At 41.8% G+C, this 253,024-nt stretch overlaps 4 protein-coding genes and 1 pseudogene across 12 annotated transcripts; 3 read left to right on the forward strand and 2 right to left on the reverse strand.

The window, feature by feature from the left end:
* Positions 1-43,885: 43,885 nt before the first annotated feature.
* On the reverse strand, positions 43,886-67,043 carry LOC145864111 (uncharacterized; annotated as a pseudogene).
* Positions 67,044-71,185: 4,142 nt separating this feature from the next.
* lrrfip1a (leucine rich repeat (in FLII) interacting protein 1a) lies at positions 71,186-147,239 on the forward strand. 8 transcript variants are annotated; one of them, XR_014382607.1, is made up of 16 exons: positions 71,186-72,105; positions 86,327-86,413; positions 107,901-107,951; positions 123,630-123,782; positions 123,974-124,045; positions 128,835-129,005; positions 133,900-133,992; positions 134,184-134,276; positions 134,556-134,648; positions 134,787-134,919; positions 143,727-143,776; positions 144,117-144,234; positions 144,422-144,501; positions 144,612-144,716; positions 145,324-145,398; positions 145,538-147,239. XR_014382607.1 is itself a non-coding variant. In XM_082968861.1 (15 exons), exons 1-15 carry the CDS (start codon positions 72,016-72,018, stop codon positions 145,643-145,645), a joined length of 1,497 nt encoding a protein of 498 aa, XP_082824987.1. In that variant the 5' UTR covers positions 71,189-72,015; the 3' UTR covers positions 145,646-147,239. The 8 variants fall into 8 exon arrangements, 7 of the variants coding, with proteins under 7 accessions (XP_082824987.1, XP_082824988.1, XP_082824982.1 ...); XM_082968861.1 differs by lacking the exon at positions 145,324-145,398 and having other exon boundaries at positions 71,189-72,105; XM_082968862.1 differs by lacking the exons at positions 134,184-134,276; positions 134,556-134,648; positions 145,324-145,398 and having other exon boundaries at positions 71,191-72,105.
* Positions 147,240-147,749: 510 nt separating this feature from the next.
* On the reverse strand, positions 147,750-164,842 carry tyw5 (tRNA-yW synthesizing protein 5). The gene is given in 8 exon segments (XM_082969261.1): positions 147,750-147,782; positions 147,784-147,913; positions 147,915-147,942; positions 148,317-148,431; positions 157,153-157,290; positions 158,070-158,111; positions 158,267-158,341; positions 164,762-164,842. Coding segments are annotated over 8 exon segments (642 nt in total).
* A 174-nt stretch (positions 164,843-165,016) lies between these two features.
* Positions 165,017-169,476, forward strand: maip1 (matrix AAA peptidase interacting protein 1). Its single transcript, XM_014172966.3, has 5 exons — positions 165,017-165,500; positions 165,782-165,853; positions 166,624-166,750; positions 168,250-168,400; positions 168,691-169,476. The coding sequence occupies exons 1-5, from the start codon at positions 165,183-165,185 to the stop codon at positions 168,767-168,769; spliced, it is 747 nt and encodes a 248-aa protein (XP_014028441.1). The 5' UTR covers positions 165,017-165,182; the 3' UTR covers positions 168,770-169,476.
* A 14,640-nt stretch (positions 169,477-184,116) lies between these two features.
* Positions 184,117-239,309, forward strand: pgap1 (post-GPI attachment to proteins inositol deacylase 1). 2 transcript variants are annotated; one of them, XM_014172969.3, is made up of 26 exons: positions 184,117-184,411; positions 215,425-215,578; positions 225,885-226,060; positions 226,326-226,497; positions 226,598-226,758; positions 227,615-227,667; positions 227,765-227,831; positions 228,977-229,082; positions 229,225-229,283; positions 229,531-229,614; positions 229,862-229,911; positions 231,310-231,361; positions 231,648-231,725; positions 232,000-232,075; positions 232,258-232,331; positions 232,494-232,548; positions 232,724-232,790; positions 232,929-233,034; positions 233,238-233,276; positions 233,448-233,632; positions 233,843-234,073; positions 234,161-234,296; positions 234,385-234,435; positions 234,519-234,922; positions 235,046-235,153; positions 235,289-239,309. In XM_014172969.3, exons 2-26 carry the CDS (start codon positions 215,446-215,448, stop codon positions 235,425-235,427), a joined length of 2,862 nt encoding a protein of 953 aa, XP_014028444.3. In that variant the 5' UTR covers positions 184,117-184,411; positions 215,425-215,445; the 3' UTR covers positions 235,428-239,309. The 2 variants fall into 2 exon arrangements, with proteins under 2 accessions (XP_014028444.3, XP_014028443.3); XM_014172968.3 differs by lacking the exon at positions 184,117-184,411 and adding an exon at positions 214,169-214,419.
* The last annotated feature ends 13,715 nt before the right edge of the window (positions 239,310-253,024 follow it).

Below are 253,024 nucleotides of genomic sequence, written 5' to 3' on the forward strand. Positions count from 1 at the left end.
ATACATCGTTTGACATGTTTCTACGAACTGTAATGGAACTATTTTGACTTTTCGTCTGGACTAAACTCGCGGTATTTGGACATAAATATGAACTTTATCGAACAAAACAAACATTTATTGTGGAACTGGGATTCCTGGGAGTGCATTCTGATGAAGATCAAAGGTAAGTGAATATTTATAATGTTATTTGTGACTTCTGTTGACTCAAATGGCGGGTATCTGTATGGCTTCTTTTGGTGTCTGAGCGCTGTACTCAGATTATTGCAAAGTTTGCTTTCGCCGTAAGCTTTTTTGAAATCTGACACAGCGGTTGCATTAAGGAGAAGTTTATCTATAATTCTGTGCATGACACTTGTATCTTTTATCAAAGTTTGAGTATTTCTGTAAATTGATGTGCTCATTCACTGGAGGGTTTTGGAGGCAAAACATTTCTGAACATTACACGTCAATGTAAAATGGGGTTTTTGGATATAAATATGAACTTTATTGAGCAAAACATGTATTGTGTAACATGAAGTCCTATGAGTGCCATCTGATGAAGATGATCAAAGGTTATGTCATACGTTTCGTCTTCTGATGAAGAGTAAGAAATATCGGACAAATACACAGCGTGGTAAGTGTCCATACTTATATTTTTATTCAAACGTGAACACTGAAACAAAACAAGAAAACGCACAACAGTCCTGTAAGGTATCCTTGACTATACATGGAACAAACACAAGAGAAAATAAACCCATATAAATATGGCCTCCAATTAGAAGCAACGACTACCAGCTGCTTCTAATTGGAGGTCGTTCCCAAAACTAACAGAAATACAAATACTAGAAATACGAACATAGAAATACAAAACATAGAACAATACCCCAAAAAACCTGACAACACAAAACAAACACACCCCTGCCACGTCCTGACCAAACTACAATAACAAATAACCCCTTTTACTGGTCAGAACGTGACAGGTTAGTGATTAATTTAAGCTGTATTTCTGATTTTTGTGACACATCTCCTTGCTTGGAAAATGGCTGTAGTTTTCTTGTCTAGGTGCTGTCCTAACATAATCTAATGCTATGTTTCGCCGTAAAGCCTTTTTGAAATCGGACAATGTGGTTGGATTAACGAGAAGATTATCTTTAAATGGTGTATAATACTTGTATGTGTGGGAAATTTGAATTATGAGATTTTTGTTGTTTTGAATTTGGCGCTCTGCTATTTCACTGGCTGTTGGCGAGGTGGGACGCTACCGTCCCATATGTCCTAGAGAGGTTTTAACAGTGAATTCAATCATTTTTGGAGGTTGCTAACCATTACAATCACATTGCTGGATATGTTATACCCACCTTTGCTCCTTCTGGTAGGTCCCAGCATCAGTTCATGACCAGAGGATCAGTCTGGCACCCGACTGTGCACTTTGTCTAACAGAAAAACAGGGTCAATGATTCTCATTGTCCCTAAATTATAAAAATAGCTAGAGAAATACATAATCTTGTTTGAAAGCGAATTCTATGCTTTACAGGTGTAGACTGACTGGCTCCAGATTGGATTAGATTCAGACCGGTGAAGCCATTACACTATTTAACCAACTGTGACAAGTTTTGCTATGGCCCTGGGTTGGTTTGGGTTTGTTGCTGCTTGTTAGGACCATAGAGATCCTATTAAATTACTAGAGGGGCTATGTCATTAACCCTCAAAGTTCCAGAATGGGTTGAAAATGGCAGCCATATTGGTCAGGGAGAAATCCAAACCAGTCCAATTGGAATGAATGGCAGTAGAGGCATAATCCTGATTTTACAAATACAAGTAAGGCATGTGATATATCAGTAATATAATTATTGTCAACCAAAAATACATGTTATGTTCTGTATAAATAGCCTCTAAAATATATTATTGGAAACCTGTGAGTGCTATATGATACAATATCAGTACATGTTGCATTCTGTACTTGTTGCATTTACAATTTGTCTAAATCCTATAATCAGTTGATTTCACCCATTGTATGGCTGTGGGTTGACTGCATTGTTTTAATGGAATGTTGCTGTATTGGCAGTTAATTTAGAAAAGTTACGGAATCATTCTTCAAACTGTTTGGCTAGCTAACAAACATACAGTGCAGATACATTGATCCAATTCATTGCCATTACTTTTACTTGCAAGGTTTGTAAAAAATAAGTAGCAATACTAATGTTAGCTAGCTAAAATACGGTGGACTCCTCAACATCACAATAATGACAAAGGTTTTCCAACTAATTATTTCCCTTATTCTGAAATGTTATCGTGTTTCCAAGCCAAATCCGAGTTATACTAAGGTAGGCTAACATTAGCCAGCTAGTTAGGTAGCTAACTAACGTCAGCTATGCTAGCAACAATAATGATTATCAAAATATAAATTACCAGCTGTCTATGGTCTAGTTACTGGTACACTTACCACCATTGGGGATCAAAAAACGCCAACCACCTATTCCGCATGGTATGGTACTAGGGGTCCTTCAGTAGGGTATGCAGTGTTGCCAACTCCTCAGTAAGGAAAGTAGCTATTGGCTGTCCTAAAAGTCGCTAGAAGTCGCTAAATGACATCACCTAATTTGCATAATTGGCCATGTGAATGTGATTGTGATGGATGCTGTAGGAGAGAGGAATAACATCGTGGGAGAAACAAAAAGCGAGTAAAACCACCCTAAATATGTTTTGAACTACAAATGAACTTTCTTCTGTCGATTCTTGTTTTTTTTTATGTCAAAAGTCCAACCCTCCTTTATCCGGGCTTGGGACCGGCAAAAGTGACCCAAAATAGACACTCTGGCGGAGTTACTTTGTTTTTTATCAATAAAAATTGGTTTAGTTTTCTTAATTTGGTTTGGTTTTTAACCTTATGGTCCACTTAGGAGCCTACAACAAGCCACAGTAGAACATTAATATTTTTAACCATAACATTTTTAACAATCTTAATGGACCAAAAAGAGACAATAGAAAAAACTGTCAATGGCAATGTGAGAAAATGATGGTAACTAGTCTGGCCCTAATTCAGGTAAATTTTTGTTGTTGTTATGTAAGCCAGGGCGGGATCAGCCAGCGGCGGCTTCCCGCATGCGCGATTCATTTGCAGTCTGGACGCGGAGTCTGGACGCGGAGGGGTGAACATTTCCTGCTCTGACTGCAGTGCGAGGACTGGGCCGCCTGTGAGTGCTTTGGGACGGGAGTTGGGGCCCACGGCAGCACCCGCTGCTCGGCAGCACCCGCTCCTCTAGCGTCAATCTCCAAAAGTCTCCAATAACACCAGAAAAAGTCGCTCGATTTGTCGCTAGTTGCTTTTTTGAACATTTGTCACTAGAGGGGTCTGAATACTCGCTAAATATAGCGACTAAGTCGCTAAGTTGGCAACACTGACTCTTAGTTGGTTGTGCATCCTGCTGGAAGCATACATTGTCAACCCGGAAAATGGTCAATCCATATAGGGCTTTTCAGTCTCAAATGGCTGTAATCCTCAATAAAGGGAAGTGCAATTTGCAAGTGGAGCTTGGCAAAAGGGGGCATGAATTGTTGACATAATTGTCATCCAAACCTTTATTTACTTGTTGTGACGAACACAGGTTCCAATCTCTGTTTTAGACTAGACTGACTTTATGACTAAAACTATCATATTTACCTTTTGCTGTCAATTTGACACTAGAATAAATGTTCCTGACTCATATCAGTCGCACCTAGGCCGTTTTCAAATCGATTAGGTGGTTTATAGGGCAGTCACTCTTTCAAATAGAGCCCATTATGTAATTTTACATTACATACAATGGATGGGGAATATCTTCTGTTTGTCTTTTATTGTTACAAGAAGGCATGGCTTTGATGTTTGGGTAATGTTTCTAACATATGGTCTTCCTTATTAAAGGAAGCAATAATGATTCGGTATTCATCTGCAAAGTGATATCATTTTAGCCTTTAGGCTAGTCATGTTCCTCTATGAGATGGCTCACACTAGAAGAAGGAGACAGTAAATAATTTGACATTTGTTTCCTGGGGCCAGGTTTGCAGTTTATGTTAAAGATGGGTAACCACATATAACCACAGATGTGAGCGCAAAACAGCCAAAGGCAGGAAAATAGCTTTTGTTATTTTTTTTGTTTGTTTCTGCGCCCTGCCCTCAGGCTTCGTAGAAAGCCTTTATAGATACTAGCACACCTTCATTACTTTGGATAGCCAAAGGATACACATGTCTTGATCCATCACTGAACATATTAGGGGATAGGAAAGGGACTGATTGCAGGCTTATCGTACCAATTGGGCAATAATCTTCAACTCCCGTTACTGGTATAGAATAATCTATTCACTCTCCGTCCTTTCATGAATCAGTTTGTCCCTCCATTTGTTCATTCCTATGTCCATTCTTCTGTTTTTATGTCCGTCCACCCATCCACTACAGCCTATCTGCTAGGGCTGCACGATTTGGACAAAATATCTAATTGTGTTTTTTTTCAGTTTTTTTCCAGATACTGCAATTGCAATTATGAATTGCAATATTTTTAAGACTTGGGTGAAAACTTGGTAATTCCATCATACATGTTTAAAACAAGTGTCAGGTTATAGAACATAAAATCTAAAATGAGATCATATGAATGAATACATACTGTGCTAACTGAATACAAAACCAAATGAAACATCTCTTCCAACATTGTTATAGGCAACATATAATAATAGATAAGATTATTACACCTACATATTAACTAACAAACATTTTTAACATGAGCATCAAAATATAGTTTGCTTTAAACACAGCACCAATTCATAAATGTATTAATAACATTCAGTTCCTATTTCCAATTTTACCATTGAGTTCTTTAATAACCTAAATGAATGATTTATTCAGGCACCATAGACTGTAGATGGAATAGGAAGCTTACGATTGTGTAATTATGTATAAGTAGGCTCACTCGTTATTATAATTGAAATTAAGTCAAAGTGCCTTAAACATGTAACAACGTAGCCTAATGATTGCAAGGTGCAGTGTGTGTCCAAAACAGTCTGGTTCAGTCATTGAACGTGATGGCCACTACCACGTTTCCGCCGTTAGCGTTATGCATACTTGCTGCACCTCACAGGCCCCAGACGGCTAAAGCTTCTTTCAAGCACAAAGGGATGTTTTCTCCGCGAATGATCTCCAGGAAAGTAGCCTATGATGTTTGTAAGCACCGACCTTTCAGTTGAAACTCATCATCCATAAGGTTTACTTTCAAACTAAGGGTCTCAGTTCTATTAGACCAAAGGTCTGTTGTAGTGTGGGATTGGCACCAAAACAATGTTCTCGTTAGCACTAGCAGCACTCGTGTTTCCGACCCCGTAAGCTCTTTCTCTCCTCCTCACTAACGTCTAACTGCTCGCTCTAAGTGGGGATGATGGTGATTGGCCAGCATGTTCATGTCATGCAGAGAGGGAGAGAGCCCGCTTGTGACTGGTCAGCATCCTCTTTGCATGTAGAGAGTGAATTAACAGAGACTCTAGCGCATCTCATTGAAGGAGGTACCGTAGTCTAGTTTTTGTTGTATTAACGGAGTGTCAAAGAAAGGAGAGAAACGCAGCCTCTTGCGATATGAATATTGCACATGTCAATATTGCAATTTCGGTCTGAATTTGATTAATCGTGCTGCCCTACAATCTGCCAAGCTATCCATCAGCTTCTGTTTGTTTATCTGTCAATCAATTTATCAATCCATCCTTTCGCAGGAAACTAAAGACTCACCCAGGGAAGAAAGACACCAAGAGAGAGCTGCTGGGCACTGGGACCAACCAGTCCCACTGCATCTGCTGCCTGCAGCCCGTTAAATTCCTGGTGAACAACAAGCGCCAGTGTCTGGAATGCCAGCTGTGCGCCTGTAAGGCCTGAAGCTGCTACGACAAGAAGGAGCGCTGCTGGGTGTGCGACCCCTGCCGCATGGAGAATGTAACGCATATCTTACATCTTGCCAATGTACAAGTTCTACTCCTAATTCCTACTTGAGGTATGAAGGCAAGTAGATAGTCCCTTTCATCCACCTCTCTGATAAATCTTCCACACACTTTGCCAGATGCATTTCGCAAACTCCACATATCATACTGTGTGTGATCATGATCCAAGCACTGAAAAATGTACTTTTACTCTGCACAAAGGCAGATCCTTCAGATTTAAACCTTGGTAGGCTACTGTACTTTACAGTGTTTATCTACAGGTAACTGCTAAAATAAAGGAAACACTAACATAAAGTGTCTTAATAGAGCATTAGGCCACCAGAACAGCTTCAGTGAGCCTTGGCATAGATTCTACAAGTGTCTGGAACTCTATTGGAGGGATGCGACACCCTTCTTCCATGAGAAATTCCATAATTTGGTGTTTTGTTGATGCTGGTGGAAAATGCTCCAGAATCTCCAATAAGTGTTCAATTGGGTTAAGATCTGGTGACAGAGAGACAGAGAGACAGACAGACAGACACAAACTCAGCCTTTAAACCACCTATGCTCTTCTGATATCCCTCTTTCAAAGTCACTGAGATCTCTTCTATCCATGGTAGCCAAAATAATGGGCAACTGAGAATTTTTATACATGACCCTAAGTACAATGGGATGTTAATTGCTTAATTAACTAAGAAACCACACCTGTGGTGAACATCTGCTTTCAATATACTTTATCTCTTATTTACTCAAGTGTTTCCTTTATTTTGGCAGTTAACTATATGTATAGTATCTATTGATGTGTCTATTTGCAGTGTTGGGAGTAATTACATTTAACAAAAGTAATGTGTTACTTTCCACACAAAGTAATATTGTAAAGTAACGCGTTATATTACTTTTTTTTTTAAATGAAATAAAAAAATCTCACCCGTTTGTTTGACTGTCAGAGGGAACACGCACTCTACCAAAGATAGCTACTTACTAACTCAGGTTAGATCACTAGTTTCTCCTTTTATCTGTGGCGCTGCTTTCCTGTGCAAAGTGCTGCTATATATATATATTTGGGCTGCCATATATAGCCATGTGTATTGTAAGCTAGTGGTCACCAACTTGTTCTGAGTCAAGATCACTTTCTGAGTCAAAATGCAAGCCGAGATCTACCACTCAGATCTTTTTAACATGACTTAAAAAACGTAAGCCTATGCAACATTGATGGATGGGGTTAAATGTGTAGTGCCTGTCATTGGCGAAATGGGTCTGTGTACTTTTTGGCCAATTCATATTTCTTATCACATCACATGACAAGATCAAAACAAGTAAATGGTCATTCCTTGTTTATTTGATTTTAATCTGAAATCAAACAACACAAAAGTTAGATATTTATTTTTTGGCTGGAGGAAATATGACTCATTTCCGGAAATGTTGCACGTCACTACTTCACAGGAGAGGCATTTGAATGTACTTTTTTGCCAGAAATGCCTTCTGGAAAATGTAAACTTTCATGTGCCTTAATAACAAACTTGTATGCCATCTGGAAATATGAATACAATTGTTAAATTACTAGCCTAGTTGGTTTAGCCATGGAAAAAGGCAGAAACCTTCATATGCTAGCCATGATTTGCTGAGATAATGGATGGGCTGGACATGCCGAGAGATGAGTTTGGATTGGTATGCCATGTAGCACATTTTTGTCTATAACATGAGATGGTCAGTATGTGTAGGTAATCCTTTCAATTGCTGCTTTTTTTTAAGATATAATGTAGTAGAACTGCAAAACTGTTGTTCTCTACTTTCTGGAGGACCAAGTTTTGAAGTCAGTGGAATGCCTGGTGGAATTATTATGATAGCTAAGGAGGTGGAGAACATTCTGGCGTTTGATTGCAAATATGTAGAGGGAGTCAAAGAGAACACACAGATGGCTGTTAAATAAAACACCTGTCTCTGGATTGCATCTTCAAACTAAGGGCAACCATGCCATCCATTACAGAGAGGGAGATGCTTCCATCATGTACATTCCATCCATGGGTAAGATAGCTAACTACATTTTCAGATATTATACATTTCTAATTTAGTCAAAGTAGTTTTCATTTCAAGTTAAAGCGTACTGTCAGCTAGCTAGCTAATGTTAGCCTGCTAACATTGAACCTGGTTGTTTAGCTACCTGCAGATTCATGCAGGGTAGTAACATTATGAGTTGGGATTGTAGTTTATTTTTTAGCTAGCTAGCTACATGTCTAAACAAAAGACCCCACTTTGCAAGTAACCATTTCACTACACATTCTGTATCCTGTGCATGTGACAAATAAACATAGTTATTTGATATGTGTTTACCAAAGATGGTAATGTGAAGAACATGACCTGCACCAAAGTCAAATTAGGATTTAACATTAGGCCAATGAGACAGAGTCCAATTTCTAAAATTCTCCGGTAGAATGCCCTGATTTTATTTTGTCACACTCACAACGTTACCTATTTTCTGTAATTGGCTCGCCATTAACTTGTAAATAATGATTGTTGTGAGTTTATTTTCCTGTAATAATAATGAAGACAAATGAGCTAAAGTGAAGACGTCAGCTATATGATATGCTCATTATTTGAACTGGCTAGCCAGCTAATGTAACATTAGCTAGCTAGCTAACAAGCTAGAAATGAACCAAAACATTGTTTAGAAAGTTGCTTTTAGTTGTCTGTTCTGCTAGATTGACATATACAAAATACATTTTAAAACAGGTTGATTTATTGGTGTTAAAATAAACTAGTTATGTTATTTTGGTTCACCAAGCAGCTGATGTCATGCAGCCTGTAGTTTTTGTGTTTATACTTTTTCATGACGACAATGACAAGCTTGATGTTGGACGACAATAGAATGTTCATGATGTCACTGATGTAAAACAGCCTTTAGTCTTAATCTTTGGTTCTTTAGTACATGGCCTCACATGTGAATCCTTAAAGATATGCATGGGGCTAAGGCTTAAGAGGGTGTGAATGATGTGCTGAATGGGTGTAGACAAAGAAGAGCTCTCCAGTAGGTGTACCAAAATATTCAAGGGCCATTTTCTCAAAAGTGGGGTTACAAGTTTATCAACCCTCAAAGCAGAATTACTTTCCCATTGTTCCTCAAATGTAGTGTGAATGTATTCACCCCACCTTGGCATTTTTCCTATTTTGTTGCCTTACAACCTGGAATTAAAATTGATTTGAGGGGTTTGTATCATTTGATTTACACAACATGCCTACCACTTTGAAGATGCAAAATATTTATTGTGAAAACAAGAAATAAGACAAACGGAGCGTGCATAACTATTCATCCCCCCCAAAGACAATACTTTGTAGAGCCACCTTTTGCAGCAATTACAGCTGCAAGTCTCTTGGGGTATGTCTCTATAAGCTTGGCACATCTAGCCACTGGGAGTTTTGCCCATTCTTCAAGGCAAAACTGCTCCAGCTGCTTCACGTTGTATGGGTTCCACTAGTGTACAGCAAAATAAGTCATACCACAAATTCTCAATTGGATTGAGGTCTGGGCTTTGACTAGGCCATTCTAAGACATTTAAATGTTCCCCTTATACCACTCGAGTGTTGCTTTAGCAGTATGCTTAGGGTCATTGTCCTGCTCGAAGATGAACCTCCGTCCCAGTCTCAAATCTCTGGAAGACTGAAACAGGTTTCCCTAAAGAATTTCCCTGTATTTAGCACCATCCATCATTCTTTCAATTCTGACCAGTTTCTAAGTCCTTGCAGATGAAAAACATCCCCACAGCATGATGCTGCCACCACCATCCTTCACTGTGGGGATGTGTTCTCGGGGTGATGAGGAGTTGGGTTTGTGCCAGACCTAGCATTTTCCTTTGACCAAAAAGCTCAATTTTAGTCTCATCTGACCAGAGTACCTTCCATGTTTGGGGAGTCTGCCATGTGCCTTTTAGCGAACACCAAACCTGTTTGCTTATTTTTTTCTTTAAGCAATGGCTTTTTTCTGGCCACTCTTCTGTAAAGCCCAGCTCTGTGGAGTGTATGACTTAAAGTGGTCCCATGTACAGATACTCCAATCTCCGCTGCGGAGCTTTGCAGCTCATTCAGGGTTATCTTTGGTCTCTTTGTTGCCTCTCTGATTCATGCCCTCCTTGCCTGGTCTGTGAGTTTTGGTGGGTGGCCCTCTCTTGGCAGGTTTGTTGTGGTGCTATATTCTTTCAATTTTTTTTTATAACGGATTTAATGGCGCTCCGTGGGATGTTCAAAGTTGCGGATATTTTTTATCTGTATTTCTCCACAACTTTGTCCCTGACCTGTTTGGAGAGCTCCTTGGTCTTCATATTGCCGCTTGCTTGGTGGTGTTGCAGACTCAAGGGACTTTCAGAACAAGTGTAAATATACTGAGATCATGTGACACTTAGATTGTACACAGGTTGATTTCATTTAACTAATTATGTGACTTCTGAAGGTAATTGGTTGCACCAGATCTTATTTAGGGGCTTCATAGGAAAGGGGGTGAATACTTGTGCAGTTTCATTTATTTTAAAAAAATTTATTTTTTTAAAATGTAATTTTTTTTACATTTTACTTAACCAATTTGGACTATTTTGTATGTCCATTACATGAAATCCCCCAAAAATCTATTTAAATGACAGGTTGCAATGCAAGAAAATAGGAAACACGCTAAGGGGATGAATACTTTTGCAAGGCACTGTATGATATACAATTTTCTGAGTCTCTGCTTTTATCCAATGTAAAAAAGACAATTTCAAATGTTGCTACATAAGACTGAATCGAGCAGGTCGGTCACATATTAAATAACAAGAAACAGAGTAATGATTTGATTATTCAAATGTTTTGTTTTTAAGTATCGGTTCTGGTTCAACCCATGCACCATAGGTTTTGGGCAATTAATAGGCCTGGGTTCTTGACAACACAGAAAATGATAAATGGGTCTTTCGTCATGTTTTTGATCTGCATTTGTAATCGAATAAACAGATTTGGCTCATTAATCTGTATGGTCCAAATCAGGATGACCCATACTTCTTCGAAAAGATTTATACAAATTTATTGAACTTACAGGCAAAAAATTATAAAATCATTATGGTAGGAGACTATAACACAGTGTTAAGTACCTCACTGTACCGTAAGGTAATCACGCTACAAACTATCATCACCATGCCCTTAAGGAAATCACAAATATTATGGACACATTACAAATAGTGGATATTTGGAGACTAAAAAAAACCTGACCTAGTGAGATATACATGTAGACTTAATCAAGCTAGTCGTCTTGACTACTTTCTTGTCTCTTTCTCTCTTGCATCAAAGGTTAAAGTTTTAATAGGAGACAGCATGCAATCGGATCATCTAATTGGCATTCACATAACTCTAATAGATTTCCACGTAGACGGGTATATTGGAAATTTAATCAAAGTTTACTGGAGGACAACTTATTTTTAACTAAGACAAAATAATCTATAACTGAATTTTTCAAGTATAACATACAGTTGAAGTCGGAAGCTTACATATACTTAGGTTGGAGTCATTAAAACTTGTTTTTCAACCACTCCACAAATTTCTTGTTAACAAACTATAGTTTTGGCAAGTCGGTTAGGACATCTACTTTGTGCTTGACACAAGTAATGTTTCCAACAATTGTTTACAAACAGATTATTTCACTTATAGTTCACTGTATCACAATTCCAGTGGGTCAGAAGTTTACATACAACAAGTTGACTGCCTTTAAACAGCTTGGACAATTCCAGAAAATTATGTCATGACTTTAGAAGCTTCTGATAGGCTAATTGACATAATTTGAGTCAATTGGAGGTGTACCTGTGGATGTATTTCAAGGCCTACCTTCAAACTGAGTGCCTCTTTTGTTTTACATCATGGGAAAATCAAAAGACCTCAGAAATAATTGTAGACCGGTTCATCCTTGGGAGCAATTTCAAAATGCCTGAAGGTAACACGTTCATCCTTACACGTCAACTATGACAGACAAAATGAGAAAAAAAACAAAATCCAGAAAATCACATTGTAGGATTTTTAATGAATTTATTTGCAAATTATGGTGGAAAATAAGTATTTGGTCACCTACAAACAAGCAAGATTTCTGGCCCTCACAGACCTGTTACTTCTTCTTTAACCTGTTAGGGCTAGGGGGCAGTATTAACACGGCCGGATAAAAAACGTACCCGATTTAATCTGGTTACTACTCCTGCCCAGTAACTAGAATATGCATATAATTATTGGCTTTGGATAGAAAACACCCTAAAGTTTCTAAAACTGTTTGAATGGTTTCTGTGAGTATAACAGAACTCATATGGCAGGCCAAAACCTGAGAAGATTCCATGCAGGAAGTGGCCTGTCTGACAAGTTGTGTTTCATCTTGGCTCTTTTTATTGAAGACTGAGGATCTTTGCTATAACGTGACACTTCCTACGGCTCCCATAGGCTCTCAGAGCCTGGGAAAAAGCTGAACGATATCGAGGCAGCCTCTGGCTGAAACACTTTATCGCGTTTGGCAAGTGGCCGATCAGAGTACTATGGGCTTAGGCACGTGCCCGAGTCGACCCCATGCTTTATTTTCTTTCGTCTGTTTACCTAAACGCAGATTCCCGGTCGGAATATTATCTCTTTTTTATGACAAAAATGGCATAAAAATTGATTTTAAACAGCGGTTGACATGCTTCGAAGTACGGTAATGGAATATTTAGAATTTTTTTGTCACGAATTGCGCCATGCTCGTCACCCTTATTTACCCTTTCGGATAGTGTCTTGAACGCACGAACAAAACGCCGCTATTTGGATATAACAATGGATTATTTTGAACCAAACCAACATTTGTTATTGAAGTAGAAGTCCTGGGAGTGCATTCTGACGAAGACAGCAAAGGTAATAACATTTTTCTTATAGTAAATCTGACTTTGGTGAGTGCTAAACTTGCTGGGTGTCTAAATAGCTAGCCCTGTGATGCCGGGCTATCTACTGAGAATATTGCAAAATGTGCTTTCACCGAAAAGCTATTTTAAAATCGGACATATCGAGTGCATAGAGGAGTTCTGTATCTATAATTCTTAAAATAATTGTTATGCTTTTTGTGAACGTTTATCGTGAGTAATTTAGTAAATTCACCGGCAGTGTTCGGTGGGAATGCTAGTCACATGCTAGTCACATGCTAATGTAAAAAGCTGTTTTTTGATATAAATATGAAGTTGATTGAACAAAACATGCATGTATTGTATAACATAATGTCCTAGGAGTGTCATCTGATGAAGATCATCAAAGGTTAGTGCTGCATTTAGCTGTGGATTTGGTTTTTGTGACATATATGCTTGCTTTGAAAATGGCTACGTGATTATTTTTGGCAGGGTACTCTCCTGACATAATCTAATGTTTTGCTTTCGCTGTAAAGCCTTTTTGAAATCGGACAATGTGGTTAGATTAACGAGAGTCTTGTAAAATAGTCATATGTTTGAGAAATTGAAGTTATAGCATTTATGAGGTATTTGTATTTCGCGCCTTTTTAAATGTACCTTCAGGGGTCATTCAATTCAATATTCATCAATAATAAAAAGCAATTTCTGGCTAAAGAGACAAGACTAACAAGGGGAATCCATTAACTAATAGTACAGGTAGATAGCAATAAAAACAAAGATACAAAATAAGTTAGAGAAAAAACAAATAACTTGAACTTATTCAATAACGATCTAATGTAATCTATTACAAAAATAAAGCAAACTGGGTGGAATATGGAGAAAAATGCACACAATTCTTCCTGAATCTCCAAAAAAGGAACACTAACAAAAATAATTTGCAGAAACTCGTTACTGAAGATGGAGTCATCTATGATTCTCCGAATTATATTTTAAGAGGAAGCTAATTATTTTAGGCAGATGTTCTCTTTTCCGTCTCATCCTCTCCCGCTGAATGAAGATTACGGTAAGGAATTCCTTCCAAATAATATAAAAAATGGAAAATTAACAAATGTACAGAAAAATCAGTGCGAAGGCCAAATTACAGAGGAAGAACTTTGAGGCTATTAAATCCTTTCAGTCTGGAAAAACCCCAAGGCTTGATGGCATACCGGTAGAGGTTTGTCAAGCCTTTTTTGATATACTAAAGCTCCATTGTTAGGTTGTTTTAACCACTCCTATAGAAATGGTAGTCTGTCAGGTACACAGCAGGAAGGTCTTTAGATAGACTGGGTCTATCTAAAAAAAAACTGGAGGCCCCTTACACTTCAATGTGGTGATGCAAATATACGATCGAAATGCATAGCACTCAGAATTAAAAGGGTTTTACCAGGTATTGTTCATCCTGATCACAGGTTTTTTACATGGACGATACATTTGATATAGTATACGACAACTACTAGAAATAATAGAACATCATGAAACCGCTAAGAAGCCAGGCCTGGTATTTATAGTGGATTTTGAAAAGGCATTTGATAAAGTAAGACTGGATTTTATTTATAAATGGCAGGATTTTTTTCAATTCTCTTATACAATGGGTAAAAATAATGTATAGCAACCCCAGGTGTAAAATAGAAAATAACGCCTACTTTTTCGAGTTTTGAATTTTCAAGAGGAGTTAAATAAGGGTGTCCACTGTCACCATATCTGTTTGTTATGGACATCGAAATGCTAGCTTTTCAAATCAGATCCAATAACAACATTAGAGGATTAGAAACCCAAGGCTTAAAAACAAAGGTGTCCATGTATGCCGATGATTCAAGTTTTATCATAAGTCCGCAAGCTAGATCCCTGCAATGTCTCATTGAAGATCTAGATAACGTTTCTGTACTCTATGGACTAAAACCTAATTATGAATAGGGTGGGTTGAGATTATTAAATATAAAAGCATTAAACCTTTCTCTAAAATCTTTTTTTTTAACCCAAAATTGTTCTCAAGTAGATTACTGAGAAAAGCTCATCCTGTCATGGGTGAAACTTGGGAGAAACTCATCCTGCCATCCGTGAAACTTTTCAATGCATAAATAACTGAAATGACAAAACAACAAACCGTGATGCAGAGAGAAACCCACAAAACCCAGGAAGAAAAACCCCTACTTAAATATGATCTCCAATTAGAGACAACAAGGATCAGCTGCCTCCAATTGGAGATCAACATAGAAATAGAAAACTAGAACAAAACACCCCGTGTCATGCCCTGACCTACTCTACCATAGAAAATAATATCTTACTATGGTCAGGACGTGACACATCCATTGTTTAAAAATGGCCTTTTTGCCTTTGTGCAGATTGCCATGTCTCATTTTCCATTCATTGAAAATTAAACCTTTTTCAAAGTCTCTTTTTTTCCAACAAGTGTTGCAGAGCTGGCTACAATTTCAATTTCATCCCCCCGAACAGATAGAACAAATATTATGGCTGAACTCAAATGTGCTGGTTGATAAAATACCTTTATTTATGGAAAGATGTTTGAAAAGGGTGTGTTGTTCTTAAATTATATTGTAAATTGGAATGGTAGAGTTATGTCCTTCATGGAGTTATAAGAATTGTATGGGAAGGTCTGCTCAATCCAAGAGTACAACCAATTGATTACAGCATTACCCCAAAAATGGAGGAGGCAGGTGGCAGCGGGAGGAGGTAGAGAACTGGTCTGTCTGCCCAATATAAAGGATAAAAACTGGCGGAGGAATAAAAATAGCATAAATAGGAAAGTAGACCTGTTTCATTTGAGGACCAGGATGTTGACATCTGTGCAATACAGATTGCAAAATAGTTGGGAAGAGATTTTCGATATACCGATTTCATGACACAGGCGTGTATGAGTTGATAAATAAAACAACGCAAGATTCAATAATTCGTGCTTTTTAGCTAAAATTATTATATATGGAATTCTTGCCACCAACAAAATGTTGAATATTTGGGGCATGAAATCATCAAAGCCCTGCAGATTTTGTTGTGAGGATACAGAATTAATAGACCATTTATTTTGGTATTGCCCTCAGGTAGCCTGTTTTCTGGTCTCAGATTCAGGAATGGCTGAAAATGCATAGCATTGATCTAAAATTGACCCTAGAAATAGTACTGTTAGGAGATCTGGAGAGACTGGGTCAGTCAATTACTAATATACTAATACTCTTAGTAAAAGTATTATTTATCTTCAGTTTCAACTTCGTTTTTCTCTTTAGTTCATTCTCTTGGTTGTTGGTGCATTGGGGGGTTCTTGGGGGTGGGAAATGGAATTCATTGTATTTGTTTTGGGGGGGGGGGGGACTGTGGGAGGCGTCTCGAATGGTTGAGGGGCAGCTATTGGGGAACTGTGGAGGGATCTTGGAGGGTTCACGTTTTTTGGCCTGGTGGGAGATCTGTCAACGTGCCCTTGACAAGGGCATTGACCCTGGATGCTTCTGTATGTCGCTCTGAATGAGTCTGTTGGATGACTGGTATGATGTAGTTGTTGAGCGGCTTCACTGCAAGTATACTGTATGTTTCGGATATTCAATAAAAAATAAAACAAATCTAATAAACAGAAACGTTATTTATGTTTTTGTTTCTCATTCCAGTGATTTGATGGTTGACAGTCAATATAGTGGGCATGTGCACAGTCCAAATTGGCCTAGGTCAGTGAGACAGCCACTTCAATAACTTTTACAACCTTACGCACTTTAACCTGTAGCCTATATAATTGTGTATAGGCTCAATAACATGCAACTGATCAACACAAGCTATCACGACTCAGGATATGACCCAGATGCAGACACGGGAGGTGGATAGTACAGTTCTCAGATTTATTAGAAACACGGGGCAGGCAAAGGGCAGTTCGAGGGCAGGCAGAGGTTCATGATCAGAATCGGGCAGGTACAGGATGGTAGGCAGGCTCGGGGTCAGGGCAGGTAGAATAGTCAGAACCGGGAAAAACTAAGAAACAAAACAAGAGAAACAGGAATACGGAAATAACACTGGTAAAACCTCACAAGACAAGACGAACTGGCAACAGACAAACAGAGAACTCCGGTATAAATACAGAGGTTAATGGTAAGATGGGCGACACCTGGAGGGGGTTGGAGACAAGCACAAAGACAGTTGAACAGATCAGGGTGTGACACAAGCTTCAGAGCCTACAAGCTTAGATAACATAACCACTCAGTTCACAGGAAAGTATGAATGTCCTTCAATATTCCATTATAGGGCATTTAATCATGGGCAGGCAGTCACGGTCCGGTGAAATGTGTGCCTAAGGCCCAATGATCTACAGTATACAGTGGTCATGACACATGGAGGAAGTTTCTAGCTTGGCCTATTTCAGGATCTGGCCATTTCAGCCTATAAACTACAACAATAATTAGGTATGATACAAAAACTGATCTCTGTCCACTGGCTTATGAGTATTTGACGTGTCCTTTGAAACTCTCCAATGAGCAAATGTGTGTAAAGACCTGACCATCCGTCTCTCTTGGTCTGGATAACTTTGAGTGACTGTCCAGGGAAAAGTGCCTCACAATTCGACAACTAAATTGGAAATGCTATTAGGCTATTGTTTACCGTGTTTATCTATCAAAATATATAGGCTACTGTGCTGTTAAAATGCATGGTGGCAGAGCGTCCCGCCTTCAGATAAATAATTTCCCAGAGATTTCACAAGTTGGTATTTCTTTGCAGTAGCCTTTATTGTCGGGAAAATGTCTCGTAGAAATATAAGGTATTTTGACTGGACAATTAGCCTATGATACGAAAAAGATTGAATAGGCCAAAAGTGTAGCCTATGCATTTAGTGAAATTAATGATTGAGGATGTTTTTATGCAGTATGTCATGGTGTCTGTCTCTATACCAGTTGTGTCGGTAATGTGTTCATAGGTCTATTGACAACTATGCATCTGGTCGATGGAGGCTGGACTCAAAGCCAATTTTTTTTTTATTTGTATTAATAATCCGTTTATTAACCCTGTTCGGAGGAAAAATATATATATATATTTTTTTTGCAGCTTTTCTGCTACATATACAGTACCAGTCAAAAGTTTGGACACACCTACTCATTCCAGGGTTTTAATTTATTTTTACTATTTTCTATATTGTGGAATAATAGTGAAGACATCAAAACTATGAAATAACACATATGCCAGCAAGAGTGAGACCAGGATGTAATCAAGACTGCTAGCCTGATTAATTCTCCATGTATATCTCACTTGGTCAGGGTTTTTCAGACTCCATATATCCACTAGTTCTAATGTATCCATGATATTTGTGATCTCTTTAAGTGCTTGAGGGTGATTTCCTTTATGATCCATTGAGGTACTTAAAACCGTATTATAATCTCCCACCATGATAATAGATGAATTCCTTGCTTGTGAGCTCAAAATATTATTATACATATTTTTGAAGATGTGTGGATCATCATTATTTGGCCCATAAAAATTAATTAGCCAGATCTGTTTTTGGTCCAATAGCATATTTTAAAATAATCCATCTTCCTTGAGGATCTGTTTGCACAGATTGCACAATCGGATCAACATTTGTATTAATTAGTATAATCACCCCTTTTTAGTTTCTTTGCCCATGACAAAAATATATTTCTCCCTCCCAGTCCTTTTCCCACCCAACCTCATCTATATTTGTAGAGCGAGTTTCCTGTAAACAATAGATATTACATTTTTACCTGGCTAAAAGAGAAAGAATATATCTTTTTTTATGATCTGCTAAGCCATTGCAATTGTAACTGGCTATTCTTATTTCCCCACTTACCATAATGATACCCAAGTTTCAATTATACTTACCACAAGCAATGTTTGTAAAATTACCATTAAAAAGCACCATGATGATTAAGTGTCCATATCGCTGTACAATAATATTTGCACTGTTAAGCATATTGTAGCTGCAACTTTGTAAACCTCCAATTGTCCTAATATTCCACCCCCTAAAACCTCCCCCCATATCTAGGTCTGTTGTCACTAAGACCATCAGACCATCTCCCTGACTTATGACGCACCTTTTTGTCCTAAGGCAAACTCTTGGCCACCAATTGGCGTAGGCCAGAGGGAAATATGGGCAGTCCCATGATAATATAATTCAATACTAACACACTAACACATTCAAAGCCCCGTAAGTCTATTGCATATCTGAGAGTTCTCTTAAAAAGCACCAACCAAATAACATGGAAAACAGTCAGAACATTTTTTATAATAACAATAATATATTAATAGAAATAATAAAAGCACAATATTATAAACTCATGCTCATATTTAGAAAGTCCTTGCAAGGCTATAAGCATGTCAGCCCAGCCTGCTCAGTTCATTGGATCCAATTTTTTTTTTTTTAAATGAAAAAAAATGAAGAAAGAACTGCCTATATACACTACCATTCAAAAGTTTGGGGTCACTTAGAAATGTCCTTGTTTTTGAAAGAAAAGCACATTTTTTGTCCATTGAAATATCATCAAATTGATCATAAATACAGTGTAGCCGTTGTTAATGTTGTAAATTACTATTGTAGCTGGAAAGATTCTTTGGGAATATCTACACAGGCGTACAGAGGCCCGTTATCAGCAACCATCACTCCTGTGTTCCAATGGCACGTTGTGTTAGCTAATCCAAGTTTATCATTTTAAAAGGTTAATTGAACATTAGAAAACACTTTTGCAAATATGTTAGCACAGCTGAAAACTGTTCTGATTAAAGAAGCAATAAAACTGGCCTTTAGACTAGTTGAGTATCTGGAGCATCAGCATTTGTGGGTTCGATTACAGGCTCAAAATGGCCAGAAACAAAGACTTTCTTCTGAAACTTGTCAGTCTATGTGTCCGCTCATGAAGACATTTATAACGCTTGTTTGTGGAGGCTTTTCCTAAACAAACCGTGCACACTATAGGCTTGCTTACAACCGATTTGTTTATCATCTCAGGCACTGGCCCCTAATTGGCTCTGATTGTGGTTAGCAGTTTTACCTGTAGGCCTAATCAATTTAGTATTTTGACATTTTCAGGGTCCTGCACAGCATTGATAAAAGACACAGGTGCTGAGTTCTGGATGAGAGGCAACGGGCAAAACTATTATAGCCTCTTTTATAGCCAATAATTGAGATTGGGTGTGCTATTGTTTTGGAGAGCTTGTTCCTTCTGCAAGTCTCGACACAGAAGTATTTTCAATGGACTTCCACATGGCGTATCTACATTGGCTGGTTACCTACATAATTAAAAGTTGGCATTTCGAAACAGAGGCGCAAGATAGGAGGCTACAGGATGCAAAACTCTCTAGCTCTGCTGTTGAGGCCTGGTCATTTCTGAACCTACCTAATACAGCTTGAGTTATGTAGGTTATGTCATCCTGTGTATCCTGTTGACTTTTTTTTGTAGACTTTTCGCTGTCCCTGTAGACTCCACGTTGCCTGCTAGCCTACTGTCGAGGAAGTCAACCTACGAACGCCACACCTCCAACACCCACACAAGGATCTTCACCTCGACTCTCAGAATGCCACATGACCTACTACCAGAGGTGTGGACTTGAGTCACATGACTTGGACTCGAGTCAGACTCGAGTCACAAATATGATGACTCGCAACGCAACATTGACTTTAACACCAATGACTCGTGACTTGACTTGGACTTGAGCCTTATGACTCGACCTGACTTGATACCCTCCCCAAGCCCAAACATTTAAAATTATGCTATTAAAAATGTATTTAATGGATTATAGTTTGAATCGGACAGCAGCCAATCAAATTGTGCCAGCTGAGAAAAAGTTGTGCGTGGCAGTGCAGAGGAACGTCGGTGGGTTAATTCAGATGGAGCCCTTGGAAAGATGATAGCCAAAATTATTATTTTTAGATATAAAGATGACGCTGTATAAAAAAAACCGATTGCAACTTGCAAAACATGCGGGAAGAAAATTACAAACAGAGGTGCAACAATTTCCAACTCTGTTCGACATTTGAAGCTGCACAAAGAACGGTAAGTCGTGGCTATTATAACCGACAGCTATATATTTTATAACTTTACTAGTGTATCATGTAGGCTAACGTAACGTTAAATCAATGAGCCTCCACACAGTCAGTCAGTGCGGGAACGTGATCATTGCACCCAAGATTGAGCTACAACTGGCTAGGCAGTTGGTAGCCTAAATCCTGCCTGATGTTACTGCTGTTCCTAAAAACATTGACATACGTTAGCCTACTGTTGCCACACAGAGAGAGAGTGTGTGTCTGTGTGTGTGTTAAGGTTGGGCGATTGTGTACAAGCCTACATCGCCCGATTGCGCCCCAAAGCGATCCTCGATTTGCGTAAATGTAATATACTAACTATTACTCTTGTTAAAAATATGAAATGGTTTTACATTTGGTGTAGAGCACAATATGACTTGTTTAGGCCTACATGGCTCAAACTTTCGTGTGAGTGAGCTACTATTAGGCCTATTCATCCAGACAATCACACTGGCCTATGTCGATAAACATTTTGGAAAAGAGCTGCTCGTTTTCAGTGAAAGAGCAGCTCAGAGATGCGGAGGAAAGTCTGTTTTAAGTTGTTTGATATCCACTTTTAGGCGTAGGCAACTTTTATGCGTCTTATATGGCGAGCTGCTCTGTGTCCCCGCAATAGCATAGTAGCCTACATAATTGGAAAAATAAACATTGTAAACCATAACCTAGTCTACCTCATTGTCAATTTGGTTTTTGAAGTGTGATGCACTTTTCCCCAGGACTGTCTTGAGAACACCGAAGGTGATGTAGTCCAGGGGAGACCGACGGATCTGGCCTCGTTTCCCAGTTGCATGGAACTTAAGCATTACGATGGTCGTACCAGATGCATCATTATTTACGATCCAACTTTTTAAGAGTGCTTCCCAAACAAGGATGTTGTAGAGTGAACCAGTAAGACCCACAGCTATGAGAGTTGTTGGGGGCATGTTTGGTTCCCTGGTCCTTAAGTCGATGCCGCTTTCAACATAAGCAAAGACTACTAATAGCCCACATTTCATGTGAAACGTAGGCCTATACATTTCACAGACTAGTTTTTATGAATGTTATTTATTTTCAATCTACAAACTAAAAATTTTCGTCATGTAAGGTTAATTGATTTCAACACAGGTCCTCTTCTTTCCTCAGCGGTGCTTTAGCACCCTACGCCACAGTGTTTTGACTTCTGTATTATGTCCAGGGCCAGGTTTCCCAATAGCGATGGAATTTAGGCTTACGATTGTTTTAATGGTCATTAAGTGTGTCATTGGAGCATGTGTCGATACTGATAGGATCGAAGAAAGGAGTGCTGCTCTCGGATCAACTTTCTCCATTATTCTTTCCTTAACATTAGAATTATCTCACAATAATGACGACGGATCAGCTCCTAGAGATATTGCTACCAACGGTTGCAAGTATTGAGGCGGCTTATTCTATTGCTTACCCAATAAAAATGCACAAAATCACAAATTTCACACATCATTGGACACATGTTAGGCTACACATCATGAAAGGCATTGATATAAATTACAGACAGTAGCCTACAAGTAGCAAAACATATTGAACAAAAATATAAATGCAACATGTAAAATTCTGGATGTTGGTCCCATGTTTCATGAGCTGAAATTAAAGATCCCATAAATATTCCAGATGCACAAAAAGCTTATTTCTCTCAAATTTGTTTACATCCCTGATGGTGAGCATTTCTCCTTTGCCATGATATTCCATCCACCTAAAAGGTGTGGCATATCAAGAAGCTGATAAACAGCACAATCATTACACAGGTTCACCTTGTGCTGGGAACAATATAAGGCCACTCAATGCCACAGATGTCTCATGTTTTGAGGGAGTGTCTAATTGGCATGCTGACTGCAGGAATGTCCACCAGAGCTGTTGCCAGATAATTTAATGTTAATTTATCTACCATAAGCCACCTCCAATGTCATTTTAGAGAATTTGGCAGTACTTTCAACCGGCCTGACAACCGCAGACCATGTGTAACCACGCCAGCCCAGGATCTCCACTGCCGTTCAGCATGGTAACTGACTTCAGTGGGCAAATGCTCACCTTTGATGGCCACTGTCACGCTGGAGAATGGCGGCAGGCACGCTTTGTTCCAGTGTGGCTCAGTTGGTAAAGCATGGCACTTGCAATGCCAGGGTTGTGGGTTTGATTCCCATGGGGGACCAGTACTAACAAATATGAAAATATACACTCACACTGTAAGTCGCTCTGAATAAGAGTGTCTGCTGAAGGAGAAAATGTAAAACATTTAAAAAATGAAGTATGCTATTCACAGATGAAGAGCATACTTATTGGTATGGGCAGGCATAAGCCACAAACACAAATATCATAAGGTAATGCACCAATTTGTAAGTCGCTCTGGATAAGAGCGTCTGCTAAATGACGTAAATGTAAACACAGTTGCATTTTATCTATGGCAATTTGAATGCACAGCGATACCGTGACGAGATCCTAAGGCCCTGTACACAATTCCTGAAAGCTGAAAATGTCCCAGTTCTTTCATGGCATGCATACTCACAAAATATGTCACTCATTAATCCTATTTGGGATGCTCTGGATTGATGTGTACGACAGCGTGCTCTAGTTCCCGCAACTTCACACAACTATTGAGGAGGAGTGGGACAACCTTCCACAGGCCACAATCAACAGCCTCATCAACTCTATGCGAAGATGTGTCGCGCTGAATGAGGCAAATGGTGGTCACACCAGATACTGACTGGTTTTCTGATCCACGCCCCTACTTTTTCTTTTTTGGTATCTGTGACCAGCAGATGCGTATCTGTATTGCCAGTCATATGAAATTCATAGATTAGGGCCTAATGAATTTATTTCAATTGACTGATTTCCTTATATGAACTTTAACTCAGTCAAATCTTAGAAATTGTTGCATGTTGGGTTTATATTTTTGTTCAGTGTGTAGAACTTCAATTGATTGAACATGAAATGTATTTCAATGTGATTGAAATAGGCATGCATAGCCTACAGTTTAATATTTTAATACAGCCATCTCAGTTTTCATTTGAAGCATCTTTTTATACATTTCTTGTTTGTATCAATTACAAATACATTGGCAATTTTGTATTTGTAGTCAATATTGTTCTGACGTTATCGGTGGTCACAGAGAGACGGATAAACTATGTTTAGCTGAGATCTTCTGTGTATAAAGTGACATGGGTGGGGAAAAAAGCATCGAACGACGCACTTAACTGTGCTACAAGTGTCCCGAGGCAGGCTTTAGGTTACGAGCATTTTCAAGTGCAAAGTTAATAACGATGGTTTTAGGAAACGGCTTGGAGAATCTCCAAAGTTTCTAGCGATGAACTTAGTTTTGAGATGCTTTTGGGAAACCGAAACCTGCGCTAATTTTCTTTTTACTGTATGATGTATTTGTTTTTATGTTTTGTGTATGTTTCCATGTCTTGATGTTCACCTACTGTATGTCTTGATGTCTTAGGGTCTACAGATGGAAATGAGCTATTAGCTAAATATGGTGTGACATGTTTTCTTAGTGCTCTTCGACTAAGCTTATGTTTTTGTTGTGCATTGTACATTGTAAACGTAAAAAAACAAACATTTTATCGGCCTCAGTTTCCTTTTAGCCAACAAAAATATACTGAAACTAACCCTCTACTGCACATATTTAGGTTTTTTATTTTTTTAATATGCTGAGGACGTGTCCATCCCCAAGGACCTGGAGGAAACTCCCCATTGTGTAAAAGCACAAGGCTGTTAGAAGCTGCATGTCAGCACTCTGTGCAAAGTTGCAGCGGGTTGGTCAGCTGATTGAGGGAGACACAAGGGCTACATTCCAAACACTTGACACACCCTCTCCCCTCAGCCCTCAAATGAAGTGGACACTTCTGATGACGTATCATGAAGTCTGACGAGTTTACACTTGCAGGGCAAGGGGCGAGGGAGGAAGGAAGGAATACATTTTAAATAGACCGCCCTTGCCCGGAAATTTGTCACTCCTGATGATTGTGTTTTCAGCCACCGGAAGCTTGTGGGTGCTTTATATGTGCTACAGTCAATTATGATTGCATGTCTACTTATATTAACTATATAATTATTAATATACGCCTACTGTATGATAGCTATCAAATTAATTAGCTAACTAACGTTAGCCTGCCTAGCTGGAACTTCTGAAGGACATTTTTTTTATTTCTACAATTTCCAAAAGCTAACCAAACAAAAACATCATTACTTTTACCAGATGTGTTTGTGCTGTCATGTGTATTAGTAGCACTTATTTCCAGTCGTTTTTACTTGCACTTGTATGTTGACTTCTCCATATTGACATTGAGGTTTTAAGTTTTGCCGGACTTTTCTTAGCGGATGTACAATCATCACAAATTGAATTATGGGGCGTTTCAGGCCCGGAGTGAACATAATTGTACACTCGCAAACTCGATCAAAAACGAGGGCTGAGGGGCTTAGGTTGCCAACTTCGTATGCTTGGCTAATTGTTTGGACCGACGGCCAAGATGGCCTCGTGGATTCCCCCAAGGGCATAAGGAGAGGGTAAGTGGAGGAGGGTGTGTTTTTTTGAGTTTGAAACTCAGCCAAGGTCGAGCAGTCTGAGTATCTCCTCTTGTGGGACCCTGTATTTCTGAAGGATAGCCCCATCATTGTCTGCAATGGGCTCAGGTTGTTGTGAATATGGGCATTTGCAATCAACACCAATAGTGTTCCAGGTTTTTCCAATTTGTGGCGGATAAGATTCACCTTGGGATAAAACTAAGCTTGACAAAATGTTACAAATACATATTTCATTTCAAAAATAACATTATATCCTATACATTATTACACAAATGAAACATTTATCATTGTATGATCATGCCCATTCACACAAAACACTTATACATTGTTTTAGAATGACATACGGTGAGGTAAGGCAGAAAACAAGCCTAACGATGCCCTTTGGCTGCTCTACGAGTGGTCTGGATCACTTGTAGATATGCCAAGGTTTTTAGGAGCCACGTTACTAATGAAGGTACACCGTAAGGGGGTTCTAACGATGATCTTAAAGCTACGAAGCCTCTGGGAAATGAGGCCCAGGGCCATCGTTAGAACCATAGGACCTCTGATTTTGGGAAACCGTGTCATGATCTTTATGCACGGTTGCGCTTCGGAGAGTTTCATAGGACGTGGCATATGCTGTCTGTGGACAGAGCTAAGTTTTTATATCATACCTTATTATTGATGTAGCTTATAGGTTAATCACAAATGGCCAGATCCTGACATAGGCAAAACTACAAACTGTTCTCAATGGGTCATAACCACTGTATAGATTATTGGTCATGATGTGTGAATTTCACTGGACTGCGGCTTCCTGCCCATGTGGTTATGTTGTCTAAGCTCGTAGGAACTGAAGCTTGTGGTGAGTATGTTTTTTTTTTCTCTCCCTGCTCTGCTGACAAGTATTTTTCTCTGCTCATAAAGAAGTAATAAAGGCCTAGTGCACACATTTTGGTGGAAAAATTTTTTTTTATTATTCTTTATATTAATTCTTTTTCATTGTGATTTGTCAGAGGGTGATGTAGCACCCTCAGCACCCCTACTTCCCACGGATATGCATATGCAAATCAAAAACTTGAACTACCCATTTATAATGGGTTGAACCACCGCACACGCACCTGCAGTAGACTTCTCACCTGCCCCCTTTCCCCTGCCTGCCACATACTCACTCAAACACCTAAGATTTAAGGAAGATTTAGGTCTGTATTTACAGTGTCTCAGAGTAGCATTGCTGATCAAGGATTACTGATCAGGTCCCACTTGACCATGTATTCGGCAGATGCAACTGCTATTTCAGCAGTGTTCAGCACTGAGGAGTGGTCCCCTGACTGAGTAACCATTATAGGAAGAAAAAAAAACATTTAACACATTATTGTGGAGATTATTTCTCTTTATATTGAGTTGTTGTGTCCATGTATTACATTTTATTATAGGGAATATCATGGAACGTAGACTGTATATCATGTTGTACAAGATGTGCAACCGGCTTTTCATGAGACAAGTGCACAGGTCTCTCCCCTCTATCCTATCAAGGGACATAAACCCTGTCATCCTGATTCAGACTCAGACCTATTTCTTGTGCCACAGTGAACAAAATATTATAATGCTCTCACCTATGCAGACCTAAAACTCGTCAGTATTGATAATCATGTGCTTTCTTGGATATAAACAATGATTTTGGGGGTTCTTATACATTTCAGAAAAAGTTTATTTAATTAAGTTCAGTTGTATGCATAGAGTAGCCTTTTAAATCTCACTTGATGGCAGTAAGGAGCACCAATTAAACCTGGAGTCTATTTGAACCCTGTTGGTATTTAGAGCTTTGAAATGGCAGATGATAAGTAGGAGTGACACACACACAGAGCATTTAAAAGAGAGGCAGTCAGACTTTTGTATCACTATGCTTTCTTTATGGTTATATTGCATTCTATCCACCCACTTACTAGCCGTCAAATCCTTGCATTCTTAGTCCTTGTTTCCTCCATTCCTTGTCTCTCTTTCAAAGCACATCGTAGGAGGAGGCTCAAGGGGAGGAACCTTCAATCCTCTCCCCAAATGTGCTTTGAGAACAAGGTCAGACATGAAGGAAATAAGGACAGAGGAAGCAAGGATTTGACAGCTAATACAACTTTTAGACTGTGCGTGTGTGAGTGAGTGGGGGTGCTAGAGCAAAACAACGTGTTCGTGAGAGTCTCATCATTCCATAGAGTTGTCATATTAGTTTATAGGTCAAACCGTTTGGACGCTACATACGCTTTCATGAGAAGACTGATTGTCGGAATGTTTCATGGTCTGACAAACACCGCTGTAGCTCAGCCACCTTCCACCGGAGTTGTGGAAGGTCGCCATTGGCGGATGTGGTGGATTGAGACACAGCCCATGCAAAAAAACAGATACGCTAAATAGATTATTAACTCAACGGTTAAAGAGAGGAGAGTAATGGAGGAAGCAAGGATTTGATGGCTAGTCGGTGAGTGGGCAAACTGCAATGTAACCATAAAGAAAGCATAGTGATACAAAAGTATTTATTAAATGGGCCTTTTCCTATAATGATAACTCAATTATGGGAACTTCCTCAGTGCTGAAATAGAAGCTGCATCTGCTAATTACGTGCACAAAGGGGACCTGATCAGTAATATTAGATCAGCAATGCTACTCTGTGACACTTACATCTTCCCTAAATGTTAGGTTTGTGACTGAGTACATGGCAGAAAGGAGAAGGGGGATGGGGAGAGGAGTGTACTGCAGGTGTGTGTGTGTGTGGTGGCCTGGCCAGTCATTTGTCGGCCGTCTCTGTCACCTCAGACCTTTGGCTCTTAATCTGAATATCTCACCCTGCTATCTACCTCTTCATTGTCACTCTGTTGAATTATGTAATTATCTGACCCCTCCACTCTCCTCCTTTCCTGAGCCCATACCCACAACAGACAGAATTGCAACACCAGCAAAGCTACAGTAACCCTCCTTCTAAAAATGACACCAAATGACACCTCTCGCTAGTAAATGACACTCAACCTGTCTTCATCACAAGGTTGAGTCAGAGGTGAACAAGGTGATTAGCTCACTAAAGAACTCTAAAACCAAAGATGTGTTTGGGCTGGACTCTACCTTTCTTCAAAACTACAAAGAGTCACTCATTGGCCCCGTTGCTAAGGTTACCAACACATGTATAATCTATAATAACGGCCATATTTAAATCAGGTGACCCTGCTGACGTGAGTAACTACAGGCCCATTAGTATACTACCTGTGGTGTCGAGGGTTGCTGAAAATTGTGTAGCAGAGCAACTGATTGCCCACCTCAACAACAGCCCCTTCACATTACACTCCATGCAGTTTGGCTTCAGAGCAAAACACTCCACAGAAAACGGCCAACTGCTTTCTTCTTTCTTCAAGATGGACAAAGGCGGCGTTGTTGGGGGTGTATTTCTAGACCTAAGGAAAGCTTTTGATACTGTTAACCATGAGGTTCTCATCACAAAACTGTCAAAATTCAACATTTCCACCGATGTTGAACATAATAAACGGCTCTCTATCCCCCGGATGTGAACCAAACTCACTAAAAGTGGCATTAATAAAGCCTCTCTTGAAAAAGCCAAACCTTGACCCAGAAAATATAAAAAACTATCGGCCTATATCGAATCTTCCATTCCTCTCAATTTTTTTTGAAAAAGCTGTTTCACAGCAACTCACTGCCTTCCTGAAGACAAACAATGAATACGAAACGCTTCAGTCTGGTTTTAGACCCATCATAGCACTGAGACTGCACTTGTGAAGGTGGTAAATGACCTTTTAATGATGTCAGACCGAGGCTCTGCATCTGTCCTTGTGCTCCTAGATCTTAGTGCTGCTTTTGATACCATCGATCACCACATTCTTTTGGAGAGATTGGAAACCCAAATTGGTCTACACGGACAACTTCTGGCCTGGTTTAGATCTTATCTGTCGGAAAGATATCAGTTTGTCTCTGTGAATGGTTTGTCCTCTGACAAATCAACTGTACATTTCGGTGTTCCTCAAGGTTCCGTTTTAGGACCACTATTGTTTTCACTATATATTTTACCTCTTGGGGATGTCATTCGAAAACATAATGTTAAATTTCACTGCTATGCGGATGACACACAGCTGTACATTTCAATGAAACATGGTGAAGCCCCAAAATTGCCCTCGCTAGAAGCCTGTGTTTCAGACATAAGGAAGTGGATGGCTGCAAACTTTCTACTTTAACACTCGGACAAAACAGAGATGCTTGTTTTAGGTCCCAAGAAACAAAGAGATCTTCTGTTAAATCTGACAATTAATCTTGATGGTTGTACAGTCATCTCAAATAAAACTGTGAAGGATCTCGGCGTTACTCTGGACCCTAATCTCTCTTTTGAAGAACATTTCAAGACTGTTTCAAGGACAGCTTTTTTCCATCTATGTAACATTGCAAAAATCAGAAACTTTCTGTCCACAAATGATGCAGAAATATTAATTCATGCTTTTGTTACTTCTAGGTTGGACTACTGCAATGCTCTACTTTCCGGCTACCCGGATAAAGCACTAAATAAACTTCAGTTAGTGCTAAATACGGCTGCTAGAATCCTGACTAGAACCAAAAAATTGGATCATATTACTCCAGTGCTAGCCTCCCTACACTGGCTTCCTGTTAAAGCAAGGGCTGATTTCAAGGTTTTACTGCTAACCTACAAAGCATTACATGGGCTTGCTCCTACCTATCTTTCCGATTTGGTCCTGCCGTACATACCTACACGTACGCTACGGTCACAAGACGCAGGCCTCCTAATTGTCCCTAGAATTTCTAAGCAAACAGCTGGGGGCAGGGCTTTCTCCTATAGAGCTCCATTTTTATGGAATGGTCTGCCTACCCATGTGAGTGACGCAGACTCAAGGTCTGTAATCTGGGCCAGGAGTGTGAAGGTGAACGGAAAGCCTCTGGAGCAACGAACCGCCCTTGCTGTCTCTGCCTGGCCAGTTCCCCTCTCTCCACTGGGATTCTCTCATTTACTCTTGAGGTGCTGACTTGTTGCACTCTCGACAACTGTGATTATTATTATTTGACCATGCTGGTCATTTATGAACATTTGAACATCTTGGCCATGTTCTGTTATAATCTCCACCCGGCACAGCCAGAAGAGGACTGGCCACCCCTCATAGCCTGGTTCCTCTCTAGGTTTTGGCCTTTCTAGGGAGTTTTTCCTAGCCACCGTGCTTCTACACCTGCATTGCTTGCTGTTTGGGGTTTTAGGCTGGGTGTCTGTACAGCACTTTGAGATATCAGCTAATGTAAGAAGAGCTATATAAATACATTTTATTTGAATTTGATGCCTTGAGATGGATGAAATCCTACCTTGAAGGCAGAATCCAGTGTGAGCTGGTCCACACTCTCAGTTATGATTTGGGAGTGCCCCAAGGGTCAATACTGGGGTCCCTCCTGTTCAGCCCGTACATTAATGATCTGCCTTCTGACTGTACTGGGTCTGAATTTCAAATTTATGAAGATGATACAGTGATATAAGGTACCAGTCAAAAGTTTGGACACACCTACTCATTCAAGGGTTTTTCTTTATTTTTACTATTTTCTACGTTGTAGAATAATAGTGAAGACATCAAAACTATGAAATAACACATGGAATCATGTAGTAACCACAAAAAGTGTTAAACAAATCAAAATATATTTTATATTTGAGATTATTCAAAGTAGCCACCCTTTGCCTTGATGACAGCTTTGCACACTCTTGACATTCTCTCAACCAGCTTCATGAGGTAGTCACCTGGAATGATTTTCCAACAGTCTTGAAGGAGTTCCCACATATGCTGAGCACTTGTTGGGTGCCTTTCCTTCACTCTGTGGTCCAACTCATCCAAACCATCTCAATTGGGTTGAGGTCGGGTGATTGTGGAGGCCAGGTCATCTGATGCAGCACTCCATCACTCTCCTTCTTGGTCAAATAGCCCTTACACAACCTGGAGGTGTGTTTTGGGTCATTGTCCTGTTGAAAAACAAATGATAGTCACAGTAAGCGCAAACCAGATATATTGTATTTTCAGCTGTTTGAAGCTAGTGTACAAAACCGAAAGTAAAAGATGCAAAAACTAGACTTAAGAACGGGAAACATAGAAATAGAGCACAAAACAGATCTATCGATTCTTAGACTTGTTTTCAATGAGAATTACATATCTATAACTCACATTTCTATGTGAATTTGGTAAGGTCACCCAAAAAGTTACATATTGCAGCTTTAATAGATAAATGAATAGCTATTAATAAATGACTTAATAGATGCGAGATGAACAGAATGAAGTTAGAAATGTGAACTCCTATTTTGGAAGTGACAGGAAGTGTTGGCTCTACATTTGGCCAATGACAGGCATACCACCTTTAGCCCCACCCACTTGTGAAAATCAAAATATTATGTTTTTTGCTGTTTTGGTAATATGCAAAAAAATAAATGTAAGTAACTCGAGAAACTATTGGCCAAAAATTACACGGACTCTACACGGATCACGGACCCAGACAACCTAGCTATGTTGGCATTACCTGGATTTCTGCATAAATTGGTCATCAAATTTGATCTGATCTTCATCTAAGTCACAATAATAGACACACATAGTGTGCTTAAACTAATAACACACAAAGTATTGTATTTTTCTTGTCTATATTGAATACATAATTTAAACATTCACAGTGTAGGTTGGAAAAAGTATGTGAACCCCTAGGCTTATGACTTCTCCAAAACCTAATTGGAGTCAGGAGTCAGCTAACCTGGAGTCCAATCAAGATGAGATTGGAGATGTTTGTTAGAGCTACCTTGCCCTATAAAAAAACATTTAAAAAATATTGAGTTTGCTATTCACAAGAAGCATTGCCTAATGTGAACCATGCCTCGAACAAAAGAGATCTCAGAAGACCTAAGATTAAGAATTGTTGACTTGCATTAAGCTGGAAAGGGTTACAAAAGTATCTCTAAAAGCCTTGATGTTCATCAGTCCATGGTAAGACAAATTGTCTATAAATGGCGAAAGTTCAGCACTGCTGCTACTCTCCCTAGGAGTGGCCATCCTGCAAAGATGACTGCAATAGCACAGCACAGAATGCTAAATTAGGTTAAGAAGAATCCTAGAGTGTCAGCTAAATACTTACAGAAATCTCTGGAACATGCTGAAATCTCTGTTGACGAGTCTACGATACGTAAAACACTAAACAAGAATGGTGTTCATGGGAGGACACCACGGAAGAAGCCACTGCTGTCCAAAGAAAACATTGCTGCACGTCTGAAGTTTGCAAAAGTGCACCTGTCCACAAAATATTCTGTGGACAGATGAAACTACAGTTGAGTTGTTTGGAAGGAACACACAACACCGTGTGGAGAAAAAAGGTACAGCACGCCAACGTCAAAACCTCATCCCAATTGTAAAGTATGGTGGATGGAGCACCATGGTTTGTGGCTGCTTTGCTGCATCAGGGCCTGGACAGTTCGCTATCATCGACGGAAAAATTAATTCCCAAGTTTATCAAGACATTTTGTTGGAGAATGTTAGGCTATCTGTCCGCCAATTGAAGCTCAGCAGAAGTTGGGTGATGCAACAGGACAACAACCCAAAACACAGAAGTAAATCAACAACAGAATGGCTTCAACAAAAGAAAATATGCCTTCTGGAGTGGCCCAGTCAGAGTCCTGACCTCAACCCGATAGCGATGCTGTGGCATGACTTCAATAGAGCAGTTCACACCAGACATCCCAAGAATATTGCTGAACTGAAACAGTTTTGTAAATAGGAATTGTCCAAAATTCCTCCTGACCGTTTTGCAGGTCTGATCCACAACTACAGAGAATGTTTGGTTGAGGTTATTGCTGCCAAAGGAGGGTCAACCAGTCATTAAATCCAAGGGTTCACATACTTTTTCCACCCTACACTGTGAATGTTTAAACAATGTGTTCAGTTAAGACATGAAAATGTATAATTGTTTGTGTATTGTTTGTTTATTAAGCAGACTGTGTTTGTCTATTGTTGTGACCTAGATGCAGATAAGAGCAAATGTTATGACCAATTTATGCAGAAATTCAGGTATTTCCAAAGGGTTTACATACTTTTTCTTGCCACTGTATACTGGATTTATAGGAATAAAGATTTAAATGATTAAAAACAAATCCTAAAGTACATATTTTATGTTATGGGCCTTAATTCAATTGACTGGGGAATGTAAAACTATTGAATTCTAATTCAATTCCAAAGATTAAATGTTTTTCCAATTCCAATTAAATTCCAATTAAGAAAGTCCAAACAGTATAATTCCAATTCCATAACGTGAAGATTTTTTTAAATGCGAATTTAATTCAAAGTAAATTCACCACTTCATGAGTGAAATCAAGAATTGAATTGGAATTTCAAATTAAATTGGAATTGACCCCAAACCTGCTCTAGGTTGTATCTAAGGTATGGAAAAGATCATCCATAGTGATTACAATGTCAGGTCATGTCAGTGTTGTAGTGTATTCATCACCACGTTAGAGTTTACAACAAATCTGAAATTCACCGGTCATTATTTGTCTTACAAATGTGTTACATTACGGTTTTTCTAACAGCCTATGCAAACACTTTAAATGTCACCAAAGCAAATTCAAGCCAATTCACTTCTTGATTCACTACATTGATTTATTAAATGTGTGTGTTTGTGCCTGTACAAGTGTGAGAATGTGTGAGAGCATGTGTGAGAGCATGTGCAGGGCCGGATTAAGAAAGCATAGGCCTTTGTTTTTTTATAGTCACACGTTTCCCAAATGCGGCCTTCCTGACTGTAGGCATACCAGTAACTGCCAAAATAAAGGAAACACTTGAGTAAATATGTTACGGTGTGGGGTACATTTTCCTGGCATGGTTTAGGTTCACTTCTAGAATCTATGCCAAGGCACATTGAAACTGTTCTGGCAGCTCGTGGTGGCCCAACACCGACATGTACGACGTGTTTGTGAGAGTCTCACCTTTCCATAGAGGGGTCATATTATTGTGTAGCCCAAGCTGTTCAGACGCTACAGACAGAAGATTAGCGGTACCGACTTCAGACGGGTTCTGTGACGCTTGTGGGGGACATAGAGCAAAACGGAGAACACCATTGTGTTTGTGAGTCTCATCTTTCAATAAAGGGGTAATAGTTTGTAGGCCAAACCGTTTGAGCGCTACAGATAGAAGTTGGCAGATTGGTGGTACCGATACCAGAAGCATCCCGTGATGCTTGTGAGGAGTAATAATTCATAGTATTTGTAGGCCAGACCATTTGGATGCTACAGACGTTTTCGTGAGAAGACCGATTTTTGGGATGTCTCATGGTCTGACAAACACTGTCAAAGTCGCTGGTCCAAATCCCAGAGCTGACTAGGTGAAAAATCTGTCAATGTGCCCTTGAGCAAGGGACTTAACCCATATGGCTTCAGTAAGTCACTCAGGATAAGAGTGTACTGCATGCTAAATTACTTAAATGTAAACGTAATAAAACTTAATCCACAGTTATTTTTTGAAACTATGTGGCTAAATTATGCTCTCTGATGTATTTTGAACATTTGTTGGATATTTACATTTTTCTTTAAAGAAATACATATATATTTTTTAATTATTGCCTCTCGTGCCTATCATGCCAAATGTGACTCATTTCTGGAAACTAGGCATATGTCGTGTGTTACTACTTCACAGGAGAGGCATTTGAACGCAAACATAAATGCCTTCTGTAACATGTGAACTTTCATGTACCTTACTAACAAATTTGTATGCCATCTGTAAATACGAATTTAAAAAAATATTACGAGCCTAGTTGGTTTAGCCATGGAAAAAGCCAGGAACCTTCCCACTAGCCATGATTGGATGAGATAATGGATGGGCTGGACATGCCGAGAGATGAGTTTGGATTGGTCTGCCATGTAGCACTCTTCTGTATTTAACATGAGCTGCTCAGTATGTGTAGGTAATCCTTTCTAATGCAGCTTTTTTGAAAGATATCATGAAGAACTGCAAAAATGTTGCTCTCCACTTTCTGGAGGATCGAGTTTTGAAATCAGTGGAATGCCTGGAGGAAGCAGAGCATGATAACTAAGGAGATGGAGAAAATTCTGGTGTTTGATAGCATATATGTGGAGGTAGTCAAAAAGAAAACACACAGAAGGCTGTTGTATAAAATACCTGTCTCCGGATTACATCTTCATACTAAGGGCAATCATGGCATCTGTGACAGAGAGGGAGAAGCGTTCATCCATGTATGTGAGTAAGAGAGTCTAGCTAGCCACATTTACAAATATTATCAATGTCTAATTGTGTTAGAAAGTCATTTTCATTGCAAGTTAAAGCATACTTTTAACTACCTAGCTAATGTTAGCTGGCTGACTCGCTAACGAACATTACGTGTATGATCGGTGTAGTAATATTATTCGTATCTCAGGGTCATTTGCATTGCTAGTTATAGCCTAATGTTAGCTAGCTGGTTAATATTGAACCTAGTTGGTTAGCTACCTGCACATTCATGCTGGGTAGTAGCATTATGAGTTGGGATTGTAGTTCATTGTTTAGCTAGCTAGCTACATGTCTAAACAAAAGACTCCACAATGCAAGTAACCATTTCACTATACCGTATACACCTGTGTCCTGTGCATGTGACAAGTAAACTTTTGAATGTATTTGATATAGTGTGTGTTTATCAGACACGGTGATGTGAAGAACAACATGACCTGCACCAAAGTCAAATTAGGATATAACATTAGGCAAGCAAGAAAGTGTCCAAGTTTTAAAACAATGAATACAAATTAGCTAAAGTTAAGACGTTGTCAGCTATATGATATGGTCATTATTTGAACTGGCTAGCCAGCTAACTTAACGTTAGCTAGCTAGCGAACAAGCTTGAAACTAACACTAACATTGTTTAAAAAGTTGCTTTTAGTTTCCTGGTTTGCTAGATTGACATATACTGTGTTTATTGGTGTTAAAACACACCAGTTATACTATTTTGGAGCCCCAGGCATGCAGCCTGTAGTTTTTGTGTTTATCCTTTTTCCTAACGACAAGTTTGATGTCGAACCACAATAGACATGTCGATAGACGTATGTATGTATGTATGTATGTATGTATGTATGTATGTATGGATATAGATATATATATATATTTACCCCAAAAATATATGGGGGATTGGAAATGATGCAGACAATTACAGGGATGGAAGCAACAATCTATCCGCAATATTAAAGCTGATCCACCCCCTAAAAAAATAATAATAAACCAGCCTTTAGTCTTGAAATCTTTGGTTGTTTAGTACACTACCGTACTCACTCTGTTTAGCAGGAGGGTGTGAACAATGCTGAATGGGTTTAGACAAAGAAGAGGTAGGTGTACCAAACTATTCAAGGGCCATTTTCTCAAAAGTGGGGTTAAAAGTTTGCTTTCCCATTGTTCCTCAACTGTAGTGTATGATATTCCATTTTCTAGGTAGTCTCTATTTTTAGTCAATGTAAAAAACACAATTTCAAATATTGCTACATAAGACCGAATCAAGCCGGTCGTTCACAAATAGTGTCCACCTGGCAAAATGTGTTCACCCCTGCATTATGATGGCTTTCGATTAGCTGTTATCATCCGTAATGGAAATAAGTCCCAGACTTTATTGTCCGTTATCCTCGATGATTTTACTCGTGCGTGTGGCTTTTTCAAGTTTCATGTCAGCTTGTTTTTTAAATGGTCGATTAAATCAGCTAAACTAAAGTAAGTTGCTACAACTTGTTAAATTCTGCCCGGGCTATGTAATGAAAGAAAACATTTTATAGCATTAATTGCAATGCTGGTTGCTATGTTCTGATTGTTCTGAGGAGAGCTCAGACAGAGGCTCGTGCAGTCAAAAGATGGGGGGGAAAATGCAATAAATTATTTACAAGATGTTTTAGCTATAATTCTCACTGATTATTGGTGGATAAAGTAGAAAACATGATCGATGCGTGGTTCATTCCATATTTAGATGGTTTGCTTGGCATGTACCGTTTGAATGGGAAGCGTCCCCTAAAAGCGACCAGACGTTCATCCAATGTGATGTCTGGACTTGGGTTATAGATGAGTGGCAGGCGCTCCTCCCACTTGCGCCAAAACTCTCTGATCGCTGCCAGCTTGTCTTGTTGACGGTGGCCTGGTCTTGTATCACGGTTGTCGAAGCGAATCACCCGTGACAACATGTGAAATATCTGGAGTGACATAGTGGCATGAAAAATTGCCCGACCAGACTCTGCATCCTATATACTGGTGGTAGATTTGTTTCTGGATCTGTACACATTGGCCAAAATCAAGAGACCCACGTATGCTTGGACGTCTGTCCGTTCTACCTCCTTCCAGTTGTCTTTGTTAACGTGTCTCTATTCCAAGTTTGTCATTTTTTCACTATAGTTTTGATTGACTCTGTCGGGAACAGTTCGAAGCAGGATTTTATGTCATCAATATGGCGTGTCTTGTTGGCCCTGGGGTCATCCTGATAACATTTCAGCCGACCTCTCTTCTCAGGTGGGGATGAAGACCAGGACAAATTCCCGTTCTTTGACCGGAATGTAACAACAACCTCAGCAGTCCCTCTTCGTCATCACTGGATTGTTCCACATCGGTTGTCTTCAACTTCTGACACTTCCTCCTTTAATGCATCTTCACTGTCAGTTTCCTGGTACCTCTCCTCCTCACCAGTGTCATGATCAAAGATATGATCAAGAGCCTCACATACGGTATATCGTTTGGTCATTGTGCTGCCACAGAATGAATTGTGAGCAAGGCCTCAAAAAAGCTTTATATACCAGAGCTGCGAGAAAAGTTCAATGTATTATTGAAACAATGTTGTGATTGTTTGTGAGAATGCCAACAGGTGTGCTTCCCGTGGAGGAAATTATTTTGGGGAAAGGTTCCCGTGGGGGTTGCCATGTAAGCCAAGAATGGGAGGGAGGTGTGTGTGTGTGTGTGTGTTGTGTGTGTGTGTGTGTGTGTGTGTGTGTGTGTGTGTGTGTGTGTGTGTGTGTGTGTCAGAAACAAGATGATTTGGAGAAGTCTAACCGGAGACTACTGCACCATGTATTCCTCTTCTGTTCCCATGCTGGAGACCAGGGCTTGACTACAACCTGTTACAGGTTGATCTTTCAGCGGGGGAGTGGGTGAGTGTGTAAAAGACCTGAATGGGTCCAGCACTGTGCGGTATTGCTCGTTTTTGCTGTGTGCGTGTTTGTGTACCGAGGGAGATATAACTTGGTTTCAGAAGAAAGGCACTATCTATTTGTTTAGGTTGGGGGCGTTCATCAAGGTTAAGTATTCTTCCCCAGGTAATCGCACACACAGCACATATAAGCCTGAGACATCAACCATTCAAAGTTGTGCTTAGTGGGAGTGACCATAGAATTCTATAGGAGTGACCCTGCTGAGTAAAATTTGTCATCATCATTAATTAATACTGTCAAAAAAACGTGCTAAACCCTGCTCATTTCCACAAATTATCTTCTTAAAATGTTGGTTATTATAGCACGTTAGTGTGCCTTTTTGGTGTATTTGACCTGTTAAGAGAGTTAGTAATTATTAGTTGGTCGAGCCTAAGATGGTGCTGGAGCATGTTAATTTGGTAATTGTATTAGGTCCCACCCTTTCCGGTGTCTTTATAGGAATTAGTCACATTCCATCCATTCAGTCATTCGTAATGGCCTAGTCATTGTTTTACTACTGTCACCTAGTGGTGCTTTAGTTTAAGCCCTTTCTAGTAACATGGTTATAGTGATGCCTTTACAGTTTATATTCTAAGTGGTGTCATATAATGTAATTGTATTTCTATGTATGTTATCATGATATTAATGGCACTTTGTGTTCTGCTCTCTCCTACCGAAACCACACATTCACCCTTCCACGTCCATAGTTATGGATCCGTGGTACAAACAGTAGCCTTCCACGCCAGAACTGAGAGATACACTACAGTGAATCCAGGCTGTATCACATCCGGCCGTGATTGGGAGTCGCATAGGGCGGCGCACAATTGGCCCAGCGTCGTCCGGGTTTGGCCGGGGGAGGCAGTCAATGTAAATAAGAATTTGTTCTTAATTGACTTGCCTAGTTAAACAAAGGTTAAATGAAAAATTCAAATAAATACCCATGTATTGCAGTCTATAACTGCCATGTGGGTATATTCAATTAAATAAATAAGTTAATGACAATGTTTTTATATTTCAATCTTAAATATTGACTGGGTGTTAATTTAATTAATTCATTGTTGTAACTCTTTTTGGTATTTTCAAGTTGAACGTTATTCAACTGTCTTGTGTCCTGCATTATGTTAATTCAACCACAAGTATACTACTGTAGTACTGAGCTATGCCTATGCCATGTGGTGGGAGGGAGATCATATTAGGACTAATAGCATATTTTAGTGTACTGTACGCTGTTCGACAAAAAGGTGCTATCTAGAACCTAAAAGGGTTCTTCGGCTGTCCCATTTTCAATTAATCGAAAATGAGACATGGCAATCTGCACAAAGGCAAAAAGGCCATTTTTAAACAATGGATGAGCTTTTCTTAGTAATCTACTTGAGAACAATTTTGGGTTCAAGTAAAACTTTTGTATAAGTGAAGCTTTTTGAGAGCGGTTTAGTGCTTTTATATTTAATAATCTCAACCCACCCAGTTCATATTCATTATATAGATAGGCACGCTTTATCTTGTCTGGTTTAGCATCCCAGATAAGGCGGGAAAAAAATTGCACATATGATTTGAAAAACTAATAATCAGGAGTAGGCAGTGCCATAAGTAAGTGAGTAAACTGAGATATAACTAAGGAGTTAATCAGTGTCATTTTTCCATAAATATACAGGTATTTACCTCTCCATGGTTGCAGGATATTGTCTATTTTGACTAGTTTTCTATTGAAATTCATTTTGGAGAGCTCATTTATACATTTTGTGATATGAATACCAAGTATATCTACTTCACCATCAGCCCATTTAATAAGTAATGTAAAGTTGTATTTTTTTAAAGATCCAATACATAATATGATACACATCATAATTAGGTTTTAGTCCAGAGAGTCCAGAAAAGTTACATTCAATGAGACATTGCATGGATCTACCGAATATAAAACTTAAGTCATTGGCATACATGGACACCTTTGTTTTTAAGCCTTGGATTTCTAATCCTCTAATGTTGTTATTTGATCTGATTTTAATAGCTATAACCATAACAAATAGATATGGTGACAGTGGACATCCTTATTTAATTCCTCTTGACAATTCAAAACTCCCTGAGAATTATCCACTATTTACTATTTTACATCTGGGGTAGCTATACAGTACATTACTTTTACCCATTAAATAAGAGACACACCAAAATTGGTAAAATACAGGAATTTATATGTAAAATCCAGTCTGACTTTTTCACATGCCTTTTCAAAATACGCTATAAATACCAGGCCTGGCTTCTTAGATGTTTCACGTTGTTATATTATTTCTAGTAGTTGTTGTATATTATCTCCTATGTCTTGTCCATGTAAAAACCTGTTTGATCAGGATGAACAATACCTGGTGAAACATTTTTAATTCTGAGTGCTATGCATTTCTCAGGTATTTTTTTTTGCATCACAACATTGTGTGCAGGAGGTCTCCAGTTTTTTAGATGGATTGGCTCCGTATATTTTCCATCTAGGCCTTAATAATAGCGAACTCAGACCTTCCAGCTGAGTACATGACAAACACTCATTTCTATAGGAGCAGTTAAAACATGCTAATAATGGAGCTTTGAGTATATGAAAAAAAGGTTTGGTATGCCATCAAGCCCTGAGGGTTTTCCAGACTGAAAATATTTAATAGCCTCGAAAATGCATTCCTCTGTAATTTGGACTTCGCACATATCTTTTTGTGCATTTGTTAATATTCAAAAAAAATGGGGGGGGGGGGGGGAATAATTCCTTACAGTAATCGTCATTCAGAGGGTGAGGATGAGACTGAAAAGAAAACATCTGCTTAAAATATTTAGCTTCCTTTTTTAAAATATTATTCTGAGAATCATAGATGACTCTTTAGTGACAAGTTTCTGCAAATTATTTTTAGTAGCGCTCCTATGTTGGATAATCAGAAAGCATTTTTCTCCATATTCCATCCAGTTTGCTTTATTTTTGTAATAGAATACATTGAATAAGTTCCTCCAGTTATTCTTGTTTTTCCTCTAACTTACTTTGTATCTCTGTAGAACTGTTTTTATTGCTATCTACCAGTACTATTAGTTTGTGTATTTCCCTTATTAGTCTTGTCTGTTTTTTTGCTGTTGAAATGTTAACAAGGTCGTCAAAGGTAGATTGAAGTAATGCATTCATCTTATTAGCTAAACAAAACTAGTTTTTTAGCAGCGAAATTGTCACTGAAATCAGCTTTGTTTACATAGCGGGAGGAACATTATTTTGGCTGTAATGATCTCCAAAATTCTAAGCATTAGCTCATCACACTGTTAATATAGCAACAGACACTAACAGCTAATCGAATCCGATTGTGAAGCAGGGATGGACATATTTTGGCAAGTGGACACCTTGGTATGACAGGGCTTGGGCCCAGCTGCTTCAGCCACAGAGCATGTGCGTCCATCAGTCTGTCTGTCTGTCTCTCTGTTCTCTGCACAGCTACCGGTAGAAAAAAATTTGACTGAGCAAAGCAGCTCACTCATAAACACACAGAACAAGAGACTGAGAAACACATTATGTGCTCACACTTTACCGCCTACTTTCATGCTGGCAGACGGAAGCACCATTTGATTTGCTCTTTAAAAGGCCACATAGCTCACCTTATCTATTTAGTGAGTTATAAAAAGAAAAGTTTCAAATTAACATAAACACATTTAGCATGTCCTGGCTTCCACGCATAGCATACAAGTCACTGATGCAGACCTTTGGAACATCTACATTTTAAAAAGTCTAATAATCCATTTAATATAGTCTACACCATCACAATACATCCATTATTTATTTTAGACAGGTCTAAAGAAACAATGAAGAAAATGTAGTCTATTTCAGCATACTCTGAGTTATCCTTATGTTAGGCCCTGATCTGGCTATGCCATATGGCTGTGGGCTACACTAGTTCATTTAGAAGACAAGATTTGCTTAGAATTCCATGGCCTTATTTTGTATTATTTTATAGTATGAAGAATACAATTGAACATAGCTGAATAAAATAGAAAATATATTTTCTCCAAACGATTTGAGTGGTTAACAAAGAAACAGGTGCTCCTATATGCTTAATTTAGAGATATTTATAACTTTAGTTGTGATACAAAGATTGGGCTATATGTTTAGATTTTTTATACATTCTAAGGCTGCATGATGCCACTAATGATGAGTTGAAAAAAGTTGCATGAAAGGCATGAGCTCTGCTTTGTTTTATGCGCAGGCTGTACACACTTCATGAGTCTCTCACTCACAATTTGACAAGCACTTGATAATGCCTCGAATTTCCCGGCGGCATCCCCTTTGTGTGGCCATAATGCCCCCTAAAAAAAGACATGCCTTTTGTGGCCAGTGGCGGTTGTGCCCTTGGGCTGAATATAATAATTATAATTCCCTTCTCCTGTCTGCATGCTCCAAGCACTTCTCTCAAATGGCTCTCCGTCATGTGATTGGGTCTTTCTCACAGGCTACAAGTAAAGACAGACACAAGACAGACACATCTGGGATGCAACTGGGCGCGTCCTTATTCATATTGAAGATATTAGAAGAACTGTCCACATGTACTTTTCGTCAGCCAACAAAATTAGTATGTCAATCTATTATCCCCCACAGTACAAAAGTTGACTTTGTCTGTGCCATAAATAAATATTCCAAACATAGTCTGGGACAGTTGTGGGATGGGATAGATCCCAAATTAATACAACCACTAGCGTCAAAAATTTGTTTAAGCAATGAGGCTGACAAAACAGAAAGTTTAGCTTAAAATGCTGATAAACTATAAGCCTATTTCTTCACATTATAAGCACAGCAAAGAGCACATGGTAGTAGGCTATAAGCACGAATGTTCCAGTATCGTGAAAGTCAAAAGTGACCGCAAATGCAATTATGCATGTAATGTTTTTATTCTAAAGGTGCATTTTATGGTGAATATTATCTTCCGCAAACTTGAAACTCATGTGCTGCTTATGTATGCCAATTAGGCTCTACACCCTTTGTAAAGTGGATTAATGTCACGTCTACTCACTCTCCGGCCTCTAGGTCATCAGGCTGCTGATTATCCCGCACACCTGTCACCACCGTCTCGCGCACCTGCGCCTCTTGACGCTCACCTGGACTCCATCACCTCCTTGATTATCTTCCCTATATCTGTCACACCCCTTGGTTCTTTCCTCAGGTGTTATTGACTCTGTGTTCATGTCAGTGCGTTGTTTGTGGTTCGTGTTTCTTTTATTTATTTAAACACTCACTCCCTGAACTTGCTTCCCGACTCTCAGCACACACATTACAGAATAACACCTCACCTAAGGGAAGCATCAGGGAGTAATGACGTCAGGTCCGGGAACTGCTACAGGCTCTCATGCCGACCATATCTCCAGGCTTCCCTGCTTCAGCCGGCTCGTCAGGCTCACATGCCTCAGCCAGCTTGTCGGGATTTCATGCCTTAGCTGGATCACCAGGCTCCCCTGCATCCACCAGCTCGTCATGTTCTCATGCCTCAGCCGGATTGCCAGGCTCCCCTGTCTCAACCGATCTGTCAGGTTCTTGCGCCCCAGCTGACTTGACAGCTTCCCGTGCCTCAGCTGGCGCAACAGGTTCTCGCACATCAGCAGGGGTGACCAGTCCGCTCCTGAACCCCGGACAATAAAATGCAATTGTGTTCATTGTCCTTAGCTTATGCCTGCCCATACCATAACCCAAAGGCCACCATGTGGCACTCTGTTCACAATGTTGACATCAACAAACCACTCGCCCACCGGACGCCAGACATACTGTGTTCCATCTGTCCGGTACAGTTGAAACTGGGATTCATCCATGAAGAGCACACTTCCCCAGTGTGCCAGTGGCCATCGAAGGTGAGAATTTCCCCACTGAAGTCGGTTATGACACTGAATTGCAGTCACGCAGATGTGCTTCCCTGAAATGCTTTCAGACAGTTTGTGCATACGATCCCGCAGGTGAAGAATCCAGATGTGGAGGTCCTGGACTGGCATGGTTACACGTTGTCTGTGGTTGTGAGGCCGGTTGGACTTACTATCAAATTCTCTAAAACAACTTTGGCTTATGGTTTTGAAATGAACATTCAGTTCTCTGGCAAAAGCTGTGGTGGATATCCCTGCAGTCAGAATGTCAATTGCACACTCCCTCAAATCTTCAGACATCTGTGGCATTGTGTTGTGTGACAAAACTGCACATTTTAGTGGTTTTTTGTTGTTGTTGTCACCAGCACAATGTGCACCTGTGTAATGATCATGCTGTTAAATCAGCTTCTTGATATGCCACACCTGTCAGGTGGATGGATTGTCTTGGCAAAGGAGAAATGCGCACTAACAGGAATGTAAACAAATTTGTGCGCAACATTTGAGAGAAATACGCTTTTTGTGCGAATGGTAAATGTCTGGGAACGTTTTTTTTCAGCTCATGAAACATGGGACCAACACTTTCAGTGTAGATAGTTTCAAATACATGCAACTAGACTTGCCTAGTTAAATAAAGGTTAAATAAATAAACTTAAGATACATATCACAAAATTCAGATTAAAAATCTTTTGGACATCAGAGCAATATTGAGGAAATCAAATTTGAGTCAGAAAAGGATGTTCATATGATAGGGAAGATAAACAAAACCTTGCAGAGAGCATATCCAACTGACAATCTCTTCGAAAAAAAATATAAACTATTGGAAACTTTACTTAAAAAGAACTGATGTTGGCACAAGCTAGAGAGAAAGCTGGAGCATAACTACCGAAATTACAGTAAGCAAAAATGTACACTTAATCCAGCATGAGCTAATGTATAGCGACAACATTCACAAATTCTGAAGCACAATGGCAGAGTCATGTCTTAAGTGTAAAACTAATAATGACTCAATAGTCCATGCTTTCTGGGAATGCTATGAAGTACGGAAGTTGTGGGCGGAGCTAGAAAGTTGTCTGTCAGAAGTATTACAATGTACTGTAAACATACTTTTAATCCATCTGTCTGCATATTTTAAGACATGGCATATGGGGGTGTAGTGAGATAACCAATGGTTGTACGATTCTCTTCTCATCCAACCTGACAAAGCTTGAGAGGAACTGCAGAGAAGAATGGGAGAAACTCCTCAAATACAGGTGTGCCAAGCTTGTAGCATCATACCAAAGAAAAATTTGAGGCAGTAATCGCTGCCAAAGGTGTTTCAACAAAGTACTGAGTAAAGGGTCTGAATACCTGTGTAAATGTGATATTTCATTTTTTAGTTTTAAGACATTTGCAAAAATGTCTAAAAACCTGTTTTTGCTTATGGGGTGAATTGTGTGTAGATTGATGAGAAAAATAACTATTTAATGAATTTTAGAATAAAGCTATAACATAAAAAAATGTGGAAGAAGTCAAAAGTCTGAATAGTTTCCGCATGCACGGTATAATATAAATATATATATATATAAACACACACACACACACTACCGTTCAAAAGTTTGGGGTCAACATTTTTTGTCCATTAAAATAAACATCAAAATTATCAGAAATACAGTGTAGACATTGTTAATGTTGTAAATGACTATTGTAGCTGGATACGGCATATTTCTTTATGGAATATCTACATAGGTGTACAGAAGCCCATTATCAGCAACCATCACTCCTGTGTTCCAATGGCACGTTGTGTGAGCTAATCCAAATTTATCATTTTAAAAGACTAATTGATCATTAGAAAACCCTTTTGCAATTATGTTAGCACAGCTGAAAACTGTTCTGCTGATTAAAGAAGCAATACAACTGGCCTTCTTTAGACTAGTTGAGTATCAGCATTTGTGGGTTTAATTACAGGCTCAAAATGGCCAGAAACAAAGACTTTCTTCTGAAACACATCAGTCTATTCTTGTTCTGAAAAATGAAGTCTATTCCATGCGAGAAATTGCCAAGAATCTGAAGATCTCGTACAACGCTGTGTACTACTCCCTTCACAGAACAGCGCAAACTGTCTCTAACCAGAATAAAAAGAGGGTTGGGAGGCCCCGGTGCCCAACTGAGCAAGAGGACAAGTACATTAGAGTGTCTAGTTTGAGAAAAAGATGCCTCACAACTCCTCAACTGGCAGCTTCATTAAATAGTACCCGCAAAACACCAGTCTCAACGTCAACAGTGAAGAGGTGACTCCGTGATGCTGGCCTTCTAGGCAGAGTTGCAAAGAAAAAGCCATATCTCACACTGGGCAATAAAAAGAAAAGATTAAGATGGGCAAAAGAACACAGGCACTGGACAGAGGAACTCTGCATAGAAGGCCAGCATCCCGGTGTCGTCTTTTTACTGTTGTTGAGACTGGTGTTTTGCGGGTACTATTTAATTAAGCTGCCTGTTGAGGACTTGTGAGGCGTCTGTTTCTCAAACTAGACTGATGAGTTTCAGAAGAAAGTACTTTGTTTCTGGCCATGTTGAGCCTGTAATCGAACACACAAATGCTGATGCTCCAGATATTCAACTTGTCTAAAGAAGGCCAGTTTTATTGCTTCGTTAATTAGAGTTTTCAGCTGTGCTAACATAATTGCAAAAGGGGTTTCTAATGATCATTTAGCCTTGATAATGATAAACTTGGATTAGCTAACACAATGTTCCATTGGAACACAAGAGTGATGGTTGCTGATAATGGGCCTCTGTACGCCTACGTAGATATTCCAATAAAAATCTGCAGTTTCCAGCTACAATAGTAATTTACAACATTAACAATGTCTACAATGTATTTCTGATCAATTTGATGTTATTTTAATGAACAAAAAATGTGTTTTTCTTTCGAAAACAAGGACATTTCTAAGTGACCCCAAACTTTTGAACGGTAGTGTAAATATTTAAAATAAACCAATTTTTGTATTAATTGTGAATGAATCGTGAAGCGTGAACAGGGCTGGACATAAATTGGGGAAAGCTGAACTTTATGCAAATACTCTGCAATATTCCCTATCGAAGCTCACTATAGCTTTCAGCCCTTACTGGATTGGCTGTTGATACATTGCACTACCTAGGTGCTTGCAAGCACCCACATGAGGGTGACACTAGCATGGCTATCCAAATTATCTGTGATAGTGTAATTTCCCTGTTACGCCTATACCTATCACGGACATTGTGGTTGGATACACCGAGTAGCATTAGTAGAAATCCCATGCAGCCGTGTTACAAGTTCGAACACTGGAATATTTGTTGGAATCTACACCTCGATTAGGCTGATATAAATACTTATTTTCTTGATTGTTTTTCAATTTGAGTGTCATTATTTGTATATAGCCTACACTTTCTTTTTCTGAACTTCTAACACGTGTGGGATGGGTTGGCTTTGTGACAATGACCACAAGAACAACCGTTCACTGATTTGACAGCTCCAACACAGTTACTCCCCCGACATTGCCTGAACAAAAACAATAATTTTCTATGCAGTTTGTCGGTTATCGTGGGATAAGGCGGATCTGATTGAATCTTAGATCCTTAACGGCAAACATTACCTCGAGCCAGTCTGTAATGGAGAGGAACAAAATGTAATCATACTCGTAATACAAAAATATGGGGAAAATAACTTTGTGCCTCAAGGCTATTGCTGACAAGGATAATTTTAGCGGTGTATAAAAATGAATATTTCACAAAACGCATTTAGATTGTCATTAATATGTGTACCTTTCCAGCCTCAATGAAATCAGCATTCAGAAATGGCCCCTGGCTTCAAATAGATTCTATCTCAAGTGCTTAAACACAATGAAGACCAGGGCCGTGCTTATTAGGCACAAAATGGAAGAAACGGACTGAAACAAGGAGGCACTACCTGGAGTTTTCCAATAAGAAATGCTCATTTTTGTTTTCCATTGCAAAATTATAATTTTTACATTTGACATTGCGTGCCCTAATGAACATAACCCAGCAGTCCCTTTGGCGCTTCAGAAGCTTGTTCTCTGTCAACTAAATCCCATATTCTATATTTAAATCCCATATCTTTCTTTCGACAGAAATCCCATGTCTTCAATCAGCAAAAAATAAGATGCAGCCCTCTGCTGGAAACTTGGAACGATCCTGGGAGAAAATACTGCTTGAGTGTCTTGAGAAGACAGGAGAACAAATAAAAGCACAAACATTGGAAAAGATGGAGTTGATACAAAGTGGTGGGACCGTGTGGGAGGGAATGCACTTCTAACATCATAGAATATAGACTGATGCCAGTAAAACATAACGATGAACAGGCTCTCTTTGCACGCACGCACGCACACACATGCACAAACACACACACAAACTTTCCTTGGATTCAAGTACATCTGTCAATGTCTCCTATGGCTGTAGAGTGCCACTCGAAAGAAAACAGATTCACACTCTAACCCACACAAGCACATCGACACAATCAGTACACACACAAACACACTCATGTGTATAGTACATACAGTACATAAACACTGAAACTTTCACACACAGGCAGTTTGTGTCATTGTATACATTTTTGACACACACATGCATTTCATTTGACAGAGGCTCATGTGCCATAACGAATACAACCCACCCAGCTCCCTCAGGATGTTCCCATGGGCTTGGCTCTGGATGTACAGAGAGACACTGTATCTAATTGGTATCAGTTGAACATCTGACTCACGGAGCTTACATGTATCCAGATAGTGCCATTTTTTATTTAAAGGCCCAATGCAGCCGTTTGTATTAGGTACTGTAATAGATTACTATTAAAATGGGAGAAAATAACTTTCTAGCAAAAAAACTATTTCTCAAACCAGAATTTTGCTAGGACTGTCTGGGAGTGGTCTGAGTGGGGAGGGGGAAACTGAAAACTAGCTGTTATTGGCAGAGAGGTTTGGAACTCTCGTTGTTATTAGTCTATTAACCAATTTACCGTATGGTGATGTAACAATGGAAATCCGAACGTCCTGCCCATGCAACTTGCTGATTAAAAAGGTCCTGTGTAAATTGTATTTTCAACCAACAACTATTAGCTAATGACACTGGTCAAATCTTTTCAGACTTTCACAGTGTTAGTTTCATCAGCTGTTGTACAATATGATATAAAATACAGGAAAATATATTGACTGCACTGGGTCTTTAAGCCTCAAAGTATGCTCAGTCAAATTCATACTGACGCCATCCGAGATTAGCATTGTCAACAAATGGAAACTTTTTTGTCTGGCTCAACTTGGTCGTTGCATTTCTGTTATGAACATCAGAGAGGCTATATTCTTTTAATATTGGTTCCTCTCCCTGACGATTATGGTTGAGCACTGTCTGTTGACTTGGCATTAGCAGTTACACAGTACCATACTCAAAATATGTATTTTTTGGTGGTTTATGCCATAACCCTTCTCTTTTTCAGATGGTACGTTTTAGAGTCTGGTTACGAGGTATGTCCATGGCCAGTCAAGGTCAAAGATACGATTGGTGCCTTATCAAGCCTCAATTATCTTTAGTGTTCCATTTCAGTATAAAAATATGCAGCTACAGTGCATTCGGAAAGTGTTCAGACCCTTTCACCTTTTCCAAAAATTTTTACGTTACAGCCTCATTCTAAAATGTATTAAATAGTTTTCCCCCCCTCATCACTCTGCGCACAATATCCCATAATGACAAAGCAAAAACAGGTTTTTAGAATTTTGGGCAAATTTATAAAATAAAACAAACTTAAATATTTACACTGCTACATACAGTGCATTCGGAAAGTATTCAGACCCCTTCACTTTTTCCACATTTTGTGACTTTAAAGCCTTATTCTAAAATGTATTAAATAGTTTTTTCCCTCAACAATCTACACACAATACCCTATAATGACAAAGCAAAAACGTCTTAAAAATAAGAAACGGATATATTACATTTACATAACGCGCTTCGGTCATCAAGTGGAAGATGGCGCCAGAGGGTAGGGCTGCCGTCTTATCGGCTCTTAGCCAACCATGCTATTTTGTTTGTTTTTTCACGTTGTTGGTAACTTCTTTTGTACATAATGTTGCTGCTACCGTCTCTCATGACCTAAAAGAGCCTCTGGACATCAGAACTGGGATTACTCACACCACATTGGACAAGGAGTTCTTCTTCAATGAGTCGGACGTGAGGGACATGCTACGGACACCCGACCAGGCCCAAAACGAAATGTTGGTTTTGCGGAAAGAGATCAGGATGCCTTGTGAGGATCAGGAGATGAGTGCCTAATCTGCCCTTGCTGTCCATTCTGCTAGCTAACTTTCAGGAAAATAAATGGGACGAACTGAAAGCACGTATATCCTACTGGCGGGACATTAAAAACTGTAATATCTTTTGTTTCACCGAGTCGTGGTTGAACGAGAACATGAAGAACATACAGCTGGCAGGTTATACACTCTATCGGCAGGACAGAACAGCAGCGTCTGGTAAGACACGGGACGGGGGCCTATGCATATTTGTAAACAATAGCTGGTGCATGATATGTAAAGAAGGCTCAGGGTTTTGCTCGCCTGAGGTAGATTATCTCATGATAAGCTACAGTGAGGGAAAAAAGTATTTGATCCCCTGCTGATTTTGTACGTTTTCCCACTGACAAAGAAATGATCAGTCTATAATTTTAATGGTAGGTTTATTTGAACAGTGAGAGACAGAATAACAACAAAAAAATCCAGAAAAACGCATGTTAAAAATGTTATAAATTGATTTGCATTTTAATGAGGGAAATAAGTATTTGACCCCCTCTCAATCAGAACGATTTCTGGCTCACAGGTGTCTTTTATACAGGTAACGAGCTGAGATTAGGAGCACACTCTTAAAGGGAGTGCTCCTAATCTCAGTTTGTTACCTGTATAAAAGACACCTGTCCACAGAAGCAATCAATCAATCAGATTCCAAACTCTCCACCATGGCCAAGACCAAAGAGCTCTCCAAGGATGTCAGGGACAAGATTGTAGACCTACACAAGGCTGGAATGGGCTACAAGACCATCGCCAAGCAGCTTGGTGAGAAGGTGACAACAGTTGGTGCGATTATTCGCAAATGGAAGAAACACAAAAGAACTGTCAATCTCCCTCAGCCTGGGGCTCCATGCAAGATCTCACCTCGTGGAGTTGCATTGATCATGAGAACGGTGAGGAATCAGCCCAGAACAACACGGGAGGATCTTGTCAATGATCTCAAGGCAGCTGGGACCATAGTCACCAAGAAAACTATGCTGTGAAGGACTGAAATCCTGCAGCGCCCGCAAGGTCCCCCTGCTCAAGAAAGCACATATACATGCCCGTCTGAAGTTTGCCAATGAACATCTGAATGATTCAGAGGACAACTGGGTGAAAGTGTTGTGGTCAGATGAGACCAAAATGGAGCTCTTTGGCATCAACTCAACTCACCGTGTTTGGAGGAGGAGGAATGCTGCCTATGACCCCAAGAACACCATCCCCACCGTCAAACATGGAGGTGGAAACATTATGCTTTGGGGGTCTTTTTCTGCTAAGGGGACAGGACAACTTCACTGCATCAAAGGGACGATGGACGGGGCCAGGTACCATCAAATCTTGGGTGAGAACCTCCTTCCCTCAGCCAGGGCATTGAAAATGGGTCGTGGATGGGTATTTCAGCATGACAATGACCCAAAACACACGGCCAAGGCAACAAAGGAGTGGCTCAAGAAGAAGCTCATTAAGGTCCTGGAGTGGCTTAGTCAGTCTCCAGACCTTAATCCCATAGAAAATCTGTGGAGGGAGCTGAAGGTTCGAGTTGCCAAACGTCAGCCTCGAAACCTTAATGACTTGGAGAAGATCTGCAAAGAGGAGTGGGACAAAATCCCTCCTGAGATGTGTGCAAACCTGGTGGCCAACTACAAGAAACGTCTGACCTCTGTGATTGCCAACAAGGGTTTTGCCACCAAGTACTAAGTCATGTTTTGCAGAGGGGGTCAAATACTTATTTCCCTCATTAAAATGCAAATCATTTTGTAACATTTTTGACATGTGTTTTTCTGGATTTTTTGTTGTTATTCTGTCTCTCACTGTTCAAATAAACCTACCATTAAAATTATATACTGATCATTTCTTTGTCAGTGGGCAAACGTGCAAAATCAGCAGGGGATCAAATAGTTTTTTCCCTCACTGTATAGACCACACTATCTACCTAGAGAGTTTTCATTTGTATTTTTCGTAGCTGTCTACATACCACCACAGACCAAGGCTAGCACTAAAACCACACTCAATGAGTTGTTTTCCGCACTAAGCAAACAGGAAAACACTCATCCAGAGGCGGCGCTCCTAGTGGCCGGGGACTTTAATGCAGGGAAACTTAAATCAGTTTTACCTAATTTCTATCAGCATGTTAAATGTGCAACCAGAGGGAAAAAAGATCTAGACCACCTTTACTCCACACACAGAGACACATGCAAAGCTCTCCCTCGCCCTCCATTTGGCAAATCTGACCATAACTCTATCCTCCTGATTCCTGCTTACAAGCTAAATTTTCAACAGGAAGCACTAGTGACTCGGTCTATAAACTGGTCAGGTGAAGCAGATGCTAAACTACAGGACTGTTTTGCTTGCACAGACTGGAATATGTTCTGGGATTTTTCCGATAGCATTGAGGAGTACACCACATCAGTCACTGGCTTTATCAATAAGTGCATCGAGGATGTTGTCCCCGCAGTGACTGTACGTACATACCCCAACCAGAAGCCATGGATTACAAGCAACATTCGCAGTGAGCTAAAGGTAGAGCTACCGCTTTCAAGGAGCGGGACTCTAACCCAGAAGCTTATAAGAAATCCCACTATGCCCTCCGACGAACCATCAAACAGGCAAAGGGTCAATACAGGACAAAGATCAAATCGTACTACATTGGCTCCTACGCTCGTCGGATGTGGCAGGGCTTGCAAACTATGACAGACTACAAAGGGAAGCACAGCCGAGAGCTGCCCAATGACACGAGACTACCAGACGAGCTAAATAACTTCTATGCACGCTTCGATGCAAGTAACACTGAAACATGCATGAGAGCATCCGCTGTTCTGGACGACTGTGTGATCACGCTCTCCGCAGCCGATGTGAGTAAGACCTTTAAACAGGACAACATTCACAAGGCTGCTGGGCCAGACGGATTACCAGGACGTGTACTCCGAGGATGCGCAGACCAACTGGCAAGTGTCTTCACTGACATTTTCAACCTCTCCCTGTCTGAGTCTGTAATACCAACATGTTTCAAGCAAACCACCATAGTCCCTGTGCCCAAGAACACTAAGGTAACCTACCTAAATGACTACCGACCCGTAGCACTCACGTCTGTAGCCATGAAATGCTTTGAATGGATGGTCATCGCTCACATCAACACTATCATCCCTTTAACACCTAGACCCTCTCTAATTTGCCTATCACACCAACAGATCCACAGATGATGCAATCTCTATTGCACTCCATTGCTGCCCTTCCCACCTGGACAAAAGGAACACCTATGTGAGAATGCTATTCATTGACTCAGTGTTCAACACCATAGTGCCCTCAAAGCTCATCACGAAGCTAAGAACCCTGGGACTAAACACCTCCCTCTGCAACTGGATCCTGAACTTCCTGACGGGCCGCCACCAGGTGGTAAGGGTAGGTAGCAACACATTCGCCACGCTGATCCTCAACACGTGGGCCCCTCAGGGTTGCGTGTTCAGTCCCCTCCTATACTCCTTGTTCACTCATGACTGCACGGCCAGGCATGACTCCAACACCATCATTAAGTTTGCTGATGACACAACAGTGGTAGGCCTGATCACCGACAATGATGAGACAGCCTATAGGGAGTAGGTCAGAGACCTGACCTTGTGATGCAAGGACAGCAACCTCTCCCTCAACGTGATAAAGACAAAGGAGATTATTGTGGACTACAGGAAAAGGAGGACTGAGCATGGGGCTGTAGTGGAGCAGGTTGAGAGCTTCAGGTTCCTTGGCGTCAACATCACCAACAAACTAACATGGTCCAAGCACACCAAGACAGTTGTGAAGAGGGCATGATAAAAACCTATTCCCCCTCAGGAGACTGAAAATATTTGGCATGGGTCCTCAGATCCTCAAAATGTTTTACAGCTGCATCACGAAGAGCATCCTGAGGGGTTGCATCACTGCCTGGTATGGCAACTGCTCGGCCTCCGACCGCAAGGCACTACAGAGGGTAGTGCGTACGGTCCAGTACATCACTGGGGCCAAGCTTCCTGCCATCCAGGACCTCTATACCAGGCGGTGTCAGAGGAAGGCCCTACATTTCTTTAGATCGGGTTCAATTCCGGGCTCTGGCTGGGCCAATCAAGGACATTCAGAGACTTGTCCCAAAGCCACTCCTGTTTTGTCTTGGCTTTGTACTTACGGTCATAGTCCTGTTGGAAGGTAAACCTTCGCCGCAGTCTGAGGTCCACAGGGAATAGGTTTTTATCAAGGTTTTCTCTGTACTTCCCTCTGTTCATCTTTCCCTCGATCCTGACTAGTCTCCCAGTCGCTGCCACTGAAAATCATCCCCACAGCATGATGCTGCCACCACCATACTTAACTGTATGGATGGTGCCAGGTCTCCTCCAGACATGACGCTTGGCATTCAGGCCAAAGAGTTCAATCTTGGTTTCATCAGACCAGCGAATCTTGTTTCTCATGGTCTGAGCATCCTTTAGGTGCCTTTTAGCAATTCCAAGCGGGCTGTCATGTGCCTTTTACTAAGGAGTGGCTTCTAGCTTCCGTCTGGTCACTCTACCATTAAGGCCTGATTGGTGGAGTGCTGCAGAGATGGTTGTCCTTCTGGAAGGTTTTCCCATCACCACACAGGAACTCTGGAGCTCTGTCAAAGTGAACATTGGGTTCTTGGTCACCTCCCTGACTAAGGCCCTTCTCCCCGATTGCTTGGTTTGGCTGGGCAGCCAGCTCTAGGAAGAGTCTTGGTGGTTCCAAACTTCTTCCATTTAAGATTGATGGAGACCACTGTGTTCTTGGAGACCTTCAATACTGCAGACATTTTTTGGTACCCTTCCCCAAATCTGTGCCTCAACACAATCCTGTCTCGGAGCTCTATGGACAATTCCTTTGACCTCATGGCTTGGTTTTTGCTCTGACATGCACTGTCAACTGTAGGACATTATATAGACAGGTGTGTGCCTTTCCAAACATGTCCATTTGAATTTACCACAGGTGGACTCCAATCAAGTTGTAGAAACATCTCAAGGATGATCAATGGAAACAGGATGCATCTGAGCTCAATCAGCAGATTCTGACGTCATTTCCGGTCACAACTTGTGGACTTGTTTACATGCTGCTGAGCTGTTTCTTGCTAATGTTACTTTGCTAACTGCCAAGTTGACGGTTTTTACCGTTTTATGTTTACATTATTTCCCTCGCTCAACTTTTTTCATTAAACTTATTCACTCCGAATGCTTTATCTGGACATGGTTCTACAGCACCTCCACCAGCCGAAGCTAAGTAGTAACATTAACATTATGCCTTCTAATTGCAGTCACTGTACTAATAATATACAGGAGAATGATCGACTTTTGGTGAGGATAGCCGTGCTACAAGCCCAGCTTCAGACGCAATCGTTAGGCAAGGGCAATTTAAGTGTAGGAAAGGATGAAACAGCGTTGGTGCCACCAATAAGTACAGATAGTAGTATAAATCACCTCGCACTTTCCCCGCAGCCGGACAATTTTCTCATGGCTTCTGAAAGGAAATGCTGTTGGAATGCTCAACCGGTGTCGCTCATTCAGCCAACAGAAACTTTCAACCTAGTTCTCCCCATTAAGCAACGAGTCGGAGTCAGAGGCCAAACCTTCTCTGGTCTCTCCTCCACCCGTTACGGGGTCTGAGACGCCGAAGCCTCCCACCATTAGCTCTGACAAATTGAAAACTCTAGTCATTGAGGACTCCATTACCCACAGTATTAGACTTAAAAAGAATCATCCAGTGATCATACACTGTTTACCAGGGGGCAGGGCTACCGACGTTAAGGCTAACCTGAAGATGGTGCTAACTAAGGCTAAAACTGGCGAGTGTAGCGAGTATAGGGATATTGTTATCCACGTTGGCCCCAACGATGTTAGGATGAAACAGTCAGAGGTCACCAAGCGCAACATATCTTCAGCGTGTAAATCAGCTAGAAAGATGTGTTGGCATCGAGTAATTGTCTCTGGCCACCTCCCAGTTAGGCAGAGTGATGAGCTCAACAGCAGAGTCTTACAACTCAATCGGTGGTTGAAAACTGTTTTCTGCCCCTCCCAAAATATAGAATTTGTTGATAATTGGCCCTCTTTCTGGGACTCACCCACAAACAGGACCAAGCTTGGCATGCTGAGGAGTGACGGACTCCATCCTAGATGGAGGGGTGCTCTCATCTTATCTATGAACATAGACAGGGCTCTAACTCCTCTAGCTCCACAATGAGATAGGGTGCAGGCCAGGCAGCAGGCTGTTATCAGGCCAGGCAGCAGGCTTTTAGCCAGCCTGCCAGCTTAGTGGAGTCTGCCACTGGCACAGTCAGTGTAGTCAGCTCAGCTATCCCCATTGAGACCGTGTCTGTGCCTCGATCTAGGTTGGGCAAAACTCAACATGGCGGTGTTCGCCTTAGCAATCTCACTGGAATAAAGACCTGCTCCATTCCTGTCATTATTGAAAGAGATAGGGCTACTTAGTTACATCCCTCACTTCCAAGGCAGTTATAATCAATGAACTAATCACTGATCATAATCTTGATGTGATTGGCCTGACTAAAACATGGCCTAAGCCTGATGAATTTACTGTGTTAAATGAGGCCTCTCATCCTGGTTACACTAGTGACCATATCCCCCGCGCATCCCGCAAAGACGGAGGTGTTGCTAACATTTACAATAGCAAATTTCAATTTACAAAAAAAAGACTGCATTTTGTCTTTGAGCTTCTAGTCATGAAATCTATGCAGCCTACTCAATCACTTTTTATAGCTACTGTTTACAGGCCTCCTGGACCACATACAGCCTTCCTCACTGAGTTCCCTGAACTCCTATCGGACCTTGTAGTCATGGCAGATAATATTAAAATTTTTGGTAACTTTAATATTCACATGGAAAAGTCCACAGACCCACTCCAAAAGGCTTTCGGAGCCATCATCGACTCAGTGGGTTTTGTCCAACATTTCTACGGACCTACTCACTGCCACAGTCATACTCTGGACCTAGTTTTGTCCCGTTGTCACGCTCTGACCTAGGAGAGCTGTGTTTTCTCTGGTTAGTTAGGTCAGGGTGTGATAGGTGGGTGGGCATTCTATGTTTTTGTTTTCTATGTTGTGGTCAGGTATGGTTTCCAATCAGAGGCAGCTGTCTATCGTTGTCTCTGATTGGAAGCCATACTTAGGCAGCCTGTTTTTCCTGTGTTGGTGTGGGTAGTTGTTTTCCGTTTTGTTAGTATACCTGACGGAACTGATGGCTGTCGTTTTGTTGTTTTTGTTTAAGTGTTTTCATTAAAGTAAAGTATGAGCACTCTACATGCTGCGCCTTGGTCCCCTTCATACGACCCTCGTTACACCCGTGGAATACATATTGTGGCTCTTAAAGTTTTTCCTCATAATCCTGGACTATCGGACCACCATTTTTATTATGTTTGCAATCGCAACAAATAATCTGCTCAGACCCCAACCAAGGATCATCAAAAGCTGTGCTATAAATTCTCAAACAACCCAAAGATTCCTAGATGCCCTTCCAGACACCCTCCACCTACACAAGGATGTCAGAGTACAAAAATCGGTTAACCACCTAACTGAGGAACTAAATTTAACCTTGCGTAATACCCTAGATGCAGTTGCACCCCTAAAAACAAAAAACATTTGTCATAAAAAACTAGCCCTGAAGCAAGCTTCCAGAAAATTGGAACGGAAATGGCGCTACACCAAACTGGAAGTCTTCTGACTAGCTTGGAAAGACAGTAACGTGCAGTATCAAAGATTCCTCACTGCTGCTCGATCATCCTATTTTTCAAACTTAATTGAGGAGAATAAGAACAATTCAAAATGTCTTTTGACACTGTCGTAAAGCTAACTAAAAAGCATCATTCCCCAAGAGAGAATGGCTTTCACTTCAGCAGTGATAAATTCATGAACTTCTTTGACGAAAAGATCATGATTATTAGAAAGGAAATGACGAACTCCTCTTTAAATCTGCGTATTTCTCCAAAGCTCAGTTGTCCTGAGTCTGTACAACAGGAACAAGGTTCCGTTTTAGGACCACTATTGTTTTCACTGTATATTTTACCTCTTAGTGATGTCATTCGGAAACATAATGTTAACTTTCACTGCTATGGAGACGATACACAGCTGTACATTTCGATGAAACATGGTGAAGGCCCAAAATTGCCCTCCCTGGAAGCCTGTGTTTCAGACATAAGGAAGTGGATGTTAACTTTTAACAGTTTTGTTAACTTTTAAACTCAGACAAAACAGAGATGCTAGTTCTAGGTCCCAAGAAACAAAGATATCTTCTGTTGGATCTGACAATTAATCTTGATGGTTGTGCAGTCGTCTCAAATAAAACTGTGAAAGAACCTTGGCGTAACTCTAGGCCCTGATCTCTCTTTTGACAAACATATCAAGACTGTTTCAAGGACAGCTTTTTTCCATCTATGTAACATGGAAAAATCTGAAACTTTCTGTCCAAAAATGATGCAGAAAAATGAATCCATCCTTTTGTCACTTCTAGATTAGACTACTGCAATGCTCTACTTTCTGGCTACCCAGATAAAGCACCTAATAAACTAGAGTTAGTGCTAAACTAGAACCAAAAATTGTGATCAGATTACTTCAGTACTAGCCTCTCTACACTGGCTTCTTAGGGCTGATTTCAAGGTTTTACTGCTAACCTACAAAGCATTATATGGGCTTGCTCCTACCCATCTTTGTGATTTGGTCCTGCCGTACATACCTACACGTACGCTACGGTCACAAGACGCAGGCCTCCTTATTGTCCCTAGAATTTCTAAACAAACAGCTGGAGGCAGGGCTTTCTCCTATAGAGCTCCATTTTTATGGAATGGTCGCTCTATCCATGTGAGAGACGCAGACTCAGTCTTGACATTTAAGTGTTTATTGAAGACTCATCTCTTCAGTAGGTCCTATGATTGTGTGTAGTCTGGCCCAAGGGTGTGAAGGTGAAGAGAAAGGCACTGGATCGACAAACCGCCCTTGCTGTCTCTGCCTGGCCGGTTCCTCTCTCTCCACTGGGATTCTCTGCCTCTAACCCATTACGGGGGCTGAGTCACTGGCTTACTGGTGCTCTTCCATGCTGTCCCTAGGAGGGGTGCATCACTTGAGAGGGTTGAGTCACTGACGTGATCTTCCTGTCCGGGTTGGCACCCCCCTCGGGTTCGTGCCGTGGGGAAGATCTTTGTGAACTATACTCGGCCTTGTCTCAGGGTGGTAAGTTGGTGGTTTGAAGATATCCCTCTGGTGGTGTGGGGGCTGTGCTTTGGCAAAATTGGTGGGGTTATATGCTGTGGCTCCCGACCCCTCCTGTCTCAGCCTTCAGTATTTATGCTGCAATAGTTTGTGTTGGGGGGCTAGGCTTGTGATTATTATTATTTGACCTGCTGGTCAGCTATGAACGTTTGAACATCTTGGCCATGTACTGTTATAATCTCCACCCGGCACAGCCAGAAGAGAACTGGCCACCCCTCAGAGCCTGGTTCTTCTCTAGGTGTTTTTCTAGGTTCCTGCCTTTCTAGGGAGTTTTTCCTAGCCACCGTGCTTCTACATCTGCATTGCTTGCTGTTTGGGGTTTTAGGCTGGGTCTCTGTATAGCACTTTGACATTGGTTGATGTAAAAAGGGCTTTATAAATACATTTGATAGATTAAATTTTGAGTGTCAGCAAAGGGTCTGAATATTTAATAAGGTATTTCTGTTTTATATTTTTAATACATTTGCAAACCTTTCTAAAAACCTGTTTTCACTTTGACATCATGGGGTATTGTGTGTAGATTGATGAGGAAAAACATTTGTTTAATCCATTTTAGAATAAGGCTGTAACGTAACAAAATGTGACCGACCGACTTGATTCGGTCTTATGTAGCAAAATTTGAAAAGGTGTTTTTTACTTTGGATAAAAGTAGAGACTCAGAGTTACAAAATGGTATTTCATACACTATAGTTGAGGAACAATGGTAAAGTAATTCTGCTTTGAAAATTGATAAACTTGTAACCTCACTTTAGAGAAAATGGCGCTTGAATGTTTTGATACCTACTGGAGAGCTCTTCTTTGTCTACACCCATTCAGCATTGTTCACGCCCTCTTAAGTTTAGCCCCACACATCTCTTTCAGGATTCACATGTGAGGCTATGTGCTAAACAATCAAAGATTTCAAGACTAAAGGCTGGCTTATACTGCGGGTGTGTCCCTAAATTTAATCTGGAGTTGCTGGCTAAACAATGAACCATAATCCCAACTCAATGTTATTACCCTTCATGAATTAGCTAGCTAACATTAGGCTATAACTAGCAATGCAAATGGCTCTGAGATATTAATAATATTACTACACAGATCATACATGTAACTTTAGCTAGCTAGCCAGCCAGCTAACAATACACTTTAATTTGAAATGAAAACGACTTTCTAACAAAATTAGAAATGTGTAATATCTGAAATGGTAGCTAGCTAGACTATCTTACCCGTATACATAGATGGACGCTTCTCCCTCTCTGTCACAGATACCATGGTTGCCCTTAGTTTGAAGATGTAATCCGGAGACAGGTGTTTTATACAACAGCCTTCTGTCTGTTCTCTTTTCAAATCTGTCTGCATATTTGCAATCAAACGGCAGAATTTTCTCCATCTCCTCAGCTATCACACTCTATTTCCACTGATTTCAAAACTCGGTCATCCAGAAAGCGAAGATCAACACTTATGCAGTTCTACAACGTGATATCTTTCAAAAAAGCTGAATACCTACACATACTGACCAGCTCATGTTGTAGACAGAAGTGTGCTACATGACAGACCAATCCGAACTCATCTCTTGGCATATCCAGCCCACTCATGTCTAGCGGGAAGGTTGCTGACTTTTTCCGTGGCTAAACCTACTAGGCTCATAATTTAACAATTTTATTCGTATTTACAGATGGCATACAAGTTTGTTATTAAGGCACATGAAAGTTCCAGAAGGCATTTCTGCCCCAAAACGCATTTTGATTAAAAAAAGTTTACGTTCAAATGGCACTCCTGTGAAGCAGTGACGCGCGACATACGCCTAGTTTCCTGAAACGAGTCACAAATGTGGAAAAGAGAAGGGGTCTGAATATTTACGAATGCACTGTACATAAGTAAGGAAATGTTTGATTTTGGTTAACCTTAAATCTTTGAACATAGTTTCTCCTCTTTCCTTAAGGATTTCACATTTGGGTGATCAAACTAAAAGGTCATGGGGAACTGCAGTTCCATTCGGTCTGTAATCTTATCATCTCCTTTAATAACAACACACAAACACATACACACACACCTATACACCTATCCACATAGAACACACATAAGGGTCCAATGGAGGGGCAACAGATTGCCAGTGGCTAATGTAGGTTTTCAGAGTAGTGCAGGTTCACTAACTGTCTCCTGCCACTCTATCAGACTGACTTGCTGCTGAATCACACCGTGCGGGCTGACAGAGAGGGATCACACACACCGCATCCATCTATATTTCTCACCAAACATTGCTGCTTTCTCACTTTTCTTCTGTATCGACTAAATGTTCCATTAGAAGAAATATGGATAATATATGTTTCTGTCTGTATCTGCTGCTCTCTAGTGGTGTATCTTCATACCTACACATGTAAAGCTGTGAGAAAATGTTTTATGTCGCAATTTTGAATATCAAAGAACAGAAATGGAGAAATATTATAATATGATGATTCTTACAGATGCACAACTACTTACCAATAGCCAGCATCAGTTCACTGACTTGATTCCCTGACTTGGCCAAGGTCTCCATAAAAAGCAAGCCTCGGTCAATGGCAAGACTATGTCCTTCCTATGAAATAAATAGAGAGGATAAAATAGTAATCGAATATGAGTGGGAAGTTGCATTGCTGTCACATGGTGACCATTGTGAAAGTACAGTACAATGTGTATAGGTTTGTGGGATGGGAGAGGGATGATTATGTCAGAATGGTCATCATATAGGAATGCAGTCAATATCCCCGTGGGACATATGTATGACTCCCTACAGTCTCCCTATATTCTGTGTGAATGTGTTTGTGTGCTGTTACATGTACAGTGTATGTGGGTGTGTTATGAGGGTGGGTGCAAGTGTGACTATGCAAGAGTGTGTACATGTATTTGTGTGTGTGTGTTGTTGTATACAGTGAGTACAGTACCTGTAATGTCACCTGGCGCAGCTCTGAAAGGTCCCCCTTGTTCCCTAGTAGAACCATCCCGATGGAACCTGGAATACAATGCTTCTCCAGCTCCCTAAGCCACAGCTGGGACCTTATGAAGCTCTCCTAAATACACACACCCACGCGTGCACACACACACGAATGCACGTAAACGTGCACACACACACAGGGCATGCATTAGGTATAAGCAATCTACATCCAGTGTGTGTTTATGTGCATTTGTGCATGTGCGTGTTAGTTTTACCTGTTTGCTGATATCGTACACCACCAGTGCGTCGTGGGCTCCTCCGGATTATCCCAGATCTCAAAGTGAAGTGTGACATCATTCAGACATACCACCTGGGTGAGGTAGGCACCTGGGGGAGACAGAATATACTGTGACACCAGGTAGAATAAAGACATACAGTAACCTACCCTATGAGGCAACTTTCTTCAACCAGATCTCTGCGGTAGAGCCCAGTGACAGTATTAAAATGTTACTGAAACGTAATGCACATCCCCTGATACATACAGGAAATTATAAGCAATTACTTTGGCAACCTTATGAAATAAATACATTTTTAGCAAAACAGCATAGCAAAACATTTTCATGACAAAAATATACCAGAGAGACAACTTAGCTTGTGGTTTTGAAATGAGATACTACTACGGTATATGAAAAAACAAGTTCCAGAAAAATGCAAAAATTGCACATCTGAAAGAAAATGCCAGGCAAATATGCACATAGCTTTGGCACATAGCACTATGACCATAATGCTGAAATAGCCATTAACATGATACCAATACACTTGCAGCAACCATAGTACTACCAATGACACAGTTTTACATCACGTATGTGTACTCACAGCCTACGGTGGGTAAAGTTCCCTTAAACTCATCCTTACTGAATCGGAAGTCAAGTCCTGGCCTCTCTTGTCAGTGTTGATTGCCCAGGGGACCGGTCCCTGTTGATGCTGTCCTTTGAGTCCTCTCCACCATCAAGAGAGGAGGGACAACCACAGGATACTCCACTGTTACTGGTACAGACAAAGCCAGCGCTCATAGAATCCAAATATTTGGTGTTGTAGTTTTAGCTTAAGAACTCACAAACACACAAGTGGGCAGAAGTTAATGTGAAGCCAGGAAAGAATGTGCAGAATTATGATGGTTTGTCTCTCTAATTTAGCTGATTATAGGTGAAGATCAAACCAAAGTCCAGCCTTGGAGAGCAGACCACAATATTAATTCATTGTACAGTGAGGGGGAAAAAGTATTTGATCCCCTGCTGATTTTGTACGTTTGCCCACTGACAAAGAAATGATCATTCTATAATTTTAATGGTAGGTTTATTTGAACAGTGAGAGACAGAATAACAACCAAAAAATCCAGAAAAACGCATGTCAAAAATGTTATAAATTGATTTGGGAGAAACTCCCCAAATACAGGTGTGCCAAGCTTGTTCTGAATCCTTATGTAAATGTGATATTTCAGGTTTATTTTTTATACATTTGTTTTATGTGGTTTGTTATGAAAGATTTATCTAAAACCCAACATTGGCCTGAAGGACAATTTGTGGTTTAACCCTGAAAAACAGGTATGGTGATATTGCATTGGAATTATATCAAAATCATTAAACAAAAAAAACAACTATTTTTGCTAATGTAGTGAAACAAGTCCTCTACAACTAAACTCGAGTTTTTCAATGCTCTACCCTGTGTCTACTCAGTGAAGTCTCTCAAGTCTAGATATCTCTCAGGTGCGTTGCAAGACATGTGACCAACACCAGAGGAAGGCATTTCTTGTAGGCCAAGTAGATTTATGAGCCAAACGTTTTGAGAGATTTCCAAGTTTATGGACAGTGTTCCAGATTCCAAAAACTTTAACTACACTTCTAAATATGCTATTGTCTGGGTTTTATTACTTCTATGATCAAATCAATGAGTTTAATTGACTTTCTATAGTGATAATAGTCAAATAAGGCAACATGGATCAACAATTAGGCAACAGTTTGGCTTACGGAGGAACAACCATGACTCAATAGAATTTAATGGGATACTTCAGGATTTTGGCAAGTTAACAGCTTCCTTCAAACTGCACGCAGAGACATAATTTTTTTAATCAATGTGTTCATCAGGGCCGCAGTCGAGAGGGTCAAAAGCTTCAAGTTCCTCGGCATGCAAATCCCTGACAACCTGAAATGGTCCCTTTACACAGACAGCATAGTGAAGAAGGCGCAATAGCGCCTCTTCAACCTCAGGAGGCCAAAGAAATTTGGCTTGGCTCCTAAGACCTCACAAACTTCTACAGATGCACCATTGAAACCATCATGTCGGGCTGTGTCATTGCCTGGTACGGCAAATGCACCGTCTGCAACCGCAGGACTCTCCAGAGGGTGGTGCAGTCAGCCCAACAAATCACCAGGGGCACACTTCCTGCCCTCCAAGATATCTACAGCACCCGGTGTAACAGGAAGGCCAAGAAGATCATCAAGGATCTCAGCCACCCGAGCCATGGCCTGTTCACCCCGCTACCATCTAAAAGACGGAGACAGTTCAAGTGCATCAAAACTGGGACTGAGAAACAGCTTCACCACTAGTTTCACCAGTACCCTGCCCTGATCCTTAGTCACTGTTCTAGCCGGTTACCACCCAGTACTCTACCCTGCACCTTAGAGAATGCTCCCCTATGTACATAGAGCCATTGAACACTGGTCACTTTAATAATGTTTGCATACTGTTTCACCCACTTTATATGTATATACTGTATCTAGTCATGGCTCATGCTATAGAACATTACATTCTTCTGAATTAGGTGTGTATTTGTTTTATTTATTGCTAGGTATTACTGCACACTTGGAGCTAGAAACACAAGCAATTTGCTGCACCTGCACTAACATCTGAAAATCTGTGTATGCGACCAATAAAGGTTGATTTGATATGACTGGGGAAGTAGATAAAGGGCCTCATTGACAAAATCCAGAAGTATCCCTTTAAGTTACAATATTACCATATTTTGTTTATGGCTAGTCTACAATCTGAATATTACTTGAAAAGCACATTATATAATTCCAAATAAATACAAATAGGCCTAACCCAATCACTGTTGAAATACTTAATAGGATATTCATTGAATGGACATGGAGGGAAATAAAATATAATAATATTCTGTAGAACATAATTTTCACAACAAATAGGCACTTTTGAACATAAGTGGATCAAATATAATGTTATTGTTGTGAAATATGCATAGCCATTTATCATAGTCCTTGCCTTTAACACTTCGAACACACCGACTACGTCATTGCATCACTGCTGCATAACATTTTGCGCAGCTAGGCAACTATACTGATGCAGGTATCTTTTGCAGATGGTCGCATGCAGTTGGACACATGGAGGAGATGATTTTCGCAGTATCCTCAAAACCGTGTCTTTTTGACACAACTGCTGACAGCTACAGGGATATAAACACAAAAAACGCTGCTTGGAGACAAGTGTCCACGATAGTAGGATTGCCAGGTCAGTTTAGTAGTGAAGTTGTGCTAGATGTGGCTAGTTAACATTAGCTAGCTAGCTAACCTCGCTTGCTAACCTCGCTTGCTAACCTCGCTTGCTAACCTAGCCAATGAGGTGTGTGTGTGAAAAAAAGTCATAAATTATGCTAGTTACTACTCCTGATAACTTTACCAAATAATCATGTTTGAAAGAGTGTGAGTGTGTATGTCAGATAAATAGTAATAGAAATGGTAGATACTACTGTACCACTGATAATTTGGTCAGATAACCGTGTGTGTGTGTGTGTGTGTGCAGTAGGTGACATGTTCATGATAGCTATCTAATAACTATAGTTATGCTAGGTAATGGTTTGGCTTATCATGCTAATGTCTATGTAGAAGAAGATTTTAGGAGGAAGTGGAGAGGACTCAGGGACAGGTATCAGAGAGAGAGAAGGGCAGAGAAAGAGAAGAAGAGGTCTGGGTCAGCAGCTTCAGGCCAGCAGCCTTGGTGCTTCTGCCACAGTCTTTCTTTTCTGGATCCATTTATTGTGCCTATGGCAACGAGTGGCAATTTTACAGCCAGACCCTCTACTACGTCATCCACAAGTGTTGTCGCCACCGGTGCATCAAGACCCTCAACGTCATCTACAAGTGCGACCATCGCCTCCACCGGTGCAGCGAGACCCTCTACAACGTCTACATCATCCACAAGTATGACCACCACCGGTGCAGCCATGGAAGACGATGAAATGGAGAAAGCACCTCTGGATCTAGGACCACCTGAGATTATTATGAACCTCACGGAAGTGACCACTGAGGACCTCGTTGAACAGGATGTGGCCATGGAGACAAACGAGGAGAGAAACAGAAAGAGAAACGAAGAGGAACAACGTCACACCAGGCGTCAGAGGTACCAGCCCCCAGACCCACTGAATTCATTTCAGCAGAGGCTCCTCCAAGCCGTCGAGAGGGATGCAGCCCAACCTGATGCTCACATGAAGGAGGATGAAGAGACCCTCTTTGCCATGAGCCTGGTGCGAACACTGAAGAGGCTGCCTCAGCAAAGAAAAGCAGCAGTCAAGTTTAAAATGTATAAGCTGCTTTTCGAAGCCGAGTTCAATGGTACGTTTTTTTTTTCTCCACATCACAGGTAGTGTCATAAGTGTTGCGACAGTGAAGTAAAATAGGTCATTTTTACAGTATACTCATGTAGGCTAATTGGTATTTCAGATCAAAGTATTAATGAGGCAAATGTATAGCTGTTGTTTCTAGGTTACAAAATATCCCAAAACAACAGTTTGCTGTCTAAATATTTGCCTGTCATATTCATCTTTTGATCTGAAATACAAATTCTATGAGTAAACAGCAAGTAATACCAACTTTACCACACTGTTCCAATATTTATGCCTCTAACTACACTATACAAGCAGTATTTAGTTAACATAAATCTCACCTTTTATGGTGTTCTATTATGTTAAGCTTGTATGTGTTGTTTTTGTCTTTCCTTCCAGAGATGGAGTCAATTTAGCCGACCAGCTCACAAGAAGGACAGGAAGAGGAGAAGAGTTGTCTTGTTGTTGTTTTGACCCCCCCCCCCCCCCCATTGTACCTTTCTTTTCACACAAGTCAGTTCGGTTTAAATTCAGTCAATTCATAAAGTCATTTGTTTATAAAGTCTTAGGATAGCATTAATTATTAGTGTTACATATATTTCTGAATTGAATCTCATATACCGGAGAATTCACAGATGCTCTTGTTGGTCTCTTACGAGACTAAAAGGTCAATATATTTATTTCATTTAAAACCACTTGAAAACCAGGGTGTTGAAACTTTTTGTGAAGTTATGTTCCATCGACTGGTCCATGACGTCCAGGGGCCATTTGTTTGTTTAGCTGTGTTATGGCAACCTATTATTTTCTTTTTTTCAGAGACAGAGACACACACACCTCTCCTCCACTCCACTCCTCTCTGTACCTCAGATCTCCAGTGCCCTGCCCTCTCGCTCTTTATGGCCATGTCTGAAGTTCCCCTACTACGTCTAGGCTTTATGAGTAGTCCCTGTATCTGTCTGCAGTTGTGCTAAAATAACATGCTCTTGTTGTTCTCTTACAGATTACAGGCTATACATTCATTTTATTTATTTTTTACACGCACACACACACCTTTTTCAATAGTTTAATTTTTTAAAACATTTTTACAACACACATACCTGTCATGTTCTTTCCTGTACTTGAATACTTATTAAATTATAATGTTTTCATAGTTAGTTGTTTCAGTTGTTTATTAATATCTCATTTAGACTTAATCTGGTTATTTCTTCCCTACACCTTTGCAGATCTAAGACAAGATGAAAGTAAAAACACATTCTCTTCCTATTTAGTTTTTTTTCCACCTGGATTTTGTCAGGCCAGTGATCATGGTGGTAAACTGTACTATTTGTAGGTTACCCTTTCCCTTTGTTATCATACTAACTGTATGTTGTATAACCTTAATTAGTGCTCCTGCTCACCTGATGTACCATGCCAGGTGTGTATAATCCTGACGTTAATGGGAGAGGGAAGGGATTAACCCTTTGGGGAAAATGTTATACATGGAACCCAATACGCGTACTACCTGGAACCAAAAAGGGATCTCCTATGGGGACAGCCGGAGAACCCTTTTAAGTAGATAGTACCATTCTTTCTAAGAGTAGAGTTGGCCTGGGCTACAGTTTAATGATATAGTCATAGACTGAATTGTACTGTTTCAAGGCATTGTTAATGATGGTTACAATATAATTAGTAGAGCATAATAAACAGTAATGAGGTAGCTATATGAGTAGATATAATATGTGGGTGGAATTCAAGTTACACACAATATTGATCATTATTTTGAATTATATTAGACCATAGGATTCAGACCATAGGATTAATTAGACCATAGGATTCAGCTTCCGAGTTGGACGGTCCACGGTGGCCGTCATTGTCCCCTCTGTGGCACAAGCCATTTGGGACTGTCTGGTTGGTGAATACATGCCTGTCCCCAAGGAGGAAGACTGGAGGGCCATCGCTGCCGAGTTCCTGGAGGGGTAGAATTTCCCCAACTGTATTGGCTCCATAGTAATCCAGGCTCCACCGTGCTCAGGTTTGCAATTCTACAACTACAAGGGTACATATTCAGTTGTACTCTTGGCTGTAGTAGATGCCATCTACTGTTTCCGTGTTGTCGATGTTGGTGCTTACGGCAAGGGAAGTGATGGCGGGACCCTCCGGGACTCTGCCTTCGGCCAGGCACTTCAGAATGGCACCCTGGAGATTCCACCACCTGCATCACTCCCTGGAGCTGAAGACCTGGGACCTGTTCCTCACGTCTTCGTCGGCGACGAGGCCTTCCCTTTAAGACCCAACCTCATGAGGCCCTTCGCTGGACGCCAGCTGCCATTGCCAAAGCCTGTAAGGATCTTTAACAAACGACTGTCCAGGGCAAGGTTAGTTGTTGAATGTGCCTTTGGGATTCTGGCAGCCCGGGGGAGAATGTATCAGAGTGCTTGGTCTCAGCCCCTCAAATGTCGATGCCTGCGTGAAGGCCACATGTGTTCTCCACAACTACCGGCGGAGGTCATTCCAGGATTCTGGATGGAGATGGGCAAGCCAAAGGGTCACCTTCCTGATTTCACCAGGGCAGGTGCCAACAACGCCCCCAGACAGGCACTCCAGGTGAGGGAGAAGCTGACCACCTACTTCTCATTGCCAGCAGGTGAAGTCCCATGGCAGTATGCCGTGGAGTGAAACAGCTCTTTTAAGAACACAAAGGTTCTTTTAAGAACCATCCACCGTTGTCCATAAAATAAATAAAAATTCCCCAGATTACTTTATGTATCATTGTCTCTCTTCATTTGGAAGCTATATTTAAGTGACATTTGTGAATAAAGACCACACCTTAAACCTGGAACCAAAAATGGTTATCTATGGGGAAAGCAGAAGAGCACTTTTGGAACCTTTTTCTCTAAGAGTGTATGTGAGTCCAGTAAGAATGTAATGAATGACTAACTGTCTTGAACAACAATGGGTCCTGGAGAAGACTAGCCTACCTTCATCAGGGCAGAAGGCACCTAAACTTTCTTTTCATTTGGTAACATTGCATAATTAAAAAAGGATTATAAACCAACTTTGGGAAAAGTTATAGTCCTAATGAATATTCTGTAAAAGTACATCTGATGTCAAATAGGGACTATTTACTAGAGAGCCCTTTAGCTAGCTAGGTTGCACATAAAACAATGTATCAAATATCAATCAATTATGGTATCAAAGGCTTTAAAAATGTACTAGAATGTAGCTTACTGGAGACAAATCGCCAGGCGTTCAACTGGGCTGATGGACTCCATCAGGGCGATCCTGGCTCCAACCATCTGGAGCAGGTGATCGAACTGGCTTCGGTCCAGACGAAAGTAACGTCGGAATTCCTCTCCAAACATTCAAAGCTCTTGAATGAGACGGTGGAACTCCCCTGCCTGCTTTCGGGGCTTTAACCATTTCTGAACCTACACAAACCTGCGCTTTCGGTGGGGCTGGTCCCGGCCCAACAGCGTGATCAAGACCACCTTCCTCAACGTTGGTCTCATTGTTGAAAGAGCCTACTCTGCTATCTTGACTATTTATTATTGCATTTATTATTGCATTTCGGGAAATTATATTTTAGGCTCTCACAATTAATTTGTGGATGTCATCGAATAAATAATATACTTGGCAAATAAATGAATAAAAAACGTAAAATTCTCCAGTGAAACTGTTTTTATTATGTAATCCCATATTTTTTTGCTGAAAAAATTCAACATTCACATTTTGCTACTTTCTATCAAGTCTTCGCATACAATTTGACTCATAAGTTCGACACAGAACGCACGGCAACTGCCTCTGCAACGCAATGCTGCAAGGCAAACGCAGCGTTCCATTCGAAATGAATGTACTTCTGGTGTATGAAAACGCCAAACACAGTCGGTGTGTTCGAAGCATAAGAAGTGCACGATAAGGTTTGTTTTTAGCGCTCAAAACTCATAAAAAATAGTGGCGAGGGTGTGAGAGACTGCTGTAGTGCCATGGCAATTTGGTGGCTGCCTGCATGAGCCCCGGAAAATGAGTTTGCGTCACACCCGCCATACGAAGCCTTTCATATCAAGCATGCATTTACTTTAAAGGCTGTCAGATCTGACAGCATCGTGTCTCTGTCCAAGCGTGTTAACCAAGTGGATTTACAAAGATATAATTAAAAATAGGTTCGATTTTTTTTTCCTAGCATTTTTATGTTGAAAAAAAATCTTACATAGCCTATTAAATTATTTGGATTCCATATCTGAATAGATATATTGCCAGTCAATTTATCTTTATTATGCGTGTTTACCGGGTACTCAACTATTTGTGATTTCCTCTGGGCAGCTCACGTGTTACAAATGGGCGGATTCGATACAAACGACTGCAACATTTGTTAGAAATGTCCAATTTAGCGTTTGGATAGAAACCTCACAGGAAGAGGTCTTGAAGACGGATGTAAACCAATGACCAATGTCGCGAGCGGTAACGAACGGTTTGCCCAGTCATTTGTGATTTGACAAATGTTTCTCCCAACATTGTGACAGGCTAGTTGTACTTTCTTTCCTTGAGACGTGCTTTGGATTTCTCTTCTACATTCAACGATTAGGACCAGTAGCCTAATTACCGGGCAGAAACCAAGACATGGGGACTCAGGGTACTGGACGTAAAAGAAATCCCAATAAGGACAGGTCGACGGCCGAGGATGATACCCTTAATCTCATTGCAAGAGAGGTACGTTTTTTAGATTAGAAAACTATACGGAAGTGGGAAGTACCTTATTTTTCACACAGTTATTGATAAGGTCAGTAGAACCAATGTCCACTTGACAGTATTCATATTATTTCACGCTCATCCTTTTCCCTCCCCTTTCACCAAGTTGGCAGTAATATATTTTGATATATTCTAAATGTTGTGTTACAGCCTAAATTCAAAATTGATTACATTTTCCCCCCTCATCTATCTACACACAATGTATTAAATTTAAATGCATAAATTACATACTTCTGTAAGTATTCACACCCCTTTACCAAGACACTAAATTGAGCTCAGGTGCATCCAATGTCCTCAAATATATATGAAAATACTATGTCATGTCTCAAAATAGATATCTATCTTATTACTATTTATTTAACCTTTATTTAACTAGGCAAGTCCGTTAAGAAGAAATTCTTATTTCTTATTGTGGGCAGCAGGTAGCCTAGTGGTTAGAGAGTGTTGGGCCAGTAACCGAAAGGTTGCTAGATCAAATCCCTGACCTGACAAGGTAAAAATCTGTCGTTCTGCCCCTGAACAAGGCAGTTAACCCACTGTTCCTAGGCCGTCATGACTTTTCTAGTTAAATAAAATGTACAATGACAGCCTACTCCGGCCAAACCGGACAATGCTGGGCCAATTGTGCAATTCATTCTCGCTCAGCATCCAGCCTAACTGACACACAGCTTATTTTTTTCCGATTTTTGGCCACTTTTTTTGTTTTTCTTCTTCTCTGGCCTCCATTGATTTAGTCATTTTAATTTTGGCCATCCTACAAGGGTAAAAACTCCAATAACGTTTGAATGGATTATGATCAAGACATGAGGTTCGGACCATTGGTTTTCTTACAGGACTATCAACACCAATGAATATATTATTTTACCCATTGGTCAAAACATTTGTTTTGGATTGGACACCCTACATATGGTGACTTTCTGAGGGTGCCAACACACATTCTTTCTAGTTCTTAAATGGTCATATCATCATGCTGTACCAAGCCAACCATTTTAAGACACTTTTGGTAATACAGCTCAGGCAGTTTTAGAAGTACATGATTAGAGGGTGTAGTACTTCACCAGTGTGGTCCCTTTTAATAGAATGGGACCTGCAATGCACCACGGTAGAAACACAACTGTTGAATAGAAGGAAGTGTGGTCTGTTCAGACTCATACCGGATGTTGCATGAACTTTGTATCTCACCTCACACACCAGACACTCTAGTGACTGCTGCTTCATCATTACCCCTGGCAAGTCTGTAACAGTTGGCTATTTGAATGTTTCACTTTTCTGGTATCAAGTTAGCAGACTTTATTTACTTTACAGTCTGGGGGTATTTTTCTGGAGTTGCACATTCCTGCAGTTTAGTAATTGTTGCTTCCTCTAGTCAATGTGCAGTGGGCAGAACGTGCTGGTGAAGTTGCTAGTTGTGTTTTAGGGTTTGATAAATAGTGTGTCAAGGGGCAGTTCCCTATAGCTGCCCTTGCACATTTCCTGAGTTATGGTTTGGTTAAAAAACAATTGTCATTGGACTGTTTGCTGTTGGAAGGTAGCTTGGTGTAGTTTCAGGACAGTTGGCTAAATGCTGTATACTATAACTGCTATAGACAGTCAGTAAAGAGAAAATACTGTGCCTTTTTAAGTGCAGATTGGGTCGAGTCCCACACTGACCATCCTGTCAAGGGGCTGCATGTCAGTCTGGATGTGCTGGCCGATTCTGCTACAAGGGCTTTAAAAATAGAAAGGCCCTGAAATATCAGCTGTTACTGCACACTGCATTCAGATTGGGTCTGTCGTGGGGGATAGGCCATGCCGATTAATCGGTCAACCTCTAATTCTTATAACCTGACGATCGGAGGCAGTTGATCTGAATTAAGCTTCTATTTGTATGCCATTAATAATAGGGATCCCTATGTCTACACCAGAGTTACTCGGATGAACCATTCAAAACATATCCCACATGAACAGGTGGTAATATTCTATGGACGACAAACAGCGAGCCCACTGTTTTCAATACAAGAAACTCTGAAGCATTATTCAGACCAAAGGTTGGGATATGGGAATGAAACAGTCCATCAGCAATTACATTTTCTACACAGGTAGTGTTCTCACAATTGAGTCTTTGAATAGTACCCAGTGTTGATGATTGTAAGGAGGCACAGACTCCATCTTTGAAGTAGTATGGGTGTAGAGGGATTTACCTCATACATTTGATAAACAAAACAGCGTCTTAACACTTGCTGTGGGTACACTCCAAAACTATCTTTTGATAGTTTTTTTATTTTTTTATTCCACTGTAAATAGAGTCCCAAAAATGTTTGCATGTTAAGTCAAGTTTTCAAGATCTAGCACTTTCATGCAGACAGAAATACAGAAGGTATGACTCACTTTGTGTCATATGATTGTATTTACAGTGGACTAATGGGGGGGGAAAAATCCATTTAAGGGCACTGTTTTGTTTGTCAGGTAAATAGTTTGGGATCACCTTTGGCAAGAGAAGCAAGAGGGCTTACTGCTTTTGTAGTGGAACCACATGTCATTTTTATTTAAACAATAAGCTAATTGTCCTGGGTGCAAGCCCATACGAGTTTTCATTGTTTGTGTAATGCCATTGTACAATTATACGTGCGCATTTCTAAGGAATTTGGTTTGTTTTTAAAAGTAGCTAGCATAATTTTTTTCTGCCATTGGCGCATCCAGAAGAAATGATCTCCGCACGTGTTTTCTATCATGGGTGCCACCGTGTGCTATGATCACCTCCTGTTCAATGTAGCCTATTCTGCGATCAACTAATTTTCTTGACCGCAATGGCTCCCTGTAAAATCCACATACTGTAGGGTCCATGGTTAGACTAGCTTCATTTGATTCATTTCCAGAGTTCAGACCCTGAATTATGATTTGAATGTCCTAGATGGGGGGGTTTTAGCAAAAGTTACAATTAGTCACATTGATCTTGTTTCTGTCTACATAGGTGTCCTACATCCTGCAGTTGTAGTGAAAAGTGTGAACATGATCTGAGTAATCTGAATGCATGTATGTTGAAAACCTGTCTTACTACTGTCAGTGAGGATATGGATTATGTCTGTAGAAGGTGAAAGCTTTAGTGTAGATTGAATAACCACGGGATACCCCACTGGGGATGCCTTTCTAAGTGATAGTGAGGGAAGATGAAATTATTGAAACCCCGAGAAAGGGTCAAATAAGTTCCCATTCGTCCTGCTGCACCTGCGTGACACTTTCTTTACAAACCGGCATGTCTTGGATTGCTGTATCATCTTTGCAGGAATACCATTCACGAGAGTGGTGGACGGAAATATAGACGCAGGGCATCCTCTGACCAGGCCAGTGTCTGTATCGGTGCTGATTGCTGTCAAGTATTCTGTTGACGCTGGTGTGTTTTGTCTGAGTGCGGTTGGGAGACAAAGTAAGCCGCGGATTAAGTTGCCAGGTCAGCGTTAAGTGACAGACTGAGGGGCAGTGGAGCGATGAGGGGGTGAATCAAGTGTTAAGGGAGGATTAGTCTGGGACTCTGAAGCAAGGAGGGACACAACACACCGTCTTCCTTAATCTGACTGTCATCAATAGGACAGGCCAGATAATTGGCAGTCCTACACATGTGCGTAGGCACACCACACAAATGCATGCAGTCACGTACACACAGATAAATGCAGAGATGTATTTCAAAACTGCATACATATGGACAATTAGGCTAAATTATTAAACAATTTAACAATGAGCTGTCATTTCACTCCTGTTTGAACTCCAGCATTTCCAAATCTATTAGTTTAGCTAAAAAGTTAGACAAATAAAAAAGCAGACTGAGGCTCACACAAACATGCAGATGCAAACATTTAGTACTTCAAACATTTCCTCCATATGTTGAGACATGGACGAGTGGGTTCGGTTAGACTAACCTGCTCTGACCCCTAAAAAGGGAAGTCTCCATATATGGAGGCACTGTGCTTTGGCTTCCTCTTGGTGACATCACACACACAGGACCCGTAGAGATTATCACAAACGCCTTCCTGTTGATTTGCTTCTACTGTGCTCCCTCCCTACCTGGGGAAGCACAGTTCATTGGTCAAAGTCTCTTAATGCTTGTGTTGATTGGTTTGTAGGAAGGAAGAAACCACATGTCAAGAATAAACAGTACTGTCAATGCTGTAGAGGTAATTGTGTCATATTGCCTAATCAATCCCCTCATCATTACAAGCAAAGGCATGTGAAATGTTCACTTGCTGCACACAATGGCTGATTGAGTTTGACCTCTATGTAGGACAAGGATTTTAAGATGAGGGAAGATTATTATTATTATTTTATGAGCATGGCCTTATTTCTATTACAGCATATTGGATGACTGTCATTCCTATTCCATTCACCCAACTCAATGTGACATTGACAGGTTTAAGCTACTTCAAGATACAAAGATTTTCCCAATACAGCCTTGCACACTCTTGCATGCATCTAGCTGATTTTAGGGTGTACTCAACAGTTACAAAAGAGTTTGTTAAAAAATGTTTCTTAATCAGCAGAATGAATACACCCCTGATCACATGCAAAAACAGTTCACTTTCATAGCAGCCACATCAACAGCATGATCACTTTGCTCATTGTATATACATTTGAAGTCGGAAGTTTACATGCCGTTAGGTTGGAACCACTCCACAAATTTCTTGTTAACAAACTATAGTTTTGGCAAGTCGGTTAGGACATCTACTTTGTGCATGACAGAAGTAATTTTTCCAACAACTGGTTTTGGAGCAGTGGCTACTTCCTTGCTGAGCAGCCTTTCAGGTTATGTCGATATAGGAGTCGATTTACTGTGGATGTAGATACTTTTGTACCTGTTTCCTCCAGCATCTTCACAAGGTCCTTTGCTGTTGTTCTGGGATTGATTTGACCTTTTCGCACCAAAGTACGTTCATGTCTGGGAGACAGAACGCGTCTCCTTCCTGAGTGGTAAGACGGCTGCGTGGTCCGATGGCTTTTATACTTGCGTACTAATGTTTGTACAGATGAACGCGGTACCTTCAGGCGTTTGGAAATTGCTCCCAAGGATGAAACAGACTTGTGGAGGTCTACAATTTTTTTTTTTTCTGAGGTCTTGGCTGATTTCTTTTGATTTTCCCATGATGTCAAGCAAAGAGGCACTGAGTTTGAAGGTAGGCCTTGAAATAGTACATCCACAGGTACACCTCCAATTGACTCACTATGTCAATTAGCCTATCAGAAGCTTCTAAAGCCATGACATCATTTTCTGGAATTTTCCAAGCGCTTTAAAGGCACCGTCAACTTAGCGTATGTAAACTTCTGACCCACGGGAATTGTGATACAGTGCATTATAAGTGAAATAATCTCTGTAAACAATTGTTGGAAAAATTACTCTGTCATGCAAGTAGATGTCCTAACCGACTTGCCAAAACTATAGTTTAACAAGAAATTTGTGGAGTGGTTGAAAAACGAGTTTTAATGACTCGAACATAAGTGTATGTAAACTTCCGACTTCAACTGTGTATGTATGTATGTATGTATGTGTTAATCGGTATCGGCTTTTTTTTGGTCCTCCAATAATCGGCATCGGCGTTCAAAAATCCTAATCGGTCGACTTCTAATAGGTATGCACGGTAGCTTTGACATCCGATTTAACATCGGCGTTAAACTAGACATTGGGCCGATACCGATGTTTGCATTTTTAGCTAATATTGGCCGATTCCAATATGTTTACTGACTATATCGTGCATCCCTAGATATTTTCCTTGCCAAAACAATACCGATATTTAAAATTTTAGCGGCCCCTTTAAGCATTCTAGTGTAGTACACACATGGACGCAGCGGTCTAAGGCACAGCATCTCATTGCAAGAGGCGTCACTACAGTCCCTGGTTCGAATCCAGGCTGTATCACATCTGGCCGTGATTGGAAGTCCCATAGGGCGGCGCACAATTTGGCCCAGCGTCGTTCGGGTTTGGCCTGGGTAGGCCGTCATTGTAAATAAGAATTTGTTCTTAACTGACTTGCCTAGTTAAATAAAGGTGTTACACACACAAAAGTTATTTTGTTGGTATTTATTCATGTCCCCATTACCATTTAAAACATAATCAAAACCTATTTATTTCACATACTTGCTGTTTTGTTTATTTGTTCAGTCGTTTCATTCTCAACCAGGATTTCTCATAGTATTGGAACGCTGTTTGGGTCTTTGCATGCCAAATAACTCTATTTAACGTGAAATAAGCTTGTTGACCAATCAGGACCTGAATATGACTGCACAATACTTTAACGCATTCTTACATTTTTTTACGTAGTTATTACACTCACTCGTATTTCATGTCACAACGATTCATCGATACATAGCATAAAATCTGTTTCAGTAGCTAACTAATATATATATATAGATAGATTGATGTCATCTAAAATAACCCAAATTTATAAGACAGTTATTATTTGACTAATGGTGGTTGGACCCATCTGTGAAGCTAGCCACAATAAGGATTTAACGCTGACCTGGAGAGTTACATTTTTTTTTTTTTAATGTATTTATTTTTTCTCGATTCCCCTCTGAAAGGCTGCACATAAACATGCTGCACATCTTATGTTCTCCATGCAAACTTGAACCCATCAGCAATCCCATCGACATGAACTTTGGATCTTACTTCTGACACCAAATGTAGATAATTCTGGGGACAGGCATGGTTAAGGTTCCTGCAGCACTTTGTTAAATGGCACAGAGCTGTGTGTCAGCATCCCCCACATTTGATGCAGTGCGATGAACTAACTCTGCGTCTTCAGAGGACAGTCACACCATTTGAAATCCACCTAAATGATTTTTTGACAGAACTCTGGGCCATATAGGTCAGAAAAAATAGCTGTGCAGGAGAGGAGCAGCAGGAGGGGAAAGCGATTGCTCTCCCCCTCTCTCACGGACATTATCGTGTATTGTTATTTATTATACCTCCTATGTGATGCAGGTTTTGTTGTGTGTGTTTGTGGTCTACAGTGTACTGCAGGCCTTTGTATTTGTGCATAAATGTGAAACCCCAACAGAAATATGTGATGGGAAGATGTTGTTCTCTGTGAATTGTATAGGAAAGGGTCTGTCAGTATGACTGAGGTTGTGAGACCGAACAACTTTGTCAGCTTTCTAACTTCCTTCCTGTAATTGTTACAGTACTTGAATTAACAATTAGTGTTTTAAACTAGATGTAAACCAACTTGTTTCAGCTGTTCCTTTTACCCAGTTGTGAACTTGCAACGTTATTACCTTCTCTTCGGGTACATCAACTACCACTCTCTATGTTGATTGACTGATGTGACCAATACTTGACTCCAAGATTACTTTGTGTGTAGCCAGGTGGGGTTAGAGTAATGCTTTGAGATAATGACTAGTATTAGCAAATGCTATTGCTAATCACTAATGGCTGCATATAGTGCATTTTATGGCTGCACTGTCTGTGTTTTGATAAAGATGAGGGGGTCAGTTGTTCCTCGACTTTTGACCATTTTATTTGGATTCATTACGTCTGTCATTAAGAAGTGGTTTGGTCCAAATCGGATGTTAGGTATTATATTTAATAATCATTATAAGAATCCTTTAAATTTAAATGGCCAATTTTGGTACAATCAATTGGCTTAAATTCTCAGTTAAAACATTCCTGAAAAATTTTGTTGAAAGAACATTTATCTTAGAAACGGGTAACTACAGAAACCATTTCAGAACAATCTGAGATGGTGGGTGTCATGGCTTGCTGAAACTAAATGGAATGACCCTGTCCTTAGCTTGTGAGCCACTTGTGGTCGGAGTGGGACTTAAAGGGGATAGGCTAGGCTAATGGTAATGACAACTGCTATACCACAGGGCTCACAGGGAAAACTCTTCCCTTAGGTGGGATTTTAAGGCTGAAGCTAACAAGAAATCTCATGCCACGGAGCTCTCTATGTAACTCCTACTCTCCCCTGGGAGCTAACGAAAGCTCAACGTGGCTTACTGGAGATCGGAGAAGTAAAGCCATTCCAAAGAGATCCACTAATCGTCTTTCTTGAACTGACCGTACACAAACACAAACACACACACACACCTACACTCTGCTTTAGAATTACAAGTACACTGAGGAATGATTTAACTGAGGGAGCAACTATCACACCATTTTAAAAACGCATTCAAATAGTATAGTACTATTAAATTAATGACCACCAATGATCCTGATGAACCCATTCTTGGCATCGCTACAAGTTGTTCATGGCTGTTTACCACTTATCAGAAAAGGATTTCCCAGAAGTGGGTCTCGCTTGGTAGGCACTAGGCAGCCTTCCACTTCTCTGGAAAATGATTCCGTTCCAGACGCTTTCAAGAACAGACTAAGGCGGACGGTCTTGCCGGAATCTAATGTAAACTCCCTGAGCTGACATTTCCATTCCTCTAAACCACTACTACATCATCCACCTTTCCTCACTGGTACTCTGTGGCCTCTACCAGTGGTGTATGCTGTTACAGGAAAAAAGGCTCTGTTCCAATCGAAAATGCATCCTTCCTCCATTCTTGAAAGTAATCCCTGATCTCACACTGTTGAATAGGTGACGGCTGGGCTAGCTTTCATCTTATCTAATTGTGTGAGATCAGTGATTACTTCAAGAAAACTAGGAAGGCAGAACTCATTTCAACAGGGCCTAGAGTTGCATTGTGGAGTTCACAGGTCAAGGCAGTGGACTATAAACTGGTCTGGTATGTTTCACAACGACAGGGAGAGAGTTCTCTTTCACTACTGCCTGTATGGAACACACAAGCAAGTCCTGCAGGCTCTAGTTTTGTCTTATTATTGTCATGTGGTCAAGTGATGCAAATAAAGACCTAGTTAAGCTGCAGCTGGCCCAAAACAGTGACACATCTTGCTCTTCATGGTAATCAGAAGGCTAATATAAATACTATGCATGCCAGAGTTGAAGAGAGACTGACTGCATCACTTTTTATAACAAATGTTGTTAAATTCCAAATTGTTTGCATAGTCAATTTACACACAGTTCTGACACACACACGCTAACCCTACCAGACATGCCACCAGGGGTCTTTTCACAGTCCCCAAGTCCAGAACAAATTCAAAGAAGCATACAGTATTATATAGAGCCATTATTGCATGGAAGTCACATCTCATATTGCTCAAATAAACCCGTAAACCTGGTTTAAAAAAAAAAACGGGTCAAGCAACACCTCACTGCAAAATGCTTCTCCAGTATTTGACATAGAGATTGTGTGTATGTATTGATATGTAGGCTATGTCCCGTTTTTACATTTGTAGTTCTGTCCTTGAACTGTTCTTGTCTAATGTTCTGTATTATGTCATATTTCATGCTTTGTGTGGACCCAAGGAAGAGTAGCTGCTGCTTTCTCAACAGCTAATGGGGATCATAATAAAATACCAAATGTCACCCTACATTTCTGTAGAAGAAAGTGAATGACGAGGACCTTTTTTAAACACATGGTCTGGAGTTGGGGAAACGCAGAGGGGCGAGGGAGGAGGCGTTAGAGCATTCTGTGCAAGCTTGTACAGTGACCCCACCTAGAGGCACATTCTGACAGCCCCAGGGACAGGAAGGAAGTGCTTACGCACGCTCTCACACACTCTGGCGATCTCCCTCTCTAACACTGTCACTTTGAAGGAAAAGGCCCTGCTCTCACTCAAGTGGATCCAAGTCAACATGCATGAGACACACACACACACACACATACACACATAAAGCATGGCCATACCCACAGCAATGCTTTTCAAGCTAGGCTGAAAAGACGGGCTACATGGCCTCCTCTTCCTAATATTCTGATGTCCAATCGCTGGAAAATCAACTTTGAACTCAGAAAGGCTTCAATCACAGAGGGACATCAGGGAATGCTGTTTCTTTGTTTGTACAGAGCCATGGCTTACGGACATTACACTCGACTCTGCTATTCAACCAGACAGCTTTTCCATTTTCCATATGGATAACACGACAGGTTCTGGTAAGAGTAGGGGGGAGGTGTACGCTTCCTCATCAACCATTCCTGGTTTACCGAAGTTGAAAACATCTCAAGCTCCTGTTCACCTGACCTGGAGTTGCTAAAATGCCAACCCACTATATGCTGAGGTAATTCACGTGTGTTATCACAGCTGTGTACATACCGCCACAACAAACATCAAGGTGGCACTCCGCGAACTGTGCAAGAATCCTCTCACCCGGAAGCAGTCTGTATTGTCGTGGGATATATTAACCAAGCACGTTTTAAAACATTCTTCCAAATATCACGAATATGTATCCTGCCCCACGAGAGGAAACAACATACTGGACCATGTACATACAAACATCCAATCAGATCACGTCTCCCTGTTCCTACTCCCCACCTACAAGCATCAATTCAAGAGCGAGCCACCAACAGCGGTTCTGGACAGAGGAGGCAGACTCAATGCTGCAGGACTGTTTTGATAAAATTGATTGGAATATGTTCAAAGATTCATCCACCCAGGCCTCATCCATCAACATTGAGGAGTGTACATCGTCAGTCACAGGCTTCATTAGGAAGTGTGTCTGTTGTACCCAAAATAACAATCCGGACATACCTCAACCAAAAACCCTGGATGACCGGAGATATCTGTGCCATGACGAGAGCCCGTACTGCCGCATTCAATGTCAGCAGAACGAACCTTGATGACTCGGTGGTGCGCAAAGCATACAAGACAAGCAGGTGCGAGCTCCACAAATCCATTAGGGACACAAAAAGACAATACAGACTCAAACTTTAATTGATGTTCCAGCTGTCTAGTGCCCACCAAAACCTCCCTCCGAGACGAGCTTAACACATTCTATGCTCGCTTCGAGGCAGACAACACAACCAGGTGCTTTCGCTCTCTGAGGCTGATGTGAGAAACTCTTGAGTGAATACTTATGGCATCCCTGGCCGCGTCCTCAGTGTTTGCTGACCAGTTAGCAGGCGGCTTCTCGAACGTCTTCAACCTGTCCTTGGCTGTAGTGCCCACCTACTTCAGAGACCACCATCATCCCAGTGCCCAATAAAAACAAGGTGACATGCCCAAATGACTATCGCCCCGTTGCACTCACCCCGGTCATCATGAAGTACTTCGAGGGGTTGGTCATGGCCGACGTCAAGGCCAGCATGCCAGGCATTGGACCCACTCCAAATTGCCTACTGCTCCACCAGGTCCATGGAAGATGCTATTTCCATCGCTATTCACACGGCCCTAACACATCTGGACAAAAGGAACACCTATTTGAGAATGCTGTTCATTGACTACAGTTCAGCATTCAACACTATTGTTCCCGCCAAGCCCTGGGTCTGGACACTACCCTATGTAACTGGATCCTGGACTTCCTGATGGGTAGACCACAGGATGTGAGGATTGGCAACAACACCTCCTCCACACTGACTCTTAACACAGGGGCCCCCCAGGGGTGTGTCCTCAGCCCTCTGCTGTACTCCCTGTTCACCCACGACTGCGTGTCTTTGCACGACACCAACTCCATCAAGTTTGCTGATGACACCATGGTTGTAGGCCTGATGACCAACAATGATGAGTCAGCTTAGTTGAAACTGGAGCAGCAGAATGGCCAGGTGGACTGGGGACAGCAAGGAGTCATCATACCAGGTAGTCCTGAGGTATGGTCCTAGGGCTCAGGTCCTCCGAGAGAAAGACAGAAAGAGAGAATTAGAGAGAGCATATTTAAATTCACACAGGACACCGGATAAGACAAGAGAAATACTCCAGATGTAACAGACTGACCCTAGCCCCCCGACACATAAACTACTGCAGCATAAATACTGGAGGCTGAGACAGGAGGGATCAGAAGACACTGTGGCCCCATCCGATGATACCCCCGGACGGGGCCAAACAGGCAGGATATAACCCCACCCACTTTGCCAAAGCACAGCTCCCACACCACTAGAGGGATGTCTCCAACCACCAACTTACCGTCCTAAGACAAGGCCGAGTATGGCCCACAACGATCTCCGCCATGGCACAACCCAAGGGGGGGCGCCAACCCAGACAGGAAGACCACGTCAGTGACTCAACCCACTCAAGTGACGCACCCCTCCCATGGACGGCATGGAAGAACACCAGTAAGCCAGTGACTCAGCCCTGTAAAAGGGTTAGAGGCAGAGAATCCCAGTGGAAAGAGGGGAACCGGCAAGGCAGAGACAGCAAGGGCGGTTCGTTGCTCCAGCCTTTCCGTTCACCTTCACACTCCTGGGCCAGACTATACTTAATCATAGGACCTATTGAAGAGATAAGTCTTCAGTAAAGACTTAAAGGTTGAGACTGAGTCTGCGTCTCTCACATTGGTAGGCAGACCATTCCATAAAAATGGAGCTCTATAGGAGAAAGCCCTACCTCCAGCCGTTTGCTTAGAAATTCTAGGGACAATTAGGAGGCCTGCGTCTTGTGACCGTAGCGTACGTGTAGGTATGTACGGCAGGACCAAATCGGAAAGATAGGTAGGAGCAAGCCCATGTAATGCTTTGTAGGTTAGCAGTAAAACCTTGAAATCAGCCCTTGCCTTAACAGGAAGCCAGTCTAGGGAGGCTAGCACTGGAGTAATATGATCACATTTTTTGGTTCTAGTCAGGATTCTAGCAGCCGTATTTAGCACTAACTGAAGTTTATTTAGTGCTTTATCCGGGTAGCCGGAAAGTAGAGCATTGCAGTAGTCCAGCCCAGAAGTAACAAAAGCATGGATACATTTTTCTGCGTCATTTTTGGACAGAAAGTTTCAGATTTTTGCAATGTTACGTAGATGGAAAAAAGCTGTCCTTGAAACAGTCTTGATATGTTCTTCAAAAGAGAGATCAGGGTCCAGAGTAACGCCGAGGTCCTTCAGTTTTATTTGAGACGACTGTACAACCATCCAGATTAATTGTCAGATTCAACAGAAGATCTCTTTGTTTCTTGGGACCTAGAACAAGCATCTCTGTTTTGTCCGAGTTTAAAAGTAGAAAGTTTGCAGCCATCCACTTCTTTATGTCTGAAACACAGGCTTCTAGCGAGGGCAATTTTGGGGCTTCACCATGTTTCATTGAAATGTACAGCTGTGTGTCGTCCGCATAGCAGTGAAATTTAACATTATGTTTTCGAATGACGTCCCCAAGAGGTAAAATATATAGTGAAAACAATAGTGGTCCTAAAACGGAACCTTGAGGAACACCGAAATGTACAATTGATTTGTCAGTGGACAAACCATTCAGAGACAAACTGATATCTTTCCGACAGATAAGATCTAAACCAGGCCAGAACTTGTCCATGTAGACCAATTTGGGTTTCAAATCTCTTCACACACATCACAACTACTGCTACCAGACTTGGCATTCTGCACAATTTAAACACTTGCTCCCCCAATCCCTCCTTCCCCAAAATACCTGCTCGTCAAACATCTCATTCCAGAATCGTTGGTCTCCCCCCCCCCCCCCCCCCCCCCCCCCCTTTGCTACAGCCTGCACTGTTCTGGGAAGGCTTTCCACTAGATGTTGGAACATTGCTGCGGGGACTTGCTTCCATTCAGCCACGAGCATTAGTGAGGTTGAGCACTGATATTGGGCGATTAGGCCTGGCTCGCAGGTGGCGTTTCAATTAATCCCAGAGGTGGTATTTTCTTATTTCGTATTGTTGTCTAAGGAACTTGCAAGTAAGCATTTCATTGGACGGTATATACCATGTGTATCCTGTACATACAACTAATAAAACTAGAACATTTCACGTAAATATACAAACCGGAATACACACGATTATTTCTGTAAAAGACTCTTTAAATAAATAATGTAGCTCCCTTTTGATAGTCACTTAGTCAGGTGCTTATTTTACTCACATACCAGCCTTCCAAATGAAACCTTGATTTTTTAAAAATGTATATTATCAAGGGTTGCATGTGTCTGTTTGCCTTTCCTAATGTATTTAAAGATTGAATCATTGTGTGCCATATACTGTAGAATATTACAAAATAAGCAATGTTCTATTATTAATGGAAGTTGACGTGGTTAATTTCCCAGCAGTGCATTGCAACATACTGTTGGGAACATGAGCCCTGTCTAGGAAAATTATTTCTGGTGACATGTTCATCCTCTCCATTTATAGATGTTGGAGTTCATGCTAAACTAATGATCTCTCTCATTCTCCCTTGCTCTCTATTCATCTTCCCTTTCTTTCTCCCTGTTTTCATCTTTCTCTCTAACTTAGGCAGAGGCCAGGCTTGCTCTGAAGAGGGTGGCCAGGGCAGAGGCCAGAGAAATCCGTATGAAGGAGCTGGAGAGACAACAGGAGGAGGTATAACTAAAGAGCACTACATTACACCCCAATACACACACAATGTTTACACTTATGTTATAGAACACATGCACACAAACATGCATGCAAAATAGTATCCATACCTACAGAACAACTACAGTTCAAAACGACAGACAAAACCAGACCTGATGTAGTAAGGTACCTTACAATGACTTAATCCCAAAACTACCCCAAGCTTTAGGCACCATGACCCATGACCAAGGAGTCAGGTCGGGAAGCGGTGTCTGCTATTAAAGACAAAAGGCATTTCCTGTGAACAGTGTTTCATTCTTAAACGTCCTGTGCCAGGGTGGGTCCAGACGTCACCAGTGTTAATGGTGTGCCGTAATCTCCATTGCACTAGAATGCACAGCTGGTCATTTCTACCAAACAAATTAGCCTACACTCTTAAGTCATAGTGTGAGACTTTGGCAACTATTTTTGTCTGCGTGCAGTTTGAAGGAAATTGCTAACTAGCGTAAGCGCAGTTGCTAACTACATAGATTTAGCACAACTGCTAACTAGTGTTAGCAGAATGACTAAGTCTTCTCTAACGTTATTTAGCAATCGCTTGTGAAACTACCTTCAAACTACACACAGAGACATAAAAATGAATTGCCAAAAAGTCACATTATCCCTTTAACACCATGAGTATAATCAACAGCCAAGAACATTATCATTAGAGATCTAGGAAATAAGGGATCCTAGTTTTGCCTTTTGGACCCATCGTTTCTTAATAAGATGAGTCTAATCTTAGAGTGATCTTGAAGTTATGCAATCCTTACATCTAGAATATTCTAGAGCACATGGTACTACCTAGTTGCCAGCTTACAGTGCATTCGGAAGGTATTCAGGCCCCTTAACTTTTTCCACATTTCGTTTTAGAATAAGGTTCTAATGTATTAAATTGTTTTGTTTCCCTCATCAATATACAAACAATACCCCATAATGACAAAGCAAAAGCAGGTTTTTAGAAATGTTTGCAAATGTATTAAAAATATAAAAACTAAGGACCTCTCGAGTGGGGGGGGGGGGGGGGGGGGGGGGCGCGTTGCGTTCTGTGCATATTTTTAAACAGCTGGTGCCGGAAATCTAAGGAAGTCTCTAGATTTTGCTCGCCTGAAGTAGTGTGTACTGTGATAAATTGCAGGCCACACTTCTTGCCTAGAGAGTTCTCAGCTATACTTTTCGTGGCTGTTTATTTACCACCACAAACAGATGCTGGCACTAAGACCGCACTCAGTGAGCTGTATAAGGAAATGAGAAAACAGGAAACCACTCACCCAGAGGCGGCGCTCCTAGTGGCCGGAGACTTTTTAATGCAGGGAAACGTAAATCAGTTCTAACAAATCTCTATCAACATGTTAAATGTGCAACCAGAGGGAAAAAAATTCTAGATCACCTGTACTATACACACACAGAGACGTGTACTAAGCTCTCCCTCGCCCTCCATTTGGTAAATCCGACCACAACTCTATCCTCCTGATTCCTGCTTACAAGCAAAAATTAAAGCAGGAAGCACCAGTGACTCGGTCTATAAAAAAGTGGTCAGATGAAGCAGATGCTAAACTACAGGACTGTTTTGCTATCACAGACTGGAACATGTTCCGGGATTCTTCCGATGACATTGAGGAATACACCACATCAGTCACTGACTTTATCAATAAGTGCATTGAGGACATCGTCCCCACAGTGACTGTTCGTACATACCAGAAGCCATGGATTACAGGCAACATTCACACTGAGCTAAAGGGTAGAGCTGCCGCTTTCAAGGTGCGGGACTCTAACCCGGAAGCTTACAAGAAATCCCGCTATGCCCTGCGACGAACCATCAAACAGGCAAAGCGTCAATACAGGGCTAAGATTGAATCATACTACACCGGCTCCGACGCTCGTCGGATGTGGCAGGGCTTGCGAACTATTACAGACTACAAAGGGAAGCAAAGCCGCGAGCTGCCCAGTGACACGAGCCTACCAGACAAGCTAAATCACTTCTATGCTCGCTTCGAGGCCAGCAACACTGAGGCATGCATGAGAGCATCAGCTGTTCCAGACGACTGTGTGATCATGCTCTCCGTAGCCGACGTGAGTAAGACCTTTTTAAACAGGTCAACATACACAAGGCTGCGGCTCCAACTGGCAGGTGTCTTCACTGACATTTTCAACATGTCCCTGATTGCGTCTGTAATATCAACATGTTTCAAGCAGACCACCATAGTCCCTGTGCCCAAGAACACCAAGGCAACCTGCCTAAATGACTACAGACCCACATCCGTAGCCATGAAGTGCTTTGAAAGGCTGGTAATGGCTCACATCAACACCATTATCCCAGAAACCCTAGACCCACTCCAATTTGCATACCGCCTAAACAGATCCACAGATGATGCAAGCTCTATTGCACTCCACACTGGCCTTTCCCACCTGGACAAAAGGAACACCTATGTGTGAATGCTGTTCATTGACTACAGCTCAGCGTTCAACACCATAGTACCCTCAAAGCTCATCACTAAGCTAAGGAACCTGAGACTAAACACCTCCCTATGCAACTGGATCATGGAATTTCTGATGGGCCGCCCCCAGGTGGTGAGGGTAGGTAGCAACACATCTGCCATGCTCATCCTCAACACTGGAGCTCCCCAGGGGTGTGTGCTCAGTCCCCCCCTGTACTCCCTGTTCACCCACGACTGCATGGCCAGGCATGACTCTAACACCATTAAGTTTGCAGACAACACAACAGTGGTAGGCCTGATCAACGACGAGACGGCCAATAGGGAGGAGGTCAGAGACCTGGCCGGGTGGTGCCAGAATAACAACCGATCCCTCAACGTAACCAAGACCTAAGGAGATGATTGTGGACTACAGGAAAAGGAGTATCGAGCACGTCCCCATTCTCATCGATGGGGCTGTAGTGGAGCAGGTTGAGAGCTTCAAATTCCTTGTTGTCCACATCAACAAGAAACTAGAATGGTCCAAACACACTAAGACAGTCGTGAAGAGGGCATGACAAAGCCTATTCCCCCTCAGGCACAACGCTGTGTACTACTACCTTCACAGAACTGCCGCAAACTGGCTCTAAACAGAATGTCGGAGGCAGGTAAGGCAGGTCCTCATCAGACCTCACCGGCAACAACATCGCCTATGGGCACAAACCCACTGTCGCTGGACCAGACAGGACTGGCAAAAAGTGCTCTTCACTGACAAGTCACAGTCTTGTCTCACCACGGGTGATGGTCGGATTCGTGTTTATCGTCGAAGAAATGAATGTTATACCGAGGCCTGTACTCTGGCGCGGGATCGAGGTGGAGGGTCCGTCATGGTCTGGGGCGGTGTGCCACAGCGTCCACGTTCTGAGCTTGTTGTCATTGCAGGCAATCTCAACGCTGTGCGTTACAGGGAAGACGTCCTCCTCCCTCATGTGGTACCCTTCCTGAAGGCTCATCCTGACATGACCCTCCAACATGACAATGCCACCAGCCATACTGCTTGTTCTGTGCGTGATTTCCTGCAAGACAGGAATGTCAGTGTTCTGCCATGGTCAGCGACGAGACCGGACGGATCTCAATCCCATTGAGCACGTCTGGGACCTGTTGGATCAGAGGGTGAGGGCTCTGATTTCTCCCCCCCACCCCCCACCCAGACATGTCCGGGAACTTGCAGGTGCCTTGGTGGAATATTTGGGTAACATCTTACAGCAAGATGTGGCAAATCTGGTGCAGTCCATGAGGAGGAGATGCACAGCACTTAATGCTGCTGGTGGCCACACCAGGTACTGACTTACTTTTGATTTTGACCCCCCCCCCCCCCCCCCCTTTGTTTAGGGACATATTATTCAATATCTGTTAGTCACATGTCTGTGGAACTTGTTCAGTTTGTCTCAGTTGTTGAATCTTATGTTCATACAAACATTTACACCTTTTAGTTTGCTGAAAATAAACACAGTTGACAGTGAGAGGACATTGATTTTTTTTGCTAGGTTTAGTTACAAAAACATCTAATCTGTGCTTTAGAAACAAAATGGTGTGCTTCTTGACTGTTGACTAATACCTGGTCATCAGCATTGGAGCGCAAAGGTTAGCACACAGATAATCCTATCCATTTTAGTAAGCAAGGCGCACTTATTTCATTTTCTTTGGGTTTGCCTGGAAAAAAGAGTAGCCTACCTCATATTATCCATATAAAATAGTTTAAGAACCACTGCTAGCGAGCAGTTTCTGATTTACTGTACAACTATAGGATTTGGTGCAGCGCAAACATTAAATTGTAGGGAAAGACTATTGCCATAAATATGTAGCTCCAAAAAAAATTGGTGATCAAGAATATTAACTGTTTACTTTGAAAGCTCACCAGCCTTAGGGCATCAAGCAACAATTACTAGCATAGGCCTACTGGTCTTTTGGTAAATTGACATTGATCGTTTGCATTTGGAATTTGTTGTTTTTAAAATGTATTACATAGTAAAAATGTGGTGTAGCCTCAATAAATAGACAAAGATTTGTAGTTGAACAAGTCATTGCATGTAGGCTATAGATATTTGTTTTTACTTGACTTGTTACTTGCTGTTAGAATGCACGACTTGGACTTGATTCGATCCGCTCTGCTTGGGACTCGACTCTGACCTTGTGACTTGAATAATAGTGACTTAGTCCTACCTCCGGAGTTTGTCATTATATTTAGCATTTGTCCCATTTTTAGATGTGAAAAATGCCAGCAATGAGACACTCAAAAGACACGTGGTTGTGCAAATAGCACCGTCCCTGTGTTATGGTAGACATAAACAGGTGGATCATCTCGACCAACTATTGAGGAAGTTGACTAAACCATTTCAACCATCTCCCCCTATCAAGCAACGTTTGAAATATGTTCTACACTCTTGTGGCTTTGAGTCAGTGACTCAATTAACACAGATTAACAGTCAGTGTTCAGATTAGTCTGGTCAGGAAGTTTGTGTGTAGTTTAAACCCTCAATCCAAGCCTCAAAGTAGCTTAGTGGTCTGTGCTCCTTAGTGAAGCCTCTAGTTGACTAACAGTGCTTTGCTCCAACGACGTTGAGTCTGAACAACACGAGCAGAGGGTGGCTATGCTTTCTACTACTGTCCGGATGCTAACTTTAGGAGATATACTTTTCAACTGGAGAAACTCTCAAGCCAGCTGTGGATTACTAGCTGTATCTCTACAGTAGCGCTAACCTGAATCATCAGGTCGTTGTTGTAGCATCATCTGACCTGGGACCTTTCAACCTCCCTGATCCCATCTGCAAGCCAGGCCGTCATCATTGGCGACGTCTATATGGCACACGCTACGTTTGCATCGTGACAGCAGCAGGACGGCCGGGCGGTGGTTGGCAGGGAGGAGGATCCGGGCTGCCCTCAATGGGCGTCCGGGGACCCCTCCAAATAGAAAGGTGAGCTCGGGCTGTTTGAAGCTAGTTGGGACATGAAGTGGGCGGTACAGTACCAAAGCTTATTGTGTGAATGTAACTCATCTGATTAATGGACTTGCACTGAGCGAGGCAAGTTAAGTATTTACGTGTTTATATACACTTGAAAAATTAAGTAACGCTTTTCATTCTTGACCAAAAACAGACACGCTCACTGTATAGTGATGTAGGTCTTTAGATGTTGTACACATGAAATTGTCATGCCTAGCTTTATCCGCAACATTATATTCCATTTAGTGTGACTCGAGCCATTTCTTCCACCAGCTGTGCTGCGTGGGCTACACGCAGTTTATAAAAGGGACGTATTTGGGTGTTTTTGGGGGATTTTATTAAGGTCTTTTGGTCACCCCCACAGTGCACAATGAGCAATGGGGAAGTCTATTGCGGCTGGGGTAAGTTTTTCAAAAACAAGTGAAATCACCAAAAAAGTGTCTGCACCCTTCTATAACATTGCATTTACGTTAAAGAAAATCTATCAGCATTTATCAAATACTTTGGTCGGGGCCTGGTGCTGTGGAGGATAGCGGACATTTTATGGGCTCTTGACCAATTATGTTTTGTGTTTTATTTTAAGCTGATCTTAACTTCTTTTAGTTATTACCTATGACCAAAAACAGCTTCTGTACATCAGAACAGCGATCACTAACCTCGATTTGCATGACAATTTTCTACTTCAACGAGTCGGCAGCTCTGGAATTTCTGCTTACTCCCGACCGGGCCCTAATCGCCGGGATTCAAAAGAAATGAAGGTGCAACAGTCAAGCGAGCCTGGATCCTGACGAGACAGTTGGCGAGCATATAAACCGCCTCTTCCCTGCGTTCTATTAGCGACTGTACAGTCAAACTGGATGAGCTCCGCTTGAGTTTATTCAACGGGACCTGAAGAATCATAATATTATATGTTTCTCGGAGTCGTGGCTGACATGGATAATGTACTGTACAACTCGCTGTTTTTTTTCATGCATCGTCTAGACTGGATGGCAGCCTCGGGTAGGACAAAAGGGGGAGGGGTGTGTCTCTTTGTTAAGAAAAGCTGGTGCGCGATCTCTAATGTTAAGGAAGTCTCAAGTTTTTCTCATGATAAGCTGCAGACCATACTATTTACCAAGATAATTTGAATCTATATTTCTCATAGCGGTCTATTTACCAACACAAACTGATGCTGACACTAAAATCTCACTCAACAAGCTGTATAGGGCTATAACCTCTCTGGGGCAGGCGGGACGAATTCGTCCCACCTACGTAACAGCCAGTTGAATCCTGTGGCGCGATTTTCAAAACCTTTGAAATGCTATTACTTCAATTTCTCAAACATATGACTATTTTACAGCTATTTAAAGACAAGACTCTCGTTAATCTAACCACACTGTCCGATTTCAAAAAGGCTTTACAACGAAAGCAAAACATTAGATTATGTCAGCAGAGTACCAAGCCAGAAATAATCAGACACCCATTTTTCAAGCTAGCATATAATGTCACAAAAACCCAGAAGACAGCTAAATGCAGCACTAACCTTTGATCTTCATCAGATGACAACCCTAGGACATTATGTTATACAATACATGCATGTTTTGTTCAATCAAGTTCATATTTATATCAAAAACCAGCTTTTTACATTAGCATGTGACGTTCAGAACTAGCATACCCCCCGCAAACTTCCGGCGAATTCACTAACAATTTACTAAACTACTCACGATAAACGTTCACAAAAAGCATAACAATTATTTTAAGAATTATAGATACAGAACTCCTCTATGCACTCTATGTCCGATTTTAAAATGGCTTTTTGGTGAAAGCACATTTTGCAATATTCTAAGTACATAGCCCAGCCATCACGGGCTAGCTATTTAGACACCCGGCAAGTTTAGCACTCACCAATATCAGATTTACTATTATAAAAGTTTGATTACCTTTTGTTGTCTTCGTCAGAATGCACTCCCAGGACTGCTACTTCAATAACAAATGTTATTGAATTTTTACCAGCATGTCACCTGTGCAACTAGAGCCGATAACTCTAGATCACCTTTACGCCACACACAGAAACATAAACAATGCTCTACCTCACCCTCCCTTTAGCAAATCTGACCATAACTCTATCCTCCTGATTTCGCCTTAGAAGCAAAAACTCAAACGAAGTACCAATGATGCGCTCATTACGGAAGTGGTCTGATGAAGAGGATGCTAAGCTACAGGATTGTTTCGCTAGCACAGACTGGAATATGTTCTGTGATTCATCTAATACCACAAGTCACCAGCTTATAAGTGCATCGATGACGTCGTCCCCACAGTGACTGTACGAACATATCCCAACCAGAAGCCATGGATTACAAGCAACATCCGCACTGAGCTAAAGGCTAGAGCTGCTGCTTTCAAGGAGCGGGACACTAATACGGGCGCTTACAAGAAATTTCGCTATGACCTCTGAGACAATCACACAGGAAAATCATCACGGTAGCGTCCCACCTGGCCAACATCCGGTGAAATTGCAGAGCGCGAAATTCAAACTATAGAATTATAAATATTTTACTTTCATAAAATCACAAGTGTAATACATCAAAATAAAGCTTCACTTCTTGTTAATCCAGCCACTGTGTCAGATTTCAAAAAGGCTTTACGGCGAAAGCACACCATGTGAATATCTGAGGACAGCGCCCCACATCCAAAAGCATGAAAAACATATTTCAACCAGACAGGTGCTCCACGAAAGTCAGAAATAGCGATATAATAAATGCCTTACCTTTTGATCTTCTGTTGGTACGCCAAAAGGTCCCAGATACATCACAAATGGTCCTTTTTGTTCGATAATGTCCTTTTTATATCCATAAAACCTCAGTTTAGCTGGCACGCTTCAGTCAATAATCCACCCAGGTTCCCTCCATCAAAATGAATCCCAAACTTTACCAATAAACTTTTACAAACAAGTCAAACAATGTTTATAATCAAACCTTAGGTACCCTAATATGTAAATAAACAGTAACATTTAAGACGGAGAATCGTTATTGTCTTTACCAGAGAAAAATGCCAAAGAATGCGCTATCTTCCACGCGCTTGGAAACACTACAGCCAAAATGGGAGCCACCTAGAAAAACAAAAATTTCTGGCTCATTTTTACAAAACCCAGCATGAAACTCTTTCTAAAGACTGTTGACATCTAGTGGAAGCCCTAGGAACTGCAATCTGGGAGGATTTTGTCTTATAAGTGACAGCCATTAAACAGTGGTAGGCTGAATTTATTTTGTGGGATGGTTTGTCCTCAGGGTTTTGCCTGCCATATCAGTTCTGTTATACTCAGACACAATTTTAACAGTTTTAGAAACTTTAGAGTTTTCTATCCAAATCTACCAATTATATGCATATCCTAGCTTCTGGGCCTGAGTAACAGGCAGTTTACTTTGGGCACACTTTTCATCCGGACATGAAAATACTGCCCCCTACCCAAGAGAGGTTAATCTCTCTGGGCTAGGTGGGACGTTTGCGTCCCACACTAGTCAACAGCCAGTGGAATCGCGTGGCGCGAAATACAAATACCTGAAATGCTATAACTTCAATTTCTCAAACATATGACTATTTTACACCATTTTAAAGACAAGACTCGTTAATCTAACAAAAACCAAAACCACAGCTAAATGCAGCACTAACCTTTGATCTTCATCAGATGACACTCCTAGGACATTATGTTATACAATACATGCATGTTTTGTTCAATCAAGTTCATATTTATATCAAAAACCAGCTTTTTACATTAGCATGTGATGTTCAGAACTAGCATACCCACTGAGAACTTCCGGTGAATTTACTAAATTACTCATAAACGTTGACAAAATACATAACAATTATTTTAAGAATTATAGATACAGAACTCCTTTATGCAATCGCTATGTCAGATTTTAAAATAGCTTTTCGGCGAAAGCACATTTTGCAATATTCTGAGTACATAGCTCGGCCATCACAGGCTAGCTAATTTGACACCCACCAAGTTTGGGGCTCACTAAACTCAGAATTACTATTAGAAAAATTGGATTACCTTTGCTGTTCTTTATCAGAATGCACTCCCAGGACTTCTACTTCAACAACAAATGTTGTTTTGGTTCCAAATAATCCATAGTTGTATCCAAATACCTCCGTTTTGTTCGTGCGTTCAGGTCACTATCCGAAGGGTAATGCGCGAGTGCGTTTTGTGACCAAAAAATTCTAAATATTCCATTACCGTATTTAGAAGCATGTCAATTGCTGTTTTAAAATCAATTTTTATGCTATTTTTCTCGTAAAATAGCGATAATATTCCAACCAGGCAATGTTGTATTCATTCAAAGGCTGAAAGGAAAAACATGGAGAAGTCTCGTGAACGCGCATCTCAGTCTCACTGTCCCCAGGCTGACCACTTACAAACTCTGCTGCTGTACTTTGCCCAGAGACAGCAGACACCCCATTCCACTTTCTGGCGGCTTTAGAGAGCCAATGGAAGCCTTAGAAAGTGTCACGTTACAGCACAGATGCTGTATTTTCGATAGATGCAACACGAAGGACAACAAATTGTCAGACAGGGCACTTCCTGTATGGAATCTTCTCAGGTTTTGGCCTGCCATAGGAGTTCTGTTATACTCACAGACACCATTCAAACAGTTTTAGAAACTTTAGTGTTTTCTATCCAAATCTACTAATTATATGCATATTCTCGTTTCTGGGCAAGAGGAGTAACCAGTTTAAATCGGGTATGTTTTTTTTTATCCGGCCGTAAAAATACTGCCCCCTACCCCCAACAGGTTAAGCAGACCACCATAGTCATGTGATCAAGAACGCCACGGTAATCTGTCTAAATGACTATCGTCCTGTTGCACTCACATCTGTAGCCATGAAATGCTTTCGAAGGCTGGTCAAGTCGCAGATCAACACAGTTATCCCAGACACACTGAACCCACTCCAATTTGCATACCGCCCCAACAGATCAATAGATGATGCAATCTCTATTGCACTCCACACTGCCTTTTACCACCTGGACAAGAGGAACACCTATGTGAGAATGCTGTTCACTGACTACAGCTCAGTGTTCAACCCCATCACTAAGCTCAGGACCCTGGGACTGAACAACTCCCTCTGTAACTGGATCCTGGGCTTTGACAGGCCGCCCCCAGCTGGTGAGGGTAGACAACACAGCCGCCACACTGACCCGCAACACGGCGGCACCTCAGGGGTGCGTGCTTAGTCCCCTCCTGTACTCCCTGTTCACCCATGACTGCAACAACACCATTAAATTTGCTGACGACATGACAATGGTAGGCCTGACCACCGAAGATGAGACTCCCTGTAGGGATGAGGTCAGTAACCTGGCGCTGTGGTGCCAGGACAACAACCTCTTCCTCAATGTCAGCAAGACAGGAGCTGAATGTGGACTACAGGAAATGGAGGGCTGTAGTGGAGCGGGTCGAGAGCTTCAAGTTCCTCTGTATCCACATCAGTAAGGAGTGAACATGTTTGCTCTTTTCCATATTATGTCTTTCTCTGATAAGACAACCAAATAGCTACCCAGACTAACTATTTAGCAGTCTGCATTGACCCTCCCCCTTTGCACTAACTCTGCTGCAACTGGTTGTCTATCCTGTTGCCTAGTCACTATTCCCCTACCTGTATGTACATATCTACCTCAATTACCTTATACACCTGCATGTTGACTCGGTACTGCTGCCCTGTGTGTGTGTGTATATAGCCGTGTTTTCTTTACTCATTGTGTTATTCCTTGTGTTATTATTTTTCTCTCTGCATTGTTGGGAAGGGCCTGTAAGTAAGCATTTAACTCTTAGTCTACACCTGTTGTTTACAAAGCATGTGATAAATAACATTTGATTTGAATACGAAGTGTTACCTTCATTTGAAATGGTGTTTCCTTTGAAATGATCTTGAATCCAAAACATTTTCTGTAATCGAATCGCTAGAGAAATATGGATTGTTGATTGACATTTTGCTGAGAGGCACTTAAATCATGCTGGTTCTCAGAACATCTTTTCCAGAATGCCGACTCCCACGTGTCTCACAGAGCCACAAAACAGATTGTCACATGGTTTTGTTTAGTAGCTAGGTGTCTTTTGTAGACAGTGCTCTGAGGTCAGAGTTCAGCAGTCAAAGCTTGGGAGAAGAGGTTTCATAATGCTTTTATTTTGAATTTGGCATACATGTGGCAATGGGACATCTGTTTTATTTAAGTACACATGATTTTCCTTCGTGATATTTTGGAGATTGAATGGCAAACACGTTTGTTCAGCTCGGAGGTCCTTGAATGTGACAGACTTGTGTCAGCGTTTCTCTTTAGAAGTCGATCTCTAACAATAACTGCTCTTCTGACAGGTCTCGGGCATTAACCATAAAGGGTCAGTGAATCTGCCGCGAGGGGACTTTGCCAAGGTTGGGGCAAGATCTTCTGGCTAGAACGATGGAGCAAGCACGGACATAGACGTCAGACAGGGAAATCATGAATTAAGACTACTGGCACCAAAGTTTTCAAAGTGATGAAAGGGGACCGAATGCTGTCGGACCATCAAACAATTAGCATATACACTACCGTTTAAAAGTTTGGGGTCACTTAGAAATGTTCTTGTTTTTGAAAGAGAAGCACATTTTTTGTGCATTAAAATAACATCAAATTGATCAGAAATACAGTGTAGACATTGTTAATGTTATAAATTACTATTGTTGCTGGAAATGGCAGATTTTTTTAATGGAATATCTACGTAGGCGTACAGAGGCCCATTATCAGGAACCATCACTCCTGTGTTCAAATCGCACGTTGTGTTAGCTAATCCAAGTTTATAATTTTAAAAGGCTAAATAAATGATCATTAGAAAACACTTTTTGCAATTATGCCTTTAGAGGCCATGCAATTCAATATTCCTCTCTTAAACAAAAGCAATTTAGTTCAAGAGTCCATATTAACAAAGGAAATGGAAGGAATAACACAGATGGCAATAAAAGCTGTGCCATAGAGGCACAGAATAAGTTGGAGGAAAAACAAAAAGAAATTAACTTACTTATTCAAGAAAGATCAAGTGTAATATACAGTACCAGTCAAAAGTTTGGACACCTACTCATTCAAGGGTTTTTCTTTATTTTTACTATTTTCTACATTGTATAATAATATTACTAATAGTGAAGACTTAAACTGTTAACACATGGAATCATGTATTAACCCAAAGTTTTAAACAAATCAAAATAGATTTTAGATTCTTCAGTATCCACCCTTTTCCTTTGACAGCTTTGCAGACTCACATAGGCGACCTTCTATAGTAATACTAGTCCCGTGCGAATAGAAACGCTGGGGTTCTCTTCCTTCAAGTACCCGCTAGAGAACGGTCGTCCCCTTTTTGCCTACGTTTCTGGCTAATACTCGTAATCATATCTGTAAATTGACAGTTGATACTAGTGATTGGAAAAAAAATACTTGTTTTATTATGCCTAAAGCCCTATATGAACGGCATTCATTTTCTTGGGGGCGGTCAGGTAATGTAATTGCTGTATGTGTACGAGCACAAAACACATCTGTAATTTTAGTCCTGTCCGAATCTGCCATTTACATGGCAGGAGAGTTACAATTCCAGCCAGAATAACCAACAGTTTTTTTGGCAAACTCCAAAATCCTCTGATATTATTCCCATGCAAATCCACATCCCTGTGTTTTGAGAGAAATGTTTGAAAGGTGTTGCTTGCGGTTTAAGCAAGGAAACAATAACTGATTTGATAAATTGAACAGGGCCGTGCATAGTCTATATACAGTTGAAGTCGGAAGTTTACATACACCTTAGCCAAATACATTTAAACTCAGTGTTTCACATTTCCTGACATTTTAATCCAAGTAAAAATTCCCTGTCTTAGGTCAGTTAGGATCGCCACTTCATTTTAAGAATGTGAAATGTCAGAATAATAGTAGAGAATGATTTATTTCAGCTTTTATTTCTTTCATCACATTCCCAGTGGGTAAGAAGTTTACATGCACTCAATTAGTATTTGGTACCATTGCCTTTAAATTGTTTAACTTGGGTCAAACGTATTGGGTAGCCTTCCACAAGCTTCCCACAATAATTTGGGTGAATTCTGGCCCATTCCTCCTAACAGAGCTGGTGTAACTGAGTCAGGTGTGTAGGCCTCCTTGCTCGCACACACCCTTTCAGTTCTGCCCACAAATGTTCTGTGATTGAGGTCAGGGCTTTGTGATGGCCACTCCAATACCATGGAAGTATGCTTAGGATCATTGTCAATTTGGAAGACCCATTTGCGACCAAGCTTTAACTTCCTGACAGATGTTGCTTCAATATATCCACATAATTTTCCTACCTCATGATGCCATCTATTTTGTGAAGTGCACCAGTCCCTCCTGCAGCAAAGCACCCCCACAACATGATGCTGCCACCCCCGCGCTTCACAGTTGGGATGGTGTTCTTCGGCTTGCAAGCCTCCCCCTTTTTCCTCCAAAAATAACAATGGTCATTATGGCCAAACAGTTCTATTTTTGTTTCATCAGACCAGAGGACATTTCTCCAAAAAGTAAGATCTTTGTCCCCATGTGCAGTTGCAAACCGTAGTCTGGCTTTTTTATGGCGGTTTTGGAGCACTGGCTTCTTCCTTGCTGAGTGGCCTTTCAGGTTATATCGATATAGGACTCATTTTATAGATACTTTTGTACCTGTTTCCTCCAGCATCTTCACAAGGTCCTTTGCTATTTATTTGCACTTTTCGCACCAAAGTACGTTCATCTCTAGGAGGCAGAACGCGTCTCCTTCCTGAGCGGTATGACGGCTGTGTGGTCCCATGGTGTTTATGCTTGCGTACTATTGTTTGTACAGATGAATGTTGGGCCTTCAGGCATTTGGAAATTGCTCCCAAAGATGAACCAGACTTGTGGAGGTCTACAAATTTTCTTCTGAGGTCTTGGCTGATTTCTTTTGATTTTCCCATGATGACAAGCAAAGAGGCACAGAGTTTGAAGGTAGGCCTTGAAATACATCAATAGGTACACTTCCAATTGACTCATGATGTCAACTAGCCTATCAGAAGCTTTTAAAGTAATGACATCATTTTCTGGAATTTTTCAAGCTGTTTAAGCTCTCTGGGATCGTTTGGGACGTGAGCGTCCCACCTCGCCAACAGCCAGTGAAATTGCAGGGCGCCAAATTCAAACAGAAATCTCATAATTAAAATTCCTCAAACATACAAGTATTATACACCATTTTAAAGAAACTTCTTGTTAATCCAGCCACAGTTTCCGATTTCAAAGGCTTTACGGCGAAAGCACACCATGCGATTATGTTAGGTCAGTGCCTAGCCACAGAAAACCATAGCCATTTTCCAAAGAAGGAGAGGAGTCACAAAAGTCAGTAATAGCGTTAAAATGAATTACTAACCTTTGAACTTCACCGGATGGCATTCCCAGGACTCCATGTTAGACAAATGTGTGTTTTGTTCGATAAAGTTTATCTTTATGTCCAAAAACCTCATTTGAAATTGGCGCGTTTTGTTCAGAAATGCATTGTCTCAAATACACATCCTGTGAAATTGCAGAGAGCCACATCAAATTACAGAAATACTCATCATAAACATTGATGAAAGATACAAGTGTTAGACATAGGATTCTTGATAAACTTCTTGTTAATCCAGCTGCTGTGTCCGATTTCAAAAAGGCTTTACGGCGAAAGCACACCATGTGATTATGTTAGGTCAGCGCCTAGCCACAGAGAACCATACCTCTCCTTGGTTGGAAAATGGCTGTGTCACAAAAGTCAGAAATAGCGTTAAAATTAATCACTTACCTTTTGATCTTCATCTAATGGCACTCCCAGGTCTCCATGTTAGACAATTAATGTTCATTTTGTTCGATAAATTTCATCTTTATGTCCAAATACCTCCTTTTTTGTTTGCGTGTTTAGTCCAGTAATCCAAATGCACAAAGCGCGGGCAATCAATCCAGACTAAAAGTCAAAGTTCATAGAAACATGTCAAACGATGTGTGTATATAATCAATATTTAGGATGTTTTTATCATAAATCTTCAATAATATTCCAACCGGACAATTCCGTTGTCATTAAAAAGGAAAGAGAACGAGCGTCGCGCTCACGCGTGAAACTAAACTAATGTCTTTCAGCTTGACCACTTGTTGAAACAGCTCTTATTCGATCCCCTTTCACAATACAAGCCTGAAACAACTTCTAAAGACTGACATCTACTGGAAGCCTTAGGAAGTGCAATCTGACCCCACAGACACAGGATCTTGGATAGGCAAACACTTAAACTACAAACCTCAGATTTTCCACTTCCTGGTTGGATTCTTCTCAGGTTTTTGCCTGCCATATGAGTTCTGTTATACGCAGACATTATTTTAACAGTTTTGGAAACGTTAGTGTTTTCTATCCAAATCTACCAATTATATGCATATCCTAGCTTCTGGGCCTGAGTAACAGGCAATTTACTCTGGGCATGCTTTTCATCCAAACTTCCCAGTGCTGCCCCCTATCCCAATGAAGTTAAAGGCACAGTCAACTTAGTGTATGTAAACTCAACTATAAGTTTGCTGTTATTCAGTCTGAATGCACATCAGTGTTTCTTCTAATTTCCCTACTCTCGCTTCGCTTATTAGATATTATGCATATTGATAACTTGCTAGAAAACATCCTCACCTATTGATTTATCATAGTAGCAGGCTAACAGGAGGCAGCAGCAATCTCAATGATCAGACCGAAACGTGATGAGGAGTGATCGGGTGAAATATGAAGCAAGAGAATGGAGCCGGCTTCGGGTGAAATATGAAGCGATTGGATAGAGCGAAGCGATCTCCATTCAATCAGAGCAGCAGGATCAAAGTACAGCCCACCCTTCTCTTCACATACAGGCAAACTAGCCAGTTGAATTATTGACAGCTTGGTGCACCTCCCCTCCGGTGGCTGTCTCCTTGGCAGCAGTAGCTGCTTTCTTGGTGTTCATAATTTTTCATTCATTTGCTTTTGTTCTAAATTGAATCTCCTTACTCATCATCGATATTCAAATGTAATTGTAAGGTCGTGTGCACGATTGTTGGTAAACAGGCTCTAAACTTTTCTGTTCGTGACTTAAAAATTCTGACAACTGCGCAATGTAAAATGCAACTGTTTAGGAAAAGTCAGGGAAATGGCAGATTTATTTTTTATTACAAAATCAAACGGCAGGGTGTGTTGGCCTATGGCTGTTCTAGTATTAAAAGTATGAGGAGCACTGTTGGCTTGGTATTGGGGAGAGAGATTTTGACTCAGCAACCACAGCTTGTAGACAGAGCTCAAAGTTACAACGTATAGAACAGATAATTGAAACCGGTTGTTGAACCAGATCGGTAGGAGGATCTTGTTTGGTTTGCTTATTTGCTCACGTAGATGTCCACCAAGACCAGATCAAAAAGCTTGTACAAGTAAACTGGAGGCTTTTTAGAAGAGCCTCTACAAACACTTTAAGGAACCGCCCATATTGAGTTCATCAGACTTCATTTGGTGATTGCAATTGCTAATGCATTTCATAATTAATGAATTCATAAGCCTGTCAATTTTTTGGGGGGTTTTTTTGTTGGAAAAGCAGAAAATGTATTTCTGTTGTCCAAATGGACAAAAAAAAATTCTACAAATTACAATGTCAAACAATTACTACCCACCACTGCGACCTGTATGCGCTCGTTGGCTGGTCCTCACTACATATTCGTTGCCAAACCCTCTGGCTCCAGGTCATCTAAAAGTATTTTCTAGGTAAAGCTCTGCCTTATCTCAGCTCACTGGTCACCATAGCAACACCCATCCGTAGCACGCGCTCCAGCAGGTATATTTCACTGGTCATCCCCAAAGTCAACACCTGCTTTGACCGCCTTTCCTTCCAGTTCTCTGCTGCCAATGACTGGAACTAATTGCAGAAATCACTGAAGTTGGAGACTCATATCGCCCTCACTAACTTTAAGCTTCAGCTGTCAGAACAGCTTACCGATCGCTGCAGCTGTACACAGCCAATCTGTAAATAGCCCATCCAAACAACTACCTACCTCATCCCTTATTTGTTTTAGTTTTTCTGCTCTTTTGCACACCAGTATTTCTATTTGCACATCCTCATCTGCACATCTATCACTCCAGTGTTAATAATTGTTAAATTGTAATTACTTCATCACTATGGCCTATTTATTGCCTTACTTCATTTGCACACACTGTACTCATATTTTTCTATTGTTATTGACTGTATGTTTGTTTATCCCTTGTGTATCTCTGTTGTTTTTGTCACACTGCTTTGCTTTATCTTGGCCAGGTCGCAGTTGTAAATGAGAACTTGTTCTCCACTGGCCTACCTGGTTAAATAAAGGTGTTTTTTTTTTATAATTTAAAAAAAATATATAAATACTTAGATCAGAATTGCATCAGTGTCCTCCGGATGTGATGTGTTGGACACTTCTCCCAATCTCAGCAGAGCTCTTGGAAGTATATTTATTGTTCTGTCATTAGCAATATCTTCTCTCTGTGTGGCCCTTACTCTAATTACTGTACTGTTCTCTCTCCTATGTAGCTTTACATACCGAATACAGATTTACTTTCTTTTTTCTTTTCTTTCTCGGTCTATCTATTTTCTATTCTCTTTGTTTCCCAAAGTCACTTGTTTTATTCTTTCCCTTTGTTTCCCTGGTTCCTCCTCAATTGCCCTGGCCGCTTCTATAGATCTATCAGGTTCAGAAGGAAGGCTTGTTGCTACTTGCTTTTTAAAATGTATTTCCTGTACTGTTTTTCTACTTTCATTATCATCTTGTAAAAATGTGCTTGAATTCAAATGCTAAGTAGTAAAAAAAAAAAAATGCATTCCTATTATAAATGTTAGACACACCTACTCATTTCAGGGTTTTTCTTTATTTTTTGTATTTTCTTCATTGTAGAATAATAGTGAAGACATAAAAACTATGAAATAACACTTATGGAATCATGTAGTAACCAAAGAAGCGTTAAACAAATGAAAATATATTTCAGATTCTTCAAAGTAGCCACCCTTTGCCAGCTTTGTAAACTCTTAGCATTCTCTCAACCAGCTTCACGTAGAATGTTTTTCCAACAGTCTTGAAGGAGTTCCCACATATGCTGAGCACTTGTTGGCTGCTTTCCATTCACTCTGCGTTCCAACTCATCCCAAACCATCTCAATTGGGTTGAGGTTGGGTGATTGTAGAGGCCAGGTCATCTGATGCAGCACTCCATCACTCTCCTTCTTGCTCAAATAGCCCTTACACAGCCTGGAGGTGTGTTGGGTCATTGTCCCGTTGAAAAACAAATTTATAGTCCCACTAAGCTCAAACCAGATGGGATGGTGTATCGCTGCAGTATGCTGTGGTAGCCATGCTGGTTAAGTGTGCCTTAAATTCTAAAGAAATCACAGACAGTATCACCAGCAAAGTGCCCCCACACATCACACCACCACGTCCATGCTTCACAGTCGGATCCACATGCGGAGATCATCCGTTCACCTGATATGCGTCTCACAAATACATGGCGGTTGGAACCAAAAATCTCATTTGGACTCATCAGTCCAATGGACAGATTTCCACCGGTATAATGTCCATTGCTCGTGTTTCTTAGCCCAAGCAAGTCTTCTTCTTATTGGTGTCCTTTTTAGTGGTTTCTTTGCAGCAATTAGACATGAAGGCCTGATTTCACACATTCTCCTCTGAACAGTTGATGTTGAGATGTCTGTTACTTGAACTCTGAAGAATTTATTTGGGCTGCAAATTTTAGGCTAGTAACTCTAGCTAATCCTTTGCAGCAGAGGTAACTCTGTCTTCCTTTCCTGTGGCGGTCCTCATGAGAGCCAGCTTCATCATAGCGCTTGATGGTTTTTGCGATTGCACTTGAAGAAACTTTCAAAGTTCTTGAAATGTTCCTTATTGACTGACCTTCATGTCTTAAAGTAATGATGGGCTGTCGTTTCTATTTGCTTATTTGAGCTGTTCTTGCCTTAATATGGACTTGCCCTATATGGTAAAAGGCAATATTCTGTATACCACCCCTAACTTGTCACAACACAACTGATTGGCTCAAATGCATTAAGAAGACAAGACATTCCACAAATTAACTTTTAACAAGGCATACCCGTTAATCGAAATGCATTCCAGTTGACTACCCCATGAAGCTGGTTGAGAGAATGCCAAGAGTGTGCAAAGCTGTCAAGGCAAAGGGTGGCTACTTTTAATAATCTCAAATATGAACGTCACGCAATGGATGGTACAGTCGCCTCCTGGTTATGGGAGTCAATAACAAGAATTCATCTTTGACAAACCTATGCATCGCTGAATGAATTAGCTGTACTAACAGTTGTGGAATAATCATTTGTTTTGATTTAATGCAGTATGGAAATTTACTCATTTTGAATATTCAAAACTGTTAAAAATGTCAGAGAGCCAGTGGTATGTCAGTTGTTAGCCACAGGGCAAAGCTGAGATTTAAAAAATGGGCTTTCCTCCTAAACCTGTATTGCATTTGCTTTTTGTTTTTATCCAAGAGGCTTTTGTGTGCAATGTACCTTTTAGCTTAGAAGTTCTAGAGCGGATTATTGATTTATAAGGTCGCACATCTAATGATAATCCAGTTGTTCAGACAATATATGTGCATGTTGAATGGGTTTGGATCTGCATGTCCTATCCCTTTCGTGTGGACTGCATGGGGTTTGATTATCCTGTTGTACTGCCAAACGATTATCTTATTCTTGTACAGTTTACCTGGGTGGTTCAGATCCACCAGACTGGACACTGTGTGACATGCGTCTCTTGTCATATTGTGTTTTTAAAAGATGTACTGAAATGATGTGAAGGTATCGGGCATCAATACCAAGTAACCAACCACAGCATTTAGGAGGTATGAGAGGTGCCGCTGCAGAACAGAAGCTAATCTGTGTGTGACCATGTTTACAGCTTGAGTGGTTGGGTGACAGGATTACTATCCATGGCCATAGTGATATGTTGAACTGCATGCATGGCTGCCTAGGGAATGGATGCAGTGCACTTGACCATTGACAATGGTTCACTGTCAAAGTTTAGCAGGCAATTACCCTTCACTTTCAATTCTCCTCAGTTTAATAGCCACAGTGAGTTGACTTGTAAGAAGTGAGCATATGTGCTAGAAGTCTTCCTTTTGGAATCATTGTGTGTTTTTGCATGCAAGTGTGCTGTTGAGTTTAAATTTGGGTTCTTGCTGAAACCCCTCTCTGACATGCCTAATTGAACACCTATGTTGACCTTGTCCTAAGCGTCACCTCCTGTCCTGTCATTTGTCCCTTAATCTCTATCTGTGTATTCTCTTTTCCTTTTCATTTCTCCAGGAGGACAGTGAGAGGTACTCTCACCCCTAAGAGACATACCTCGGTGTGTATTCTTTCCCCCCCTCACTTTTTTAAACCTTCTCTCCATCTGAAAAAAGCAGCTTTCATTTCTTGGAACCGTTACTGGATACCTTGAACTCGGGTGCTGGAGAGTCACAATGTCAGCACGCTTTTGTTCCAGTCAGACACTGATCCACTTGAGTCAAATGATGATCTTATTATCCTATCAGTCAATACACTCGAATAGTGTTCCAATATCCAATCCATACTAGCATACTATTTAGTATGGGTCGATTGACAATATCATGTAGTACATGCCTTATCATGTAGTAGGCTTGTTGGGATGTATGTCAACTCATTGTGTGGCCCACTCTGACTCCAGTGCCCTGGGCCATTGAGCTGTGTGTTCAGGCACATTATCTGGGCTGGACAGCCAGTCAGGGAGCAGAGAGAAAGAGGTCAAAGGTCAGTCAGGTCATTTTATAGACCGAGGGGAGAGATCATGTTTCAATTAACCATGTTAAACACCAGGTTTGGGGTCAAGTCCATTTCGATTCAGGAAGCAAACTGAAATTCCAATCTTGTTTCAAAAAATGAATTGGCATTTGTTTACTTCTTTAATTGACTGTTTAACCACATGTCAATAGTAAACATTTTCTTCCAAATACAGATGTTGTACTGGGAAATAAAATAACCTCCTTATTTGTTTCCCACACAGATCTCAGACGATGATGAGCAGATGTCGGTGGGCAGCCGAGGCAGTGTGAGGGTCAGTATCACTCAAACTCCGCCATCTTTATTTTCAAACCAATTGCACAAACTCTGACCCTGTTAGTTAAGAGACTTGAGGTAGAAACTACCCCTAACCTCAGATCCAGGATCAGATTTTCTAGTTCCACATCCTAACTGTAGCCATTAGGACAGTAAAAATAAACATCTGACCCTGGACCAGTGGTTAGGGGCAATTTCTATTAACTTGCGTAAAGAGGTACGCATGAATGTTTCCATAGCTGCTCACAAGGGGGTTGCAAGTACAACCATCACTTGGTGCTTAAACCCTTGGTGACGATGCTTTTATGTCATTGAGCAGTCAGATCTTGATGCAATAGGGGCCTACGGAGGAGAGGTAAGAGCTAACCCTTGCATGCCATAATGGTCCTTTTGTCGGTAACATTTCGTTTATATAATTTAAACTCTATTCAGAGCAAGGTAAAAATGGAGTACCAATACATGACAGTCCTCTTTGGAGAAAATTAAGTATACCTTGATCAGGCACCAATTATGCCCCGGTAGTTTTTGCTCTTAGCGACGGCAAAATAGCTTCACAGGAAGACCTACAGATTGGTCGGTTGGCTCATTATTTACATGAACTCAAACCTTCCATCAGTTGAACTGCTGATGTGATAGTTACTAACCATGTGTTTTAATGTGTGTTTGGAAGATTGGATAGGTGTGCAGTGTTGGGTTCGTGTTTCTGCGTGTGTCACAAACATTAGCATGGAGGACTAATTGTGTTCAGACATAATGGTGTGTGCTCAATGGAGAAAGTTGGCACGGCTGTGTGACACAAAGCCTGACTAATTGACATTTGTGTTCTAAAGTTGAGTTGCATGTTCTATTACCATCTGAACTACTAATGATTGCCACTCTGAGCCATGTGTTTCGATGCTTAGTAACTAAACAAGCACTTGTATTAGGTCATTTTCACACACAGTTCTTAGCTATAATTCGAATTAGTATGATTATTTGTTACATTGTATTTTTTTTTCTCCATTTGGTCCAGTTGGTTTAATTTTTCCAAATGTCAAACTAAAATGCCTACACAAAACAAGTCATTTGTTTATTGGAGAAAAATTATCAAGTTAAATCCATCTATGATTATCAAGAAGCATAATTTGTGCGTCTCATACTTCAGATTACTTTCGCTTTGGTCTCCCAACAATATGCAGGAGGAAGCAGCGCAATAGCCGCTCTAACTGTGATGTGAATAGCCTAGATACCCGGTATATCCCCGTCTCCCCTAATCTGCATAGGATGCGCTCATAAATGTGCTGCTACTAACACAATGTTTGAGGTATCAAGTTATGGTAATGCATGCATTTCATCAAATGCTCACAGCCAGCCAATAATACTCGGAATATTTTCCTGTGTTCTCACCTGCAGCGAATCGCACTACGGTGCGAACGGAATTGGATGTTGTTTTGTGCAGATAGTTTGGACCGGTGTGAATACTCTAAGGGGGAAACGCACCAGAGTTTGGAAAATCCAAACCAATTTGTTTGGAAAGCCTCCTTACATTACATTTTTACTTAATCACATTTCTGTTTGTACACGGATATGCTTCTTAATAAAACCTATTCGAAACAAGCCATTACACTTCATTATTATCATGTTTTTTTATTATTATTATTATTCAGGTTATTACTTATAAATATGAATCACCAAATTTAAGATATGCCAGGTTGGAGAGGATCTGTCACATTTTCGTATATATGCCTACCTTGTCCTTGTCCGTATATATGTGCATATATATATATATATATATATATATTAATACAGATCCTATTTTGATGCACAAAAACAGCCTAAGCTACTGAAAATAGGCATTTTACAAGATTAAATCATGACATGAACGTTTTGATTCTTATTAAAACTAGTTGGGGCTACAGGTTAGCAATGAACCCCGAGCCGGGATTGCTAACAAGGCTGGAAATTCAAAACATCAAAAATCTAATAATTTCAATTTCTCAAACAATCAACTATTTTACACAATTTAAATGATAAACATCTCCTTAATCTAACCACATTGTTCGATTTTCAAAGAGGCTTTACGGCAAAAGCATAAAGTTAGATTATGTTAGGACAGTACATAGCCACAAAAGTACAAACATCCATTTTCAATTCAAGGTCAGGCGTCACCAAAAGCAGAAACCAGCTTGAATTATGCACTAACTTTTGTCAATCTCCATCAGATGACACTCCTAGGACATTATGTTATACAATACATGCATTTTTTGTTCCATCAAGTTCATATTTATATCCAAAAACAGCATTTTACAGTAGCGTGAAATTCAGATTTTTTTCTTCTCTGAAATGCTTCCGGTGAACATAACAAAATTACTATTCGAAAACATTGGTAAATTATAATATTGTCATTCAAAGAATAATATATTATCATCTCGTAATTGCTACCGAATGGCCAGATCTCAAAATAACTTTACTGGGAAATCACATTTTGCAATAAACGGGGTGCTATGCTAAGAACAACAGGCTATGCTATACAGTTAGCATCATCTAAAATCGATAATAACATTGTAATTACCCCCTTACCTTTGATTATCTCCATCAGAAGGCAGGATCCCAGGTCCGGAAGGCATTCCAGGTCCGGAACAAATGTGGTTTCTTTTGACAAAGTTCATAATTTATGTCCAAATAACACCAAGTACTTAGCGTTCATTATGCTCCCACAAAACGTGGTGTGGGGCTGGTAAAATCACGCCGAAAAGCTAAAAAAAAACTAGTAAATAATCTATGTTCGTTCAAACATGTCAAATGTTGTTTAGCATTAATCTTTTGGTCCATTTTTAACGTTAAACATCAGTAATATTTTCACACAACCTATCCTATGTCTAGATAAACAATGAAGACAAAACTCACGTTTCTCAGATTTATGCGCAGGCGCAAAAAAATGAAGTGATGACATGTCAACTTCCTTGGATTCTAATTTGCTCTCTGTTTATCATAGACGCTTCAAACAACTTTATAAAGATCGTTGACATCTAGTGGAAGCCGTAGGTGTTGCGAAATGAATCCTTTCTCACTATGGTATCTATAAAACAATGACACTAAATAGTACAGTCACAAAATTCACATTTTTTTAATCTATTTTTCACAGGTTTTTGCCTGCAATATGAGTTTTGTTATACTTACAGACACCATTCAAACTGTTTTAGAAAATTCAGAGTGTTTTCTATCCGAATGTGTTAATAATATGCATATCCTAGCTTCTGAGTTGGTGTAGGAGGCAGTTAAAAATGGGCACATATTTTTTTCAAAATGTCTCAATACTGCCCCCGATCCCCAACAGGTGGTCCAGAGATGGAGTTCAGAAGGGTACTTTAGGAGACTTTCTGATTGGACATAAAGGCATATAGAGCGCGCACACCCCCGTAAATGCATCCGTCAATCAAAGCCACCAGCGTATGTCAGACACAAGCAAATATTTATAGTGTCCTTAAAACCTATCAAAAAACCTAGGCCTACCTTTGACTTTCCGAAGGTAGGCTATAAGATAATGAATTGACAAGGAAAGTATGAAGGGCACAGCTATGCTATAGTATGAAGATGAAATTGACAATCATTAAAATTGGAATTATTATAATTTGAATGGGTGTTAAAAAAACAGACTTTGTTGATTTACTGTGTGAGGTGAAGAAAAAAATTCTTAAAAGAAACCGGTTGTGAACTCCACAATGTTTTCACTCCGAGAATGAAAACGGTAAATTACTGTAATTGATACATACATTATCAAAATTAATGTAACCAAATGACAGCGATTAATGGTAAATTGCCTGTTTTACAAATGGAAGGCTACCACATGGTCATTCGTAAAAGTGCATTGCGGCCGACACTATATATCCTAGGGTACTACCCTAATTTGCGAGGATAGGGCAGCAATTTATTTATTTTTGTTGCCTAGAACGGCATAGCGGCCAGGACCAGGCCTGATCAGCATTGATTACTCTATATATTGAGAAAGGATTACGTATCAAATTATACCATGCCAGGTTGGAGAGGTCTTGGCGCATTGTCCATTTTTGGGACATTAGCCCATTATAGGCTCATAGCCAGAACAACCTTGTCAACTGCTGTTGAATAATTAGATTTAACCTTTTTTTAAATACCAATTTATTTATTGACTAGCAAGTGACGAAAACGTGCATTGTACAAAAAAAGTCCATACTGAAGTCTCATAGCGCTCGCTCAACACCCTGGCGCGTCTAGCGGATTAGTAGCTCGAGCATCAAATTATGGAAAGAGGAGCTGTAGAAAGTTTGGTTGACTAAGTTAGCAAAAACAATTGCTTATCATTAGTAAACACTTCCACTATTAGGTAAAGTTTATCAACATGAAAATAAAGTTAATATAATCCTAAAATGAATGTAGCCTTATTTAAATGGTTTTGATGTTTCTTTTATTTTCATGATGGTCTTTAACCATCAGTTATTCAATTACAGTCACAGCCCTAAGAAATAATTGCTTCAGCGGAGTACTATCATGAGAAATGTTTTTTTCAAACAGTAACCTTTATTTAATAATGATTAATTATTCCAATAATGAAACCATCGACCCCACACTCTGAAGTGTGTTGCGGAGTGCTTAACTGATAATGAAAAAACATGTTATATAGGACCTAAAAATGCTTAGTCATCCTGGTTCCAACCTTCCCATAAGCCACCTTGGTCCATCTCCTGGTTATCTGCACGGGATATTGTTTTACTTCCAACCCAGCTTAGTTTCCCAGATGCCAGGAAGACGAGATAATGAGGCATTGTTCTAAACTCTTCCAGGCTATGTCTATCTCGGGTCACACGCACCACATCTTGTCTATGGAATGCCATCTTTTAGGTTATCATCACCAAGTCATTGTCAGCTCAAGCTATCGCTAGCAGACTAACTGCAGGAAGGTAGAGTGGAAACCATCTCTTTACAGAAACACAGAATTAAACAGAACAGAAATGTCCAACTATTTGTTAAGTATTAATTCCTAACTATTAATATTAAACAAATCAGGTAATGTGTGACTTTTCTATCACACTACTCTGTTTGTCCCTGGCTAGTATAATGGAGTAAATCAACTATTAAAGAGCTGGCTAGCCTGACTGCCAAACTTCTTTTCCAACACAAACACAAGTCGCCTCCCAAATGGCTCCCTATTCCCTTTTCTAGTGCACTAGTTTGGACCAGGGCCCAGTGGGTATCATAAGTATTCACCCCCTTTGGATTTGTTCACATTTTATTGTGTTACAAAGTGGGATTGAAATACATTTCATTGGGATTTTTTTGTTGTCGATCTACACATAATACTCTGTCAAAGTGGAATATTTCTGGGACTCCATTGGAGGGATGCGACACCATTCTTCCACGAGAATTTCCATAATTTGTTGTTTTGTTGATGGTGGTGTAAAACGCTCTCTCAGGCGCAGCTCTAGAATCTCCCATGGGTGTTCTATTGGGTTTTGATCTGGTGACTGAGCCGGCCATGGCATACATCGTTTCATGCTCATCAAACCATTGTGTCCACTCGTGCCCTATGTGGAAGCACCTGCTTTCAATATACTTTGTATTTCTCATTTACCCCAGTGTTTCCATTTTTTTGGCAGTTACCGGTACCTTGATTAGATAAGTATTCAATACATGTTAGAAACACATTTGGCAGCGCTTATACGTAAGTCTTAGAGCTTTGCACACTGGGATTGTGCAATATTTGCTTATTGTTCTTTTCAAATTATTATTATTTTGTTCAAGCTCTGTCAAGGTTTTGGGGATCATGGCTAAACAGCAATTTTCAAGTCTTGCCATAGATCTTCAAGAAAATGTAGGTCAAAACTGTAACTTGGCCACTCAGAAACATTCGCAGTCTTCTTGGTAAGTGAATTACTCTCCTAGTGTGCTGTAAAGCAGACTGAAGCAGGTTTTCCTCTAGGATTTTTCCATCCCGTTTTCTTTTTATCCTGGAAAAACTCCCCAGTCTTTGGCGATGACAAGCATACCCATACCATGATGCAGCCACCACCATGGTTGAAAATAAGGAGGCAGTTACTCAGTGATGTGTCGCATTGGATTTGCATTTAGGCCAAAAAGGTTATTCATTTGCTGTGTTTTGTTTTTGCAGTATTACTTTAGTGCCCAGTTGCATACAGGATGCATGTTTTGGAATATTTGTATTCTGTAGATTTTTATTTTTACTCTGAGATTTAGGTCATTATTGTGGAGTAATTACAATGTTGATTCATCCTCAATTTTCTCCTTTCATGGCCATTGAACTCTGTAGCTGTTTTAAAATAACCAATCGCCTCATGGTGACATCCCTGAGCAGTTTCCTTCATGTCTTGCAGTTTAGAAGGGCAACTTTAGAAGGGCAACTATCTTTGTTGGGTGGTTTAATACATCATTCACAGCATAATTGAATATCTCCTTAAAATTGTAATGTCTGATTTGTTATCTATCAATGACTGCCCTTCTTGTAGTTGAATCTGTGCTTGAAATCCAATACTTGACTGAGGGACCTTACATATGTAGTATGTATGGGGGACCGAGGAAAAGGGTAGTCATAAAATGTCAACCCCTTCTTATTTGTCCATGTGACTTTTTTATTATTATTTTTTAAGCCATTTTTCTCCTGAACTAATTTAGGCTTGCATAAACAAAAGGTGTGAATACTATCACAACTGTTTTAGTTATTAGACTTTCATAAATGTAAAACAAATGTAAATGTTCTTTTCACTTTGAAATTATGAAACATTTTGTGTAGATCAATGAAGAAAAAATCACAACTAAATCAGTTTCAATCCCAATTCGTCAACAAAATGTGAAAAAAATCCAAGGGTAGTGTGCGTACTCATAATGCCCACAGTATAGGGAATAGAGTTCCATTTGGGATTCAGTGCTGCGTCGGTGTCTCTTTAACACTGTTGTCTGAATCTTCATAGAGAATTGTTTTATGGTGAGTAATCATGGAAAATATTGTAGTGCTAAGGTTCTGGAGTAGCGTTGATATGTTGAGTGAGACACAATTCCATAAAGGGAAACGCAAGTTGTTAAAACCAAAAAAGGGATGGGTCTAGGCCTAGTTGCGTCAGTTTGGGATTTTCTTGGCTTTTGCACCGGTTTGCTTGTTTGACCCAAATCATAAAGTAACATATGGCTAACATCTTGATCAGTTGTTTGGTGGTGATGGGAATCAATGAGGCGATTGCAAGGTTTCTTCCTCGCATCTTGCCTTGTTGCACATGTGTTTATGTATTCTTTCTGTGACATCTGGTACAGTATATCAGTAATTACTGTGCGTGTGTGGCATGGGTAGGTAACAGCCCGATGGCTTTCCCGATGGGTGGAGAGAGCTCCTGACACACCTTTACCCTCCTGTCCTATCTTCCTCTCCTCCACCCCCCTCTCCCAGGGCTGCTCCTCCCTTTCCGGGGTGAAGGACAAGAAGTCCAAGAAAAAGAAAAAAGACAAACACAAAGATCGTGACACATGTAAAGACGAAAGCCACTGATCTTAATGAATAGCCCAAATGGAAAAATTATTGCGGTATTCTTGCTCATTTGCGTGGCTTCTGTCCCTTACAGAGCAACAGTTATGACGATGGGTACAGTGCTATATCCAGTCTGGTTAGTAGTGTCTTTTAACCCGTAGTAACTGGCTAGTCTCCAGCAGGGTAAATGGATGGATGCCAATGGGTAAAAGTTGACTTCAGTTGGAACAAGTTAAATGGTCAGAAATGTGTGTGTTCATTGCGCATGTTTTATAAGGGAGTTTCAGGATAGTGGGGTTTCCATGCCACACAATTCCATACTGTTTTTTTCCGTATTCCTTATTTCATCAGTCCACTGTTTAAAAGGTCATTATTGACCACATTGAACTATTCAAAGATAGTTCCTTGACTGTTCAATTTTGGATTCAGTGAGGGTTGGTTATGATTTCGCAGATAGAAGGGTGCAATTTTACATGGTGTGCTCACTGTGCTGTAGTTAGGTGCCCTGTAGTTCATTAGGCTTTCTCCGTCTCTCCTCTTCACCCACTCTGAGCTCCAGACTCCGTGATGAGCACAAGCAGGGTCTCTCACTCCTCTAGACTAGACCTGCAGCTGGTGGGTTCCCTCTTTCCCTCTCCCTATTTCTTTCCTTTATAATTCTGGTAAAAGCCCTACTGCCTTCATTTATTCTGCCAATAAAGAACCATTTGAATTAAAATGTATTGATCTGAAGATGGTTAACCCTGCATCTTCCGCTTTCTAAGGAAATTAATTGTGGCAGAAATGTGGCCTGTTTGATAGCAATGTTTTCTTAATTGTTGTAGACACCAGGGTTTAGCTCTCTCTCTCCTCACCCACTCTCAGAGCTCCAGACTCAGTGATATGAGCATTAGCAGTCTCTCTCACTCCTCCAGACTAGACCTGCAGCCGGTGGGTGTCGTGTAAATGACTGTGCATTAATACTTTGGTGTTACCTACAGATGCTGGATCTCACTTCTGACCCCAATTGTATTGTGCGATATGTGCGTCTTGCGTAATGTTCACTCCTTTCTCTTTCTCAGCACGGCTTGTCCACTAACCGTCAAGTGATATCTGCATGTCTGACTCCTCTCACTCAGTGTCTTTTTCTTCTAGTTAATCTGGGTGTTTTTTGGTTCTTCACCTCCACCTCCACCTTTAGCTTTAAATGGATATGTTCTCTTGTTCAGCATTTATGCCAAATGAATTTATGCCAGAAGCGTTTGACCTGATTATGACTTAGTATGACTCGGCATGGTTTCGTTCATCATTATTAAAACTTTAGAAAGAAACCGTGAACTGTGTGTGAAGTTACGGCTGCAGAAATAATGCTAATGGTGTACAGCTCAGGATTTGAATTATTTATTTTATACAGTCATTTTTGCTCATCTTTGTCAAGGGTGTCAATTTCAGACTCCACTGTACATCGCGATGTTGGCTAGGAGGATGTTTCCACCTAATTTTGTTGTATTGAATGGGATCGTCATTGGCCAGTTTAACTTTTCAACAAAACACATTTCGATTTAGGTTTCCTAGTCATTTCGGTTTCCTCTCTCTCTTTCTGTGTTGCTTTTTCTTTCAATCCCACCCCCTCTGCCTCTTTCTCGAATTTTAGGCATCCTATACTTCCTCTGACCTTTACAACAAAAATGATCTGTCCTCTCCTAGACAACAGCTTTCTTCCTACAATGGCTACGAGGTCTGTTCACACACACTTCGAAGTTGTTTATAAAGACAAAATTACCTCTTTCCTGAGGTGTGCACTCCCAGAACTGCTCCTAGATCGGTTTGTGCTAGTTTTGCCAATATGTTTGGTGTGACCATGACCGTAGGAGTTGACAAGGCGGCATACAGATCTGGGACCAGGCTAGATGACATGGTCTTAATGTTACCCAGGCACTGACTACAATGTCTTTTGAATACATGTTGTGACATGTATTCTTACTCCCTCCCTACTGTACCAACATATTTAGTAATCTGGGCTACTCTGCCAGATCTACTACCAGCGCCATCACAGGGTTTGTGAAGGCATTCATTAATCTGACCTTTGACCCCACCCATTATGATACTGAACGGTGCCTTCGGAAAGTATTCAGTCCTTGAGTTTTTGCACATTTTGTTATGTCACAACCTTATTCTAAAATGGATTAAATAGTTTTTTCCCCCCCCCCTCATTAATCTACACACAATATCCCATAATGACAAAGTAAAAACAGGTTTTAAGAAATGTTTGCAATTACAGCCTCGAGTCATCTTCATATGACGCTATAAGCTTGGCACACCTGTATTTTGGGTCTTTCTCCCATTTGTTCTCTGCAGATCCTCTCAATCTCTGTCAGGTTGGATGTGGAGCGTAGCTGCACCGCTATTTTCAGGTCTCTCCAGAGACGTTCGATCAGGTCCGGGCTCTGGCTGGACCACTCAAGGACATTGAGACTTGTCCCGAAGCCACTCTTGCATTGACTTGGCTGTGTGCTTAGGTTGTTGTCCTGTTGGAAGGTGAACCTTTGCCCCAGTCTGAGGTCCTGAGCGCTCTGGAGCAGGTTTTCATCAAGGTTCTCTCTGTACTTTGCTCTGTTCATCTTTACCTCGATCCTGACTAGTCTCCCAGTCTCTGACGCTGAAAAACATCCCCACAGCATGATGCTGCCTCCACCATGATTCACCGTAAGGATGGTTTCATCCAGACGTGACGCTTGGCATTGAATTTACCACAGGTGGACTCCAAGTTGTAACATCTCAAGGATGACATGTTACTATGAGCTCAATTTCGAGTCTCATAGCAAAGGTTCTGAGTACTTATGTTAATATAATATTTCTTTTTTATAAATTTGCAAACATGTCTAAACCTGTTTTCGCTTTGTCATTACGGAGATTTTATTTTTTATTTAATCCATTTTATAATAAGGCTGTAACGTAACAACATTTGGAAAAAGTCAAGGGGTCTGAATACTTTCAGAATGCACTGTATATGCCAGCTGTAACACATTTTTTTCCTACAGTCAACTAAATAAATTAAAAATCAACATCAGCTCTTGAAAATAAGCCACTCTGTGGTAAACAAGAAGTTCCGATCGAACTTACTGTATAGCAGCAATCACTTCACTTTTGCTGTTCCTATTTTATTGGAGAAGTAACTGCACTGGAGAAAATTGGCTATGATTGTCACTGTGTCATGTGGACTATCAAGCATGATCTGAGAGCACTGCCTCGAAGAATGTAATGTTGTTTTGTGTGTGTTTGACATCCGATCCCACCCCTGCGGGGCTCTTTATATGAGGACAGTGCACAGTGGGTCTCGAAGGGTCATCGGCTCCAGTTCCCATGTAAGACTCCCATTGTGTAACAGAATTGCGCTGAGACTCCGATTTTTCACTTAAAGTGTATGCCAAACAAAACCATTAATTTCAAATTTTTACAAACCATACAACTCTAAGGACTACCGTTCCCAATTTACACTGAACATTTCACAAAACACATTTAATGGAAGAAATGTGCAGATGCGAAGTTTGGTAACAGAATTTTTCGCAAAAACTCCCTCTGTTTTTGTGTCCATGTTTTCCAAAAACTCTTAAATATCTGCTCCAAATTAAGATTCAACTATGTCTTCTGAAATAATGGGGTGTCACTGTCACATGACACATTGACAAAATTAAACTACAGTAAGTGAATTGGATTTACACTAGTTAACGGAATTGCGGTAATCGAATTTCATCATGGGTCCCTGATCTGTACTACACATAAATGCATAATTATGGATATGAATGTCGTTCTCTTCATGGTGATGTCATAAATAGATACACAAAGGTAGAAATATGTAATATCCTCCTTTGCATATTTGGGTATTATTCTACACACCAGCTATTATTTTAATGAGCTCTGCCCCCAATAAGACCAAATTTCGTTGGACCGGACCAAATCTGAACCAATCATAGAAGTCTGTTTCACTAGTTTGGACATCAAACAATTTCCCATTGTAGCCAATTCCATTGCAAAAATTCCATTCAGATTTTTCAGAAAATCTGTTACCGATTTTGGTAACGGCATTTCCAGTTTTAATCACTTAATTGATATCAGTAAACACATTAACTAATTGATAGATCTATATTTACCTGTTACTTCTGTGAACTTTCATTATCTTCTCTCTCATGAGGGAGAGGGGTTTGAAAATATCTTAAAGATATGTTGGTTTTTGGTAATGGATTCTCAAGGCAATGTTTCTTAAACTTACAGAATGCAGAAAAACTTATGCATTACTTAGGGCTGTGACAGTAATTGAATAACCGACGGTTATGGATGAACACCGTCATGAAAATAAAATTACTGTCAAATATGTAACTTTATTTTCATGTAGATAAACTTTACCTAATAGCGGGAGTGTTTGCTAATGATTATAAGCAATTGTTTTGCTGACTTAGTCTGTCTTTTAAACGTTCTACAGCTCCTCCTCTTTCCAACTGTCCTTTGATGCACAAGCAGCTAATCCGCTACATGCCGGGGGTGTATTTTACTATTGTAAAAGAAAAAAGTTTGGACTTTCTTTTATACAATTCACATTTTCATCGCTTGCTAGTAAATAAATAAATCGCTCTTTTAAAGTTTGGATGTATCTGACTTCATTAATTATTCAACAGCAGTATACAAGGTTGTTCTGGCTCTGAGCCTAAAATGCTCTAATGTTGTCTCAAATGGACAATGCGCCAATCCTCTCCAACCTGGCATGGTATAATTTGACATGGAATCTTTTCTTAATTTATAGACTAATCAACGCTGATCAGGCTCGGTCCTGGCTGATATGCTGCCCTAAGCGAGACCAAAAAAATTGCCGCCTTCCTATCCCTGCCACGTAGAATAGTAGCCTAGGCCAGGGAGTCTGAACATCACAGGATGGCATTGTCTCCCTCAATCTGTGCAATGGCTACTGCTATAGGTTTCAGGCTGCTTACCACTCTCTCCCAAAATACATCATCCAGGAGGATCCTCTTGATGGAGCTGTCCATATTGGCAGACTGTGATATGGCCATATCTTGGAGAGACTCCTTCCCCTCCAGGAGACTGTCAAACATGATGACAACACCACCCCAACGGGTGTTGCTGGACAGCTTCAATGTGGTGCACTTATTCTTCTCAGTTTTCTTGGTGAGGCAGATTCCTGCTATAACTTGATGACCCTTCACATATCTAACCATTTCCTTGGCTCTCTTGTAGAGTGTATCCATTGTTTTCAGTGCCATGATGTCCTTGAGGAGCATATTCAATGCATGAGCAGCACAGCCAATGGGTGTGATGTGAGGGTAGGACTCCTTCACTTTAGACCAAGCAGCCTTCATGTTTGCAGCATTGTCGGTCACCAGTGCAAATACCTTGTGTGGTCCAAGGTCATTGACTGCCTTCTGCAATGTAGAGACCGGGGTGTCTGTTGTCCTTGTGTCTGTGCTCTTGTAGAATACTGGTTGAGGGGTGGAGATGATGTAGTTAATTATTCCTTGCCTACGTACATTTGACCACCCATCAGAGATGATTGCAATACAGTCTACTTTCTCTATGATTTGCTTGACCTTCACTTGAACTCTGCATCCAGCAAATGAGTAGATAATGCATGTCTGGCTGGAGGGGTATATGCTGTGCGAAGAACATTCAGAAGTCTCTTTCAATAGACATTGCCTGTGAGCGTCAGAGGTGAACCAGTTGCATACACAGCTCGAGCAAAACATTCATCAGCATTTCTCTGACTACGTTCCTCCATTGAGTCAAAAAAACTCCTGGAGGAGGACCATGAGCTGTTGCTATCGATAAGGTGTCCAATTCATAATTTAACTCAAATAGAAGTGGAGGGACTTTTGTCAGAGGTTGCTTGTTGTGAGCGCTGAGGGAACTTTATGCACTTGGCCAGATGATTCTGCATCTTTGTTGCATTCTTCACATATGATTTGGCACAGTATTTGCAAATGTACACAGCTTTTACTTCAACATTAGCTGCAGTGAAATGTCTCCACACATCAGATGGTGCCTGTGGCATTTTCCTGTAAAGATTGTAAAAAATATATACATTTCCATGTACAGATAATAGTTAAACAACTCCTTTTGTAAGATACATGTTTTAAAATGAAACATGTATGGAAACAGGTGAATTAACACACCTCAGCTAGCAGGCTCAAGCAAGCTAAAACCCACATGGTAGCAAAAACTAACTAGTAGAAATTGTTAAGTTAGAAATGATTTAACACACTTTGCTGTAGGCTACTATTTACTAGTTAACCAAAAAAATAATGTATGACACCCCACCCAGTATTGTAATATATTCACCCCACCCAGTATTGTAATCAAAACTTACCAGAAAGCATGTAGTCATTGGCTCAGACTGTGTAGTAGTGTGGGCTCAATAGCATCTCATTAGTGTGCAAGAGCTTTAGAATCCACTGTACATGTGATGGAAGAGTGCATTCCATTCAATTGGGGGTAGTTTAACCAAAATATGCCACAAGACCTAGAATTGCCTTATGTGTATCCCACAGAAAAAAGGTTCACTGTAATAAGCTAACTTTTTTGATGAATTTAAGCCCTAGAGTTTGGGGAATTTTGCTCAACTTCCCATGGAACAATTCCCGATATTTACCTGAAGGTTTCTGGCCCTTTGCAGCCTTGCTAGCACTACACAGCTGTTTCAATAACCAACTCATCAAGTTTAGATTATTTGAATAAACCTCTAAATGACACACATACACAATCTGTCTCAATTTTCTCAAGACTTAAAAATCCTTCTTTAACCTGTCTCTTCCCATTCATCTACACTGATTTTAAAGTGGATTTAACAAGCAATATCAATAAGGGATCATCGCTTTCACGTGGATTCACCTGGCCAGTTTTTCATGGAGAGAGCAGGTGTTCTTAATGTTTTCTATACTCGGTGTATGTCCATTCAGAAAGTTTCCTAAAGAAACCTGTCTGGTCTCCATCTCTTACATAAGAATCAAACGCTCCTGTCACAATTTAGTGCATGTGGGCTGCTGTGTATACTGTCTGGAATGCTCATTACTCTATACAGCTGTAGGCTGATCCTTGTTCCTAGAGTCCGTTTGACACATTCTCAGTTTAGCCATTTATTGTGTGTTCATTCATACATGTGTTTTGGTTGGAAAGAGGCAATATACATGAGTATTTGGCTATAGTGAGTATTGGGCTATATAGAGAGCTCTGTGTTTATGTGCATGTGAGAAAGTGACCTCCCTGAAATATACCTTGTGGCATTGCGCCCTCTGGTGGGCCACTGTGATCACTGCAGCTTCCTGCGCAGCGCGGCCACTGGCAGTAGCCTGCCCAGAGACCTGGGTCACATGACCATCTCCGATTTATCTGATATGAGTGGGGCGGCACTGCCTTCCCAGAGTCATGGCAGTGTGGTCTCAACTCACACAGAGAGACTGTCTGCTTTCGTGTGGAGTTGGAGGGTAGACCTGGAGAGAGATACTAATGTCTGACTTGGATTGATCCTGGATCATTGTCAAGATGGGAAAGTGCTTTTAGAACTAATGAGACGTTAACACTGGCACTAGTTAATAAAAAATATGAATTGCAATTATATAGCATGCAGTTGGATGGTGTGTTGTAGATTAAACAAAATAGTGTTGTAGAATGGGATAAATGAGACTAACAACAATATGGTGTGTCGTGGACAAGAACTACTTTTGACTAAACTATTTTCCAAGAACTCCTGTAACCAGTATTGATGCTGATTGATAGGCATGGGAAGTGAACAATATGACTAACATTGCATGTCTAATACTAAGGACAGTTTTGATATTCCATATGTAGTGATATGTCAGTTGTTGTGACAGATATGAACAATGCAAGGCACTGAAGTTCACAGACCACTCTGACAATTAGGCATGCACTCTTAACTTACCCATCAATTGTTGTTGCAACAGCATTTAAACTGCTTGTGGTTTATGATTGGATGGAAAGATTGCTGACCGTCCCCAAAGCTTTGGAGGGATAATGTGATTGGCCAAAGTGGAGAAAGGTAAAAATGTGATGGGGAAATTGAGTGCAGACTTACGTCTGCACTCAATTTCAGTGTTTTTTCCCCATTCCTTGTGAATCCATGGCATTTTGGCCCTTTAAAGACATGATGTGGCCCCTATTATATCAGTATGTCCCCTTTGTTCCCAGGTGGAGGACAGAGATTTCCTGGAAAAGGGATCTCAATCCACTTCCACCCGAACGGCAGCTACCCTCGCTTCACTCAGCGGGTCTTCCTCCCGGAGAGGAAGTGGCGAATCGTGGATCACTGGCGACACAGAGACCTCCATACTAGAGATCAAGGTAAGAAAGCCATGGGTGTTCTAGCACCCTCTTCCATCACGTCCACTCTTTTAAGAGCCCATCCCTGTACAACACACACTGCTCTGAAGATGTCATTCTCTACCTGTCATTATGCTCATCACTTCATGTATCGACCCTGTCGCAGCATGCTTCTGTCTCTTTCCTCACCCCTTCCATGCTCTTCACCCCAGGATATTCATGAGCTGAAGGATCAGATCCAAGATGTGGAGTCAAAGTACATGCAGAGCCTCAAAGAAGTCAAGGTACAATACCTGACTGACCCACCCCAATGTAAACCAGCCTGCGTCCCTGTTAATCTTCATATGGTTTTAGTCTTCCCTTTTGTAAGCTTTTGAGATGACCAATGATACTACTTTAAGCCCATAATAGTTTTGGACCTCCTCAGAATTAACCAATGGTAGGTTTAGACTTTGGTGATAAAGTTGTTGAGAGCCTCCTATTAAGCAATGATTAGTCCTAGCGACTGTTTAATGAATGTTTCAGACTTATTTTTTTACCTATCCCATTTCAACTACAGATAGTTTTAGACTCCTATCTTGCTATTAAATGGTTGCCTGAGGCTGGGACCCCTCTAATTGTAATAGATGCTCTGCGATTTCTGTCTAGTGATGTTGAAAGTCCAGATCAGCAGGATATTTGGCAGTATTAAAACTTGTGGCAAGTGCCAAATTTACAGTGTTCTTGTCAGGCTAGATGGCTTGCCTATCTTTTCCCATATATTTTTCAGCTTCCTTTCAAATCAGTCAACAAGTTATGCCGTCCTGATGTCAAATTCAATAACATTTAGCAGATGCTCTTATCCAGATTAAAATCAAATCAAATGTTGTTAGTCACATGTGCCGAATACAACAGTTGTAGACCTTACAGTGAAATGCTTACTTATGAGCCCCTAACCAACAGTGCAGTTTCAAAAAATATGGATAATAAGAGATACAAGTAAGAAGTAATTAAAGAGCAGCAGTAAAAAAGTACTATTCACATACATACATACCCCCCCACAGGGGGGTGCCAGTACAGAGTCAATGTGTGGCGGCACCGGTTAGTTGAGGTAGTATGTACATGTAGGTAGCGTTAAAGTGACTATGCATAGATGACAACAGTGGTGTGGGGGGGGGGGAACAGGGAGTACAGGAGGGGGCTTAGCACGCACCCATGAGGGGCCCCTGTGTTGAGGATCAGTGTGGCGGATGTGTTGTAACCTAAAGTTAGTGCATTCATCTTAAGATAGATAGGTGGGACAACCACATATCACAGGCATAGAAAGTAAATGTAGATATCAGTAGAGTTAGAGCTCGAAGCGGGGGGGGGGGGATTTAAGATACTGTTGGAACAGGTAGAGATTCAGATGTTTTCAGAAGATGGGCAGGGACTCTGCTGTCCTAGATTCAGGGGGAAACTGTTTCAACCATTGGGGTACCAGGACAGAGAAGAGCTTGGGCTGAGTGGGAGCTGGGAGGACTAAGAGGCCTGAGGTAGTAGAATGGAGTGCTCGGGTTGGGGTATAGGGTTTGAGCATAGCCTGAAGTTAGGGAGGGGCAGTTCCGTAGGTAAGCACCATGGTCTTGTAGTGGATGCGAGCTTCGACTGGAAGCCAGTGGAGTGTGCGGAGGAGCAGGGTGACATGAGAGAACTTGGGAAGGTTGAAAACCAGGCGGGCTGCTGCATTCTGGATAAGTTGCAGGTGTTTGATGGCACAAGCGGCGAGCCCAGCCAACAGCGAGTTGCAGTACTCCAGACGGGAGAAGACAAGTGTCTGGATTACAACCTGCACCACTTCCTGTGTGAGGTAGGGTCGTACTCTACTGCTGTTGTAGAGCAGGAACCTGCAGGGGCGGGTCACTGCTTTGATGTTTGCAGAGAACGACAGGGTGTTGTCCAGTTTCACGCCAAGGCTCTATGCACTCTGGGAGGGTGACACTGTGGAGTTGTCAACCGTGATGGAGAGGTCTTTGAGTGGGCAGGCCTTGCCCGGGAGGAAAAGCAGTTCCGTCTTGTTGAGCTTGAGGTGGTGGGCCGACATGAAAATTGAGATTTCTGACAGGCACGCAGAGATGCGTGTCGCCACCTGGGTGTCAGAAGGAGAAAAGTAGTTGAGTGTCATACGCATATCAGTGATAGGAGAGACCATGTGAGGATATGACAGAGCTGAGTGACTTGGTGTCTAGAGAGAAGAGGAGAGGGCCTAGAACCCAGCCCTGGGTGACCCCAGTAGTGAGAGTGGTGCAGTGATGCAGACACCGATCCTCTCCATGTCACCTGGTAGCCTGCCAGGTAGGATGCAATCCAAGAGTGTGCATAGCCTTAAACGCCCAGCCCTGAGAGGGTGGAGAGGAGGATCTGATGGTTCACGGTGTCGAAGGCAGTGGATAGATCTAGTAGGATGAGAACAGAGGAGAGAGTCAGCTTTGGCTGTGCGGAGAGCCTCCGTGACACAGAGAAGAGCAGTCTTGGTTGAGTGACCCATCTTGAAGCCTGACTGGTTAGGGTCAAGAAGATATTTCTGAGAGAGTTAATGCAAAAGTTAATCAGAGACAGCACGCTCAAATGTTTTGGAAGGAAAAGAAGGGATACAGATCTATAGTTTGACGTCAGATGAGTCAAGTGTTGGTTTCTTGAGGAGGGGAGCAACTTGGGCCATTTTGGCAGTAATCAGGGATGAGTTGAGGGAAGTGAGGAATGGGGAGAAGGTCTCCAGAGATGGTCTGGAGGAGGGGATGGGGTCGAGTGGGCAGGTTGTCGGGCGGCCAGACCTCACGAGTCGCAGGATGTCATCTGGAGAGAAAGGGGAGAAAAGTCAAGGCATAGCGGAATTTCTATGTGAGTGAGACCAGTGGACTCAATAGGCTGAGAGAATGAGTAGTGAATGTCGTAGGACGCGGAATGGAAGGAGAGTAGGGTCGATGAGGCAGAATCAGGAGACAGGAGGGAGAAGGATTTAGCAGAAGGGAGAGATGATAGGATAGAAGAGTAGTGGGAGAGAGCGAGCAAAGATTGTGACGGCTCATGACCATCTGTGTGTAGCGGCTGAGCGGTTAGGGTTGGAGGAAAGGGAGACAGAAAAGGAAACAATGTAGTGATCAGAGACCTGGAAGGGGTTGCAGTGAGAGTAGTAGGCGAGAAGCCTCTAGTAAGGATGAGGTCAAGTGTCTTGCCTGCCTTGTGAGTTGGAAGGGATTGGGAAAGGGTGCGGTCAAAAGAGGCAAGGAGGGGAAAGCGAGTGTTGGAAAGAAATTAATCGAGGCAGACATCAGGAGGTTGAAGTCAAAGTACGAAGAGCGGTGAGCCGTCATCAGGAAATTAGCTTATCAAGGTGTCAAGCTCATTGAGGAACTCTCCAAGGGCACCTGGTGGGCGATAGATGACAATGTTACGCTTGAGTGTACAAGTGACCGCATGGAATTGAAATGTGGAGATGGACAGAGAATGGAAGTGGCAGCGTTTGATACAATACCCCTTTTTGGAAATTGGTGTGTCTTTAATGGGGGGGGGGGGGGGGGGTTCTTTTGTATATTTTCATTTTTTTGTGAGTGTTTGTTACTCTGTCTGTTATGTTGTCTGTGTGTGTTCCCATGTGCATACACTGTCATGTCTTTGCTACGCCGGATTAAGTGATATGACATGCTATTCTATAAAATAATTTCTCTGTAATTAATATTACCTGATTGAACTAATCATGTAAATGTAATTAACTAGAAAGTCGTGGCACCACAAATGTTTATAGAGCTGTTATCTTCCTAATAAACTCTTAAAGATCTGGTCATCTTTTACATCAATAGCAGTCAATTCTTAATCATCACCTTATTCAGTCTCATCTGAAGTTGTAGAATTCTTGGTTATCTTCACGAACCCTGGCTAACAAGTTGAATCAACAATACAAAATGTGGTTTATTTATTTATTTACTAATACCTAAACAATTACACATACACAGGATGGGTCATACATTGATTATTAATTATATCATAAAAGAAAACGTCCCTAGCGGACGGTACAGATATGATGGCTGGTTACACAAAGAAAGGGGGTTGGTTTTGAATGAAAGTGCGGGAAGACTGAGGAACAAAGGAATTTGGGTCTCTATCGGACTCCAATGCAGCTATGCTATCGTAAATACAGAATCTTATGCATTCTAAATAACCACCCATTTTGGAAAAGGAAAATGCAATAAATATTTACTCTGGGCTGTGCTTCAATAGGTTGGTCGTAGATGCTGGCCGTGTTGCCCATCAGAGATCTCCCTTGTCCTTTGAAGAATATGTCTGGTGGTAGAACGGATACGTGGTAGTACCGTCGTCGTGTGGTTGACAGATACTTTGTCCGTCCTTTCCTAGCCCACGTTTACAGCTGCTGCTGCTAACTCAACGGCTAGGCGGTATCACTTCTTTAGTGAATAAGAGTTCAAAGTTCATACCAAGTTGCCATACTTTGAGCTCACGCTGAAGTTGGCTTAGTTCTGTAGTTTGATATTAGCCCTTTTAACGTATGGACCGTCGTCCTCGGAAACACAAATGTTACATTTTCGTAAAGGGCTTATGTAGTAGGGAGAGAAGGGCGTGTTTCATAGTTCACAACCAATGTCTGTTCACATGGGCGGGGCCACTGAGTTGAGCCTAGTTCACTTATGAAAACCAATTCTCTCATTTAGAAGCTAAAATTACATTTTGTCTGTTCACAAATAGTTTCATATTTAAACATTTAAATTTCACAACAATTCCATGTGAATCTGATAACTATAATGTGTAGACTTTCCAAGATACCCTTTGTCATCCTATCATCAGTAATAATGTCTCAGATGACAACTGATCTGATATCATATTCTTTAAGTACCAACACATATTTTCAACTGGTTGGATTACCGAAATATGGTTCTGTTCACCACCCTTTTGATGTTACCTGACTCTATTTTAACAAAGGGCTTTCCAAGAGTCACTCTGTAGAGAGAGAGGAAAGGGGGAAAGGTATTTATGGGGCTCATAAACCTCACCAACAGGCCAACGTCATGACAACACCAACAGGCATTTCTCTTCCTTTAGGATTCCCTTGTGGAGGTGGAGGAGAAGTACCGCAAGGCCATGGTGTCCAACGCCCAGCTGGACAATGAGAAGAACAACCTGATGTACCAGGTAGATAGGCTGAAGGACTCGCTCATGGAGCTGGAAGAGCTGCTGTCCGAGTCACGCCGCGAGTACGATGGAATGACCAAGGTATGGGAGGGAGAGGCAGAGAAAGGATAGGGCCAGATCAAGAGAAATATACAATTACAGTAAGATGAAAGATGGCGGGAAAAGAGGCCAAGTTAGTAGAGTAAGGGGTAGGCTATAGAGGAGGGCGATATTAGGTGAAAACTGGGACTGACATTAGCCAAGTGGTGCCTTTTGGAAACTATAGCTGCCTGTGCCAATGGAGGATTATATACATGAACTGTAAAGATATAATTTCCAGGGTTTTTTTCTGGATCGAAAAGGTGCTTAGGTGGTGGGCATGGCAGGGGGTGTGGCAATGGGCATGGTCAGTGTGGCTGAAGTTTAAAGAATATTTTAGATGCCCCCATCTTGGTGGTGTAGAGAATTTATTTGATTTTATTTGTAAGCCACTAAAAATGTATCCTTGTAACTGAGTGAAATGTTGTTTTAAAGCAAATGACAAAATGTTTATTTTTTAAATGTCCAATATAGCTGTTTTTATCTCAATATCAAATCATTCCTGGGTAACAATTAAGTACCTATTTTTTTTTCTTTTTTTTTTTCAAATAAAACTCATAAAGAAACAAAAATGGCTTCTTAGCAAATAGCAATTTCTCAAGCAAGAATTTTTCTAGGACTGTCGGAGTGGTGAGGGGAAAACCGAAAAATATGGCATTAGGCAGAGGTTTGGATCTCTATTTCTTATTTTTATTGACTAATTTGCTGCATGTCGATGTCATCATGGAAGGCCAAAACTTTCTCCCACTATAGCAGGCTGAAGTTTCAGGTGGTCTTTTCAAACAGCTCTTACACTACAAGGGCATTTTTTTCACATAGTGTGGAAATTGGCCCTTTTTTAAAGCACATTTTATGTGATTCTATATATTCTGCCATGGAACTGAGAGAAATGATTGAAGTTTTAAAGCTAATTTCCTTCAATTCTATGCATTTTGCCATGGCTTTGTTCTTTTGCTCCAAATAATAACAAAATCAATAATGCTAAATTCATAGTTTTTGTAATTTTCAATTCTCCCTGACTGTCTAGCCTTTTATTGGTGATTTGTTAGTTCTCAAAGATTTAAATTATTTTAGAATACTAGCGGCACCCAGTCCATACAGACAGTAAATCATTGGAAATTAATAATTACATTTCATGCAAATTAGAAATGTGTTTATCTGTTCAGCTTTTTGGTCTCTGGATATACCAATATTCTCAGCTCCGGAGCATTAAAAAGAAAAAACACCCATAAGCCGATTTCCCGTGGGATCATGGACTCATATATAGCCAGGTGCAATGCTGGCCATATATATGTAAATATATATGGCCAGCATTGCATCACCTGGCTATATATATTTATATATATAATTCATGCCAATCACTGGTTTAGGTATTGCGTATCAACATATCTTTATCATGCATTCCTGCTCGGACATGTTGGATTAACTTTTTTCTTGAACAAAACATTTTTTTTATTACTTTTATATATGCCCAGCTGTTCTTCAGCTCACAGACAGATGGCCGGACATTCTCTTGTAGAATTCTCTGCTACAGAGCAGAATTCATGGTTCCTTTTTATTAAGGCAAGTTGTCCAGGTCCTGAGGCAGCAAAGTATCCCCAAACCATCACACTACCACCACCATGCTTGACCGTTGGTATGAGGCTCTTACTGTGAAATGCAGTGTTTGGTTTTCACCAGACATAATGGGACCCAAGTTTGCCAAAATGCACTTGGATGATCATCAAGACTCTTAGAAGAATGTTCTATTTTCAGATGAGTCAAAAATATAACTTTTTAGATGACATGGGTCCCATTAAGCCTGGCGAAAACCAAACACTGCATTATACAGAACATTAAGAACACTTGCTCTTTCCATGACAGACTGACCAAGTGAATCCAGGTGAAAGCTATGATCCCTTATTGATGTCACTTGTTATATCCACTTCAATCAGTGTAGATGGAGACAGGTAAAAAAATAAAATAAATATGATTAAGTTGAGAAATGGATTGTGGATGTGTGCCATTCAGAGGGTGAGTGGGCAAGACAAAATATTTAAGTGCCTTTGAACGGAGTATGGTAGTAGGTGCCAGGCACACCTGTTTGTGTCAAGAACTGCAATGCTGCTGGGATTTTCACGCTCAAGTTTCCCGTGTGTCTCAAGAATGGTCTACCATCCAAAGGACATCCAGCCAACTTGACACAACTGTGGGACGCATTGGAGTCAACATGGACCAGCATCCCTGTGGAATGATTTCAACACCTTGTAGATTCCCTGCCCCAACGAATTTAGGCTGTTCTGAGGGCAAAAGTTGGAGCTGCAACCAATGTTCCCTCTAAGCTGTGCAGTAGCCCGAGACTGCTGGGCAGCTCCCCAGGACTCAGAGCGCAGAAGACATGTTAGCCCACAGAGAGAAGCACGAGATTGAACTTGAAGGTCCCCAAGAACACAGTGGACTCCATCATTCTTAAATGGAAGAAGTTTCGAACCACCAAGATTCTTCCTAGAACTGACTGCCTGGCCAAACTGAGCAATCGGGGGAGAAGGGCCTTGGTCAAGGAGGTGACCAAGAACCTGATGCTCACTTTGACAGAGCTCCAGAGTTCCTCTGTGGAGATGACAGAACCTTCCAGAAGGACAACAATCTCTGCAGCACTGCACCAATCAGGCTTTTATGGTAGAGTGGCCAGACGGAAGCCACTCATGTCACATGACAGCCCGCTTGGAGTTTGCCAAAAGGCCCCTAAAGACTCTCAGACCATGAGAAACAAGATTATCTGGTCTGATGAAACCAAGATTGAAATCTTTGGCGTCACATCTGGAAGAAACCAGGCACTGCTCATCACCTGGCCAAATCCATCCCTACAGTGAAGCGTGGTGGTGGCAGCATCATGCTGTGAGGTTGTTTTTCAGCGGCAGGGACTGGGAGCCTAGTCAAGATCGAGGGGAAAGATGAACGGAGCACAGTAGAGATACTTGATTAAAACCTGCTTCAGAGCTCTCAGGACCTCAGACTGGGGTGAAGGTTCACCATCCAACAGAACAACGACCCTAAGCACACAGCCAAGACAACGCAGGAATGGCTTTGAGACAAGTCTCAATGTCCTTAAGTGGCCCAACCAGAGCCCGGACTTGAACCCGATCGAACATCTCTGGAGAGACCTGACAGATTTTTAGAGGATCTGCAGAGAAGAATGGGAGAAATTCCCCAAATACAGGTTTGTCAAGCTTGTAGTGTCAAACCCAAGAAGACTCGAGGCTGTAATCGCTGTCAAATGTGCTTTAACAAAGTACTGAGTAAAGGGTGTGAATACTTATGTAAATGTGATATTTCCTTTTTTTATACACACTCACACACTTGTATGTAGGTTGAAGGGAAAAAAACTAACACGTTTTAGAATACGGCGGTAACAAAATGTGGAAAAAGTGAAGGTGTCTCAATACTTTCCGAATGCACTATATACACACAGATACAAAAGTATGTGGACACCCCTTCAAATTAGTGGATTTGGCACACATACATACAGTCTCCATAGACAAACACTGGCAATAGAATGGCCTTACTGAAGAGCTCAGTGATTTTCAACGTGGCACCGTCATAGGATAGTAGGCCACATAAGCTCACAGAACAGGACCGCCTAGCGTGTAAAATTTGTCTGTCCTTGATTGCAACACTCACTACAGAGTTCCAAATTGCCTCTGGAAGCCGCATCAGAACTTTGTCGGAAGCTTCATGAAATGGGTTTCCATGTCCGAGCAGCTGCACACAAGCCTAGGATCACCATGCGCAATGCCAAGCGTCGGCTGAAGTGGTGTAAAGCCCGCCGCCATTGGACGCTGGAGCAGTGGAAACGCTTTCTCTGGAGTGATGAATCACACTTCGCCATCTGGCAGTCCGACAGATGAATCTGGATTTGGCGGATGCCAGGAGAACGCTACCTGCCTGAATGCAAAGTTTGGTGGCGATATAATAGAATAGGGCTGTTTTTCATGGTTCCAGTTAGGCCCCTTTAGTTCCAGGGAAGGGAAATCTTACGCTACAGGATAAAATGACATTCTAGACCATTCTGTGCTTCCAACTTTCTGGCAACAGTTTGAGGAAGGCCTTTTACTGTTTTAGCATGACAATGCCCCTGTGCACAAAATGAGGTCCATACAGAAATGGTTTGTTGATATCGGTATGGAAGAACTTGATGGGCCTGCACAGAGCCCTGAACTCAACCCCATCGAACACCTTTGGGATGAATTAGAATGCCGACTGCAAGCCAGGCCTAATCCCCAACATTAGTGCCTGACCTCAGTAATACTCTTGTGGCTGAAGGGAAGCAAGTCCCCTTAACAATGTTCTAACATCTAGTGGGCAGCCTTCACAGAAGATTGGAGGCTGTTATAGCAGCAAAGTGTCTGTAATAAGCCCTTTTGTGGGGAAAAACTAATTCTGATTGGCTGTGCCTGGCTCCCCAGTGAGTCGGCCTAACTCCTAAGTGGGTGGGTCTATGTCCTCCCAGGCCCACCCATGTCTACACCCCTGCTCAGTCATGGGAAATCCATAGATTAGGGCCTAATTAATTTATTTAAATTGACTAATTTCCTTATTAAATGTAACTCAGCAAAAGCTTTGAAATTGTTGCATGTTGCGTTTTTTATATTTTTGTTCAGTGTGTGTATATATTACGATGTTTGGATTTAGGCGATCCAACAACAACAACAAAAAACGCTTAGGCGGTCCGACCAAGGATTTCTATGGCCGACAAATCCCTAAATTCATAGTGTACAACACCCTTTATCCAAATTGATTTAATCCACAACTAATGTAGCTAGTGCAACTTCCTGGATTATAAGGCAGCTGTTTAGGGCCAAAATCATCACTGCATATTGTAAGTCCATTTAAACATCTCCTCTGTCATCTCTCCCAGGACTTTGAGCACGAGAAACATGCCTACGGCGTGCTCCAGTTCCAGTTCAACGTGATGAAAGAAACGCTAAAACAGAGCGAGGAGTTACTAACGGTGAGTCCTCCAAGGAATACCCCAAGCTTGTCAGATCAGCCAAAACGACCTTACCTGCCACCTTTCAGTTTTCTTATTTCTGAATTTCCGGGTCACCTTACTTGCATGCTGATCTTCTACTGTTTTCACTCCTCTCCCACACACTCTCCCTCTCTCCTATTTGTTCCATCTTCTGCTTTTCTACTGTCCAGGAGATCTGTCAGTTGCGTCTCAAGCAGGACAGCTTTGTTAGGGAAATATCTGACCTGCAGGAAACAGTAGAGTGGAAGGATAAAAAGATTGGGGTATGCCCTGTGAACTCTGATCCATTCACTTTGTTAGTACATTTGGTGTATGCATGTGTAAACCCCCACACACAATTGTGATATGTGCACCTGTGTTGTGGTCTTAAAATACACTTATTCACTTATGCAGAGAAGTTAACTTTAGCCAAGTGCATGAATACTTGAAACTGTATACTGTACCCTCACTTTCTGTATGCTCACTTTCACTTCCTTCACCCATATCACTCCTTTGTTCTTCACCTGCACTTCCTCCTCCCCACCACTGGGGGCACTGTTCAGGCCTTAGAGCAACAAAAGGAGTATTTGGACGCAGTCAAAAATGAGCGAGATGAGCTCAGGGATGAGCTGGTCCAGCTGAAAGATATTCTGAAGGTACTTTGTCATCTCATGGGAGTCGGAGCTCTGAATATGCAACAGTGGCCCCTGAAACAGGGTTTATCAATTGCAGCTATAATTTACTGTTGTGAGACCCAAAAGCATATCATCAGTCTGTGTTCATGTCCTACCCAGAAACATGGAATTGTCCTCGGAACTGACCTGACCACCAATGGGGAAAAGGTGGAGGTGGTAACTGAAAGGCCAGCTTCTCAATTGGCTCAGGTCTCCCAGATATCACCCAAGGAAGGGGGGAACATCATGCTTGGTAAGCACCATTACTGGACAAATATCGCCATATGTTATCATCTTTTGCTTACCTCATAGCTTTACCAAATTATAGCTAACTTGAAAACTTAAATCATGCCCACACCCAATCTAATGCAAACCTGTATACGTAACATGAGTTTGGTTGACTGACACAATTTTTGGGGGACTTCTGCGACTAACTTTTAAGCTTTCACTGCTGATTCTCCTCCCAACCCATTGCAACCCCTACACCTGATTGATTTGAATTAATCCATCTGAACCATGATTTAAAGCACATGGCGTAAACACCCTTGTTTTGGTATCCTACACAGTGGTTTCATATTGAAATGGTCATAAGGCTGTCTGATTTGTGGAAGTGAGCGTGACCCCAAAGCAATATAACACCACAGCAGACATTTCAGAGTTTAAAAGATTTGCAGCTTGCCAAAGTTTGAGGCACCAAGGTGCCTCTGACCTACTCTGCTTTGACAATTCATCTACTTTGAAGGGCTTTGTTTTTGTGATCTCCTCCTATTCTTCCCTTTCTTTCTTCTCTTCCTTTTTGGTTAGATTTTGGCCAAATTCTTTACAAATTCTGCTTTGCGGTAATTGGCCCAGCTTCAACTGACAGATCTTGATCATCAGAAAAATGACAATACTTGAAACACCAGACCACAGTGTTTGGCCTGTATCACCCTTACGTTCTCCCCTCATGATCTCTTAGGCAGAGCTCAGGATATGGAATTGGGAAGTAGAGGAGATAAGATGGTGGATCCAGGAATGTCCAGGCAGCAAGTGGAAACACATGAGGCGGTTCAAGAGAACCATCTGACCTCGCCCACTTCCTGTAGCCTCGCTGGTGTTTCTGAAACCGAAACATCTATGGAGGCTCGGCCATGCTCGCCCAAATTGGGGGATGAGGTTGAGCTTGAATGCAGTAATGACAACAAAGACTCTGATAATGGCATACCGGTAGTAGAGGTCAAGCATGGACCGGTTTGCGATTCTGAGGTAATTGTGGTTGTAACAGTTCCTGAGGAAGAGCTTACAGAAGAGGGGGAGGGATACAAACCAGCAGGCATAGAGGGGACAGTGCAAGGGAGAGTAGAGGCCACAAACAAATGGGAAATGGGAGTAAAAAATGTCAAGGCAGATGATATGGAGACCAAAGTCACCAAGAGTAGTGATCACACAAAAGAGCCTACCTCAGAATATGGTGCATTAGCTGAACAAGATAATATAGCATTGAGGAAAGAGGTTGTGAAAAGTATAGACTCATGTCCTCAGCCTAGGGAAACCATTGAGGACACCATACAAAATGGCACACAGATTAGCCCAGGGACTGACCATGATACTAGTAAGAGCGCAATAAAATCAGAATGTAAGCCTCAACCTAAGCTTCAGAAAACAAAGGCAGAAGCGTTATCAGAGATAACTGACACTCAGCCACAGGCCCAAGGAGGCAAGAAGAAGAAGAAGAAAGGCAAGAAGGGAGAGAGACAAGGTGATGAAAATCAGGAAGACTATAAGAAGAGCACAACAGAAAAGGGTGTAGTCTCCATGAAAAATACCACACAGATTCCCCAAAGTACAAACCTTGATACTACTAAGAGCCCAGTCGAATCAAAGCCTGAGCTTCAGAAAACAAAAAAGGCTGAAGTGTTGCCAGAGGCCACTGATATGCAGCCACAGGCCCAAGGAGGCAAAAAGAAGAAGAAAGGCAAGAAGAAGGGAGAGACACAAAGTGGTGAAAACCAGGGAGACAATAACAAGATGAGCAAAACAGAAAAGGATGTGGACTCAATCTCAACAGATAAGGAGCCAGTAGTGGAGGAAGTTATCGCAATAGAGACACAGGAGCTTCTAGAGGAGGGGACTGGTAGTTCACCAAATCAAGAACTCCAAAGCCCTATAGGTAAAGCTCAAACCATGGCTGAGGGAGGGACCCTGAAGGAAGAACAACAACTAGCAGAGGGCCGAGTAGAGGTTAAGAGTGAGGAGCCTCCCATTGAAACCCCAGAAGTATCTCTGACTGACCAAGCCAAGAGTGAGGAAGTTGTCAAAAAGGACAAACAAAAACCTTCAGAGAAATCAGAAGGCCAGATATCAGTATTATGCCATGAGTGCGACATTGGTATTGTGGATCCTGTTGACCAGCAATGTATAACCAATTGTATAACCAGTGCTGATAACCCTAAAGTGAAATTAGAATCCACAACAAATAGTGGTACCCAAAAAGACGAGTCAGGGTACATAACCAACCCTGATAACTTTGTAGACTGCCTGAACTCTTCAGCTGACCCGAAATGTCCATTGGACTTGAAAGAGTCCACTGCTGGGAATTCAAACAATATCAAAGAAGAAGATGCAATCAAGGTCTCAGTTGATGAGGCTCAAACAATCCAAGACACAAAGGAAGAGGGAATTAACTTTCACAGTCGCATAGTTCTAAGACCGGTGCTCGAGAAGAGCATGGTACCTGAAGACCTTATCGCCAATGATGGTGTCATTACTCACCCAGAGCATGTTACCGAAAATGCCATAAAATACCTGACAGTGGCAGGTCAGGATGAACAAAATGGGAGCCCAGATGAGTGTAAAAATGCTCTTGTACATAAAGATATTTCGATAGCATTGCCAGCAAGTGTAGATGAATGCAAAAATGTATCAGGAGAGAACTGTGGCACATCGCTCGACAGCAACTGCCCTGCTGCTGAGACCATAAGACAGCCTGAACAATTGATGGATCTACCTGGTTGTCCAGTCGCTGACAAGCACTTAGATGAAAACAACGAGCCAGTAACACTTGATGAAGAAAAGACCTCAAATGGAGGGATCTCCACAGAGACCAAGCTGAATGATACAGAAACACGACTACAGGACCCTGTAAAAGAAACTCCGGAGACAATTGACTTTTTTAGGGAACAGTACTACAAAGAAAGCAAACTATGCACTATGGTGGCCGAAGCAGAAGAGCAAGACGATCCCATTGAGGCCAAGCTGGAGGATAACAAGGTACCTGGACCCAGTGAGCAGGGGAATGATGAGGGGGCCGATGATATCGATGAGGGTCAATCGTTTGACTTTAACGACCTAGATTCGGTGGTTTCTGCGAATGTGTTTCCAGTAACATCCCAAGAGGTCAGCCAGGAGGTGAGAATGATGGAAGGCAACAAAATGGAGGTAGAGCCAGGTAGAGAGAAGGCAATCAAGGAAGAGGAAGACTGGGACAAGTCAACAGGAAAACCGCAGGCCACAGTAGTTAGCACAATAGTGGCAAAGCAGCCACTTGAACGAGGGTCAGATAGTGCACCAGAATAGCTCCGAAGCCCTGAAGAAAAAGCACAAACCAGAGTGCCAATGAAGAACAACAACTAATCACTTATTTGTGTAATATACGAACAGAAAGACATTGCAGAGGGAGTGTGTGTGACTGAACAACAATGTGTAGGTGAGAGTGAGAGGCTGCAGATTGCAACAGAGGTAGGGGCTTTGCCAGTAGAGGGGGAAGAGGAAAATCCCATATGGGTCAAAGCAGGGTAGAAGAGAGCGTAGTCGAAGTACATATTCAGCAGGGGGTGACGGAGAAATCTAGGTCAGGCTCGAAAAAGGGCAGTAAGAAAGGAAAAGGCAAGGGGAAAGAGGACTGACAAATGACCTTGTTTAGGTCTGCCCTCAATAGAAACAACTGCAAATATTTATGATTGGAATTGCAGAATTTGAACTGCTGTAGCCGAACCACCTTCAATTCAAATGAATTCCAAAGCAATCAGAGAGGTGTGTGGGTATTTTAGCTCATTTCGATTAACCCTTTACACTCGTACCCGTATACAGGTTGAAAATGGCAGAATTGGGCACTAATAAGCACCTAAATTGGGCTGCACAGTAACATGCTATACATGACGTCAGAGCTCTGGCTCTGCGCTGCACAGCGCTGTATGGGGTTTGACGAACAGCCGTTCTGAACTTGAGCACGGTGCGCGACAAGAAGTTTCCCCCATTCCTCCCTGTAATTGGGCAACTTTTGTACCATTTTGGTTGTCTGAGTGAGGGAAAAGCTCTAAATTAAGATGACTATGTATTTTGAAAGATGAGACGTTGAGGTTTATTAACGCTTTGGTATCATACAAGCAAGCCAAACACCCGAGTCAAAATTTGAACTTCAAATTCATAAAACTCATGTCATATACAGTGTCAATGTTTATGATCACTATGTTTGATGTACAGTTGCAAGATGACATGGCGTTATACCCTGGGTTGTCCTGAACAGAATGAGCTTATGTTAATTGTGAAGCAAATTTCCAGGGCACACACACCTTAATTCAGTCATGACTCCTTTCTACGTGCACCAAAGTTTCTCTGAATTGCCTTGTGAAAGCCTAACACTGTAAGATTGTATTTTATAACTTAGCTTGTGTGATGGTGGGGATGAAGTGTTGTGTTCCAAATGAAACAACTACAAGTGTGCTTGCTCTAGTTCCTCAATGGCACAGCTAGGAGAGCTCCAAAAAGTACCTTGTAGTTGAAGACTCGTCTTTGTGTCATAAAAGTGTATTGGAAATTGCTTAGGAACTGTGCACACTTTGGAGAGGTGTATGGCCACATCAAATCAAATTGTATTTGTCACATACACATGGTTAGCAGATGTTAATGCGAGTGTAGCGAAATGCTTGTGCTTCTAGTTCTGACCATGCAGTAATATCTTACAAGTAATCTAACAATTTCGAAACTCCGAGACAATGGAGACACCAGTTAGTCCTCTCACTCAAACCCTTGTCATTTTTTTGGTCTTATGTTGCACCTACCCCACATTCTGCAGGAATAGTCTTATGCTACTGAATTTGTTAACAAATGCGGCGAAAAGTACAGTAAATGTAAAATGCACATAAAATCTGTGTAATGTTAGGATTCAGTACTGTCAGGTGAACAGTTGTGTACTCACCTTTGGTCTAATAATTGTCCCATCTCCAAACTTTTCCTTTTCAATTGCTACCATGGTTATGCATATGATTTTCATATTTCTTCTGTAAGAAACTTTTCAATTTATCCCTATCCATATAAGGCCAATTCCCACGAGTGTAAAGGGTTACACTATTTTTTTTTTTTAGGTGAAATGCTGTGCAGAATCGTCTATAATTGTGTTGAGATTTTGTTCTATGTTATCTTGAATATATATTAATGTGCATGACATCCTGTAGATCAACATGGGTAGAATGATGTTGAGTAGACAATATTGCAGCGGATTATATATTTATTTTGTTATTTCTTTGAACTATGCTTTATATTTTACAATGCGTTTTCCTATGTGAAATGCACCATTAGCGTTTTCCAGATGTTTTTTGCTTAAGTGCTTTGGGAAGTTGGCCATGGGATGGGTAATCTTACCATGCAGACTTTTCCCCCAAGTAAGCAGTAACTCAACTGATACAACTAAGAAAGCTAGTTGTAGTAGTTGATAAGTAGAATCCATCAGGTGTGTTACTGCTTGCCTGGACCACATTGGCCCTGGCAGGGTACATTTCCCATACTCTCATATAAGCACCTATATAATGTAATAATATTGATTGATTGATTTTTGAATGACTTTATTTTATTTTTATTTTTTTGCATCTATTCAAAGGACGGTGTTACATCGAAACGCATGATAAAGCATCTATATATTGTGTAATTACCAAGAGAAACAAATACTGTAGCAATTAATTGCACATCATTTATTGTAATACCTTTCATCTTCACAATGTCAAAATGTTACCCAGAACTAAAAAATATTTACTGGCTTTGGTGGTATAGGTAGGAAAAAGCATTTGATGAAGAAAAAAACTAACAGATGGAATTGTTTCAAGTCTCTCATGCCATAAAATAATTGGCTGAAACATCCTCCTTGTTACAAGTCAATTCCATGTAGGCTGTGTCAGGTGAAATCCAAGCCCTGGGCTATTACTGTATGTGCAAACTGTAAAATTGCATTGTGTTTAGTATACAGTGCATTCGGAAAGTATTCAGACCCCTTTTATTTTTTCCACATTTTGTTACGTTACAGCCTTATTCTAAAATTGATTAAATTGTTTTTTTCCCTCATCAATCTACATACGATACCCCATAATGACAAAGCAAAAACATTTTTTTCAGAAATGTTTGCAAATGTATTAAAATAAAAAACTGAAATCACATTTACATAAGTATTCAGACCCTTTACTCAGTACTTTGTTGAAGTACCTTTGGCAGTGATTACAGCCTTGAGTATTCTTGGGTATGATGCTACAAGCTTAGCACACCTGTATTTGGGGAGTTTCTCCCATTCTTCTCTGCAGATCCTCTCAAGCTCTGTCAGGTTGGATGGGGGGAGCGCTGTATCGTGGAAATTCTAATCAATAATGAGGAGAGACAAGATCAATCACCAATCAGGATATTACTTTATAAAAAATGTATTAATAACATAGATTAATTATTGCAATAATGAAGCTGGTCGACGACCCACCCGTAGGTCCAACGAGCAGATTTGATCCACAGCATTTTATAGCAAAGTACATCCTCCTGAATGTTCATGACAAACAACAGATGTATGGAATGGGTCACAAGGTTAGGATCTGTATGAACGATACTAATAATTTACTGCAGGCAGTATCTGCTGTAAAGACTGTTCTCATTGTGTAGAAACCCATACCCGAGCCATCTCTCCCTGGTACCTTCCAGTCAATCCATAGCCATCTCCCTCACATTAATGGAATGTGACCTAAGGCATTGTAAATCTACTGGAAGCATTTAGCCCCAGAGGCCCAATTTTAGAAGACCACGTACAGATGAGTGTTCCAAAAACCCCATTCTACTCCATAAAACAACCATTTGATGCAAAAACAGCATTATATCATAATCTTGTAATTTTCGCTATCACAGTCGCTGCACAGGTATTTTCTGGTCTCTCCAGAGATGTTCAAGTCTGGGCTCTGGCTGGGTCACTCAAGGACATTCAGAGACTTGTCCCGAAGCCACTCCTAGCTCCTGGCTGTGTGCTTAGGGTTGTTGTCCTGTTGGAAGGTGAACCCTCACCCCAGTTTGAGGTCCTGAGAGCTCTGGAGCAGATTCTCATAAAGTATCTCTCTGTACTTTGCTCCGTTCATCTTTCCCTCGATCCTGACTAGTCTCCCAGTCCCTGCCGCTGAAAAACATCCCCACAGCCTGACGCTGCCACCACCATGCTTAACCCTATGGATGGTGCCAGGTTTCCTCCAGACGTGGTGCTTGGCATTCAGGCCAAAGAGTTCAATCTTGGTTTCATCAGACCAGAGAATCTTGTTTCTCATGGTCTGAGAGTCTTTAGGTGCCTTTTGGCAACTCCAAGCGGGCTGTCATGTGTCTTTTTACTGAGGAATGGCTTCCGTCTGGCCACTCCACCATAAAGGCCTGATTGGTGGAGTGCTGCAGAGATGGTTGTCCTTCTGGAAGGTTCTCCACAGAGGAACTCTGACAAGCTCCAGACTGCCCATCGGGTTCTTTGTCACCTCCCTGACCAAGGCCCTTCTCCCCCATTGCTCAGTTTGGCCAGGCGGCCAGCTCTATGAAGGGTCTTGGTGGTCCCAAACGTCTTCCATTTAAGAATGATGGAGACCACTGTGTTCTTGGCAACCTTCAATGCTGCAGACATTTTTTGGTACCCTTCCCCAGATCTGTGACTAAACACAATCCTGTTTTGGAGCTCTACGGACAATTCCTTCGACCTCATGATTTGATTTTTGCTCTGACATGTGCTGTCAATTGTGGGACCTTATATAGACAGGTGTTTGCCGTTCCAAATAATGTGCAATCAATTGAATTTGCCACAGGTGGACTCCAAACAAGTTGTAGTAGCATTTCACGGATGATCAATCGAAACAGGATGCACCGGAGCTCAATTTCGATTCTCATAGCGAAGGGTCTGAATACTTATGTAAATAAGGTATTACTGTTATTTTTCATTAATTTGCTAAAATTTCTTAACCTATTTTCGCTTTGTCATTATGGGGTATTGTTTGTCGATTTGATGAGGGCAACATTTTTTTAAATCAATTTTAGAATAAGGCTGTAACATAATAAAATGTGGAGAAAGTCAAGGGGTCTGAAACTTTCCGAAGGCGCACTGTATGCCATGTCTGCTGAATTCATATAATGATATGACTGCTAGACAAGTCGTACACAGTGTAAGAATATGACTCCTTTGTTAGTCTCTGGTCTAAATGTTTCTTCATGTGCACTTTTTGTAAGGAAATACCTTGACAGTTGTCCTTAATGAATAAAGTAAGTCATTACCAGCTTTGAGAAAGGAACTGTAGTACTTACGCATTATAGTATAATATGTAGTGGTGTCTGCCAGTCATTGACGCACAAGCAAATCTCTTATGTTTGTCTTCCATCATCCATTCGCTGTTTAGCATAAAAATGCCCTAGAGGTTGAGTGTCCTCTCCACAGTTTCTGCATGCTAACCATAGCCACACCCCTCACATATCCTCTCCCAATGGACACCTGCTCCATTGCATGCATCAAGGGACTCTAAACTCCTCCCACTCTGACTCAGCCCCTCCCTGTCCATGTACTTGGCTCCTCCCACCCCTGGTATGTCAACATTGGTTTTACAAGATGTTCTTATGATTGTTCTTGCATGAACGTAATGCAATTGTGTAATAATTGGGTTGTAGATGCTTACTCAAAGTTATACCGATAATTGTGAGAAGTTCTGTGAGACTTTTTAATGTGTATTTAATGTACATTTAATGTGAGACTGATCCTGTACTGTAAGCAGTTGTCTAACATTTTCTGTAATACTGAAGTGAATCTGCCTGTGTTTCTTTCAGAGATCCGCTTGAGGAAGCTGGTTGACGAGAGGGAGAACTTGATAGGACAGGTGAGGAAGGACATCCATCCATAGTCTGTCTGGGTCACCTGTTACGTTAGCTGAACTCCCCAACTGAATTGGCTACATTTGTGTTGCTGCTATTTCTTGTTGTTTTTATATGGCTGCAACTTTTCTCAATCTGAATCTGTAGGACCTAAAATGAACTTGCTGCAGCTAAATTGTGTAGAGATTAATTAACATTAAATCATGCTTGGTTGAAATGATAGGCCGATAAACTGAGGTGCATGGGTGACTGGACTAAATTGTGAAGTCACTGTACAATGTGAAGTCACTCACTTACATACAGACAGATGTTTTAACTATGTTCTGAATGTGCTCCTCCCTATAGGTGAAGAAACTGAAGGCCCAAGTAGAGCAAAAGAAACTGAAGAACGGGACTGAGGGCTCCAGCCCAGAGGGTGAGGTTCTGAAGAACGGCACAGACCCCCACATACAAGACCTGCAGAGTAAGATCCACAGCTCAATGCTGGCTTTTTGGTTCCTTAGCATCTGACACACACCTGAAATGTTGTGACCTATGAAATGAATAACTCAAGACACAAATGAATGTTAGTCCTAACAATGCTATTTCCATAGCATTCATATGCCGCGCATCAGATCTTGTTTTCTCCCCCCCCACCCCCACATTTGCAGGAGATGCCAGCAGGCAACTTAGTGACCTGAAGTTCAAACTTGTCAAATCAGAGCAGGAGGTGACCGCTTTGGAACAGAATGTAAGTGTACTGTCATTAACCTGGTTGATTGCAGAGCGATAATCATCACAGATAGTTACTATTAGTTTGACTTATTGGCTGAGATTCTCATGATTCTCACCAATCTGCAGGTTACCAGGCTCGAGGGTCAGGTGACCCGCTACAAGGGTGTGTCAGAGAATGCCGAGAAAGTGGAAGACGTGTTGAAGGCTGAGAAACGCAAGCTGCAGAGAGAGGTATGGCCCCCAGCTGTCAGTCATGTGGCTTGAATCAAGCTGCTATGCAGAGACCAGATGTCAGGGGCCTACAATCTTCAGAACATTGCTTCTGATGTAACAGATGTTAATTGTACTCTCCTTGCGTTGTGTTTAGTTCAAAGAAATCACCCCAGCCAATGGTCCCAGTTAAGCATTATTTATTATCTGTGATTTAAATAGGAAACAGCACGTTAGTTGTGCAGGGCTTAATGATGTTGATGGCTGTCGATGGTCAAATCTGTAGCATGAAAACTGTTAGCAGTGAGCTTATGTGACCATTACATTGGTGCATGCTAGCTAACACACTCATATTCCAAAGCACATCCTGGAAAGCCCCTTAATCCCTGACAGGTACCATATACCCACACATGTATAATTCAGGAATGTACAGCAAACTGGTACACATTGTAAAATAGAATACAGTATTCAGAACGTGACCTACCCCTTGCATCACGTTTTCATACTGGGGAGACCTGACAGTCGCGATCTCCCCCTATCTGCAAGTGGTGGCAATAACACGCCTTATTGTCAACGAAATGGAACCAACCAATAAAAGTGCTTGAACATTAAATACACATTTCTTTAGAGGCAAGCGGAAACATAACCAACCCTGTTACACACACTTTTGGGAGACGGCGAAGTAAGGGAATTGGGCTGTAAGGTACAACATTTATTGGATTTTTTTTAATACAAAAACATTGGAACAGTGTTACTAATCCATTGTTGATCTTGAATAATAGCGTCTTCGATTTAAAGTTAATGATTGATCTTTGTGCCTTCTGTTCCTTCCTTTATGGCAGTTGCGGTCAACGCTGGATAAGATAGACGAACTTGAGTCGAACAACAGCCACCTCTCCAAGCGGCTGGACAAGATGAAGGCCAATCGCACCACGGCACCGACTCCCTAACGATGACCTGCCAGCATAATTCCGACCCTATCCTATTTGTCCACTAATGGCTGCCTACGTAGGACGGAAGTGGAGTGTCCGACCTTGCACTGGGCTCTCCTCTCCATCTGCCTCGCAACCTTATGAAAATAACCTTGAGAAATTTGAGATATCCTAATCGCTGAAGCGCACAACACACAAAAATGCGCAATGTGCCATTTTCTTCATGTCTTTGTTTTTTCCAATGATGAGAATTCTTCATAGGTATATATGACACAGTAAATGACACCCAGAATGCCCCTACCAAGCACTACTTGGCTGGGAAAGAGGAAGTCTGTGTGCCTCACTTCCTCTACCAGGGGGTGGCGCTGCTCTGCACCAGAGAATTGTAGGAAATGTGGCGCTACAGGGGGGCGACTTGGACCGCAACTGGCTGCTTGGGCTACATGGCGGTCCTATCCACCCCACATCCCCAGTGTACAGACTAATACTGAATGTCCCTCTGTCCGGAACCACCCACCTCCTCACTCAACCCCCTATGTCCACATTTACTAAACCGAGAGGACATGGCCTGAAGTCTCAATGGACTGAACTGGGTTAACATGGTGTGCTGTGTATATGAGAGCATTTATTTTGTGTGCACGTGTATAATTTAATTTTTTTATCCCGCTCTTATACCCTGCATTTCTCTCATCTGTGTCCTAAAGCCAAAGTATGAGCACATTTTACCGTGGTTGGGTGTGTATGTTTGTTACCTGTTGTGTCTCAAGTCCAAGGGCGTGTGTAGTCTAAAGGCCATGGAAAGCTGCATCCCACCTTCCCAGGATATACACCGTCTCTATTACCACAATCAATATAATCATTGTCACACAGAATGTTTTTACATGCCGACGTGATTTCACCCATTTTTCGAACTCAGATTCATATATTTATTTTTGTTGACAGATTTGTCTTTGAATGTACCCAGGTCATGTTCATTAGGCACCAAACAAGAAATTGTAAAACAGGGAGGGACTACCTGAAATTGTCCAATAAAATACGCTCATTTTCATTTTCCGTTGCAATCCTTTTGCTACAGTTCCCTAATGAACAGGACAGTAGTTAGGTCCTAAACAGCTTGACAAAACTAATTCACCAATCTACTACAGCCACAGCTTTGAGTTAGGCTCAGAGCAGCCAATGACAGATCTGTGACAATCTGGTAGAGCCCCATTGAAGTTTGTCTCAGGGAGAATCTCAATTGCATACTCCTCTCTCCTCAAAACCCATTTCATGAAAAAGCCAGAGGTCCCTCCCCTCTGGCCTCTTCCAATGGGTTTTAAGGAGGTGAGGAGTATGCAATTGAGATTCTCCCTCAGTCTCGAGCAATAAAGTCACTGGTTGGCCTGCCACCTCACATACTCTTGCTTGTTGAGACATGCTAGTGCTGATGATACTTATGGTGATGAAAAAGACTACATAAAATGGGGAAGGGAACGTTGGTAGGAGACCCCCTCAAACACACACACACACACTCTAGGGAGATACTGCTTCACTGTTTACAAAGCTTTAAAATGTTTGTAAGGAGACTTTAAGGAATTGTAATATTTGTGCAATAAAATGTCCAACCATGCTGTACCGGCAGCTGAGTCTAAATAATTGACCTCCAATAGATGAGTGATTGCTGTGCCCACTCTCAATTTTAGTTCTTTCTACAAGTACAAGGATCAAATTCTTCCCATATTCAATATGAAGGAAGGTGAAATAGAATTTCTGATTAACTGGCTCACTTACACACATTCATAGAGGCTTCTTTAATCTAAGGTCCATGTTGTCTCAAATTCATATTTTAAAGCTGCTAATGTGGCAGTCATGTGAGCCTACGATTTGGAAAGAAGTGGTAATTTCAAGTTTAAGTTGTGTACTCCAAGGCAGTGTCCAGAAACCCTAGCGCCTACCCCTTACGTACCTATTAAATCCTGTCAGACATATTAATTCACTAGTGCCTAGGGGGTAGAGATTGTTTCTGGACATGGACTGAGTTTCAGAGGAGCATCCTCAGCCAGATGAGCTAGTGGGCTGCAGGGAAACGTAGACTCCAACTCAGCCCGTGCCACCCTAGCTGGCAGGGAGGAGTATGCGCAGCTTAGAAGTCCTGATAGTCCGCTGGCAGTTCATTTCAGAATGTGTAATGCCCTCTCCAGTGCCTGAAAGGCCCAAGCAGGTGCCACAGGGTTCTTATTACCATAGGGGTCCTTGTAACTTTCTGCAAGCAGGTGGCACCAGAAGATGTTGACACCCTCGCCAAACTAACACCAGGGTGTTATGGAACCACAGGGCTGAAGGAGAGTGAGGATATTGAACTGATGTAACTGTTGTACAGGAAGTGCACAGCTCCAGTGCTGAACAGGGCCAATACAAGCACTGAGACTGAACAGGCTACCTGAAACTGATGGTGTGAATATCAGCGGGATTGACATTATTGGAAGTTTGTTCCATATCCCCCTTGCTACCCTGCGGTAGATGTTGCACACATTTACATGTTTAGTCATTTAGCAGACACTCTTATCCAGAGCAACTTACAGTAGTGAATGCATACATTTCAAATGTTTCATACATTTTTTTTTTTTCTTTTCCCATACTGGTCCCCGTGGGAATCGAACCCACAACCCTGGCGTTGCAAACACCATGCTCTACCAACTGAGCCACACACTGTCTCGGATACAAGAGAAAGAAGAACAGACACAGGTCATCACGATGTTTGCGTTGAGTAACGTGAGAGACAACGTGAGAGACGACGTGTGGAGAGCTGCGAAGCTGGCGCTGATCTGCAGGGAGAAGGGCATTCGCTTTGCAGAAGATTTGAGCAAGCAACAGGGATGCCCATGCAAACTATTTTAGTTTTCATACTTTTATAAAATGTGATTAGCTAGTATCATAATCCATTTTGGTACACTTTAGATTACTTTATAAGAAATGACACGTAGGTGTAAGCACTAGTACTTTTCATTTGCCCAGGCTAGTCTATTGTTCAGTCCACGTGAACCTTGTGCCGTAGTTGTGTAAAGTCCTTTGCATTTCCAAGGCTATTTATTGTTCAGTCCATGTTAGCCTGGTGTCGTAGTTGTGTAAAGTCCTTCGCAATGCCCAGGCTAGTTACTGTTCAGTCCATGTGAGCCTAGTGCTGTAGTTAAAGTGTAAAGCATTTTGACTAAGTTTTATTTTCTTATTCCTGTAAGAGATTAAAGGTAAGCACTATATTAATGGTTATATGAAAGGTACTCATGGTATACAGTTGAAGTCGGAATTTTACATGCACTTAGGTTGGAGTCATTAAAACTCGTTTTTCAAACACTCCACAAATTTCTTGTTAACAAACTATAGTTTTGGTCGTTAGGACATCTACTTTGTGCATGACACAAGTCAATCAATCAATCAAATGTATTAATAAAGCCCTTCTTACATCAGCTGATGTCACAAAGTGCTGTACAGAAACCCAGCCTAAAACCACAAACAGCAAACAATGCAGGTGTAGAAGCATGGTGGCTAGGAAAAACTCCCTAGAAAGGCCAGAACCTAGAAAGAAACCTAGAGAGGAACCATGCTATGAGGGGTGGCCAGTCCTCTTCTGGCTGTGCCGGGTGGATATTATAACAGAAGATGTTCAAGATGTTCAAATGTTCATAGATGACCAGCAGGGTCAAATAATAAATAATCACATTGGTTGTCGAGGGTGCAACAGGTCAGCACCTCAGGAGTAAATGTCAGTTTGCTTTCATAGCCGATCATTCAGAGTATCTCTACCACTCCTGCTGTCTATAGAGAGTTGAAAACAGCAGGTCTGGGACAGGTAGCACGCCCCGTGAACAGGTCAGGGTTCCATAGCCGCAGGCAGAACACTTGAAACTGGAGCAGCAGCACGGCCAGGTGGACTGGGGACAGCAAGGAGTCATCAGGCCAGGTAGTCCTGAGGCATGGTCCTAGGGCTCAGGTCCTCCGAGAGAGAGAAAGAGAGAAAAAGAGAGAGATAATTAGAGAGCAAGTAATTTTTCCAACAATTGTTTACAGACAGATTATTTCACTTATAATTCACTGTATCACAATTTTAGTGGGTCAGAAGTTTACATACACTAAGTTGACTGTGCCTTTAAACAGCTTGGAAAATTCCAGAAAATGATGTCATGGCTTTAGAAGCTTCTGATAGGCTAATTGACATAATTTGAGTCAATTGGAGGTGTACCTGTAGATGTATTTCAAGGACTACCTTCCAGCTCAGTGCCTCTGCTTGACATAATGGGAAAATCAAAAGAAATCAGCCAAGACCTCAGAAAAAAAATTGTAGACCTCCGCAAGTCTGGTTCGTCCTTGGGAGCAATTTCCAAACACCTGAAGGTACCATGTTCATCTGTACAAGCAATAGTACGCAATTATAAACACCATGGGACCACACAACCTTCATACCGCCTTCTGTTTCCTAGAGATGAATATACTTTGGTGCGAAAAGTGCAAATCAATCCCAGAACAACAGCAAAGGACCTTGTGAAGATACTGGAGAAAACGGGTACAAAAGTATTTATATCCACAGTAAAATGAGTCCTATATCAACATAACCTGAAAGGCCGCTCAGCAAGGAAGAAGCCACTGCTCCAAAACCGCCATAAAAAGCCAGACTATGGTTTGCAACTGCACATGGGGACAAAGATCGTACTTTTTGGAGAAATGTCCTCTGGGCTGATGAAAAAGAAATAGAACTGTTCGTCCATAATGACCATCATTATGTTTAGCGGAAAAAGGGGGAGGCTTGCAAGCCAAAGACCCCAATCCCAACCGTGAAGCATCATGTTGTGGGGGTGCTTTGCTGCAGGAGGGACTGGTGCACTTTGTAAAATAGATGGCATCATGAGGAACGATTTTTCCAGAAAAATAAAATTAGCTGGTGAAACAATTTCACAGGTAATTTTGGAGGGTCAAAATAAATCAACTTTCATTAGGAATTCAAGTCCACCAAGTTTATTAAACAGACTGTTAGGGATATGACACAACAGAGTTAAATAAAGGTTAAAAAAAAAGAGGTAGGATTAGACAGACATAATTTCAACAAATCAATAGCCTGTAAACCTCCACAATCAGTCTTTCACTAATTGAGATTTCCGAATATAATGAGTTTTAATGCTCCAAATAAATCAATCTAAATAACATAATTGATTTTTCTATGTTATTAGAATAAAGAAGAAGAGACTGACTTGGGTAAATGATTCTAGATAAACCATCAGTCTTGGACAAAAGAATGACCCAAAATCACGTTGCAGCCACTGACTTAATGAAATTATGTTTAAAGATTCTCTATCTGAAAGGTTTGTCGTGATAACAATTCCTAAATATTTAACTTCCTTTTTAACAAGCATGGAAGCAATGTTGACGTAGTCACAGCAATGAATTGGCATGAGATCATGCACGAGCATTGCAAAATAAATGTACACATACTGTACATGTTATTCAATCATTTCATCCAAACTACTTGCAGGTCAACACGATCGTCTGCATAGCCAGGCGCTGAAATAGAACTTGGTTCAATTTTAGATGCTTGACATGCTGCATGTCCCGCATCTCCCATCTCCTCAATTGTTTTTTAGCAGCATATACCCAAGTGTGGGTGATTTGTTCGTCTTTCAAAGTCCAGAATCCAGTCCAGTTGGTTGCAGTAACTAGGTTTCCCCTTTTATCTGTGGATTAATTGTCGTAGTAGAGAACACACGTGTGACTCAAAATGGGTCAAAATTCTAGAAAGATCCAGCAAAAAAAAGGACCTTGTACATTTCAGGTAAAATAACAACTCAATGTTTCTATACCAGGACAAAATAGATAGCAACAGCAAGCTAGCTAGCTAGATGTCCATGAATGTTTCATCTGTGTTTCAACCGGTGGGGATAGACACAATCAACATGCACACAAGTTGTCAGGTGCGCACTGATGTGCCAAATCTTGACATAGTGCATTATTATAGGTTATACCATGGCATTTTTGAATACTCCTTTATCATTGGCTTGAAGGACATTCTAGAGCGTGCATTATTTCCCTATAATGCACAGTATAGTTTCACGGTAGAATTCAATGGCTATCGTTCATTTTTACATGTTTTGTTTGAGCTGCTTTTAAAAGTGAAAGTTCAATTAAAAACAGTATTGGTACTGTTGAATTCAATTTTCATAATAGCAAGCCAGGACTGATAGTTTGGTTAGCTAAACTAGAAAGTCTGTTTGGTTACCACAGCAACTACTGTAGCTAGCTATCTAGTAAACTTGCTAGTTACTAGTAACTTAATTACTCCTCTAGCGCATCGTAGAACACACCTTCCACGTCGTTCATTATTTTCCATAGAACGCACAGCCCCTCGTTGATTATCCCTTACATAAGCATTAGAATTATCTGCCTCAATATTTGCAGCCATAGGTGATAATATCTCTCTAGGAGCTGAACCGTCGTCAGTATTGTGGAGTAATTCTAATGTTAAAGGGTAACTCTCAACTAAAAATCAAATCATAGTTTATTTGTCACGAGCGCCAAGTACAACTGGTATAGAGACCTTACAGTGAAATGCTTACTTACAGGCCCTAACCAACAGTGCAATCTTTGAGTAAAAAATAGGTATTTGGTGAACAATAGATAAGTAAAGAAATAAAAACAACAGTAAAAAGACAGTGAAAAATAACAGTAGCGAGGCTATATACAGTAGCGAGGCTATATACAGGTACCGGTTAGTTGGGCTAATTGAGGTAGTATGTACAGTTGAAGTCGGAAGTTTACATACTTAGGTTGGAGTCATTAAAACTCGTTTTTCAACCACTCCAGAAATTTCTTAGTCAGTTTGGACATCTAATTTGTGCATGACACAAGTAACTTTTCCAACAATTGTTTACAGACAGATTATTTCACTTATAATGCACTGTATCACAATTCCAGTGGGTCAAAAGTTTACATACACTAAGTTGACTGTGCCTTTAAACAGCTTGGAAAATTCCAGAAAATGATGTCATGGCTTTAGAAGCTTCTGATAGGTTAATTGAAATAATTTGAGTCAATTGGAGGTGTACCTGTGGATGTATTTCAAGGCTACCTTCAAACTCAGTGCCTCTTTGACCCAAGTTAAACAATTTAAAGGCAATGCTACCAAGTACTAATTGAGTGTATGTAAAATTCTCACCCACTGGGAATGTGATGAAATAAATAAAACCTGAAATAAATCATTCTCTCTACTATTATTCTGACATTTCACATTCTTAAAATAAAGTGGTGATCCTAACTGACCTAAGACAGGGAATTTTTACTAGGATTAAATGTCAGGACTTGTGAAAAACTGAGTTTAAATGTATTTGGCTAAGGTGTATGTAAACTTCCGACTTCAAATGTACATGAATGTATAGTTAAAGAGACTATGCATATATGATAAACAGTGAGTAGCAGCAGCGTAAAAGAGGGGTTGGGGGTGCGGTACAATGCAAATAGTCCGGGTAGCCATTTGATTACCTGTTCAGGATTCTTATGGGTTGGAGGTAAAAGCTGTTGAGAAGCCGTTTGGTCCTAGACTTGGCGCTCCGGTACCACTTGCCATGCGGTAGTAGAGAGAACTGTCTATGACTGGGGTGGCTGGGGTCTTTGACAATTTTAAGGGCCTTCCTCTGACACCGCCTGGTGTAGAGGTCCTGGATGGCAGGCTACTGGGCCGTACGCACTACCCTATGTAGTGCCTTGCGTTCAGAGGCCAAGCAGTTGCCGTACCAGGCAATGATGCAACCCGTCAGGATGCTCTCGATGTTGCAGCTGTAGAATCCTTTGAGGATCTCAGGACCCATGCCAAATCTTTTTAATTTTCTGAGGGGGAATAGGCTTTGTCATGCCCTCTTCACGACTGTCTTGGTGTGTTTGGACCATTCTAGTTTGTTGGTGATGTGGACACCAAGGAACTTGAAGCTCTCAACCTGCTCCACTACACACCCGTCGATGAGAATGGGGGCGTGCTCGGTCCTCCTTTTCCTGTAGTCCACAATCATCTCCTTTGTCTTGATTACGTTGAGGGATAGGTTGTTATTCTGGCACCATCCGGCCAGGTCTCTGACCTCCTCCCTATAGGTGGTCTCGTCGTTGTCGGTGATCAGGCCTACCACTGTTGTGTCGTCTGCAAACTTAATAATGGTGTTGGAGTCGTGCCTGGCCACGCAGTCGTGGGTGAACAGGGAGTACAGGAGGGGACTGAGCATGCACCCCTGAGGGGCTGCAGTGTTGAGTATGAGCGTGCCGGATGGGTTGTTACTCTAACTCTCAATTCCAGCATTTGCCCAACCCATTCAAACAAATAAAAAATGCATTCAGGTGAGAAGTTGAAGGTGGGGGGGGGAAATTGCTTTTAAATATTAATTTTGGGGGTGGGTAAACGTAATTGTACCTGATCCTAACACTTTCTCACTAAAGCATACTTACCAGAAATCCACTGGCACTCTCTGATAATACAATTATATGCATTGCGAGCAAATAAGGCTCTGGACAGTTAGCTCACAGTGGTCAGGTGTCTAGTTCCTGACATCTATTGCCACTTGCGGTGTAAATTAGAATCCCCAATGGGGCACAAAAAAAAAATCTTTGAAATATGGACTTGCATTTCCTGCAGTATTGTGATGGGAAGAAAAGTGCAATCCTCACCTTGAAAATTAAGATTAGGGGCTAAATTCAATCCAACCCAGATTGCAGTATATACGGAGTAGCTCTTTTCCAATGGTCAAATTAACCTACAGATTGGTCTTGGGTACTGTATAAAAACCATAGAGATCCTATTGAATTACTAGAGGAGTGGGGCCTCCCAAGTGGCGTTGCGGTCTAAGGCACTGCATCGCAGTGCTTGAAGCGTTACTACAGACCCACTACAGACCCGACTTTCGCCTCTCCCAAGTCCGTAGGGGAGTTGCAGCAATGGGACAAGACTGTAACTACCAATTGTATATCATGAAAAAGTGGTAAAAAAGTATTATAAAAAAAAAAAAACATTACTAGAGGAGTTATGTCATAAATCCTCAAAGTTCCAGAATGGGGGGGAAATGGTAGCCATCTAGGTCAGGGAGAAATCCAAAACCAGTCTAACTGGAATAAATGACAGTAGAGTCCTAGTTGATGCATTTCCTGCTTTTACTTATGCATGACAATTAAAAGTAAGGCATGTGATGTATGTTGTGTAATTGTAATGTAATTGTGTAATGTAATTATAGTCAACTTAAAATATTGGCATATAATTATAAATACAGTTTATACGGGTTTTAAACACATTTTCGGTATAAATAGCCTCCAAAATATATGTAAACTGACCATAAATGTCTCAGATGTTGTTTTCTTGGAAAGCTGTGAGTGTTGTTATATGATACAATACCAGTACTTGTTCAAATCAAATGTTATTTGTCAAATGCGCCAAATACAACAGGTGTAGACCTTACCATGAAATACTTACTTACAAGCCCTTAACCAACAATGCAGTTTTAAGAAAACAGAGTTTAAGATTATTTTTTATTTTTTTAAGTAACACAATAATATAACAATAACGAGGCTATATACAGGGGGTACCGGTACCGAGTCAATGTGCGGGGGTACAGGTTAGTCGAGGTAAATTGCACATGTAGGTAGTGGTAAAGTGACTACATTTCCAACAAGTCTAAGTCCTATCATCAACTGATTTTAGCCAGTGTATGGCTGAGGATTGACTGCATTGTTTGAATGGAATGTTGGCATATTGGCAGTTAATAAAAAATTGCGATTGGAAAAAACACAACGATTTGACCACCATTGTCATCTATTTCTTGTTAACATGGATGTAGCTACGAATGTAAATGTATAATCCTCAGACTACATGTTTCTTTTCTAAGTAAAAGTACAAATGTGTATGAAACAGTAAGCTGAATTTGGTCATATGCGGAAAGGTGCCCTTCCTTACTGCCTTCTGAATTTTGTGTAATGTCAGTCTAGTCAAGGAAGCATCATGCAAAATATATTGTCACAATGCATTTACCAAGATCATTGCCAAATAAGGCATGCTGTCACCTGGTTTTATAGTAAGCCTTGAGGTGGTACCACCCAGCTCTGCGTATTTCATACCGAACCCCTCCCTTTGGATGGTGTCACTACATTACAATTTCAATGGTAGAGTTGAACCGTAAGGTGGAAAAAGAGCTAGACTGACTATTAAAAGAGTAAATATATCACTTTTGAAGCGTACTGCCAAAATGAAGACCAGAATATATGTGTTTTACTATAACTAAGCCTAAAACATCTGGTTTTCGCAGAATTTTTTTAAAGCTAAGATTTGAATGGAGAAAGCTGATCCGAGAGCAGCGCTGCCTTTCTTTCGATCTGATCATTATCAACACATGCCTCAACGACGCACTTAACGAATGTCCTCTCTGCGTGGTGTTATGGGAAACGCATGTTACATTTTCGGCCGTCGCAGGAAAGGTGCATCGTTAAAACACATATAAGCCTAAATTCCATTGCTATCAGCAAACCGGGCCCTGGTCTAGCCCTTCAAGGAAAGGTAAGTGGGCACCAGCAAAGAAGGTTGTGTAAAGGTATTTAAATATGGTGACACTGGTGTACGTACTTATAGAAATGTCTCCCCACACCCAGACTACTCATTTACATTTACATTTACGTCATTTAGCAGACGCTCTTATCCAGAGCGACTTACAAATTGGTGCATTCACCTTATGATATCCAGTGGAACAACCACTTTACAATAGTACATCTATATCTTTTTTGGGGGGGGGGGTTAGAAGGATTACTATATCCTATCCCAGGTATTCCTTAAAGAGGTGGGGTTTCAGGTGTCTACGGAAGGTGGTGATTGACTCCGCTGTCCTGGCGTCGTGAGGGAGCTTGTTCCACCATTGTGGTGCCAGAACAGCGAACAGTTTTGACTGGGCTGAGCGGGAACTGTGCTTCCGCAGAGGTAGGGGGGCCAGCAGGCCAGAGGTGGATGAACGCAGTGCCCTTGTTTGGGTGTAGGGCCTGATCAGAGCCTGAAGGTACGGAGGTGCCGTTCCCCTCACAGCTCCGTAGGCAAGCACCATGGTCTTGTAGCAGATGCGAACTTCAACTGGAAGCCAGTGGAGTGTGCGGAGGAGCGGGGTGACGTGAGAGAACTTGGGAAGGTTGAACACCAGACGGGCTGCGGCGTTCTGGATGAGTTGTAGGGGTTTAATGGCACAGGCAGGGAGCCCCGCCAACAGGGAGTTGCAGTAATCCAGACGGGAGATGACAAGTGCCTGGATTAGGACCTGCGCCGCTTCCTGTGTAAGGCAGGGTCGTACTCTGCGAATGTTGTATAGCACGAACCTACAGGATCGGGTCACCGCCTTGATGTTAGCGGAGAACGACAGGGTGTTGTCCAGGGTCACGCCGAGGTTCTTAGCACTCTGGGAGGAGGACACAATGGAGTTGTCCACCGTGATGGCGAGATCATGGAAAGGGCAGTCCTTCCCCTCTCTTGCTCTCCTTTCACACAGTCCCTCACTCACATTGTAGTGTGTCCACAGCTGCAGGCCACATAAGCTGATTCGAAACACGCTGGAAAAAAACTGGGCAGGTTCAAAGAACTCTGGGATATGGAAGTCCTCCGCCAGGTCAGGGAAGTGTTTCCTCAGGTCAGATGGCTCCTGAGGGGGAGGACGGTGAATCCCAAATCAGCATCTCGCTCGCAGGGCCCTCGGTTGTACAATAAACCCATCAACTTTGGGACACACATGACTTAAACGTTGCAATTCATGTTCCACATTTAAATAATTTTTATTTCATGCTGGTTTTATTAAGTTAATTAGTTTTACAAGATATGAACCTCAGTAACAGTAAAACATTACATTTGGAGATATTTCATTTGTACGTGTCAATCCTCGAAATCGGACACAAATAAATACATAAATAAATGCATGTGACATATAATAAGGCACACCTATCCATTCTTTTGTATTAAATTGCAAAAATGTATCTCTGGAACCAGTGTGGTGGCACTGATGGTTTCTCAGAACTGATGGCTTTCACGGTTGTGGCTAGATGGAGAATTTATGTAGCAGGTTAGGAATATTAACATAACAGGTTAGGAGAATTAGGTTAAGGTTAGTAAAAGGGTTAGGCTTAGCAAAAATGCTGTACTCCATAGCCACAACCTAGAAGCCATCAGTGTCCCCACACCGGCAGCCTTTTTGGATCGGTCAAAGTGGCGATCGGAAGGTCTAATTAGCCCGTACACCATCTACCTTTCTATCCCTCAGCTTTGGGACACTTGTACATATGGTGGAGGCGCACGTGAACGTGAAAATGGAGGGACGAGGAGAAGGGGAAGGGACTGGTTTGGGATTCAGCAGGAGAGAGCCCAGTTCATCATTTCAAACCATTTGCAGTACAGAGTAGGGTAGCTTTTATTGTAACAGACGGATACCTTTCTAATTTCCTCTACCAGTGAACGCAGATAATAGCTCTCCTAACGAAAGGAACAGTACATTGAGTCAGATAAGACAAACTGACATGGGTTACAGTGTGTGATATATTGAGGTCTGTGTGTAGCTTGCTATTGGTCAATGTTTTATTCAATCCCAATTTGTATTTTGTAGGTTAAGGTTTAGATCTCTCACTGACCTCACAGAGGAAGAAATCAGAGTGCTTTTTCTCGGCCGCTCTTTTGATAAACTCGTGAAATGGGAGAGTTCTAAAAGGAAAAACACAATTAGACAGAATGGCATGTCACGTCCTGACCAGCAGAGGGCGTAATTGTATTAGTTTTGGTCAGGACATGGCAGAGTTTTGTGTTATGTGTTAGTTAATTGGGGTTGGACTCCCAATTGAAGGCAGGTGTGTTGAGTTGCCTTTGATTGGGAGTCCTATATAGTATTGTGTGTTTTTCCTTGGGGTTGTGGGTAATTGTTTCTGTTTAGTGTGTTTCACCTGACAGGACTGTTTGGCTGTCAGTTTTCTTGTTTTGTAAATTGTATAGTGTTCGTTCTTTATTAAATGATGATGAACACTAACACTGCTGCATTTTGGTCCACTTCCTCAGACAGCCCTTACAGAATTACCCACCACCAAAGGACCAAGCAGCGGAGGAGGAAGGAGCAACAGGAGTACAGCGTTATGGACTCGTGGACATGGGAACAAATCCTGGACGGAGAGGGACCATCGACTCAGGCTGGGGATTATCGCCTCCCGCAGTGGGAGATTGAAGCGGCGAGAGCGGAGAGGCGATTCTATGAGGAAAGAGAGTGCAACGAACAGGTGGAGGCAGCCAGGAGAGCGGAGGCAGCAGGTAAAGGGAGCGAACGTTATGCTGGAACACGGCTGGCGAGGAAGCCGGAGAGGCACCCCCAATAAAAAAAATTTGGGGGGCACACGGGTAGTTTGGCTAGGCCAAGGAAGAGCCGTAAGCCAGCTACCCGTGATTACATGGAGGAGCGTATGAGGTGGAGGGCGCCATGTTTCGCTGAGGTGCGCACTATCTCGCCTATACGCACGCACAGCCCAGTCCGCCCTGTACCAGCGCCCCGCATGTGCCAGGGCGAAGTGAGCATCGAGCCTGAAGGGGTGATGCCAACCCTGCGCTCAAGACCGCCAGTGCGCCTCTACGGTCCGGTGTTTCCCGCTATACGCACTAGCATGGAGGTACCAGCCCCACGCATCAGGCGTCTAGTGCGTCAGCCCAGCCTCGCCAGTCAGGAGCTGCCAGAGCCGCCCGCCAGTCAGGAGCCGCCAGAGCCGCCCGCCAGTCAGGAGCCGCCAGAGCCGCCCGCCAGTCAGGAGCCGCCAGAGCCGCCCGCCAGTCAGGAGCCGCCAGAGCCGCCCGCCAGTCAGGAGTCGCCAGAGCCGCCCGCCAGTCAGGAGTCGCCAGAGCCGCCCGCCAGTCAGGAGTCGCCAGAGCCGCCCGCCAGTCAGGAGTCGCCAGAGCCGCCCGCCAGTCAGGAGCCGCCAGAGCGGCCCGCCTGTCCTCCGGCCCAGCCCGAGCGGCCCGCCTGTCCTCCGGCCCAGCCAGAGCGGTCCGTCTGTCCGGCGCAGCGATCGGCGCCACCGAAGTGGGCGACGCCGAAGGTGGAGTGAGGTTCACGTCCCGCACCTCAGCCACCTCCAGGATAGGTGGGTTGGGGAGGGAGGGTGTAGCACAGTGCCGTCGTTGACGGCAGCCACCCTCCCTTCCCTCCCTTATTGTTTAGGGGGTATTGTTTATTGGTTTTGTTGGGGATTTTTTGTGTTTTCTTTTTTAAGGTGCATTCTGGGGTCTGCACCTTGGGGGGGGGGGTACTGTCACGTCCTGACCAGCAGAGGGCGTAATTGTATTTGTTTTGGTCAGGACGTAGCAGAGTTTTGTGTTATGTTAGTTAATTGGGGTTGGACTCCCAATTGAAGGCAGGTGTGTTGAGTTGCCTTTGATTGGGAGTCCTATATAGTAGTGTGTGTTTTTCCTTGGGGTTGTGGGTAATTGTTTCTGTTTAGTGTGTTTCACCTGACAGGACTGTTTGGCTGTCAGTTTTCTTGTTTTGTAAATTGTATAGTGTTCGTTCTTTATTAAATGATGATGAACACTAACTCTGCTGCATTTTGATCCACTTCCTCAGACAGCCCTTACATGGCACCGGAGTTGTTTCACCTCAAAAAGCAGAAGAAAGAGGATTTCAACACCCACCGTCACAGATTGTTCTGAAATGGTTTATGTATTTTAAAACAGATACGATTAGCATTCCTGAAACATCATTTTGTTGAAAGATAATTTGACCTGAGAAATTAAGCTAAATCATTGCACCCAAATTGGCCATTTCAATTGGTAGGATTCATATAATATTCAACAAATATATTACCCAACATCCGATTTGGACCAAACCTCTTCTAAACAATGATTCAGCGTGAATAATCAAATGAAATGGTCAAAAGCCACCCACAGACCCCCCCCAAAGCCCACCCCAACGGCCAGTATAGAGTATCAGTTCTCTATGTTTGGCAAGTAGTATGATGAAAATAAATTGTGTGGTCATCCTCACAAGTCAAGCCAGTCCTCCATGAAAGTAATTCCGTTTGTCCTTCTCTTAGCAACCTAATGCTTCAACCCACCTCTCCTTGTATAGTCCAACAAATGACCACCCTCAGAGAGCTATCCCTATGGTGCAATTCTCATATGAAGACGTTTCCTACAAGCCCAAAAATGTGATGGAGAAATGGGCTATTGACTTGTCAACCCTAATAAAATAATACACTTCTAAACCATTTCATGGCAGTCTTATGTTTTTCAATAAAATTATTAGAAAATATCTTTATATGTTGTGTGATTAGTGCTTCATTCTATAACTAGGAGGACTCCCGATATCTCCAGGAGTGAAAAGGGCTCCTTAGTGGCGCAGCGGTCTAAGGCACTGCATCTCAGTGCTAGGTGGGTCACTACAGACACCCTGGTTCAAATCCAGGCTGTATCACAACTGGCTGTCATTGGGAGTCCCATAGGGTGGCACACAATTGACCCAACATTTCCCGGGTTTGAGATAAGCATAACAAATAATTAGACAATACAGTAAATAACAATAGTGGGGCTATATACGGGGGTACTGGTACAGAGTCAATGTGCATGGGCACCAGTGTTGAGGTAATTATGTACATATAGGAAGAATGATTAAAATGGCTATGCATAGATAATAATAGAGAGTAGCAGTGAGGAGGGGTTAGACCTAGACTTGGCGCTCCGGTACCGCTTGCTGTGCGGTAGCGGAGAGAACAGTCTATGACTAGGGTAGCTGGAGTCTTTGACAATTTTTAGGGCATTCCTCTGACACCACCTGGTATAGAGGTCCTGGATGGCAGGAAGCTTGGCCCCGGTGATGTACTGGGCCGTACGCACTACCCTCTGTAGTTACTTGCAGTCAGAGGTCACTCAATCAAGACTGCTCTTCTCTGTGTCACGGAGGCACTCCGCACTGTCGCAGGCAGCCTAGTGGTTAGTGTTGGACTAGTAACCGAAAGGTTGCAAGATCGAATCCCCGCGCTGACAAGGTAAAAATCTGTCGTTCTGCCCCTGAACAAGGCAGTTAACCCACTGTTCCTAGGCCGTCATTGAAAATAAGAATTTGTTCTTAACTAAATTGCCTAGTTAAATAAAGGTCAAATAAAATAAAAAATAAAACTGCCAAATTTGATTCTATCTCTTCTGTTCTCATCCTCCTAGATCTATCCGCTGCCTTTGACACCATTAACCATCAGACACTACTCTCCACCCTCTCAGGGTTGGGCGTCACAGACTCTACGCACTCTTGGATTGCATCCTACCTGGCAGGCTGCTCCCACCAGGTGACGTGGAGAGGATCTGTCTCTGCACCACGTACTCTCACTACTGGTCTCTCCCAGGGCTCGGTTCTAGACCCACTCCTCTTCTTTCTATACACCAAGTCACTCGGCTCCATCATATCCTCACATGGTCTCTCCTATCATTGCTGTGCAGATGTCACTCAAGTGATTTTCTCCTTTCCTCACTTCTGACACCCAGTTGTTGACACCCATTTTTCCACAACTGGCAGATATCTCAGCATGGATGTCAGCCCACCACATCAAGCATAACCTCGAAAAGATGTAGCTGCTCTTCCTCTCTGGGAAGGCCTGCCTGCACCAAGACCTCTCCATCACGGTTGACAACTCCACGGTGTTCCCCTCCGAGTGCAAATAACCTTGGCGTGACCCTGGACAACACCCCGTCATTCTCTTTAAACATCAAAGCAGTGACTTGTTCCTGCAGGTTCATGCTCTACAACATCCACAGAGTACAACCCTACCTCACTCGCTGTTGGCTGGGCTCCCCGCTTGTGCCATCCAACCCTGCAACTTATCCAGAACGCTGCAGCCCACCTGGTGTTTTTTACTAACTTTTTGTCTCTCCCAAGACGGTATTCCTCTCTCCTACAGCATCCATCACAATTACATGCACATGGCCAATTATGCAAATTAGGTGATGATGTCATTTAGCGACTTCTAGCGACTTTTAGGACAGCCAATAGCCACTTTCCTTACTGAGGAGTTGGCAACACTGCTTCCCACAAACTTGAATAATGGAGTTGTTTACTTCGAATGACCAATACACAGTAATCTTAGAACCTCTCTAGCTAAATTTTTGGGAAAACAGTTTTTGACTAATGTTTGTCATCATGCCCGTGTGGTGTTCTGTGCCTGGCTGTACTAATTACACACAAGCGTGAAAATTAGTTGCCTTTTACGGTTCTACCTACCAGAGATTCACCCCGATTCTGCTAGTGGCTTGCGGCCATCAAGAATGATGCGGTGACTAAAGATTATCAGAGGGATGTTCAGGCTGAACTGATGAGGGGAATCCATTTCGACGTCAACTGAGAAATGATGTGATACCATAGATGATGGTCCTCCACAACAAAACGGACAATTCTCAATTAGAGTTAACCTAACGTTAGCTAGCTAACTAATGTGTCAGTCCTGTATTGAACTTTGAAAGACATCAGCTAAATCATATCATTTGGTATACACATGGTCAACACAATTTCAGTTCCATCTTTGACTGATGTTAGCGAACATAAGCTGGCTAATGTTACTCTTATTTGGTATCTCAATTTGGTAGCCGTCTATTCCACCCTTGTCTGGAAAACACTAAAAATAGAATTGTTATAGCTAACTCACTCTCTGTTTGTGTGTTGGTAACAATGATGAATGTGTATAAATCATCTTTGGTTGGTTAGTTGGTCCTCAGCCAGTCTCGGCTGGCTAGAAATCTTGCTGACAATTTAGTGACGCTAGTTAGCTAACAGCAAGTTGAAAATATTGAAATGTCCATGCTTAGCTATCCAGTCTAATAGAGATAAATACAATTAGTGGGGTGGTTACATTGTGTATTGTTGTAGGTGGAATCTGATTCCACCAACATGCATTTCCAACCCCTAGCTCTGCACAAGGTGAAGGTAAATTGGCCAAAATATTTACAAGCTGATGGCAAAATTTACAGTAAGCATGATAAAAATGAATTGGGTAGTGTTTGTATGGTTTGTGTTATTGGATTACAGGTGGTTAGATGTAACCTGAGGGGCACAGAGTACCTTCCAGACAATGTCCTCAATTTAGTCTACCCCTCTTATCTTTTTACCTTTTCTTTTAGTTCAAATTCAAGCTATTTGGAGTCATTCCACAGTGACCTGCTGAAAAGTACCCCAAAGCGGGGACATTTTGGCTACACAAGCGTGAGGGAGCAGACACACCGTGCGGTTATGGAGCACAACAACATTCTGGTTCTCCATGGAGGAGGTGGTGTGACGGTGTTTTGCTGGTGATACTGTCTGTGATTTATTTAGAATTCAAGGCACACTTAACCAGCATGGCTACCACAGCATTCTGCAGCGATACTCCATCCCATCTGGTTTGCACTTAGTGTGAATATCATTTGTTTTTCAACGGGACAATGACCAACACACCTCCTGGATGTGTAAGGGCTATTTGACCAAGAAGGAGAGTGATGGAGTGCTGCATCAGATGACCTGTCCACCCTCCACAATCACCCGACCTAAACCCAATTGAGATGGTTTGGGATGAGTTGGACCGCAGAGTGAAGGAAAAGCACCCAACAAGTGCTCAACATATGTGGAAACTCCTTCAAGACTGTTGGAAAAGCATTCCAGGTGAAGCTGGTTGAGAGAATGCCAAGAGTGTGCAAAGCTGTCATCAAGGCAAAGGGTGGCTACTTTGAAGAATCTCAAATATAAAATACATTTTGATTTGTTTAACACCTTGTTGGTTACTACATGATTCCATATGTGTTATTTCATAGTTTTGATGTCTTCACTATTATTCTACAATGTAAAAAATAGTAAAAATAAAGAAAAGCCCTTGAATGAGTAGGTGTGGTCCTGTTGATTGCGTTTTGATTAGTTTCAGTGTATTTGGGTTGTTAATTGGATTCGCCCAGAAGTTCTTGATTTCTAGTTTATTTGTATTGTACATTTTAATTATTTGTGTACTTGTTTGACATTTTACTACACAGTGTTAGGTTAAAGTAGCATGAGCATTTCGCTATAACATCTGCTAAACTGTGTAAGAGACCATTACACTTAGATTTGATTTAACTCGATTTTTTATTTTCTGAAAGAGATGGCTTACTATTTGATAAATGTCTCGTGCTAAATTGTCTTTATCCACTCCTGTAAAGACAGGGAGTGAAACTTTCTCCTGGTGTTCCATAACTTCATTTTATACACCCGAACTCGACAGATATTATGGTTTAAGTTCCATATGCGAGCATGTATCAGTGTGACACTATTTACCTTCCGCAAAAAAAATTGAACCATAGTATACTAGCCATCAGTGGGTGAATGTTGTGTTGTTTATATTACTTAAAAATATGTATATAAATATCAACTATGTTAAGTAAAGTACACATTAAGTAATGTAGGAATTATATCTCAAACGTTCATAGTTTTCGATTTTATCGTCAGAGGTTGTATAGTAACCAAGTAATGTGTACCCATGTTTTCTGTCGGACGATGCAGACTAAAGGACCGAGTTGCTGTGGAAGGAAAAGATGGCGCTGCCCATGTTAAGAGGTTGCTACTGTAGCAGGCCGCCTTCAGTACTGATTCGTTTCTTGAAACCTGATCACGTTGTGCAGCCCAAGTCCAACAAGACTACTCGCCTGGCTCCAACTTTGTCCGTTGGTGTCGTGCCCACAGTCCGACCTTACAGCTCTGATCGAGGTGGAGGTAAACAAAACCAGAAGGTGGTTGTGGTTGGCATCCCCAACCCTTTCATATGGTTCCGAACCCGAATATACTATTTTTTGATTCGGGTCTATTTTGACAAGGAATTCAAAATCGAAGAATTCACAGAGGGATCGAAACAGGTAGGGAGTCAACAGTCCGTGGAATAAGTGGTCTCTAGCTAGTGGAAGCTCGTTAGACCAGAAATACTTCATTTCTTAAAGTATGCTTGGCTAAAGACCCCAGCTTGCCAAGAGAAATAACGTGGGCGTTACTGCAAGCCAAGTTTTGTACACAATCCAGTTCTTGTGAAATGTTTGACTGTTTCCCCTTCTAATCATGAACAGTTGAACTTGTTCCTTAGTGCATCTTACATAATTGTTACGTTGTGTTATTATAGCTAAAATATAATATGTTGTTGCAGGCATTCTCCCATGTTTCAAGACTGTTGTCAGGGAGTCAATTTGAGTCTCTTGAAGGTCTGGTTGCTAAAGACGTGAGTATTATATTCTCAGACATTTTTGCACAAGTAATTTCAGTGTAGCATTGATAGGAGAGCTGCTAGTGGGTTGGGGGTGGCAGCCAGCCCTAGCGGTTTAGAACATTGTAACCGAAAGGTTGCTGGCTCAAATCCTCAAGCTCACTAGGTCAAAAATATGCCAATGTGCCCTTGTGCAAAGCACTTAACCCTGATTGCTTCTGTAAGTCGTTCTGGATACTAGTGTCTGTTAAATTAGGGGTTCAAAAGCTTTTTCACTCAGGCCCCCCTTCCAGCATTGGGGAACATCCTCTTCCCCCCCACATCAGTTTCTATGGACACAACCACTGTTCATGACACAAACTGTTCACACCCCTCTGTTTTTTTCTTTATTGCAATTCTATACATTTTGCCATGTCTAATGTGTATTCATGTGATATTTGAGTGACTCAAACATTACAACATAATCTATGGGCTTGTTCATCTAGACATTCCTTCCAAATTATAAATGTCTCTTTAAGGCAGGGTTTCCCAAACTCAGGACCGAGTTTGGAAAACCCTGCTCTAAGGTGTGCAATGACTGACATGACGAGAGGAAAACTGACGATGCGCTACCCAATTTTGAAATGTCACCTTGTGCATTCTACTATTACAACTTTCAGGAGTAAGTTGAAAGCCGGACTGCCGAACTACTGTGTTAAATAACGAAAATATAAATGTATACCACATTATCTGCAGTCATTAGGCCCTTTCTCATATTTCCTCTCTCTCCATTTTCTCCCTCACAGCTGATTGCAAAACTGGAAGAGAAATGTGCTCTGCTCCCTCCCAGCCACCTGCAAGCGCTTTCTGCAGATCCGGAAGACTTGATGTACACAACACCAGGGGATGTTGGCATCTATTATGATGATGATGGTAAGAGCCAGGTTATGTCTACACAGCAGAAAACAACACACTAAACCACCTAGTCCTTTACTGTGACTGATCATTTCTGATGTTAACAGTCAGTAATATGTTGTAACTAAATGTGGGTGGATTCCAATAAAATGATGTATTTCCTTCTGTATTGACTTCGATTGCATATCTGTAGGGATGGAATAAGTGATTGGATTAGTAAGCACTGTGCCATTACATTTCAGATTGACAAATGGGAGCTCATCAAGGGAAGGAAATGAGTTATCACAGTAGTCTCATTCACCAGAGCCTGTATGCCTGGTGTGCAATAAATGCATTTGCCATAAGCACTGAATGACCTGGCATAGGCGTTTTTAGGGCTGGCACTACTATTATTGTATAACTGACGTTTATGGATGAAAACTGTCCTGAAAATAAAATTACCCCCCCCAAAAAAGAATGGAACTGATCAGAGACGAGACGGCCAGCATTCGTGCGGTTGAGTCCGTTTCTAAGGTAACATGTACTATTTACAACATGATGAAACTTTGTTGCTCCTTGCTGAAACAAGCCAGGTGTTGTAGCAAACAAGTCTTTGGTTGCCTAGGAAACACCCCCCTCCCTGCAACAGCACGCATAGCAATATAATGGATACTAAATGAGTTAAATGTCTTACCTGTGATTTAAATGTATTCCACACACATAGCTACTGTACGTGTAGCCTACTTGGACACCCTGTCCCCACAATTTCCTACTCCCCATGCTGAATAGTCTGAAGCCACAGGGCTCTTCTCCAAGGCCCTATTTCCCTAAGTGGGAGCATTGCGAACCATAGGTGGGAATTTTGATCTGGTTACATGTACATTGAACAACACAGCAGCTTTTCAGCATGCTTTGTTATTTCTGTAAAACAAAAAAATCTACGACGAAGTTGGCTCTTTTACACTGGGGGTCAATGGGAAAGAATGTTGTTTTCTCCAATTTGTGGGCGTGGTCGAGGGGAATTTGTTATTATTACGTAAATATTGACTCGGAGTGTGGCTGCCTGGTATAATTTCCATGGTAATGTAAATATTCATTCAAATTATGTTGACATGGCTCATGCAATGACATTTTTTTTTTTTTAAGGTCAGTTGAGTTGAATCAACAAATCACAGCATATTGATGGGTACACTTCCTGCTTTTATCTTCAACCTAGCTTTTACGTCTTGATTTTACTTCCTGCTTTGCTCCTATGGGTACAATTGCAATAGCCGCCAGTCCACTCATTATGCCATCATCGACCTGAATGCGAACGCCTGTTCTATTCATTCTATTTCTATGGCTGCACATGCAGTAAGGAAAGGAGGAGAGGAGAAAATGTGTGTATATAAAAAAAAAAAATTGCTATTCTACCATTTATAACGGTGACCACTTTCATTTGGCTGGCCAATAACCGTCATCCAAAATTCCATGACTGTCACAGCCCTACTGTAGGCGTTTTGTTGTTGTTACAAAAACATTTCTCTCTATTCTTTCAGGGCGGAAGTTTGTCAGTATTCTGATGAGGTACTGGTATCTAACAAGTGCCCGGTTGCCTGAGGAATCATTGGAGGGAACACGCATCTTTCAGGTGGCCATAGGTGGTGAGGGTGAGCCGGAGACTAAGAGACTGCTCACAGCGAACTATGAGTGAGTTTTTTTGTTGTTGTTATTGTTGCTAAAGTACAATGAATCTGTCACAGATGATTTAATGGTCTGCAGTTGGAAGTGGCTGTGATAAAGCAATTCATACTAAGTATCTCTCTGACAAATAGAAAGCTTTAAGTCTGCCAACAGCTCTCAGGGATGAGCCACTCTTAGATCCTAGATCTGAACAACTACCTGCAGTAACCTCCTTTGCATGACTGTCAAGTGTCTCACGTGCTTAATGTTTAGACTTCCTGTTTAACAACCCTTTTATACATCATGGCTGTTTGCAGATTCCAAAGGGAGTTTACTAAGGGGGTGCCGCCGGACTGGACCATTACCAGGATAGAGCACTCCAAGCTGCTGGATTAAACTCGGATTGTGAATGGAGATTATAGGGGGAGATGGAGAGTGGTAGAGAGGCAGAGAATGGAAGACCATCCTTCCTCCTGACCCTACAAGAATATCCCCCTAACTGCTAAAATCTTGAGATGCTCCTCAGGAGCATAATAGCTCTCAAACTCAAGACCAGAAAAGACATGGGGAATATTTGGGGCAAGCTTTCTATCTGCCAGAAGTCACATACTATCCACTGTAGAAAAAGAGCAAAAGTCAAACATGTCTGTTCATAATTGTACTACTATACGGAAGTCTGTGTAAGACCAGGTTGCTGAGTTTTTTGCCCTTGTCTCAGGCAGCACCGCAATCAGTGGTCAAAACTAGGCTTTGTCAGATCTGCCTCTTAGGCCTGAGAATCATTATTTAGTTTAATGGGGAGGGTAGACAAGGGGCATACAGACAGTGTGAAAAAACAGAATGAGCTCTGTATTGAGATTCACCATATTGAGATTCTGTCTTTGATCTGTTGCTGTCCACGCTTTGGTGTCTTGAAGTAGAGCGTGCACACAGACTGAAGAAAATTTCACACTTTATGTTTAGGATTCAGATGTTAAAAAAATAATGATGATAATTCAAGCATGCCCTGAGCAAACTTTTCTCAAACCTCCTTGTACACACTCAATCGTTATGTAGAGAGGATGAATTCCAACTATGCCATAAAAATTACTATAGCTACTGTTTCCATTTCTTGAGATGTGCTCTGTCACCAGAATAGTCCATCTGAAAATAAGTGATAACCAATTACTGTTGGTGACTGAAAGTATACAGTTGAAGTCGGAAGTTTACATACATTTAGGTTGGAGTCATTAAAACTCATTTTTGAACCACTCCACAAATTTCTTGTTAACAAACTATAGTTTTGGCAAGTCGGTCAGGACATCTACTTTGTGCATGACACAAGTCATTTTTCCAACAATTGTTTACAGAGATTATTTCACTTATAATTCACTGTATCACAATTTCCGTGGGTCAGAAGTTTACATACACTAAGTTGACTGTGCCTTTAAACAGCTTGGAAAATTCCAGAAAATAATGTAATGGTGTTAGAAGCTTCTGATAGGTTAATTGACATCATTTGAGTCAATTGGAGGTGTACCTATAGATGTATTTCAAGGCCTACCTTCCAGCTCAGTGCCTCTGCTTGACATCATGGGAAAATCAAAAGAAATCAGCCAAGACCTCCACAAGTCTGGTTCATCCTTGGGAGCAATTTCCAAATGCCTGAAGGTACCACGTTCATCTGTACAAACAATAGTACGCAAGAATAAACACCATAGGACCATGCAGCCGTCATACCGCTCAGGAAGGAGATGCGTTCTGTCTCCTAGGGATGAACGTACTTCGGTGCGAAAAGTGCAAACAGCAAAGGATCTTGTGAAGATGCTGGAGGAAACGGGTACAAAAGTATCTATATCCACAGTAAAACGAGTCCTATATCGACGTAACCTGAAAGGCTGCTCAGCAAGGAAGAAGCCACTGCTCTAAAACTGCCATTAAAAAGCCAGACTACGGTTTGCAACTGCACATGGGGACAAAGATCGTACTTTTTGGGGAAATGTCCTCTGGTCTGATGAAATGAAAATAGAATTGTTTGGCCATAATGACCATCATTATGTTTGGCGGAAAAAGGGGGAGGCTTGCAAGCCAAAGAACCCCATCCGTGAAGCACGGGGGTGGCAGCATCATGTTGTGGGGGGACTGGTGCACTTCACAAAATAGATGGGATCATGAGGAATGAAAATTATGTGGATATATTGAAGCATCATCTCAAGACATCAGTTAGGAAGTTAAAGCTTGGTCGCAAATGGGTCTTCCAAATAGACTGACCCCAAACATACTTCTAAAGTTGTGGCAAAATGTCTTAAGGACAACAAAGTCAAGGTATTGGAGTGACCATCACAAAGCCCTGACCTCAATCCTATAGAAAATTTGTGGGCAGAACTGAAAAAGCGTGTGCGAGCAAGGAGGCCTAGAAACCTGATTCAGTTACACCAGCTCTGTCAGGGGGAATGGGCCAAAATTCACCCAACTTATTGTGGGAAGCTTGTGGAAGGGTACCCGAAACGGTTGACCCAAACTAAGCAATTTAAAGGCTATGCTACCAAATTCTAATTGAGTGTATGTAAACTTCTGACCCACTGGGAATGTGATGAAATAAACAAAAGCTGAAATAAATCATTCTCTCTACTATTATTCTGACATTTCACATTCTTAAAATAAAGTGGTGATCCTAACTGACCTAAGACGGAATTTTTACCAGGATTAAATGTCAGGACTTGTGAAAAACTGAGTTTAAATGTATTTGGCTAAGGTGTATGTAAACTTCCGACTTCAACTGTATGTTTCTTCTTTTGTACAGTGAGTACTCTTTTGTGTGCACATGACTAGTGGTGATGCGATTGCATTCCCACTGACTCACATGAAAAGTGTGTGTGTGTCAGTTGAAAATTACTCTCAGTCCATTGTGCAATTGTCTTTGGCAGTCACTCATTGTTATAAATCCATAAACATTTTAGTGAAATTATTATAATGTTGAAATGTATGTGTTTTGTGCTTTCCCTCCCCAAAAAAGTATACACTGAAGTTTGGTAAACATGCAACATACATGTTAATATTATATACATCAAGATAATATGGTTTACATATGCTTCAAATCAAATTATCAAATTTATTTATAAAGCCCTTCTTACATCAGCTGATATCTCAAAGTGCTGTACAGAAACCCAGCCTAAAACCCCAAACAGCAAGCAATGCAGGTGTAGAAGCACGGTGGCTAGGAAAATCTCCCTAGAAAGGCCAGAACCTAGGAACCAGGCTATGAGGGGTGGCCAGTCCTCTTCTGGCTGTGCCGGGTGGAGATTATAACAGAACATGGCCAAGATGTTCCAATGTTCATAGATGACCAGTAGAGTCAAATAATAATAAATAATCACATTTTATTGGTCACATATACACATTTAGCAGATGTTGTTGTTTGTGTAGTGAAATGCATGTCTTCCTGTCTCCCAACAGTGCAGTAGAATAACAATTCACAATGCACACATCTCAAAGTAAAATAATGGAATTAAGAAATATATAAATATTAGAATGAGCAATGTTGGAGTGGCATTGACTAGAATACGGTATATACATATGATATGAGTAAAACAGTATGTAAATATTACTCAAGTGACCAGTGTTCCGTGTCTTAGTACGTAGGGCAGAACCCTCTAAGGTGCAAGATTGAGTAACCAGGTGGTAGCTGGCTAGTGACGCTGACTAAGTTCATTGAAGGGTACTGGGTGGATGCCGGCTGGTGATGATATTTAACAGTGATAGCCTTGAGATAGAAACTGCTTTTCACGCTCCCGGTCCCAGCTTTGATGCACCTGTACTGGACTCGCCTTCTGGATGATAGCGGGGTGAACATGCCATGGCTCGGGTGGTTGATGTCCTTGATGATCTTTTTGGCCTTCCTGTGACATTGGCTGCTGTAGGTGTCCAGGAGGGCAGGCAGTGTGCCTCCAGTGATGGGTTGGGCAGACCGCACCCCCCTCTGAAGAGCCCTGCAGTTGCGGAAGGTGCAGTTGCCGTACCAGGCAGTGATACCCCCAACAGTTACCACAGCCGTTACCATTGGCTATATCGTAAATATTCATGAAAGAAAATGAGCTTTTTGGTCTTTATTTAAGGTTAGGCATAAGGTTGGCATTGTTGTTAACTAAAATCGATGTCCGCACCTGTATGAACATTTAATTAGCATTTAAAGAAATCCCTATCAAAATCCTTTTTTTTTTTTTAAATGGGCTGCGTCTCAATCTACCGCATATGCCTTCTGCATCTGTGGTGTTTGTCAGACCAGGAGACATCCAGAAAAGTGGAATTTGAGACTCACTAACACATACATGTCGGTTGTTTTGCTCTAGGATGCCCACAAGCCTCACAATTCTTTTCTGGAGGTAGCCCAAAACCAAATGAATGGAAGTATACACTCAATGGCCAGTTTATTAGGTAATCCCATCTAGTACCCCTTTGCCTCCAGAACAGCCTGAAATCTTTTGGGCATTCTTAAAGGTGTCGGAAACGTACTACAGGGATGTTGCTCCATGCTGACGCAATGGCATCGCTCTTGCTGCAGATTGGACGGCTGTACATTCATGCTGCAAACAGCCCGTTCCATCTAATCCGAAATATGCTCTATTGGGTTGTAGTCTGGGGACTGCGCTGGCCACTCAAGTAAACTGAACTCTGTCATGTTCCAGGCAATGTTTTTCCACTCCTTACTTGTCCAGTGTTGGTGATCGCATGTCAACTGGAGCCGCTTCTTCTTGTTTTTAGCTGATAGGTGTGGAACCTGGTGTGGTCATCTGCTGCAATAGCCCATCCAAGATGCCATTCTGCAAACCACTGTTGTACTGCACTGTTATTTGTCTGTTTGTGACCCATCTGTTAGCTTGCATGATTCTTGCCATTCTCCTTCGACCTCTCTCGTCAATGAGCTGTTTTAGCCCATAGGACTGCCACTGACTGGATGTTTTTTGTCTGTCGCATCCTTCTCGGTAAACCCTTGACACTGTCCTCTTTGAAAAGACCAGTAGGGCGCCCGTTTCTGAGATACTGGATCCAGCATGCCTTGCTCCGACAATCATACCACTCTCAAAGTTGCTTTGGTCACTCAGAAATGTCCTTGTTTTTGAAAGAAAAGCACCGTTTTTTGTCCATTAACATAACATCACATTGATCAGAAATACAGTGTAGACATTGTTAATGTTGTAAATGACTATTGTAGCTGGATACGGCTGATTTTTTATGGAATAAATACATAGGCGTACAGAGGCCCATTATCAGCAACCATCACTCCTGTGTTCCAATGGCACATTGTGTTAGCTAATCCAAGTTTATCATTTTAAAAGGCTAATTGATCATTAGAAAACCCTTTTGCAAATATGTTAGCACAGCTAAAAACTGTTCTGATCAACCTCTTCAGAAGTAACAAAACTGGCCTTTAGACTAGTTGAGTATCTGGAGCATCAGCATTTGTGGGTTCGATTACAGGCTCAAAATGGCCAGAAACAAAGTACTTTCTTCTGAAACTCGTCAGTCTATTCTTGTTCTGAGAAATGAAGGCTATTCCATGCGAGAAAATGCCAAGAAACTGAAGATCTGGTACAACGCTGTGTACTACTTTCTTCACAGAACAGCACAAACTGGCACTAACCAGAATAGATATAGGAACTGAGCAAGAGGACAAGTACATTAGAGTGTCTAGTTTGACAAACAGATGCCTCACAAGTCCTCAACTGGCAGCTTCAGTAAATAGTACCCGCAAAACACCAGTCTCAACGTCAACAGTGAAGAGGCAACTCTGGGATGCTGGCCTTCTAGGCAGAGTTGCAAAGAAAAAGCCACATCTCAGATTGGCCAATAAAAATAAAAGATTAAGATGGGCAAAAGAACACAGACACTGGACAGAGGAACTGTTGGTTTATGAAAGCGAAACTCATTTTCATGAAATTCTCATGCATTTAAATGGCTAGACAAATGTACAAATGCTAATGTGGCCATCTAGCCAGTCTAAGGTTACTTACTACTGTAGCTAACAATTAGCTAGCTAGCTAGATAACAGGTATTGTGTACACTACCGGTCAAAAGTTTTAGAACACCTACTCATTCAAGGGTTTTTCTTTATTTTTACTATTTTCTACATTATAGAATAATAGTGGACACATCAAAACTATGAAATTACACATATGGAATTATGTAGTAACCAAAAACGTGTTAAACAAATCAAAATATATAAATAGGCACCCTTTGCCTTGATGACAGCACACTCGGATTTCTCTCAACCAGCTTCATGAGGTAGTCACCATAATTGCATTTCAATTAACAGGTGTGCCTTCTTAAAAGTTAATTTGTGGAATTTCCTTCTTAATGCGTTTGAGCCAATCAGTTGTGTTGTGACAAGGTAGGGGTGGTATACAGAAGATAGCCCTATTTGGTAAAAGACCAAGTCCATATTATGGCAAGAACATCTCAAATAAGATACTTTAAGACATGAAGGTCAGTCAATATGGAAACAAGAACTTTAAAAAAAAATTCAAGTGAAGTCACAAAAACCATCAAGCTCTATGATGAAACTGGCTCTCATGAGGACCACCACAGGAATGGAAGACCCAGAGTCACCTGTGCTTTTCTATTTTACTAGACAAGTTAGTTAAGAACAAATTATTATTTACAATGACAGCCTACCAGGGATCAGTGGGTTAACTGCCTAGTTCAGGGGCAGAACAACAGATGTTTTACCTTGTCAGGTCAGGGATTCAATCCAGCAACCTTTGAGTAACTGGCCCAACACTCTAACCACTTGGCTACCTGCCACCCCTGCTGCAGAGGATACGTTCCTTGGAGTTACCAGGCTCAGAAATTGCAGCCCAAGTAAATGCTTCACAGAGTTCAAGTAACAGACACATCTCAACATCAACTGTTCAGACAGAGGAGACTGTGTGAATCAGGCCTTTTTTTTGAGGAGGTTTTTGTCACGTCCTGACCAGTAAAGGGGTTATTTGTTATTGTAGTTTGGTCAGGACGTGGCAGGGGGTGTTTGTTTTATGTGGTTCGGGGTTTGTTGGGATATGTTCTTATGTAAGAGGGGTGTTTGTTTTATGTGTTCCGGGGTTTTTGGGTATTGTTCTATGTTTTGTATTTCTATGGTTTTTCTATGTTGTGTATTTCTTTGTTGGCCTGGTATGGCTCTCAATCAGGAACAGCTGTACTTCGTTGTTGCTGATTGGGAGTCATACTTAGGTAGCCCTTTTTCACCTGTCTTTTGTGGGAAGTTGTTTTTGCACTGCTGTTGTTAGCTTGCAATACTGTCTAGCTGTTGTGTGTTTTCTTGTTTTGTTACGTGTTCAATAAAAGTAAATATGAGCACTCAACCCGCTGCATTTTGGTCCACTCCATATGACAGCCGTTATGGTGTGGGGTGCTTTGCTGGTGACACTGTCTGTGATTTATTTAGAATTCAAGGCACACTTAACTAGCATGGCTACCACAGCATTTTGCAGCGATACGCCATCCCATCTGGTTTGGGCTTAGTAGGACTATGATTTGTTTTTCAACAGGACAATGACCCAACACACCTTCAGGCTGTGTAAGGGCTAGTTTACCAAGGAGGAAAGTGATGGATTGCTGCATCAGATGACCTGGCCTCCAGAATCCCCCGACCTCACCCAAATTGAGATGTTTGGGATGAGTCGGACCGCAGAGTGGAGGAAAAGCAGCCAACAAGTGCTCAGCATATGTGGGAACTCCTTCAAGACTGTATTTTGATTTGTTTAACACTTTTTTGGTTACTATGTGATTCCATATGTGTTATTTCATAGTTTTGATGTCTTCACTATTATTCTACAATTTAGAAAATAGTAAAAATAAAGAAAAACCCTTGAATGAGTAGGTGTTCTAAAACTTTTGACCGGTAGTGTACATTTACAACTTGCCCAAGACGGTTAACAGAATTTTCAATTTAAACAAATGTTTATTACTAAATGTAGCTAACATTAGATAGTTAATCCAGATATTGTCTTACCTTTGCCTCGATTCGGCAATATTGTCCAGATCATCATGGCTCTGGTGAGTGACGTGAATCTTGAGACTGGGGGGAAATACAGGTGAATATATTGATAGAAGTCACCTTGTCCAAGAGAGATTTACATGGTTATCAATACGTCACGCCAGCGTAAGCCTACACGAAACACAACCTTTACTTGAAGTGTTTCTAAAATCCCTTATGGGAAAAATGAATGGAGGGAAAACGATTGGAACCATTTCTGTGTGTAACCGCTTTGTTTTTGGGGTATTATGACTCAAATATATGGGTGTTATGACTCATACATACTGTGATACCAAAGACAATACAGTATGAAGACAGGCTAAAACTGCTTCTGCAATAGAAATCCATAATCACACTAGGCGATGTTGGCTAGCAAAGCTCATGCATAGAAACACGTCATCGGGTTTAACAGTTGTCTCGTGCCGAACTGCACATGTGCAGGCCGTCAAATCAAAGGTACTTCTTCGATATTAAGTTGTTTTTGACAAATTAATAAGTGTCAGTTTGTCATATTCATCAGGTTGTAGTAATAACATGTTAAACTACTTAAGACAATTGCTAGAGTATAGGTTGTGCCTTTAGAGTTTGAGAAAATTAAGAACTACGGAAGATTTTTCCACTTCTCTCGTTGAGTTCTCAAACCCTAACTCCGTCCAAATCTGTTTGGTCTCACGATGTTGCGCCTCTGGGTTTAGAAACTCAGTGGCGACAGCCCATCTTAACTTCTCCTCCACATTTACTGGATGGGTTGAACAGTGCAGAAGAGAACCTCCCGGCAGTTTTATTTTCTTCTTATCAAGACCAGAGATGGGTTCAGTTCACTTGAGCGTTTGCTACGTCACAATCGAATCGTGGATATCCTGTCAAGTTTCCATATGACAAGCAAGAGAAGGTGTACCTCGAGGAGATTTTGATATGAAAAAGTGGAATATTTTCTTCAAGGAGTCGTTTAATTGGGTTTCGGAGGAGGAATGGAGGGAAAAAGAGAGGAAGAAATGGTTGAAGAGAATGAGGGAAGAAGAGGTTGAGTCTGAATCGTTTGAAGATGGGAGGAGGTGTGTCGAAGAAGATTGGTCTCAAGTGCAAACAGAGTAAGCTGTAGACCAGACCCAGTTCTGGAGGTGAAATGAGAGTGAATGAGGGCGAGTTAAGTGGGGTGGAAAGTGTGGGGAAGAACTCGGAGCCCGAACCTGGCATCAATGGACATGATAAAGAATAATCTGGTCCAGTAGGAGTGACATTTTTGCAGAAAGTGGATCCTTGCCTTTTGTCGGATCTATTTGTGGTTTCAGGGTGGGTGGGAAAGGAGTTGGGTGCAGTTGAATCAGTGAAGGTAACCTGTAGTGGACTTGTTTGTATTTCTTGTGTCACGCAACTTGGGTTAAGATCTGTTTCTTGCTTTACGCTTAGGAATAGGGCACCATTAAAAGGTGTAATTTCTGGGGTAATTGGAGCAATTGAAGTTGAAGATTGCTGTGACGCTCAATGTTTCGTGCCACGCAGACCTGGTGGTAAGCGTGGTGAAACAGAGGAGTCACTGTCAGTCCTTTTGAGCTTTAAGTCTGAGTCTTTACCTGACAAAGTCATGTTAGGATATATCAGTTATCCTGTTATAGTTTTTTTGCCAAATCCACTGCAGTGTTTCAGGTGCAACGTTTATGGTCATGTCGCAGCAGTGTGTAGGAGGGAGATTTCAAGATGTGGGAAGTGTGTAGGAGGGCATGGGACAAAGTATTGTGATGTTTTGATGGATAAAGTTGTGCGTCAACTGTAGGGGTGCTCATGTTGCTGAGGATCGGTAGTGTCTGGTGCAAGAGAGGCAGGTTGAGGTGAGCAGAGTCAGAGTAGTGCAGAAGGTGTGGTATGCTGAGGCAGTGAAGAAAGTAGAAGAGGATGGGTCAAGGGTGAAAGATCCTGAGAGGATCCCTGTGAGTAGGAGATATGTGCCAGCACAGAGGGATAGGCCAGTGAGTGATATATGCTTCAGGAAGTTCGGCTTCTTAGCGTTCATAGCAATGGTTATCAACTTTACCGCAGAAATGAAACATAAATCACAGAAATTATATGTTGTGGTGGCAGCTGCAGAGAAGTATTTGGGTATATGAGATTTGACTTCAGAAGAGTTACAGTGTGTGGGTGAGTTGAGTGGTGGTGTCCCGTCCTCCCAGGCCATTGGCATGGTGCAGGAGCAGATGGAGTCAAAGTAGTCAGGTAAACAGGTATGCCCTGGATTACTATTGTTACGTGTAATTGTTTTTGATATTCCTGGTACTTACAAAATACGAGGTAAGATAGGATTTTTGGGACCGTGTTACAAAGTTAGAGAGGAGACATGAGTACTCTGTAGGTAGTTTTGCACATTTGGATAGATGTAAAATAATCTATACCATAGTAATCGCAACAGGCGATATCCCAGTGTGGATACAACACCCGGTTTTGGGACCACTAATTAGGCAATATTTTGATAATGGTATGGGTTTCCCTGTTCATATAGACAGGGTTTGAAATCCCGTGTGGGTAATCTCTGTAGAAGCGTTCTGTGTGGGTGCGGTAGGTTGACTCTGTGTGGGTAACCTTTCAATGATGTTCTGTGTGGACATCTGACCAATTATGTGTGAGTGGTCTGACTAATCCTGTGTGAATGGTTATTTAGTAATGTTCTGTGTGAGCATTTCATCTATCCTGTTTGCGTGATCATGAAGGCTCTGTGTGAGCCTGAGATAAATAATTAGTAGATAAGTTAATGATATGAAATGGTTTAAAATAGTTAGGTACATATTTGAAAGCTATAAACCAAATCCATCTAAAGATGTAAGAAAATATTCCTGCAGGTTATATAAATATTGATTAAGTATGTTTGGGAATAGCATTGTGTGAATGTGATATGAGAGTTATGTTAATGTGGAAATGAGTCTTAATCTGAAGTTTGGATAGTAACATAGAAATATGTATAATAAAATTATTGAGATTTGAATAATAAGCTTTGATATAACGGGGCCATTACAAAATATCACGGGTGGGGTCATTGTCCGGGAAACAAAAGTAATTTTTTGGGGTTCCGCTGGGAGTATGTTTGGAGAGCTGCTTCGTAGCTGTGGAGTCCTTGAAAACGCAAATGGAATGGTTGATGTGAGAACCTAAGAATTTCTTACATTTTAAATGGATTCTGTGAAGATATGAAAATGTGATGAATTCTATGTGTGTATTTTCGATTACTAGCGATTTGATAAAGTAATACTAGGAATATAATGAGATGTTAATTTAAACAACCCCTAAGTAGAAATACGTAGGTTTTGAGTTGGTATCTTTAATGGATCATTATTTAATGGATCATTATTAAACTGTCTACGAAGTCTGAGCAATTGTCTCAGAAACTGATTGGAGTGTGTCCACTTTTGGTTAACTTACCCCAACGATGTAACAATAAAACGCTTATTGGATTTTCTCTGTCCAGGTACTACATTTCAAATAAAACTGCCCTTAAGGCCTGAAAATTCTGGGAGGGGGGTCTTCCAAATATGAGAGGAGTTGCTAGATTTATTTAATAAACCTTTTTCCATAAAGTTAGAGTGAATTCAGATGGAATCTCTACGTAATTTATAGCGTCATACAACGCCTAGGGTATCCATCAAGCGAATTATCATTGCGGGATTAATGTGATGTAGTAAAGTAATTGAAATATGTTGCATGAGAAAACATCTACTTTTATTAAAGAGCGCAAGATCTGTTTCCTAGTCAATAAATGTTGATTTAACTCGTTGACTGCTAATCTATTCCTTTTGCGCATGTGAGAATCTGGGGAGAAACGCTTGGACCTTTAATTAAGGCTATTTTCTGGGAATTGTGTCGTTATTATGTGCCTGATGTTACGACTACAGACAATTGTATATTGGATTTTTTGCGAGATTTCTTCATCATTTCAATAGCATTGGGTCTATGGTATTGACTAAAATCTGGGTTTCTGATTGTATTTCAACTATTGGTATGTTTTGCCTGGACAGTTACGGCCGCCAGTGTTTGTTTAAGATATAAACTGAACGTTTTAACAGCTTGCTAAGTTGAAATTGAAAGGCTAATTTATTCAACATAAATAGCGAGGCGATTTCGATGTAATACGTTGTCTGTTTTCTAAATGGTCTGCTGGAATAACATATTGAGAATGGAGTCGTATTTAAATAGCTGAATCAAAGAATTCTAATGAATTCTAATAATAGCGGATAGGTAATTGCGATAGACCTGTGGCCACCGAAATGCGTATTTTTTATGCTTATGGATTGACTGATGTGTTTTGTAAATTTGGCGGATACATGTTAATTACTTTTAAAGTCTTGGACATTTCATAAGTGTGAATGTAAGGGTCCTGTGTGAAGCTGGTGTAGAGAGTCAGGCGCAGGACAGCAGATATGAGTAATCAGCGTTCTTTTACTCAAAAAGACAAATATACAAAGTAACATGCCGAGCCCACAAAGACGGACCGAATTACAACAAACAATCACTCACAAACACAACATGAGGAACAGGGGGTTAACCTGTTGGGGAAAGGGGGCAGTATTTGCACGTCCGGATAAAAAACGTACCCGATTTAATCTGGTTACTACTCCTGCCCAGAAACTAGAATATGCATATAATTGTTTGATTTGGATAGAAAACACCCTAAAGTTTCTAAAACTGTTTGAATGGTGTCTGTGAGTATAACAGAACTCATTTGGCAGGCCAAAACCTGAGAAGATTCCAAACAGGAAGCGCTCTCTCTGACCATTTCATGGCCTTATTGATCATCTCTAACAAAAACAGGGGATCTCTGGCATGACGTGACATTTTCTAACGCTCCCATAGGCTCTCAGAAGGCGCCAGAAAGCTGAATCGTGGCTTTGCAGCCCATGGCTGAAAAACATTAGCGCATTTTGTAAGTGGCCGATCTGAGGACAATGGGACGGGGCGCGCGTGCCCGAGTCGACTCAATGTTTACTTTCTCTCTCTTTGAACGAAAACCACCACTCCCGGTCGGAATATTATCGCTTTTTTACGAGAAAAATGGCATAAAAATTGATTTTAAACAGCGGTTGACATGCTTCGAAGTACGGTAATGGAATATTTCGAATTTTTTTGTCACGAAATGCGTCGTGTGCATGACCCTTATTTACACTTCGGATAGTGTCTTGAACGCACGAACAAAACGCCGCTATTTGGATATAACTATGGATTATTTGGGACCAAACCAACATTTGTTATTGAAGTAGAAGTCCTGGGAGTGCATTCTGACGAAGAACAGCAAAGGTAATAACATTTTTCTTATAGTAAATCTGACTTTGGTGAGTGCTAAACTTGCTGGGTGTCTAAATAGCTACCCCTGTGATGCCGAAAAGCACCGAAAACCTATTTTAAAATCGGACATAGCGAGTGCATATAGGAGTTCTGTATCTATAATTCTTAAAATAATTGTTATGTTTTTTGTGAACGTTTATCGTGAGTAATTTAGTAAATTCACCGGCAGTGTTCGGTGGGAATGCTAGTCACATGCTAGTCACATGCTAATGTAAAAAGCTGGTTTTTGATATAAATATGAACTTGATTGAACAAAACATGCATGTATTGTATAACATAATGTCCTAGGTGTGTCATCTGCTGAAGATCATCAAAGGTTAGTGCTGCATTTAGCTGTGATTTGGGTTTATGTGACATTATATGCTAGCTTGAAAAATGGGTGTCTGATTATTTCTGGCTGAGTACTCTGCTGACATAATCTAATGTTTTGCTTTCGTTGTAAAGCCTTTTTGAAATCGGACAGTGTGGTTAGATTAACGAGAGTCTTGTCTTTAAAATGGTGTAAAATAGTAATATGTTTGAGAAATTGAAGTAATAGCATTTCTAAGGTATTTGAATATCGCGCCACAGGATGACACTTGCTGTTGAGTAGGTGGGACGCAAGCGTCCCACCTAGCCCATAGAGGTTAAATAATAAACAAGTAATTGGTTGAGTGAAGCCAGGTGTGTAAGACAAAGACAGAACAAATGGAAAATGAAAAGTGGATCGGCGGTGGCTAGAAAGCAGGTGACGTCGACCGCCGAACGCCGCCCGAACAAGGAGAGGGACTGACTGTAATGGAAATAATATGATTAAAGGTTTGACTAAATGATTTCATCCTGAAAAGGTATAACCGAGTGATTATAAGATGAATGTACTAATGTGTGTGTGTCGGAAAAGTTGAAGCTTAATGATTTAGCAATGTAAGCAACCAGACAGCAGACAACTTGTGACCACTGTGAAACTGATAACAGGAAGAAGGTCTCCCCACCCAGGGAGAGGAGAAACCTTTAGGCTTGCAGTAGATTATGTAACATGGGGCAGGATATGATAAGCAATGTATGAGATGGAGAAGACTTGTAAATAAGCATTGACAGTGTTAAAGAAGAGGAGGGGCATTTGTAAGGGGTATGACATATGGTATGACCAAATGTCAGGTATAACAGGCTGTGTACATTGCATGATATTCAGAGCTCTCGTAAATAAACATTCTGACCAATTGTAGGCTGGCTCTCCGTCTGCTTCATTCAACCAGAATCTTACACCCTCTGGGGGGCAGACTGAGTAGTTTAATTGAAGTTCGGTTTATGAACATTGGGAACGGAATTCCCATGACAATTTGGTCCTTCGAGCCGGATTCCAAAATCTGTCCCTGTCTTCCTAAGGTAACACGCCGAAAACCGTGCACGGGCGGGTCATTGACTCGTAAATTAAAGACCTGTCCCCTGAAATTGGGGTTCCATATCAGGCCGGTAAATATCTAAGGTCGACAGGGACGGTGACGCAATCCAACCTACATTGCTTTTCCCAGCCTACAAGACAAAAAAAGGTCAGTAAATCTTTATTTACGCGGATTTGGGGGAATAATACCTGTATGATTGCATGTAGTGGATAAGGGAGTTAGTGTAGTCTAGGTGTTAAACGCCGAAATATCCGTTGGGGCATACTAACCTGGTGACCTGTCTTTAGAATATTGTGTGGAGAACCCTAATATAGGTAGTATTCTATGCAATTGGAAGAGAGGAATTGGGTGTAGAGCCATCCTAGGCAAGGTGTGCGGGGGTCCGTAATGACCCTAGGTATCTGTGGCCACTACCAATGTAAACTATCTAATGTTGAGACCTAAAGGTTAAACTGGTCGATATACATTAGGCAAGCTAATGCGCTTAGATCTAAAGGATAACTGATCTAGAGTATATTAGCGGGGAGGGTAGTCGAGATCTAACAGGGCGCAAAAATTGGTCTGACTATTCTATGGAAGGAGGAAGCACACACACATAGATTGTGAGAAGTGAAAAGCACATACACAGAGATCGTGTGCATAGAGTGTGAGCACCCACACAGAGAGGAGTGATAAACACATAGATTGTGATACACATAGAAGGTTTAAATGGAAACAGAGTAAAAGTATATATACATAGATTAAGGATAATAACAGATTATAGAAACACACGCATAGATTGTGCAACCTAATAATAAATAGTTATTGAATAACCATGGGTGGCAAACCCTCAAAGGAGGTGCAGGAATTAACTGGAGATGAGCAGTATATGGAGTTAAATGTTATAAAATAAATATTTATTTCAGTCCAAAGTGGAGAAGGAAGTATGAATTTGATGGAAGTTTGGACATAGAAAAGTTGTGACTAATGATAAGAAAGATACATAAGGTATGTGGGGACAAGACAGGGAAACAGCAGGTCGGGGGTTAGACATAGCCAGGGTGTGGCTGTCTGAAGCCTGGAGAAGAAGGTGAGAAGGCAAGTGTAGAGAAAGAGAGAGAGAAACTTGAAGAAGGATATCAGCAGCGAAAAAAGTATGTGCGTGTGAGATAGGTTTACAGACCAGTTAAAAGTAACTTGTGTATGTGTGAGACCTAATAACTTATCAAAAGTCACAATAGTAATTATTCCTAAATTCTGAGAAAGGGAAAAAGAGACAGAAACAACAAGGAAGAGAGCAGAGGGTGAAAAGAAAAAGGAAGTTACTAAGAAAGTTGAAAAGTAAGTTTGGCAATTTACATGTTACTTTTAAGTCTTGGACATTTCATAATTGTGAAGCCGAAAGAGAAGAGAAAGTTGAAAAGTTGGTTTTACTCTTACGATAGAGGAAAGGCAGAACGTTGTTGGAGTAGAGGTTATATATTTTTTTATTGTTTAGGTAACAATAGTGAATTTGAGCAGGAAGTAATGTAATCTAACATTATAATATGTTTCCATTACGTGGAACAATGTCAGGTCAGTAAAGTGAATTGCAGGTTGAGTTAATTTTTATTTTACAGGGACTGTGCACATTAATCACAGTAGTGTGTGTCTAATGGCAGGGTATTCCAGAAAGGGGAAGCTCTTACACTGAAAGCAGATTGATTTAAGATGATTTTCCTTAAGGGAATTATACAGTCATCTCTCATGGCAGACCTTGTGGATCTGCGGCCATAAGGTTTGGGTTTTCCGTCTAACAAAAGTTCTCAGTGGAGGGGAAGCCTGGACATTTAGAATCCTGTATACAAGACATGCGTCAGTGTATTGCCTAAGATATTTTCTTTCAATTCAGAAGTTCATGCTTTTTGAGAATGTAACAGTGATGATGGCTATGAGGCTTCCTATCAAGCACTTTGAGAGACTGTTTACAGACTGAATGGGTTTACATGTTGTAAAGCAAGCGTGGGTCAAATTATTCACGTAGTATATTAAGTAGGGGAGGTTCATAGATTAGTACAGTGAAATTATCATCATTATTAGGTTTTGTTTGTAGTCAACTTTTGGGTTTCTGAATCGGTGTAGTATAATGAAATACTTTTTTTGAGGAAAAGGAGTGCTTCATTGTCTCTCTGTGGAATGTTTCCTAGAAGCCACGATTCCTTAACTTCTTTAGGGCCAGTGGGACGATTTCGTCCCACCTACGTAACAGCCAGTGGAATCCCGTGGCGCGTTATTCAAATACCTTAGAAATGCTATTACTTCAATTTCTCAAACATATGACTATTTTACACCATTTTAAAGACAAGACTCTCGTTAATCTAACCACACTGTCCGATTTCAAAAAGGCTTTACAACAAAAGCAAAACATTAGATTATGTCAGCAGAGTACCCAGCCAGAAATAATCAGACACCCATTTTTCAAGCTAGCATATAATGTCACATAAACCCAAACCACAGCTAAATGCAGCACTAACCTTTGATGATCTTCATCAGATGACAATCTTAGGACATTATGTTATACAATACATGCATGTTTTGTTCAATCAAGTTCATATTTATATCAAAAACCAGCTTTTTACATTAGCATGTAACGTTCAGAACTAGCATACCCCCGCAAACTTCCGGTGAATTTACTAAATTACTCACGATAAACGTTCACAAAAAAACATAACAATTATTTTAAGAATTATAGATACAGAACTCCTCTATGCACTCGCTATGTCCGATTTTAAAATAGCTTTTCGGTGAAAGCACATTTTGCAATATTCTAAGTAGATAGCCCGGCATCACAGGGCTAGCTATTTAGACACCCACCAAGTTTAGCCCTCACCAAAGTCAGATTTACTATAAGAAAAATGTTATTACCTTTGCTGTTCTTCGTCAGAATGCACTCCCAGGACTTCTACTTCAATAACAAATGTTGGCTTGGTTCAAAATAATCCATAGTTATATCCAAATAGCGGCGTTTTGTTCGTGCGTTCAAGACACTATCCGAAAGGGTAAAGAAGGGTGACGCGCCCGACGCGTTTCGTGACAAAAAAATTCTAAATATTCCATTACCGTACTTCGAAGCATGTCAACCGCTGTTTAAAATCAATTTTTATGCCATTTTTCTCGTAAAAAAAACGATAATAGTCCGACCGGGAATCTGTGTTTTAGTACAAAGAGAGAGAAAATAAAAACATGGGGTCGCCTCGTACACGCGCCTCAGTCTCATAGTACTCTGACCGACCACTATCCAAACGCGCTAATGTTTTTCAGCCAGGGGCTGCCTCGACATCATTCAGCTTTTTCCCGGGTTCTGAGAGCCTATGGGAGCCGTAGGAAGTGTCATGTTACAGCAAAGATCCTAAGTTTTCAATAAAAAGAGTCAAGAAGCTCAAGGAATGCTCAGAGAGGGCACTTCCTGTACAGAATCTTCTCAGGTTTTTGCCTGCCATATGAGTTCTGTTATACTCACAGACACCATTCAAACAGTTTTAGAAACTTTAGGGTGTTTTCTATCCAAAGCCAATAATTATATGCATATTCTAGTTTCTGGGCAGTAGTAATAACCAGATTAAATCGGGTACGTTTTTTATCCGGCCGTGTAAATACTGCCCCCTAGCCCTAACAGGTTAAAGGGGTATACACACATATGGAATCTTAGAAGTTACACAGACACATGGAATCGTTGAAGTTTTATTTTCTGAGTTTTCATTAAATATGTGATAAGGGAATGGTCTGGGAACCTGGGATCCAACATGTATAAAATGTCTGATGGTTTTTCTTTAATTTGTCTAATATAATAAGAAACACTGTTTTGAAAGGATGGTATGACTTTTGACCTCTATCATGGCACACCTTTGTGGTCTGATCAGCCTCATGGGAGGGCCATTTGGATGATGAATTTAAGGTAATTTGTAATACTGGTTTTAAGGAAATTTGTATAACTGATAATGATGATGGAGTTTAAAGTTCTTAGACACATTGGTAATTTGAACCAATGAGAAGACAGAATGACGATAAGGGTACAATCATTTTTCTTTGTGGAGTAGTTCAGATTAGTGAATTTGATCTGATTATGTTATTTGAATATCTTTTGACCAGTAGTGGTATTTTTATACATTATAAAGCTAAGTTTAGCTGTGGTTGGATGCAGTGTAAGGAATGTAACACAACAAGGTTGTGAAATTGCCATAATATTATTATTATATTTAGCCAGAATAAGCGTAATAACGGTAGACTTAGGTTAACCTGTTGGGGCTAGGGGGCAGCATTTGCACGTCTGGATAAAAAAAATGTACCCGATTTAATCTGGTTACTAATCCTACCCAGTAACTAGAATATGCATATACTTATTATATATGGATAGAAAACACTCTAAAGTTTCTAAAACTGTTTGAATGGTGTCTGTGAGTATAACAGAACTCATTTGGCAGGCAAAACCCTGAGACATTTTCTGACAGGAAGTGGATACCTGATGTGTTGTATTGACTTTAAACCTATCCCATTGAAAAACACAGGGGCTTAGGAATATTTTGGCACTTCCTATTGCTTCCACTAGATGTCACCAGCCTTTACAAAGTGTTTTGAGTCTTCTGGAGGGAGATCTGACCGAACAAGAGCCATGGAACGATGATGTCCCATTAGACACCTGGCGCGCGAGTTCATGTTGGGTACCCTCGTTCCAATACGTTATAAAAGAGTATGCATTCGTCCACCTTGAATATTATTCATGTTCTGGTTAAAAAAGGCCCTAATGATTTATGCTATACAACGTTTGACATGTTTGAACGAACGGAAATATATTTTTTCCCCTCGTTCATGACGAGAAGTCCGGCTGGCTTACATCATGTGCTAACGAGACGGAGATTTTTGGACATAAATGATGAGCTTTTTTGAACAAAACTACATTCGTTATGGACCTGTGATACCTGGAAGTGACATCTGATGAAGAGAATCAAAGGTAATGGATTATTTACATAGTATTTTCGATTTTAGATCTCCCCAACATGACGTCTAGTCTGTATCGCAACGCGTATTTTTCTGGGCGCAGTGCTCAGATTATTGCAAAGTGTGATTTCCCAGTAAGGTTATTTTTAAATCTGGCAAGTTGATTGCGTTCAAGAGATGTAAATCTATAATTCTTTAAATGACAATATAATATTTTACCAATGTTTTCTAATTTTAATTATTTAATTTGTGACGCTGACTTGACTGCCGGTTATTGGAGGGAAACGATTTCCTCAACATCAATGCCATAGTAAAACGCTGTTTTTGGATATAAATATGAACTTGATAGAACTAAAAATGCATGCATTGTCTAACATAATGTCCTAGGAGTGTCATCTGATGGAGATTGTAAAAGGTTAGTGCATCATTTTAGCTGGTTTTATGGTTTTGGTGACCCTGTCTTTGACTTGACAAAACATTACACACAACTCTTGTAAATGTACTGTCCTAACATACTCTAAATTTATGCTTTCGCCGTAAAACCTTTTTGAAATCGTAAAACGTGGTTAGATTAAGGAGATGTTTATCTTTCAAATGGTGTAAAATAGTTGTATTTTTGAAAAATTTGAATTTTGACATTTATTTGGATTCAAATTTGCCGCTCTTGAAATGCACCTGCTGTTGATGGAGTGCACCACGGGTGGCACGCTAGCATCCCACCTAGCCCCAAGAGGTTAAGTATATAGGATATATTATAAGCCAACAGGACAGGGATATATGACATCTGTGGTGATCATGAAGAGTATGGAGATACATTTAAGTAGCTATGGAATCATCTCAGGGATTACTATTATAAGACGTGGATTTTTCTAAAATACATAAGAGCCATGTGTCAAAAGGGTGGGCCAGGAGGAGAGCAAGATAGAGAGCAGAAGGTAAGAATCCCATAATAAGTCAGGATTGAGAGAAGATAGAAGTGATACTGAATTGTTAGATAACAGTTACTGAGTGGAGAGCAGCATAGTTAAGTTATAGGCAGGTATATATGAAAACTGAATTGTAGAAGCGAAAACTTAACCTGGGGTCCACTTAGACGTGGGGCCCGATTAATGTCAGGATGATTTGTTTTTAACTTAGGAACAGGAAGAAGAGTTAAAAGCGGTACCCTCCGTGTTAGGGTCCCAAGGACACATTGATGTGGGGTTAATTAAAGGAGTTATTTTAGTGTAAGTAGTCCTGAAGTGAAATTATAGATTTTATTAAAAGTAATTATTAGTAATTTAGGAAAATTTGAGCCCCGAGGGAAGCTAAAATTTGATTTATGAAAATGATATTTTACGAATCCTTCTCAGGAGGGCTGTAAGGCAGACTGTTAGTATTCTTAACTGAACAAGGTCATAAAGTCAGCAAGAGGAAGTTGCAACTCTGGCAGGAGGAAGTTATCTATTTGGGGCACACTATAACTCAAGAAGGGAGAACACTTAATTCTACCAGAAAGACAGCCATCCTAGAAGCACCTAAACCACTCAATAAGAAAAAAATTATGAGTTTTCTTGGAATGATTAACTATTGCCCTGCGTGGATACCCCATTTTGCATTACATACAGGGAAGCTTAGTGAGTTGATATGTGGTAAAGCTATGGCAGCAAAAGATAAGATCAAGTGGACAGATGAGGCTGAAAATCAGTTTGTAAACATTAAAAAGTTATTAACATCTAGCTCAGTACTGGCGTTTCCCAGATATGATCGCCCCTTTACCCAGACAGTAGACTGTAGGGAGGGGTTCATGACATCAGTACTGACCCAGAGACACGGGGGAAAAAAAATAGGCCTATTGCTTACTATTCCTCCCGATTAGATGAAGTAGCCCAAGCCATGCCACTATGTTTGCAGTCTGTGGTGGCAGCAGCTCAGGCAGTTGAGGACTCGGCATCTGTTGTGCTCTATCATGATTTGACTTTAAAAGTTCCTCATGCCGTATCCATACTGTTGTTAGAACATAAGATGGCTTACATGTCACCAGCTAGACATTTGTCTCGTATGATAATTCTTTTGAACATGCCTAATTTGACAATAGGATGTTGTACTACTCTGAACCCCTCAACATTAGTTCCTATTGCAACAGATAGCAGCCCACATGATTGTGCAACAGAAACTGAGAAAGTTGTCCTACCAAGACCCGATTTGACTTATCTAGCTTTACCTGATGGGGAACTGACTATGTTTGTAGATGGATCATCAAGAAAGAACCATGATGGCACTAATGCGACAGGATATGCTATAGTTACAGACACAGAGGTCTTGGAAGCAGAGCCGTTACCGAGAAACTATTCAGCACAATAAGCAGAAATAGTAGCACTTACCCGTGCGTGTCAGTTAGGGACAGGAAAACGTATTACTATTTACACAGACAGTGCCTATGCCTTTAACACAGTACACATATTTGCAGCCCAATGGAGAAACAGGGGAATGGTAACCACTTCTGGGAAACCTATTACACACGCTCAGTTGATTTTGAATCTATTAGATGCTGTACTTTTGCCAGAAAAGTTAGCTATTTGTAAATGTGAGGCCCACATTAGAGGGACAGATAGTGTCAGTAACAACAACAGAAAAGCAGATGCGGAAACAAAAAAGGCAGGTCTTAAACCGCAGCCGTCGACACAGCAGTTCTTAACCTCTTGGGGCTAGGTGGGACGCTAGCGTGCCACCCGTGGTGCACTCCATCAACAGCAGGTGCATTTCAAGAGCGGCAAATTTGAATCCAAATAAATGTCAAAATTCAAATTTTTCAAAAATACAACTATTTTACACCATTTGAAAGATAAACATCTCCTTAATCTAACCACGTTTTACGATTTCAAAAAGGTTTTACGGCGAAAGCATAAATTTAGAGTATGTTAGGACAGTACATTTACAAGAGTTGTGTGTAATGTTTTGCCAAGTCAAAGACAGGGTCACCAAAACCATAAAACCAGCTAAAATGATGCACTAACCTTTTACAATCTCCATCAGATGACACTCCTAGGACATTATGTTAGACAATGCATGCATTTTTAGTTCTATCAAGTTCATATTTATATCCAAAAACAGCGTTTTACTATGGCATTGATGTTGAGGAAATCGTTTCCCTCCAATAACCGGCAGTCAAGTCAGCGTCACAAATTAAATAATTAAAATTAGAAAACATTGGTAAAATATTATATTGTCATTTAAAGAATTATAGATTTACATCTCTTGAACGCAATCAACTTGCCAGATTTAAAAATAACCTTACTGGGAAATCACACTTTGCAATAATCTGAGCACTGCGCCCAGAAAAATACGCGTTGCGATACAGACTAGACGTCATGTTGGGGAGATCTAAAATCGAAAATACTATGTAAATAATCCATTACCTTTGATTCTCTTCATCAGATGTCACTTCCAGGTATCACAGGTCCATAACGAATGTAGTTTTGTTCAAAAAAGCTCATCATTTATGTCCAAAAATCTCCGTCTCGTTAGCACATGATGTAAGCCAGCCGGACTTCTCGTCATGAACGAGGGGAAAAAATATATTTCCGTTCGTTCAAACATGTCAAACGTTGTATAGCATAAATCATTAGGGCCTTTTTTAACCAGAACATGAATAATATTCAAGGTGGACGAATGCATACTCTTTTATAACGTATTGGAACGAGGGTACCCAACATGAACTCGCGCGCCAGGTGTCTAATGGGACATCATCGTTCCATGGCTCTTGTTCGGTCAGATCTCCCTCCAGAAGACTCAAAACACTTTGTAAAGGCTGGTGACATCTAGTGGAAGCAATAGGAAGTGCCAAAATATTCCTAAGCCCCTGTGTTTTTCAATGGGATAGGTTTAAAGTCAATACAACACATCAGGTATCCACTTCCTGTCAGAAAATGTCTCAGGGTTTTGCCTGCCAAATGAGTTCTGTTATACTCACAGACACCATTCAAACAGTTTTAGAAACTTTAGAGTGTTTTCTATCCATATATAATAAGTATATGCATATTCTAGTTACTGGGTAGGATTAGTAACCAGATTAAATCGGGTACATTTTTTTTATCCAGACGTGCAAATGCTGCCCCCTAGACCCAACAGGTTAAAAGAGGAAGTAAACATAGACAAAGCTATATTAAAATTGTCAGTCTAGAGCACCAGTGAAAGGGATTTCGAAATGGGAGAAGTTAGGAGCAATTTATATAAGGACGGTATTTGGTATCATGATAAGTTACCAATACTACCTAAGTCATTGTTTAGAGATGCGGCAAGATTGACACATGGGCAGAGCCATGTGTCAATAGGGGGATAGTAGAGCAGGTTCGGAAACACGTTGTGGCCTATTGGATAACGAACTACTTAAAAAAACATTTTTTATAATAGATAAGTATATTAAATGGGAAGAAGCGGTCCCAACTTACTGGGTGGACACGATTAGGGTAGTTGGTTTACTAGGATCTATCTCTTTAAATAATGGATTACATTTTAGCTGATCAGGTAAACCATATAGAATGCCAGAGTTAGGGAGGCCAGAACAGGTAGACATAGAAGTTGAAGATATACTAACAGAACACATGGTTAACCAAACCCGTATGTCCGAGACTTTGTGCCAAACAGGTGAATTACAGGAGAAGGTGATTCACTCAATCCAACCAGGAGACTGGGTGTGGATCCAGTCCCTGAGGAGAAAAGAACTGGAAGCAGCCACGGTGGGAGGGGCCATACCAAGTGTTCCTGGTAATAGCCTTCGCGGTGAGAATAGCTGAAAGAGCTACCTGGGTTCATATCACACATTGTGGGAGGGTAAGACACACTGACACTGTCGAACAATCACAGAGTTAGGAGAAGAACCGAATACCAATAAGGTTCGGGGGTTACCTCTCTAAGGAAGATTCCCTAACCCGCCCGATCATCACTGTGTGCGTTCATAGAAGTGAAAGTGTGGGTTGGCCTCCAGCCAGTGATATATTCTCCGGGAGGGGATGGGGCTTTACAGGGGTACTGGTCAGTCTGAGCTGTCTGATTGTGGGAGCCATATTCCTAATACACCATGAACCACTCGAGAAGTCAGAAAGTGGTAACTTGACCCATAGTGTAGAAGATGAGGCCTAGGTACAAAAGGTACAAAAGGTCACTCGATCTGGATAAAAAGGAAGTGAGAGTAGAGTTAGGGAAGGATGTCTCAATAGAGTTCTATGCAGACCAAATGGGGTCCCTAACCTCCTGGCAGTCTAGGACTCGGACTTCATGGGGAAGATATCTGTGTAGATCCCGGTGTAACTCATGGAATCAGGTCATAGATCACACAGAGAGAGAAGGCTATGTCAATCCACACACCCAATATAGAAACAGATGGAGTATAGTGAAGGCCAGGGTTTTTGACTGCAATCCAGAGCAAGGGAAGTATTGCTTGAAGATAGGAATGACCATTAAAAGCATAAAGAAAGAGGATTTAGGGTTATGGTATGTTGGCCTTGACCAGATCATTGTCGACACTGCGGTACCATTCCGAGTAGTAGAGGTTAGGACAGGAGATAGTTCTACCGCCAGCCAGAATACCAGTAGTACCCCTGATAAAACGGACATTACCCGTGTAGTCATCCAGAGCCAAGGACCGGTGAGGATAGTTCAGACAAAAGATCTTAAGGAAGTGATTGAGGTGGAAACTTGGTTTGGGGATTCCAACCTATGGCTGGAATGGATTCAGTATACAGCTAGATCAGTAGCTAAAGAAGAAGGTTATGCCTGCGCAACAGCCAAACTTCAGTTGACAACCATCCCCTTTCTACTCGATGGAATTCATTTACCAAGGGGAATGGCCTGTATGGTAAAGCTGTTCATGAAGGCAAGGAAGCCAGACAGTTGCTCTGATCTGCATTATCTGTATCCTATGTGCCCATTAGATCCAGACTTCCCCCTTTCACAGTCGCAGGAGGAGACTATTATTGTGTGGCTCGACACAACACACACGGATGGAACGTAGGGGAAGTAAGAACATGCAATAGGACAGAGAATGTTACAACTGACGAGACAATGAGGGACCTGACTGGGTGGTTGAGTTCCGAGGACTTTTGTAAGATAAAAAGGCAGAGAGCGGATGTCTGGTGGTTGTGTGGAGGTATGAAGCTGTGGCCAAACCTGCCTGCAAATTGGACTGGTATTTGTGCATTGGTACAGTTAGGCATGCCCTTCACCCTTATACAACACAAAGACCTAGTGCCAGGTGAAAGAGAGAGGAGGAGTGCTCCGTCAGGGTCCTTTGACGATAGAATTTACATTGATAGCATTGGGGTTCCAAGGGGGGTGCCTGATGAGTTTAAAGCTAGGAATCAGATATGGGCTGGATTGGAATCAAGTATTTTTTGGTGCTTGACTCTCAATAAAAATGTGGATTGGATAAATTACATTTATTATAACCAACAGCATTTCATCAACTATACCAGAGAGGCAATTCAAGGGTTAGCAGAACAGACAGCTGCGACCACTTTGATGGTATTGCAGAATAGAATAGCTTTGGATATGCTTCTGGCTGAAAAGGGTGGTGTGTGTGTGATGTTCGGATCTGAATGCTGTACTTTCATCCCTGAGAACACAGCTCCAGATGGATCAGTGACCAAGGCCCTGGCCGGTCTAAACAATTTAGCTCAGGAGTTAGCAGAAAATTCCGGGGTGGACACGGCACTCACGGGATGGTTTGATAGTACGTTCGGAAAATGGAAAAAGGTTGTAATCACTGTGTTGTGGGCTGCTTTCACCTGTATGACTGTGTTGATATTATGTGGTTGTTGTTTGGTCCCTTGTGTGAGAGGTCTCATTTCCAGGGCTCTGGAGAGATCGATGACGGAGCAGATGGTGAGATACGGACCGATTCCAAGTTCAGACCAGTGGGATGACAAATACCTACCACCGAGCCTGGTGGAGGATTCATTCAATTACGAGGAGCCCATGTTAGACGAGACCATCTTTAACCTGTTTGGGCTAGGGGGCAGTATTGAGAATTTTGGAAAAAATATGTGCCCATTTTTAACTGCCTCCTACACCAACTCAGAAGCTAGAATATGCATATTATTGTTCAGGTTTGGATAGAAAAGACCCTAAAGTTTCTAAAACTGTTTGAATGGTGTCTGTGAGTATAACAGAACTCCTATGGCAGGCAAAAACCTGACAAGGTTTCATGCAGGAAGTGGCCTGTCTGACAAGGAGTCGTGCGTCTTGCATCTGTTTATTGAAAAGTAAGGATCTTAGCTGTAATGTGACAATTCCCAGGGCTCCAATAGGCTCTCAGGACGCGGGAAAATCATGAAGGTTGACGAGGCAGCCTCAGGCTGAAACAGATTATCATCTTATTCAAGTGTCCCATTAGGTGACAATGGAGTGAGGCGCGTGCGCGATTAGCCCCCATGGAGTATTTTAATTCGGCTGTTTAGTTTATTGCAGATTCCCTGTCGGAATATTATCGCTTTTCTACGAGATAAATGGCATAAAAATTGGTTTTAAACAGCGGTTGACATGCTTCGAAGTACGGTAATGGAATATTTAGAATTTTATTGTCACGAATTGCGCCATGCGCGCGACACTTCTTTACCATTTCGGATAGTGTCTGGAACGCACGAACAAAACGCCGCTATTTGGATATAACGATGGATTATTTTGGACCAAACCAACATTTGTTATTGAAGTAGCAGTCCTGGGTGTGCATTCTGACGAAGACAACAAAAGGTAATCAAACTTTTATAATAGTAAATATGATTATGGTGAGTGCTAAACTTGCCGGGTGTCTAAATAGCGAGCCCGTGATGCCTGGGCTATGTACTTAGAATATTGCAAAATGTGCTTTCACCAAAAAGCTATTTTAAAATCGGACATATCGAGTGCATAGAGGAGGTCTGTATCTATAATTCTTAAAATAATTGTTATGCTTTTTGTGAACGTTTATCGTGAGTAATTTAGTAAAATGTTAGCGAATTCCCCGGAAGTTTGCGGGGGGTATGCTAGTTCTGAACGTCACATGCTAATGTAAAAAGCTGGTTTTTGATATAAATATGAACTTGATTGAACAAAACATGCATGTATTGTATAACATAATGTCCTAGGGTTGTCATCTGATGAAGATCATCAAAGGTGAGTGCTGCATTTAGCTGTCTTCTGGGTTTTGGTGACATTATATGCTGGCTTGAAAAATGGGTGTCTGATTATTTCTGGCTTGGTACTCTGCTGACATAATCTAATGTTTTGCTTTCGTTGTAAAGCCTTTTTGAAATCGGACAGTGTGGTTAGATTAACGAGAGTCTTGTCTTTAAATAGCTGTAAAATAGTCATATGTTTGAGAAATTGAAGTAATAGGATTTTTAAGGTTTTGAAAATCGCGCCACAGGCTGCAAGTGGCTGTTACGTAGGTGGGACGAATTCGTCCCGCCTAGCCCAGAGAGGTTAATGTTTAGGAAGACTGTTTCTCTAAATGAAGGTCATAGCAAAAATCCTAATCCGAAGAGTTATGACTGGACATAGGCTTAGAACAGTCATTGATAAGTATGTAATGAAAATACATGTATTCGTTTTCTTTGATCTAGTTTGATTTTGTGTGACATTTCTGAATCCAATAAAAATAGATGTGTTATAGTGTATGTGAAATATTTAGCCAATAGGGTGGATTGTAATGGAAATAATATGATTAAAGGTTTGACTAAATGATTTCACCCTGAAAAGGTATAACCGAGTGATTATAAGATGAATGTACTAATGTGTGTGTGTCGGAAAAGTTGAAGCTTAATGATTTAGCAATGTAAGCAACCAGACAGCAGACAACTTGTGACCACTGTGAAACTGATAACAGGAAGAAGGTCTCCCCACCCAGGGAGAGGAGAAACCTTTAGGCTTGCAGTAGATTATGTAACATGGGGCAGGATATGATAAGCAATGTATGAGATGGAGAAGACTTGTAAATAAGCATTGACAGTGTTAACCTCTACGGGCTAGGTGGGACGCTAGCGTGCCACCCGTGGTGCACTCCATCAACAGCAGGTGCATTTCAAGAGCGGCAAATTTGAATCCAAATAAATGTCAAAATTCAAATTTTTCAAAAATACAACTATTTTACACCATTTGAAAGATAAACATCTCCTTAATCTAACCACGTTTTACGATTTCAAAAAGGTTTTACGGCGAAAGCATAAATTTAGAGTATGTTAGGACAGTACATTTACAAGAGTTGTGTGTAATGTTTTGTCAAGTCAAAGACAGGGTCACCAAAACCATAAAACCAGCTAAAATGATGCACTAACCTTTTACAATCTCCATCAGATGACACTCCTAGGACATTATGTTAGACAATGCATGCATTTTTAGTTCTATCAAGTTCATATTTATATCCAAAAACAGCGTTTTACTATGGCATTGATGTTGAGGAAATCGTTTCCCTCCAATAACCGGCAGTCAAGTCAGCGTCACAAATTAAATAATTAAAATTAGAAAACATTGGTAAAATATTATATTGTCATTTAAAGAATTATAGATTTACATCTCTTGAACGCAATCAACTTGCCAGATTTAAAAATAACCTTACTGGGAAATCACACTTTGCAATAATCTGAGCACTGCGCCCAGAAAAATACGCGTTGCGATACAGACTAGACGTCATGTTGGGGAGATCTAAAATCGAAAATATTATGTAAATAATCCATTACCTTTGATTCTCTTCATCAGATGTCACTTCCAGGTATCACAGGTCCATAACGAATGTAGTTTTGTTCAAAAAAGCTCATCATTTATGTCCAAAAATCTCCGTCTTGTTCGCACATGATCTAAGCCAGCCGGACTTCTCGTCATGAACGAGGGGAAAAAATATATTTCCGTTCGTTCAAACATGTCAAACGTTGTATAGCATAAATCATTAGGGCCTTTTTTAACCAGAACATGAATAATATTCAAGGTGGACGAATGCATACTCTTTTATAACGTATTGGAACGAGGGTACCCAACATGAACTCGCGCGCCAGGTGTCTAATGGGACATCATCGTTCCATGGCTCTTGTTCGGTCAGATCTCCCTCCAGAAGACTCAAAACACTTTGTAAAGGCTGGTGACATCTAGTGGAAGCAATAGGAAGTGCCAAAATATTCCTAAACCCCTGTGTTTTTCAATGGGATAGGTTTAAAGTCAATACAACACATCAGGTATCCACTTCCTGTCAGAAAATGTCTCAGGGTTTTGCCAGCCAAATGAGTTCTGTTATACTCACAGACACCATTCAAACAGTTTTAGAAACTTTAGAGTGTTTTCTATCCATATATAAAAAGTATATGCATATTCTAGTTACTGGGTAGGATTAGTAACCAGATTAAATCGGGTACATTTTTTTTATCCAGACGTGCAAATGCTGCCCCCTAGCCCTAACAGGTTAAAGAAGAGGAGGGGCATTTGTAAGGGGTATGACATATGGTATGACCAAATGTCAGGTATAAAAGGCTGTGTACATTGCATGATATTCAGAGCTCTCGTAAATAAACATTCTGACCAATTGTAGGCTGGCTCTCCGTCTGCTTCATTCAACCAGAATCTTACACCCTCTGGGGGGCAGACTGAGTAGTTTAATTGAAGTTCGGTTTATGAACATTGGGAACGGAATTCCTATGACACCGACTTCGGCGGAAGCCGTGACAGTACCCCCCCCCTTGACGCACGGCTCCAGCAGTGTGCCAACACCGACCTCAGGGACGACCCGGAGGACGAGGCGCAGCTACTCAACAGCCAGTGTAATCCCGTGGCGCGATATTCAAATACCTTAGAAATGCTATTACTTCAATTTCTCAAACATATGACTATTTTACACCATTTTAAAGACAAGACTCTCGTTAATCTAACCACACTGTCCGATTTCAAAAAGGCTTTACAACGAAAGCAAAACATTAGATTATGTCAGCAGAGTACCCAGCCAGAAATAATCAGACACCCATTTTTCAAGCTAGCATATAATGTCACATAAACCCAAACCACAGCTAAATGCAGCACTAACCTTTGATGATCTTCATCAGATGACACCCCTAGGACATTATGTTATACAATACATGCATGTTTTGTTCAATCAAGTTCATATTTATATCAAAAACCAGCTTTTTACATTAGCACGTGACTAGCATGTGACTAGCATTCCCACCGAACACTTCCGGTGAATTTACTAAATTACTCACGATAAACGTTCACAAAAAACATAACAATTATTTTAAGAATTATAGATACAGAACTCCTCTATGCACTCGCTATGTCCGATTTTAAAATAGCTTTTCGGTGAAAGCACATTTTGCAATATTCTAAGTAGATAGCCCAGCCATCACAGGCTAGCTATTTTGACACCAACCAAGTTTGGCACTCACCAAACTCCGATTTACTATTAGAAAAGTTTGATTACCTTTGGTGTTCTTTGTCAGAATGCACTCCCAGGACTTCTACTTCAATAACAAATGTTGGTTTGGTCCCAATTAATCCATAGTTATATCCAAATAGCTGCGTTTTGTTCGTGCGTTCAAGACACTATCTGAAGGGTAAATAAGGGTCACGCGCCCGACGCGTTTCGTGACAGAAAAATTCTAAATATTCCATTACCGTACTTCGAAGCATGTCAACCGCTGTTTAAAATCAATTTTTATGCAATTTTTCTCGTAAAAAAGCGATAATATTCCGACCGGGAAAGCGTGTTTACGTTCAAAGAGAGAGAAAATAAAAACATCTCGTGCCCTCGTGCACGAGCCCCAGTCTGATGGTCCTCTGACAGGCCACTATCCAAACGCGCTAATGTGTTTCAGCCAGGGGCTGCCTCGATATCATTCAGCTCTCCCCGGGTTCTGAGAGCCTATGGGAGCCGTAGGAAGTGTCACGTTACAGCAAAGATCCTCAGTCTTCAATAAACAGAGCCAAGGTGAACAAGAACTTGTCAGACAGGCCACTTCCTGTAAGGAATCTTCTCAGGTTTTTGCCTGCCATATGAGGTCTGTTATACTCACAGACACCATTCAAACAGTTTTAGAAACTTTAGGGTGTTTTCTATCCAAAGCCAATAATTATATGCATATTCTAGTTACTGGGCAGGAGTAGTAACCAGATTAAATCGGGTACGTTTTAACTCCGGCCGTGCAAATACTGCCCCCTATCCCCAAAATTGTTAAATGGCCCCTCAAACCACGGACCCAGCTTCCGGTAGGGCAGGCGGATGGGCAGGTTTCGGGTCGAGAGCCAGACCCGGTCCCCCGGTGTTCCGGGGTCTCGTTGCGGTGGCGGTCGGTGCTCGCTTTTTGCTGCCTCACGGCCCATTGTAGGTGCACATGGGCGGCGTCCCAGGTCTCCTCCGAGCGCTTAAACCATTCGTCCACCGCAGGAGCTTCGATCTGGCTCTGATGCCAAGGTGCCAGGACCGGCTGATACCCCAGTACGCACTGGAAAGGAGAGAGGTTAGTGGAGGAGTGGCGGAGTGAGTTTTGGGCCATCTCTGCCCAGTGTACGAACGCCGCCCACTCCCCCGGCCGGTCCTGGCAATAAGACGGCAGAAACCTGCCCACATCCTGGTTCACTCTCTCCACCTGCCCATTACTCTCGGGGTGAAAATCTGAGGTAAGGCTGACCGAGACCCCCAGACGTTCCATGAAAGCTCTCCAGACCCTGGACGTGAACTGGGGACCACGATCAGAATCTATGTCCTCAGGCAACCCGTAGTGCCAGAAGACGTGTGTAAACAAGGCCTCTGCAGTCTGTAGGTGCCGTAAGGAGACCGAGCAGAGGGAGGAGATGACAGGACTTAGAGAAACGATCCACAACGACCAGGATCGTGGTGTTTCCCTGTGAGGGAGGAAGATCGGTCAGAAAATCCACCGACAGGTGTGACCAAGGCCGTTGTAGAATGGGTAAGGGATGTAGCTTCCCTCTGGGCAGGTGTCTAGGAGCCTTACACTGGGCGCAAACCGAGCAGGAGGAACCATAAACCCTCACGTCCTTTGCCAAGGTAGGCCACCAGTACTTCCCACTCAGACAGCGCACCATCCGACCGATCCCCGGATGACCACAAAACGGGTAAAAAACATGGCCCATCTTGCCTAACGAGGATTCAGTCACCTCGCTGCCCGGATGTACTCCAGGTTGCGGTGGTCAGTCCAGATGAGAAAAGGGTGTTTAGCCCCCTCAAGCCAATGTCTCCACGCCTTCAAAGCCTTAACCACAGCCAACAGCTCCCGGTCCCCCACATCATAGTTCTGCTCCGCCGGGCTGAGCTTCTTCGAGAAGAAAGCACAAGGGTGGAGCTTCGGGGGCGTGCCCGAGCGCTGAGAGAGCACGGCTCCTATCCCAGCCTCGGACGCGTCCACCTCCACTATGAACGCCAAAGAGGGATCCGGATGGGCCAGCACGGGAGCCGAGGTAAACACAGCCCTTAGGTTCCCAAAAGCCCTGTCCGCCTCAGCCGACCACTGCAAACGTACAGGAGGTAATGGGAGCCGCCACCTGGCCAAAACCCCGGATAAATCTCTGGTAGTAATTGGCAAACCCTAAAAACCGCTGCACCTCCTTTACCGTGGTGGGAGTCGGCCAATTACGCATGGCTGAAATGCGGTCACTCTCCATCTCCACCCCTGAGGTAGAAACGCGGTACCCTAGGAAGGAGACGGCCTGCTAAAAGAACAGGCATTTCTCAGCCTTAACGTACAGGTCATGCTCCAACAGTCGTCGAAGAAGCGCGCCCCATGCATTGACTGAATTGCCATGGCGATGAGAGGTAGCGGGTAACTGTACCTTACCGTGATTTGATTTAGACCTCGATGGTCAATACATGGGCGCAGACCTCCCTCCTTCTTCTTCACAAAAAAGAAACTCGAGGAGGCAGGTGAAGTGGAGGACAATGTACTTTTGACGCAGGGATTCAGAGACATATGTCTCCATAGCCGCCGTATCCGCTTGTGACAGGGGATACACATGAGATTTATCGCACAATCCCCCCATCAATGGGGTGGTAATTGAGTTGCCTTCTTTTTGGAGAAGGAAGGAGCCAAATCGGCATATTCTGGGGGGATGCGCACGGGGGAGACCTGGTCTGGACATTCCACCATGGTAGCACCAACGGAAACCCCTACACACCTCCCCGAGCACTCTCGTGACCACCCCGTGAGAGCCCTCTGTTGCCATGAAATAGTGGGGTCATGACGAGCTAACCAGGGAAGGCCTAGTACCACGGGAAATGCAGGAGAGTCAATGAGGAAGAGACTGATTCTGTCCTCGTGACCCCCCTGCGTCACCATGCACAGGGAGATGGTGGCTTCCCTAATTAACCCGGGCCCTAATGGTCGACTATCCAGAGCATGTACCGGGAAGGGTCTAACCACAGGAACAATGGGGATCCATAAACTAAGGGCGAATGCTCTGTCGATAAAATTCCCAGCATCGCCTGAATCGACGAGTGCCTTATGCTGGGAATGCGGGGAAAACTCAGGAAAAAAAACATGCACAAAGAGGTGAACAACAGAGGGCTCTGGATGAGAGTGGTGCAGACTCACCTGGGGTGATGCCAGAGAGCCCTGCCTGCTGCCTCGACTCCCAGAGGCACCAACCCGGCACCGACCGGCAGTGTGCCCTCTACGGCCACAGATGGTGCACGTGAAGGCCCCTCCTCCGGCCTCCCTGAGTGCAGCCCCTCCCAGCTCCATTGGCACCAGAGCGGGGGTGCTGGAAGCGGGAAGCAACAGAGCCCTCTCTGGATGTCCGCGGGTGACCAGCAGGTTATCCAACCGAATGGACAGATCCACTAGCTGGTCAAAGGTGATGGTGTCATCCCTGCAGGCCAACCCCCGACGGACATCCTCGCGCAGTCTGCATCGGTAGTGATCGATGAGGGCCCTGTTGTTACATCCTGCTCCGGCAGCTAAGGTCCGAAATTCCAGGGCGAACTCCTGGGCGCTCCTTGTCCCCTGCCTCAGGTGGAAGAGATGTTCACCCACCACTCTACCCTCGGGCGGATGGTCGAAGACTGCCCGGAAGCGACGGGTGAACTACTCGAAGTAGTCCAACGCCATCTCCTTCTCCCCACATGGCGTTTTCCCACTCCAGAGCTCTCTCCGGGAGGCACGAGACGAGGGCGAACACCCTCTCCCTTCCCGAGGGAGCCGGGTGAACGGTGGCCAGGTATAGGTCCAGCTGTAATAGGAACCCCTGGCACCGTGCTGCCGTCCCATCATACTCCCTGGGAAGGGCGAGACGCATCCTACTGAGACCGGATACAGGAGGGACGGGTAGTGGTAACCCCGGTTGTGCTGGTCGAGGCGCTGGAGAGACTCCCTGTCTCTCCCCGCGGTCCATGGTCTGGACAACGCGTTCCATCGTGCGCCGAGATGTTGCAGCATCGCCGAGTGTTCTCGGATGCGCTCCTCGACCCCTCGGACCGGGGTACCTGCTCCTGCTGACTCCATGGATGGTGTGGAATTCTGTCAGGTTGTGCGCTACTGGTATAGAAGTCAGGTGCAGGAGAGCAGAGAGTTGTGATCAGGCGCACACTTTATTTGGCAGAAGCAACAACAGACGGGCGCAACTGCGTCAAAAAACCTCCAGCCAATGGCAAAAGGGAAAAGCGCGACAACAGTCACAATGATACAAATGTTTAACAATTAAACATACTTTGGGTTAAACATGGTACCCGGGGAAAAACCAGCCTGGCGTGTCACACAAAACACGTAACAAAACAATTCCACACAAAGACCTGGGGGGAACAGAGGGAATATATATGTAGTGTGATTATGGAATGTAAACCAGGTGTGCGGGGAAAGAAGACAAAACACATGGAACAATGAAAAGTGGAGCGGCGATGGCTAGAAGACCGGTGACATCGACCGCCGAACGCATCCCGAACAAGGAGAGGAGCCGACTTCGGCGGAAGTCGTGACAAAACTGAAGGATTGATTTGAGTTTAGTATGTTAATAACTATATGAGTGAAGCAATTAATGTATTATGGATTGATTATTTTGTTTGCTGTTATGAACTAAAGATGTTGACACTATTTTCGGCATGCCCTGGGGAATGGAGAGGGTGAACTCTGATCCAGAGAGTGAAACTGATCCTAATCTATTTGATCTATAGGCATTGCTCTCTAGGTTTCTTCCTAGGTTTTGGCCTTTCTAGGGAGTTTTTCCTAGCCACCGTGCTTCTACACCTGCATTGCTTGCTGTTTGGGGTTTTAGGCTGGGTTTCTGTACAGCACTTTGTGATATCAGCTGATGTAAGAAGGGCTATATAAATACATTTGATTTGATTTGATTTGATTGCCTTATATATAGTGGAATCATGATGCTTATCTTGGGACATGTTCATTAGGCACCAACAGAATACATTTTACTTAAACCAAAAGTCTACCTGGATTTGTCCAACAAGATATGCTAATTTTAGTTTCTGGGATGGAAATAGTTATTTCCACCATGCTGATCCATTGGAGTGTACATTTCTTCATGGGTTCGTGCAGGTGACTGTGTATCATCACCTCCCCAGACAAATTGTTGGAATGCTTAGAATATGTGTTGGAGGTTGAAATAGGAGACAGTGCTAAGTTTCATGGGAGGAGGCTGTGTGACGGGCGTCGTATAAAGGGGACCAAGGCGCAGCGTGTTGAGTGGTCATCTTTACTTTTAATAAAAACACTTAAACAAAGAAAACAACACGACAGCCAACAGTTCTGTCAGGTTATACTAACAAAACAGAAAACAACTACCCACAAAAACAAAAGGAAAAACAGGCTGCCTAAGTATGGCTTCCAATCAGAGACAACGATAGACAGCTGCCTCTGATTGGAAACCATACTCGGCCAAAACATAGAAAAACAAAACATAGAATGCCCACCCACCTATCACTCCCTGACCTAACTAAACAGAGAAAACACAGCTCTCCTAGGTCAGAGAGTGACAGTACCCCCCCCCCCCCCCAAAGGTGCGGACTCCCGGCCACAAACCTGAACCTATAGGGGAGGGTCCAGGTGGGCATCTATAATTGGCGGCGGCACTGGTTCAGGGCGTAGCACCCCCACCGCCCGCTGATCCCCCCGCTTCTGTGTGTCCAGAGGAACCAGACCGTGGATCATTGCTGGAGGCTTTGGAATGCCAACCGCCGCTAAAGACTCTGGGCTGAAGGCCGCCGCTGAAGGCTGCCGCTGAAGACTCTGGGCTGCAGACCGCCGTTGAAGACTCTGGGCTGGATGCAAACCGCCATTGAAGACTCTGGGCTGCAGACCGCCATTGAAGACTCTGGGCTGCGGAGCGTCGCTGGAGGCTCCAGACTGGGGAGCGTTGCTGGTGTCTCCGGACTGAGAAGCGTAGCCCAAGGCTCCGGACTGGGGAGCATTGCCGGAGGCTCCGGACTGGAGAGCGTCGTTGTAGGTTCTGGACTAGGGACCGTTGCTGCAGGCTCCATGCTATGGATCATCAATACAGGTTCCGTGCCATGGATCATCAGTGGAGGCTTCGTGCCATGGATCATCTCTACAGGCTCCGGGCCATGGATTATCCCTACAGGCTTCTTGCCATGGATTATTCCTACAGGCTCCGGGCAATGGATTATCCCTACAGGCTTCTTGCCATGGATTATCCCCACAGGCTACGGACCATGGATAATCCCTACAGGCTTCTTGCCATGGATTATCCCTACAGGCTCCGGGCCATGAATTACCTCTGGAGGCTTCGTGCCATGGAACATCCCTACAGGCTCGGGGCCATGGATCATCACTAGAGGCTTCGTGCCATGGATCATCTCTACAGGCTTCGGACCATAGATTATCACTGGAGGCTTTACTCGTGGAGCTGGAACAGGTCTCACCGAACTGGAGAGATGCACTGAGGACTGGGTGCTCAGAGCAGGCACCGGCCGTACTGGGCTATGGAAGCGCATTGGAGGGAGAGTGCGAGGAGCAGGCACAGGACATACTGGGCTATGGAGGCGCACTGGAGGGAGAGTGCGAGGAGCAGGCACAGGACGTACTGTGCTATGGAGGTGCACTGGAGGGAGAGTGCGAGGAGCAGGCACAGGATGCACTGGGCTATGGTGGCGAACTGGCGACACAGTGCGTCGACCTGGCGCAGGATATACTGGGCCGTGGAGGGGCACTGGAGACCAGGAATGCTGAGCAGGCATACTCCTTGCTGGCTGAGTGCCAACCTTAGCACGACAACGGTGAGGAGCTTGCACCGAGCGCACCGGGCTGTGAGTGCGCATGGGCAACACAGTGCGCATCACCGCATAACACGGTGCTTGTTCAGTCACTCGCTCCCCACGGTAAGCACGGGGAGTTGGCTCAGGTCTTAAACCCGCCTTAGCCAATCTACCCGTGTGCCCCCCCAAAACAATATTTTGGGCCGCTGCCTCTCGGGCTCCTGTTGCTTTCTTGCCCATTCCTCCCAGTATCGCCATTCCGCCCTCGCTGCCTCAATCTCCTCCTGCCGGGATCGGCGATACTCCCCCGGCCTTGTCCAAGGTCCTGCCCCATCCAGGATCTCTTCCCAGGTCCAGTCCTCTGATCCACACTGCTTGGTCCAATCTTGGTGGGTAGTTCTGTGATGGCGTTGTATAAACGGGACCAAGGCGCAGCGTGTTGAGTGCTCATCTTTACTTTTAATGAAAACACTTAAACAAAGAAAACAACACGACAGCCAACAATTCTGTCGGGTTATACTAACAAAAAAGAAAACAACTACCCACGAAAACAAAGGGAAAAACAGGCTGCCTAAGTATGGCTTCCAATCAGAGACAGCTGTCTATTGTTGTCTCTGATTGGAGGCAGGGTCAGGGGCAGGCAGAGTGGTCAGGTGGGTGGGTACAGGGTCAGGACAGGCAAGGGTCAAAAACCAGGAGGACAAGAAAAGAGAGACTGGGGAAATGCAGGAGCTGACACAAAATGCTGGTTGGCTTGACATACAAAATGAACTGGCAACAGACAAACAGAGAACACAGGTATAAATACACAGGGGATAATGGGGCAGATGGCCAACACCTGGAGGGGGGTGGAGACAATCATAAAGACAGGTGAAACAGATCAGGGTGTGACAGTTCCCTAATAATTAAAGATTTTCCAAAATATGCTACAACATGCCAATAGGATCTCATTAGCTCGTGCTGGGCTTTGCCCACCTCCTTGCTTGTTCTGCCCACTATGTTTCATTTTCTCCCACTGAATCGAAGAATGAAAGATGGCGGAAGCAGAGGTTGAAGTGGATTCTGAATAACAATGGCGGTAGAATCAAGGAGAATTGGAGTATTGTCCAAAAGAATGGAAAACGGAGCAAAGTAGTACAGTGATGAGAATGATCCTTCGTATCTAGTAGGAGTACGGTATGTTAATGAGCAGCAGCTGAGCAGAGTACCAATCTTGAAGAAACCATTTGAGTTATCCAAACTGGGGAAGAGAGTGCTGTGATGATCACGAGAGGCAGGCTTGTTTAGAGCATGTATCCCAAGACCAATGCAGTGTGATCATTGTAAAGCTTTTGGTCATTTATCAAGTATTTGCAGAAGGGAGAAGCCAAGATGTCCAAGTTGTGGAAAAGATCATATTATGTGTTATAAAAGTGATGAATATGTGACAAGTTGCAATTGCAATGGGAACCATGAAGCCACTTCTTTCAAATGCCCCACAAGGGTGAAAGGGAATGAGGTGGCCAAAGGTTGTACAGAGCATTTCATATGCAACAGCTGTGAAACAGCTGTGAAAACGGTTGAGGGTTTGCATGGTGTACCAGAAGAGTCCACGGTAGTGGATAGGCCTACACTGCAGGCTGCAGGGGTTGCCTTTCACCAGCAGGATCTGGACATTTTAAAGATTAAGAAGGTGGACTTTGTGGCCTTTATAGCTATGGTAATTAATGGCACTGCTAAGGTGGAGAGAAGGTCCAGCAAGATAGTAATCATAGTGGATGCGGCGGAGCAGTTGCTGGGGCTGAGAGATTTCTCAGCGAAGGAGTTACATGGAATATTGGCACAAGCCGTACCACCCTCTCAGGTCGTAGAGCCTGAGAAGGGAAATATGGAGAATTAAAAGAAGGAAGAAGTGGGAGATTTGTTTGTTTTGACAATGTACTATTTTTATTGGGGTGTATTAAGTTAGTTTCACTATTACATATGGATTTGTTTTTTACCTGTCCAGTTGCTGGTGGCAATACACCTTTTTGGGTTGTGGTCCGCTATAAAACCCACAGAAGAAGAAGAAGAATTTCCTCACACACAGTCAAACTATCTTGGGTTAATTATAAATATCTTTGGTGTCGTGCAGTACAAACCGTTCCGCAACATAGCAAACTTTCAAGTGAACTGAACACATCTCAGTATGTAGGGGATCTAGTTTCAGGTGTTTTATTTTACTGCCTGCTACATTTGGTTGTTGAAGCAAATCCACTCGAAGTTGTCATTGGTCCGTCTCCCCGATGTTTCCTCTCTCATTGGCTAATCAACCTTTTAATCAGTGATGTTCCCGCAGATTGAAGGTGGTAGTACTATAGGTAATGTTATGCCTCCTGATCAGGTTTAAGAGAACACAAGAATGGTAGGAGACATGAGGAAGGTTGTTACATTTGTGACAGCAGCAATCATTGCACAGAAAAATTACAATCAAAGACTAAGAAGACAAAGATCTAGTGGAGCAGGCAGTGAGGTATCTTGGGATCACAGTACTGACATGGAAACATGTACAGGATGACCTCAATAAGATTGAGAATCAGTCCAGCCAGGAATCATGTATTGGTTGTATTTTCATTATGGTGTTAATCCTACAATGGAGAATGCCAGAAGTTTGATGGCTAATGTGCAAGAGTTCAAACAGATTATTGAGCCAAACCTGATGTTATATGTCTGCAGGAGACATGGCTAAAACCTACTCTAGATTTTGTATTACAAGGTTATGTTGCAGTCCGTAGAGATAGGATGGCAATGGGAGGAGGAGGGTGTGCTACCTTTATAAAGCGAGGGATCGCATATAGGTGTGTGGGAGAGGGAGTGGAACAGGAATATGTAGTGGCAGAGGTGTGGTTGATAGGGGGGAATATGGTAATAGTGAACTTTTACAACCCGTGTAAGAGACTGGAGTTGCTGGCCCTTGGGAATGTAGAAGGTCAAGATAGGAGATGGGTAATGTGGTGTGGGGATTTTAATGTTCATAGTACGCTCTGGAGAGGGTTACGGACTGATGTAAACGGAAAGGGTTGGAGGAACTACTGAATGAGAAAGGGCTTGTTAGTCTTAATGATGACCGGGGAACCAGGATGGTCCAGTAACTAGAAATGAATCTGCTCTGGATCTTACTTTGATTTCAAGTACAATGGTAGGCAGATGTAGTTGGGAGGTTTTGGAGGAATCTATAATGGGTAGTGATCACTATACTATCATGTGTACTGTAGGATTGAGGGAGGAAGAATCAGAAGGAAATGGATTGAGGAGATGAATATTTGGGAAAGTGGAGCGGGGTCAGTTTCAGGAGTTGAGTGAACAGAAGCTGTCCCAGGTAGATCTTAATTCAGATATAGAAACAGTCAATGAGGGAATAAGAGGAGCAATAGTAGGGTCTGCAAGGCAGGCGATTCCTATGGGTACACGGGGGAGAAAGAGTAATGCAGTCCCCTGGTGGAGTGAAGAGTGTAGAGAAGCAGTGAAAAGTAGGAACAATGCTTTCAGAATGTTGAAAAGGTCCCATAATTACCAGCACCTGATTCAGTAAAAACAAGCACAAGCAGTAGTAAGGAGGATCATTTGGACAGCTAAGAGGGAGTATTGGCACCGGTTTTGTGGAAACATAGGCAGGACCACACCTGTGGGAGAGGTATGGGGGATGATTAAGAGGATGAGTGGGATTAGAAAAGATTGGGATATCCCTGTGCTGAAAAGTGGGGAGATTGTTGCAGTGAGAGATATGGAGAAGGCAGAGATGTTAGCCCAGGCATTTGGGATGGTGCACAGCTCAAATAATCTGACAGAAGAGGGGCAGCATGGGAGAGAGAGGGTCAGAGGAGAACATCCGGGGGTCCTGGATCAGAGAGAGATGGTGGGGGATACATTGAATGATCCTTTTATGTTGGCTGAGATGAAGAGAGCATTAGCTAAAGCTGGGGTAACATCTCCTGCGAAGGATGAAATGTGTTACATCATGATGGCTCATCTCAGTGACACTGCAATGGGGAAAGTATTGGGCTTTTACAATAAGGTGTGGCAGGAAGGAAAACTGCCTGGAAGTTGGAAGCTGGCGGTAGTGGTGCCAACAAGGAAACCTGGGAAAGACTCTACTAGTCCTTCAAACTATAGGCCGATAGCATTGACATCTCATTAGGGATGCACGATATATCGGTGAACAGATTGGAATCGGCCGATATTAGCTAAAAATGCCAACATCGGTATCGGTGCATACCTATATAACGTAGGTACATTTTAAAAATATATTTTTTATTTAACTAGGCAAATCAGTTAAGAACAAATTCTTATTTACAATGACGGCCTAGAAACAGTGAGTTAACTGCCTTGTTCAGTGGCAGAACGACAGATTTTTACCTTGTCAGCTCGGGGATTCAATCTATCAACCTTTCGGTTACTGATCTGATGCTCTAACCACTAGGCTACCTGCCGCCCTAGGCTACATGACGTAATGACGCCACGTAAAATGTTGCACTACACGTGCAAATCAGCATTCCTAACCTAGCCCACAATGTCTGCTGTGTAGATCGAGCAGTAAACAAGTCGAGCAGTCATTTGAAAGAGTAAGGACATTTCAGTGAGACAACTCAAAGGCAAAATCCATTAAATCCAAGATAATGGATTCATTGCCCTTGACAATCAACCGTTCTCTGTTGTGGATGATGTTGTCTTTCGTCCTACCAAGTGCGCTATTTTTCAGATGTTGCCCTACCGGAGTTACACAGTAATGGCGTCACTGCTATTAGCTTCACGACATACATACAATGGAACACCGTTTGGGTCTTTGAGTGTCAGCTGTACAAAAAAGTCTGCAAACAAGCAAACACCGGCCACGAACGATGTGTTTACAATATCACATTGGTAATAATGCATCATTTGTTCGACTGCAACTTTTTCGGGTAGCTAGCTTTAGCTTGGTAGCTAGCTAGTGCCATTACAACCAGCCTGAAAACAATAACCAGTAGAAACTGCAGTCATTTTCATTATTCTTAGCAACGATTTAGGAATACTTGTAAGTATTATCTAGGTTGCCACTTGTTGTTCGCCTATTGAAATTGAACTTCAGTCTAGAAAAGAAATAGCTAGCCAGCTATTTAACCCTGTTGCCCAAAGCTAACGTTATAAGCAGCCTGCTAGTTTAATCTGGCTAGTGAGGCCTGACCGGACCGGGTTATGTGTTGTGAAGGTAGCCACAATAAGGATTAGGCACAATAGTGGAATTTGCGGTTTGCCTTCAAAATAAAGTTATGTCATTGACAGTGATGCAAATGAATACAAATAGTAGAATTATGCAATACTTTTATTTTGAAGGCTAACCACAAAGTCCACTATTGTGGCTAATCCTTATTGTGGCTAGCTTCACATCGATAGGTCCGACCACCATTAAATAAGAACTGTTTTATAAATTACGGTTATTTTCCATGATGACACCAGATGTCGTTTTGCTATGTTTCTGGGGAAGAACTACATTGTTTGCATCCATGAGCTAGGTAGCTTTTTTTTATGACAAGCTCTGTAGGTGCGTGAGACAACTTTACCAGTATCATAGCATACGTATCGATGAATAGTTGTGACATATTAAATACGAATGATAGTGTGATCAATGTGTAATAATGAAACAACTGAACAAATGAACAATGAAACTGCACAGCAAGTAAGTAAAAGAAATAGGTTTTGATTATGTTTTACTGGTAATGGGGACATACGTAAATGCCAACAAAATAACTTTTTGGTCAGTGTGGTGTGTGTGTGTGTGTGTAACCTTTATTTAACTAGGCAAGTCAGTTAAGAACAAATTCTTATTTACAATGACGGCCCGGACGACGCTGGGCCAATTGTGCACCGCCCTATGGGACTCCCAATCATGGCCAGATGTGATACAGCCTGGATTCAAACCAGGGACTGTTTTGACGCCCCTTGCACTGAGATCCAGTGCCTTAGACCGCTGCGTCCATTTGTGTGTGTTAACTATTTAACTGTACTAGAATGCTTAAAAGGCCACACATTTTTTAATATCAGTTATCGGTATCGTATTTTTGGAAAGGAAAATATCGGATATCGGTATTGGCCAAAATTGTCATATCGGTGCATCACTACATCTCATGTATGTAAACTTATGGAAAGGATGATTATGGAAAGGCCGACTTACATTCTGGAGAGTAGAGGACTAATGTCACCAGATCAAAGTGGATTCAGGAAAGGCAGGGGAACGATGGATCCTGTACTGTGCCTTGAGTCAAGTCATACGGAAGGCACAGGCAAATAAGGAGGTGGTGGTAGCCGTTTTCTTAGATGTAGAGAAGGCTTATGATATGATGTGGGAAGGCCTACTTATCAAGCGGGATAAATCAGGACCTCCCCGGTAGCAGCGATGCAGGTAAAGTTGGGAGAGATGCTGTTAAAGTTAAGAAGACAACAGCTAGTCATGACCTATTGGGTAAATCTACAAGGACTTAAGTTTACACATCCTACAAAAAAAGGTGCTCCTAGAGTGCTGGAAACATGAACAAAATCTGAATACAAGCTTTTGGTGGATAGGCAATTGCATGGCGAGAGAGATGGGGCTGTTTGGGAGGGAGTTTAGCCCCTCTGTGGGTCTTCCTGCTATCCTACCTTGGTGTCTCCCTCAACCAGTGTTAGATCTAGGGTTGCTTGAGAGGGTAAGAGATGTTGAGGAAGGAGTAGATTCAGTTTGCTTTCTAGAATATATTCACAGATGGACCTAAGGACCCTAAAACAGGGAGGACAGCAGCAGCTTTTAGTGTTCCTGAGTTTAAGATGGCAGTGACGAAAAGAGCAACGGATCATTTATCTGTTTACACAATGGAGTTGTTGGTCATACTATTGGCTGCAGAGTGTGTGGATGAGGTGAGGCCAGACAGGGTAGTCATCTGATCTGACTCTTGTGCAGCATTGATGAGCTTAAATTCATGTGTGTCTCAGAGCAGACAGGATGTATTGTATGAGGTTTTGCAGTGTTTGTATAGGGTGAAAAAATTGGGTATTTCTGATGTTCCTCTGGGTACCAACTCATATGGGAGTAGAGGGGAATGAGGAAGTGGATATTATTGCCAAGCAGGCTCCTAAACATCCTAATGTTGAGATGGAATTGTCAATCAGTAAAGCAGAAGCCAAGGAATTAATAAGAACAGTGGTTAAAAATAAGTGGCAAGTGTTGTGGAACAGGGAGAGTAAGGGAAGACACCTGCATAAGATCCAGGAAAAGGTGGGGGCAGGGAGGTCCTCAGGCCCGAGAGAAAAGGGAGGAAAGTGAAGTCACAAGGTTGAGACTGGGACACAAGGCTAAATAGTGCATTGAAAGTGGTGGGGGAACATCCAATTGGGAGGTGCAATCATTGTCAGGAGGAGATGAAGACAGTGGAACCACTAGCGGTTCTGGGGAGGGGGGGCAGTGCCCCTGTGACAAGAATTTTGGACCCCCTTGTGGCCCCCCTAAATGTGGATGATTATAAATAATTTTTCCATAACTCATTTTGCTATCATTCTTTTTTTACATCCGTTATTAGACAGTGGCAGCGATGATGATTATGAACATGGTCTTTTGCCTGTTAATGCCTGCAATGCAGTGAAGAAAATAATATGACAACAATAACGTCTAATGTAACTGGCCCCTCTAACAGTACAACTGGCCCCAGCTTGGCCCCCCCAGTTCAAATGGTCTAGAACTGCCACTGAGTGGAACATGTTCTATTTCAGTGCCAGAAATATGTGAGAGAAAGGGAGCTATTGTTATTAGATTTGAGGAGTAATGAGGTTGAAGAGCCAGGATTAAGTGAACTGCTGTGGAAATCTTCAGGGGATGTAGTATTTCATTATGTATTTCGTTTCCTTAGGGAGACGAGATTATTGGGTAGGATTTAGACCTTCGGTCCACACTCCAGTCCATTTGGAGGCGATAATGCACCTTAAAGTTGGTTGCCAACCGCCATATAGAATCCACAGAAGAAGAAGAAGATCAGTTTTAACAGAGAGAGGGTTTGCAGAAGGAAAAATGGGAACAGTATACCTGTAAATAGACAAAATCCGAACGACAGTAGACATGAGAGTCGCCACTGTGGCCTTTTACGGGTGTGCACTGGGTCTTCTGGCGATGGGCCTGCGAGAAATGTTTTCGGGATTTGAAGAGAATAGGTGCACAATGACCTATATGTTCGAGTACCCCGAGTACCGGGTGAGTAGTTTGCTTATTGACCTCAAACAAATGGCACCGTGCGCGATTCGGGTTTCGGTTCGGCGTAATCACTCGGCACTATCAACAACACTCGGAACGTTGCTGCCAAATGCGTAACATTATTTTAGTGTCCATCCTTTTCAGGACTAGCAAGCATTTTTTTCTCTCCAGCTGTCAATGTCCAGCTGTGATTTTTTTTGATAGCCAAAATATGGCTAGCTATAAATTAGCCCATGGCCGATATATAATGCTGAAGCTCGAGCTACCTGTTGTTGTTAAGCACCTGCATTAGGCTTCCAATTTCAACATCGCACCTCATGCATGATTTTCAGGACTATTTCCTTGGTGATGATGTCGACGGAGTGTGTCATGCACACCTAGCTTCCGTTTTATATTTACCATGGAATTCTATATTATTTCTAGTACTAGCTACAATAGAGAGGTGGCATGGTAGGCAGTTACTGTATGTTGGGGATGCTGAGTGAGTGTGTGGTGTCATCATTGTATGTTACATCAGGGCTCAGGAGATCACACCTTGTGTTGGAAGCTGCAGTTGATCCATGATAAGTACTATAAGGTGATTATTCCACCCATTGAGTGCCTGGCACAACCATATGGCCCTGTGTGGTCTGTCTGCACTCACCATGGTGCTGATAAAATATGAAGAATTAGACCAATGTATTAGAAGTAGCTATTATATTTATTATCCAAAATTGTTCTCTGATCAGATTTGCTCAATCAAGAGTCAGTATCGGTCACGTGGTCTCACACCTCTCCTGTCCTTCAGCGTGCACACACACATAATGATGCTTTCTCACGATACTGTTTTTTTTTTTCTTCTTTGTGATGTGTTAATCTGCCTAAAAGTGTGGTTCAGCTGTTCCCAACATATGGCTCTACCTCTAGGGAGGTGTGTGTGTATCCTTAGTGTGTTGTACTTTAGGCCCGGAGAGTATGAGCTCTATCAGGGATGTGTGTGTCCTCACTATGTTTGTGTGTTTACAGCGTATTGCCCTACCCCGACGCATGGCCCGCCAGTACCCAGCGTATGGGCTTTACCTGTACGGAGAGGGCCAGTACGCTCAGGACACTCGCGGACTAAAACTAACCGGGGCCCCTGTTCTTTTCCTACCTGGAAACGCAGGCAGCTACAAACAAGGTGAGCCTCTACCACCATTAACCAAACTCATCCACTTCTCAAACTTACTCAAATCGAACATACCCACTCAGCTCAGATTAGGGAATATCACAAGCTTGCTCTCTCCATTGCTCTAACAATGGAAGCTAAGAATTTCTAATGAACAATATCTGCTTCGGTTACATATTGTACATAGGCTGGTGAAAGTCTTGTATTTGAGCAAGATCTTATTGAAGGGTTTCCAAACTGGCGGTGATTTTATTTGGTCCCCCAAGTTTTCTAAGCAAAAGAAATACACAAAAATATATATATAGAATATATTTTGGCCAACAAAATGCACTATGTGGACTCAGAGGATATCACTTGAAAGTATTCATTAAAATGCTTGTTTCCAAAGGGGTGTGTGTGTGTGTGTGTGTGTGTGTGTGTGTGTGTGTGTGTAAAAACACCAGCAAATCAGCTCCAAGGGATTTTAATTCTGGAAATCTGTTCCAAAGTATTCCCACGCATAAGAGTTATACAGTATGTGTGTGATCTTATACAAGGTTTGAAATTATTCTGTTTTAGTTAAATATTATATCCGTGTGGGTTTCTTGCGGTCAATTTGCAGTTTACAAATTATTTGTAATTATGTTCTCTTCCCCCTGACCTTCTGGCTGAATTTAGTTGATGATCCCTCTTCTATGCCCACTCTAATGCAGATCTATCCTCTTCTGGTTTGGTGTTGCTAGTGGCTGCTGGTGGGAGTAGAACACCCACGCTCTCTTTCTCTCACTCTCAATCTTGCGTGCATACGCCCACCCCCACGTACACACACATACACACAAGCTGTAGAAAAATGCTTATTGAAATTCTCGATTATCGTAGATTTATCGGTGGTGACAGTGTTTCCTAGCCTCAGTGCAGTGGGCAGCTGGGAGGAGGTGCTCTTATTCTCCATGGACTTTACTGTCCCAGAACTTTTTGGAGTTTGTGCTACAGGATGCAAATTTCTGTTTGAAAAAGCTAGCCTTTGCTTTTCTAACTGCCTGTTGGTTCCTAACTTCCCTGAAAAGTTGCATATCGCGGGGGCTATTCGATGCCAATGCAGAACGCCACGGGATGTTTTTGTGCTGGCCAAGGGCAGTCAGGTCTGGAGTGAATCAAGGGCTATATCTGTTCCTGGTTCTACATTTTTTGAATGGGGCATGCTTATTTAAGATGGTGAGGAAAGCACTTTTTTAAAGAATAACCAGGCATCCTCTACTGACGGAATGAGGTCAATATCTTTCCAGGATACCCGGGCCAGGTCGATTAGAAAGGCCTGCTCGATGAAGTGTTTTAGAGGGCGTTTGACTGTGATGAGGGGAGGTCGTTTGACCGCAGACCCATTACAGAAGCAGGCAATGAGGCAGTGAGCACGCAAAGAGTGCTCCCGCACATTGGCTAACCGGGCTATCTGCATTGTGTCCCACCACCCGCCAACCCCTTTTTTATGCTACTGCTACTCTCTGTTCATCATATATGCATAGTCACTTTAACCATATCTACATGTACATACTACCTCAATCAGTCTGACTAACCGGTGTCCATATGTAGCATCGCTACTGTATATAGCCTGTCTTTTTACTGTTGTTTTATTTCTTTACCTACCTACTGTTCATCTAATACCTTTTTTGCACTATTGGTTAGAGCCTGTTAGTAAGCATTTCACTGTGAGGTCTACACCTGTTGTATTCGACGCACGTGTCAAATAAACTTTGATTTGATCGCTGAGATCCTGGTTGAAGACAGCAGAGGTGTAGAGGGCAGGTTGGTCAGGATGATATCTATGAGGGTGCCCGAGTTTACGGATTTGGGGTTGTACCTGGTAGGTTCCATGATAATTTGGGGGAGATTGAGGGTATCTAGCTTAGATTGTAGGACGGCCGGGGTGTTAAGCAAATCCCAGTTTAGGTCACCTAACAGTACAAACTCTGAAGATAAATGGGGGGCAATTAATTCACATGTGATGTCCAGGGCACAGCTGGGGGGCTGAAACAAGCTGCAACAGTGAGAGACTTATTTCTGGAAAAGTGGATTTTTAAAAGTAGAAGCTCGAACTGTTTGGGCACAGACCTGGATAGCATGAGAGAACTCTGATGGCTGTAGATTGCAACTCCACCCCCTTTGGCAGTTCTATCTTGGCAGAAAATGTTATAGTTGGGGATGGAAATTTCAGATTTTTTTTGGCCTTCCAAAGCCAGGATTCAGACATGGCTAGGACATCAGGGTTGGCGGAGTGTGCTAAAGCAGTGAATAAAACAAACTTAGGGAGAAGTCAACAAATGATAGCACCTGGGGAGTAGGAGTGGAACTGGGGGCTACAGGGCCTGGGTTAACCTCTACATCACCAGAGGAAGAGTAGGACAAGGGTATGGCTAAAGGCTATAAGAAGTGGTCGTCTAGTACGTTGGGGACAGAGAATAAAAGGAGCAGATTTCTGGGTGTCGTAGAATAGATTCAAGGCATAATGTACAGACAAGGGTATGGTAGGATGTGAGCACAGTGGAGGTAAACCTATGTGTTGCGTGATGATGATGAGAGGTTTCGTCTCTGGAGGCATCAATTAATGTAGGTGAGGTCTCCTCGTGTGTGGGGTGGGACGAAAGAGCAATCTAAGACAATTTGAACGGGACTGAGGGCTCTACAGTGAAATAAAGCAATAAAAACTAGCCAAGACAGCAGTAGACGAGGCATATCGACATTAGAGAGAGGCATAAAGCAATCACAGGTGTTGATCAGGAGAGCTAAGGTAAACAAAATGGGCTACCGTGTTATTGGAACATTCCAGGGGGCATCAGCTGTGTAGCCGAGTGATCTTCGGGTCAAAAAAGGAGCAATAGGTGAGACGGGGTGCTGTACGGTGTTCACTACTACACTCGGCCAGCAGGGGACACAGCATTCAGAAAAAGCTAACGGGCCGGGGCTAATAGATGGTTTTGCGGCGATATCATAACAGAATAGCGATTTTTGTATTTTTTAATTTTGTTAATTTTTAAATTTATATATATATATATATATATATATATATATATATAATATGACAATTACAACAATACTGAATGAACACTTATTTTAACATAATATAATACATCAATAAAATCGATTTAGTCTCAAATAAATAATGAAGCATGTTCAATTTGGTTTAAATAATGCAAAAACAAAGTGTTGGAGAAGAAAGTAAAAGTGCAATATGTGCCATGTAAAAAAGCTACCGTTTAAGTTCCTTGTTCAGAACATATGAAGCTGGCGTTTCCTTTTTAACATGAGTCTTCAATATTCCCAGGTAAGAAGTTTTAGGTTGTAGTTATTATAGGACTATTTCTCTCTATACCATTTGTATTTCATATACCTTTGACTATTGGATGTTCTTATAGGCACTATGTATTGCCAGCCTAATCTCGGGCATTGATAGGCTTGAAGTCATAAACAGCGCAATGCTTGAAGCACAGCGAAGAGCGGTTGGCAAATGCAGGAAGGTGCTGTTTGAATGAATGCTTACGAGCCTGCTGCTGCCTACCACCGCTCAGTCAGACTGTTCTGTCAAATTATAGACTTAATTATAATATAATAACGCACAGAAATACGAGCCTTAGGTCATTAATACGGTCAAATCCGGAAACTATCATTTTGAAAACAAAACGTGTATTCTTTCAGTGAAATACGGAACCGTTCCGTGTTTTATCTAACGGGTGGCATCCTTAAGTCTAAATGTTGCTCTTACATTGCACAGCCATCAATGTTATGTCATAATTATGTACAATTCTGGCAAATTAATTACGGTCTTTGTTAGGAATAAATGGTCTTCACGCAATTCGCAACGAGCCAGGCGGCCCAAACTGCTGCATATACCCCGACTCTGATTGCACAGAACGCAAGAGAAGTGACACAATTTCCCTAGTTAAAAGAAATTCATGTTAGCAGGCAATACTAACTAAATATGCAGGTTTAAAAGTATATATACTTGTGTATTGATTTTAAGAAAGGCATTGATGTTTATGGTTAGGTACACATTGGTGCAACGACAGTGCTTTTTTTTGCTAATGTGCTTGTTAAATCACCCGTTTGGCGAAGTAGGCTGTGATTCAATGATAAATTAACAGGCACCGCATCGATTATATGCAACGCAGGACAAGCTAGATAAACTAGTAATATCATCAACCATGTGTAGTTAACTAGTGATTATGTTAAGATTGATTGTTTTTTATAAGATAAGTTTAATGCTAGCTAGCACCTTACCTTGGCTCCTTGCTGCACTCGCATAACAGGTAGTCAGCCTGCCACGCAGTCTCCTCGTGGTGCAATGTAATCGGCCAAAATCGGTGTCCAAAAATGCCGATTACCGATTGTTATGAAAACTTGAAATCGGCCCTGACTAATCGGTCGACCTCTAGTTGAGACCACATCGTGCGATCACGTCGGCAGTCCAGTCGTGTTGGATTAGTGAGGCTCCGTGTCGACAATAAAGGGTCCAGGCCAATTGGCAAAGGAGGTAATTGTAGCCCTAGAATTAGTTGGTATATGGGCCTAGCTCGAGGCTAGCTGGTCCTTGCTTCGGGGCAGAGGCGTTAGCTAGCAGTAGCCAGTTGTTTGCAGCTAGCTAGGAGTAATGATCCAGAGCGGCAGTAATCCGGTGATATGGTAGAGAAAAGCAGTTCGATATGCTCGGAGTTGATATCGCGCTGTGCAGACTGGCAGGTGATTGTCCGAGCTAAAGCAGGCTGATTCCGGGGGAAAAAAGGCGAGGACTGCTAGCCGTGGCTAACAAAGACTAGTAGCTAGTTAGCTGGCTAGCTCCTGATGGAAGTTCCAGTTATAAGGATTAAAAATAACAGATCTGTACCACATTGGGTGAGGTGGGTTGCAGGAATCCGGTGATATGGTAGAGAGAAGCAGTCCGATATGTTCTGGGTTGATATCGCGCTGTGCAGACTGGCAGGTGATTGTCCGAGCTAAGGCTGGCTGATTCCGGGGGAAAAAAGGCGTGGACAGCTAGCCGTGTCTTACGAAGACTAGTAGCTAGTTAGCTAGCTAGTTCCTGATGGAAGTTCCAGTTATAAGGAATAAAAATAGAAGATCCGTTACACATTGGGTGAGGCGGGTTGCTGGAAAGTATATTTAGTTTGTAGATAGAAGTGAGATTAAGATATATACGAAAAAAGACCAGCTATTTACAAGGGGCCATCTTGGATGGTGATCCAAGATGATGGTGATCTTTAGCTGTTTTACATTCAACAACATCAGCACTAAGTAGGCTATGTTTAGGCTACTTTAAAGCCTGTCAAGCCTAATACCTAGTTTTACATTAAACACACTTAAAGTGATACTTTGAGATTTTGGCAATGAAGCCCTTTATCTACTTCCACAGAGTCAGATTAACTCATGGATACTCTTTATGCATGCATTCAGTATGAAAGAAGTTGGAGGTAATTATGCAAGCCAATGCTAACTAGCATTAGCGCAATGACTGGTAATAGTATGTTAACAGCTAGCTGTTACCATAGACTGCCAGTCATTGCTCTAATGATAGTTAGCAATTGCACTAACTCTAGTTAGCAACTTCTTTTAAACTGTACACAGAGATTTAAAAATGGTATCCACAAATTATCCCTTTAATCAGAGTTGACTTAAACTGTTAAAATGAGTGCTATTGTTCATAGGGAGGTGAAATGAGGTCCAGGTTCACAGGTCAATTGAAGGGATGCTTAAATCCATAATCTACACACTGCCCTCTTTTGCTAATCAGATTACTTAACTCCAATAGTAAATCTAGTCTGTTCAGAGGTCATCTTGTGTTGATATCCATGAGCTTGGTCAACCCTAATCCTCACATGGGGGGACAGCCACTGTTCAGAGATGTGGCGGATGAATGTCAGGGATGATGGTCCCATAAGCAAAAAAATTGAAATTAAAAGGAAATTTCATCCTGGCTCTGCCATGGCACATAGTCATTACTATATTAACAACATTATGTTTTTTATCATAAACATCAAGATTATCGAAACCACAAGCTAGAACGAGCACATTTTCATTTCACTAGTAGAAAGTTTTGTTTTTTGCTGTATTCAGCTGCTAAACAACAAAGTCCAGCATTCATTTTTTTTTTTTTTTTTAAATGTTACCTTTATTTAACTAGGCAAGTCAGTTGGGAACAAATTCTTATTTACAATGACGGCCTACCGGGGAACAGTGGGTTAACTGCCTTTTTCAGGGGCAGAACGACAGATTTTTACCTTGTCAGCTCCGGGCTTCAATCCAGCAACCTTTCGGTTACTGGCTCCAACGCTCTAACCACTAGGCTACCTGCCACCCCCATTCATAGTGAATGCAGATACCGCCCTGCTAGGTAGATGGGGGAGTGCCCACAACCTTGAATAACTTGAATTACTTCTAACGACCAACATACAGTGATCTCAGAACTTCTCTAGGCAAGATTTTTTTTGAAAACATTTGTTTTTCATCATGCCTGTGTGGTGTTCTGTCTGACTGTGCTAATAACAAACAAGTGCGAAAATGAGTTCCAGTGCCTTCGGAAAGTGGTCAGACCCCTTCACTTTTTCTAAATTTTGTTAGGTTAGAGCCTTATTCTAAAATGTATTAAATAGATTTTTTTCCTCATCAATCTATACACAATACTCCATAATTACAAAGCAATAGCAGGTTTTGAAACATTTTTGCTAATCTATTAAAAATAAACTCAAATATTAAATTTACATAAGTATTCAGACCCTTTACTCAGTACTTTGTTGAAGCACCTTTTGGCAGCGATTACAGCCTTGAGTCTTCTCGGGTATGAATCTACAAGCTTGGCACACCTGTATTTGGGGAGTTTCTCCTATTCTTCTCTGCAGATCCTCTCAAGCTCTGGATGGGGAACGTCACTGCACAGCTATTTTCAGGTCACTCCTGAGAAGTTCGATCGGGTGTGCTCAGGGTCGAACTTTCGCCCCAGTTTGAAGTCCTGAGCGCTCTGGAGCAGGTTTTCATCAAGGATCTCTTTGTACTTTGCTCCGTTCATCTTTGCCTCAATCCTGACTAGTCTCCCAGTCCCTGTCGCTGAAAAACATCCCCAGAGCAATGCTGCCACCACCATGCTGTAGGGATGGTGCCAGGTTTCATCCAGACGTGGTGCTTGGCATTCAGGCCAAAGAGTTCAATCTTAGTTTCATCAGACCAGAGAATCTTATTTCTTATGGTCTGAGAGTACTTTAGGTGCTTTTTGGCAAACTCCAGAAGGGCTGTCATGTGCCTTTTACTGAGAAGTGGCTTCTGTCTGGCCACTCTGCCATAAAGGCCTGATTGGTGGAGTGCTGCAGAGATGGTTGTCCTTCTGGAAGGTTCTCCCATCTCCACAGACGAACTCTGTATCTCTGTCAGAGTGACCATTGTGTTCTTGGTCACCACCATGACCAAGGCCCTTCTCCCCCGAATGCTCAGTTTGGCCAGGCAACCAGCTCTAGGAAGAGTCTTGGTTGTTCCAAACTTCTTCTATCCCATTTAGGACGCCATTGAAAATAAGAATTTGTTCTTAACTGACTTGCCTAGTTAAATAAAGGTTAAATAAATAAGAAACATTTAAAAGAATAATGTGCTTAGATTGATCAGGGGAGAAAACAATTGAATCAATGTTAGAATAAGGCTGTAACGTAACAAAATGAAGAAAACGTCAAAGGGTCTGAGTACTTTCCCGAATGCACTGTAAACTACACTATTTAATGCTAACTCAAAAAGAGAACTGGGTATTCAACAAGAATGTTATATGGTAAAAGTAACATACACAAATACAGTATGAATAATGTAGTATAGTTCAGTGTGTAGAAAAGTGTAGCTACAGATTGTTACACCAGATAATGTGATTTAACCGAATATTTTTGGTATCCATTACTGGGAGTTACAGGATAGGTAATGCTCGGTGTAGCACAGAGAATTTTCGACCAGCCTTAGCTTAGGGATACCATCTTTGTGCTCGATTCTGGGACCACGAGTCTCAAAATATCTGTGTCTAGTTGCAGGGGGTCCTTTTTGAATTTAGAAAATGCTCCGTCATTAAAATAAATATTTGTTTTGCTCCATGAAGTAATCCAACAAAGGCTAAGCCACCATCTTGTCTATTTCAAGCCTTCTCTCGTTGATTGAGACAGTTGGGTGTCTAAACGAAGACAGCATCACTAAGGTTGGTTGAAAATCCTCTGTGCTATACTAAACAGTACCCATCCTGTAACTTCCAGTAATGGATACTGAATTTTTTTTGGTTAAATCACATTATCTGGTTTAATAATCTATAGCTAAAAGAACTGGTGATCAGCAGATGATGGAAGAAGTAGTCATGATGAAATTGACATTCACAAAGAAACATGCAGTAAGAAAAAACAGTAATCAGTGTCGTAAAGTTCAAGGAATACTTCTATAGCTGTGGGAGTGGTCATTATCAAACTGCCATTCTCTTGAGTCATCTTCTGCTTGAAATACAGTATAATGTCCAATCCACCGTGAGGGAAACAGTTCTGCTACAATGACACACACAGGCAAAGGAATTATTTCTCTATCTGGAATTCACTCCTGGAAGAAGCCCAGGCACCACATGGTTTTGGCTATAAGACAAACAAATATAATGAATTATACTCTATTGTACAGTTTGAACGACAGTTGAACTGTGCCAGCATAACATCAACATTAGGGTTGAACATGTGCACAGGCACAGATATTACATTTAGAACAATATCTAGCCTAATAGAAAGAAATATGGCGTAACCCTCAACCTTTGCACAGTGACCAGACTGTACAAATGTGCCTAGGTAGGCAGACGGACATGGCTGTAGCTAGATACTATCAGGCATGCTTAGGCAAATATATTTATAGTAAAACCAGATTCAGTTTGAGATTTACAACAGTAAAGTGTAATTATTGTTTCTCCTCTTAGCTAGCTAGCTGGATAGCCAATTGTTATTTACATCTGTTAGGATTCCAATCTTGCGTCATGCCTATAAATTTGTGAGATTGAAACGCATCAACGGTCATAACCAATGTCAACCTTTGTCAATTATGTTACATAGCTAACTAGTAAAATTATTTACAGCTGCTAATGTTACACGTTTGCTAACAAGTTAGCAGTCGCCAGACTAACTAGCTAGCCAACTCCAGTCATGTGGTAACGTTTGCTGGTAAACTTAGCTTTGTGTCTGGTTGTTACATTTTGGCTTGCTGTTTACAATAGAGCTCCGATTGTTAAACCTCTTCTATGTTTAGTCATAGATATGGCTACCTGTAGTTGTTTAGCTAACTTAGCTATCTAGCTAGACTAGATGGCTACCTACCTAGCTAGCTACCTAAGTTAGCAAACAGACAATTTTATTTCCCCCTACTGTAACACAGTACTATGTTAGCCAGCAATACACAATATGAGTTTCAGTAGATAAACTAAAGTTAGCTAGGTGACTTGCAGGAAAAAGTACTTAGCTAGCCATCGTATTTGTCATCTGCCCTCTTGGTGCGGGCATTGGTTGTAACTGAGCTTCTATCTAAATCCAGCTCTGTTTCAAAACCTCTTCGCTATATTCCGGTTGAAATGTGTGGTTGAATGTCACCATGTAGCTAATAGAACATCAAGTGCTCCATTGTCGAATTTGTGTTGTTGAGGAATCGCAAAAATGCCCGCCGTAGTGGAGTGACGGGGCCAGAGCATGGGGCCAGAGCATCGCTGAAAGACGTCCAATGGCTCTATCAATCAAGGACAACCATATCTACACTCACAAAATTGTATAGTGCGATCAGTATAACATAGAGCTTTCATGAAACTACACAAAGCAGGACCCCCCCCCCCCCCCCCCCCATCATCATCAATACATCGGAAGCCGTCAGAGTGTACATCATTCAGCGAGCGAAGCCCAGACCTGCCATCCTTCTTGGCAATTATGTGACCTACAAACGCCTTGGACATGATGAAGATAAGCCAGTTAATTTCCCCTTTTAAGGTTAAAGGTTGAGGTCATCGCTAGCTGGCCACCTTGAAAATGACACGCACATGGTGTTCTGTAGGATTAGGGTTGGGCCTATCTCGTGTACATGGCAATTATGTCCATTCTACAATAACCATTTAGTGACACTAGTTACACACCCCTATCAATAGTCAAGCTATTCATTTGATCCAGTCGAACATCGCTTGAGGGCTGTTACTGCATAGCCCTGACCTACGTCTCCTCCCTTGCCCAACTTCAGGTTATTTTACATTTTTTAAAATCTTATCCCTAAGTGTTAATCTTCTCACAGCTTTCTAATCGGTCTATGACCTCTTATGTCCTCTCACCAGCTCGCTCCCTGGGTTCGGTGGCTCTGAGGAAGGCTGAGGCCCTGGAAGGAGGGGTCCACCTCAACGTGTTCACCATCGACTTCAACGAGGAGCTTGTGGCCCTGTATGGAGGCAGCCTGCGCCGGCAGACCCACTTCCTACACGAGAGCATCAAGGCCATCCTGCGCCTCTACAAGGTATATTATATAAGAAAATATTGTATGAGCTCTCTCAAAAACATCAGATATATAAATGCTAACTAAAAATGGCTAACAACTGACTTACACCCAAGCCCAAATCAACCCCTAGGCACTTGTCTGAGAGGGCAGGTGGAGTTTTTGCCGTATTGCTTATACTATCCAATCCTCTCAGATAAACACAAGTGCCTAGGGGCTAAGGATGAATTTGGGATTGGGCATTAGACTGATAAACCAAACCCCACACCTACCTCTTTCTCCGCAGGACCATGAAGCCCCTCCTCATAGTGTGGTGTTGGTGGGTCACTCCATGGGGGGAGTGGTGGCCCGAGCCCTTTTCACCCTGCCCCGCTTCAGCCCTCGCCTTGTCAGCCTCATCATCACCCAGGCCTCCCCTCACCAGGCCCCCGTGCTGTCCCTCGACACACACCTACTGGGTATGGAACACACACACTAGGGCTTACAAAGTATAGTAACCCCCAGCACTGTAATCTGTCTGTATTACTGTCTTCTCTCGTTTCTGCTCTGTGTGTGTAGAGTTCTACTCTGCTGTGAGACAGCGCTGGGTGGGTCGAGCAGAAGACCTGCGCAATGTGACTGTTCTCTCCGTGGGGGGTGGTTACCGTGACTACCAGGTGCGCTCCGGCCTCACGGCCCTGCCCTGCCCCCAGGATGACCCAAGCAAGCTGTCTCTGGTGGTAATACCCTGGTGGCAAAATTGTCCACTCAAAAGCTTTATATCGATAAGATATACTTTATTGTCTATTAACTTACTGAGAACAGAAATGTGTATTTTTATGTTCCCAACCCGAGACACACACACACACACACACACACACACACACACACACACACACACACACACACACACCCCAAGAGGCTGGAAGCAATGGGTCAGCTGCAGTTCAGTGCCCCTAACCACTAGGCTACCTGCCGCCCCATTAGTTAGCCACATGCCAAAAACAATATACACTGAGTATACTAAACATTAGGAAGACCTTCCTAATATTAAGTTTCACCCCTCCCCTTGCCCTCAGAACAGCATCAATTCATAGGGGCATGGACTCTACAAGGTGTCGAAAGCGTTCCACAGGGATGCTGGCCCATGTTGACTCCAATGCTTCCCACAGCTGTATCACGTTGGCTGGATGTCCTTTGGGTGTTGGACCATTCTTGATACACACGGAATACTGTTGAGCGTGGAAAAACCCAGCAGCGTTGCAGTTCTTGACGATGCGCCTGGCAACTACTACCATACCCAATTCAAAGGCACTTAAATCTTTTGTCTTTCCCACTCACCCTCTGAGTGGCACCATACACAATCTAGGCTTAAAAATCATTCTTTAACCTGTCTCCTCCCCTTCAGCTACAGGGATTTGAAATGGATTTAACAAGTGACATAAGGGATCATAACTTTCACCTGGTCTGTCAGTTTTTTTTATGCTTAGTGTACGTTTCATTCAGATAGCCCAGATTAATTTAGACCGCCCCAAGTCCTTCAGCCTTGCATTCAATTTCAAACTGATAGTGTTAATATACTTTTCTTTTATGAAGGTTACTGCTGTTCCTAGGACCTGGGTGTCCACGGACCACCTGTCCATTGTTTGGTAAGTAGAGGAATTCAATTTAGAGCTTGCTTGATGTAATCTCCAGACCCTCTTACATAAATATGCAAGTCATTTGCTTATCGTGTTTGTTTTCCAGGTGCAAAGAACTGGTTCTGGCCACTGTGCGGGCATTCTTTGACCTCATTGAACCTGAAACGGGACAGGTGAGTATCACACTGGCTCACTAGACTGGAAACCAGGCTGGGCCTCCTTGACTGATCTCAAAAACACAGGATAGGCAACATTTTGGATGTCATTTGGGAATTTGCTTCCAACTATCCAGTTATTTCGCATCAGGAGCTAGATTTCAATCCAATTGGTGACAGATATTCATTCAAATATTTGTGTTTTTTCGACCAAAAAGACACAATCTGTGCGTAATTAAGTATTGCACAAAAATTATTTTTTCCTTTAAGTTCTCATGAACTGAATAAAAACCAAAGTTCAATGCATTTCCATTTCATTTTCAACTCTACCAATAGTTTTGTAACAAACTGTTAAATAGCAAATGTGCCTACTTTTGTCTTGGCACGTGCGCTCTAGACAACAACAGCTTGCATATACAGTGCGGGTAGGCTAGTCTACATGATGAGATTATTATGGGTGCATTTTTATTTGTCAAACAGCAGTCAAGCATCGACCATCATGTCACCAAAATAAGACCCTCGATATATATTGGAAAGGAGCATTAAACTCATCTCTGTGCACTTTCATGACCCTGTGAAGTTCATCATAACTTATTTCATCTTTAGTCTAATAAACTGCATGGTTTCCCGAGTCTTAATGGGAGGACCACACACCATATCATTGCGTGACTCCACGTTTACTTCGATAGGATGGTTATTATATCTATATTTGCACATGGTGTTTCCACCACCATTTCTCACACCACCATTTCTCACACCGTGTCAAACGAACAAATTATGTCTGCATTTATAAAAAGTTACCAAAACGTCCTATTTTTTTCCTATTATTATTATTATTATTATTATTATTTCTTTTTTTTATACGGTATGACTTTACTCACATAACTGGATGGAAACGGGGTTATAGCAGATGAAGGAAAGAGACCAAGTCAAAGCCTATGCAGACTAGATGTACACCAGGATTGTGGCTCAATTAATCTTAGTGTGTCGCTTACTTCCCTAATTGATCTGAAAAGAGTTTGATAGGAGAAATAATTAGTCTAGAATCTTGCCCGGTCTTTTCAACTCTTAAGTGGCCATGAAGGAAAGAAAATTGGAACACTGTCTGTCTGTCCATTTGAAGTTGCTAAGTACTGTGTATTGATGTCTTTTTTTTTTACCAGTTTTCAGACGATCCAGAGAGGAGAATGGCCATTCTGAACCATCATTTTATCAGACACCCTGTACGTGTGCTGGGTGAGCAGCTAGAGACGCCCGTTTCCCTCTCAGGTCAGTGGGTTACAGTGCTATAGTGTGTTTTGTAGTAGGGCCGAATGGTGTGACTGCATGTCACTTTTTAGGCTATGTGTCCTTTACAGAACATATGTATTACTGGGTGTGTGATCACTCTCCTATTTATCACATTCTCCAGGGTCTCCTAAAACGTGGAGCGAGGTGAACACACTCCGTCTGGCGTACAGTGCTCCCAAAGTAAGCCTGCACCATTACCACCAGGGCTGAGGTCCATTTTGGCCCATAGACCCTTCACATAGCTCCTATCACTTTGGTCTTCACAGACCTAAAATAACTAGATAGGTGTAATTAAGTCTTCTAGTAGGCTAAATTGCGCTTCTAGACCCAGAAGGAGCTGGGCCTTGATCATAGATGCGTACATAATTTACAGATCCATGCCTTCTGAAAATATGGCTCGGAGTTATTGTTTCTTTGCTCTCTGCAGGAAGGACAAGCTAAGTATTTCCTGTTTGCCCTCTCCAGTCGCAGGAGAGCCTACAGCCACTTCTACTGTCGCAGCAACAACCTGGTGAGACTGAGATGGCAGCTCTGCTGCTTTAATGGGATTCAAACCAGTATACAATATATGCTCTTATGATAACACTGGTGCTTCCCACTGGTTATGAATCTGCCACCATTTGTAAGAGATTTTTGATATGTAAGACTAATGAAGTGAGTAAGTCTGCAAGTTGAGAACACAGTAATAGGTGAATCTTGCAAGCAGAAGACTGTATTTTGTGAGACTACCGAGCCAATGTTTGTATTCTCTCCAACAGGAAATGACTAGCTGGGTTTACGGTTGTACACAGATGAACGGATCCATGTGGTGAGTAAGGGTGTGGATAAGTTGGGATCCTTAACGTTAAAGAAAAATGTTTTTGTTGGTCCCTGCACCCCACAAAATTAAAATCACAGGGCAGTTATCACAAAACTTTATCTTATGTGTTATAGCCCAACTAGACGGTAGGCTATAAAGGCCTGGAGGAAGCTGTGTAATTTAAATAAAACCTGAGAGCAAAAGGCGAACTTTAGGCTACTTTGGTGAATTTGCAAGGCATGCGTGACAAGACATTGCAAGGTACAGATTACCAATACATTCTTTCTGCCTGCCGCCTTCTCTTTCCCTCGCGCTGGCTTGCCTGCTCTTGCTCTTCGTTAATGATATGAGTGTGTATTCAGTCTGTTTTTATTTAACCTTTATTTAACTAGGCAAGTCAATTAAGAAAAAAGTCTACCCGGCCAAACCCTAACCCGGACAACGCTGGGCCAATTGTGCGCCGCCCTATGGGACTCCCAATCACGGCCGGCTGTGATACAGCCTGGAATCGAACCAGGGTCTGTAGTGACACCTCTAGCACTGAGATGCAGTGCCTTAGAACACTGCGCCACTCTGGAACCCTGTTGCGTGTAGAATATCCTAGCCTATTCATTGATGATAGGCCCTGCTTTACTGAAGTTGCGAGACATTGCAAGCCAAGAATTTAAGATACAGCATTCAATTGCGAGATACAGCTTTTGATTGCCGATAGATAGGCCTTGTGCACGTCTCTGACTTTGTCTGCCTGGTTGCCGACCTGCCTATACTGTGTCCATCCCCTCTCTTCGTCCCTCGCTAGCTCGCTATGAAAGACGCGAGTGTTGTTTTCTCGGATACTGAATACTGAATCTTGATACTCAGAAATGGGAGTTGACGGGCAAGGAGCCGAGGAATCAATTATTTTGGGTCGGCTCTTCACCACTATGGCAGAGAAAGACAAGCAACACCAGATAAGTTAAATGGGAAGGAAATGCGAACTTTGCGAGGTGGAATTGAGGTACAGTAACGGTAGTAAAGATTCCATGCTTCAACATCTGAAAGGGACGCACCGTGAGACCCAAACTGCTGCTGGCAGCAGCGCAGCTGCATTGTGAATTCACGTGTCATTTTATGAATATTTCTTATCGTTTTAACGCAAAACTGATAAAATGACTGTTTAAACGTTATTTTGATTTTTTTTTTTCCATTTGTCACATCCCTAGTGGTGAGTACTGACTGGCCATGTCAGACGTGCACTCTTTTCATTTGTCTCTCTCTTTCTCCTCCTTCATTCGCCTTTATCTCTGCTTCAGCTTACTGCTTGCTCTTTCTGACATCTGACGGACCATTCTTTCTCTCTCTCCATGCTCCTTCTCATCTTCTTTTCTCCCTTCGTTGCCATCTCTGACTGCACTCTTCTTTCCCCAGTGTGCAGGCAGTGGATCTGTCTTTTGGAACAGAACTTCTCCCAGCTTACAAGGTAATCATTAACTTCCCATATTTACACCATCACTAAATATTAGGGGTTAGTCAGTTATTTGAAGTCAAAAGTGTTTGTGTCAATGTACTGTCTGCTGTTTCTCTGTTTTTCATTTCTCTGTTTCTTGTGTTGTGAAATGCACTTTAAATAAATTGGGACATGACTTGACACTGCACTCAAACCGTGTTGACCAAAATAAATAAGTATATATAATAATTAAGTGTATATCAAAATAAATCCTCACAACTGTTGCTTCACTGGTCTCTGTCTGTCCCTCTTACCCCAGGTTCTGACTCTGAGCCTCAGTGAGCTGTCCTCTGTCTCTCACCTCATTGTGGTTGCCTCCAACCTCAACGGTAGACAGGTACATTGTGTGCTCTCTTTTCTTTATAACCCAAAGCATTCTTTCATTCTTAAAAACAACTTTAGATTTTGATAGCACTTATGTGCCCTAGTTATTAACAAATAGATACAAGTAGAGAAACACTATTTTCCAGAAGGCGTAGTGACAATATAAGTAAATCAACTATATTTATTTCAGTGGTAGCGCCATTCCATATTTATAAATGTGAAGAGAAGTAGAGAAACTCTTGAAGTACCCTTCAATGTGTGTATCTTTTCTACTCTGTGTCCCACAGTTCACAGTGGAGTGTGAGTGGCAGAGACAGGAGTCTCAGACCATCTCTGTGCCAGTACCACACGTTCTCTCCTTCGGTGAGTCCTCCTTTTCTCTAATTCCTCCCTGTAGAAACAATTATATTTGCAGTCTGGTTTGTCTGAAAACATTTATTTTGCAAGAGCTAGTTAGTTAGGTATACTGAATTTGTTGACGTTTCTCATTCGGTGAGCAACACTTGCTCCCAACGGTTGAACTCTGTGGGTCCTCGCTCGTTCAGGCATGAGTGTTAGTGACGTCACTCTCAACTCCACCGGACTTCGGCACACCATTGAGCTGCAGCACTTTCATCAGGTAAGTCCCTCTGAATTGTATATTTCTATAATAAGTTTGGTTAAGTAATTATCCACTACTTGCAGTCAGTACATTCTATCAGGAGGTTGAACATCTTACATACAGTACTGGCAGAACAAGACAGGTATTTGGTCTTATACTTTCTGACCACTGTATCCTCAGGTCTATCAGGCTTTCAGAATTTCAGTCGTAAGCCACTGCAAAGTAACCAAAGCAGGTAAGCAGATGTCTACAGTTTTGCAGCAGCACATTTTTATCAACTGATGGGGTGCGTGTTTGTGCGAGTTTAGTTAACAGCTGCTCCTAATCATCTTTAATTTATGATTTTGGTAATGGTTCAAAATGCAAAGTACCAGTAATGTTGGATTGAATGTCCTTGTCTCTATGTACAGACAGACTGCCCAATGTCTACATAATGAAGGTGCCATGGTTTAGGGAGGACTCCGTTACCACGTCCAGGCAAGATCTTACCACCTGTCCGTCCATCTGTTTGTCTGTCCAATCCTATGACATTTGGCTATTTTTAAATCTAATGTATTTACCAGTAACCCAATGGAAAACTGTTATTTATTTTGTCTATCCCTGCATCTCTCTCAGTATTCCCTCTGTAACAGAGATATCGGGAATGCTCCACACGAGTAGTCCTGACAACTCCGCTGGTGTCCTGTTGCAGCTCCACACTGCCCCCAACTGCCACTATAAGGTACTGCCCACAGAATGAAATGGGATCGTTTTGTTTTTCCTGTTATCTCAACTTGGTATTGCCCATTTAATGTGAGGCATTAAACCATGATACAGGCTTCAAGCTGAATCACGTTTGGTTTTTAATTAAAAAAACTTTAATAAATTTCCCTTTTTCCTCTAAGACTGGCTGAATCTCTCTCTTTCTCATCTCTCCCTCTCCAGGTATCTGTGAGAACATCATTTCCTAGAGTGCTTGGACAGGTAAGACCTGTACTCTGTTGTGCTCAGCTCTCACCCTTACATACAGAGTTATGAGCATTGTAGTAGCCCTGGGTAATTTAGCCTTGTGTGAAATGGAGGCAAGTTAGCTTAATTCAAACACACCAATATGACTAATTAGCTAACACATTTTCTACCCTGCTGTCCTTCCAGGTGCTGAGGTTCTGTGGGCCCGTGTTGCCGGTGTACGTGGCTGTAGCGCTCCTACTGGCCTGTGGGGGGCAGATGTCCTCTGTCGTGAGGATGGGGCGCCCCCTACAGATGAGCCATGCCGTGGCCAGATCCCTGCAGCCCCACAAGGTGGACCTTCCCGTCTACCTGCTGCATCTGCTGCTCAGGTAGACCTATTATTCCATCAAGCATGTATGTGTGTGCAACAGTGGAGGCTGCTGAGTGGAGGACTGCTCATAATAATGGCTGGACAGAGCGAATGGAATGGCATCAAACGCATGGACACAGACACACTGTGAAAGACCACTCGTATTACGACACCACACCACACCATACAAAGTCCCTTTATCCTCCTTCATCCCTCTATCTGTATCCAGGTATAGCTGGTTCCAGGATGGTTGGTCCGCTCTTCATCTCCCGCCGTTAGATGCTCTCCCCGCCACCTCCCCAGATGGTACGACACAGGAGGGGTTGCCCCTAAACGAAGACTGGCCACGCCTCCTGTCCCCCCTGCTGTATGTTTTGGGAGCAGCCATGGCCTTCTGGGGCAGCGTGCTGCTTCGCCTCTTTCTAAGGCTGCTTTCGTTGCTATTGGCCCCGCTTCACAGGTAATGAATGCCCGCTCCCCTCATGCATTCGATTGAACTACATGGAATTGGAATTAGTTGAGTGTGTGTGTGGGTGTCTGCTTTCAGGCCCTCTGTGTCTCGGGACTGCGGCACCCTGCATAGGCGTACTCAGCTGCTCCTCATCCTGTGTCTGAGCGTGTTAGGATGGGCTTCCTGTGGAGCCCTGTCAATCACAGCCACCTTCCTGCTGCATCTCTACCGAGTGAGTCTAGGGGCCCAGTTAAATACTTACTCATTGAACTTGTTAGTTTCCCTGTGGTTTACTGATGTATGCCTATGTTTCTGTCCAGGTCCTGAGGCTACAGATGACAGAGAGGTCTCTGAGTCATATGCTGAACCTGGTAAGATTCAGAATTATTGCCCGCTCTAAAATGACCTCTCTAAAATATTCACATATTGATTATAATCACAACTACCCTTCCAGGTGCCCGAGAAACAAACAGACAAAGACAACGGAACTGGAAACAAAGAGAGAGGCACTGGGGAAAAAGAGAGAGGCACTGGGGAAAAAGAGAGAGGCACTGGGGAAAAAGAGAGAGGCACTGGGGAAAAAGAGAGAGGCACTGGGGAAAAAGAGAGAGGCACTGGGGAAAAAGAGAGAGGCACTGGGGAAAAAGAGAGAGGCACTGGGGAAAAAGAGAGAGGCACCGGGAACAGTGAGGTCCTGGACAGCAAACCTAAAGAATGTAACGGCGCACCCCTGCTGTCGGACTCAGTACTGCAGGATGTGAGAGATGACCTGCAGCTGCACGTCAGCCTGTCTGCTCTCCTCACTCTACCAGTCATGCTCTGTGCCCCATCACTGATCCACTGGACCCGCAACCTCAGGTACTAGAGTGTGTGTCAAGCCCTTACCTTGTCCACCCTCTTCTTCCCTAACTCTACCGTGTGTGTGTCCATGTGTAGAACTGTGATTTTCCTCCTTCCTTTAATTGCCTTTTTTCTTTGCAGATATTCTGTTGCTCGTTTGGATCCTGACCCTTGCTGGCCCCACTCCGTGCCTCTCTTCATCGCCTCTCTGCTGCTCATCAACTGTAACACACTCACTCTCAGCTACAGGTGCTTGTATTATACTTCTCTGTCTGTCTCACATGCGTGCACACACACATCTTTCATGTCCGTCTTCACTCCTGTCCTTTCACCCAGGTGTGTGTGTGTGTATTTTAACTTGTCTATTACGCTCTTATGTTTCAGTAAAACCCTGCCTATCACATCCCGCCTGGTGTTGCCTCTCTCCGTTGCCATGGTGACTTTCTCCCCACTCCATCTATACCGTGTAAACTACTTTGTGTCTGCAGCCCTGGTTCCGCTGGCTGTTTCCTGTCTCTTCTGAGTTCTGCTGGTACCTGCGCTAGGCCTATCACTCAGCAGACTCACAGATCCGGGTCAGGTCCCCAAACTGGTCAAAGCTAGTCTGGCCTGGGATTGCGCTCCCCTTTCAGGCCCTGAAGGGGGCGACGATGGCGACCCTACAGCAGAGCCATAGACATACATAGTTTGCGAAACTGTCCGCCATGTTGTCTCCAAGTGTTCCAAGCTTTTGGTGCCAACATGGCTACCATTGGAATTCCCAGTCTTAACCAAGTTTGCCTTACTCTGTATATATATGGCTCTGTCTTCAAGGAGCATGACACGATTACTCCTTCATAACAAATGTCACGCCTGATACTTGTGGTTCTCAACAGGATATTGCTCTCATCGTTTTTCATACAACTGTAATTTAACCTATTTTAGTACAGTATAATTGTGGTAATAGTGAGTATGAGGGGATTTGTTTCGTGTTTATTGGATTCTGTTTATTGGCCCTAAACGTCTTGGCCTGTCTTATTGGTAAATTTGATTGAACACACTCATGAAGCTAGCTACCTTTACTCTGTCATTAGTAAGATGTCAAATGTTGTAATTAGGGTTGCAAAACTACCTGTAATTTACCATTATAAAATATGATTAAAAAAAAGACATTTTACATGCTATGAAAATTATTAAAATCCTTAAACTTTTCAAAAGTCTGGTAGTTTACTGGTCAATTTTGAAAGTTACTGGTAACATTCCCTCCCTTTGCAACCTTAGTTACAATATTGTCATGCAGCTAGCTGTACTGTATGCAAGATGACCGTGGCTAACTCGCTTGCTTGGCTAGCTATTGTAACTGCACAGGACATGTTCCGTCATGCTTTTGACAGTGTAAAGATTTGAAAGGTTTTACAAGGAAGCGTTGGCTTAAACTCTATCACACCCTCAAACCTTCTTCAGCTGCTATCTTATGTTGCTATCATCCTGTTCAAAACACAGATGATGCATTTTTGAAAGTGGAGCTCCTAACTACATAACCTGTTCTTAGCCAAGTATGGTCATTTATTATGCAGTATGTGGCCATAGCTATGAATGTTATTGGTTAGTCTCAATCTAAAGTGACCGGGTCCTGACTACCTAAGATATCACGAGGAATGGATGACCCTGCGCACCATAGCTTAATTTAGTTGTGCAATGTTGTAGGAAGGTTATATGGAGTTGGATGCTATTCCACATCAGATCACTAGGGGGATAACTTGACGTTGTATCTATGTCGTAACATAACTACTTGAGCAGTTTTTCTGTGCATCTCTATGGAGGGAGTCCAGGTTGATGTTATCCATACTAGAGTATATTAGATCTGATATTACCTTGCAAACAGGCCTATCATGTGACTTTGATATTCTGTTACAAGCTACTGTCTATTTCTGATTTAACAAAATGTCCTCCGCTTGAAGAGCTAGCTTTAAAGGGATCTTTGGCTTTTTTATTGATGTCGTTAAGAGGCCATGGCCCCTATTATTTACTAGAAGATTCGTTACTTACTTGGAAAACATCAGCACTTGGTATTTCCATTTGCCTTAATCAGTTACCTCACATTTTTCCAAACTGGATTTTCTAAAGACACATAGCTCTTGCATTGAAATACAGTTGACAAACTGACATCGGCTTGGTATCCACAAGGCAAATACACGTATAAGTGTGTATTACCATCACTGTAGTAATGAAAGCACAGGGTTGTAGATATTCAGGATCAGATGAAGGAGCCCTATTGCCACCGATACATGGAGGCACCTGAGATGGTGCCTTTTAGACTGTTTCACCCTCTACCGTTTGCTAATTCAAGGTGTGTGTGTTTGCGTAAAACCCTATCAGCCATAGCTCTACTCCAATGTACAACACAGTGGATTGTGTTAGTGGTGTTTTTTTGACAATTGTTTTGTAAGAATTAACCAATAGTGTGTGTGTGTGTGTGCGTGTACTTTTGATGCTCACCAGCACCCCTTGACCCCAACTCTGTTGGCATCCCTTGGACAAAGCAGCTAGTGCCTTTCTGCCGATTTGCCCCTCCACGCATTCACTCTCCTATCTGCCTGTCAATCAAGACACTTCCCTAGTATAGGGCATAAGATTGTGACATAGACCAGCATCTCTGACAAGTGACTAATCTGGTCATCTGAGTGCAACAGTAGTGAGCATAACTCTTGCTTGTAGCTGTCTTAACACTTTCATTTGCAAGACAGAACAGATTTCAAATACAGAATGGTTACATGGAATGGAACAGGTTATGTTGGTGTGTGTTAAATTATTTGACAAAGCCACAATGTTGTTATGTCAAGGTAAAGGCAGCTTGGTTCTTGTACAGTGTTACAACTTTTCAAGCTCAAGAAGACAGGCTATGAATTAAACACCTTTGTCCATCCTAGCTAGCTTCAATTTAAAGAGACCAAACCCACTCCAGCACAAACACACACGCATATACTACACTCTCTCCCCGACGACACCCCTGTGTCACCTGCACTGTGAATGTACCTGTTTGTTTGTTTGTATGTGTGTGCATAAGTATGTAAGACTTTAGTGTGGGTGCTTTGTGTGTACTAAACTATAGTATGTCAATGTGGTGCAGTTTTAGTGCTTTGAAACGTACATATTCTGCCTCATTCCAAATGTGAATCGTGACCAGATTTATATAGATGAAACTTTGTGGTAAAACTAGTAGAAATGGGCATATGTTTTCTATGAATATGATAGATTTTTTTTTTTCTTTTTTTATTGGTGTTCACTGTGACCGTGCCGTGATTTCTGAAGTGAGATTGACACCTCAGCAACTACTCATGTTCTAACGTAACCAACCAGAGTGAAGCTGTCACTACAAGCATATCTCAATTTATATGTGTTTTGTTTAGCTTTTTATGCTCTTTGAGATTATTTTTATGTAATGAAAAGCACTACACAAGTTAAATAAATAATAATTATATGGGATATTGTTCCTTGAACCCTGAAATGCCTAATGTTTGCATTCATAGCTGTTAGGATTGTAATGTTAGCAGTCATAACCTTTTTTATTATTAAAATCTGTTATTGCAACTGTAAGTGGTCATAACAGTTGTTTGTTATTAAAAGCAGACATAATTCGCATTATGATTGCCTGAAAATGTATATGCTCACGTTAACAGAGTAATGTAGTAGATGGTGGCTGCTTGTGGAATGATGAAGGATTATACCAAGGATATAGCTGATGATTTTAAGGAAAGTGTCTCCAAATTGTACATATTGTGTGTCTAATGAAGTGAATTGCTGTTGCTTCGTGCTGTTGTAGCTTTACTGTTGCAACTAGGATACTAGACAGACTTCAACTCCACAGCGACCCCACCCCCCCACCCCAGTACTTTCTTCTTTGATTCACATCCAATGACAAAATACTTACATGTAAATATCCCAACATACATATTCAACTAGAGTGGTGGATTTTGTTCAGCAACTGTAAAGTCCAGATGAATGCTAAAAAAAAAAGTGTTCCCAAACTGTCGGTTTCACGCTGATCGTCATGTTATTGATGCGGTCTCTTGCCGTTTCTGTCCCAGGTGACTTTAAACCTATAACCTCCTATCTCTAACTGGTCCTCATTGTGTGACGATGGTCTCTTGCTGACCTTTGCTGAACAAGAAATATTCCAAAAATGAAATTGGACCTTGCCCTGAGTGAATGTTTGGAGTTTGTTTCTACAATTAGATTATAGGTCAAGTGACAAGGACCGGCATACTCAATTCTCAGGTTTTAGCATTGTCGCAACAAAAAAAAGATTGCTTTGGTGTTTTTTTTTATATTGGAAACATTTTTTATCTAATGTTATTATAACTGAGATTTGTGCAATTTGTTAGCATTATTGCTGTTCAAATAAAGTTGTGAGAAGAAATGGCAACCACAGGTGTCTTACACTTTTGTACCTCATTTGCTCTTTTTTCTGTTGTTAATCAACTGCTTATTTAGAGAATGAGGTCAATTAACGGACTTACAATAGATGGGTTGGTTGTTTTAGCTTCTGCACAACTATGGGCAAAACAGACAGGGTTGGCATAGATTATTGAAAACAAAGTTGCACAATGAGCACCTGAGTTACAGTTCATATAAGGAAATCAGTCAATTGAAATAAATCCATTAGGCCCTAATCTATGGATTTCACATGACTGGGCAGGGGCGCAGCCATGGGTGAGCTAGGCCCAGCCAATCAGAATGAGTTTTGGCTCTCATGAGGACTGCCCGAGTTAACTCTGCTGCAGAGGATACATTGATCTGAGGTTACCAGCCTCAGAAATTGCAGCCCAAATAAATGCTTCACAGAGTTCAAGTAAGACACATCTCAACATAAACTTTTCAGAGGGGACTGTGGGACCTTCATGGTCGAATTACTGCAAAGAAACCACTACTAAAGGACACCAATAAGAAGAACAGACTTGCTTCGGCCAAGAAACACGAGCAATTGACATTATACCGTTGGAAATCTGTCCTTTGGTCTGATGAGTCCAAATTTGAGATTTTTGGTTCAAACTCCGTGTCTTTGTGAGATGCAGAGTAGGTGAACGGATGATCTCCACGTGTGGTTCCCACCGTGAAGCATGGAGGAGGAGGTGTGATGGTGCTTTGCTGGTGACACTGTCTGATTTATTTAGAATTCGAGGCACACTTAACCAGCATGGCTACCGCAGCATTCTGCAGCGATACACCTCCAAACTGATTTTCGCTTAGTGGGACTATCATTTGTTTTTCAACAGGACAATGACCCAACGCACCTCCAGGCTGTGTAAGGGCTATTTGACGAAGAAGGAGAGTGATGGAGTGCTGCATCAAAAAGCACCTCGTTTTGTATCACATTTCAATGATAAAACTGGGGGGGACAAAAATACCTTTTCATAATGTGGCGGGGGTGCGGGGGCGACACGTCCCCAGTGAAAGTTCCGCCCCTGGTACACTATACTTGCTTGTTTTGTCATATAAACTGAAATTAGGCAAACTATTAATATGAAAGCAACCATCTGCATAGTGCACCTTTTAATTATTATTATTCAAAACATTTTTATTAAACAGTAACATACAAAAAACAGAACAGCCAGAGGGATTCCACAAAGAAATACAAATTATAGTAATACAAATCCACATATCAATTAAAATAGAGACATGTAGCGAATAGATTCTTGACATTTTGTTTTGTATATGATTTAATGATTCTAAATAGTTTTCCAAATCAGATACAAAAATTTAGAAAAGGGTATTTTTCTTCATAAATGTTGATTTGTGTATGAAAAATGTTCCTAATAAAATAGATTTATGACATACTCACGTTCAATTGTGGAATCAGTGTAGTAAGATAATGTCAAACTTAGATATTTCAATGGTTGTATGCATTTTGTTGCCAAGATATAGTTTTACATCAGTCCAGAACACTATGTAAACAATGACAGAATAAGTGTTCAATAGATTCCGTTTCTAGTTCACAAAAACTGCATTCACTGGTAACATCAGGTATATATTTAGAAATCAAGCTATTACATGGATAGAATCTATGGATAATCTTAAAGGAGATCTCCTTTACTTTATTGGTCACCATAAATTTGTATGGAGTGAGCCAAGCACGGCACCTGTAGTGTACCTGTAGTGCCAGTTGTGAGGATGCAACCCTATGACATTGTCTCGGCTGCTAGGCACTCTACAAGAGGTATGTGGACACCTGCTCGTCCAACATCTCATTTCAAAATCATCGGCATTAATATGGAGTTGGTCCCCCCTTTGCTGCTACAACCGCCTTCACTCTTCTGGGAAGGCTTTCCACTAGATGTTGGTAGATTGCTGCGGGGACTTGCTTCCATTCAGCCATAAGAGCATTAGTAAGGTCGGGCACTGATGTTGGGTGATTAGGCCTGGCTCGCAGTCAGCGTTCCAATTGATCCCAAAGGTGTTCGATGGGGTTGAGGTCAGGGCTCTGTGCAGGCCAGTCAAATTCTTCCACTCCGATCTCAACAAACCATGTTCATGTCATCTTCATCAATCAACTGCATTATAGTAAAAAACTACTTTGACTACCACCACCGATTTATGTATGCTAGTTACACTACCAGCTTATACGAATGGGAGTTAGCATTTGTCAGTCACTTTTTCTAAACCTGAAAGGGGATAACTTCTTAATGTTATGCAGCAAAAACAGCCAAATATATCCAATTAAATATATCCAATTAACCACATTGTGGGCCTGTAACAATACATCAGTCATGACGGAATTGGCAAATATTCACTTTGTTAGATCAGATTTGTTGAATGTGCGCCAATCTAGTGTCCTATCCCCACGGTCTGCATTCCATTGACCTCTTTACTGCATTTATCCCCATTACCTCCCCAATCTCTTTCCAGGAGTTCAAACTCATTTTCGTGTCTTTGAAATCCTTACATGAAAATGTTTTTATGAACTTGTTCTGATAGCCTTTCGTCAAAGTGCACTGCAAATTCAACAACAATTCAAATTGTCAAGGAAGTGAGTTTGTTTATATAGGATGTACTGCCCCTACCTACCGTCAACCAATCACGTCAATGTGGAGTTAAGAGGAACCCTCTGAATTGCTACAAAAATTGGGAGGCGCACAGCATCGCCGTACAGAGCTCGATTTGGTGTCTGCAAGCCTCCGAAGGCTCGAAATTGCATCACAACCTCTGTACAGAGCCTCCAGACTTAATGTCAGGATCAAACATAAGTGTGGGCCCCCCAACCAAATCTTGCTTAGGGCCTAGAGCTGCCCCTGTGTGTAATTCAAAAACAATTTAGCTATTGAAATGCAAGCAACAGGTGATGAGACCAGTTACAGAAAGTATTACAATACCAAAACATAAAAAACATAATATGTCACTCAAGTCAACTTGTAATACATTCATCAGTACTATTCAAATTAACCTTAGCACAAACAAACAACAATATGAAACAAAGATTATTCACTTTATTTTAAATGATGATGCAATGTGGTAGCTGCAAGCTGTCTGTGTTTACATCTCTCTCAGTCCAATCACCAAACACGGCTATAGTAGAGGGAGAGAGGTTACAAGAGAAAAGGGTGGGGGGACTAAGTGGAGATTCAGATCTCCTGGAGAGTTACCCTCCTGTAGCTTATCAACCAGCTAGTTATTAGAATCAGAGAGCCATGTATCAGATCAAGCTGGATCTTGCGTTGAATCTGTTGATTCCATCTCGATCTGATCATCCTCATCGTTATACTCCAGTCCTCCACAGCTAACACCTGATTAAACTAATTGCATTCCGAGGACTAGAGTCCTCTAGAGAATCACCTTAAAAACATAAGTGTCACAGTTATTTTGTTTGCAAACTGTAGCAACACTTTTTAAAAACCAAGCAATGCTTTCATATCTAACCTACATGCTTGTAGTCGGAAAAAAAGCAAATAGGTACACGTAACAAACATTCATTATAGTATAGTCAATGTGTTCACAGAGTTGTATCATGTCTACATACGGTCTCCAGGGATAGGTGAGGTGGGGAATGTGATTAGTCTAGATAGAACAGCATTTCATTTCTTAGGCTGGTCCTGGGGACCCAAAGGGGTGCACATTGTTATTTTTGCCTACACAGCATATTCAAATGATCAACTTATCATCAAGTGTTAATGATTTGAATCAGGTGTGTAGTGCTAATGCAAAAACAGTATATCTTCCTCCACTGTCCCACAATGGGCTCGAACCAGTGATCCTCTGTTCGCAAACACACGTGAGCATCCTCCTTGACAACCTACCGACAGTTTGAGCCACCCAAAAGGTACCAATTGGATGGCACCGTCCGCGGCATTTCAAGCTAGCTGTGGAGTAAGGTTACAGCACATTCTTAGCTCTATTACACGTTTGTATGTGATCATGTATTAGTGGGATTCCTCTCGTGACCCACCTGCCCTCGGCACTACTCATTCATGTCGCCTCTCTCTCTTAGACCAAGGTACTTTACATGTACTCCTCAGTCTTGTCTTCATCGTTCTTCAGTGAGATGAGGTGGTGGTATTGGGTGGGTTGCCCTCTGCCTCATTCATCTGAGGCAGGCCTCTCCAGAGGAACTAATGGAGGGGAGAGGAATAAATGGGAAGGAGAGAAAATTGACATGGTCTTACTCAGTAAGGTATACCAGTATAAATACAGGTATTCTGATTGGAGCTGAGGGGAGGATACTCACGTGTACATGTTGAGCAGTGGTTCCCAAACTTTGTATAGTCCTGTACCCCTTCAAACATTCAACCTCCAGCTGCGTACCCCCTCTAGCACCAGGGTCAACCCATTCTGAAATGTTGTTTTTGCCATCATTGTAAGCCTGTCACACACACACACTACATTTATATACGATACATTTATATACGATATATTTATTAAACATAATAATGACTGTGATTTTGTCACAACCCGGCTCGTGGGAAGTGACAAAGAGCTCTTATAGGACCAGGGCACAAATAATAATACAATACTAATCAATAATTTTGCTCTTTATTTAGCCATTTTACATATAAAACCTTATTTGTTCATCAAAAATTGTGAATAACTCACCATAGGTTAATGAGAAGGGTGTGCTTGAAAGGATGCACATAACTCTGCATTGTTGGGTTGTATAAGCCCCTCAGTCTTAAATAATTTTCCCCACACAGTCTGTGCCTGTATTTAGTTTTCATGCTAGTGAGGGCCAAGAATCCACTCTCACGAAGGTACTGGTTGCAAAGGGCATCAGTGTCTTAACAGCGTGATGTGCCAAGGCAGGATACTCTGAGTGCAGCCCTATCCAGAAATCTGGCAGTGACTTCTGATTAAATAACATTTTCACAGAACCGCTTGTTCAGATATCGGTAAGTGGACTGGAGGCAGGGCATGAAAGGGATAACGAATCCAGTTGTTTGTGTCATCCGTTTCGGGAAAGTACCTGAGTAATTGTGCACCCAGCTCACTCAGGTGCTTCGCTATATCGCATTTGACATTGTCCGTAAGCTTGAGTTCATTTGCACACAAAAAATCATACAATGATGGAAAGACCTGTGTGTTGTCCTTGTTAATGCAGATTGAGAGAGCTCCAACTTCTTAATCATATCCACAATTTTATCCCGCACATTGAATATAGTTGTGGAGAGTCCCTGTAATCCTAGATTCAGATCATTCAGGTAAGAAAAAACGTCACCCAGGTAGGCCAGTCGTGTGAGAAACACGTCATCATGCAAGCGGTCAGACAAGTGAAAATTATGGTCAGTAAAGAAAACTTTAAGCTTGTCTCTCAATTTAAAAAAAAACATGTCAATACTTTGCCCCTTGATAACCAGCGCACTTCTGTATCTTGTAAAAGCGTTACATGGTTGCTGCCCATATCATTGCATAATGCAAGGAGAGGGGGTGACTTTGACAATTTATTGTTAAAACGAGAGGCTGCTTGGATCTTTAATTTAAAGACCATTGCTCCCTTCGGTCTCAAAGTAGACTTTGATCTGAAGCCATTCTTGTGATTATTGTGATTTTGCTATTGTACATGTTTGTAGGCTTATGTAGCCAAATTGTATCTATGATCGTATGATATCCATTTATGTTTTTTGTATGCTATTTTAATATATGATAATTAACCAATGATATCAGGCCACACCCGGCCATGATTACAGACACCTGTGTGTCTTTTGACACTATATAAATTTGTCATCCTGCAGTGTTTGTCATTATACCCTGATGAAGACAGCTTGTCTGTCGAAACGTTGGACATAAATATTTTTGCATCTGAGCTCCTAAAGTGTGCAGCTCTCCTTTACTTTTTTAAGTGTTCCACTCCGCTAGCCAGCACCTTGCCTAAATAGGTGTGCTTTTCTTTCGCCTCTAGGCTCGTGTCACTGGGCAGCTCGCGGCTGTGCTTCCCTTTGTAGTCTATAATAGTTTGCAAGCCCTGCCATATCCGACGAGCGTCAGAGCCGGTGTAGTATGATTTGATCTTAGTCCTGTATTGATGCTTTGCCTGTTTGATGGTTCGTCGGAGGGCATAGTGGGATTTCTTATAAGCTTCCGGGTTAGAGTCCCGCTCCGTGAAAGCGGCAGCTCTACCCTTTAGCTCAGTGTGGATGTTGCCTGTAATCCATAGGTTCTGGTTGGGGTATGTATGTACAGTCACTGTGGGGACGATGTCATCGATGCACTTATTGATGAAGCCGCATTTTGGAATGAGTGGAATTCAAGTATGATAGCTCAGGAGTTGTAGAAAACACCAGTCTCCGGATTACATCTTCAAACTAAGGGCACCCATGGCATCCAACAGGAGACGCATCCATCCATGAATGATGTATACGGGTAAGATAGTCTAGCTAGCTACATTTTCAGATATTACACGTTTCTAATTTTGACAAAAAGTGGCTTCATTTCAAGTTAAAGTGTACTGTTAGCTAGCTAGCTAATCTTAGATGGCTGGCTTGCTAGCTAATGTTACATGTATGATCTTATTATTTGTATCTCAGAGCCCTTTACTTGGCTAGCTATAGCCTAATGTTAGCTAGCTAACATTGAACCTGATTGGTTAGCTACATGCAGATTCATGCAGGGTAGTAACGTCATGAGTTGGGATTATGGTTCATTGTTTACCATCTACTCCAACTTCAGAGCACTCTCGTCTGAGTTTGCCAGAGCGCAGAATAACGAATGAAATTACGAACGGTCAACACCCGTTGAATATGGCCGGTGTCAGTAAACGTCTGCAAAAAAATGCTTAGTTAAATTGTTACCAGCAGCACATTTACAGTCACCAACGCTCTGGATAACATGATAACAGCCTAACCAGCTCTGCTAGGGTGAGTAAAATGTTCTCTCATTTGTGTCTGGAAGTAGCTAGCAAGCTAGCTAATGTTAGCCAATTAGCCTGGGTGCTTGACTGCCGTTGTGAGGTCAGAACGTTCAGATCAACCCTACTCATCGGCCAGAGTGTCCAGTGTGCGCTTTGTACGCTCCGAGAGCGAAACGCTCTGAATTTACGAACAGACAATCTGACAGCACAGTTGCAGTCACCAACGCTCTGGATAACATAACAGTCTAACCAGCTCTGCTAGGGTGAGTAATGTACAATGAGCTGTTCTCTCATTTGTGTCTGGAAGTAGCTAGCAAGTTTGCTTGGGTGCTTGACTGCTATTGTTAGTACAGAACACTCGAATCAACCCTTAACAAAAATGCAATTGTTCATTGAATCAGTCTAAAACTTTGCACATACACTGCTGCCATCTAGTGGCCAAAATGGAAATTGCGCCTAACCTGGAATATAACATTTTGGCCTTTCTCTTGCATTTCAAAGATGACGGAAAAAACAAACGCAAGTTTTTTTCCTTTGTATTATCTTTTACCAGATCTAATATGTTATATTCTCCTACATTAACATTTCCACAAACTTCAAAGTATTTCCTTTCAAATTGTATCAAGAATATGCATATCCTTGCTTCAAGTCCTGAGCTACAGGCAGTTAGATTTGGGTATGTCATTTTAGGATCATTTTTTTTTTTAAAGGGTCCGATCCAAAGAAGGATTTTTAAGCCTTGAAACAAATCTTTATTTATTTTATTTCAACTTTATTTAACCAGGTAGGCCAGTTGAGAACAAGTTCTCATTTACAACTGCGACCTGGCCAAGATAAAGCAAAGCAGTGCGACAAAAACAACACAGAGTTACACATAAACAAACGTACTAGTCAATAACACAAAATAAAATAAAATAGAAAAATCTATGTGCAGTGTGTGCCAATGTAGAAGAGTAGGGAGGTAGGCAATAAATAGGCCATGAAAATAATTACAATTTAGCATTGATACTGGAGTGATAGATGTGCAGATGATGATGTGCAAGTAGAGATACTGGGGTGCAAAAGAGCAGAAGGGTCTCTGCGTAGAGGTGGATCAGAGAATCACCAGCAGCAAGAGCTACATCATTGATATATACAGAGAAAAGAGTCAGCCCGAGAATTGAACCCTGTGGCATCCCCATAGAAATTGCCAGAGGTCCGGACAACAGGCCCTCCGATTTGACACACTGAACTCTATCTGAGAAGTAGTTGGTGAACCAGGCAAGGCAGTCATTTGAGAAGCCAAGGCTTTTGAGTCTGCCGATAAGAATGCAGTGATTGACAGAGTCGAAAGCCTTGGCCAGGTCGATGAAGACGGCTGCACAGTACTGTCTTTTATCGAATGTGTATGTGTGCCATTTAGAGGTTGAATGGGCAAGACAAAATATTTAAGTGCCTTTGTTTGGGGTATGGTAGTAGGTACCAGGTGCACCGGTTTGAGTGTGTCAAGAACTGCAACTCTGCTGGGTTTTTCATGATCAACAGTTTCCCATGTGTATCAAGAATGGTCCACCACCCAAAGGACATCCAGCCAACTTGACACAAACTTGACACAAACTTGACATCCTGGGGAATGCTTTTGACACCTGCTGGTCTGAGGGCGGGAGTGCAACGTAATATTAGGAAGGTGTTCCTAATGTTTTCTACACTCAGTGTATTTACTGAACTTTTAATGTAAATGTATAGCCTATTGCGGTTTTTATATTAATTTTGTTTCTGTAGACCCCAATAGAATTCTGGAATGCTGCTGTAGATTATTGAGAATTTTCAAGATAAAACTAATTTTCTCACATTTCAAACAAACAGACATAGCTCAAAAACAAAGAACAAATGACAATTACAAGTTAACTTAACTTAATAAGCACAACCTCTTCTTTAATATGATACCACATTCATGTCAATAGGAATAACACAAATGTTGTCTTCCATTGTGTAAATACACTCACTATCAAAAAGCAATTAACAAAACAAAAAACCCTAGAGTAATTAAATTGTAGTAAATTTGAATAAATTACTCACTCATTATACTTCTAAATAATATTTACATATAAATAAATAAAATTATACAATGTGACCAGAGGACAATATCCAGAAAGTATTTCAAAACCCACACAAAGTAGGTTATTTGATTGACAACGATTCTTACTTCTGTAACAATGTAAAAATGCAAACAACTATTTAAAGACTATATCAAAATGTAGGTAACCTCTCTCAATAAGATTTAGCACAGACCAGGCCTTACACACAATGTACAAATAGTAGCCTACACTGACAATAATTCAGTGAATGCATCACGTATTAGATAGAGAGAGAAAGAGAGAAGATACAAAATACAACAACTGTTCAGAGACAAAATATTTGTAGGACCAATTCATATTTCACACTGTCACTTTAGTGTTTGCATTTAGTCTACAACATGTCATGGAACTTCTGGAAGCACGGTCCCATCCTGCAAAGTGCCACAGAACACGTAGAGCACCCAAAGGAGGTTTCTACACATCGCCCACTCTTTGCCCTGCGTCCACTCCGGTTGCAACACCACACAACCTCTCTTGCGCTCTTCAAACTTCACCTGCTTTCAAATGAGTTACTAAGTCCACACACCCTGGTGCCACACTCCCCTTCCTGCCACTGTAGCCATATCACAAAGTGAATACACAAGCTGCATTTTGAATGCCTTCAGGGACCAGCGCCTGTGGTTTCTGGGAAGGGGCCTTTGCAGGGTCCCCCACACAATGTACGCATTGATGGCAATGTTGAGCATCCCCCAAAACACATACCGTAATTTCCAGACTATTAAGCACACCTAAGCCGCACCCACTGAATTTTTAAAAAAAGTATTATTTTGAACATAAATAAGCCGCACATGTCTATAAGCCGCAGGTGCCTACCGGTACATTGAAACAAATGAACTTTACACAGGCTTTAACGAAACACGGCTTGTAACAAAAATAAATAGGCTTTAACGAAACATGGCTTGTAACAAAAAAATTAAAATTAGCAGTAAGCTTTAGTTGTCTTTTTGCACTGAGTCAATTCCTCACGCTGCTGTTTCCAACGTCTTATCATCGACTCATTAAGACCAAGCTCCCGTGCAGCAGCTCTATTTCCTTTTCCAACAGCCAGATCAATCGCCTTCAACTTGAAAGCTGCATCATATGCATTTCTCCGTGTCTTTGCCATGATGAGGGTGACAAAATGACTACCGTAATCAGAATGATGGGAAGTTTGAGAGCGCTCGATTTAATCTAAACAGTAAACAAAAAAGTTGTTTGACCTTTAACCCGTTCGGCAATTTAATTGGTCTAATGAAAGCTTCATGCCGCCAAAAAACTGAGCACGTCACAGAATGGGGTTTTTTTTGTAGAAAAAAAAATTGAAAGCGGGAAAAATCCATATATTAGCCGCGTCATTGTTTAAGCCGCGATGTTCAAAGCGTGGGAAAAAAGTTGCGGCTTATATCCGGAATTTACGGTACTTCCACCATTTTCTGCCTGAGCGTCCAACATTGTAATAGCTCCTCAATTGGGCAAGATGGTCAACCCCTCCAATTTTCTTGTTGTAATCTATTACAAGCTCTGGAACAGATAAATTCCTACCACTTATAAAAACAACTCCAAAACCCCTGCCACTTTCACTTTAGGCCCAGGCTGTGTGGTACAAGGGCGAATGGTGGGACTTGGGGCACACATGCTCGGGTGTGCTCTTACCCTCCCTCTTACTCCTCCTCTCCCTCTCCCTCTGCCTCCTCCTCTCCCTCTGCTTCCTCCTCTCCCTTTGCTTATTACTCTCCCTTCTCCTCTCCGTCCACTCTCCTCTCCACCTCCAGTCATCTCTCCTTTTCTTCTCTCCCTCCACTCCACTCCTCCCTCCAAATCTCTATCTCAATCTAATCATCATAACTCATCTTCCTCCCTTCCTTTTGCTGCTGAGCCCTGACTCTCAACATCACTTCCCTCACTTTCACTGACCTAGAGGAACAGAAGGAGAGGAGTAACAAATAGGGCACAACTGTGGTCAGGAACATAATCTCCCTCTCACACTCTTTCTCTTCCTTCCTCTCTTTTTCTCAACCATACACATACTCTCTTCCTAATAATAAATAGTGTGATACAGTAACACACCTCCCATTCCACACACTCTCTCTCCAATCAACTCTTGCTTTATTGACTGACAGACTAACTACAGAGTTAGCTAATGTTAAATTATGGGAATTCATTTGAAGTAAACAAATGTGACTCACCACCTGGATTTGGTCATATGTAGCAAAATTAGATTTTTTTTTTTTAGATTGGTAAAAAGTACAAATTGGTATATCATACACTGCATTATTGAGGAACAATGGGAAAATAATTCTGCTGTGAAAGTTGATTAACTTTTGAGAAAAGGGCCTTTGAGCGTTTTGTACATTAGGGTGTCTAGTTTGAGAAAGACACCTCACAAGTCCTCAACTTGCAGCTTCATTAAATAGTACCCGCAAAACACCGCTGAGACTGATGTTTTGCGGGTACTATTTAATGAAGCGGACAGTTGAGGACTTGTGAGGTGTCTTTCTCAAACTAGACACTAATGTACTTGTCCTCTTGCTCAGTTGTGCACCGGGGCTTCCCACTCATCATTCTATTCTGGTTAGAGCCGGTTTGCGCTGTTCTGTGAAGGGAGTAGTACACAGCGTTCTACGAGATCTTCAGTTGCTTGGCAATTTCTCGCATGGAATAGCCTTCATTTCTCAGAACGAGAATAGACTGACGAGTTTCAGAAGGGCTTTGTTTTTGGCCATTTTGAGCCTGTAATCAAACCCACAAATGCTGATGCTCTAGATACTCAACTAGTCTAAAGAAGGCCAGTTTTATTGCTTCTTTAGCAGAACAACTGTTTTCAGCTGTGCTAACATAATTGCAAAAGGGTTTTATAATGATCGATTAGCCTTTTAAAATGATAAACTTGGATTAGCTAACACAATGTGCCATTGGAACACAGGAGTGATGGGTGCTGATAATAGGCCTCTGTACGCATATGTAGATATTCCATAAAAAATCTCCCGTCTCCAGCTACAATAGTCATTTACAACATTAACAATGTCTACACTGTATTTCTGATCAATTTGATGTTATTTTAATGGACAAAGAAATGCATTTTCTTTCAAAAACAAGGACCTGTCTAAGTGACCCCAAACATTTTAACGGTAGTGTATATACACACATTTTTTGGGGTGTATATCTATCTATCCATCTACAGTTGAAGTCAGAAGTTTACATACACCTTAGCCAAATAAACTCAGTTTTCCACAATTCCTGACATTTATTCCTAGTAATCCCATTCTTAGGTCAGTTAGGATCACCACTTTATTTTAAGAATGTGAAATGTCAGAATAATAGTAGAGAGAATGATTTATTTCAGCTTTTATTTCTTTCATCACATTCCCAGATGGTCAGAACTTTACATACACTCAATTAGTATTTGGTAGCATTGCCTTTAAATTGTTTAAGTTGGGTCAAATGTTTCGGGTAGCCTTCCACAAGGTGAATTTTGACCCATTCCTCCTGACAGAGCTGGTGTAACTGAGTCAGGTTTGTAGGCCTCCTTGCTCGTACAGGCTTTTTCAGTTCTGCCCACACATTCTCTATAGGATTGAGGTTAGGGCTTTGTAATGGCCACTCCAATACCTTGACTGTTGTCGTCCTTAAGCCATTTTGCCACAACTTTGGAAGTATGCTTGGGGTCATTGTCCATTTGGAAGACCCATTTGCAACCAAGCTTTAACTTCCTGACTGATATCTTGAGATGTTGCTTCAATATATCCACATAATTTTCGTTCCTCATGATGCCATCTGTTTTGTGAAGTGCACCAGTCCCTCCTGCAGCAAAGCATCCCCACAAGATAATGCTGCCACCCCTGTGCTTCACGGTTGGGATGGTGTTCTTCTGCTTGCAAACCTCACCCTTTTTCCTCCAAACATAACGATGGTCATTATGGCCAAACAGTTCTATTATTTTTTCATCAGACCAGAGGACATTTCTCCAAAAAGTACTATCTTTGTCCCCATGTGCAGTTGCAAACCGTAGTCTGGCTTTTTTATGGCGGTTTTGGAGCACTGGCTTCTTCCTTGCTCAGCGCCTTTCAGGTTATGACGATATAGGACTCGTTTCACTGTGGATATAGATACTTTTGTACCTGTTTCCTCCAGCATCTTTCTAAGGTCCTTTGCTGTTGTTCTGGGATTGAGTTGCACTTTTTGCACCAAAGTACGTTAATCTCTAGGAGAAAGAATGCGTCTCCTTCCTGAGCGGTATGACGGCTGCGTGGTCCCATGGTGTTTATACTTGCGTACTACTGTCTGTACAGATGAACGTGGTACCTTCAGGCGTTTGGATTTTTTTCTGAGGTCTTGGCTGATTTTCTTTTGATTTTCCCATGATGTCAAGCAAAGAGGCACTGAGTTTGAAGGTAGGCCTTGAAATACATCTACAGGTACACCTCCAATTGACTCAAATTATGTCAATTAGCCTATCAGAAGCTTCTGAAGCCATGACATAATTTTCTGGAATTTTCCAAGCTGTTTAAAGGCACAGTCAACTAAGTGTATGTAAACTACTGACCCACTGGAATTGTGATACAGTGAATTATAAGTTAAATAATCTGTCTGTAAACAATTGTTGGAAAAATTACTTCTGTCATGCACAAAGTAGATGTCCAGTCTGACTTGCCAAAACTATAGTTTGTTAACAAGACATTTGTGGAGTGGTTGAAAACGAGTTTAATGACTCCA

Source organism: Salmo salar, chromosome 25, assembly GCF_965601325.2.
Source record: "Salmo salar chromosome 25, fSalSal1, whole genome shotgun sequence".
In the NCBI taxonomy this organism is placed as follows: Eukaryota; Metazoa; Chordata; class Actinopteri; order Salmoniformes; family Salmonidae; genus Salmo; species Salmo salar.

Coding starts and splice junctions, on each gene's coding strand:
- lrrfip1a (XM_082968855.1), top strand. CDS start 72,016: ATGGGGACTCAGGGTACTGGACGTAAAAGAAATCCCAATAAGGACAGG. Junction 133,993..134,183: donor AGAGCGAGGAGTTACTAACG/GTGAGTCCTCCA, acceptor TCTACTGTCCAG/GAGATCTGTCAGTTGCGTCT. Junction 134,920..135,624: donor AGGGGGGAACATCATGCTTG/GTAAGCACCATT, acceptor ATGATCTCTTAG/GCAGAGCTCAGGATATGGAA.
- maip1 (XM_014172966.3), top strand. CDS start 165,183: ATGGCGCTGCCCATGTTAAGAGGTTGCTACTGTAGCAGGCCGCCTTCA. Junction 165,854..166,623: donor AAGGTCTGGTTGCTAAAGAC/GTGAGTATTATA, acceptor TCTCCCTCACAG/CTGATTGCAAAACTGGAAGA. Junction 166,751..168,249: donor CATCTATTATGATGATGATG/GTAAGAGCCAGG, acceptor CTATTCTTTCAG/GGCGGAAGTTTGTCAGTATT.
- pgap1 (XM_014172968.3), top strand. CDS start 214,288: ATGAGAGTCGCCACTGTGGCCTTTTACGGGTGTGCACTGGGTCTTCTG. Junction 226,498..226,597: donor CCTCGACACACACCTACTGG/GTATGGAACACA, acceptor CTGTGTGTGTAG/AGTTCTACTCTGCTGTGAGA. Junction 233,035..233,237: donor CCCCCAACTGCCACTATAAG/GTACTGCCCACA, acceptor CTCCCTCTCCAG/GTATCTGTGAGAACATCATT.